Source organism: Fringilla coelebs, assembly GCF_963513975.1.
Source record: "Fringilla coelebs genome assembly, chromosome: 14".
NCBI lineage: Eukaryota > Metazoa > Chordata > Aves > Passeriformes > Fringillidae > Fringilla > Fringilla coelebs.
In genome coordinates, this window is record NC_140040.1 from 18373093 (window position 1) to 18661450 (window position 288358).

Below are 288358 nucleotides of genomic sequence, written 5' to 3' on the forward strand. Positions count from 1 at the left end.
CAGAGCTTATTGAACAACACAAGATGCTGCCATTAGGTGCACACAAAGCAAAGGATCAACCCCAGCGCCTGAGCTTCATTTAAATTTTTGCTGCCATGGCTACAATGGTCAGGAAGGGAAAGGTAGTGCACCTCTGAGCAACAGAGCTGTGCTGGCAAGGAGCCTGCTGTGTAGAGCCAGATCTCCTCGGTGCTGTGCACCCCTCCAGCAGGCTGGGGATGATCCCACAGGAGCCTCTCCAGCAGGAACCTGTCCTTCCCAGATTGGCATCTTCAAGCTTGCAGGGTGTCCCTAACCAAGACAGGGCAAGGAAGACAGCCCACACTGAAAACTGGAGTGGCACTGGGCACCTCATGGGGGAATTTGCCTGCATCTCTGCTTCTTGACAGCACTTCCCAGTGAGGTTGAAAAGGCACAAGGACAAGATGCAAAAGCAGAATCTTGCCAGACATCAGGTTTGATCTGCACCAGATTCCCAAATGTCTTTGGGGCTCTTCCCATCTTTACACAGGGCTCTGTGTCTGGCCCTGGACATTTTAGGACTGGTCTTCCCTGATGGGATCAGGATGAACTATCCTATTTTGTTACATATTTTGTAACAAAAAATTTGTACCTATTTTGTACAAGGAACTCTTGAGATATGCCTAAACACAAGGCCTGTAATTATGGTGTGTGTGTTAGCAAACTAGAACAAACTGAGTTAAGGTATTAGATGAGGCTGCAATTGCACACTTGCTTTCTGCTGCTGCCTGCTCAGAGAGGGCACTGGCACAAAGGGAAAAGCTTGGCAGCATGTGAGAAGGGCAGCTGGCTGGTACAGTGTCTGTGTCCCTGCCCAAAGCCCCTCAAGGGCCTGGGAGATAAGGGTTACATGGAATAGAGCCATTTAAGCACAGGCACACCTGACTGAAATAAGGAGCACATTTTAAAGCCTTTTATTTCCTTGAACAACAGTGTGTATTTAGGCATCTCTGAAAGGGCTATGCCTGCTTGGCACTCACCAGCCTGCCATGGCTCATCAAGGGCCTGCCTGGACTCATGGCAGAAGCCAGGACTGCTGTTGAGCACTCCAGAAATTCCTCTCTAGCCCCAGCTCTGTTTGTTTTATTATCTTTGCAGAGCAAGGCTTCTAGAAGTCACTTTCTGAAGGGCTCCATACTAAAACCACTCCATGGTGCTGAGTGGTGACTCAGACCAGTGTTATTTGTCCCCAGGATGTTTGGGGGAGTCAAGGCACTGTGGCTGGAGTGTCCCTGTGACCTGTGCTTGTGACTTGGAATGGCTTCCAGTGCCCTTGGCCTTTTCAGCACAGGGCAGAGGTGGCAGTGCCTCCAAATCGCTGGGAGAGAAGCATGACAGCAGCTGTGGGTTTGTCATTCCTTTTTTAATTAGCATTTCTCTAATTAGTACTAATTTAGTGACTGAATGCCACGATTAGGACTAGAATGAAGGGGAAGGTGTGGGATATTGAGGGGTGCTCTGGTTGAAGTGAGGAGCTGCTGTCCTGCAGGGATGGAAGGAGCAGATCAGGAGTCACTGCCCAGGGTGGGTGGGCAGGCACTGCTCAGAGCCCCAGAGCTGTGTGCTGCGGGCTGCCAGCCCTCTGCTGCAAGCAAGGGGATCAGGATGGACTCAGGGTCCTGCAGAGCCTCTTGAGGCTGGCAGAAATCCCCTGGAGAGGAGGAGACTGTGGTGGGAGGATGGCCTGTGCCATTATCAGGAGCTTTTTGACTGTGGTGTCCCCTTGCAAATGAGCAGTGTGCAGGACAGGGACAGGCACCTTGAGAGGCTGTCACAGCATCTGCAGAGTGTCCCAGTGATGTTCATCCTTCCCAGCTTCTCCCTGCTGCCATCAACTCCCTGCACCCAGCCTGTCTGTGTCCTTCACACAATCACTGGGGTCCTCCCCAACTCCCAGGGGAGAAATTTAAGTGCAATAAGCAATTTTGTCATGGCCTCTTCCCATTCTCATGCTGCCTGGTTAGAAAAGAGGGTAAAATCTCAACACAGAAACTTGGACAAATGCTGTCCAAAACATGACATGGGGACCTGCCCAGGTGCTGGGGTGTGTGGGCACCAAGCAAGGGAGCTGGGCACTGAGCTGGCACCCTGGCACTGCTGCTCCTGGGGTGGCTCAGGTCCCTCCAAGAGATACAGCTCCTCCAGTGCCACTGAATCAACTCCCACTGAGCAAATGTTACTGCTTCCATCAAAAATATCACCACAGCCACGAGCCATTCAGCTGATGCTGCACCTATCTCATGGACTGCTGCAAAGTCCAACTCAATTAAGAAATTGTGAGCCCAATAATGGTCCAGAGGAAGCAGAAATTATGTATCTATTGTCTGACTGCTGGGGTTTTTTTGCAGCAGGCATGGCCCTTTGACATTAGGCCTATGGAATCTGCCCATTAATAGTAGTTTTAAATGGTCAAGAGGTTACAGCAGTAAGGAATGTTAGCAAAAAATGTCCCCGTGGAGTTTAAACAACCAGTATTTTAGGCAGGGCTTGGTGGGTTACTGTCCCTGCACAAACAACTAGAATGTGAGAGTCTGGGCTGGGAAATACTTAAACTGTTTGGAAAAACTTGTTTTGTGCAGCTTGAGAGTGTCCCTGGAGGCTGTGGCCCGATGCCATGACTCCTGGTAAAGGCTGGGCTGCAGTAACAATGAAGCTTTTATGGGGAAGCTGGAGAACAATCAGAAACTTTTTGGTCCCAAGGGATTATGGGGAGGGGAGTTCCTGGGTTCATGATGTCTGGCACATCATGCACATTTCCACCAGGATTTGGGGGTGTTCTATGGCACGCAAGGTATGCAAATTGCTAAATGTGTTTCCAATTTTGCTGTGTTGTGCTGTCTTTCTTGTGTGATCATTTTGTCTTCAGTGTAGCCAGAAGACAAGATGGGTTTGTAGCACAAGAGGAGAAGAGTGTTTGTCTCACAAGCTGTACTGACCTATGAAGAGCTCATCTCTGATTTCCAGCATGCTCCTGTCTGGGTGGCTGCAGGGCATTCACTAATTGAACTTTCTCTAGGACAAAGGGTCCTGAACAGAAAAGCATCTCTGATGGATCTCCTTACCAGAGTGACCAGAAGAGCGTACACAGAACCCCATTATTGCCATGGCTGTAGCAGATGGCAGCAAGAGGTCAGGGAAGCCACTGAAGTACCACCCCATCAGTGTTACAGCAGCAACTGAGATCCTCTTCAGCCATCCCACTGCTGGTAATGGATTTGGGGGCTTTGTTACAGGAGAGAAGGCATTTCCTTTTAGACATTGACTCCCATTACTGATGGTGCTAGCTGCTAGAAAAACCAGGGCAGGAAGGAGCCTAAAGGCAAAGGAGAAGTCCAGCCTGAGGGCTGAACTGCCATCTAGGTCCATTGCAGTGTCTGCTTTGGACACACTAGAGTGACCCCAAGCCCCCTGAAGGCTGTGAAATGCTTGCTGTAGGTTGCAGCAGAGCTGGGGAGGAGCATGACCCAGCTCTGAGGAGCTCCCTGCGAGCTGCAGGGTGGGGCCAGCCATGCCCTGTGCCCTGCACACACATGCCAGGACAGCAGAGGGCTGGGCAAACCCTTCCTTGCCTGGGCAGGGGAAGAGAGCTGGGGAGCGAAGAGCTTGGAAGTAAATCTCTTTTTTTAGATTACAGAAATGGGGCTACCAAGCTGAGAGTACCCCAAGATTGTAGGAGTCAATGTGTTTTAGTGCTGCTCTTTCCTTTCTCTGGACTCTCAGGGAAGGGAACCAGTGACAAGGGGGCTGGCTTGCTGATTGGGTTCCCCTTACCCCCATTTTCTGCATCTTCCCCCATCATTTGCTGAGGTTTAACCTTAGGCCTGCTTCCAGTTTGGAAATACTGAATGGCCCTTAATGACAGCAGCACAAACAAAACCCTATAAAGGCAAGATTTGTTATTTACATGGGGTTAATTACCACATCAAGCATGTTTATTCACTTCTTTAATAAATTCTTGAGACATGAACATGTACTAGCTTGACCAGATTAATCTGTGGATATATTTTTCTTGTAGCCATTTTTGCAAATCTGGATAGAAAGAGGCAAGGGATGCCCATTATTTAGGCAATAACTCATGAGCTGTGAGCTTTTCTGCCTGAAATGGCATTTACTTCAGATCTGGCACAAAATTGACTTTATCAATACTTTTGTTGCCTTTTTTTTTTTTTTTTTAGGGAAATGAGTGGATTGTAGATGAATGTTAACTACAGCAGTGTGATCTATTACTCTGACCTGCCACAGGAGGAATGTGAGTTCTCTGCCTGTTTCTACTAAACCTATAAGACCTGATCATTATTTTGATGGGATTAAAAATCTGCAGAGGCAGATGCTGGTGCAAGCCCAGGCTCTGTGTTGTGAATCTGTGCTTCTGTGAGGCTCCTACAAAGTTCATCATTTACTTACATATTACTGATGATGACAAGTTAAAGATTCACACCATTAATTTGAATTAATAGCTTGGTTTCATCAGTCTGATTTCCTGATGTAGAGAGGTGACCAGTGGCCTCTGGTTTTAGGTGATGAATGACTTCAGTAACTCTATGGGGACCAGTATTATTAAACACTGCCTCTGATTCAATTGCAGAATATTCACAGGTGGCAAATAGGTTTTCCTCAGCTGTTGATTCAAGTGTAGCCACCTTCTAGGTTTTCAGTGGTCCCACATGTGACTGCAGTGTCCCTGATTTCCCAGGAAGGTCCTGGATGGGAGCCCTCTGCCATTCCTCAGGAATTTGTGTCAGACAGAACATTTTGTACCATGCAGCAGATTCTGTCACCTTCAGTGGAAGGAAGCTGTTTGTGTTAATGCTTAAAGGTAACGTGAGACAAGGCAAGCTCTTTCCTTTGGAACACACATTGTGCCATTGATGTGCACAGTACAGTAAATATAAAAAAACAAAGAATCCACTGTGGCATTTACCCTCACTGCAAATGCATTACCAAAATAGGATTATTTGCCATCAAATAAAATGGTACTGCTTCTAGGCAGAAATCCTGGGTGTTCAGTGAAGTGTACTCCTCAGATTTTTTACCATTTATCAACCCCAACACATTCCTCCCCAAATTTTTTTTTAATACCTTCCATTAATAGTTAAGAAAAACCTAGGGAAAACAAACACTCTATTCCTGATTGTTTATTCACCAGTCTCTTAGGAACCATAATTACGTCTCCCAGGAATTGTGTTTTATCATACTGTATATCTTAAAGAGCCACTTTAGGTAAAATAACAAGGAGTGCCTTATGAAGGAAAATTGGATTAATTTTAAGACTTTTTTAACCCTCTGAAGAATGGCTCTTTGTTTACTTCTTTAGTGCATGTGGCAACTTGCCCAAGTAAATACTATGCTGCATAAATACCAGAGATTGGTATTTATGATATTACATAAACACACTGTGAATAATGAGTCATTGTAACAGTGAAGAAGAACATGAGCAACATACATTGCAGTCCATGCACTGTTCCTCATCACTAAATTGAGTGGCACTGAAGCCTTGGAGCATGGAATGACGCTGAGAGTGGAGAGGAAAAACCCCATAGCCCTGTTCAGCACATCAGAGTTTACCAAACAAAACAGAAAGCAGCCAAAACAGCAATTTGGTGAGGGTAAGAAACACAGCAGGGGAGTCATCAACATGCAGGGGTGAGGATCAGTGGCCAGGTATATTTTGGGGTTGACTGGCAGAAGGATCATTGCTCTGTGTGCTGAAGAACCTCCTGCTGCTGCTGCTGGTGATGCTGCTGCTGCTGCAGGGAGCTGAGCCCCCAGGGCTCATTCTCCTGACCCACAGGGATACAGCTCTGCCTGGGGATGGATGGTGCGGCCAGTTTTTCACTCACAGAGCCACCTTTCAAATTTCTGAAGTCTTAGTTTCTCTAACTATAGTTTTATTAAATATTTGCCTGCACTTGAGCAGCATTCTGTGAGTGCAAGGATTTGTGTGGACAGAAACGTCACCGTGGGGCTCATACCTCAAAAATCAAAACCCTAAAGGGAAGATGTGTATGCCAGATCTTCTCTTTTTAAGCTAGCAGGGTATTAACAAAGTTTATTTTTCAAATCCATGCTGTTGTCTGTCTCATCCAAACAGAAAAAAAAAAAAAAAAAAGGCAAACACTCAAATCCTCAAAGGTCTGCTGAACCCCCCCCTTTGAAAAGGATGATAAAAATTGCCACTCATAATAAAGCACAAGCCTAAAAGAATTATTTTAAAAAATTTTCCTCCATCCCTGGAGCAGTCACAGCCCCTGAGGAACAGCAGAGAACTTCCAAAGGCAGAGCATATCCACAGAGAAGGTGCCTAAACCTCCTAAAATCCAGAATTATGCATGGATCACATCCACAAATATATAACATTAAGACAAGACATATAACTATGGATGTATTTAGACAGGGTACAAAGCAAAATGATTTAATGGAATTTTGTACAGCTCTGCATAGAGTTAAACCTCATTAAAATGAAAAATTGCATTTTAATCTTACATTTCATTCAATCACCAGCAAGGCACACTCTGACAGCAGCCCAGCTACCCCAGACAGAAAGTGGTGGCTGCAGAGGAAGGGCTGGTGAGTTGAGAGGGCTCTGAGGCTGCCAAGTGTGCCTGGATGGCCATGGATGGGAGCTCCATCCTTCCTGCAGGAGTGTCACCATCACTGCCACCCACTGCCTGCCAGCAAGGAGGGGCAGGGATGGGTCAACATTCAGGTTTTGTAGTGGCACCAGTCCCTTGTCACCTGCCCTGCTGCAGCTGGGACAGGAGCCACTGATCCAGCAGCACTCCCTGCCCTGCATGGCCCTGCTCTCACTGCTCTGGGGCATCCAGCAGCCATGGGTACCTGTAATAATCCACCTCACCCACTCTCAGCAGCTCTGGGCACCTGTAATAATCCCTTCATCCACTCTCAGCAGCCATGGGCACCTGTAATAATCCCTTCATCCACTCTCAGCAGCCATGGGCAGCTGTAATGATCCACCCCATCCACTCTCAGCAGCCATGGGCAGCTGTAATAATCCCTTCATCCACTCTCAGCAGCCATGGGCACCTCACCCCTTCTCATCCCCCACAGCTCACTGAGAACATCTGGCCTTGGCTTTGCACCTCTGTGGCTCTTGGCTCCTTTTCTTTCAGCCAGGTATCTTCTTGGACATTGGGATCAAAGTGCCCCAGGGTGACTGCAGGTGAAAGAAAAATGCACGTGAGAATCTCACTGATGATTATGTTATATTTAGATATTTCACTTTTCCTGGCATTCCTTCTAATTGCTGGGCTGTGGTAGGATTGTGTTCTTGAATTTCTAAATGGAAATATGCTGAAAAAATTACTATTTCCCCTATCCTTTCTTATGCAGTTGTCTGTGAAATTACTTAAGTACATTTTAGCATAAGACCTTTAGACTAAACATATATGAATGTTTATTTTCCCACTCCACAGAAGCCACTGTTTCTCTGCACCATTAAGGATTTGCTCCATCTCTGTGATGCAGCTCACCTGCCCAACTTCAATTCATGATAAAAAATTTACTTCAGAGTATCTAAGAAAAGCTTAGTACCAAAAGGTACTAAGTAAAAAAGGTACTCAGCTGCTTGGTAGCTGTACAAGAGATGTGGTGTCAGAGATGTGTAAGAGCAGCCACAGATAATAAACTTCATAATAAACTGGATTATAAACTGCAGCAATGGCCTGGATAGTTGATATTGCTGAAAATGCTGGAACCTCCAGCCTGTGGGCAGTGGTTAGAGGGTTCATCATGCAGTGCCACAAGTGTCAGTGCATTTAAGGATAACATAGTGTACTCAGGTGTATTAGTCACAGAATGTTTTCTAAAAAATCAGTAGTTTTTTCTAGAAAAAAAGATCTCATTTTTTCTTGTCAGGTACCTGCAAGTGAATCACCAGTCATTCTTGCTCACTGATGAGGTCAACTGATTTTTTCCCTATCACCAAATGCTTTAAATTCCACCTGTGATGTGAAGAAAACAGGCAGTGTATGCTCCCTCATTTTCATCAGTGTGCTAATAAAGGTTCTGCAATTGGATCTTATCTGCAAAGATGATTAATTGCATTGCTGCACGAGTGTAAATAGAATCCAGGTCCATCTCCCATCCTTGTGACTCTCCATGCAGTGAAGGCTTTTTGGTTTGTTTGTGAAAAGTGTGCATCCTGAAACTGCATCTGTTGATCAACTTCCATTTTCTATCACTTCTATAACCTGAACTACATTTTTTAAAGAAACCTGAGATCAGCCTCATTGATGATATGATATGATATGATATGATATGATATGATATGATATGATGATATGATATGATATGATAAATGAGTCAGAGACATGTCAGGGACTAGAAGGGTGATAGCTGTGCTCCTGCAACCACAGGCACTCAGCTGGGATTATTTCTGTGCCATCCTTAGTGGAACATGCTCAGACTTGAAGGCCTGGTGCTGACCTTCCCTTGCTGGCTAATCACTTATACACTCCTTGTTTTGAGTGCTCCACCTTAAGGCTTCTCATGACTCACTTTCTCTCTGCAGTGAGCAAATAAATGCTGAAGGACACTGTACACTTCCAGGTGTGTAACCTGTCCCTTCACACTCAGCAGCAGAGCCATTGATTGTGGGGTGACCTCAGAGCAAAAGCACCTGGAGAGCTCAGGGCATGGAGGTGTTCTGGGTGTTTTAGGCTCCTCTTGGTGAATGGCAGCCCAGTGCTCTCACAGGGGCTGTGAGGAAGGGAGACAGGGCATTTGCACGTTTATAGTTCACCCTCCAAAGAGGGAACCCCAAGTATTCAGACAGATTACCTTGGCCATAGCCCAAGGCTTATTGAAACAAAATTAAACCTGATTATATCTCATAGGGATGTGTGTATATAATATAAACCAAATATGCCATGTATAATATCTACAATATACAATTTGTTATGGTGTATTTGCAGTTCTACCTTAGCTCTGCACTATACATTAGGTGGGTGCGTGTGCATTTACACCCATCTATCCATATATGTGTGTGTGTGCTTGTAAACACACCTCTTTTAAACCATTTTTGTTCATTTTACGTGGCTGAGAGTTCTCAAGGTGACTGACTGAATGGGCACTGGCAGACATGTGTTGTGTCTGAAGGGAGCTGTAAATCAAGGAGAACTATTTCTGATTTCTTCACACCAAAAGACACTCAGCCACCAGGGATGCTGCTGGTAACTCTTGTCCTCTTATCCTGGTCACTCTTGTCCTCTTATCCTGGTCACTCTTGTCCTCTCTGCAGGGACTGCTGCAGTGGGGTCCTCATGCTGACATCCCCACTTCCCTCACACTGCTTCTAGAACAAATAAACAGTGAGTGCTTGCAAAGGCTTTGAACAGAGGGTGTAGAAGGGAATATTAATAATGTGTTATTGAATACAGAATAATGGAAAAGAATCAATATTGCCATTAATAAGTCATACAGCAGTTCACAAACAAGACAATGAGCTTGGGAAACCTAGTGGAAGCTGGTATGAGAGGATATAGGTACAAGAGTGTGCAAGGAAATTCCATCTTGCCTTTGTCCTTCCCCAGGAAGCCTTGCAGGGAAGCCATGGGTGGGAAGGCTCCCTCCAGGGAGAGCTTATCTGCCTGCAGCAGGGCTGGTTTGGCTGTGAGCTCAGAGGGAAGGGGGGAACATCTTTTGGTTTGTGTTCAGCAGAGGTTGTGTGGCTGGAGCTTAATTCTAAGGGCTTGTGATGGTCGTGGCTGGGTGGGGAACACATCCCAGTGTCACTGCAGAGGGGGAGGGAGGTGTGCCCTGTGCTCAGAGCTCTGCAGCCCTCCTGGTCCCAGTGAGCCACCTCTGATGGATGGAGCTGCTCCACAGCAGCCACAGGGAGCAGAGTGAGGAGCAGGGCACCAGGGCTCAGCCCAGGGTGAGGGGGTGACTCCAGCTGCAGGGCTGGGATGCAGACAAGGATGTGGCTCTTTTCATTCCTTCCCCGTGTCCCATTGTTCCCTTTCCACACAGAATCTTCCTCTGCTGCTCCCAGCTCAGCTCTCCTCCTCTCTTTGGCTTTTTGTCCTGTCTCTGCTGTAGAGCCAAGCTCACCAGCACCCACACCCAGTGCAGTGGGGGTTTGCCCATATTGAGTTAAATTTGCCCTTTTTTGCTGTTTCTCCCTAGCTGGGACCCATATGTTGAGCAAAACAATTGTAAGTGGGATTAGTTCATAACTTTGGCACGGGGCAGCAGGAGCAGTGGGCTCCTCACAGAAGGTTGTGTTTCCCATTCCTTGTGCTGGCTGGACTCACTTTGATGAACTGACAGTGTGGGATCACAGCAAGAAGCTGTGATAAGTAACCCAAGGTTACTTCAGCAAAAATCAGTAAAATTTCCATAAGCACAATCTATTAATCATTCTGCAAAATGCTATCTTGGCTCCACTGGTATAATTCAAGATGTCCAGCAAGAACTGTGTGCTTTCTTGGAGCCCAGGTGAGGAGTGCCCTGCCTGTCAGTCAGGAAGGTGCTGGAAAGGCCTGGGGGTCAGGAGCACAGGGTCAGACCTTGCCTGCCTGGGGTGTAAGGGACATGACCTGTCCTGCCATCAGCTGTCAGAGCCTCCCTGGCTGCAGAGGACACTGTGTGTGTGTAAGGAACCGTGGCAAGGTCAGGGCTGGATTGCTTCACAGCACCAAAATATGAATTCATAGGTTCAACCTAGAGCAAGGGTTGTGCAACAAAACTAAATAGAATAATGTAAAAGCTGGGAACTGGAATGGGCTGCAATGTTACTGGAGGAAGTACACCAAGAGCCTCACAGGAAAATGACACACAGATTAATGCAGTCAAATGAACCAGAGATATTTTTTTAAAATTTTAATCACAGACATGACCTTAGAGCTTTCCTTTGCATGCTAAAGGTACCACCTTTGACACTGTGAGGTGCACTGCAAGACTGCATCTTTTCATGGAAGTTCCCAGGCAGCCTGCCAGTGCTCTGCAAACAGATAAATTTATGGTCTTTCAGGTACAAACAGGCATGATTTGTGGTCTGGAGGAGGATGTGGTTCTTTCCATTCGTTCTCCCTTCTAAGCCTTCCAAAGCACACATGAGCAGGGCTCAGCAATGCAATTGTCCCAGGGCACTCGAGGCTGCTTGTGTACCTTCAGCAAAAATCAGTAAAACTTCCATAAGCACAATCTATAAATCATTCTGCAAAATACTATGTTGGCTTCACTCAAGATGTGCAGCAAAAACTGTGTGCTTTATTCTTACTTCTGCTGCTGGATCTGTGCTCTTTTGTTACTTACAATAATTTAAAACTCCATGAACATGGAACAGTTTGCAAACTGGGAAAATTCCTCTCTCCAAACTGGAAGTGTGTTTTCCCATACTGATCTTGCACCAAAATAAACAGTGCTCACCCTGGAACTGGACCTGGTTGTAAGTTCTTGTGTTATGCTGAATAGATCTGTGTCTCCAGAGGGTGCAGACAGCCCTGGACTTGCTCTGCTGGCACTGGGAGAGGGTTGGATGTGCTCCACAGCTGTGCTCACAGCACCACACCCCAGCTGCAGAGCAGCATTTATCAGACACCTCCTTGGTCTGGCAGGGATGGGCAGAACTGCTCTGTGCTCTGTGTGACACTGTGACCATGCTCAGGCGTGCAAAGTCAGCTGCCACCCATGCTGCTGCATTAGAAAAATTAAAAATTAAAGCCCCATCAAGTCCAAGGTGTGCTGGAATGGGTGTGACAAAGGGACAAATGCAGTGATTTATAATGAAGCACTGATTTATAGCCCTGCTCTTTGGCTGTTTTCTGTCAGCTCACAAAGAATAATTTTTAGTATCCCCACCAAGCCCCCAGTTCATGGCATTATTCCTGAAGGACAGCAAACAGGGTATGTTTGGCTGCTTTCTAGATTTCCTACCTGTGGTAATAAAATAAACCCTCTGTGTGCCATGGAGGGACAGAGGAAGATGTGAAAACTGCTGCATGCACTATAATATCTATGAAATCTTGTGCTTAGTTATTTCACTACCTGCTTGGTAATATGGCTTTGTTTGCTCCCTCCATTCAAGGATCTTAAAATGCCTCACAGTAATTCATTGAAGAGCAGTAATATTTTCATTAATTCAACTGATAGACAAACAAAGTGATAATTAAATAAACAAACATATATGGAGCCACAAAGATCTGTCTCCATTTTAAAATAACCTGCAACAGAAGCAGCAATTGTCAATGGTACACAAGGGCTAAGAGCTGCTGTGAGTGCAGGCAAATGCTGCAAGTGTCCCATTGCTGCTCCAGAAAGGCAGGCTGGAGCACTGAGAGATGGCTTGGCTCTCTTAAGGTTAGCTGCCAGTTTTGAGAAAATAAGGAAGCCTTGATCACAGTTTTTACTGAGGCCATGAAATCACATCTTCCTTCTTGTGGAGCCTGTTGTCCCAGAAATAGTCTTGATTGCTCTCCTCTACAGCCTTCTTCTGCCTTTGGGATGTTAGTGTTGGCATATAGGTGTTTTCAACCTTCTCCAGAAAATTTAAGTTGCTCTGAAAAGGGAATTAAGTAGGGAATATTTTCTACAATTTTAAAAATCCAGCACTTCAATCCCCATCCTCTAAGAAATGCTTTGTGGCCCAAAGTATTGTTGTCTGTCATTGCATGGGCAAGTCTTCCTTTGTCAAAGCCTTTCCACTTCTCTCCCTAGGATATTAACACAGACATAATCATCAGTTAAAGCATCTAGTGAGATAAAACTTGCTTCAAAAATTGGGTTGGCTGGAAGGGACATCAAGTTATTTATCTTGCATTTTTAGTGGTATTTTTTTAAGCATTAATAATTATCCAGATTATTGGTTTTGCCTTCCTTCCAATAATAAGGACAAAATGTGGAACTGTTTCACAGGGATCTTGGAAGAACAAGAATGGGATGTCTTGTTCCCTGTGTAGGATTCATTCTAAATTCACTGTTATTCCCAGACAATCTCTTCACCTGGCTGTTTGCCCTCTGTCTCCCTGGCTGTATGTTCTTAACCTAAAGATGATTTGAGATAATTACAAAGTGGCTCAAACTTTACCCTCCTCAAGGTGAGTTCATGGAAGTTTAAATGACACTTTTTCCAGCTTTCTTGACAGAAGTGCTGTGTGCCATTGCCACAGCTGATTGTGTCCTTAGCATTTCCAGAGTCTGATTCCTTCAAGCTCTCCAGCTGTGAGGGCCAAGGCTGCTGCTTGTTGGTGCCAAGTTGATGAAAAGCTACCAATCATTATTCCTCTCTACACATCCACCAGCAGCCAGCTGTGCCTCCACTGGCCCAACAAAAACCAAGAGTTTTGTTCAGGTGCATGGCTTGGCAAAGCCTCACATCAGAGGTCTGGGATCCTCTTTCTAGCACCACATGGGGTGCCCTTTAAATTCATGCCACACTTGAAGTCACAGCCAAGAGAAGGCTTTTGTGTCTTGGAAGAAATACAGGTTTCAAACTGTGAGTTTTACCAAACTCATTCCCTGTTGTGGAGAAGTCCTGAAGGACAGGGAGGACCCTTCCCTGTCCCTGCCCTCTCTGACGTGGCAGGATGGAGCCTGGGTCACACCTGGCACTGCCACTGTCAGTGTCCAAAGCTCTCCCAAGTGGTGCAGCAGGGCTCCCTTGCCCAGCCTTGTCCTGTGGAGCAGGGTGAACCCACATCATTTCAAAGGACATTTTTATTTTTAAACAACCTTCTGTGCCAACAGCGGTTACCTGCACCACAAGCTTTTTCTGCTCTGGATTTTCTCCTTGGCAGGTGAGTTGAAGTAATTGTGGATGTAGGTGTGCAGGTGATTTCTGCACAAGGAAAGAGCACAGAGGATCTGCTGCAAGCAGGAGGCAGCCAGGGCTGGATGCCCTGCAGGCTGGCACACAGCTCCCCCAGCCCGCGCTGGTGCAGCCGTCTGGGTGCCCTGTGCCAGCCCCAGCTCCCTTCAGCCACTGCCAAATCCAGCAGTGCTGCTGTTTTCCTGGTACCACATCCAGAACCTTTGGGGAGGTGGTCTTGCAGCTCCCAGCCAGCATCCCTGCCAGGGCAGGCATCACCTGGGCCCCTGCTGCCGAGGTGACTCAGGGGCAGGGAGCCCTGCAAAGCCTGTCCTGAGCCGCTGCCTCTGCCCAGCTCACCCTGCCTGCCACCTTCCCCCCAGGGTCCTAACTCCCAACTTTGTTGCTCTATAAACATAATAACAATAATTATTCTCTCATTGGACACATAGCCATCTTCTTTGTTTGCAGGCTTAGATAAATATCGTTCAAATCACGGAGTCTGATTCGTGAGTCAGGGCCGTGGCAGCCCTCCAAACCCTCCTGCCCACGGAGTGTGTTTGTGTGAGAGGGAGAGGGAGTTTCACTGTATGAAGAGTAAGAAACTGGAAGCCAAGTGAATTAAATACAAAGCAGATAATTATGTGTAATTCATTTACTGACTAATGATTGCACCTTGGTATGGAGGTTCATGAATTCATTGGACTCTGCAAGGTTTTCAAAAACAATCTCCCTTGTTCAAGATAAGGGCTGGCTGACTTGTTAACAGACCAGTGTTTACATTAGTGTTATTGTAAGATTCTGCCTTTTTGGCTCATTTTGTGCTTTATCTCATGGCCATTCATTTTTCCTGGGTTCATCTGGTGTCTCTTTGACACTTCCAGTTGCTCAGTGCTGGGCAAGGCTGGGTGTCACTGCAGGCTGAGGACATCATCTGCTCCTGAGAGCACTTAGGCATGGCTCCTCTGTCTGCTGCAGCCAACCTTGCCGTGGAGGCTGTGACTTTGGCAGGTCACAGCAGCTCACAGCCCCCTTTTCCCCACTCTGGGGTCCCCAGCAAAGTGGCACTCTTTGTGGTGTCACCCAGCTGCCACCGTAGCCCGGTGCCATCAGCCCCTTCCAGCTGACCACCAGCAGGCAGCACCAACCTCCACCTAGGAACACTGGGTGGGTTTTGGGTTTAAGACAAGAAGACAAAGCCTTTGATGGGGTGAAAAAGCTCGTGGTAGCCCGGTGGGACCAGCAGCAGTGCCTCAGTGCTGATGGCATTCCCAGGCTGTGTGACACCACCCGTGCCTGGCGCTCCCGGACCCCAGTGCCAGGGCAAGCAGGGCTGGGCTCTGCATCTGCTCCCAGGCTGGAGGTGTGAGCCATGCCAGGCAAAGCCCCAGGCCTGAGGGCTCACTCAGGGCTGCCAAACAGCACAGGTGCCACCCAAGGTGACATTTGTGCCAAGTGGCAGAAACAGAAGAGCTTTTGCAGCTGTGCTCCCCGTGTAATCACTAGACCTAAGGACAGTCCCTGTGCCACGCCTCCCTCCCAATAGCCATACATTGTTAATTGCTCAGGACCTCTGAGATGATGCTTTGTCAATCAACAGGCACTTGACTGGGCCATCATGTACCTGGGAGCCATTATTTTATCAGTCACTTTGAGCACAGGATGTGGCAGAGGTAAATGCACAGCATTTGTGCACCAGGCTGCATCTGCAGGCCCTGGAAGAATGTACTTCTCTATGAGGTGCCCTTAAGAGACTGAATTTGGGAACAAAACAAGAATGGAAAACTGGAATAATAATAATTCCCTTAATGGAATTAGAAGGGAAAGGGGAAGTTCTTTGGTAGTTTGAATAGAGACCATTTAATAAATCATGACACGATCACACTGATGGAGGAAAACCCATTAAGGTGATTGCACTTGCAGACAGTTCCCATCCCTGCTTGCCATGGTGTGTGCCAGAGTGTCCCACGGTGAGGCTGAGCCTGTGGCTGCCAGGGGAGCAGTGTGGGGTGGCACTGCCACTGTCACTGTCACTGCTGCAGGAGCAGCCAGGAGAGGAGAGCAGTGTGGGGTGGCACTGTCACTTGCACACACTTGCAGGTGCCTCCTTGGAGCTCACTCAGAGCCAGCCCTGCAGGTGCTGGCCTGGCTTTGCAGCCCTCCTGGGCCAGTGACAGAGGTGCTGCTTTTCCACATCCATGGCAGGCAGATAGTGAGAACAGCAGCAGCTAAACAAAATAACCCTCTGCTCTGCTGGCTTTGATTTGAGCAAGCTGCAATGAGAAAAGCCAAAACCAGCTCATCTCGTTGACATGAGTGTTCCCATTGACTAAAATGCAGTCACCATGCTCCTTAATTCTGAGCCTCTGCAATCCTTTTCTGATGAAGATCTGGCAAGCCAGGACAGATTTCAGCCCGTGAGATACTTGCAGTGTGATAGTATTTTACCTGTAGGTGGATCTTCATTTTAGATACTGAGATGCAGAGCCAATGAGCCTGATTCACTGCTGTGTTACTCCAGTTTTTCAGTGGAATAACACCACTGAATCATCAGCAAAGCTGAAATAACAAATGATAAAATGGGAGCATTGTGTCAAAGTTTGCAGCAAGTGCATGGAAGTGACTATCTCCCTCTTGCAGAGCCATTAATTATATGGATTTTTTTCCAGTTTGAAATGTAGCAAAAATATGACAACGTTTTACATGTCAAAAAAAATTTAAAATTTAATCTAACAGCTAGCGTGGGAATCCCTCAGTATCTCTATGTAGTAAGCAATATTTTATTTTCATTCAGAAAAAGAGGATTTTTGAGAAGAATCCTTAAACTGTTCTAAGGAAATGCAAGTTTAGATGCAGTTAATTTCTTTGCACCATGTAAAACTTAGAAATAAGGACAAGCTGAAAAGACAGTCCTGGGTTTCTTTTGATTTATGAAAACACTCATTGAGCAGTTGAAAACAACTGAGTAATTGTGAGGTTTTTGCAAGTAATGCTCTGGAAAAGCCAACTGAAGGTAGTAGGCAAGCTTGCAATTAGTATTTCTAATTATAAAGTGCATACATAAAACAACGTAGCATCATAAATAAAGGCCAAATGTAAATGATGCAATAGGAACAGCAGAAAAGCAATAGGAACAGACAAAAAAGCCAGCAAGTGAAATACTTATAAATTATCTATATTTTTCCAATTATAGCAACAGCAACAAGAACAGATAAAAGAATGGAGGTGCTTTGTTTTATTTCATGCAGCCTTTACAGTGTCCCTGCTCAGTGCCCCCTGATGCTCCTGCTGTGTCCTAGGGCAGAGCCTGCCCTGGGTGACTCCCAGGCAGGTTCAGAGCCAGCCCTGGCAGAGCAGCAGACACTGAAGGGTGGCTCAGGCAGCAGGCCAGGTCAGCTCTGTCCTTTGCCTCCTCATGGCCATGGTTTCCCCCATGGAAACAGCTTCCAGAGGCCACAGTGTCGGGGTGGGGGAGCCTGGCCCCACAGGGCTGCAGGAGCCGGGGTTGTGCCAGATTCCAGCTGTGGGGTTGGACAGGGGGTTGTGCTCAGGAGTCTGGGGTGTGTTCAGATGCACCCTGAGCTTTGCCAACCTGTATTTCACAGGCTGTATTTCTGTAGCACGTGGGCAAGGGGAGATTCCAGGGCTGTGGAGCATCCCCAGTGCAGCACTGCTCTGAGCAACAGCTGGACTATGGCACAGCAGGGTTACGTGCTGCCCTCCTCGCAGAGCTGCCCTCAAATAAAGCCCTGCATGCAACTAGAGAAGGTGAAGAGACACAATACCTTAGGGAAATGTTTTTATTTATTCTCCTTGGGTGCCTATATGGCAATCACCCATGCAGCATGATCCAGGATGTTGAAAACCATTTCATTATGTTCTATAAATAAAGGACTGATGTGGTTCAATTGTATCAATTATGCAATTCTTCTAAGTGGTGTAGTCGAGGGTAAATTCAGGCAAAGGGCACTCCCTTTGCAGCTACTTCTGCTCTGTGCACTTTAGTATTTACCTGCTCCTCATATACCACAGACAGATGAATCTGCCCACTATTATTTACCACTATACCACTGACTCCTCTTTGGCCAGGAGCTCTTCCTATGCACAGATGACACAACAAAATAGAAAATGGAAGTCAAGACACTGCTGTGTGTTAGTCTGTTGTGCAAGATATGTGGCTATACGGTAATTTTGAGCAAAGCATCGCCTTTAAACAATGTTTAAACTGACACCATTATTATGCAATATTGTTAATTATGGCTAGGAGGGTATTTGAGGTTAGCTGGTGCTACCTGTGTCCATTTTATAATTGTACCAAGAAAAGAATGACTAATTTGTGCCCAAGCTAATTGTATCCATTTGATTTTATCCCTCCTCTTCACCACTGTAAGTCACTTGCATTCTGAGCTGTAAGTTTTTTTGAGGGGTTTGGGTGCATTTGAGCCCAATGCAATGGAGCTCAGCCCTGGCTGGGCAGCTGCAGGTAACATTCCAATGGCAGCACCAGCAGCAGTAATAAACACAGCTAGTCCAAGTGATAAGTACACAATAAATGTCACTGTTACAGTTACCTGCAAGAGGTTTACCCTTATCTACCATGTGTTCTAGGATGTGCTTGAGCAGGCAGATGATGAAGCTCTGCAGCACAACACCCTGCTGTCCTCCTGGTGTGACACAGAACATGCTCCTGTCCTCCTGGTGTGACACACAACACGCTGTGGCAATGTGACAATGTGCCACGAGAGCTGTCTCATTTCAATGGTACCTCTCAGGGTCAGGAAAAAACAAAACTAACAAAGAAACAACCAAAACCCCCCCCCAAAACCTAACCAAAAAAAAACCCACCAAAACACCCACAAACCCCCCACAAAATCTAAACCAAAGAAAAACCAAAAAAACCCATCAAAACCAAACCAAGCAAAAAAAAAAAATCCCTCAGTGTGAATGGATTTACCCCAGAAAGTAATTTGGTAGCTCATGGTCTTGTTTGCCTGTGACAAAAGGCTGTAGTCTGCCATGGATGGCACTTATGTAAAATAGAACTGCCTGCAAGGCCTGAATGCTGTAATTAACAGGCAGTTTTAGAAATTATTGGCTAATGCTATTTAATAGAAATATTGCCAACTCTTGTTGTAAAAACTTGGTTTGTTCCTTCGGTATTAATATAAAATGACTCAACACGGCTTCATTGGGAAAACATACCTGCTACATATCATTGCCTACATTTTCACACTGGTCAAACATCTCAGTGCAGATTTTGGAATTTAAAGGTTTAATTTCTCAAAACTGACTCGAGGGTCACCAGCCTGCTGAGAAAATGCAATGCTGGTGATCCAACCTGGCATTACTGTCACAAGGCATTACTGCCTGGCCCGGCTCCCACGGCAGCCAGGGCAGCTTTTGCCACAGCTGGTGTTAAAGCAGTAGCAAGTTTAAAGGGTTTGGTATCAGGGAAACACACTCCAGTAAGCCTGAGCAGCCTTTCCCTTGCACTGTGTACGGTATCAGTCAGAGAATTAATCCACATTCTTGCTAATAAACTCTCTGGGTCACACTGGAGAGTACAGGTAACTCTGTGCTCTGCTCGTGTGATGTAGCTGTTCTATCCCCTAAGAACATTTTCACTTGTTTCACTTCAGTTGCAAAAGTGACTAAAAGGTTATTTCTCAAACCTTGTCACCCAGGAGGTATCAGCTGAAATGTTTCTGTTTGATTGCTAAAGAGCAGAAAGCAACAAATTAATATTGGCAAATTTTAGATGAGGCACGATGTGAATGTTGCACGCCACAGCCTAATGCCCACCTTCACTTCAGGGAAAGCAGAAACCAGACACATTAATTGCCTCCTGGTCTGAGAGTTCCCACTCACCTGTTTGGAAATGAACTCCAGAATCTCCCTGCTTTCTATTTACTGCACTGAGAGCCAGAAATCTCACAGCGCTTCCAACGAGTCGTTAATTGCACCCCTGGCACAGCATTTATGACACCCTTTAATGTATAGATTTAAAAGAAAAGGCAGTCCATACAGAGATTGACCTTCCTGATAGATGAAGAGGAGGCAAAGTCCTCTCTCTGTTCAGCTGGAAGTGGCACAAAGGTGACGCTGCTGTGTTTGGGACAGCTCAGAGCGTGGGAGTGACTCACCAAAGCAGGGTCACCTCACCTCAGCTGCAGCTCTCTCAAGGGCCAGGACTGGGCACTGTCAAACACAAACAGAGCTCCCAAAGTCTTGCTCCTGGCTGCACCCCCCGGGAGTGTGGGCACAGGGGCTGTGCATCCTCTCTGGGCCAAGAGCCAAGCCCGGACACTTCTCCTAAGGGCTGGCACTGCAGAGCACACGGGCACGGGCGGTCAACGCCTGCTGGACATGCCTGGAGTAAGCAAGACAGGGACCCTGGGAGCACCCAGGGGATTTGGGCACCCTGTCCCACTGGCTTTCAGCAGCACTTACCCCAGCAAGCTCTTGGAGAGCCCTGTGACAGCCAGCCCATGACCCAGTGCTGGAATGCTGGCTGGTGCTGTCTGCAGCCTGCACGGCTCTGGGAGCAGCTGCTGGGCAGTGACCCTGCCCTAGAGGGGCACAGGAACTGCCCAGTGCCCTCCTCAGCCCCCACACCACACCCTGTGTGCTCTCAGTGGGCAGGAAGGCACAGAAAGGCCCCCAAACACCCCCAGGTCTGCAGGCTGGGTAGACCCCAGGGCCAGAGGCAAAGCTGCTGCTGCAGCAAACATTGCAGGGCTGGCACTGCCCAATCCCTGCCCCCTGTGCAGCATCCCTGCCAGGTGACATGGCACATGGCTGCACAGATGACACTGATACTGCAGTGCTTATAGAGGCTGTGGAGCTTCTGTTTTAATACATTGAGTGAATTGATTTCTCCTTCCATCGCTGCCTCTTCTCTTTTCCCTCCGTTGATCTGCGCATTCAAAGTCAATGTATCCCCTTGTCCAGGCCCCATGTATCCTCGTATCAGGAGAATCCTTTGCTAGAAACAGTGAGGATGTTTATGCATCTTCTGTTTTGTGGTGTTATTCCATCCTCCCACACATCTTTCTGCCATGATCCCTGCAGTCAGCCATCCCCTCGGACCCACACTCACTGCGATCCCAACTCACTGATGAACATACATAAAACCAGAGCTTGCTAAAGAGATTATTGCTGCTGCTGTTCCATGGGGGGTTTATAAGATCCTTTGGATGCTATATGTGATCCCTAAATGTGAGCCCTTCCTGGGTAAGGACTGGGGTCAGCATTCCCTCTGTGGAACAGCTCACTCATCACAGCTCTCAGCCCCAAAGCTCTGAGCCAGGGCAAGGGGAGGCAACCCTGGTGCTGATGGAGAGATTGGGAACATCCCTCTGTGGGGATGGGCTCCACAGGACCTGAGCCCACCAGAAGGGCTCCCACAGCCTTCCTGCAGGCTGTGCACTCAGCTCGGTGTCTGCAGGGGCACTGGGGCCCCTGCCCTGCCCCTCCTGCCCTCCCTGCCCCGGCAGAGCTGGGGCTGGGCCCTCCCTGCGTGCTTGGCCACTTTGTAAAAACAACCCCCTGGGATGGTGGAAGGGGCTGAGCAGCCACCGAGCCTGGTGTGGGACATTGGTGCCAAAGAGGTTTCAAAAGCTGAAGGGAGGAAAAGTTGCCTGGTGCTGGTGCTGTAATGGCTCAGCAGCACTGATGCCATAAATAAAAGGAAGTGTGTTGGATGTTTTGTTTTGCTTGTGTGTAATCTGTACAGTTAGAATATAAATAAACATATTTGGTCAATTTTATTACCTTTTTGATATAAAAATAAATAACCTCAAACAAAGAAGTGGAGTGGAGACCTGCTAAGTCAGACTGGTTCAATAAGGAACTGCACTGACAAGGGAATCATTTTGTCCCAAAGATAAAGGGATGAAATGATAAGTTTTCAGGACGGCAAAGCCCCTACAGTAGGAGCTGTGTTTGGCACAGGAGGCTGTGTGAAGGGGGCTCTTTGAAAAGAAAAGGAAAACCAAAAAAGGCTATACATTTTTTGCTACCAGAGCTGCTTTCTAGCTTAATGGGAAGGCTGCATGCAAACTGCTGAGAAATGGAAGTGTGACGGGGTAACAGCAGTTTGGGACATTTTAATGATCATTAAAGAATTCACAAGGAAATAATACCGAGTATTAAGTAACTGAATATAAAACAGACATCAAGAAATCCTGCTTTTACTTTGCAATTAAAGTTAGCAGTGAGTTCCAGGCTTTCCCCTCTGATGCCAACATGGGAACTTCCAGCAGGCAGCAACACATAATTACTGCTGGGTGGGGATGAATCAACCACTTTCTGTCAGGAAGCAAAGGAGAGACCCTCAGACCATCTGCCAAAGGCGGGTGGGTGGGTGGGTGAATAAGAGTGTTACTTTCTTGCTAGACTCCAATCAAGGCACCACACCTTCTGATTGTATCTCTGTAATAAGCAAACAACTCCAAATGATGTTGTGTCACTCCAGGAGGGTGACCCAGCAAATCAGGTTTCAGGGATGCAGGAGGGCTGCAGCGTGCAGGTGCTCACACTCACAGCCTGGAGCCTCAGCCCAAGAGGAATCCAGGCTGTGTCTCCTTCATCAGCAACGCTCATGGCTCCAACCAACGCTGGCACTGCACTGACATCCTTCTTGCTTTTCTGAGCATCACTCTTAGGAGTCTTCTAATGTGCCAGTAAGGAGATTACAGGTGTAAGTCCACCCCAGAATTACCATCACATTAGTGTGGATATGACAAATGGTGACAGAATTACATCTGTTTCTTCCAATTAGCAAGACATGCCCGATGCTGCCTGCCTGAGAGCTCCTGCAGAGTCCTTCCCAGCCACTGCTGGCTGCCTTTCCTCAAGTGCAAGTTCCTCAATTCCATGGTCCAGTTTCAGTCACAAGGAATGTGTCTGCTCTGCTGAGTCTGGCTGGCTGTGAAGGCTCCCCGAATCCCCACCTGTGGGGCTGTGAGGCTGGCCCATCCCTGTCCTGAGCAGGGTGCCCAGGGGTTTTGTTTCCCAGAGCAAAGGGGAGGTTCAGGGGCTGTCACAGAGCTGCCCTGGCTGGGAGCAGGTGCCCCTGTGGCAGGAACAAATCCCAAGCCACCCAGATGCGAGCCAGCTGGGCACAGCAGGATTTGTCCTGCCTGGGCTCCACAGTCAGACCTGGTGGCTTTTCAGCCATCCTCTTCCTTACCTTGTGGCAGCACCACTGACCTCAGTCCTGTTCAGAAGTCTGTGAACCAAAGTTAGACCTGGTGAAACTCACCTGCTGCCTCTGAATTCAAGCCACTACAGGCCATTGTGCAAATGGCATTCCTGGCCCTCCCTGTTTGACTGAACTGCTCCTGTTCTCTAGAAAGGACCATGCCCATCCCTGACACTCCAGGCAGCTGACCTTACCTTTTCTTCCCGCTTATTTTTTCCTTTCACTCCAACTCTCTGAATCTTAGCCAGAGCCAGGACCTGGCACACCGTGCAGTGGCCTGGCAGCCTCATTGCCCAGCTCTTCCCATCTCTTCCTTGTAGGGCTCCTGCTCTGAAGGAGCACAAAGACCACAGCAGCAATGGCAGGGACATTGTCAGGGGTGGTGGGCTGGGAAGAAAGGAGTTCCAGCAGAGGGGAAATAGGAGTGTCCTGCTCAGGTTCCTTCTGGGTTTGGCCTGCTCAGCCACTCCCCAATGAAAATTTCCTCAACCAACAGCACAGGCTCATGCTGCAGATCTCACAAATTCAACACATGTAATCAACCTGCTTGTCCTGAAAGGGATTAGCCAAAGCAAAGATAAAGATGTCTTACATAAGAGATCCATACATATTTCCTAGGAATGTTATGGAGCAAATCCACAAAGAAGCCATGTCCAGACACAAGAAGGCAGCTGGTAACAGCCAGTGTGTATCTAATAGAGACAAACTGTACCTGAGTGGTGTGGTTGTCACCTGTGCTGGGCTGATGTGCTCATTGGACAAGGTGGGGGAAGCAGTGGATGTCTCTGACCTTGTTTTAGCAAGGTCTTTGGCATTGCCTCAATGGATGCACCTCAACCTGGCTGAAAAAAGCTCACAGCTATCCTGCCAGGCTTAAAGGATAACAAAGGTAAAGAACTAGACAGTCAATTGGTACTAAAAGATGGTGTTCTTCAAGGGACAACACCAGGGCCAGACTTCACCAGCAATCTGGGTGACAGAAAATAATCTGGATGACAGAAAATAATCTGGATGACAGAAAACAGTGGTTCCTCAGCCAGTCTCTGCAGGACTGAAATGAGGCTCTGTGTCATTCTGCTGGAGGACAAGGCAGCCATTCAGGTGTCTTCCACATCCTGGAAGACAAGTGTGAAAGAAATCTGTTGATACTCATCAAGGACAAATGTAAAGTGTGCACCTGACACAGAATAAACCTGTGTGACAGTCAGCAGCAGGACTTTGCAGCCCTGATGGGCAATGGCACCCTGGCCTGCATGGGACAGGCTCTCTGCAGAGCTGAACAGCATAAGAACAGAAGAAATTGTTGGTGTACAGCCCTCCAGATGTCCCTTCCAACCAATATTATTTTGTGTCTGTTTTGTTGGGCTTTTTTTGTTTGTTTTTAACTGTATTTAGCTGTTAGCCAGGGAGATTCATCTGGAGTTAATGATTCCTCAGAAAGAATGGAAGCTGTTACCACTATTGTGGTTACCTGCCAATTATTTATTTATAATATGAATGAATTCTGACTATGCATCACAAGTTCAAACAGTCAAGAGACTTCACTTCAGAGGTGTTGTGTTTAAGGATCAAAGAGAACTAACTTTCTTTCTCAGATCTTAAAACTAAGCAGAAAAGAGGTCCTGCCTCCACACAGGAGTCAAATTTGCAGAAACCTCCTCAATTCAGAGCTAGCAGGAGAAAGACTATTTCTCAGCTTTGTTTTGGATACATGCAGCTCTCACACATTCCTGTGGTGGCAACTCAACATGTTGAGAGGCTTTCTGATGAAAACATCGTTGTCACCTGAAAGCAGCACCTGCCATGGTGCCCCCAAACCAAGGCTCTGCTGCGGGATTTTCCCCACCCAGGGTTAGTTTGCAGGCACAGCAGAGCCCCTCTGCCCTGCAGGCTGTGCACAGCCTGGGCTCACGGGGCGCAGGGACAGCCTGCAGCTGGGACACTGCACAGAGCAGGACACGGCCAGCAGCGACACAGAGCCACCCTGCACTCACTCACACACGGGGACACACGGACACACAGACACACAGACACACACACTCACACATGGGGACACACAGACACACAGACACACAGACACACACACTCACACATGGGGACACACAGACACACAAACACACACAGAGACACACAGACACACAGACACACACACTTACACACGGGGACACACAGACACGCAGATACACACAGAGACACACAGACACACAGACACACACACTCACACACGGGGACACACAGACACGCAGATACACAGACACACACACTCACACATGGGGACACACAGACACACAGACACACAGACACACACACTCACACATGGGGACACACAGACACACAAACACACACAGAGACACACAGACACACAGACACACACACTCACACACGGGGACACACAGACACGCAGATACACAGACACACACACTCACACATGGGGACACACAGACACTCACACACACACTCACACACAGACACACAGACACACACACAGGCACATACACACTCACATGCACACACAGATACTCACACACTCACCCACAAAGGCACACACACACACAAAGGCACATACACACACACAGACACACAGGCACACAGACATACAGACAGGCACACAGACACACAGGCACACACACAGGCACACAGATAGACAGGCACACAGCCACACACACAGGCACACACACACACACAAAGGCACATCCAAACATTCACACATGGGCACACAGACACATGGGAGCACACACAGGCACACACACACACACATGGGCACATGTCCTCACTCTCACAAAGACTCTCACATACATCATACACTCACACACACTCACAAACACACACAGAGGCACACGTACAGGCACTCACACACACAACAGAGACGCACACACAAACACACACATACAAACACACACAGAGGCACAAACACACACAGGGGCACAAACACACACATGCATACACAGACACATTCACACACACTCAAACTCACATACATAATGCACACACACACAGAAACACATATACACACACACTCACACACACACACAGAGGCACACACACACACATACATACTGCATACACACACACACACATACACACACACATACACACACACTCATGTATATACTGCGTACACACACAGAAGCACACATACACACACACACACACTCACATACATATTGCATACACACACACAGAAGCACACATACACACATACACATTCTCACACACACACACATACATACTGCATACTCACACACACAGGCACACACACACACACTCAACATGCATACACATACACATGCAAACACACACACTCACATGGGGACACACACACATACACAAACATACACACACACTCACATACATACTGCATACACATACAAACACATTCACACACATAGACACACACACACTCACATACATACTGCATGCACTCACACTCACACACACACAAACACATTCACAGACATACACACACTCACATACTGCATACACACACAAACACACACACACACACATACACACACTCATACTGCATGCACACACACTCACACAGAGGCACACACAGTCACACACATACACTCAGCACACACAGTCACACACATACACTCAGCACACTCAGGCACACACACAGAGGCTCACACACACACACAGACACACTCTCACACACACACAGTGTATAGTATCACAGAGTGAAAAACTGAAGAGTTTTAGAATACAGTCATATATATAAAGCAAGATATAAGTTTTAAGACAGAAGCTAGTCCTTCTTCTTTACCTTCTTCTTCCTAAGTTGAGGTAGTATTTTGTGTTCAGCTGCATCCCAGCCAACACGCTGGGCTGTGCATTATTTGTGTGCAGCCAGTTGTCCAGCAGCCCAAGCTGCCTGAAGTTCAGGAGAATAGCTGCTGCCATGACACAGCCACAACCACAGCTGGTTGCTGAGTCTCAGCAGAAGCGTGCTGCAAACACTGGGGCATGGGAGAGCACGGATCCAAACAGCACTGCCTGTTTGTCAGTGTGTCACCCAACAGTGGGCCAGCATGTTGAGATATATAGGATATATAGATAGACCTGCTGGTCTCTGGAGAGACACAGGTCACTCCTGTGAGTCACAGACCCAAATTCTCCCCAGCCCTCAGCCCTTCTGTAAACTTATTGTTGTCAGAACAACAGTGGATCTCAGAAAAGGCACCAGATTTGTGCATTAAAAACAATAAATGCAGATGTCTGCATTAGTTGGGTTTTGTGACACCAACACAAAACTCGGGCTGAAAAGGAAAAAATAAATAAATAAAAGTAAAACCCCAAACCTATTTGAAAGTATGTTCAGAAACTAATAAGCAAAACCTCTTATCCAAACAAATCATAGTTAGATCTTGGGTGACACCATGCTTACCAAAGTTTAGCCAAGGAGCTTGCTTGGAGATACTTCTCCAGCCTTAACATAACACTACCAGCCTGGACAAGTGCTCCTAGAAAACACCTCATTACAATGCTCTTGTGGTATTTATGGATAGTCATTTATATCACATCCATCATGCACGCTGACCTGGAACTGTGATCAGCACTTGGACTGCTCCTGCCATGGCCCTTCTGGCTCCAACCCTCTGCCCCACGTCCCCCCTCCCTACCAGCACAACTGCCCCCTCCCTGGGGGTCTGCATGTGTTCAGCCTGGCAGAAATGTCATTCTGTCTGCAGCTGTCCAGCCCTGCAGCGCTCCAAACCTGTGGTGGGGTACCAGAGATGCAACAGCCACATCAAGGGCTGACACATCTGTGGTGCTCTGCAGGTAGCTGGGCTTGGCTGCAGTCATCAGAGGCACCACAGACCTTATCCCTGCAGTGGAATCTCTGTGCTGGAGAGCCCAAGTGGCTTTGGAATGCACGAAGGATAACACCAGAGAAGCACATCTGCTGGTCACAGACACCAGTGCAACAGCCAAGGTGATATAATGTGACCCTTATAAGAAAGCACAGGGTGTGTCTTCTGTGGGGAAAAAAAAAGGAAAAAGAGGAAAAGACTGGCCAAAAAAAAGAGATGTTAGGTAGCTAGGTAACTAGCTAGCTGGGACTGCCAGGAGCAATGTGAAATCAGTTTACATTAGAGCAGGTTGCTCTTGATTTCGGCGCAGCAGTCGTCATGCTTGGTAAGAACAACAAGCTGGCAGCCACCATCGTGCAGCTCAGCACATGCAGCCCAGGGTAAAAAAAACCTGAGCAAATGCAGTGCCCAGGATGGGGCTTTTTTAAAAAGCTTGTAAGATGGTTATGTAAATGAGCTTCCACTTCGGGGATCTGTGAGAACAATCGTTTCCCTGTAAGAGGAATTTGTTACTGCAGCACCTGATGTTTTACCTGCAATCTGCACTTTGGATTGAAACACTGAACACATCCCCCTGCAGCTCCTAGGTCTCTCCCACTATCTGGCCCCTTCAGTCTCCAGCTTCCTTCAATACCTTCAAGCTCAGAAGATGGAGATTTGCACCTTCCTGCATGCCCAGAGCTGCCCCAGCCCTGCCAGGGCCGAGCAGCTCAGCCCAGCTCACTCCTCTGCCCGATCGGGATCAGCGCAGGAGGCGTTGCTGTGCTCACACCCCTGCGGGCTCTGGTCGGGGATTACATGTTTGTTACCTGGTGACTGCTCCATGTCAAATGCACAAACAGTCCTGGGAGCAGAGTCCAGAATCTCAAACTGCCTCACAAACGCTGGAGCCACCAGGACAGCCACGCTCACCTGAGCCAGCTCCCAGCCTGGGGGCCTCCCTGCTCTGCTAGAGGGGCAGCTGAGAGAAAACAGCCTCTGGAGAACAGTGACCCTGTCTGGCACTGTCTGGCTGCTGGTAATCCACATTTCAGATTATGTATTTGTGCTTCCAGAAGTCTGGATCACTGCAGCAGCAGCATTTAAATCTTAACATTTCCTCATTGATCTCTCTGGTCACCACCCTGAAGGTTTTGCTCCTTGTGTGGAAGTGCCAGGCTTGGCTCAGGCATGCTGCAGGGATTGCTGGCTCTAAAATCAGGAGCTGGGCACCAGAAATAAGAAACAGAGAGTTAATACTGAGACATGAAAGTATGATATGACTTTAAAAGCTTGCAATTGCATCTGCAAATGGATATACCACATCCTCAGTCTAGGCACTCAGGTCCTGGTGTTTGATGTGAGGTGTGTCATGAATTAACCTGGGCTAAGTGAGAAAACCATGGGAAAAATCTGTACTGCTGCTATTGCTAAAAATGGGGGGAAATTGCATTTATATCTTTAAATAGCAAAATTATTTCTGTGTCTGTTTGCATTAGTCATAGAAGGATTGCTTTACCATAAAAATGAACCAATTATTGCATTTCTCTGAGGAAATATCCAACTTCCATCTGGACCAAATTCATGACAGTGTGCAGCTTGGTCTGGTTGGTTTTCCTTTTTACTACAAAAATTATACATGTGCTGGTAAAAATTGGTAATTCTGCCCTGGAGCCAATACACAAAAATGCTTTGAAAAATGCTGTATCCTGCTTATAAATGCAAAGCAAAGGTTTTTTCTAAGTTTCACTTATTCAAGAACTCTTCCATAATGAATTTCCCTATTTACTACAGTGCTGAGGATGTTCCTGTGGAAACCACTCAGCACACCCAGTACACACACCAAAAATACCAGGACAGAGCCACAGGCCAAGTTGTTTCTCATAAATGCTCTCAGGCTTCCATCTGAGATGACATGATAAAGAGCAAAGCTATTCACATTGCTTTCATGCCAGGATCTGGAGGCAAAACCTCTTTTTGATACCTCAGAAGAATGAAAAGAAAGGAAGAGAAAGCTGGAAATGGGTTTCTGAATAGTGCACTTTGGCCAAAGTGAGCTGCACCATGACTTCATGAGTAATGCCACAGCTCATCTCTGGACTTCCACTGCCCAGCTGGAGCACTGCTGACTGAGCTCCACATCACCAAGGCTGCTGCTCTCGGGAATTGGGCTCCTCCAGCACAAGGCAGAAGCAGAACAAGCCCCTGGTGGGTCCAAGCCCAAGACCACCATTACCTACAGAGCATATGGATACCACAGGGCTGGAAAAGAGCTTTCTCTGAGGCTGATGAGTGCCAGGGAGCACAAAGCTGCAGAGGAAGCAGGTGGCTGTGCTGCTCCCCAGCAGGGCAGGGGAGCTCACCTGGCCCAGCAATGGCAGTGCAGAGCTCTGATTCACAGCCCTGTGTGCAGGGCCACCCGTGCAAATCAGTCACAGCCCCAGGGGAAAACCAACAGGTGGTCATGGGGAAAATTCCCAGGGTTCTTCCTCCCTCCTCTGTGATAATAGGCTGCTTATGATTGTCTGAAAACACCTGCATTTTTTCCCAGGCATCCTGGCTACCAGTTAGAACAAAGTGTATATCTCTGCAGTGCTGTAGGCAGCATTGGGCTCAGTTTTCATTAAAAACCTCACATTTGGGAGCAGGAGACTGTACAGTGCAGAGGCTCACTGCCATGATGCCACTGAGGGGTGATGTGGTGGTGATGAATAACAGTCAGGCTTAGGTTCAGGGAATACTTAACATTTGCTAGCTAAGCCCACTGCCTCAGGCAGCACATCCTGGTACCCCAGTTTTTCCACTGCTGTTAAGAGAGGAATTAAATCATGACCTGGTTTTTAGAGAAAGAGTGCAGAGAATCAGAGTTGTTAAAGACTCCTGCACAGCATGAGGAAACAGCACACAATCCAGGGAAAGGAGCAGGAAAAGCCATCACCCTGGTGTGTACTGCTGCAGCAAATGTGTATCTCGTGTGTAAGGTGAATTTTCATGTGGCATCCCAGTTCTGCAAGGTCTGCCATCTAGTAACACTTACTGCTCTCCCTGACATGTGATGTACAGCATGGCCACATGCTCCTCCAGAGCAGCATGGAGGCACAGGATCTGGACTTTTTGGTGCCCTCCTTCTAGCCTTGCTTAAGCTACAAGATATTTGCCAAAATCCCCAGCTCAGCCAGACTTCATAAGAGCGAGCATCAGTTTCACCTAACTCCCTGTTTCTGACACCAGGTTTTCTGGGAGGAGCATCCTGCACACACAGGTCAGGATCTGTGAGCTGTGCTGCTTGCCAAGCACCCACTGAAATCCATCCTGCAGGCACAGACACACAGGGCAGCACAAGGATGCCTGCTTCCCCAGGACACTGTGTGTCCTCACTCCCCTCCTTCCCATCCTAGTGTCAAGAACATACAACACAGTAGGGCAAACATGAGGACTCTGGAGCACCCAAAATATCCTTTTCCTGGCAGCAAGGATCCACTGGTGCTGCCTCCTGATGTTTGTGAGCATGACTCTTCTTTTCCTCCCACCACAGAGACCCTACAACACATCCCACAAATGTTCTTCCCAGGGTGCTCTGTTCCTTCCCATCAGAATCTGCTGCTCAGCCTCGCTGTCTCCTGCTCGGTGCAGGTGGTACAAAGGCACAAAGCCATCCCTTCCTCTCCTGCCAGTGTGGCCAAGCCTTGGGGGGAGGCAGGCCCTGCTCCCTCTATGACTACAGAACTCAAGAAGATTCTGTTAAAATCTGGCTTTTGAAGGATGCTCTGACTTCACAGCCAAACAGGACCTGCTCTGCAGACACCACCTCTCCTCAGCCCCCTCTCTCCCTCCCCCAGGGTTAACAGGCACTTGGCACTGCTGGAACAGGGCTTGTTCATCTGTTAAAGGATCACTGCCTTTCCAAACTGCATTGCAGAGAGATGATAGGAATTATAACCTGCAGGCTGCATGATTTCTGTGCCCAAAGGTGATGCTGTGGATGTGCCACCCTCCCTTGAGAGGGAACCCTGCCTGGGGCAGACCACCCCCAGGCAGCAGCACTTGGGTGATGCAGCCCTGTGTGCATCACATCCCCTCCTCTGAGCACTGAGATGTGCCTCGGGCCAGGCCCCTGGAAGGACAGGAGCACTAAGCTGAGCACCTGTGGTGAGCTGGCAGGTGTCACCAGTATGACTTTAATGATCAGTGGCTCTGATGGCAAAACCTTTTCTAGGGAATCCTACCTACAGCCAGCAGATGAAGCACAAAGGACAGACTCCATCTAGTTTCCAGAACCCTGGTATCTAAAGACAAGTGTTCCTTAGAAAATGACTGATGGTTTTTCTTTTGTTTTTTTTTTTTTTGCAAAAGACAATGACAGAACACAGGTCACAATGCACAAAGTGCACTTATGCTCAGTCATTTGGAAGAAGGATGTGCTGGAGCACCCATGTTTGAATTTTAACTGTTGACTGTGAGCCAGCTCCAGAGGTGACGTAGGTGTTTTTTAAAATTACATTAGTAACTAAGTGGGGTGTCTGTAAGCAGGCCAGCTGCACCACAGCTCTTGACTGGCACAATTCCACAGTGAAGATGCACAGGTCTGAGCCTAAAGTGGAATTTCCCAGGAGATAAATAATCTGATATTTCAACCTTGATTGCCTACAGTGTCCTGAGACAAACACAGGAAGATATATGGAAAAGATCTTGTTGTTATTGTTGTTGCTGCTGTCCCTGGTTACAAACCCTCTCAATAGATTTGGAGATGTTGAAAATCATCTGTGAGAATGTGGGTCATTTTTAACTGGTATTTTAGTGCAGAACTGGAAATAATGGTGATGGAAGAAAAGCTAAGCCAGGCTGATTTGTTACAGTAAAGCTGTGCTGTACTTTAGATTACTTATTAACAAACAGCAAATGGGCCTCTGCCTTGACCTTTTTCATTTGAGCAAATATACTCTTCCTACCCCTTGTAAACAGAAGTTACTGGTAACTGAGTCACGTACCCCCTCACATCCCTGGAGTTAGTTTTTTTCATCTGTGGCAAGGATTTTAGTCAAATTGAATTTTGCCAGGCTCACCAGGGCTATTAGCAGTATTATTAGTCTTAATAATACAACAGTAATAATAGTTATTGGGATCACCATAAACCTGAAAACATCTGAGTACCTCACAAATATTAATTAAAAAAACTCCACAGGAGATCTGAGAAACCAGCAGAAATTGTCAGCTTTGCTCCAGAGCTGCAGAGCTGCAAACAGCCACCAGCAAGCAGAAGTGGCAGTTTGCTTGATGAATTTCAATTAATGGCTGTTCCCTTGGTGTCACGAAATGCCAGGTACACAGTGCCTCTGGCAGCACTGCCAGGTTAAAACCAGCAGCCCAGAGCACAAATCTGGAGCAGCAGAAGTCAGCAGCAGGTTTGGGAAGGGGAATCAAAGGGACAGGTTGTTCCACTGAGAGCTGGGTTTTCAGTAGCTGCTGTGCTTGCAGTGGGATTGCTGGACATGCCCCGGGTATCTCCTGCCTTAGGATCCATGGGGAATGGCTCCTCTGGAATATCCCATTCTGCAGATCTTCAGTGGAGCTGGAGATCAAGAACATGCCTACAAACCTGCAAACATCCCAACAAGCTATGGCTATCCACTCCTTTGGCAGCTTTCATGCTAAACTTTTTGAGTGAAGGAGGCAAACTCTGACAACCACAAGGAACTCCTCTGTAAGCTGATGAATACTTTTCCTACCTAATTATTTCCCTGACTTGTCTCTACTGGTATGAAACCTCCAGTGGTGGCTGAAACATGACAATAGCACCAAGGAGTTTGTAGAATTCATCTTGATTTTAAGTTAATTTATCCTGTAGACATCACCCAAGTCCATTTTGTAAAGGAAAACATCAGGTACTTTGTTAGCAAGTAAGTTTCATCTAGATTCTTAACTGGTGATGTCCAACAGATTTTGCAGCATGGGTAATTACTTGTACTAATTGCAGATTCCTCTAAGGTACATTATGCCACAGCATTTGGATGATTGGATGTACAATTCAGAGGAGGGACTTTTTTGTTTTGTTGTTTTGTTCAAAAGACTTGCCATTTGTAGGCATAAAAAGGACACAGACAAAGTCAATCTTCACTTGAAGTCAGAAGGAAAAAGTCCTAATGACCACAGCCTCACAAGTGAGAGGAGAGGAGATCCAGGTGCAGCTTCTCACTCTGACCAGGCTGCCCACGTGATCCTGAGTGTGTCACATAAGTTGTCTGTCCCCAGTCAGAAAGTTAGTTCATGTCAAAACAGTATAAAAAACAAAGTTTGCCTACACTGAGTCTTCACCCATCAGTGTCTTCTAAGACAAAAAGCATTGTGACCAGACTGATTCAATTTTCTTGTCTGTTATACAATCACTCATCTTAGACAGGTGGGCAATTTCTTAGTCTGGGACTGTGCTCACTCCCTGTGCTCCACACCCTGTGAAGATATTCTCTTCTCTTCTCTTCTCTTCTCTTCTCTTCTCTTCTCTTCTCTTCTCTTCTCTTCTCTTCTCTTCTCTTCTCTTCTCTTCTCTTCTCTTCTCTTCTCTTCTCTTCTCCTCTTCTCTGGAAAGGTGGATGCTCTACTTCACCATCAAATTCATCCAATTTACTCCATTCAATTTCCCCAAGTTCTTTAGAAAGCTCTCCACCTTTGCAATGAATTTGAAGCATCTCCTCTGTTGACAACACATCCTTATGTTTCACATGTTCCTTTACATCCCTTGTGATACCTACTCCAATTGCTCCTTGCAAAAAAGACCCTGGTCCTGTGGCTGAAATTCTGTAAGGTCTTGCTTTAGCAGGCATGGCAGAGTTCATTCCCTCCACTGCCCTGTGTCTCAGCTGCCCCAGCCCCAGCAGTTCCTCTGCACAAACCCACTGGTGCCACAGAAGTTTTGCCATCTGATGCCTGGTAACTTCAATGAGAACCCCACAGCTGCCATCCCTCACAGTGCTTTGAACATCTGGGCTCTGGGTTCCATCCCAGATAGACAGTCTGTAAAAGTCTGGCAAACAACTCAGGCACAGTCTCTGGCTTGGCCAGCTTTCTCCACCCTCATTTTATTCTAGAGCAGAAGCAGCTTCTGGGCCTACACTCAGGTAGGGATGGAGAGCAGCAGATCCTAGAATACTCAACCCAAGCAAAGGTGGGGGTCCTCTGCACACCCCACTGGTCCTGCACTCTCCAGGTATGACATTTGGCAAACATCAAAGAGGGGCAGGAGGAATCCCACCCTCACCCCACCCCATCCCCCCAAGCTGGTCAGGAGTTTTGGGAGTTTCTGCAGGGTAAGGCACTGTCCAGTTACACAGCCCTGGCTGCAGTCATTCACAGAACCATGGCATTACACAGAGCTTTCTCAAGAGCTTTTGTGACTGGGATAGGAAAAAAAATAAAATAAGCCAAGGCAGGATGAAGGGAAGGATGCTGGAGTCTGCTGACAACCTGAGAGGACACCTTTCCTTGGGAACACTTCCTGTTCACAGCCTGGGGACACCTGTGGATAACCTCCACTTGCTAAGGGCAGGGGCTCTCTGAATTTGTGTAGACCCCATTTTCTCCTAGCTCTGTCTCACCCAGCTCTGAGCTGGCCTCCACTGCTGGCCCTACTTCCCTCCCACAGAAGGGAAGGACAGACAATCCTACAAGCAGACAACAGGACCAAAATGTGGGACTAGAGTAAGGAAATGGGCTGCTGAGGTCCCAGACTCACGGGCAGGAGCCCAGTGCAGGCATCAGAGAGAAGGATCACGTTGGCACAGCTTTCTGCATCATTCTTCCTCACTTCCACGAATCCATCAGCTGCCAAGAGCAGCTGCCTAGTGGGGCATGCCTGCTCCACACCACCCAAACACCCAGGAGCTGTTCTGCACCTGCAGCAGGGCAGCGGTGCAACACATCCTGCCCTTGCCTGACCCACCCTTTGCCCTTCCCTTCCCCTTCCCCTCCATTTTCTCAAGCCCTGGGTTTGTTGGTAGCTGTGTCCTTCACTGAGGAGCACACCTGGGCGTGGTGTCAGGTGAACAGGGAACAGGGTCTCACCATCCCCCTGTTCCTTGGCTCTCACACAGTTGCAGCAGAGGCTGTGGTATGACCACCCCAAGGCCCAGCTCTGTGCCCAGAACTTTAGCCCTCTCCTTCTCTGTGGAGGTCCCCCCAGCAGTAAAAAGGAAACAGAAAGGATCTGGAAAGCTCTGTGACCCAGAGCTGTTTTTCATCTCTTCCCATACATTACTCTCTGAATGAGCAGAGATCTGTAAAATTGCTGATTCATTAACATCTTTGCCATCTTGGCTGCTTCAAATGAGAGCTCACTCTGACCCAAGAATGATTTACTTCTCTTGGCTGTTCATCACAGACTGATACTGTCTCCAGTCCCTCAGACTTTGAGGGATTTGTGTAAAAATAAATTTTATTGAACTACTTGTGAAGTGGTTACTTCTGAGCACTGAAACACTCAAGTCTCGGACAGAGAAGGGAATAATACCTAGAGTTAGTGTTGGGAGAAGACAACTCACCCACTTCATACCCAGCCAAATTCCTCAAACCTATCAGCATCAGCATATTTGCCAAGTCACAGCTTGGGACCATGGAAGAACGGATGAGAACTTCTGACACTCGAGGGCCCCGAACTGGGTCTGTGCAGGGATTGGAAACAGGTTTCCAAGCTGCCAGATACTGCACCTGTCCATCCCATACAGGCTACAGCCACCTTCTGTCACATCACCAGAAAAGCTTCATTTCCTCCTTTTCACCTCAGCTGTTTTTGCAGATGATTGCAGCTTTAGTCCTATTGCCTTTGCCCCATTTCTTTTCTCATTGTGCTCTAAGAAACTCCTACTGCCCATCTACTTTCCCATGAATGATCACAGTCTCACTGAGCAGGGCAAAGCTGTGGTCAGTAAGATTTCCTGCCAGTGCATGTTATATGACACTATTGTGGCCAAGAAACTGCCCCCTTCCTCCCCCCTAGCTACATCTTCCTACTTGTGAAACCATCCCCTAAGAATCAGAAGAACTCACTCCAGGGTGAGATGCCTACATAGGGCTAGCAGGATTTGGCCCTGAAACTTTGTTATTAGATCTGACACCAGAATCCAAAGAGTGCTGCTCAGCTGCACCTCCCATCAATCTCACCAGCATGGAAGGTGGTTTGCATACCTCAGTGTTAGCCCCAGCATTATCACAGGACAAATCAAAACCATCATAATAAAATTTTGCAATAACCTCAGTTTAATTAATAGTAAAAAGAAAAAAAGTCTTGCCAGGCCAGATGGCAAACTCTTGGTTTCTCAAGATGTCAAATTACCATCTCCACAAAATAATGTCACAGAATATATTTAATAAACCTTGGAAATGTTTATCCAAGTGGCAGTGAAGTTGCTGACAGATCCACCTGCATCTTTCCACATGAAACAGCCAAATGTAGGCTAGGTTTAAGGAGTTACCACCACTGAAGGACTCAAGTGCATTAAGCTAGATTTAACAGTACTCAGGCACTGAAGTGCAGAGTCACAGAGGTCCTACTCCCATGTGCCTGAACTCTGTGGTCTCTCCTTGGCTCACATTCAAGTTTTGTGCTTCCACCCCTGGCCACAACAGCCTCTCTGAGGAGATGCACTTTCCACTATCCCCCATGGGGATCCAGAGATGAGGTGGCACTTCTCTGAATGCCCTAAGGGATGGGGTCTTGTAAATCAGCTCCAACAACACCAAATGCAGCCTGAGGCTCCTCAAACCATGGAGCTCCAATCCCTTCACTCTCAAACAGAAGCTGCCCACCAACAGTGGGACAGGGAGAACAACCATCCCATTAGTGGAGGGCTTGGTTGCACTCTGCAGACCTTCACTCAGAGTAGCTGATCAGCTGGCAGTTAGGCAGCCTCATGGGAAGTGAGACAAACACTCTCAGATTGAGGAAGGCATTGAACTCAGGTCTTGCACTTCCTCAGTGAATGCTCTAAAACAAAAGACAGTGACTTAGACACCAACCACAAGGAAGGAACACTACTCTCTTATCTCCAAGAGCACTGTCCTCGGGGAGATGCATGCCATCAGAGTGTTTACAGGACTCAAGCACCAAGTCCTGAGTGAGGTTTCTGTGTTCTGATGGAATGGCAGGCATGGGAGAGTAGATTTCAGAAACACTGTATTTTCAGTCTGCCCTCAGACACCAAACAAGGTGTTTGGGAGCAAGATGTCTCAGAAAACTAGGTTAGGTCTGAAATAGCCCTTACTTGAACAGGGACAACGAGAGGGAGAAAGTGCCATGTCATAGCACTGCAGCTCCATTTCTTGGCTACCAGCCCATCCCAGCAGCCTGGCCTGCTGTCCCCTCCCTCTCCACGGGCTAGAGGAAGCCCTGGCACAGCAGTGCTGCTTTTGGCACCAGGGTCTGGCTCTTGAGACCAGACACAGGGGCACCTCCTCTTTGGACCCTGACTTGCAGGAAGTCAGCAGCACTCTGACAGCTCGGGGCACTGGGGTGCCTGGGTGGCACTGTTAGCACCAGGGGCTTGTCTTCCATCCATGCTCTTTGGATGAAAGGATGTGCTTCACTGAAGCTTTATAGGTTTTTGGCTAGTGAATAGACATGTTCTATGGGAATTTGTTTTGGTTCTTCTCTATTTTTGTCTTTTGGTGAGATGGTACACTTTGAAAATTTATTTCCCTCCCCCTTATAGTATATAGGAGAAAAAATGATTTGACTTTCATACTGCAGCAGAACAATCTTTACACTGTACTAACTTCTGCCTCATCTGTGCACAGTGTACTTTCATGGCCTTATCTGTTATCTTGCAACAATAACACAACAACAATAATTAAACAAATTTTTCCATAAAAAACAAAGCAATAAAAGTGCATCAGCTCCAAGTGCTGGTTGTTAGTCCCATGAAAAAAGGCAATATGACACAATTTTTGCAAGCTGCTTCCCTTGGCAGATGTTATTTCCATTTCCAGTGTAAAGGCTGAAGTGACACCACTGTTAACTTTAGTTAAACCCTGCTGAAGCCACTGCAGAGTTCTGCTTTCATGTTGCTGCTAGCACAGGGAGTTTCAGAATAATTTTGGATTGGCTTGGATACAAGTCTAGCAGGGTGCTACAAATAGAAATAGCAGAAGAAGGTAGTAGAGTAAAAATATGCAGTGTTAGATCACGGGTGGAGAAGTAGCACAGACAGGAAGCCAATGAAAGCAACAGGCATGCTGCTGCTCTCTGCCACTCGCTAGATTTTGAATGCACTCTATTTCCAAATTTCTGAAAAAACCGCCACTTGCATTAACCTTGCTCCTGCCTACAAATCAGCATTGGTAGTCATTCTGGATAAAAAAGCAGCCATGACAGGAAGGGGAACATCTGCTTTAAAAGCTGCCCTTTGAAAGCCACCCTGTGCATTGCATCACAGCTCACACAGTCACCACACTATGAAGTTTCACCTCACAAACAGGTCCACTGGGGCACAGCCCTGCACTTGAACCTCTGTGACCTTTGGGGATACCTGTTTGCAGTCTGGGCTCAAGCCATTCCTATGATCTATCTGACAGTGTGCATGCCTGCAGCCAGAACTGGTTGATGCACCTAATGGCCTGGCTTGCTGTCCAAGACCACGGCCAATTCCCACTGTCTCATGTGGGATTTGTCAGTCACATTGAGGAATCTGAATCTGGATTTAGGAACCTGACTTACAGCACTTGGAGTGGAAAACTTTAGCCAGTAAGACTGCACAATCCCATTACCATGACAGCTCAGGAATGTCAGAACTCAGCAATCTGCAATAAGGTGCCACTTTAAATGTAGATTAAACTGAAAACAGCCCTTATGGCCTAGAGCGCCTGGGACAAGTGTCTGCCAGCTGAAATGCCTTGAAGTAACTATTGCTAGTGAATCAGGTGCTGGCTTAAGGTGTCTGCAGTTGCCTCAAGACACAGACAGATTTTTTTTTTCCAGAGACACTGTTTTGGTTTTTTTTTTTAGTACCATACGAAACTTGGCAGCTCCAACCCTATGGAGATCCATGCAAACCTCCTGCTTGCTGTGGTTCTCATGGCACATCCACTGAGTTTCACTCATTTCAGCATCACAAATCTCCAAACTCAGCCTAGAGAGATAAACTATGCCAAGCCTGGACTCCAGCTGTGGAGCAGGACGGTTCCCCTTCCTCTGAACACTTCTGTATGAAACCAAGTTGCCCTCCTGTGACACAGGAAAAATATGATCAGGACCCAGTGCGAGGTGTTGGGAGGATGTATCTTCTCGACTGTTTGCAACCTGAGGGTGAAACAAAGGGTGAGTTTTTTCCCTGGCTGGTGTCTTCCTGCCAGCCAGGGACAAAGTCACTTGTCCTTTTGGTTCTCTTAGATCTGTCCAGCAATGATCTCAGAGATTTGTTGACATGCCAGTGGGCACTTCTGACATGGGATGGGGTGCCAGTGGTTCTGTGCTTTCTTTTCCGACAACTCCCAGAGGACAGTGATGCTTTTATGCTTAATATATGCTGTCATTCTGTATTATAGCTTTTCTTTGGAAGTAACTTCATAAAGGACCAAAAGAAAACACAATCCCAAACCCCAAAATCCAAACACCACAGAAAAGTGAGGAGTTCTGCAGACATCACACATGAATTACTGCTCCTTCAACTGACACAGAGCCAAAAGAAGCCATAGCCCTGCCTGCTTTACAACATGATCTGCCACTGACTGGTGGTTACTGGTCACCAGCATGACTTCCCTAGATTTCTGCTCTTTTTCTTCTCCAGTCCCATGATGTGGTGAGGCCCCTGATAGAGGCTTTTGCTGCTGTATCAGCATTTCTGGCATGAAAAAAAAAATTTGTGACAATAGAGCAAAATTTTGGATTCCACAGCTATGTTGCTTGAAGACATAGATGACCAAGCACAACCCCAGCCCCTAACTGTCCTCCTCCTCAATTTGTCCTCCCAAGCCTGATTCATGCAGCAGTCACAGGGTGACAGCAAGGGTTACAGTCTTGCATCAAGAACTGACAAATGACTTGCTCAAAGCAGACTGGATGGATTTGCATGTAATGGTTCAATGTGCTGGAATAATATTACAAGCACACTCCATCCAATTTCACCTTCAGCTGAGTACAGTAATTCACTCAATATTGCAATACACTTGACAGATTAAGAAACCTTTTTATTTTATTAGGCTTAATTCCCTTTTTTCACTCTTGTTTTCCCTGCAGGAGTGTTTGGGAATGCCATACAATTACAGGACCAAAAATAGACTGGTATATACCAAGTATATGAACAACTATGATAAAAACAATGCCATAACTTTGGGGTAATTTTTCAGTAATTCTATTTCTGCTGATACAGGCTGTCTGAAAACATAATTGACTAGGTTCTGGTGAATAAAAAAAAAAAACAGATAAATGATAGATGGGAATATACCTCCTGCAGGTCCTGGGTTATTCAAAGGCATGCTTACTCCCTATACTCTACACACAATCTATGTATTTTAAGATCCAGAAGGCACCTTTTTTTCACACTTAACTTTATAATTTTACACTAGGCTTCGTAATCCTAAAATACCTCTGTGGCACAGAGCCACATATACAATACGTGGGTGGAAAAGCTGTTAGCATAGTGGGAAAATATTCTGCTGAAACTCAAAGCTTGGAAGAAACAGCTGAGTCACTCTTTCACAGTTAAGGTAGTCTGGGCTTGTTCCTCTCTCCTGTGCCCCTGGATGGTGTCTGGCACACTTTCCCCATGACTCCCAGTGACTCCTGGACACTGCTAAACAAGAACTGCCTTGGAAATACTGGGTTTTCCTCACACAGGTGAACGTTTCCATCCAGGCTGAACGAACACTGATTCTCCTGGGGACGCCCTGGGCACGTGCAGCAATGCAGGTACATCTGCACTGCCTGACTCAGACATCAGCTCTGCCTTGCTATTCAAGGTGATATGCAGCAACATCACCAACTTAACAATGTGATCACAGTTCTCAAGGCAAACCATGTTTTCCTGGCCTGAAAAAAAACCTTTTTTATTAAAAATGATGAACATAGGCAAAATTTCAAAACCTAGCTCAAGTGCACTAAGCTAAAGGAATGAGACAAAACCTTTGAAAAATATTCATTTATCATTCTCTTATTTTCTTTTTTCTTTTCCCTCTCCTCTCCTCTCCTCTCCTCTCCTCTCCTCTCCTCTCCTCTCCTCTCCTCTCCTCTCCTCTCCTCTCCTCTCCTCTCCTCTCCTCTCCTCTCCTCTCCTCTCCTCTCCTCTCCTCTCCTCTCCTCTCCTCTCCTCTCCTCTCCTCTCCTCTCCTCTCCTCTCCTCTCCTCTCCAGTCAGCATTATTACTTTGGCAAAGAAGAGGGAGCTGCCTATGAGCCATTTATTACTACATAAAATTACTGAAATTACAAAGGTCTATAAGTAATAACTGCCAACAGATTATAGGCTCTACTCATGCAGTCACCCATGAAATTTATAAGGCTTACTTTAGAAAGAACCCTAGTACAGCCTATACATTTTGATCCCCAGAAAATGAAACTTGGCTTGGAAATATTTTGATCTTTTGACCTGCGTTTTAATCATAATGCAAGATTTTCCTGAAAACTTGTTTTTGTGTGTACAAATCAGAAAAGCTTACACAGATGTACAAAACAGCTCAATTTGTATGTGTAACAATGTGCCAGGTTTTAGGCCTGTAAGAATAATTTTCATGTGAACTGCAACAACAGCTGCAGTTGCAATTATATGCAAGATGCCCATTATGGAATACAGGTATCTTTGATTTTGCTGAGCATTCCTGGCTGGCTGGGGAGGAGCTTCCTGGAAGCACATGGAATTGTGCCTGCCTTCTGGGAGATGCTGTTAACAGAAAGTTTGCATATTGCTGTGCTGCTCTTGCTGTGCCAGTGCTGCAGCTGACAATGACAGAAGCTCTGCTGGTGCCCTGCCTCTGCTTGCTCACACAGCAGCAGGGGCTGTGCTCAGGGCTGACTGAGGAAACAGGGCTGAGCAAACGAGCATGGAAAGAGCTTCCCCAGAGTCTGGCAGTGCTGTCTGCAGGGCTGTTGTACCTGTAAAACACAGGAGGATGAGGGAGTGGATTTCCTTCACCAGCGTGGGTCGTTACAGGCAGTGACAGGCACGCACCAGCCAGCAAAAATGTCATTGGAGACAAGGAGGGATGCATCTGGAAGAAAATGTGATACTGAGGGAAGGTTGGAGAAGAGAGGAGAAAAAAGGCTGCAGCTAGGATGTGAGGCTATTTAGATTAATTCTGACAGTGGCAAAATTAGCATTGAGCTTACCTGGACTGGGAGCAAATGTTCAAGGAAAAAATCCAGGAAAAGGAGAAAAAGGGCCCTAGAGAGTGAAAACAGCCATTTGCTCTTGGAGGGCCTAGCACTTGAAATGTTATCCAGCCAAAGCCTGGGCATGTCTGAGTGCTTGGTGATGGCAGGCAGGGTGTAGGCGTGCTGAGCCTACTTTATTTTCTTCGTTTTCATGCTACATAACATAATCTGTTTATTTAGAAAAGCATATTTTTGCTCCAGACAGAGTAATTTCCAGTATTGTGAAATGTGAGAGCAACATGAAAAGTTGTAGAAAATTTTTGAAAACATAGGGGAATCCTTCCCTCCATTTCTTTCATCAACAAGAGACCCACCCATAATTCCAATGTGGTGGTAGAGCACATTAAGGTTATTCGTTATTCAAGTTTGGAGTATGTTCACATCCTGAGCACTGCTTTATGATGTACAATATGGACTATATCCTCCCAGCAGAGGAGGAAACACATGGGTATTTTTTCCTCCACACATTAAACATATCAGACTGACTAAAAGCTATCACATTAGCACATAACTCAAAACTAGGAAACAGGCTTTTATGGAAGATTTATCAGTAAAAGTGGGCTTGTTGTTAAAATGCAGAAGTTTACCTGTGATATTGCCATTTTAGCAAACTTGTCCCACAAGCCACTGTGAAACCCAATGATGGCATTTCCATGGTTGTGTGTGCATGGTGCAGCTAATCAGTATATACAGTATGTAAGCCTCTAAAAATCATTGCTCAGTTATGGGCACAGAATGCAAATACCAAAATACATAGTGTCCAGCTGAGCCCCAAAATGTTTTCATTACTTAAAATCTTCTATTGGCTACTGAAAGGGAAAGAGCAAATTTTGCTCTACTAAATGAATACATGAAAACTCTCTCAGCTGACTGCTGATGAGCTCTTGCAGGGAATTCAGGTCACTGAGGAATACATCCAGCTACTGAACAAAAGTCATGATGAACATCAGTCATATCAAGAAATATCTGCCACTGTTTAAAATGTTAAGGAAATCAGCCACATACAAAATAACTAATAAAAGTTAGTTATATTACTGATAGCTAAAAAATCAATTTTCCTAAAGCACTTAGTAATCCCATTACATAATATATTACATGAGATAAATTAAAAACATGAATGACATTCTCCACATATTATATAATGACCTATATATTGCTATTGGTCTCATGAAATATCCACTTGGAATTTGCCTTAGCAAAGGGCCCCTTTAGACTGTTTTTATCAACTCAGAATTCTTGATGTGATACCTGTAAATATTATTACTCACAATGCAAACAGAAAGCAGTATATCTAGAGCTTTATTTATTTACCTAGCTTGTGTTCACTTAAAATCAGAACTTGATGCTGTCCTGTGGAAATCATAGACTGACTTTTTCAAATAAATGTTGCCAATAGAGTTGTTATATACACTCCTCACTTAGCAAACCAAATACACAGTGTTACCCTTAAATCTGCAGTCTAGGGAATCAAATCCCAGTTTTATCCCAGTCAACAGGATCTCCCCTCACCTCCAGAAACAATCCGAATAAGCCAATTCTGTAACAAATAATAAGCTTTGTCAAGAAATTTTTGGTATGGAAACTCTGGCAATCCCATTCCTTTGATATTTAACATGAGTTCCAGTAAACACAGGAGGGTTGCTGACTGGAATGAAGCAAACAGCAGTGGCACATAGCCTTTCAAATTTTATATTAGGTTACGAGAAGTCTAAATGCTAATTTGCACAATTATGAATCAACAACATTCATTTCAGCCTGACTCTGTCATCAGCATTTTATCTGAACTGACATACCAATAAAAATGTGAACATAACTTTTAAAAAGTTAGGGAAAATACATTCCCAGCCCACCAAATTGAACATGTTTCCACCACAGCAAATTTAACCCTAATGTATAAACAACAGTATAAGAAAGGAAAATTTATATGGCAGGAATTATTATAATCTTCTATATAAAAGCTAGAATATGTGACACTCAGTGACCACAGCAGATCTGGCACTCAGCCCTGATCTCAGAGCTGCTGGTTTGTGTGCACTTACTGTTATTCACAGAGTCTCCCCTCGCTGAGGGATGTGAATACAAATCATATGGGGAATCCAACATCTAATAGCAGCTCAAGATTCATTTGGTTCCTGAGGCAAGTCTACAGCCAGATGCATTAGGAGCTGCAGAGCGAATACCCAGAGCGAGAAAACTGAGACACAAAATTTCCACAGTATTCAAGAAAGTTCTGAAACCTTTTGAGGCATCTATTCAGCCGAGATTTTCCCTGGCTTCAAAATGATGTTGCTAGAGGAAGTGGTTTGAATGTCTAAAGTAGGCTTAACTCCTAAATGTTGCTCTTTATTTTAAATGCAAACAAATAAAAATCACAAAACCCCTCTCCGAAAAGGTTCTGTGCTAATTCCCCTCTAGTTGTCAGTGAAGCTGCACTCAGAAAAGCATTCATTGCTGCCTTCTACTGAGCATTCTCACATTTTGTAGAAGTCAAGTCATCAAACTAATAAAGAGTCATGCCTTAAACTAGGGGAGGTCTTGAATCTCTCTGTTGACTAAGAACTGTTGTTAAAATGCAAGTTGCCCTGCCACACAAAACACAGTCAGGGCAGGTAAGCAGAGCCAGCTTCTACCACATGGGCCCAGTCCTGTTCCTGCTGAAGCCAATGGCAGAGCTCCAACCCGACTAATGGGAACAGCAACAAGCCTTCTATCTACTTAATACAAATGAAGATACTCATCTCCTCTTTGACACATTTTGGGCTCAAAGCCATTGGCTGACACTTGTTTGGTTCTCTGCATGTATGTGACTCATGGGATAATATAATGCCTAACTTCCATTCTGCCAGACCTGTCTTTCTCTGTGGTTGACTATTAATTTCAGAGGCAAGATGCAATACTGCAGTAAAATAGGATGGTGTTAAACTAAGAAAATTGCACTTACTGAGAGTAAAATGAATCAGATTCCCTTTGTGAGGATTCCCTTCCAATTAAACAGGTATACCCACGCAGTCCTGAAGGGACCAGCCCATTCCTCCTGCATAGAGAGGGAGCTTGTGGAAGTCTCTAGCAAAGAACTTGGCAGTAAAGGTAGTGTAAACATTCTGCCTTCACCCCACCAGGGGTAACCTAAGGAGCAACCCAATAATGGAAAGGACATAAAAAAATCTGTATTCCAAATGCTGAATTTTATTTCAGGCTACATACACAGACTGGGTTAATCAGGATATATTATCAACTAAGCATATGCTGATTTTCCACCAAAGGTGTAAACTCTTTGAGATATGGGCTGATTTTCTCTCTTTGGATCCATAGACTAAGTAGTAGTAGCATAAAATAAAAATAATGTGAACCGGAAGGAATATCTGAACAGACTTTCTGGTCCTTCTGAAGTTTCTTGTGATATACTTATTATTACTAAGTCTTGGCTTTAAAATGCAGTATGCATTCTATGTATGATACACCAAACCACACCGTAACAGTGATATTTGTGTGGTGTTTGTATGCAATTTCATGTGTATAACATGGATTTCGTTACAGGGGAAGAAAGACACACCCAAAACCAGAGTTGTCAATGTATAAAACATAACTTTTTATTTCATTATACCAAGAGAGGGCAGTGGCCTATTTCTCCACCCTTTACTCAGACATTTGCCATTCTTTTCACCACTGAATTGATTCAAAGCCAATTCAACCAACAAATCCAAATCAATAAGCATGAAACACCTGCCTTCTCTTAGCAGCAAAGCATCTCTCACTGCCCCAATTCTGTGCAGAAATTTGTTGCTCTCCTCCAAACTCCTGAAGCGGGTAGATGAGGAAAGCTCCTCAGGGGCAATTCTCTTGTCACAGCAATAAAAAGACTGAGAAATCATGACATTCCTCCACCACCCCCAACCTGCTGCAGGACTTTGCCATGGTCATGAGCAATCACTCAACTCTGTACACAGTGCTAGCAGACAACTACTCCCTTCATCCCCAACATGTGATTACTTGCTCAGCCTCCCAGTCAGTGCCCAACCCCCGCCTCACCCCCTCCATGTCCCCATCCCCGTGTCTGGGACTGGTGAGGGGCAGGGGTGGAGAAGGAAGGACTGCACAGCCCCAGTAGCGTGGCAGGACGGGCAGAGGCTGGGCAGCATTGCAGCAGCGCTGTGTATAAAAGGAACAAGCTCAGTGGGAAAACCCAAAAACCACCCAGCAGTCATGAAGACAAATGTTGTACATACACCCACAGCACCCTCCCAGAGCTGGAGCTGATCGAGCCTCTGGCCATGCCAGGCTAGCCTGAGTGCAGGGCATGAGTGGAAGTGCCACATGTGAGAACAGTCCCTGCCCACGGTCCTGTCACACTCACCTGTGTGTCACAGCACAGCAAAGCAGCTGTGCCTGCCATCCTCTGCAGCAGCACGGACTGCCAGCTGTGCTCAGAGCAGTGTGCTGCTCCAGATTATCCCCAGAGGCCCCTTCCAGCTCCAACTGTCCTGTGATATTTGGAGTGGGCAGTGCATCAAATCCTGTCCACCATGCAGCTTGTGCAGCACATGCCTCAATGCTGCTGAAACAGGGGGTCACATGTGAGACTGGAGCACCGCAGGACTGCAGGCTCTGACCCTGGTGCGCAGGCACGCGTTCCTGGACATGCTGCTCTCAGAACTTTTGTCATCTGGGCAATGACTTAGGGACTTTTTGAAGGCTCAGCTGCGTGCCAGGGTAAGGGTTTGGTTTGAAAGGAAGAGAAAATGCAGATCTGCAGCTGGGAAGGGCTGGGAGGGGGCTGCCAAAGCAAAAGGCAGTCCGCAAAGAGCACGTAAAGACTGCAAAAAGCTCCGTGCTGTGAGAACTGTTTTGTCTAAGCCGTGACTGGGGGCCTTGTCGAGGGCTCAGCCTACAGTTAGGGTTAGGATTAGAGAACGTTGCTCACCTTGGCACTGTGTTTAAGGCAAGTGTCTCTAAACACTTTTATGCTATCAATAATTTACCCTTCGTACTATTCCAGGGCATTCTGTGTTTATATAACTATTGAAACACCTATGTGGTAGACAGGTGATCTTACTTTTGAATCGCAGGATGGCTGATTCTCGTGCCACTGAAGACTAGTTTAATCTACAGTTCATTTAAATTAATGGAAAAATCTGCTTTGTGAGGCCATAAATGATTTGCTGAAACCACACACACACACACACACACACACACACACACACGGTGAGTCACAGTTCAGAACATAACTCAAACAACCAGGACTGTATTCCCATGCTCTAACCACTAGATTAGAGTCCCTCCCACATATACCCTGCAATAATCTTTGCTCAAATGATAACAGCATTTCCCCACTTTACACGTTGGACAGCATTACTCAGTTAGGCACATCCTACCCGACGGGTATAGCTCTGCAGGGCTGGGGAAGGAAGGAAGCACAAGTAAAAGTCATTCTTTTTGCACAACACCACTAGAACTTAACTCTCTCCTTGGAAAATTACTAGCTCTGGACCCTGCAACTTACATTTAACTGAAAAGTGAAATCCTTGATCCCGATTTGCATTCATTTTTCACCACCCCAAGCAGCGAGTGCTTGCAGAATCACCATCACACTGGATTTCAGAAGAGCAGCCTTGCCTTCCCTGCCCCTCACGGCCCCGCATGAACCCCGCCGGGAGGAGGCGAAGCCCCTCGGAACTGCCCCGTCCGGCCCAGGGCCCTGCAGGGCTCGGGGGCCGCACCTGCCCCGGCTGAGGCGCTTCGGGAGCCAATCTCCCCGCACAGTGCGCGCATCCCGGGTCACACACTTGGCGGATCCAATTCTCTCCCTCTGCGGTGTTTCATTTCTGCTGTGATGTGCCGCGCTGGACACGCACGGCATGAGGGCAATGGGCACAGCATGAGGGCAATGGGCACAGCATGAGGGCGATGGGCACACCATGGAGCAGCGGGCGCTGGGGAGGAGCGCGGGTCCCCGGCTGGGTTCCCCTCCACACAAGCGCTGCCGAAGGGCCGGGGCCTGGGGCCGCTTCCCTCACACGCCTGAGGCGCAGTCCCAGCCCAGCCGCGGGCCGCCCGGCCGGGCACCAAGCCCCGCCGGAGAGAAGAGCGGGCGGAGCCCCGAGACCCCGCTGTCCCCTCACGGGGCACTGAGCCACACGCAGGGGACTCTTTCACCTCAGGGCCGGCCGCCCCCACGGCGGAGCTCCGGGACGGGACGGGACGGGGCGGCCGAGGCGGAGCCACCGCCCCCCTCAGGGCTGCCCCTGTCCGCCCCCGTCGCCGCCCGGTCTCGCGCCACCTCCCCGCCATGGTCCGCGGCCGGACCCCGCCTGCCCCCTGCCCTGCCCCGCGTCCCGCCGGCACCGAGGGGCCGGGGCGGCGCCTCTGGGCCCGACCCCGCGGGAGCGAAGCGCGCCGGGGAGCGGGAGGGCTGCGCTTGGCCGGGCGAGCGGGGCCCTGCCCGCCCCGGCTTTGCCCCCCGCGCCCCGCGGAGACCCGCGGCGTCCCGGGCGGAGCGCGGGCTGCCCGGCCGGCCGGGCCCGGGGGAGCGGGCGGGCTGCGTGTCCTCGGCACCCGGCGCCTCCCCCGTCCCTGGGGCCGCCCGTCCCCGCAGCCCGCCCGCAGGCCCCCGGCCCGGCCGCGGCGGGGTGAAGGGTGAAGCGAGGCGTGACTCACGGGCTCACATCTGCCACCGCAAGCGTTTAGGAAATTGCCGTTCTCTTAAAGGCAACCGTGTATTTATTTCTCTGGGGTGAAAACCGAGGAGTTGCACTCCATTAACGCGTTTCAGTCACCAGCCCTGGCAGGGGATGCAGAAGTCGGTGGAGAGCTGGATGCTGGTCTGGAGGAAGAGGAGAGCTTTGGCACTCCTGCTACAGGAAGAGGACTGGAAACAAGCAGAGAGGCGCATAGTTATGGTAGAATATATGCTGTTTATTTATGAAGGTAACCAGGACTTCTGACAAATTTTATATGCAGTTCCCTCCCTCCCCCTAAATTAAAAAAACCCCACCAATGTGTGTGCATATACATACACGTATACATACCATACACACACTGCACACACATACACACACTGCCAGCACTGTGCTCTCACTGTCATGCTTTCAAACAGCTCCATGCACCTTGTTCTCCTCTCTTGTCAAGACTTATTTCAGTTGGACAAATTGTTATGCAGCTACGACACAAGGAAGAAATGTTCTGCATGGCTACTAGAATGCCCAGGGGGCCTGTTTGTTTGTTTATTTTTCTCTGACTCTGGGAGAAGCTCCAGAGTCCAAAGGTGCAGCAGCACCAGGGACAAGCCTCCTTGCCCCACCACAGGAATCATTCAGCCCCACAACCCCTGCCCCATTCCGGGCATTCCTGCCTTGGGGTCGGGAGGCAGCAACCAGTACAGGACAATGTGAAGAAGGCAACACACACTCACACTCACCCACCCATACAAATAATAAAATAACGTTGCAGCACAAGGGCATAGTCTCTGTCACCAGATAAGAAAGTTGTGTGATGGCAAAGATTTAAGTAAGGCAATAAAGTATAGCTAGTGTACATGGAACGGCTTTCACATTACATGAGGCACAGTTTGGGTGGACAGAGACTCGGAGAAGAGCAAAATGTCCTGCAATAAAGCAAAATACACTGAAAGTTCATAGTAAATACCCGCATCAATAGGTATTTATTCATTTGTGCTTCGCCACGTCGTGACATACAGTACAAGACACTGCTGCTCTTTCTGTCGATGGAGAGAGCTCACCATACTCTTGCAAGCTGCTGTTCCATCAGTCCCAGGCTGTCCATCGGTCCTGCAGCAGCTCTGGCCCCTTGTCCCCCTCCCAGGCAAGGTAGGGGACAGGGCTCGGCAGAGGCAGCCCGGCCAGGCTGCGACAGTCCTGGCAGCAGTCTGGTGGCTGCCCCACACCTCAGTGCTCCAAACGGGCGTCCAGTGCTGCACAGCTCTCAGCCTCAAATCCTCTTCTCATCGCTGGCTTCCCCAAAGCCGCTCCTGCCTGCTGCACTGCAGGCCAGCTGGAAGGGGTCTGGCAGGACACCCCAGACACCGCAGCCCTCAAGCCTGCACGTCCCTCATTCCTTCTCCTCGCACCCTGCAAGACTGGAGGGCATAGTAAGCCCCAGAGCTCCTGCAGCCAGCTTTTAAGGCACATCTGGGTTGCTATGTGTGCTTTATTACTGTTTTTGTTATTATTATTATTATTATTATTACTGTTATTTACCCTGTGTAGACACGTGGTCTTTTAATTCTTCCCCTTGCCTTTCTCCTTAGAAAACCCACCATGTTTTCAGCTTACTCGTGTGTCATCACTAAGGCACAAACCTTTTAATACTAGAGCTGCCTGGCTTCTTGTATAGGTCGTGAATTGATAAAAAACAAACGAAACGAAACAAAACAAAACCAAAACAACCCCCCGTTCCCCTCCCGCCGGCACTCGGCTCTTGCCGCACGCCGGTACATATAGTATCTGTGCGCGGGCAGGGCAGCCCGGCCGGTCCCGGCGCGGCGCTAGGCGCAGCTGCCCATGGCCTTCACCAGCGAGCTCTCGGGCAGCTGCCTGAAGATGCCCCGCAGAGTCTCCAGCTCCCGGGTGAGCTGCTCCACCCGCTTGCGCAGCCGCTCGTTGTCAGTGGTGAGCTCCAGCACCTTCTGCTGCGTCTCCACGTTGCGCTGCTTGGCCTTGTCCCGGCTCTTGCGCACCGCGATGTTGTTGCGCTCCCGGCGCACCCGGTACTCGTTACTGTTCTTGTCCACTGTCTTTTTCGATTTGCTCCGGTGGTCCGAGGGCATCATCTTGAGGGTGCCCGCGGCGGACAGGCCGCCGGGAGGGTGCGGGTGGTGCGGATGGTGCGGGCTGGGCACGGGCGTGGGGGGCGGCGTGGGCTGCCCGGGCTGGAGGTGCATGGTGGTCTGGGCGCAGTGGGCGATCTGGTACTGGAGGTGGGACGGGTGCTGCTGCGGGGCGTGATGGGGATAGAGGGCCGACAGGGCCGCCGACTTCACCTCCTCCTCCTCGCGGGGCTCCTGCTTGATCACCAGCGGCCGCAAGCCCGGCGCGGCGATGCGCTCGTAGAGGGGGTCGAGCTTGCCGTCCATGTAGCCGGGAACGCAGCCGAAGAGCGGCTGCTGGTGGTGCTGCGGCTGGTGCCCCGGCGCCGAGGCGGCGGCGCCGGCCCCATGCATGGTGTGGAAGTCGAAATCCCCGGCCAGGATGGCCTTGGCTTTCTCCTGCTGCTTGCTGTGCTGGAAGAGGTCGGCCAGGAACTCGTCGTTAAAGGCGGCGGGGTCGATGTAGGCGCTGATGTCGATGGAGTTCTCGTTCTCGCAGATATCGCCGAGCTCCGCGCCGCCCGCAGCAGGTGCCGCCGCCGAGGGAGCCTCTCTGTAGCTGTAGGTGCTGCCGGGCAGGGGAGTCTGGAGCTGGTGGTGCTGGCCGCTGCTCATCGGGGGCCGGGAATCGACCTCGTAGAAATTGGCTTGCTCCATGAAGCAACTACAGTCTGCCGGGCATGGTGAAGGGCTCCTGCAATCCAGGTTTCGAACGGGACGACGGCGGCAGCGGCGGCGACTCTAGCAATCTCGCGGCACGGTGCTGCACGGCACGGCTCGGTGCTCCCGGAGCCCGTCCCCCGGCCCGGCCCCGCTCCGCTCGCTGCCTGCCCTGTTGCTAGTGGGCTGCCGCGGTGCTGCGTGCCGTATATATACAGCCCGCAGCAGGGCCGGGGATCGCCCTCTAGTGTCCAACCTCCCGCTGGGAACCTTTGACCGCCGCGCAGCCGGCTCCCAGCGCCCCGGCCGGGCACGGCCGACCTCCCGCCCGCCCCCGGGAGCCGCCGCTCCGCGGGGAGAGCGCCCCGCACTCCTCGGCCCCCCCTTCCCCCCTCCCGCCGCCGCCCCGAGCTCGGCGGGCGCTGAGCGCTGGATGGCTCCCGCCGAGGAAACTCGGCGCTGATAAGAGGCCGGGGGGAACGGCGCGGGGACTTTGCGCCCGCGCTGCCGGGGCCGCTGGCGGGGCAGTGCGGCCAAACGCGGCCGGGACACTTCCACCGCCCGCTCCCGCCTCTGCGCCGGGAGCTTCGGCCCGGCGCTCCCCGGCCGCGCTTCGCAGGCAATCTCAAAGTTCACCATCCGCTCATACTTGCAAATATTTGGCCAGTCGGGAACATTGGCCCCGTCGGGTTTGGGAGCCAAGGCGCTGCCTCACCGGCGGTGGTTACCTGCCGGCAGGGCCGCCGGGCTCGGAGCAGCCGGCCGAGGCCGAACGCCCCGCATTCCGCCGGGCCCGGCTGCACCGGCAGGACCCGCGGGGCTCGCCCGGTCACAGCGGGACCCGCGGAGCCCGGCCGCCGGGACCTGTCCGAGATGGCGCCCGGCGGACAGGGGCGGGGAGCTCGGTGGCCGCGGAGGTTCCCCGGCTCCCCTGCTCGGAGGCGATCGGCCCGGCCGCCCTGCCGCCTCCGGCGGTCACCGCCGGTCCCGAGCCCGGAGGAGCTGCCCCGCCTGCACGGAACGGCCCGAGTCGGGTCACCTGCGGGCCGCTTCATTCCCCCACGAATCGAGCAGGTAAATTTAATGACGGATTTCCCCAAACGCACACTCAGCGATCTCGTCCAGTGCCGGGCACGGGTCGCCTCCCGGCCTTGACCCGGGATAACGGCGGGCGCAGCGGGGCCCGGACCCTGGAGCGCAGCGCTGCAGCGGCCAGGTGTCCCTGTGCACCGCGGCCGTGTGCCCGGCCCCGGGAGCAGCCTAGCAGCCTTCCCAGCCTCCGTTTTCTGCGGGTTTTGAGGGCGATCAGTGCTCCCGCAGGTGCGGGACTGGAGAGGAGCTGCGTGTCCCAGCCACCGCTTCCCGTCTGCGGGGTGTGCGCCTACGTGTGGCTCCTGTGTACGGGCCACAGCCTCCCCGGGAGCTCCGTCTCAAGCTTCAGTTCGGGCGGGGTGAGGATGCAGAGAATTCCTCTTGCTGCCATCCCTCGCAATACGAAGAACAGATGTGTCTATCGCTGCTTGCACAGCACCCAGGTGCACCACGGGCATTTGGCTCTGCTGGTCCTGAAGGTCCCTTTGGAAGGACAAGCCGAGCCCACTGGAGCAGGTGCAGGCTTAAAATTGCTACAGAAAGATCTGCAGGGAAAATGAATCAAACATAGTGGTGGCTGGAGGAGAAAAAGATGCAATTCTTAGTTCTGAGTGTTTTAGTAAAACAGAAACTTGTGACAGCAAATTACTCAAAAAGTGTTTGACAGATTTCTTGCAATTAAAAATTCAAAGGATTCAACAGGAAACAAAAATGACAATGCACCAAACCTCCATGTTTTTATTTCACACAATGCAGGTGTGAACTTTTGTTTCATGAGCAAATGCAAGGCCAGCAGAGTCAGTTGGCATACTCCAGTGTCCTCTCAGGAGAATGGATTCTGTAATTACAGCAGGGAAACATTAATTTACAGATTACAGAGTATACTTTTCACTATCAATAGAAAAAATTAATCCTAAATTGTTTTATATGCAGTCAGTATTTTCTAAAATTATATGTCTTGGTTTCAATGCAGTAGCAGTGCCTCACAGGGCTGCTTCCACAGGCAGCTGCAGCACTGTCTGAGCAATGAAAACACTCGTAAGAACTCTGAACAAAGTCCTGGTTCAGAGGAAAAGCCTCAAGTCTGGGACAGGAGTGAGTTTTAGGTGTTTCAGAGTGGAGAGTAAAATGTCCCTGACTGCACCCAACTGTCCAAATTCAGCTTGTTCTACTCAAGTGAACTCATTTCCAGAAATGGGACAAACACAGAGCTGGACTTTTTGCCTGCTGGGAGAAATATCATCTGGAATAAAAGCTGGTAAGCAGTTTATGCTCAGAGTTTTCAAGAGGCCTTGTCTGACTCTGAAGTCAGCAGAAACAGGAATAGGCCATGAACACTTAAAATAAAAAGTCAGTGCTGCACGAAACGGCAGGATAACTAAGAAAGAGTGTAAGCAGAATTGTATCACTAAGTTTGTGATTTAATAACAATACCTACTCCTCTTTAGTCTTTAAAACATTCTCATATTTTATAATCATTCTAAAATTAAGGCCTAACTACATGTTAAAAAAAAATTAAAGTAAATCAGAACGTTTAGGATCAGATTCCATTCCTAATTACTGTAATTAACGAACAAGTCCCCACAATTTAAGGACTGGTTTGCTCAGTTTTGGCTTTTTTTTTTTTTACATAGACCCCTTTTATCTAAGTTAAGAACTTTTAAGTCTTCTATTTTTACACGGAAACCTAAATTCCTGTTTAAATTATTTTAATATAGTATAAAATGAAGTTCCCAGACTTATCAAAAAGACATATTTTTGTCTTTTTATTTTCCCTCCCTGTTTGAAGACAAATAAAAAATTTAGAACCAGCTCTTCCCCAAACAAGCACAAATGTTTATTTCCCCATTCATATCAACAGTGATTGATACCAAATATTTCAAATATTAAAGAGAAAACTTGTTGCTTAAGTTGCATGAACAGGGAGCTGATTTAACTGAGAGGAAGGATGCATGTTGCATACTATGGCTCCTGAAGCAGCGCTGTCAACTCTTGAGGGTGCTATTCTTCCATCCCAAAGCAGATTTTGCTGTCCAGAAGCTCAGGGAGGGCGAGTGAAGTGCTCCACAATTCCAAACAGCAGCAAGAGTCGTCTGTACCGAGTCAGCCGCACGTCCTTCTGCTGGGGGAAGGAAACTGATCAGAAAAACACAACTGTGAAGGAACATGACTAAGTGCATTTGTGACTATTGAGAGTTTTTAATTGCACTGGAACACCGAAGGCTCTATTTCACCTGAACTCTGCTCCCGTGTTGTTCTCAGGCCTTTCAGTCCATTTCTGGGCTCCAGAATGAGGTACTGGCTGCAGGATGCAGGCTGGCTCTGCAGGCTGTGGGCAGGACGGTGCTCTGCCTGCTGATCCAACAGCCTGGCAGTTTGTACACAGCATAGCATGTGGCAGCCCTGTTAGGAACTGGAGTGCAGCTGCACATTTATTTTACTACCTTGTTAAACCAGAATATTTCATTGCTACTGACAAAGCTCCAGGCAGGAGTCTGCACGCAAAACTTCTCGGGGTGAATGGCAGCAACAGCCCAGCCTCTCCTCTCTCCCACCTGAAAACTGGTGGGGAGAAAGAAGACCAGGGTGGGCACTGTAGAGCAGAAAGGATGGCACAGCTGTGGTGGGAGTGACAAGAGGGTATTATCCTCACTGCTTCCTGAGTGCACCTGGGGAGGAGGCAGGGATGGAGCAGCAGTGGTTTCCTATGCAAATACAGAGCTGGCAATCTACCATCTTAGTTGTTGTGGTACACTGAAGCACAAACTTCTCCCCTCTCCTGTTGTGTTTTCTGCCCCAGGGAGGAGACACATGATACTGCACATAAAAGCTGCCACACAGGACAATTTTCAAAGGAAAAGACTTGATATGCCAAAGCCTTGGTGTCCTGTAGATCAGTGTGCAGCAGTGTCTGACAAGTCAACCAGAACCTTCCCTTCAGCTGGGAAAGGCACCTGGGGACTGCTTATTTTTTAATGTGCATTTTGGTCCAACAACAGATGATTTAGTGACTTATCATTATAGCTTTTCTCCTTTGGAGAAACACCACTCCAAGGTGAACCAACTCAAATCCATGCTATTTTCTTCTTCCTTTTTTGTACCATTCCCCTTGTCTTCAGGGTGTTTTCAGGTGTTTTCTATGCCCATGCCTCAATTGTTGCTATCCTTGTGCTCCATTGACTTCTGGCTCTTCTACTGAGAGCTCAGCCCTTTGCAATTTCCAGGCTAGGTGACTGAGGGCATCTTTCACTTCCATTTACCTGATAACTGCTCACTTTCATTCAAATGACCCTCACAGCCCAATCTGTTTCCAGCTTGTGACCTGTAATCTTGCACCAATCAGTCTGTGAAGGTTTTTTTTAATCCATTCACAATCTTTGCATGGTTAATGAGCCATTGCATACACAATTCCTCTCTTGTAATTAAGACCATATTTCATTGACCACATCCATGGTGCCCAAAACACTGCAGATGTTTTTCAGAGACAGGATTAAGTTCTGTACAGTTGAAATACCACCCAACAAGTGACACTGTTGCTCCTCCCCTCTCAGTGTACTGTTTCCTTCTGCTGTACTGGGCCATCACCTTTGCCTTAAGACTTCCACAAATGATGTTATGATGTTTAACAGTAATTCTAATGATATGCATCAGTTATCCCTTTGCTCAGTATTTGGCCTATCCACAATCACCCACCCTCTCCCTCTCTGTAGTATTTCAGCTCTGATTAAATGATAACCTCCTTTCTTTCACACCTGAATCTCCAGTTGTTTGTCTTTACCTTACAAACGTCAGTGGTTTCTCTCACCATGAATGGCTCATCATCTTTAATTTGTTCATGCTACATCTCCCTGGATGATGGAGCAGTTCATAGCTCTCTGTTTCACAACTAGAGAGCTGTGAGATGAATGATTTGCCAAGGCCATACAAGAAATACATAACAAAGCTGAGCATTTAATCTCTCCTATGCCCTAGTATCAGCCTCCTGATATCACCACCAAGTTTGACCTCTGCACTCCTACAAAGGAAATCCTTTCATACAGTGCCTTCTTGTTTGTTGGTTTTTAAATGGAAATAGATCAATTTTTATCTGAAATAAATTTATCTCTGAGGTGAACTGCCAAGAAATATGGAAAGTACAGACCCTAGCCCTACTTGATTGAAGGCTCTCATTGATCTCTCTCAGTAGGAACCTGTGCAGACCCTTACCTGGCATACAAATTGTGTAGCAGGACAGTAAAAGGGTATCCTACCCCAAACTCAATTCCCAGCTGTGATTTCAGGGAGGTGTTCTCAAAATATCCTCTGAACATTATGGCTCTAAGACTTTGGCTAGCCACTTTTCATGGTGTTATACAAGAGGCAATTCAAACCCAGAGATTTAAAATCCTGGTAAATCCAGAAAAATGATACTTTTTTCTTTTTTCCACTCAGGTGACACCAACTTCCAGCATTCAATTAAGATACTCTCAAAGTGCCTACATGAGCTGTGCATGGAACTCAGATTCACAAATCTCAGTGTCCTGAACTGCACCTGAAACTAAGTGCTGAAATAATAGTCTTGTGAGCAGGCCTGCACACCTGGGTTAGCATCAGTATTTACCAAAATCCTGCTAGTTAGAGCTGTAGCATCTCCTCACTTGTGTGAGTAATTCACTCTGATACCCAAAGTACATTATGATAATGAGCTTCTCCATAAAACAGCAATTTGCAATATTACCTGAAGTGGCATCTAAGGCCCAATAACTACACAAAGCACACCTACATGAACACTGGGAGGTAACTCTAAATTACAAAGGAAATACCCTTGTTTGTCTCTTATATATGACTATGCATTAATCCTTTGAAAATATTCATGTAGTCATTCTGCAACATTATTCATACCTTTTCATGTAAAAGGTTGGTTTTGAGCACAACTTTTGCAGTCCATAGTCAATCCAAAACCATCTGGTTTCGAGAAGGTACATCTACAAAGCTGAGCTAGTACTTGAGAAGACGGCTGAAGCAATGAGGAATCTTGCCACTGACTTGGATGTTACATTTTGCTCTTCTCAAAGGACTTTCAAAAAGAAGATGAGACAGCATGTCTCAGGCTTCATCACTCTTTCTAGATAGTTTGCACTGTAGACATTTTTTTTTGAGTTTCTGAAAAAAAAAATATATGACAAAAATACCAAAAAACATAAAGCATTTTCCAGAAGTATAGAAAGAGATGCTTTGCTACACAAAGAATGTACAATCAGAAGAAGATTTGAAAAGTGAGAGCAGCGGGACTGGAAATGAAGAGAAAGATCAGCTTATAAAAATAGCCATGGCATTTCTGAATTATGTATTTAGTACATGACACATCCTGTCATAAAACCTAGTCCTTCACATGGACAAAATTTTATATTCTCATCCAACGTACTCCCCTTTAAGAGAGATTGTTACAAGGATCAGGATTAGGCTAAAGGGTAAAAATGTGGTAAAAGTTTACATTCTGTAGTACAAAATGGATCTGAAAGCCTCATGCTGTTGTCTCACAGATGAAGACATTGCTAAATCCATGTCAGATTCCAGCATGAGAGCCCTCAGACAACTCAAGGATCTGGTGGGCTTTTCCCACTCCTCTTGCAGTGAAGCTATTGTGAGATTCACTGGTTGGACACTGGGAAAACCCACGACCTCACAGTTTTTTATTGCCAGCCTGCAAATATTTGATGCTCAAAGTACCTATGGAATTAAGGACTAAGATTTTAAAATATGAAGATAATATACTTTTGGTGCAAACCTTCTTTTATTAATGCCATAAAGCATTCAGCTTCAGTGGCAGGAAGTTTTGGGAACACACTTGTCTCATATTTTAAAATGTGAGGTTCTGTAAGTATTGACTCTAAACTGAGAGGAAGCAATTTTACTGCTCAGAGCAGATGCCATCTTGGATCTTAAAATCTGACCCCCCTGTTGAGATAAACTCAGTTTTCTTTAATTATCCCACTATGAGCCCAGGGATTACTGGCATGAGTAATCCAAGCAAGACTGGGCTACTAAATAAAAAATGTCAATGGCAGCAAGAGGAAAGGGAGCTGAGGAAGGAAGGAGGCTCAGCAAAGTTCTGAGAGTCACTCAGTGACATCACCAATGAATCCAAGCCATGATCAAGCCAACCACCAGCATGGGGGGACAGGTGCACAGAGGAAGGAACCAAGTCAGAGGCAATCTTGGCTTGAAAAGCATCACAGTTTTGCTATCAGTTTCAAGCTAATCATAGTGGCACTTGTGGCATCAGAATTTCCTTGACTCTCCAAGGAGTAAGCCCTGCACAGAGGAGGAGCTCATCCTTTGGAGCTGGCAGGCAGTGCTGAAGTTCCCCTGTGGCACACTGGCCTGCAGCAGGCTCAGGGCAGCAGCAGCTCTCCTGTAGCCACTGGCAGGTGACATGAGATGTGGCCCTTCCTTTCCTGCAGGGATTTCCACTTGAACACATCCAGAGAACCTGGCACTGCTGGGATAACACCTGTTCTGCCTTCTCAGAAACTTCACATCTTCCTCACAGGAGGAGAAGCTGCCCACAGGAACATTCAGCATGCCAGTCCTGTTAATTGAAATAATGAGTCTTTACTCACCACCACATGAGCTCCTCAAGACCTTCAGATTTACATTTTTTTGTTTCAACTGGAGTCTTATGCTTTAGGTAAAAAAAGTCTTAAATAAAATAAGACTTAATCACAAAGCAAGTGAGTCTAATGATCAGTAGGGTTTTCAGAAAAGATCACAGACAGATAAAAATCTAGACTCCAAAGTTTCAAAATTTTGGAGGAAAACAGGAGTGATGATGCCTGGAATAAACCATTCCTCTGCTTAGTGTTTAAAGGCAGCTGACAGAATTCTACAGAATACTACAGAACACTTGAAATAAATATATTCAGAATTCATACAAATACAGTCAGAAGATTTCTTTTGATGGAAACCACTATATTTTTCACTAATTTTATGGAATCATAAAAGTATTTTGTTTGCAATAATATTTCAGAAAGTAAAAAGCCAGTGACAATATGAGGTTTGGGTATCTAAAAGCTCACAAACAATGCTGAAAAGACATTGCCCTTCAGATAGGAGGGAGCAACAATGCCATGAGACTTACCTGGCCATAGTTAATAGAAGAGCTAAGTATAATCAAGGCTAATCATTCAGCAAGAGCCCAGGGCTAAGAGGTTTCTAATTCCAAACAAAAAGTCTATGCAAATACATGTGTTTTCAAGAAAAAAATGAACAAACTATTAAATGGGCTTCCATACAGCAAAAAAGTCTATTTTTTTAGTTCTGCTGTAATTAAAGATAGGAAATGGGAATAAGGTTTTGGACTCTAAATTATTCACTTTGAATAATTCTTTCAAGCTGAAACAATTATGCTAGATGTTAATTTTAATCAAATTACATGTAATATGTTAATATGAGCATAAATCCTAAATTCCTTGACAAACACCAAGATTATATTATTGTTAGATAATTATATTAATGGGGAATATGAGCTGTACAAGCTGCTCACGTTTATGACATGAATGTGGTAAATATAAAGTGGAATTCACCTTGGCAAACTAAAATTTAATTTCAGAAAAATAACTCCTGTCTTCTTTAAAGCAGGCAAAAATTCCAGATTTTTAATTACATGAGTTGCATGATTCTAAAAAGAATTCATGCAGCATGTTTTAGTGTTGGATGATTTAAAAACCCATGTGGCACAGAACCCATAGCACGGGAAGGCTGAATCCATGCTGGTTGCCTGCAATCTGACACTCAGCTGCAAAAGACAAGGACAGAAAAGTGTATTTTGGCACAGAAACCTGTTGCTCTGTCAGAGAAACAACTGCTGACAGTTACACAGCCAACACAGCTGGCATTTCTGTTGGGTAAGACAGTACAGCTGACAGTGGGTCAGTATTTTCCATTTAGAAAGGGGCTATTCCCCACCATCATGAATGTTCTGGGACGCTTTAGGAAGGCTCAGTAGATGGAAGCATTTATGTGACTAAGTGCAGGGACCATTTGCATTTCATTTAAGTCATCAAGAGATCATTTGCATCTATGGTAGGGTCTAGACCACATGGGAATTACTTTTCTCCTTTATTAATAAATTACTTACCCAGTTCAGGATGTCACTGATAAAGTCTGAGGCTCCCATTTCCTTCTCTTTTATGGAAGTTGAAGACACTGTGGGACTCCTGACTAGAGTTGTCCCTTGTACATATCTGTGCAAGTTCAACTGCTGTTTCCACTGGATATGCAAGAAGTGGTGCCAGTGTTAATGGAAGACAACCCATATAAATGCATGTGTCCCTATTAAGAAGAAATGCTATATGTTCAAACTGTGGAAAACGTGCAGGCAGAACTCAGATCTTGTGACCTATCAACTGCAAACTCAGCCTTCAGGAAGGTGCTTTGCCCCAGTGCCCCTTTCTGCTTGTTTCAGTGGGCTCAGAGAGACACAGCCAAATCTCCCTTGCAGCACTGAAATACCTCTCTGTACTTGGATCTACATATTTTGATCACATCCATCTGGTGGGGGTGTATCTGAATGTGTGACTTACCAAATTTTCAGTGGACTGAAAACCTTTCTAGAAATCTACTAAAAAACAGTCAGAAAGCAAGTAAAAGCATGCAGCTCTTCAGTTTCCATAGCTCAGCTACCAGTGCTGCTACAGCATGAGGTGAGCTGGCATGAGAGCTGCAGCCTTCATGTGAGGGAAGCCAAAGACACATGGGCTGTTTCAGACTGCTGCAGTGCTCTCTACTGATGTCATACACTGATGTTGAATAAATGCCCCTACAGTAAATCAGTGTTCACATAAATATTATGTTATAAACTTTTTGTGTTTAAGACATTGACATTTGTTTTGAAAAACTGAGTTTTTTCAGTTATCTACGGCACCATGAAGCACAACATCCCACGTTGCCTTGGTAGCAGTGGAGAAGTTTCCCAAAGCTGGAGTTCTCCTGAAGGGGCTGCCTATGTGCCTGTTCCTGCCAGGAGCACACATACACCTGAGTGCACTCATCCTGTCTTCATTTTGTTCAGGAAGGAAAAAGACCATGTGCATTAGACCCTTTGTCCCACTTGCTGAGTCCCCTAATGTCAAAGGACTTTGCACAAGAAGAAAAAAGGACATGATACAAAAGTACACATAAACAAACATACCTTGAAGAATCTCTTTTCCTGGTAAGCAAGTTTCTCTGACTGCCAAAACCACATTTACAATAGGACTGCAGATGACTCGAAAGCAAAGCCTGTACTCCCTGGAGGAGAGCCTCAAAAACCTGCACAAATGATTGTGACTTTTACCATATTCCTTATGCACTTTCTACAATTTCTGTGCACCTTGGTGAAGTCCTCTTTAGAATGTGTATGCTCAGCAAATATTGAGTCTGCAGTAAAAGACTTGAGGGACAGCAATGCTTTTATAGAGTAGGTCTCAGTCTCTGCCAGCTGGTTGCAGGTGCTTGGTTGCCAGTGCTCTTGGGAGTCTGTGAGAGCAGGTTCAATGTTTTGAAGTGTTCTCTGCTGTCATCAGCTTTTCCTTTGCATGTTACTCTCTTTTGCCCCATATTTTTGCAAACAGGTTGTTCCACTGTAAGTCACTGACATCAACATTGTTGTAATATTGCTGAGCCTGAATTCTCTTCTTGGGAAGGATTCCTGATAACTTCAAAAGGTGTCTTAACTGTGGGAGAACTTCTGAAATAAGTCATGCCTGATGCCTGAAACCCCCACATGATGGCTAAACAACTCAGAATGAGGAGACTCCTCTGTACAGAGATTTGCCAAGTTGAATTTTACAGCCATTGAGGTGCACAAACATGAATGCAAAGGATATGTAGTGATGGAGGGAGCACAAAGCTTCTCCTATCCGAGGGAAGTCTGATCTACTTACTGCTGAGAGAAGAGAAAACCTGACATGTTGTTCCTGGAACATGCTACAAAGTGTTTCTTTCTACAAATTTGTCTGCAATGTTTATATTCAATACAAACCCAGACTGTGTCTTGTAAGTTCACAGTGACAGAGATATTCAGATGCCTGCGTTGTAAGTGCAATTGCTTTGTTCTTCTGGGAGCCTGCATTAATGTTGAAGGTTGGCAGAGCCAAAGCAGAAAGCTGTGCCCCACTGTTTCTTTGGAAATGACTTCTGTTTCAGGAAGCAAGAGAACTGATGCCTTGGAGTGGCTACCTAAAACAGAGGCTAGACAAAATTCAGAGTAAAAGTGGGTATTTATTGAAGGCCTTCCATAGGTACACCTTAGGCACTCGAAGCCTCTGAGGGGCTACACCTAAGATGGACAATGGTCACAAGTTTTTCATACAGGTAAAGGTTTTGTCCTTTTACATATCAGGGGTTAATCCTCCAATTACAGTTTCAGATAATGAGGTAATTTACTCCAAGTTCCCCCCACCCCCAATTCACTGTTGTTTACATCTCTCGGGGACTGAGACAATAAGGTGTCCTTGAGTTTCCTAGAGAGGAATTGCTTTGTCTGAATAAAATGGGAGAACAGTAGCTGACAGGTTTTAGAGCTATACACTAAAGCAGTACAGGATCTGAAAAATATAAAAGCTAAATCCTAAGGCATCAGAAGTAGAAACAGTTAACTCACTAAATGTAAAGAATTGATGTTCTTGAAGGAAGATGGCCCTGCTGAGTACTTACCTTCTTGCCTGACCAAAGTATCAGTCACTGATTATCTCATCCAAAATTCTCCTCAATGTGAGCAGCAGGAGCTCAATGACAGATGTGTTGCAACTGCAAATGCATTTTCTCAAACTGTCCTCCCCCACATTTTGTACAATGATAAATAATAAATTTGCTATTCATGTTCATGAATGGAATTGAGGTGGAGTAAACAGTCAGGTGGACTGTCCTCTGCCAGGTGCCAGACTCTCAGTTTTGTGTTTCAAATAGCCATTCCTTAAGCTTTTCATGGTATTTCAGAGGTCATCTTGGTTGCAGGGAATAATAAAGCCATTTATAAGAATGCAGTTTGTGTCCTCATCTTTCCAAAACCATGAGATCATAAACCAAACAATGTCTCTCCAATTAATTTGCTTTTCTGGAAGAGTATTTATTTTAGGCTTCTGTTCTGAACCATTTTGAAGTCTGGATAAAATTCATGACTAAAACTATTCTCTCTTCTTGATATCATAGGAATAAGGTAAAGTTCTTGACTAGAGTATGCCCTGTGATAAATAATGCCCGGGTAATTATGGGTGGGGATTTTCACGCGGTGACTGATGATGCCTTGGAAAAGAGCCATGGCACTGTGCATTCAGAAGCTAAGCTATCTAAATCCTTGCAGGCCTCATTTATGCTTTTGGGAATATAGGACAGGTGTGGCAATTACTAAACCTGGATACTTGAGAATTCACCTCTTATTCCCAGGTGTGGGCCATTAATTCTCGCTCAGACTTGTTCAGTTCTAACAAGTCTCTTTTGAACCAGATTTTATATATGCACATATACTCACACAATAAATAGCATTTTTCCTTTCAATCAATTTATCTATTCTGGTTTTGTTTATCTTTAGCCATGCAGCCCTCATCTTACCTAACATTTTACATACACATGGCAGCAAACCCCCACAACAATCAGTGGCAGTCTACAGATCCCTGCCATATTCTGCAGATACCAGAATTGCAGTTTGCATTGTTCAGTACAATTACTAGAGAAGCTCAGGTAAAACTCAAGCCAAGCTCCAGTGAAATTCACAACAAAGGCTACACTAATTTTTATTGGATCACTAGACATCAGAGCAGAGCCAGAGAATACTCAAACATGAACACGTTTGTAAAATCCTTAAAAAAAAAAAAAAAAGTAAAGGAGTATAATGTTCATTCTTTTTGTTAGATGATCTCCTTTGGGTTGACACACCTAGAAGCCTCCTCACAGACCAGGCATTCTTCAGGCACATATTTGATATTTTTAAACTCAAATGCTGACAAGAAAGATTCTAATTCCATATTCTGATATTTCCAAAGAAGGTCACAGATAGTAACCTCAGCTGCTTCATTCACTCCCAAGGGACTTGTGGCTACTGGACACTAATGTATATCTGGCCATCTTTATGTACCTAAAATATGTTGGTCATCTCCTAAGCAGTCCACTGGAATACAGTGGAGATGGGATGATAAATGCTAAATTTTGAAATAGCACACATTTTTGGGACAGTATTTTTATGTGCAAAGAATTGTCACAAAGGTAACAAGACATTCCTGTACCTTCAAATCCCTCAAGAAGCCATGGCTGAAATGGCACACTGCTCAGGTCTAAGTGCCACCTGCTGAAATGGGATATTGGTATTGGAGAATAAATTCCTGACAGCATGACAGCACAGACTGAGTAAGGGTTCCATTAAAATATAAATTACAATCAACAGTATTTTGTAGCTATGAAAGACAAAACCCTGCTATGTGACTGCTGAAGAACTCAACCTACTAAGCAGAATACCACACAAAAAAGTGAAACTTGCCAAAGTGGGCACACCTTTATCTGTGCAGTTGGCTGATTCTGAAGGTGCTTGCTAAAAGTTTCTGATTAAAAATTTACCTTCCTGATAATAGCATGAATCAAAAATAGGGCAATTAAGAAATCAAATCTCAGGGCACCACTGTGGCAGACCCTACCTAGATGAAACCAGTTCATTAAGCTCAAAGCACCAAACCTCTCAGTCCCCTCAAAGCTGTAGAGGGAAAGGTGAAGAGCAGTAGCTGGAGAAGCACAGCATGTAATGCCTGTAGAAGTGACAGCCTGCATCCAAATCATCAATGCACTAGTTTTCTACTATATTAGTTTTTTCAGGCTCTCTGAGACTTCTCTGTTAGCCTGATTCCTTTTGCTATCACCCAACAGCCTGCTCAAGTTGTGGGAAACAGCTGTCTATTATGGGGTTTTTTTTGTCCTCCTCTATTTGAGAACCATTGCATTTAGTTTGCACAAGTAATTGAGTTAATTGATTTTCAGAAACCAGTATAAGTAACTCCAGATATCTAGATAACCTGGATATTTTGATAACTGCAAATAAAGGGGAGTAGTTCTGGAAGATGCAGAACTAGAAACTGGAAATACTTTGTTACAAGACTTATTTGCTGCATAGAGAGTGAGAACAAAGGCACTCAATTTTTCCTGCAAATGAACTCCAGGCAATGTGACAATAAAATGGATGTTTGCTATTAGGACAGATTGGTTCCTTTCTTTACTTACCATTTGCTAGAACAAAAGCACTGTGACTTTCCAAGGCTGTAGTCAGTCAGTGCTAGAATTAGCAGTATGATACTGAAATAGCGACCACCACTACACAATCTCTCCTTTCTCCTCACCTAGTCAAAAAGGCTACCTCTGAGTAATCAGCTCTTAGATATGTTTCTCTCATTTAAATTATTAAATCACAGTGAAAAACCTAATTCTGTGCTTAGGAAGTATAAGCTTTTTCAAACCAAAAAGCAGAGCTATTCATATTGCTTTTTCTCTTTGTGTTTAATTTTTTTTTTTCAATATAGCCAGAGTCCCAAGAAAAGAAACTCGATCCTTCTACTTTCTGAAGCTTTAACAGCCTCAGCTCTGCAAAATTCAATTTTCTAACAACAGGATTTTGGTCTTGGTGCAGGTCAGTCCTGAACACGAAAAGTAATTATTGTAATACCAAAATGCAGGGCTGGTAAGAGAAGGGAGATTTGCAATAATAAGATTACAGAAAACCTCTATTACAGACTTTGTATTTCTGGGGTATTCCTGAATGAATGCCATCTGCTTGGTGATCATAAGGAACGTAATCATATTGAATCTTTCACTTTTGAGTAAAGCTAGGTTGAGATTACCAAGAAAAGGGGTAGCAGTTACCAAGAAAATGTTTTATTTTGGTATAACTCAGTGCCATTTGCCCTTAAATACATCTGAGTGTTCCTCACAGCCTGGAATTATGTGCTTTTACTTAAGGGGCCTATTTATTTCCATCTGTAAACTACATATAAAAATATATTTATTTTTCTCTCTTCTAAATCACTGGAGAGAAATTAGTAATTTCTTCTCTAGAATTCAAAAGCCTGGCTGTTAGACCAGAGTGAAAAAGTACACAGCAGCATCATGTGTGAAAAGTAAACTTTTAACTGAAATGTGCAAGTCTAAAGTAAAAAAAAAAAAAAAAAAAAAATCCAGCAAAGGCTTACCCATGAGGGAAACAGAGGCAAATGCTTATGGAAAGAAACATTTTTTAATGTGTAGGTTTCAGTCCAGGAGTTTGTAACATTTTTATTTTAAGACAAAGAAATAATTGCCCATGAAGACAGAGGAAACAGGGGTGAACAATGGAATCAGACACAACATAAACTATTCCAAGGGCAACAAAGCAGTTCTCACTCTGAGTAAAAGGCACCAGGGAACTTCTTACTGTTTTTGTGTTAAGGGAACACACTGTGGGCAGTAAACAGGGACATTTGTCCCTACAGGCTCCTCTCCCCTTGATACCTTCTGCCTCCAGTTCCCAGTATTTCCATTTCCTCAATGGCCTTTCTGCCTCTAAATGGGAATTGCTGTAGATTACTTGAAGACACTGAATATCAGTGTAATTTTTTTCCAGGACTAAAGTCATTAAACAATTGTGAGACTGGCTAATGCATGTGAAAGTAAGACACTATTCCAGCATTATCTGCATATATGGGTAAGCAGTTGCTGTAGAAACACTCCCAGGAGCAGAGGGAGAAGGGCTCTGTCCCAGCAGGGATCAGGCTGCTCGTGACACCCCACTCAGAGCTACTGCTCCTCTGGCACAACCTGTACAAAAGCAGGTAAAGTGTATTTCAGTGCCACAGCCCAGTTGTCCATATATTTCTGTGCTTACTTTTTAGATTGCTTCCATGATATTTTATTTTAAATCCTGATTCCTATTTATTCTACTTTAAATCCTGCAAAAACTGAAGTACACTGTGTAATGGTTTCCTTTAACAGGATATAATGCCAACCAAGCACTGGAGTCTCTTGCATGCAGGGAATTATGTGTGAGCTTTAATGTTTAAAATAGCCAGACTCTGTGATTTAAGTGTGTCTGCATTTTATTTTCTTCAGCTATCTTTGATGAGGATTAATGAATGAATGGTCATAAAGAGCTCTAAAATCCTACGAAAGCATACTAAGAGCATACACACTTAACTATTGTGAGCAAAGGATAAGGTTTAAAGCTTACCTGGAATTTCACTCCAGCTATAGATGGATGAGTCATTGTCACAGAAAATGTAACAGTTTCAATTAAGAAACAGAAAAACATTAGAGAAATTAAAGCAAATACTTGATGATTGACAAGGAAAAGTATCTTTGTGGTAAACGAGCTGAGTAAAACTGTTTGCCCAGACTAAACTTCAGAATTTTTCTGCAAATAGGGTTTATTTTCCATGGGGCTTTACAAAAACAAAACCTGTCCACAACATCAGCCAGCCATAAAAATGGTAAATATAAATAATTGTATCTACATTACTGAACTCTGCAACTGTATTTACAAATTTAATTATTTACAGTTTTTTGCAGACATAAAACATTTTCAAGCAGGTCTATGTGCATAGATCCTTAACATGATTTTTCCCTACATTAAAAAAAAAAATCCCACTTTTCCAACAGTATTTTTTTCACTGCCTGCACACTTGAACTTGTTCCAAACTTGCCTACCTTATAAACAGATGATTTTGAGACCTGCCCACTGCAAACACACACACCTGTATATTGAAGTGTACATTTCCCACTCAGGGAGCTGCAAACACACCTTGCTCCCACACAGCTTGAGATGTGAGTACATGTGTGGATATATATAGTAAGCATATGCTTGTTTGGGCAGAACAAAAGTGATACAAAACAAAGTGTCTGGAAAATATCAAGGGCAAAAAGAACCTTTCCCCACAAAAAGTGATGTATTTTATAACAACAAACATACCAGTGAAATGGTGGAAAACCTTCCTTTGACATTTAACTCTAACATCCAGATGTTTCCCAGTCTGCCAGCACTTAGGATTTCTTTTCTAATAGTAAGTTAGAAAAGAAAAAATTACCAGGAATCTATGAAATGTAGAAATTTGCCGTAATTTCTGTTGTCAAGAGAACTGTTGATACTTTTTTGGGATGCCTTTGGCATTCCTTCCCCTTGATCTCACAACATTCTAAGGAGGCAAACCACACCGCAGCTAGGATCGAGATGGGAATGCACTGCCAGGTGCTAATTAACAGCCTGGGAACAATTAGAAGATGCCAATCAGTACAGAGACACGCCGCCATCAACTCCGATGCCCGCGGGGCACTGGCCAACTTCACCAGAATCACAGAACATTATTCTGAGTTGGAAGAGACCCACAGGGCTCATGGAGTCCAGCCCCTAGGCGAGCGGCGCTTACGAGGACCGAACCCAGGGGCTGTGCCAGGTACGCCCAGGACACCGCCCGGCCCGGGCACACCGAGGCTGCGCTGCGCCTCCCGCCGGGGCCGGGACCAGCTCCCCGCTCTGCCCGTGCACGGACTCGGCCGCGAAATGCGCTTTCGGCTTCTCCCCCTCGGGCTGAGGGAGGTGCCGGACCCTCCTGGAAATACGGGCGGGCCCCCGCTTCCCACCGGAGCGGGGACGCGACCGCCTCGCTCCCCGCCAGCCCCCGGGCCGGGCGGGGCGGCCCCTCCACCCGCTCCCCCGTCGGAGAGAGGAAGCGGCTCTCGGGGCACAGCCGGCCCGGCGACTCGCGTGGGCCCGGGAGCGTTTTCCTTCAGCGCGGCTCCAGCAGCGCAGGGACACAAACCCTGCGAGCGGCCGTGACAAGACCCCGGCCGGGCCCGCTCAGGCCGTGGCCGGGCTGAGGCAGTGACTGGGCTCGCTCAGGCCGTGGCCGTGGCTGTGGCCGGGCTCCCTCAAGCCAGTGCTGAGCTCCCTCGGGGCCGCGGCCGGGCTCCCTCGCGCCCGTACCGGTCTCCCTCAGGCTGTAGCCGGGCCCGTGCCGGGCTCCCTCGGGCCGGTGCCGAGCTCCCTCGGGCCCGTGCCGGGCTCTCTCAGGCCGGTGCTGAGCTCCCTCGGGCCCGTGCCGAGCTCCCTCGGGCCGGTGCTGAGCTCCCTCGGGCCGCGGCCGTGGCGGGGCTGGAGCGGAGCCCTCGGGGCGCGCGCGGCCCCCCCCCGCCCCACACAAACCCCTCGGGACGCGGCCCCGCCCCCGGCGGGCGCTGATTGGCCGCGCGCGCTGCCGATCCCGCGGCGGTTGCATCACCTGGGGCGGGGCCGCCGCGCGCGGTGTCGCAATCGGCGCTCGCCGCACGCGCACGGTACCGAGCGCGGCCCGCCCGGCCCCTCCCGCCGCTCGCGCCGCTCAGGTAAGCGCGGGGGGCGCGCGCCGGGGCCGGGGGGCCGCGGCCGCCCCCGCCCGCCGGGCCCCGCTCGGCAGCGCGTGATGCAATCGGCGGGCGGCCCCGGCTCCCTCCCCTCCCCTCCCCCGGTGAAGTCACGGCTTGGCAGCGCCGGGCACCCCCGCGCCCCGCTCGGACGGGGGAGGAGCGGCGCGGCCTCGGCGGGCGGGCGGCCCGGGGAGGGCGGCGGCGGCGCCATGGGCCCGCCGGGGAGGGCCGGGCCGGGCCGGGCCGGTCCCGGTCCCCGCGGTCGGTCGTGGCCAGGGGGCGGGAGGAGCGAGGCCGCGCCGGGGCGGCTCCGGGGGCGCTGGGCGGCGGGGCCGGGCTGCCGCTCACGGCGCGGCGGGAGCGCGCCCGGCCGAGGGGCGGCCGGGGAGCGCGGCCCGGTACCGCCCGCCGAGCGTCAGGGACGTGTCGGGCTCCTCGCGAGCGGCCGTAGCTCCAGTGGCAAGTTTGAGCCCGGGGCTTTGGCAGGCAGGGAGCTCCGCGTCGGCCTTGGCGCTGACATCCGGCAGGAAGAGCCCCAGCTCCGTAACGGTGCCGTGCTGAGCCTCTTCGGAAAGTATAAGCACTTAGCATTTGTAAAACTTTCGGATTTAAGGAATTGCTTTATCGTTAGAAGTCACAGCTGTCGTTTTAATTCGAAAGACGGTGTTTTGGTACCTCCTTGCCTCCCAGCGTTTGGGGTTCTGTCATGTTAAAATATATGTTTGTGTTTTTTTGCATTCTGTTAAGGATGTCAGAGTGTATTTGTTTTTTAAGATGTGTATTAAAAATGGAGATTCTGAAATAAATGTGGAAAAGTAATGTTGTCAGCTGTGACTAGAAATGGGATTGAGCTACCTAGAGTCAAAAGCGTTGTGTCCCAGCCTTCAGTAAGTCAGAGTTAGCAGCATCTCCTGCAGACCTGTGCGTGTGACCCGTACAGGAGTCGGCCCTCCCATTGTTCAGCAAATGTGTGCCTGGAGCTCCGTGCCACTGTCCTTAGTACGGGGTCATTGGAATCCAGACTCGGATCCTATCAGGGTATTCCTAGTGAAGTCTGAGAGAAGTTCCTATTGCTGTTCAGATTGGGACTGATTTTGCATTTGAAAAGACAGCTTTGTGAATTTGAGCGATAAAGTTATTCTGACTAATGATCAGAATCACCAAAGTCACACCTCAAGAATTGAGCAGAGAAAAGCACTTTGTATTTTTTGCTACCAAGTTAAAAAACAAATACTGATTGGATTGGCAAAACGGTTTTGGGTTTTTTGGTTTTGTTGGTTTTTTTTTTTTTTTTTTTCCAAAGCAAACATTTGCAAGTTTAATGTCTTTACTTTTATTTTTTGTATGCGTGAAAGCAAATGAGGGCCTTCATTGCTTCACTGGTCCCTGAGGAGTACTGTGAGACAGTAAGAAACATCTTTCTGCCTGAGAAGACACCTCTTGAGTTACCAGCTATTATGCTGTAGTGGGTGGCCAGTTGGTTTCCTGGGTGGCCAGTTGGTGGCCCAAGGAGAGAACTAGGCAGTTCTAACTGGCCACTGGAAACAGTACCATGTGTTGGGTGGAACCAGCCTAGGGCTGTTGCTGAGCTGAAGCTCATGAGCAGCTTTATGGGAACAAGATGCTGGGAAACTGGGCTGGCTCTCTGAGGAGTTGTCTCCTGCTGTGCTGGGGCTGTCAGCAGTCACAGGAACGCAACCTGTGTGGAGGGGCGTGGAGCAGCCGCGGGTGTGTGCACGGGCTCTGAGAGGTTTGAGCCCAGTCTGCCTCCCCTTCACAGCCTCTCCCAGTGACCATGTCCTTCACCTCACCCTTCTTAAGAGTCCCCTCTGTGTGTCTTGTACCTGCTGCCTTTAAATCTCCTTGCAGTCTCTGCTGAAGGATGCCCATAGCCTTCTCACAGATGGTGATAGGCATCCAGCCTCCAAATACCGGGGGGAAAAGGAGTTCCAAGCCTCAGTTGGTACTCTGTAGCTCTGTGATGCAGCTCAGTGCTAGTTTAGTGCTAGTTAGTGCTACTTGCTCTGCATATTCTTTGGAGCAGGACAGGAATCCAGGTGTCACCTGTCCCAGTTAAGGGTTCTGATCATCAGGCCAGATAAGAGCATGTCTCACTCAAGAAAGAGCAACTTAATAAAAAACAAATCTGTTCCAGTGGGGAGGAACTGAGGGAGGTCTGTTCTAGCAGGCAGGGCTGGAATTCTTGCTTGACAAGTGTGACACTGGTTATCTTCTCTGCTTATATCCAAGTACTGCCCAACTAAAATATTCCATTAGTATTCAACAAAGTTTTTTCATTGAATCATAGGGAAATTTAATGGAGATATGAAAGAAGTATTAAAACAGTATTAAATAGTTTTGATAGCATAGAGAGAAGTAGCACATGGAACCTGGTGATGTGAAGAAACTTATTACATGACAGATGGGGTTCCTTTAGGGGCAGGAGGCAACCCTTCCTCTGTAGTAGGAGCACAAAAATCAGGTTGTGAAAATGGTGTGGGTTACATAACTGGCCTGTCCAGGTGAACTTTGCAAACACTGAAATGTGTTGAAGCAGAGGGGACAGCAGAGCATTCTGTTTGATTTGGGAAAGGTGTCAAAAATCTACTTGTCAGAGACAACATAAGAGAACTGTATATGCTTTGAGGGCTGCAGAAATCCTCTGTTGTAAAATTAAGTGCAGACAAGGCCAGCGTATGCTCTAAGAGGAGCAGGCACTTACACCTCGACTAAAGATGTCTGTGCAATTACACATGCACAGCTGCTACAACCGGCCCTGCCAGTCTGGTGCTGGGGCACAGGAACACCTCCTTAGCTGGGTGTTCAGTGCAGCTGTCCTGCCTAACTGCCTGTTAGGTCAGGATCTGAGACTGAAACAAGGTATGCAAAGGTTGCTGTAAGGGTTGCAGTTGGGGAAAATACACAGAGATGTTAGATACTATGTATTTAGATTCAACTCCACAGATATCAGAAAGTGTTGATGGTCTCATTCTGCCCTGAAATGGGAAAATGAAAAGATTTCTTGATAGGAAGGGTGTGGGTATACTCACACATCTTCACAAGGGGGAAGACCTCTTGGTGACAGAGAATGTTAATTTTGAGTAACATTCAAGCCAAATTTAGTGGACTTTTCCATGAATGTTATTGAACCACACTCTGCAGCTGCATCTCATTGTGGCTCCTTCATCATGGAAGAAAATATGCAGTTGATCTGCACAGTTGAATTTTAATGATAGCCCTTCCTAAAGTAAAACAGCAACACAGACTGCTGAGAAAAACAATCAGGAGCAGTACACAGCCGATGAACCTGTGAGTTTAGAAGGACCAGTGACACACAGCAGCTCGCTACAGACCTCTCACACATCCCTCCATTCCTCAGCCATCCAGCTGCTGTTACAGCTGTGAGAGGTGTTCCTGGGCTGGACACTGCCCATCCTGGCAGTCAGCTCTGCCCAGTGCTGCTGCAGCTGCCTGCTTTTCCCCAGCCCTCTGGAGCATGTGTCACACTGGTGGTGTGGTACAGCATGTCTGTGTGACAGTGCTGGGCTGCACTGCTGCCACACAGTCTGACCTTGCAGTAGGATTGTTTAGTGCCACTTAAATGCTTTTCTTCAACACAACAATCCACACTGACTTGACTGCTCACTGAGTATTTTTCACTGGAGCCATAGGTAGGTGTTTCAGGAGCTTAGGACCATCCTGTTGTCCTTCCCCTCTTCTCTCCCAGCCATATAGGAAGTCATCCTGTGAGATGAGAAGAGAAGGGGACCAGCTGTTAGCCTTGCCAGGGCCATGGCCCTGCAGCTGTGGTGGAATCCTCCTTGTGCCACCAGTAGGGCCAGGAGCAGGCTGACCTCAGCAGCGGGAGCACGTGAGTCAGGTGAGAGGATGTCTTGCTCATCAGGACGGTTTGTGTGCTGGACAGCAGAGTGGACAATGACCAGTGCACGAACCATGCAGGTGACTTTATTTATGGATGAGTCAGCTGTGGTTGCTGTCTTTTAATGGGTGACAGTCCTCTGTTGTAGTGATCTACACTGCCATCAGCCTGTGCTCCTGTCCCACCTGCTTGAGTGAAATTGTTACAAGCTCAGCATGCTGCTTGTGGTAGGATGTCACACAGACATGGCCTTTGCAATGCACTACTTTTTCCATAGATTTATTTTTCCACTCAGTACCAGTAGACCTTATGACAGCCATCAATTTGAACATCATCTTCAAAACAAGTGCTGTAAGGTGGTTGAGAAAAGGTGGACAGGCTGAGCACCCTTGCTCCAGAGAAAAGAGATCAGGGAGAAATTTGTCTGCGGATACACCCAGAGATGTGGTCCGAAGAGGACAAGGATCAAATACCCCTGTTGGTCAAGAGTCAGGCTGTTAATAGGTTTAAGCCACAGAAGGAAAACTCCAGTCTGAAAGCTAAGAAAATTGTATAACTGGAGGAAAAGTTAGACAGTGGAACATGTTGCCAAGACAGAGGTTGTGAAACTGGAGATATTTGAGGCTAGGCTAGACACCCATCCATCAGGGATGGCTTTGGAATAACTGAGTGAAGCCAGTGAACAATTCAAACAGCTTGACTAGATGACCCAGTAATAGTCCCATCCAATCCAAATATGTTGGAGACTTCAGAAATGTAGTTGGCAGCTTGTCCACTTCCAGCAGTTACGATGTGTTACTGCCAGATGTACCATCAGTACTTTATGCTAAAGCCAGTGATGTATAAGATTGTAGCTGAATCTTAATAGCTTTTTTTTTGCCCTACTAGGTTCACCTTGCTCTTAATCCATGTGAAGATCCGTTGGAAACACCTTCTAGAAACCCAAGAGTTTTCAGTCTCCTAATAAATTCTACTGTGTCCAAGAACAGCCTGCCCAAATGAGCAAGACATCCCAACAGAACACCACCACAGATGTGAGCGGAGTAAGTGTGATTCACACTCAAGCACACTCCAGTGGTTTGCAGCAGGTTCCCCAGCTGGTGCCAGTGAGTCCTGGTGGTGGAGGCAAAGCTGTGCCTCCGAGCAAGCAGGGAAAGAAAAGTTCCTTTGTGGATAGAAACAGTGATGAGTATCGGCAGCGCAGAGAGCGGAACAACATGGCAGTGAAAAAGAGCCGCTTAAAAAGCAAGCAGAAAGCACAAGACACACTGCAAAGGGTCAACCAGCTTAAAGAAGAAAATGAACGTTTAGAGGCAAAAATTAAACTCCTGACCAAGGAGCTGAGCGTACTGAAAGACTTGTTCCTTGAGCATGCCCACAATTTTGCAGATAACGTTCAACCTGTTGGCACTGAGACCACCACAACAAATCCAGAAAACAGTGGACAGTAGAAACCTGCGACCTTCTGAAACAAACTCTTGAGCTGCAGTTTGTCTGCAGTGCCCGTGCAGTAACCCAGCAAAAACTGTACCTTTAGTCATTGTTTTGTGGAGATTTTCTTCTTTTAGATTTAACACTGAAGATTTGTAACAATTGAACCAGAAACTGGTTAACTCTTTGTTTTAAATATTTTTCTCCTCAAAGATTTATGCAGATCTGAACTCCTAGCTAACAAGGAATGTAATATTTAGGAGATAACATTTTCACAGGAATATTCACTTACCATTTTAGACTTTGCATAATGGGAGGAATCCAGCAGGATGGCTCACTGTAGTATCAGAAACTTGTGATTGAATAGAACATTTTTTAAATACCTGTTAGAGTATTTTAGCCCTTTGTTTTCTCCATTACATATTACAAACTTCAAAGGCTGTGGAGAATTTTTGCTTTTTACTTTAAATCTGTAGAATGTAAGTCCTATGAAGCACCACGTAGGTCCCTCCTGCCCAGTCATAGTTAATGGGGAGGTTGTAGTAATAGTGAGTCCAGTGTTCACCAGAAAAATAACAATATGCTCTGATGATATATACAGGCAGTTGGCCTCCAAATGGCACGTGAAGCATCATGTACAGGAGGCAAAGCAGCACACTGACAAAGCCTTTTATTTAAGCTTGTATTTCATATTGCTCACCTAGTGACTGGGGCCTAATGAGAACAAGAGCTTTTTTCCAGAAAATTTCAAAATGCTACCAAAAAACTGCCCTGCAAAATTGCATTCTTGCTGGGAAGGAGGTATTGGGGAGAACAAAAAGTGCAGCTTAGCTTAGCAGTGGAAGGGGCAGGACAGCAGGTGTTGAACTGGGATTTATGGATCACTGCTGGCTGACATTACAGGAGTTTACAGTGATTTTAAAAATAAATGGCCCTAGTAACTGATTCAGTGAAATTTCTACAGCCATCATACATCTGTGTGAAGGAGTATCTTTAGCCTTGTTTTATTTCCATAGAAGTTTTTCTGTAGCAACTTTTTTATTGCTACTGCTTAGTCTTTGCCATGATCCATAATGCAGTGCTATGTGCTATACTGAGGATTTAAACAAAGTAAAGCAGGAACTTTGATGTAACTTTAATTTATTTTTAATTTTTAAATATTTCATTGATGGTATGGTTATTTTACATTTAACCTGTGTGTCTGTCTTGTAGATTACTACACTGTCTTAATTTCCCTCTTACACTACCTTTGTCCATAGATTACTTTGGAGGATGCTTGTTTGCTCTGTATCTGCACTTAGGAAAAAACTTGGATGTTATCTCTATGAAGATACTGTTAGAGAATGAAACCTTGAAAAGTTTTTTTGAATTTAAACTTTGAATACATGTGGAAAACTCTGATGGATTGTTTTGGATTATGTTAGACTTTTTACAGATATGTTTTTTCATTCTAACTGCATCTGAAGTTGGTAAGGTTGAAATACCAGGAGCTAATAAAAATGTTTTGCTTGTAGTGGCGTCATCTTCCCCATCCCTTTTCTATCTCCCTCAAGTGCAGAGTTGCCCAAGTCACACAGCTGTCTTGGAGAAATCAGTGCAATTGTCTCTGTTCCCCTCTTTCACTCAGGTTTCTGCTCCATGGAAGCCATCAGAAACTTACTACAGTTTTGTCCAAATGTCCGATTTAACAAAAAAGGAAAAAAAAAGAAAAAGAAATTTAAGACTGAAAATATATTGCATTTAGATGGGAGGTGGGGAGAGAAGCAGAACACCAAAAATTCCAAGGGAAAAGATGACCTGAAGGCACCTCCTTTGTTAACTGCACGTCCCCTGGTGGGAAGGCCAGGCCGATGTGTTCCCTGCATCTCTGACCTGCACTGGGACTGTGTGGCCCCACTGTCCTGAAGCTGGTTTGCCAGGCTGGTGGGGGTCCTCCTCTGCCAGTCTGAAAAGGGGCTGCAAATCCTGGCTGTGATTTTGGTGGAAATGATTTCTTAGATCTCTCGTGAGTGGTGGTGATCCTCTTTCCGAAGCTCTCACTGGTGACTTTTCCACCTGTTGGTCCTGACAGCTCTGATCCCATTTCCTTCACGTTTAAAACAAACCACTGAGTTAGGAAAGTAATTAGTTTGGAAAATGAAATTTCTGGTTTATCAGCCTCTGCACTGTTTTTTTTTACTGATGTGGTTTAAGCCCAACTGCAAATAAACCCCACGCAGCCACTCCTGTCCCTCAGCCCTCAGGTGAGAGAGATGAAATGCAGATTAGGGGCTGAGATAACAATTTACTGTTACTGGAACAATTTACAATTTAACAGCAACCAGATGAGAAAACAATCAGTGACAGTGACACCAACAATGACAACAGTGTGTGGCAGAGGGCGATGGCCAAAGCGCTCAGAGCCTGACAGGGCTAGGGCCAGGAATGACCGGAATACAGGGCCAGGAGTAACCAGAGCACAGGGCCAGGGACAGGAGTGACCAGAGCACAGGGACAGGGCCAGGAGTGACCAGAACACAGGCATAGGGCCAGGAGTGACCAGAACACAGGCATAGGGACAGGAGTGACCAGAGCACAGGCATAGGGACAGGAGTGACCGGCACAGGGCCAGGGCCAGGAGTGACCGGAATGGCGGCGCAGCCTCCGCACGGCACCTTGGCCTTGTCCCCGCCGGGCACACACAGGGACAGCAGGACAGCCACCCTGCCCTTGGGGACAGCCACCCCAGCCTTGGGGACAGTGGGACAGCCACCCTGGCCTTGGGGACAGTGACCCTGGCCTTGGGGACAGCAGGACAAGGATCCCTGGCCTTGGCTGACACTGGAACAAGGATCCCTGTCCTCGACTGGCACCGGGACAATGATCCTTGTCCTCGGCTGGCAGCCCGGGAGGACAAGGCCCCGGAGGAGCAATGGCTCTGTGCAGCACCTCACTCGTGATTGTAACAAATCCATGTTTTAAACGTGCTCCAGTGAGAGGCTGCAAGAAAGGGCTCAGGCTTATTCCAAGCCCCCCTGCCAAAGCAGCTCCAAGGAGCAAGGGCCATTTCCCCCAAGGTGAAGCAGCCCAGTCTGTGTGGCAGCAGAGCACCTCCATCTCACCCTCTGCTGCAGGGCACAAAAATGTCACTGTGCACCTATAAAAGTTAAGATTTTCCTTTTGACTCATTCTTCTTAACTCCAGTCCATGGCAGAATCCAGTGCCTGTCAGTACACAAGGAGTTACAGCACATTTCACCAGACACCTGATTCCCATGTTCTCACTGTCCCCCAGGGGAAGGGGTGTGCTCCAGCCCCCAGAGCACTGGGAGGCTGCACTCCTTGAGCAACCCCTGTAGCTGCAGCAGGGTGATGGGCAGGTAAATTCAGAGTGCACCCAACCCCAGGGAGCTCCAGCAATTTGCTGGAACAATTCACATGTATCATTTCAGAAGTGCTCAGATGTTTCTAAACACCCAATTTGCTAGGCATAAGACACATTCTGTTACTTTGGTGCCAATGCTATTCAGGTCTGTTTGTGCCACGGGGAAAAGGCATTTGGGAAAACACGACAGAATATAAAATATCTTGATGTAGTCAAAAAGAAAAATTGCCATAACCTGTACTTTCACCCCATTAATACACTTAAAATTATTAAACACCACTTTTTAAAGTATTAAATATCACTTTGCCTTTTTAAAAAAGGTTTGTTCCCCCTCCCCTGCCCAATTTAGGAAAAAAAGGTCTAATTCACTTTTTGCTTAAGTGGATAGAAATGATCATAATTACAGGACAATCTCGTGGAAGGAAGGATGAGATTGCCATCCCCGGGTCCGCGGGGCGGATGATGAAGGCCGGGGGAGGGTGCCCCATCCCGGCGGAGCGGGGCGGCCGCGCCCAGGGCTCAACCGGTTCTGCCGCCTCAGGGCCCGGCCCGCCCGACCTGTTCTGCGGCCGGGCCCGGCACCCAGCGGGGACGGCCTCCCGACCGCTCCGGGCTGACGGCTGACCTGAAACAGCTCCAGAGCTCCTTTCCCAATCCGTGCATGTCACTGTAAAGCAGCGAAGCTGCCGAGCCCCGGCGGCAGCAGGGTTCGGTGCCCACAGCAGCGAGCCAACCCCGGGCGCGTTCGGCTCCCGCCTCAGCAGCTCTTGGCCGGGAGGGAACGGCGCTGGGCCCGAGCGCTGCTTTGCACTGAAAAAACCCGGGCTTTGGGGCAGATCAGTTCAGAGCAGTGCCAGTGTAGCCTCTGTGATACCTGCAAGGCTACCAAAGCAAAGCCTGATGTCCTTGTGCAGGAAATAAAACTCCGAGGTGGAAGATTCCGGTCACCACAGCAGGAACATCAACGCAGCAGCACACACAAGGTCCTGATCCCACAGCCTCCCGTCCTGAAAAAACTGTTTCCCTTCACAGTCAAGAAGTGCAGCAATTCCTGCACTTGCCTCTTGTAGACCAACGTCAAGAAACCTCTGAAAAATGTAAATCGGCTTATTTATTAATTGAATGGCATGAATGAAGTCCTCTGGATTGTTTCTTGTTTCTTTGGCCTCCCACATGAAGTTTCCTACAGAGCAATGGCTGTTGGGAATAAAGGGCAGGTTCTTGTCACACAGACTAACCTGCTTAGCAAAAGGAGTTCTCCTGGAGCAATGTATATGAGGATTTTTGAGGAAATGATTTCAGGCCTAAATCCAGTGCTGGGGTGTCACCACATTTCTCTTCACAGAAAAAAGCAAGGCACAATTCTTCCCAAGAATATTTCTGGGTTTCACATTCTCTGAACCTCAGAGAAAGGAAAAACAATTCTTATCCTTTGCTGTGCCTGTGTAGTGCCAAAGTAGAATGCAAGATGGAGATTGTTTACCCAGAGTGATGGGGTTTTGGTTCCTTGGCCTGTCAAGGCCAGGTGTGTGTGTGTGTGTGGGCTGATAGTCACGGGTGCTGTGCAGTGGAGTGCAGTTGAGTGCTTGGCAGATTCAGTTTAGATGTCATGTAATATAATGTAATAATATAGTATAATAAAGTAATTAATTAGCCTTCTGATAAGATGGAGTCAGATGCATCATTCTCTCCCCTTATCAAGTGTTCCTTGCAATACCATACTGGGGGGCAGGCAGCAAGGCAGTGGCAGTGGTTCCTGACACCACCCAAGCCCCCCAGGTGAGTCAGATTTACATTATTTCATTCTGAGCTGTCTAACACTGAACAGTTAAAAATAACTCTATATGCTGCACAGCATATGCTGCTGAATGACCACGAGCCCTGCAGCAAAGTTATTCCCTTCTTTCAGCTTTTAAGGGTCAAGAACACCACAGCATTCTGTGTTTTTAAGGAACAAATAGATGAACAAATCTAATGAGCATGGGGATTGTTTGAAGGATCAGTACAGCCACTATCCAGAGCACAGAACTCTGGCTAGCAAAGGGTCAAAGTATGCAAGGCACAATTGGTAGTAGGGTCAGATAAAGAAGCAGGAACTGCAGCAGAAAAGTAAAATGACCACAAAGTTGTGAACACAATTGATGCCAAGGTGAATTTTAATAAAAATTTGTTTCTGCTCAGTACATGGATACAGATCCATAAGAAAAATATCATTATGTCCACTGAGAACAACTGATTTTTATTTCTGTTTTTCACAGTACTTGTGATGAAGTTTAAAAAAGGAACTAAGAGTGTTACAATTGTTCATAGCTTTCAGATAATCCATTTGGTGTTTTAGAGTCCCAATCATCAAAATTCAGATTTAATTGCAAGATACATCTGAGTTGAGATCTGACAGAAGTATAAGCCCCACTGATAAGGCAGCAGGGTTATTTGGCTGCCACTTGGTCACGTAAACTGCTGATTTTCTTGCTATTAAGAATTGGATACATTTCATTTTATATGCTGCAGCATTAAATCAGAATGATGACTGATTAGCTGAGGCAATAAGTATCACCCTGAATTTACTGCTTTTGGCTGGAGAGGCAGCCAAATGATTTGGCACTGCTCTGGCCTTCTGCCATGAAAGCCTCAATTTCCTCCACAGTCCGCGGGACACAGGTGAGCAGCTCCATGCCGGTGGCTGTCACCACGATGTCGTCCTCGATCCGCACCTGCACAGGGAGCACACGGTCACCAAGGTGGTCAGATGGCATGAGGAGCACCTCAGGCAGCAGCAGCAGCAGGGAGGGCACAAGGTGCTGCTGCAGCCCAGGCAGAGATCCCACTGCAAGCACAGAATTGTCACCACCAGCACCTTGGCACGGGGCTTGGCAGGCTCTGGTTGCCCTTGGGCCGCTGGCCCCTGCCACCCTGGCTTGGGGGTGACCCCGGTGTGGTGGTGCCCCTCAGGTGCCTCTGCTGCAGTGGGTACATCAAGGACAGTCTGAGCAAGGTGCTGCAATAGTGGGTTCATGCTGTGTCATTCCATGGGGCCAGTAAATCTCAGCCCCCTGCCAGCAGGAGCAGTAAAAAGAACATTCTTCCCTGGATTTGCCTCCAGCCTTCTTAGCACATGCCTTGCTGGGGACAGTGCCTCCTGATGCCCACAGTGTCTGCTCTCAAAGCTCTCCTGTTTCTGAGCTGAATTCAGGTAGCTTCTCTTTGCTCTTAAAACTTTTCTCTTAACACAATAAACTTTTAAAGCAAAACTTTGAACATTAAATAGCTTGTGGCTGATATTCCAAACATTGAATTTTGAGCTGATGAGAACGCCCTAAGCAGATCAGTCATTTCTTTTAAAATACAATCACTAAATTTCAAATAATGGAAGGAAAAAGCAGATCCTCTCAGTTTTTCAGCTCTTGCTATTAAAATGAAAAGTGTGCTCCATTTCTATTTGTCTCTAATCTCTTCTTACCAGTAAATGTGCCTACACAGTCATTCCCATTATCTTATCAGAAAAATGTTGCTAAGTTGCTAAGCTGCAATAAAAGCAATTTTAGTAAGGTGCAAATCCAAAAGAACACAAACCCTGGGTACTCCCACCTTACAATTGCTTTAATTGTTTCTGACCTCTTGACATTTTCAACTAAAAATAAAGCTGGTTAACATTTGTACTTCTGATTGCAAAATAATCCATTTGTTCAAACAAAATGAGTCATCCAGTCCTTATTAAACTGTTTAATGATGTCTTTGCCAGATTATTTCTTTTACTTGGTATCAAGTTAAGTGTATTATAAAGCAGAATTAAATAAACAAACTCCATTGAGTTTACACATTTGTTTTGGACAGCTGTAAATTTGAAAGCTGTGAGGCTCTGCGTGCTCGGTGTGCCTGAAAGGCTGGTGCCTTGCTGCAGAAGAGATCAGCAACACATGCAGTGACTCTGCACTCGAACAGAATTTATCAGGATGGGCTTTTGGATTCACTGCTTCAAATTTGACTGCTGAGCAAAACACAACCCAAGGATTCAGCAGGAGGGACAGACCTGGGAAGGTGGCAAAAGCCAAAGCATCACATTGGCAAGCCCAGCCAGTGTAAATGGAGCGGGACACAGTGATGATGTGGAAAGTAAAAATGTCAGTGCAAAAGTAGGTCTGAGAGCAGAAGGAGGCCAGACAAAGCTAGAACTGGCTCTGCCTACAGAGAGAGCCTTTTCCCAAGTACTGCCAGCTCCACAAACCTCCACCTGCTTGAGCTGAAATTCCCCAGCTACAGCGACATATCAGCCACAATTCAGCCTCTTAACCAGTAATGTTAGTAAAAAACCAAGAAAAGTGCTTTGTGCTTTCCAGTTCAGTGTTTCATGACTTCACAATACCTCTGCACTCTTTGGGAGGATGGACTGACTTAAAAGCAGAGCAGATGAAAGCTAGACTACAGTGGGGAAGAACAAGTGGGGCAAGGTGTCTGTCTGCTGTTCTCTATCTAGGCCACAAGAGAAAATCAGGATGGGGAAGGAGCTGGGAAGTAGGTGAGAGTCATGCAAGGACCAGGGAAAGGAAGGTACAGTGAAGTGAGACAGGACTGACAAATAATGGACAAAGAGAACTGAGACTGGCTAAGGGGCCCAGGTAGGGAGATCCTGGTGGAGGTGACAAGTGAGACATCCTGAAAAAGGAGAGCACACAGGGGCTGGAGCTGCCAAAAGCAGGGAACTGAGAGTGACCAGAGGGAGGAGGATGAGGGCCATGCCTCGTGACTCCTTGTATAGGAGGAGTATTGTTAGGAGATCATACAACTGTTGAGAGATCACACAATCTGTGTCACAGTACAGCTGTGATTTGCTGTGAAAAGTGGGAGAGCCAGTACTGTCACATCAGCCTGCTCAGCATCAGCACCTTCAAATGGTCTTTGGGATGTGGATGGAGGCACACAGAACCCCTGGTCCCTGGGACCACCCACCACTCCCTAGGAACATGCCTCTTCTTTCCCCAGAATCTAATCCTTCCTCTACTGGATGAATCTCACCTGAAATGGATGCTTGCCACAAGAGAGAAGTCAGATTTCCCATTTTCAGTGCATAATTTTACCTTTGCCTAAAACAATATGAGTGCAGAGGAATAGGCTCTCTGGGAAAGGAAATGGTTTCATTTGCTCTTTTCCTTCACACCCTCCATGCTTCCCCCTGAGTTTAAACTCAGCGGCAGCAAGAAGCAGCTTCAGAGGACCTGCAAAACCTTCCCCACAGGAGAGCCTGTCATTTGGTCTTGTCTTCTGTCCAAATGGACAAAAGATGCTGGATCTCTCTGGCAAGGCTGACTGGTTTGGGACTGCCTTTCCCAGAGGGGGACAGTGGTTATGAAACTTGCTCTCAGAGCTGTCCCTGTTTGCAGGCTCTTTGTTCATTAGTACTGCTTGTTTCAGGGCTACAGAGTGGTTTGGAGTTGGGCACTGAAGTGTGAGGCTCACTGCACCCCCAGCTTTCAGGGTGCTCAGCAAAATCCTAGGGGAGGCTTTACTTTCTTGGTGTGAAGTGGCAGACTTCAAAAAACCACTCCTGTAAAGATGCAGTGGCCAGCAATGCCAGGACTGATCCAAAAATGCCTTTTTCTTATCAAGGGTAGTGGCATGATCTGTCTAGCTAGACCTGATTGCACAACTGCCTAACACCAGCAACAGGCCATCATGTGGCTCCACTCAATGGTCCCAACTCTGTCCCAAAGCAGAGCCTGGGGGCACAGCCAAGGACAGCACAGGAGTTAAATACCAGGGCTGCTGTCAGCTCTGTGCAGCCTCGCACTTTGTCCTGACTTACTAATACAGTCATGCTCCCCAGAGCCTCCTGTGTTACCTTCCAAGGGAAACAGGGTTGAAGCTCTTACTAATTTCTTTTGGATGATAATATATATACGAGGCTTTTGACAATCAAGAAACTCTTTTGGCCAATTAAATAATCCAGATTTGCATGATGACAGATCCCAGATGTCAAAAAAGGCAACTGATGAAATGCTCCCCTTTTTTTTAAAACCTATTGATCATTTGTTTGATTATGGCTGTGGAAAGCAGCAACACTATCACTGCAAGACCTTAGAGTGGGACACTAGCCTGGAAATGATGACAGGACATGGCCACAGGTGGGACCATCCAAAGCAGACAAGCACACATCTGGCTGGAGGATCCATGGGTCTGTTCCTACAGCTGGTGTCCTACAGAGGCAGCTGTGCAACCAAGGGAACTTATTTCAACTCGGCCATTGACTTCCCAATCATTTTTAACAGAGCAAACTTATCCTGACCCGAGTTTGACTTCTGCTCAGAGGGACTGGGTAGGAAACAGAGCTGCTGCATCAAAGCCAGGCTGCAGGGCTGGGGAAGGCACCTTGCTGCTGTTCCACACAGTGCCTGTGCCAAGGTGTTTGCTGTACAGGCCCGCAGGCTCTGTGCCCAGGGAATCTCATCCCATACTGTAGTCTTCTTGGCACAAGCAGGTTTCCTTCACAACCAAGCCCTCATGTCAAGAGAACCTTTATTTTAAATGTCCACATTTAAATGTTCACATGTTTATAGAAGAGGATCAATATCAGTAGGGTGAGGCCGTGTATTTTATCAGATTAACTGATACAGATGGAAGAAAGGCCTCAGGTGCCCAGTCCGTTCATCCAGGCTCAAAAAGAAGCATTAAACTACAAGCTAAACAGAGGTTAGAAACAGCTGGTCTTACTTTAACCTAATTATGTTAATTAGATAAAAGGGCTAAAGAAGTTTTATAAGCACCTAGCAGTAGTTTTTGGGTTGTCTATGCCTATCACTTCCCTTAGGAGAACTTTTAAAGGAAGTATGTACATTGTGACAACTGCTTTCCTATGAAAACTTTTGAAGAAATGCTGTGTAGCACTACTACTGTGATACAATAAGCAGTGTTAAAAAGTAGATGAGCATAATGTTTATTGGCTAGTAAACAATTTCATTTCACAATACAAATTCACCATTAACTCAGAAACAGAGCTTAATCTTCTGAAAAATAAAAATCAGGACAGAGACAAGTTTATGGCTCTCTGAACCAAAGGTAGAAGCAGTTTTATATCTTGCTCTTTATTTGGTTTAGCATTTATTTTGAGTAAGGGAGCTACTGCTGTTTTGAAACTTATTGTAATATTAGCAGATTTTCAAGTTCCTGGGCTTTGTAAATCTGTTTAATTTTTAAATGAGAAAAATTTGTAAATGAAAGAAAGTAATGCATTTACTACCCATCTGTCTTTCAACATTTTCTCTAAGTTGCATAGTTTTCAGATATTAAGTCTAGTGCTAGTTCTACAAATCCTAGGGAAAATAAAGCCTGAACAGAGACTGAATGTGTAAGGCCAAAGAAAGACTGAATGGCTTTACTGTGTCTTTGAGAAAACATCATATGAACTGCATGAATCAGTAATCAGCTTATGAAGAATGGAAATGTCAAACCCTAAAGGGCAGCATTTGGAGTCAGCATTTCCCCTTCCCCGAGGATTCAGCTGCTTTTCCTGAGCAATACATACAACTGTATGCACATCCCTGTATTTGCACATCTGTGTTTATTCAGGAGCCTGTGGGGCAGAGTCCAGGCAGAGCAAAGGTGCCCTGGGCCAGGCACCGTGCCAGATGCAGCAGCAGCCCTTGTCCCACAGGAGTTATGACCTCGGTAAACTGGACCTTGGTTTTGCAGATGGAGAACTGAAGTACATGTGACTGAAACGTCCCAAAATTGGCCAAGGACGTTTGTGAAGGACTGAACCCAACAGCTGTCAAGTAAAGAGTGTAGGGCTTCAGACAGGCAACATCCCCTGGGCACTGCTTGCTTCCCCCCTGTCCTTGACCCAGAGGAGGTAAAAAGCCCCAGCTCGGAGGTCCCTGAGCAGCAGGGACAGCCCCAAAGGCTGAGGTGAGCACGAAGGTGGGTGTGATGGAGGCACCTGAGCAGCAGGGACAGCCCCAGAGCTGAGGTGAGCAGGAAGGGTGTGATGGAGGTACCTGAGCAGCAGGGACAGCCCCAGAGCTGAGGTGAGCAGGAAGGTGGGTGTGATGGAGGCACCTGAGCAGCAGGGACAGCCCCAGAGCTGAGGTGAGCAGGAAGGGTGTGATGGAGGTACCTGAGCAGCAGGGACAGCCCCAGAGCTGAGGTGAGCAGGAAGGGTGTGATGGAGGTACCTGAGCAGCAGGGACAGCCCCAGAGCTGAGGTGAGCAGGAAGGGTGTGATGGAGGTACCTGAGCAGCAGGGACAGCCCCAGAGCTGAGGTGAGCAGGAAGGGTGTGATGGAGGTACCTGAGCAGCAGGGACAGCCCCAGAGCTGAGGTGAGCAGGAAGGGTGTGATGGAGGTACCTGAGCAGCAGGGACAGCCCCAGAGCTGAGGTGAGCAGGAAGGTGGGTGTGAGGGAAGGGCTGCTGATGGACCTGCCCCAGCAGTGCATGGACACCTCACACTGCCTCTTCCCTGCTCCTGCAGCTTCCACAATCTCCTCATGGCTAACTCCTGCCAGCACAAATTACAGTAAATGGCTACAGGCTTGCCCTTCCTGGCACACTACAAGAGCTTTGCTTCTCAATGAAGAGATTTGGCACAGTCAAGAAAATTAGCCCAAAAAAGACATGAATTCAAGGTGAATTTATGAAAAATCCACAAATTCCCTGTGCAGACAGACTTACTTAGAATTCCAGTGGTGTTACTTCAGTGAATGTTAGTTCATTTTTGAAGTGAATTATACTAAACCAAATTAAGAACATTTTAATTTGTGCTGAGCTCTGCAGAGAGAAGTGAACAACTTATTTCCTTTTGTAGAATGTGTTTTACTTTTACTCTTAAAGGAAGATTGGACTGGCTGTAGTGAACTCTTCAGCTACAACTGACACCAATACTAGCCCCAATTAATATTTGTCAGTAAAAAACCTGGGCTTTTTAAAAAAAGATTTAAAAATATCTTTTTTAATCCCATAGAAAGAAAGTTTTCTGGCATGCTTTTCTGAGAAATACTCACTCACTCTGGATAAACTAGAATGAAACATTTTGTTCATAACTGAGCACTCTACACAGCACAAATTGCATCTTCTTTTTATGCAGAATCAAGTCAGAATGGTAAAGATGGAAAAACTTATTTTGATTGCTCTATAATTCAGCTTTTGTGAAGAATTCAGAAATATTCCGATGTATTCCAGTCTTAGATTTTATTTTCATTCTTCTCCTGGACAAAATCAAGTGACAACATCTGGCTCAGGGTATGTGTGTATTATTATTTTTTTCTCTCTAAGTAAAATGTATTGTTCACAGGGGGATCAGAGACTAAGATTTTTGCTCAATCGTTTTTGGGCTGCCCCTTCTTTTAGCAAAGTTTGTTGGCTAGCTCTCCTTACAAGTCATCATTACAGGAAGCTAAACAAAAATGAGGGAACAAAGTTTGCTTGAAATCTCTGGAACAAAAGTGCCTGATCCAGCAACTTATTACCAAGGTAGAGATCCCAGGCTGTCACTCCTCTTGTGTGCAACCACAGGCAGAAGGTGAGCCACAGGCACACCTCAGGCTGCAGAAATGGAGTGGGCATTCACAGCCATTTGGGAAAAATGTGGGCTTTGCTGAGATATTTCAGGGAAAGCTCACCAGGAATCAATTCAATTGCTGAAAAACTCCCACAGAGCGTGTTTACACAGAAAATGGAGACAGTTAAACCTGTTTCCATTGCAGTGTGAAGGTACACAAGCACACTAGAGTGTTCTTTTAAAATACATTTCAGTGTGTGCTGTCACACAGAATGTGCTCACAGTTAGAAAATGCAGAATTTGTTCACCAGTACCTCAGCTGTCTGGCTGGCAAATCTTGATAAAGAAAAAACACAGAGACAGATAATGTCCCAGACCTCAGCAGTGAATTAAATATCAGCAAGGGTAAAGTCCTGGGTCTCTTAACCAGGCTGCACCCACACCATGGGTGGCTGCCCTCGAGCCTGGTTGGCTCACATGACTGGGGATAGGACACACAACTTTTCTGTCAGGGCTGGTGGTTCCAAGGCAGCTCAGACCAAAGTGCTACAGTAATCACCCTCTCAGGGCTGGGGTACAGTGATAAATCAGTCAATGGCAGCAGCAGACAATTCCTAATGAGGGATTTTTCCTACCAGAAAATCACCGCCACTGCAGGGACTGCTCGCTGTACTGAGACTTGGCAGAAGAGCCACGGGGAGGAGGGGGCACAGCAGCTGCCTGCTCTATCTGCTCTGTGCAGGAACAATGTGGCACCCTACAAATGCTTGCCCTGCTGAAATAAAAGCCCACTGGAAGCACTGCAACTGCTGAATGCTCTGTGAGGGTGGTGGCTTTGAATGGGAAACGTGCCCTGGACAGCACGCACAACCAAGGCCCCTCCATTTGCCCAGCAGCTGCTGCATGGAATGATTGCCCAGATCACCTCTACCTCCTGTGGCCAATCCTCCTGTGCACACTGCTGCCTGAGCCTGGCACACGGGGCACTGGGGCTCTGGAACCCCATCAGCCATTCTTCTGGAAACAGGGAAGGCTCCCCCAAGGCACAAGTTTCATGCCATTCTGTCAATAATCCTGTAAGAGCAATTATTGCTCTTTCCATCTACTGCCTCCCCAACCTAAACTGCATCAGGCTCTTCTGCCCCAGCAGGAAGCACTGGACTGTGCTGCTGTCAAGGAAGCCAACACTGGACTACAGAACTCAGTCTCATATTTCATGACATGTTTCATACATGTTTCACACATTAGACAAAACACTTACCTGGCAAGCCACTGTTATGGTGCTGAAAGAGAATATTTCAGTCAATGGGAAAATAGGGTCTATCATTAATCACTAGTAAAAAAAAACACATTAAAAATTAGAATAAAACCCCCCAGTTTGTCTGCAGAGTCAAATGGTCCAAAAATGACTCAAGGTGCTGCTTCAAGCAGTAAATTACAACTCCCAAAAGCTGTAAGACTTTTGGGAATTGTAAGAAGTCCCAAAAGACTTCTCCTCAGATACACAGTAAGGACAAACAAAGAGAAAACCAATTAATGAAACCATCTGCTGAGAACTACTCACCCCACCGAATGTCCTGAAGCGCTGCAGGACGTCGCTGTTGATGAAGCAGGCCTGGGCAGGGTCGTGCAGGGCCTGTTCCAGGAGGGGCTGGATGAAGTAGATGCCCGGCTCGATGGTGAGCACCATGCCCGGCTGCAGGCGGCGCGCCGTGCGCAGGCTGCGCAGCCCCGGCTCCGCCGCGCGCTCCACGCCCTGCACGACACACACCCGCTGGGATCACCTTTCTCCTCACACAGAAAAGCAAGGTAACTGTCCCAAGAATATTGCTGGGATCAAAACAATTCTTATCTCATTTGCTGTGCCTGTGTTATGCTGAAGTAGAATGCAGCATGGAGATTGTTTACCCAGTGATGGTGTTTCAGTTCCTTGGCCTGTCAGGGCCAGCTCTGTGGGTGTGTGTGTCGGGACTGTTGGCTGACAGTCATGAGATGCTGTGCAGTTGTCTCAGTTTAGATGTAATGTAATATAATATAGAAATATACAGTATAATAAAGTAATTAATTAGCCTTCTGATAAGACGGAGTCAGATGCATCATTCTCTCCCCTTGCAAATACTATAACCCGCTCTCACAGACACCACACACGGAGCACCTTACAGCAAGCCCTCCTGTGCTGACTGCTCCATAAGACACACAAAATATAAAAAATAATCACAAATGACTGAAACTTAGCTATGCAATTACCTCCCTCCCATCAGCCTTTAGCTTTCACACAGAGTGATGAGCAGTTTTCAACTCAACGCCCCAACTGTTTTTTGCACCACAGAAATCTTGGCTTTGGACATGCTTGGTACTGTTACTTGTCGCCCTGTTCTCCTAAGTTCTTCTAAACCTTCTGATGTTTACATTCTTGTGATGAAGTTTCTCACGCACTTTTATGTAAATAATTATTGTTTTACATTCTTTTCTGGAGGAGGAGAAATTTGATGGACTGTTGGTTTGTCCAGTGTCATTGGAGAGGTGGCACTTTCATCCTCCAATCCACTGTCACTTTTGAAAGTCTATAAATGTTTGAGTCACAAAATAAACTTCCAGTCTTTTTACCTTGGAGGTTCCAGTGTGTGTGTAGTTTCATTTTGTGTCCTTTAGTGATAGTTACTCTCTTCCTTGGGAGAAATACTGCACTACAAAGCCAAAATAATCATCTACACTATTCCTTGCCCTACCCTCCCTTGCAAAGTATGGTATTGTAAGTGACATGCAAATCTTGAAATACCCCTGCCACGTCATGCCTGAAACAGCTGAACTATGCAGCAGAGAACAATTTCTCCAAGGATATGTAAATACTTATTCTCACCAAATGTTATTTAAATTACACATTTATGATCTTGATTCAGGAGCAATGAGTCTACACATGACCTCATAAAAGCAGCCCATTTAAACTAAACTTTTGTCAGATTCAGACTTTCAGGCAACATGGTGCTGATTAGTATTATTAAAAGTTAAGTCAAAACAAGTCCGAACTAGCAAAATATTCTCTCCTTCCCAAAAGCTGGTAAAATAAAATGATATATGAGGACGTGCTTAGTCAAGGAATTAGAAACAGTGCAAAGACTAGTTCTGGGTATTAATTTTCTTCCCCCTCAAATGTGCCAGGTACTGCAATATCAGGATAAACATATCTCAATCCCATTGGCTTTTTGAAAATTCTGTGCAATGGTAGCAAAATTTCCCCAAGAAACTACTGTAATGACCCGTGAACAGCTCACAGGCCCAGCAGTTTGCAATCCTGCACTCACACTCTGCTCAAGAAACCTTCTCTGCTTTAGCCAGCACATCAGAGGTTAACACATCTGTGAGACCACAGCATTGTTCACCTGGTTTCCACACAGCTTTCCTGAGTCTTGCTTCTGCCCAAAGCCACGGTGCTTTCTCTTGCTGGCAGGAGGGGCAGCTGGTGTCAGCATCACTCCCAGCATGACTGGTGCCACGAGGATGAAACTTCCCCTTTCTCCCAGACAAACCCAGCCCAGCACCACCCTCGGTGTGGGGCACCCTGTCCTGGCACAGCCCAGCTCCCGTGGCTCTGCCAGGGGGATGGAGGGAGGCTGGAGCACACCTGCATGTTACCCATGTTCTCATCTTACTGAATCATTCCCTCTTCACAGGGGACACAGCCCTGCAGTACTGTTTGCTCCTGAGCTCCACTTTCAGTTCAGAGAAAGCCTATTTTACAGAAATACTGCTTTGCAGCAGCCCTTCCATAGCCCTTGCTTTCTCCCCACTGGTTACCCAAGCAAGGCTGGGGTTGCTTTTGTTCCCTTTGCAGAGCTTATTCTGTTCCGATGTACAGCATCTTACAGTAGCCAAGATTTCTAGAGCTGACCAGCCTGGGCATTTGGACACAGGTTTGTACATTTTGACTGTGTGTTCCATGTGTTTTATGTTGTATGTTTGATTTGGACTTTGCAGAGTGCTATATATTACACCAAAATAAGAAAACATGGTTTTGTTTTACTGAGCCTAGGAAACAAGAATACTGTAATATTAAGCAAGGCATTTTGAATTTGTACTCTTATCAAAACTCAAAGAAAATCAATATATTTCTAAACTTGAAACAATAACTGCACTGAAATGGAGCCATTTTTTTCTCTCACACTGCCCTTTGGGGTTTGGCATTTCACACATTCATTGTAATGTGTAAAGGAAATGAGGGCATCCAATCTTGTGGATTAATCTCTCCATGAGCTGTAAACAATTAGATTAGTGTCTGGACCTTTTGGTGCCTCGCCAACTATCTATCGGCTACTTTACAACAAACAGCCCAGATTTGGCTTTTAAGTACACTTCTCAATTCTGCTTGGAAATGCCTTTTCCAAGGCAGTCAATCCAAGACAGATGCTAGAAAGACAAATGCAGAGCGAGGAAAACAATCGCAAACATCCTCTGAAGGCAGCCCTGGCACAGCATCCATATTTTTTTGCCTTTACTTAAAATAAATGGTGTTAAACATCATGTGTGACAATAAAGCCTCAGCAGCCCCCTTTATTTACCTCTGTACAGCTGCTAAAGCAATGGTAGGCATTTTCTCTAGACTGCCAGCAGTCTGATCCTGCATTTAGTTCTTCCTCCAAGGAGCTAACAGCAACAAGACCCATTTGGAAATGTCTCTCAGCAATGCAGGGAGACTTCCCAAGGCACCTGAATATTGCTCCTCACCCAAAAGTAAAATTCTAACTTCTTTGGAAGGAATTCAGTCTTTTTGCTCTTCCCTCCATCCTGTCTCAGTCCTGGGTTGTGTGGCTCTAGGTTTCATCTCCAGGTGTTTGGATTCTGCAGCTCTATCCCTACCATGAAAGCATCTCTAGCGGGCCTTCAAAGCAAGGATAACATTGCTCAGCTTTTCAGAGCTGAAAAACAAGCAGGACAGCAGTGGGTGGGCTTGTCCCTTTAAACAGAGACTAGCAGGGTGTTCACCAGGAGATGTGTGAAATGGCTGCAGAGAGACAGGTTCTGGCTGTGGCTTGTATGTGGACACTCACACTGAGCAGAGGACAGCCCCAGCCCAATTTACTGTGAGCCTGAAGGAAAAATGAGCTGGCACAGGAAATAAGCAGAAAGGGGCCAGTGACCAAACTGAGTGGATGACAAAATCCCTTCTTTTGAGAACAGTGCTGGATTAAAACACATATCAGACTATGGCTTCAGCTGCCCAAGTGACATCTGATCTCTGGGCACTCATGACCACCTTGGTGGCCACCACACCCATCAGGTCCAGGGGCTGACAGCTCTCACTCTGCTGTGGTTGTTTATGAAAAGTAGGATGAACTGAGAACCTTTTTTAATGACCAAAACACCACAATCCCCAAACAGAAGATGACAGGTCTGAAAGAAGCCTTGCCATTTTTCATCAAGTCAAACTCTCTTGGGACCAAAGCCCGACAGGGCAACCTCACACTGCCATCCATCAGTAGGCTCTTCTGCCATTAATGGATTTCCTTCTTTGTGAGGAGGAACCTTCCCTACATCTCACAGCTGAACAGCTCAAGCTTTGTTTGCAACAATGACCATGGTGTTGTTTTGCAGTAAGAAGAAATGAAGAGTGAAAATGTGAGTGCTGGTACAGCAGCTGTGGGGGTACCTGTTCCTATCACCATTATATCCTGGAGTCCTGGCCACTGAGCAGGACCCTTGTCACAGTGCTGCACAGAGAGAAAGTATAAGCTGATAATTTGCCCCCCAAAAGTGTACAGAATAATCTAGAAAATATTAATGCCGAGGCATCTAAAAAGAGATTTGCAGTTATATTCTGTGAAAATTAAATTTTGAATTTATTCTCCTGTATATTGCAACACCAGACTATATCTGAAATTGTTTTCTAAGACTGACTTTATTTGGAGTTCACATCTAAATTTGATCACATTTTAAGATTGAGACACTCCTCCCTCAGTAAGCACAGATGTATGACACTGTCATTTGTGACTGTACTCCTGCCAAGAACATTGGATTCGAATTAATGGTTCATCTAAGGTAACAAAAACCAGCAGGGCTAAGCAATAAGGACTGTCAAGGGAACAAGAGAATTATTATGTAAACTGATTTTATTACTATGTAAGCAAAATAAAAGTTCAAATTAAGTGTACAGTAATACAAAATATTACTATTTTTGGAATGAGCAGGGAATTAGGAAGTATGCAAATCTGCCCATTTCCCAGAAAAAGAGCTGTGGAAGACTAGAATTTGCAATATCCCCAGATTATCTCAGTATAAAGATGAACTACTGCTTGCTCCTAAGCAACTCAATAGTTAACATGTTGCTTTTTCCATGGAAGAACTCCATTGTGTATCATGCTGGATCTTGTTCCACAGGCAAAGCAATCAGAAGCAGAGACAGCTCCAGGCCCACTTGGGCCTGACCCTGGGTTTGTTTTTGGCCCATAACAGAAGAAAAGCACAGGTGATGTCCCTGTGCTCACCCACAGGGCCCTGGCAGCAGCTGGAGATGCACAAGTGCAGAGACATGCAAGGGCACCCTACCTGCCAAAACCAGGGGCTGCAAGCTGGCATCACCCCAAAGTTTCCTCAAGCCAGTGATGGCAGCAAACCCCAGCCATGGCCCAGAACACCTGAGGTACTCATAAATGCAAATACTGAACCACAGTAAAAGGCTCATTAGTGACACAATCTAGTTTCACATTCTCTTTTCCAGCTAAATCATCACAGAACTTTTTGGAGCCTGACAGACTGTCCCAGTTGGAACACATCCAGTACAGTGAAGTCCTAACCACTTTACCAAGCTAAGTGCAATCAAGTATTTAAATTAATCAGAATACTAACATTACATTTAGATAATATGAAATGAGCACCAAAGTGAAATCTCAGCTCTTTTACTCTTCCCTATTCTCCCACTGCATATACCTAACTTCTAATTAGCTCATTTAATGTAAAAAGAGCAGAGCTCTGTGCAGCCTGGAAAATAAAAGTCTCAAATTCCATTTCACGTGTCTCCTGGTCCCTTCTCTAAGCCCTTGTTTCACTTGCTGAGTGTTCCTAATGAAGATTAGTTTATTCAATCTGTGCTGCTTTTCCCCAGCAGCCTGAGCTGCCTACAGTCACCTGCAGGAACTGCTGGCAGTCCTGCCTTTGAAATCAGCAGCAGGTTGCAGGAGAAGGGGCCCCAAGCACCACAGATCACTCCTGGCATTTGCAAATCAAAGCTCCCACTTCTGCAGGAGAATCTCATTACTAGCTGGAGCTTTTGGGACACAGCTCAAAGTTAATATTGGGGGAATAGAGGACACATGATGTTTAACTGTCTATTTTACTTGAAGTGTTTTTTTCTTTTTCCAAGTATTAACTGTGGTATCAGGTTTAAGTTACCTAATAACTTTGCTGTTATTGCAGGGGATGAGGAAAAATCATCATCTCCCCTTATTTGAGGCACTGCTGCCTCATGATTCAGCTGGAGCTGGATTTCAATCCAGCACTACAGCATGGTTCTGAGCAGAACTCCCCATGTAATTTTTGCTTTCTGATCCTCTGATGTTACCAAGCTCCGGTGCTATCATAACAGAAATAACAAAACATATAGACTGCATTTTTTCTCTTTCCTTAGAACCTAAGTTTGAGAAAAAAAGAGATAGCAAATAGCAAAAATCACCAAGTTGACAACCACAGCATTAACCTGGATGATGAGGAGAGTATTTAGAATAATTTGTAAGAGTTTTATAAGAAATAAGAGAAAGAATTGCAAAATCTACCAAGAACACTGTTTTAGAATGAAACCAATGACAAGCACCATTTAAAACCTAATGAACAAATTTCTCATGACACACAGAAAGCAGACATAGGCAATTGTCTTAAATGAAAGGGCTTTGTCTTTTGTGATCTTTAGATACCATGAGTGAAAATTGTATAGCAAAAACCCCACAGTATACCAATGATACCTTACTTTTATTCATGTAATTGAAAGCAGAACTCTACTATTTTGGTTTTTTTCTCCTACTGCACCTGGAATGAATTGTTCAAAAACATACAAGCTCCATTAGTTGCTGCTAAAATTTCAGAAATATTTGGACAATAAATATTCAGATAAAAACTCTGTTAGCAAACAAAATATTTTGCAACAAACTTCAGTAAGTCAGATAAACATAAGCAACTATCTCCATCAAAAAAAAATTAAACAGAACTAATGAAACCCAACCAAGCAACTAAAAACCTCAAGTCCTTAACACCTTCTTTCTCAGAGGAGGAGGGGAACTCTGTGGTATGACAGGGGATGTCTGCATCATGGCACCTGAGCCTTCCCCCCTCTTCTGCCTCTGCTCAAGCCCTAAGTTCCACAAACACCCAGACTCCAGCATCTGTCCTCACAGGGAAAAGCTGCTGGGAACTGATCACCACTTTTCTGAGCACAAGGTGACACAGCAGAGTGAGATCTATTAGCCCAACTCTGGGAGGGGTTTAAACCCCACAGAAGAGTCTAGGCTGACTCTGGGAGGGGTTTAAATCCCACAGAAGAATCCTAGGCTGACTCTGGGAGGGATTTAAACCCCACAGAAGAGTCCTAGGCTGATTCTAGGAGGGATTTAAACCCCACATAAGAGTCCTAGGCTGACTCTGGGAGGGGTTTAAACCCCACAGAAGAGTCTAGGCTGACTCTGGGAGCGGTTTAAACCCCACATAAGAGTCCTAGGCTGCAGAAACTCTCCTGGTTTACCTGCTACAGCAGGTAGCAATAAGTACCATGGATTTCAGTGCTGCTCTGCATGGAAAGGCAGTTTCCACTCATCTGCTTCCTTCCTGCAAGCTGCCTGCTCAGTGCCTGTATGTATGTTCTTGCCATGCAGGAATTCAAAGAAACAAAACAAACAAACAAAGGATTCAAGGGGGTCCCATGAAGCAGAAGCAGCAAGTTTTTTCTCCTAATCTTTTCCCAAGTGTGCAATCACTTGTAAGAACAAAACCAAAAGTGAAACCTAATGACATGTCCTTTTACTCTTTGTAAAGTAAAGGCACCCTAAGTGCCTTCCACACAGGTTGTTTCATGTTTGCAGGTCCTGGGTAACCAAAGCTGGAGCAAGGCATTGCAAGGTTATGGCAAGTGAAGCAATTTGCAGCACCAGGGCCCTACACAACAGCTTTAGGCTTCTTGGTAAATTCACTTCATCCTCTGATTCTTAAAGGAAAAAAACATTAATGCATCATTTGCAATGCTAACCACAAAAAAATGAAATCTGCTTCAACATAAAGTAGGATACATAAGGAAAATAATTTTTGCCAGAACAAGATTATTCCTGCATTCTCCAGTACTTAAATTTCCAGTCAGTCATCTGGGATCTGGGAGCAAGCTTTCTGTTAAAGCCAGACACAGCTTGTGCACAGCAGAAATGTTCCCCAAGCATGCACAGTGATGGAAGGATCTGGGTAACTCCAAAACAGACCTCCAAACCTAATTTGTGATGCAGAATAGCAACAAAAGGATCAGCTTTTCATGATAATTGAATTAAAAATTAAAACTAAGGTAAATCTTATAATTTTAAAAAACAAAATGAAATTAAACTCTTAATTCATAAGATGTGAAAATCACAGTAGTTATTAACCTAACTTAAATTAACCGGCTTATTATTATAGAAAGTCATCAAATGTACTTAGTGTTCTTTAGAGCCTTATAGTCAATTAATATAGCATGAAATTGAATCAACTCAGGCATCTAGAGACACGGAACCTAGATTTAAATGAAAACTTCAGCCTCATCTACCTCAGGGCCTGAAAATTTGGGGCCACCTACCACATTTTCTTCATTGCAACAGGCACAAACCCTCATTTATATCCCATATCGAATTTACCCAGAAACAACTGAAAGAATGTGAGAAAACCATCTCCATGATTAAATTTTACAGCAGAAGCTAAGCCCAGTGGGGTTTTCACCCTTTGAAGCAAGCTCAGTCTGACTGAGGGCCAGATTTTCTGAAGTGATTAGTACCACTGGGGCTGAATTTTCAGCAGTGCTTGAGCTGCAGTCAGACCCTCAGAAGGAAAAGGCGGATTTTCAAAGCGGCGCGCGGCGCTCGGCTTCCCGCGAGGAACACCATGGTCCCCAGGGAGCTCCTGGTGCTCAGCCCTCCTGAAAACCAGCACCTTCACTTGTGTGCTTCACTGGGAAACACTGTGCTCACACTCCTGTGAACGTGTTGTCCTAAAATAATGTTGCCAAGACACGTTCTTGGCTGGCAAAACACGCAGCACTCGGTTTCCCCAAGGAACGCCGTGGTGCCCAGGGAGCTCCTGATGCTCAGCCCTCCTGAAAACCAGCACCTTCACCTGTGTGCTTCACTGGGAAACACTGGTGCTCACACTCCTGTGAACACTGTGCTCACACTCCTGTGAATGTGTTGTCCTAAAATAAGGTTGTCAGGACACGTTCATTGCTGGCAAAACGCGCAGCACTCGTTTCCCCAAGGAAAGCTGAGGTGCCTGGCAGGAGACGCAGTCCCCAGGGAGCTCCCGGTGCTCAGCCCTCCTAAAAACCAGCACCTTCACTTGTGTGCTTCACTGGAAATACTGTGCTCACACTCCTGTGAATGTGTTGTCCTAAAATAAGGTTGCCAAGACACATCTGTTGCTGGCAAAAAACGCGGTTCTCAGTTTCCCAGAGGAACGCCGCGGTGCCTGGCAGGAGATGCAGTCCCCAGGGAACTCCTGGTGCTCAGCCCTCCTGAAAACCAGCACCTCCATTTGTGTGCTTCACTGGGAAACATTTTGCTCACACTCCTGTGAATGTGTTGTCCTAAAATAATATTGCCAAAACACGTTCATGCCTGGCAAAATGCGCGGTGCTCGGTTTCCCAGAGGAACGCCGTGGTGCCCAGGGAGCTCCTGGTGCTCACCCCTCCTGAAAACCAGCACCTTCACTTGTGTGCTTCACTGGGAAACACTGGTGCTCACACTCCTGTGAACACTGTGCTCACACTCCTGTGAACGTGCTGGCCTAAAATAAGGTTGCCAAGACACGTTCATGGCTGGCAAAATGCGCAGCACTCGGTTTCCCCAAGGAAAGCTGCGGTGCCTGGCAGGAGATGCAGTCCCCAGGGAGCTCCTGGTGCTCAGCCCTCCTGAAAACCAGCACCTCTATTTGTGTGCTTCACTGGAAATACTGTGCTCACACTCCTGTGAACGTGTTGTCTTAAAATAATGTTGCCAAGACACGTTCATGGCTGGCAAAACCGGTTGTTCTTTATCACAGCAAGAAATAGGAAGGGGAAATGTTATATTTTCTAATATCCCAGAGTATACTTTGCAGAAAATCTGCAAGTATTTACAACTTTTGTCAAAGAAGAAGAAAGTGCTCGTTCAATGCTGCATGCGAAAGCAGCTTACTGGAAAAGATGAAAACTTATTATTGCCAATTTTGAAAAAAGAAATCTTTGGCTACTAATGAATAACTAATCTAAGCTAACAATGTCTGGAAATAGTTTTTTTGGAAAACACAAAACTTTCTGACGGATAAAAATTAGGAAATTAACGTTTATTGTATTATTTCAAATGTAACTGTTTACACTTGAGGAAAATAATGGAATAATATCCACTTGGAAAGTTTTTATTTTTAAAAAATCGTTTGTAATACTCCCAGAAATTCCCTTGGCCAAAAGCAAAGAAGTTGCTTTTTAACCAGCTAGAAAAAAGGACATGATACTACAGGCATGGGCTCAGTGTACAATAAACACCAAAATGGCTTTATAAAAACCTTTGTGAAGATCTCGCTAGCTGGTAAACATTTAAAATGCACCACAATTCACTCCAGAGTGTACTAGCTGTCTTCAAAATGTGCTTTTTCACGAAACAATGAGGAATGGACAATAAGCCTTCCCCCATCTAATACAGACACGTCCCACACTTGCAGGAAAGGTGCTCAGTTGCTCATGTTTAGATGAACTTGGGCAGAACCACATCCCCTGCACCCTTCCACCGCTCCCCTGCCCTGGGCAGGGACCAGGCTCCCATGAGGACAGCCCAGAGAAGGCTGATGGAGCTCCCTGAGAGGCTCCTGCAGGGTCCTCCCCACACCCAGGTACTCATCTCACTCAAAGGGCCTCCTGCTTTGGGTCAGGGAGAAGTGAAGGGTCTGCCAGAGGTGGAATTAATGCCACACAGAGAGTTTAAAGGAATTGCTCTTCTGCAGAACCCAGAACTCATAATTTCTCACACAAAGTGATGCCATACACAGATCTATGTGCACTTTTATATGCAAATACAGAACATCAGCTATTTGTTAGTGAGCTTTCATACATGTGTCATATTCAAGGAATTTGCTATTTAGGATTTGATTTTTAAAGTAAATTAGCCATGCAAGCATTCTTCATGTAAGAATGCAGTTGCATGCCAACAGAAACAAACAATTTCAGTATTTGCAGATATAAAATTCTGTGTAGAGCTCTGGCATTTTTACACACAGTAAATACAAAACTGGAGAGCCTAACTCATTTGAAAATACAGTCTCTATAACCATTTTTATCTGTAACAGGCTGCTCTTTCAAAATTGTGGATAGATCAGGTTGCTTTCAAAAAATGACCCTTATATTATATCAAATATAATACAATAACAATTATAAATTCATTCATATGAAAACAAAAACTATTGTCAAAAAATGATTCTGTAGCTTGTATGCCACACTACTGAAATCTGCAGAGAGATGGAAGGTGTACAGGGTCCATTGCTTCAGACTCTCACAAAATCAGTTCTAGAAATCTCCCTTGACAGTAAGGTACTTGCTCTAATCTCAAAGAATACAGTTTTTAGGCAAAACCAAGAAGGGCACTTTGCACTCTCAGGATTCTAATCACCTGTTCCTAAAATTTAGTTATCTCTTCACCCTACCAAGTCTTGAACACATGCTCCTGTCCACCAAATTCAGAGAGGTTATTCACAACACAAGTGAAAACAATCTAAGCAAAGCCATGCAATAGCAGGGTCCTGGATTTTGAAGTTTATGAGCTCTCCAAGTAACCACAGTCCCTGTGCTTTGCTGGATGTCTCTATTTGTGCACAGAGAATGCACTTGGGAGGAACAAAGGGACAAGCATCCATCCTTTCTGTATCAGCTAGTGCAGAAACCTTAAAATCAGAATAGCACTGCGTTTGATTTTTGTTTCATTTTTATTACATGTAAGTTGATTAGATGATGCTAATATATCATTATCACAATATTGTATCTCAACTATAATTACATTGTGAATGTAATAAGTGTCCTCAAATATTATATACTGTTTCTCCACTGCCTGCAAAACTGAACCAGCAATAGCAGCTGTTAGGTAGCCTGGTCATCCAACATGAACAAGCACCAAAATATGCTTAAACTTTACCTATGGAGTTCCTTGCTTCTTTTGCAAATTCTTGCAAAAGAACAGCTTACATATGAGAGGAGAAAAATGATCCATTTTTGTACTGTATTACTGAAAATCCTTAAACAGTTAGCCTCAAATAACCACAACCTAACACAAACACAATCCTTCTGAAGTCTTTCCAAAGCTGCTGCAAACTTCCTCTATTCAAACATTAAGTACAATTTGCCTTAGAGATTTTATTCTTTTAGTTATCATTGCAGACCTACTGCCATTAATTGGTTACAGAATTTTACCTATTCTGCTTTCAGATTACATGAATCAGCAAATTAAATCAATGAAAAAGACAAGCCTTCTGTGTTTTCTGCAGAAACTCAGAATACAAGAGCTTAGGCTTTCACATTTGCAAAGACTGGAAGACTTGATGGACTTCTTTCTTGCTACATCCTCACCAGTGCTGGACATCAAAGCTCAAGACAGGGCTATGAGCCAGCTTGTTTCCATATGACACAGCCACTGGGATTCCCTGCCCAGGTACAGCAGGGGGCTCCTGCAGCTGCCTCACATCTGGAATGAAGCAGGTGAATTTGCCAATACAGGACTCAGGTAGACTGAGCTGCTCTGCCACAGCACAGGGTATTGGGTGGTGCCTGCCAGAGCAGGGACTCACAGAGGAACAACACAGTGTAGGTGGAAACTGAACAGGTTAAGAATGCTCAAGGAGCACCATCACTTGACTTCTTCCCATCAACAATTTATGTTTCAATGAACTAATAGATTTCCTTAGAGTAAACTGCATAAAATACCACATCTAAAAAAAAAAAAAGATGTGGTATTTTATGCAGACACTTCAACGCACATGTGCTGTACCTCTGAGAAGCTGCAGTTGGGTAACCACACACAGAGTATGAGCAATGCTGATGGAACTGAGGGGGTTAATCTGCAGAGGAGTTGAGCATGGACTAACACTAACCTCTGGGTAGCCTCCAACATCATGCACGTCGATTCCAAGTAGATGTCCAAGTCCGTGTGGCATAAATACTGCACCCAGATGAACCTTCACCATGTCATCCACATTGCCTTTCAGGATGCCAATTCTAGTCAGCTCCTCCAGATGGACTCTGTCAGCCAGACGGTGCATATCAGGCCAGGCCACCCCTTGGAGAGCAGAAACAGGCAGCTCAGTTAACTATTGCTACAAGATTTTAACAACAGCTTTCAAAAAACAGATGTAACACATGTGCCCTTTGTTTATATAAAAAACAAAGGTGGAAAGAGCAACTACATTTTCACAAAAACACTTTAAACAAGACAAAACTATTTTAGGATGTCTGTGAAGTACAGAAAAATATAAACAGGAGAAACAGCAGCACCTTGTAATCCAGAGCCATATGAAAAGATGTTAGTACAATGTACCTAATCATGTCCACACAGATGGAAATGCATCCCTGAGTCTCCTATAAGAATGTCAGCTAGAGACTGCAGTTTTTTAAAATGCAGAGCACAGAACATTACCATCCTTTTATTTTCAAGAATGACCATCCCCATTTAGAACATCTGACATGGACACTACTTTTCTACGTACATTGAAGATTTAAAGCCCACATCTTTCTGGCAAAGACACTCTCCAGAAATTAATGATTCCCTTGTGTTAATGGGCTGTGTAAAACACAACTCCTCTAATACATGTACTGAAACAGCATTACAAAATACTGTTGTTTGACTAGAGACAGAGTGCCAGGATACATTAGGTTGCTATTATTTTGGTATAGGATACAATTTTGTTTGACAAACTGCTGGGGAGAGGAGGGAGGAAGAAAGCAGCTCTTTTGTTAGTAACAAAGTACTGTCCTAATTAGTTCACCATGGCATTGAGTCATCATCAACAGAGCAGCAGTTGCAGAGTCAAGACAACTAGGGCTAAGGTACAGTTGAAGAATATTTTCCTTGTTCAATTTTGGCATGATTAAACAAATAAGAACTGAACGATTTTTAAGGCCAAACTCCCTCCAAGTTCCGTTTGCTTTAATCCAGTTAAACACGCAGCTCTAGGGTCTTGTGAAGATAAATGTCATCTCTTAATTACATTATCACTTTTTGCTGAAAGTCCTGAGGCTTCAAAGACAGAAATAAAATCATCCTATGGGAGTGCTTGGATAAAGCACTCAGTTGTCTTCTGTGGCTCTGATATAAAGATCAGAATCAAACTGAGCAGCAAGTGGATCTCACAAACCCACACACCTTTATGCTGCCATGAGCTCTGGAAACACATGTGTGTGCAAGCAGTGAGCAGACACCCCCTGCCCATCAGATCACCCAGGGAGCCAACCTGCATTCTGCTGCACACAGCCTGCTGCCTGCCAAGCAAGGCCACAGGGCAGAGCACAGCCCCAGACAAACCCCTGGCTGCTCCTCACAAAAGCCAACAGTGCCCAAGTGTGTAATGCCCACCCACAAAGTGTGTGCAGTCTTCCTGCTCAAAATGTGATATTTTTATGGTTTCCCTACTTTAAAAAGGAATTTAGGTTTTTCATTCAATACAAACCAATACAACTATAGCCAGCTTGATTGTATTGCAGTTTTTACTTCTCTAGATTCACCTGTGTTTCACAGCTCTCTCACATTAGGCTCCACTCTATTGAATGATAAATTGAAATCACTACAATCCCTCACATCAATATTACACATATCACACTAAAAGTATTACTGAATCACAGTTGTTTTCCTGTTTATTTTATAGCTGTGGAAATACAGAATTTCTGTCTAAGTCAAGGTTCAGCTTTTGCAGTTTGCAGCTAACTCCAACTGCTCTAAAAGTGTTCAAACTTCTTTCTGAGGACACTAGATGTTCTTTCAAACTCTCCCATGATTTCCTAGCTGAGTATTACCACAAGTCACCTATTTTCACCATAACTGCAAAGCCACACATAACAACATCTGACCCCGGTCAACTGTTTGAAGCCTCACCCTCTCTTGTTAAAAACAAAGGTCAGAACTCCATGGCTGGAAGACAAAACACAGCCATACTCTGGATGCTCTGGATCAAGTTGAGCTGTCTGAGAGAAGTGGAGCTGAGGTGTCTGTTTGCAGCTCAGCTTCCCTCTGCAGCTCTGCTGGCACTGTTGGTCTCAATCCAAACCCACAGACTCCACTCAAAGTGACACAGTCACCTTTATCAAACTGAGGAAGAGATACAAAAGGAGATACAAATATCAGACTGATCAGAAATAAAACCATAAAGCCACATAGCCATTTGTCTGCAGAAGTTGAACAGAGCAAATTATTGACACTATTGCCCTAATTGAAAAGTCTGCCATGGTGTAAATCCTGAGTACTTCCAGGCACTGAGCAAATCCATTAGAACTCCTTCTTCCTTCATCCCTACCTTTTTCTTTTTTCTCATTGTCTGAAAGTGCAAATATGTCTCCTCTCCTTCTTCCTTCTTAATTCCCCATCTGTTTTGGTTTTTATTCATCTTATCTGCTCCATTAGAGACTGAGGACAACAAAAAGCTCTACTGTGAAATAAAAATGAGGCTGGATGGAAAATCTGCAGCTTTGGGCTCTCTCTTGGAGCCAGGGTGGTGCTTCAGACAGAGCCCAGCAAAATGACTCTGGACCACTCTTTTATCATCTAGCCAGTGCCACGAGTTCTGCTAGAGATATGAAATATGTCAGCTCCAGTTGTGTCCCCCATGCTGCCAGAGCTGCAGACAGCACTGGGGCAGCTCTGGGCACAGGGAAATTCAACTTCTGCTGGAGGCACCCTGCTAAATAATACAAATCTTGGTTTACAAATAAATAGGTATTCAAATAGTCTTAATTAAAAAGAAAGGGTTTAGAGATAGATTGCACTTTCTATTCTATTGTCTGGCTTCATGCTTTATTCTGTTATGACTATGAGGTGGTGGCCACCCCCCTCCAAGACACTTAACCTACAAGCCCTGGATAAAACTCTCATATACAGACTATTACTTGAGTGCTAAGACAAAATAGGAAGATATTCTGAGCTGACTAGACAGTGAAATAAGTGGAGTGATTTTTTGGTCTTCACTTAAAAAATTGTGATACCTTGTCTTGTTTGATATGAGAGGATTCCCATCATGCTAGGAATAAACTTTAATAATAAGGTTCAAACAGATTTCTACCCATTTCTTACACAGGTAATTTGACAGAGGATCTAAATGCAAATCTTCAAGCATTTCCTACTGCCTTTGTAATATTAAAAACATTTATTTTGTGAAGAGAAAGCACTATTTTACAGTACTAAGGCAACTACTTAAAAGTATAGAAAAAATCCACAGAAAAAAGGAACAACCATAATTCAAGGAAGGTGTATTTGGTCTTTGTCCATTTTATACAAAAGTATATTCATATATTGTATGCATTTATTATAGAGTAAACAGAAATATATGATGCTTTGAAATTATTTTAAAACTAAAATTGTATTAATTTTATCTGGCAATTGAAATCTTTATAATACAATGGCCTGTGCAAGCCCAGCTGTCTCTGGGACTGACTGGCATCCCTGCACTCAGGTGTCACTCAGATACCTAGCAATTATACTCAAAGAGTAGAAATCCTTAAATTCTGCAAATCTAATTTTCCTTTGTAGATACTGAACTTCAATAATTGCAAAAAGCAGAGAAAAGAGGCAAAATTGAATATCAGAGCTGATAGCTTCATCAATCTGACAACTTGCTAAGAAGCCATGAGCAGAACTTTTTGGTATGCTCGTATGATGTGCAACTCACCAATCTGGAAATGCCCCAAGGACCTGCAGTGAGATATGTGAGTCCCTCTGCAAAGCCCAGAGGTGTCTCACTGCTCAGATGCAGAATGCTGAAAGCCCAGAGGTGCTCATTCTGTGCACACATCGTGTGGACAGCTTTAGCATGTTCAAGGAAACAATGCCACAGAAGAGTCTGCAGGCAGCCAGGAACAATCTGCCCCACAGATTGCAGACTTGCAGGTGTGAAGAAGAACACTGGCTCAACAGTGCTGAATGAACATTTTGTACAAAGAATCCTGGGTTTGTGGAGGTGCCTCAACTTTTGGATTATTTGGGGTCCAGCAGAGACCTCTGTGCCTGCTGCAAGCTGGCAGGAGAAGTCAAACACCATATCAGCATTCTTGTAGGGAGAAAAAGCAGCTAAAAACCAATCAAACCCCACAACAACAACTTCCAAGTGCCTCTGCCACTGGGTGTGTGAGTTACCTCAGTGGCTGGCTGCTCTGACACATGGGCCAGCACTGACTCCCACCACCAATCACTCACCAGCATGTTTAACTCATGTATTATTATTTTTAAGCCTTGGTGAAGTTTATCACAGTTGCAGACATGCTTTTTGTGTAAGAACTTTTATGATAGTTGCAGAAGTGCTTTTTGTGAGAAAGGTTAGTTCTGTTATTATCTTTAAGCCAATTTATAAACCAATTATAGTCCAGTGACAGATGAGGTTTAAAAAGTCAGACTGGAGGGTCCTTGGACTTTGACAGCTTGTACCAAAATGAGTCTGTAGTCAGGAAAATCTGCTGATGAGGTGTCTGCTCCCTTCCTAATTCTCTGCCAAATGAGACACTGGGTACTACAGGTCACTGAAGCAGGGTCTGGCTCCCCAGGGAAGCTCAGTCCCCAGGCTCATTAGGCTGGGATTTGTAACCTGCCATGCAGCACGTGCTCAGGAGAGAGCTCAGCTCAAACCCACCTTTTACAGCAACCTGAGATTCCTGGAGGTACAGAGTGAAGGAACTACACAGCAGCAACCAGACACTGGAGATGTGCAGCAATGAAATAAACCAGACTGTGCATTAACTAATAAAAATCTAGGGATGTTATTAGTTTTCAGACACAATGCAAACAGTACAGTGGAGGTTTGCAGATGTGTGAGGCACCACTTAAAAATGGCAAACTTTGTGCATTAAGTTTGCCTAAAGTCTTTTTTTAAAGGTATCCCCATAAAGCTAAATGATATCTGATACTCTTAGATATTAATGTGAAAGAAATGAAAAAGAAAAAATTAATATTATCTTACTTCCTTGAAAATATTTCCTCTCTGATATCTGTTTGCCAAACCACACAAAATTTCAGATAAAACACCAGGTTCAAGGACTCTGCAATAATAAAGATCTCTGCAATATTGTGTGACCTCTTTGATCACACCAATGGAGGGGATTTTTGTGCCCTCTTTGCCACCCCCCAAAAAGAAAGAAAAGCTTCTCTAGTGAAACCAGAAATCAAAAGCATTCCTATCTTTTGATGAATATACCATAAATTTTTTAACAGTAGAATTAAAAAGATGAGTTGCTATAACACATCATGCTATAAACTGTTCCTCAGCTGCTGTTAACTCACTGGTATTTTTATCCCAGTGATTATTATCTGAAGTTTTATTAGAAGCCATTTGAGAACATAAACTAGAAACAGCATACAAAAATAATTTAGAATTACTGCGTGGTACTTAGCCACTCTGGTCAGAAAGTACTCTGAAAAGGCCTAACAGGATTTTTTTGGCCACTACTTAGGGTACTTTGTGGTTGTAATGTGACAATGATTAAACCACAAATGATTTAACAGGTTTTTTTTGTTGCTGTTGTTGTTGGGTGGGGGTTTTTTGCCAACACAGATGTCACAATCTTACTAAAAAAAAAGAGTATGGCAAGGTTCTAGTAACTTCTCCCCAAATTGTGCTAAGGTTAAGTTACATTTAATTTCCAAGTGTCCACAGACAAGGGCAAAAGGCCCAATGTCCCCTGGCAGTGCCACTGAAATGCAGACAGAACACACAATCCCAGTCCAGCCAGCAACCCATTGGAACAGATTAAAATCTGCCAACTGGCAGAGACCATATCAGACATAAAACAATAGGTCTTCAGAATTCAATCAGACCCAGTTTAAAAAGCAAACCAAAACATAATTTAAATACTAAAAACCAATTATCTTTTCCCTCTTCAGTTGGGTGCTAGAGAAACAATTGTCATATTTGTGATTTTCATGCTTTCTTTTTGGCCCACTACATGAAACACTCAGTAGTTGCTCTGGTTTTGAACTTGGTGTCTTGCAGCACCAGGTAAGGCAACTCTGCCAGGGGGCAAACCCCCAAAAGTTGGAGTCTGGCAGTGCCAATGTTTGGGCAGCAGTGAATCTGCTGTGTGCATGGCCACATGGCTCATGGGGTGAGCGTTATTTGGCTCATGGATGCCAAATTCAGGGAAGCAATTTCTGACTGTACTTTACAGCTGTGCCCTGTGAGGAGTAGAGCCTGTTAACTTTCCCAGCCCAAAAGGGAACAGACAGAATTTGCTGCTCTGTCACACCTGCAAATCCCTTCAGTTCTGACTGCAGGGATTGCCAGACCTGCCCCTGCCCTGTGCCTGGAGCCCCAGTGGCACAGCTCCACACCAGGATGGTATTTCTGGGCAATAAACTCACCCCTTTATTCCAGGCATGGGAGTTACTGGAGGGAAAGAGAGATTGATCCTCATCACCTCTGAAATCTGGACTTCTTCAAAAGGCTGGACAGCACTGTGCTATTCAGCTGTACTGTGACATTCCCTTTGCATCACTGTGATGGAGGTTTTCAGCAGTAATTCCATCTTCCCAATTACAAACCCTGCACAAGGTGAGCTGTCAGGCATCATAAGCAACGTGAGGATGACATTCTGCCATGCAGAAACATCAAGAAAAGCAATATGAATAGATGCAGGTGTGGAGTAAGAGGAGGGATTTTTTCCATGTCTGGATGCAGCACTGGGATTGAGCAGTGCTGGCAGACACTACTTTACAGCATGTTCCTTCAAAATAGGTCTGTGTTGAAGAGGAAAAAAGGAAAAGGATTGACAGAATGAAGGAAGTGTTGGAGGGAGTGATTGCAGTGTGGAAACTTATCAATCTTTGAAGCTCAGAAAAGACCCTGTTTAGATAAGACTCAGGGCTAACAGCATAATTTATGTCTGGCAGGTTTGCACTCTGACAGCTACAGCTGATGCAGTGTCAAGATTGAGGGACTTGTGAACTTTGCACTTCATCTCAAACTACAGCAAATATCAAGCACAATTCCTGAACACTGAGCTGTGAGCAAATCAGTGCAGGTACTAAAAATCAGACAAGGTACAGGCAGCTCATTCCCCAATATCACTATTAAAACCAGAATTGCACAATGTTACGATAACAGCACGTTACAACTAGGAAAAAAGGATTAAAAAAAAAAAAGGTCTTAAACCAAACCCCATTCAGTATAGAAAGGCAAAAAACCTGCAGCCAGTTTAGGCTGGGTCTGTACAGATATCTAAATGTAGTTGCTTGTGCAAGCCACACCTTTGAAGAATCCCTAAAAGTAGTGAAAAAATCCACTGAGCTGGAAAGCTGCAGGTTTGCCCCTGAGCCATGGCAGCTCCTGCAGACTCAGCTCAGGCACCTTGAGAGGAGAGGGATTCCAGGGCACGAAGGCCCAACAGTTTAAAGTGCCTGTTTTTGTACCCCTGGGGGTTGCTCAGCATTATTTCAGCCTCTGAATGCTGCAGTGCTCCTGTCCATCACAGCAGGAGGAGCAGCTCCCAGGTTTGCAGCACCTGCTGAAGCTGTCAGAAAACTCCCTTTTCTTTCACCTCTTGCCATGGGTTACTGCTGTACTGAACAGGTGACCAACAATGAGAGCTCCACTAATCAATGATACCATTTTTAATTAATATATTGAAAGAATAAAGAACTTCAATTTGATTGACAGTATTGTCTATGCATCCTTTAGTGCCTTCTGCTTTTATTCCCTAAGTAGCAGCAATGCCTCAACGATTTCCACTGAGAAAACCACAATTAACACACCACAGAAAGCTGTTCTACCTCTGCTGGGTCCATCTCAGAGAGGCAGTATTCAACTTTTGTTGAATTTTTTGTTTGTTTATCAACTGATGAACATTAATGCCAGCAAAAAAAAGTATAGTCCACTCTATTCAATAGAGAAGAGAGAGCAGATTACAAACAGCTTTTAAAAACATATATTGACAAGATTTACTTTCCAATCTGTCTTTCAACACAGTAACACATTCTGAACTGCATGGAGGGAAAAATAATACTGTGGTGCCATTCAGCAAGATTTGTGAATATCAAATATTGGTTACAATAAGCCCTAAAAGCATTTGTTCTTCAGAGGAACTGGAATAAAATCTTCAACTTTTGTCAGTAATTTTTTATTCCTGAGAAGAATTGTTTTGCTGCAGATATTACAGCAGATTAATAATGATCAGCAGGGCTTTGACTAAAATATGACAATTTGAATGGGAATAATTCATATGGGCATCTTGAAATTATACAAACTGTAGAACAGATTGTGTTCTCATACCCTTCCCTGTTGTACTACTGTCAAAATTTCCAGTTTACAGTCCAGCTTCTTTTTAAAAATTCACCAAAGTCAGCTACTGTTTTTATAGAGCACAACAGAGAAGCATGACCACATGGTGTTCCACTAAGCACAACTCTGGACTACAAATAATAAAAAATACTTCCATGCAAAAAACTCCCATTGTATGTGAATGAGAACCTTCTACCTGGGGGGATAAATATTGGTAACAGTTACAGTTATTTTCTTTAGGTATAATAGATTTCAATCCTAGTTGGATACAGTGACAATTACTCTAAAGCACTATTAGAAACCAAAAATCAATCTGAATTGTAAAGAAGTTATAGAACTGTTGTGGACAAAAAGAAGCAGTAATCTGTGAAGCTGTAAATTTTGAATTTGCATATATTGCCAAGTACAACTCTGCTGAGCTTAATAACAGAAACACCTGCTGGTAATATGATCTGCTATGCCAAATATATACCCTAGCTATTAGTTTTCATTAAATTGTTTTTATTAAACAGTTCTTTAATTGAGTTATTTTAATCTTTGCTCTTGGTACTATTCTACCTGAGCTGGATTCTCCACTCTTCTTTCTTTGTTAGAGGCATTTTACTAGAAAATAGAACAGGGAATCATACTGCTGGTTTGAATTCAAATCACAGCATTTTTTGTTGTTTAAATAGGTTATTTTTAAAACTAGTAGTGGTTCACTAAACTTACCTCTTGACAGTCTCACTGAAAGAACTGTGCCTCAGTGTTTAGGTACCAAAGGAGGACACACCATCCAAAATCTACATCCTGCTGTACTAAAATACAGAGCACTCCCCCTCTAGAGTCCCTGGGCTCACCCCTCTACCCCCATCAGCTTTACCACTTCAATCCTTTAGCATCAGGCAAACAGAGAGGAGGCAAAACACTGGAAAATAAAGTGGCCTCTTTGTTTTGTCCTTGTAATTCACAACATTCCTTGGAAAGCTGTACGTGGGAAAACTAGCTAAGACAACCCCTTCATTGCAAAGCAGTTAGGAAGCTCCAACAATAAAAAACCCCTGAAGAAATCAGGAGAAATGCACAAAAAGTGGTCAGAGTTTCACAGAGCAGCTCAACTCATGCAGTTACAGCTGCCCACAGGACAAAGAGCACGTGGGATGAACGTTGTTCTGCACCCTACAAACACACATCCTCTTGCAGCAAGGGGACACCAGGGTGGCTGGCACTCAGACTGCAGCAGGACACAGCAGCCACGCACAGGAACACACTGCCTGCCCTCCAGGCTGCCTGTGCAGGGGCTCATGGCACACCTGAGATGTTCCACCCTAGAGAACTCCCAAGTCCTCAGAGTCAGACCTACAGAAGGGCCCCCCTGAATCATTCTGTTTCTCAAATAATTCATTCTGAAATTGTCTGAACACAACAAAGAAATGACAGAGTGGAAGGGTAGCTCCTAACATTACAGAAACACCTTCAAACACCCATTCTCAACTGCAAAATGCAAGACTTGACCCAGTGAGGCACCTGGAGCAAAGACAGAGGAGGGGCCAGCAGGTACAGAGAACTTTCTGAACTCTGCTGGCCTGTGCTCACTGGCTGCTCCAGCCTCTCCCCTTGGCCTCTCCATCTCAAAACACCTGAGTCTTTTGGGAACTACTTACTTGGCATTTATTTAGCATCTACAGCAAAAGGGTACCCATTTCTTGTAGGCTCTGAGGATCAGCTGGTATCTACATGATTAACAAAAGGATCTTTTACTTGTTTGGTATGTAGGTCTACTTCTTTGCCTGAAATGTTTTTGACTGTACTTAAAGTGTACTTGATTGCACTTTCTTGGTCAAAGATTATATGGCAATCCTGGCATCAATGAAATCTGCAAAGTCTGATCTTTGACCCTGGGAGACAGGATTTAAGAGCTTTAAGAACCCATGTCTTTAAGTGAAACTGGATTTCTGGGAGAGCCATACACAAGGAACCTTCCAGCCCTAACATGGAGAAACCTCCATCTTGTGTTATCAGAGATGTTAGTCCTGGGGCAGAGATTTTCTTCAAAACCTTCCTCAAATGCATTTATTGGAAAAGCAAATCCTGAAAGCCAGAGGCAAGGCAGTACTCACTGTCTTGGATAGTAAAATGCAGAACTTGGGGATATGCATATAAGATGAGCTCCAACTTGAAAAATGCAGAGATAGAAATCCTATAGGGAAACCCTGTGGTAATGTCAGTATCCCAAGGAGGAATTCATGCTGCACATAAACTGATGTGATGAACAACAACTTCTGTGCATATTTGGAACTAATTTTTATTTTTTGTTTTATTGAAACAAACAAACATCAATCAGCAAATATTCCCAGCTGCATAGCTAATGTCTGAATGCAATTTTGATTCAATGGGGACTCTGTATACACAAGCTTTTCAAATCATAAAAATGTAGAGATAGGGACTTGAGTGGCTGCCAACCTTGCCTTACTCAACTGTTCCTTGGGAGCAGTTTGCTAGACAAGGAGATCTTTTTTGAAACTGGAATTTAGGACAATGGACCTTACAGAGTGAGGTATTTCAATTCCTTCTTCCTTTCACCCCAAATATTAATGTACATAACTTAAAAGATTAAAAAAAAGATTTTTTTCAACACAGATTTTGCAGTAGTACCAGGCATGCTAAGCACAACCAGCTCTCTTCCTTCCCTTTCTCCTGTGATTTTCCATTAGTCTACAGAAAAGACAGAGAGTAATGCTTGGAGGTCCCAGGATGCAATTGCAAAAGGATGAAGATGGAAAGTATGTGATTGCTCCAATATTTAGCTCATTAATCTTAAAGACTCTGTTTATGCTCTAGTGCATTCATGCAAAATAGTTCTAATTGCAAAGCTGAGATAGGCATACTTCCTTTTTAGTTCTTCTCAGCACAGTAGCAACTTATTATATTTCAGAAACTTCAATGTTTCTATAAACAGAAACTAGGAATTAAATGTATAGAACTGAAATTATTAATATTCTTTAAATGCTTAAGATAATAACCTGACCAACAAATAGCAGAAATCACTTGAGAGGCTGCCCATGGTATAAATACACAGCCATTTGCTGAAGAATAAAAGAGAAGCCACTCCACAGAGACTCCTTTAACACCACAGGACCCTCTGTGTCCCTGACAGCAACACATTGGTCCAAGAGCAGGGTGGTGCCCAGGGCTGGGCCAGGAATGGCCACACCTCAGAGACATCCAGCACTGCCCTGCCCTGGGCACAGCCCCAGCTGAGAACACAGGCACTGCTCCTCAGCAGCACCTCCCTGGCCTCTGCCACTGGCATTTCCACGGGCATGTTTCATGTTGTCAACATAGCATGGAGTCATTCAGGTTAGGAGGGATAGCAGGAGGGTACCAAGCCCTGGCTCAGCGCAGGGTTAACTTGAAAGTTAGATCATTTTTCTTCAACAATTTGTTTTCTTGAGTTTCAGAGAGGGACTTACAGCAAAACAAACTATTTCACACTTTTTTACCCCCAATAGATTGATATAAATTCCCAAGAGCAAACAATAGTGGTCTCCCAGGTGTAACCAGTGACAAATGATGGATAACAAAGCTAACACATAGACATTGGATCTAACTTACGCAACTAGGGTAAAGAATGGAGTGAGACAGATTTGGGAGCCATGCACATTTGCCCCTTCTAACCCCCTTCAGATCTCTCCACTATTAACAACATGCCTAACTTGCTCTAAAAAGAGTCTAATCTACTCCTGCAGTTCAGGTTTACAGCTGCTGCCATGAGAGGTGCTCCAGACACCAGAGCTGAGACCTCACAGCCTGCCCTTCACACTGCCCTCAGCAGCCTCATGCCTACTGAGGGTGTGCTACACAATACTATTTTTCCACCAGAGTTTGCTTTTTTAAGCCTGGGCAATTATGGGGGTGGGGGAGAGCTAGACTAAAAGCAGTAATTTTATGGTTATAGCATCAAGGACTCCAGAGTTGAGCAATATCCACTGACAGTGTCTGTGTGAGCTTTGCTTGGCCCCTTGGTGCTGATGTGTTTCGGTTCAGTCCTTCACTTACATGAACATCTACTCCTTTACACAGGATTTCAAATCACCTAGGCCTTGCTGATGCTGCTGCCTGTTCCAGTCCTGCAGTAAAATCTTTAAAAATGTAAAAAAAAAAGTCAGTGAATCTTGCCAGAGGAAGATACCCAGGGCTATGTTTTGCAATGAAGGCAGCTGGCTAAAGGACAGAAGATGTCATGCAAGCAAAACTGCAACATCCATTCATGTGTTACTACAGCCATGGAGGAGAGCCTCAGCAGTACCAGTGGAAAAGCTTCCACCAGACCAAGCAGAGCTTCCCACCAACCACAAGATGCAAATCCACAGGAAGCTCCAAGTTAATTTACTTCTAGAGCTACCCAGTTTCCAGAAGACTCCAACCACCAAGGCAAGCACAGCTCCTGATAAACCACTGAAGATTTCTGTTCATTATATAACTCCTCTTCCATCTGTTGCAAATGCTGAAAACAAGCAAGAAAAAACAAAAACCCAAGAGACTTCACAAGAAGGCAAGCATGGCAAATGCACCTAAAAGTTGCCTCTGGTAATCAGCAACCTTTCTTGCACCAGACTCAGGTTCCCAGCAGGATGCTAAGCAACTCGCTTCAAACACAGGGGGTTTTTAAAATTTATTTTACATTTTTTTTTTCATTAATAATTTTCTTTCATTTTACCAGAGTTTGGCTTGACAATCTGGAGTGTAATTTGCAGAAAGGCTGGGCTCTCAGCAGCTGTAACAGAGGTCAAAACAGCTGTGGTTTGAGCAAGAGCAATGGTCAACTCTCTTAATAAAGATCTTGAGTCTGAAGAATTTCCATCTTGGAATCCCAAATGAGTCAATAGCTTCTACAGTAACCTCTCTAGCCTGCTGGCTCCTGCCTGCAGAAGGGGGACTGCTGCCCACTTGCACATCATTAAGATGCAGTGCAAGCAAACTTCCTTGCCTGCCCAGCACCTGTGTACTGTTATGATGAGCACTCTGAGAAAAAACTGGTGAGGACATTGATAATTTTGGATTCAGAGCAGGTTTAGAACAGTAGGCAATAAACAGCTCCAGGCCATGCACAGAACAAAAGGTTAAACTAAATTACTGAATAGCTGCTCATTAGCTCAGCCCTTACTGTTATATGCATTGTGTGAAGAGTGAGAAACAATGAATGTATCTACAGGAACATTTAATTCCAATCATCCTTGGAGGTGCAATCTCTTGGTTTTCCCCCCTTACTGTGTTTTTGTGTACACAGTGGAATTTTGAAGTGTATGAATTGAGTTCATTTCAGATGAAAGTAAACTGGGAGATGTGCTCCAGGACTGCATTTAATGTGCCTCAACCTTTGGCAAATCCAATGAGATTAAAAAAGAATGCAGAAGTGAGACAAATTAGGACACTAACTTCTAATGTGCCTCAACCTTTGGCAAATCCAATGAGATTAAAAAAGAATGCAGAAGTGAGACAAATTAGGACACTAACTTCTGGAATACTCTGAGACACGTGGCTTTACAATTTCACTCTTTTTAAACTATTCTTTCTATGTAGCATATACCTGTAAAGCACACATATATATATATATATAAAAAATTGTTTCTCAAATCACTGTTCTGAGAAAAAAACAAATGATGCCTCAGCCACTGAAGGAAATGAAAGTGTCAATTTTCTGCACATCTGCCCCTGTATTTTAGTATTTTAGTTCTGTGGAAGAGGAAATTTAATGCAGATGGACTTGACACAATTAAGAATATCCCCTAAGCAGAAATGCAACATTCCTCTCTGACATCTTGGATCATAGGCCTGACTTTGTAGGAAAGACAATTAGCCCACTGCCACACAAGCACACTTTTTTTACTTTCTCTTCAGTGAACAGCATCACAGTCTTCATCAGTGCTCCCTGTTCAGTGGTTTCAAAACTGCTGATTATGCAAGACTGAGTAAGTCTTCCTCCCCTTTTATTTTAAACAGATTTTGTTTGTGGCAGAAGTTGTGACAACTTGGGCTGTCATCCTACAGAGGGTTCCTTAACTTTCAGAATATATTATTTGCCTTGCAGAAGGAATTCTGTTCTTGGAGTTGTAAGGTAAGGAGACCCATCTATATGATTAGAGCTGTTTCTATATTGGGACCATGCACAGAATGTAGTAGATGAATGCATCTCTATAATGAAATACAATGTTTTGGAGTATTTTTAAAATTACAACAACTGTTTGTATGTAGAAATATACACAGAATGTATTAGGAGGTCTATTATCTCTCAGAAAATACCTGCACTCAAAAGTTAATTAGGATCACATGAGAGCCAAACTGTAAAAAGAAATGCAAAGCTCTGAATTAAACACACCTGTACAGAATGTTTAAGGTTGCTAGCAAGCTGTGTCCTTCCATAAACACAGTTATGTAACCCAGTATTTGGTCAGTGACCCTCCCTACAGTCCTCACTCCCTGTCTTGCAGTCAGAAAGACCCCAGGAATGATCAACATCCTGATGACAACCACTAGATGTGCCCTGTGACCCCTGCCACAAGGCACAGTTCAGGAGATAAGCAGCATTTCCTGCAGCTGCTGACTGTGCTGTGCCACTCTCACCCAGCCTGCTCCAGGAATGGCTCCTGCCACCTGACCAGTCCCTTGGCTGGCTTGGACCTCAGGAACCCTGGGAAATGAAGACTAGCAAAAATAACAGAAGCAAAATTAACATAGGCTCCATAATCCAGACAATCTCACTAAAACATGATGGCTCTGGATTTTAAATTTAGTGCCTCCAACCCTGCAATCTCTTTTGCCTCTTTTGGAGACACAAAGTGTAACAGGGAGAAGAGACTTGTGAATTCACATCATCATTTCTTGCTCCCCTCTGTGACAGTACCTGTCTCCTCAGGGGCAGATCCCAGTGCTTTAGCCAAGGAGCTCCCAAATGAGGTTTCTGTAAGGAGGCTGCAGCCTCTCTCCCTGCAATATTTCCCTCTGGACAGCAGTGACAATGGCATCACCCCCTGAGGGGCTCTGGGCTTTCTCAGCAGCCTGACAAGTCTGTGACACTAACCATGCTGCAAAGGTCAGCATTTCCATTTCTTCTTTTTCAGAATCCTGGTCTTCCAGGAGATCTTAAAAAGGACCTGAAGAGCAGACTTCTCAGATGGGGAAAATTTTTGCATGTTACCAGACTCTTAACTGGATCTGTAATTCAAGAGTCCAGGTTGCATTTCATTGCACTCTGAAGTACAAAAGGAATGAAACCAATGAACCAGGCCATGTTCTGTAGATACAAAATTCATCATTACTAGTCTCCTGAAGAGTGTAAATGCATTTGCACTGTTCTTCCAAACAGGCAGGACAACAGTAAGAACAGAAAGTTCAGTCCCTTTTTCTGCCAGAGACTAAGAATGATTTGTCTGTCTGTGGATCTCAAGCTCCCAGAGCCAGTAAAAGACCCTTGCAACTACTTCTCCGAAATTTAGTATGTCCTTACTTTCTGACACTGTAAATAAAGTGTTCAGCAAACTGAGAAATTCTCTACACCACCCTGAGCAGATCATATTAGCTCTCAAATTCTGAAGACAGTCTGCAACTTATTAGCATAAAATACTGCTAAAAATGTTACATGAAATTAAAGGTGACACTGAAATGTAACACGAACTGTGGAGTAGGGACGAGTCTTGAGGGGAGGAACAGCAGATGATGAAGAATGCATATTGTTATTAAAATAGCAAAATATCTAGTCTCATTTTGCAGATAAACATCAAGTTCTATTTCTCCTGATGCCTTGAGAGGCTACCTAGAAGAGAGGCTAGACAGAGTTAAAGGAATAAATAGGGATTTATTAAAAAGGCTTTCAAAGGACACACCTGGGGCAGTACAAGAGCCTGGCCAAGGCTACACCCAAGATGGACAATGGATCACACATTTTCACACTTTTATAAGTTTTGGTCCATTTCCATATTGGGGTTAATTGTCCAATTACAGCTTCAGGTTATGAAGTCCCATCCTCACAGATTGCTCTCCTCAATTCACTGTTGGTTACAATTTTGGCCTGAAGCTGCACTGGTATCCTCAGCTCTCAGGCTGGAAAAGGATTGTTTTGTCTGACTGAACTGTGAGGAGAACCTGCTAACACTCTATATGAAGTTCAGAGTTATATACTAATGCAGAATCTGGAAAATATGAAAGCTAAAACTTAAGGCATCACTCTCTTGCAAACTGCTGAAATCAACAGGGCTGCTGCCAGCCTGTGTAACAGGAAAATTGCTTCTGTTCCAACAGGCAATCCAGAAAGCTCAGGCACTCAAGGCCTGATGACTGAAGACTAATACAGCACATTTAAAGGATAAGTGTGCTTTGTGCATTGAGTACATTCTTCTTGAAGATGTTCCATTAGTAATACTGAGAAATGCTCAAGTACCTTCACCAGTGACAAAATCACAGCAGCAGCTAGCTCTAAAACATTTATTTGCTGGCCTGAAAGCAGAATGGGAGAAAAATAAGGTTTTCATTAAGCCAGACAGTTGTTTCAAATGAAAATGTGTATTTGTTGAATCAGTTTGCCTGCAATTTAAAGGCATACAGTGAAGTACCCAATAGCCAGTGCTTTTGAAAGCTTTTTAAAGCTAATTATCCTTCCCAAAGATGCACACTCTATCCCTTTTTCAACAGAAGATTTCTATTGTGTCTACACATAAAATACAGAAGATACTTGAAAAAAACAAAAGCACAACATGTGCTCACACAAACTGACTTCAGCATTTGGCAGAAGCTTCCTGAAAAGATGGCTGGCTGTGTAAAGACACATCTGAGCAACAACTGTCATCATTACTAGTCTCATGAAGAGTGTAAATGCATTTGCACCGTTCTTCCAAACAGGCAAGACAACAATAAGAACAGAAAGCAGATGAAGGGAATTAAAAATAAATAAATATTAAAGTATCTTATTAATTGTGTTAATAATTGTTTCTATGTTACATCTTTAAAAGTGTATGGAAAATGTGGTGTATCCTAACACTATATATTAGAAGCTGCTTAACCATGGAAATTAATTTTACCATCTCATTCCCTTCCAACAGTTTCTAAAAGGCAAACATAATTGATTTGACAGCCTGAATGCTGCTACCAAAGCTCTCAACTCCTGCTGGCAGATCCTTTACCTGGCTTGATTGCTGCCATGACAGCCCTTGAGGCCTTCAGCACTGCCTCATAGATAGCCCTCTGGTCAGCTGTGAACTTGCCATTGGCAGGGAAGGTGCAGGTGATGTCAGAGCTATAGCAGTAATATTCTCCTCCCATATCAAACAGGCTGAAAAGGAAACACAAGGGAAAGAAATGAAAATTTAGTTCCAAAGCAATAGTAGAACATAGTGGATCTTTGTCTTGCTCTGCACATAATATCATCTATATTTTGGAAGATCACCAGTATAATCACTGCTTGAACACTGTTCTAAGTAAAAGAGGATGACAGTCCCTTGGAATCTCCTGGCAGAAGGGTATCTGCATTCCACATGGCTTAAATGGACACCCTCATGGGCTGTGCTGGTTAGGATGGGAATGCTCAGAGAACACAGAAAGGAAGATAAAAAGGATCCACTCTAAGCTCCTCAGTTCCAGTTTCTAGGAATTCTTCTCAGAAGAAAAAATATGTTCTTCTTTCTTTCCTGAAAAATGCTAGCACCACATACAGCATCCAACATCCAAACCAGAACCCCACTTAACAATCCTTAATGGAATAAGGATTATGGAAAAAGCCAACCATAAAAGTACACACAGTACAGCTCTCTGCATCAGAGGCAGAAGAAAGAAATTATGAAGTGCTTTCTTTTATGGGAAAAAAACCTGGCTTACCCCTTGATTGTTTATTCTATACACAAATAAATGACTCACCACTGATTGCTCAGCTGCCAGAAATCAAGCTACAAGAACAGCAAGTGGGACTCCACACCTTTGTGAGGACCACATAAGACATTTGCAGTACCATGCTTCTCAAGCCTGCTTGATAAGGCACTGCATTGCCTTCAGCAGGATCAGAAATCAGTAAATTACCAAATAACCAATTGGACCAGACAACACTTGAGCAAACAACCCCCTTGGTTCATCATGTATTGATTACAGGAAGGCACATTTCACATACAAGATTTTGATCTTGATACAGTATTTGTGTGACCTCCTGATTTCTGTGGTAATGAGTCAGAGTTGAAATCTGTGAATTTAAGTCTTCTTCCAACCACCCCAAACAACTATGAGGGGCTAATCACCATAAGAAATATGATTTTCCTTCACTGTGCTTGAAAACCTTGGAGTTTTCCTCCTCTTGCTGCTTTTGCACAGCAGGGTCAGTCAGACAGCACAAGCAGAAGGCAGGGCACTCCACTGGGGCACCCTCTCTGCCACTGAGTCCTAATTACAGCAGCAATTAAAAACTGTGCAGTGTGGCTCTGTCCCCAAGCAGCATGTGTGACTAGGTAAGGATAAATATAAGCTACCACAAAAATTGCTATCACACTCTGCTGGAGCCCATCACCATTTCCAAACAGCTCTACTGAAAGCAATGGACAGTGAATAAACAAAGGCAATCATGATAAAACTAAAGAATATTTCAGCAGGGCTAGGACTCTTCTTGCTGCATTGCACACACAAGGCACATAAAGATTTACTCCAAGAACTTTTAAGATCCACTCTACAATTTCCTCCATGAACAAATCTCTGCCCTGAGTGACTCCCTGCCCTGCCTGGAGTCTTTGCCAGCCTCCCCAGACTGGGCAAGGTTCAGCTGCAGAGACTTGCAGGACTGGAACATCAGGAACTGCCCCAGTGGCTGCAGCTGCAGAGCTGCACGAGGCTTAAAGCTGCAGGAGCAGCTGCTCAGGAGAGTGCTGCAGAGAGAACTGCAAAGCTACCTGTGTCACCAGGCTAATGCACACACCACAGTCATTCACCTAAACATGTTAAACCAGAGAGCTGCTAGCTGAAAAAAGATACAAAACAGGCAGCAAATGTCAGGGTGAAAAAACCATGACTGGACACCAGCATAGAAACTGTAAACCAGCCTGGCCAAACCTCAAAATCAGAAGTGCCATCAACACTGCCTAAGTTTTCATTTCATGGTTAGACTCACTTCTAAAAATTATTAAAGTTGCAACTAAAAAAATCTGCAGATACAGAAAAGTAGTTGCAGCAACTGAGAATCATGGAAGAAGCTGCTACATGCTGGAATGTACCAACAAGAAATAGATCAGTTCTAAACCTTTGAACCCATCCCAGACTGACCCTTTCAAAGTCACAAATCAAGTTTCAAGATGCTCTGTGTGCTCTGCAGCAGTTCTGTGGCCTAACTGTTGCACTTACAAGTGCAAATGCCAATTCAGCAGGGTGACACTAAAGCTTGGACTAACAACTTGAGAATTCCCTGAACATGTCTACTGGAAGTTGCTATGCTTTGTGTATTTTATGATATATTTTACCCTGCAAAGTAGTTATTCTGAACTTACCAGAGGCAGAATTTTACCTATGTCTTTAACCTTACAATTATCAGCATTTTCTGAACCCCTTTCATCACTCAGCAGCTGTTAAATAATTTTTCAGTTACAGGAGAACTGAGCAATGGAAAAAAAAAAATCACAAAGCTGATGGTACACCAAAACAAGGCTCACAAGCTAGGAAGCACCATTTGTTCAGGTCTCTTGGCTTCCAGACAAGAGGAGACATGAGGGAAGATGATCTTTCAAATTCCACCACAGACCATCCAGCCTGTATGCTTCAGTGAGAAAGCATCCAAACCAAATGGGACATCTGGGAGATATTTTGGCTCTTATCAGGAATTCTCTTCCATTTAACTTCAGTTGGGAACATATCCATTAGCTAAAATGTTGCCCAAGACATGGAAATAGCCAAACTATTGTAGTTAAACTGAGAAAATAATGGGAGCCTGAGAAGATCCCAGTTTCATATATTTGCTTGCCAGGCAAAATAAATGGTGAAGCACATTTATATCAAATAAAATGTATGACAGCTACTATCTTTTCCTGTTGACTAACCAGAAAGAAAATTCTAAAAGAAGGTTCCTTAAAAAAACCCCACATTTATTTTACCCTGAAATTAGATGGTAAATTGCTAGTGAAAAAGATACTACTAGTGCATTCTAGTTTGTTCTCAACTGCATGTACAAAATTACCTGTCTGATAGTGTAGTCTTAAAAGGGTCACATACAGAAACAACTACTTAATGTTGTTTGGACTGTTATCAAATGTAGCAGCAATATAAACAAACTAAGTGCAGAAATGAAAACAGGCCTGCAGGCATCTTCATCTATAGCTTACCTTTTAGTTTAAAAACAGAACAACATATGCAATAATGTAATAAACATTCACCAAACCCTATCATTTCCCTTTTAGATGAATTAAGTGCTACACATCTAGCAGACTGTGTATGTTGTCAGCATATATACATTGCATATACATTACATTTTGTATGACAAAACTTAACTGTGAGTTCAGTTTTCTGCTAAATGATGAAAAAAATTCATTCTAAAAATACCCTTTCATCACTCCTTCTGCAGCAAGAACACAATTGAGAACTGCTGATTTCAATGAGATGATATGGCTGAGGCTCTCAGGTTTCTGGGGAATTTGAAAGGGATGCTGAAGAGAGGAGTGTTGGTGACCAAAGAGAAACATTAGGTTTTATGTCAAACTGTTCATTGATTTAGCTTGGAGCTGAGGAGGCCAGCTCAATCTCTTTCAAAGCCTTCTGAGAGAAAGCTAATCTTGCTTTGCATCATTTTGTTGTGAGCAAAAGCAACAAACACCTTCATTTCAGGGTGAAAATGCATGATGTATAAAGCAGATTTAACAGTCAGAAGACCTGAGCACTCCATAAAAATTCCATGCTTCTGTTTCAATTTATTTTCTAGAATGACCAGGAAGCCATACCATAAAAAAGATGCATAGAAAAAATAGTCTAAACTTCTTGGAAGTATGGACATAGCTCTCCCAGTGGAGGCCTCAGTTCTGTGTGTATACACAATCTTTCCTACAAAACATATTGCAAAATACTGTAAACATTACAAACTAAAACTGAACAATGCAAAATATAAGAAAAATCAGATAACATGCCAGTGTTCTACTGACAGAATGCCTTGCTTATGAACCAGTAATCCAACATTAGCCAACAGCACTGGAATACAAGGTGCCTTCTGCCTGCTTTATGAACCACCTTCAAAAATAACTAAGAGCATTTAATTACTTTCACCAGGAAAAACATAAACCCACAAGTTTAAATCATTTTGCACACAAACCAGTATCATAGTCAAAAAGGAGAAACGTGTGTGACATGCCACAGCATTGCAGAAAGGCTTGGCTGGACATGCCCCTCCTCACAGCAGCTCCCCAGCCCTTCCCAGCAAGTCCCTGCAGCATTCTGCCATGTACAACACAACTGGGGCTCTGCTCCCCGTGCAGGAACCCAGGAGGGAAGTTTGGAGGAAATATTTCAAGTCCTGTCAATTTTAAAATGAATACAGGTTTGTAAGTCAATGCTGGAACTGAAACACAACGTGATGCACAAAAGCTCCTTTCCCCTCCTTTCCCTCTGCAACAAAATGGATGAGTAAGACATGGCTGTGTTACTTTCACAGAATATTGGCACCACAAAATGCAGATTTATAGTTACATTTTTTGCTTTCTGGCCAAGAAAAATAATATGCATTTTGATATTGATTTTAGCTTTCTTAACCTTTGACTGTGAAGCACCATGAACACTTTGCGTAACACTTTAAATTTGAACACTGTGGACTATAAAAAGCCAGAGTTCTTTTCTTCATAAAGTCACTGTATACCATTTTTCAAAAATAAAGCATCATCTTCCTTTAAGCGTGTGTTTTACTTTTATAGGCTTGCTGACACTTTTATTGTCAAATAATTTGAAACTGCCAGGCAATGAAGCAAATTATGGCCAATATCACAATGGGAAGCAATACTTTATTTGGGATATCTGAGCCATGTGTATGAATTGTTATGATCCAAGCACCAACCCAACCCAAAGACAAGCTCTCGCAGGCATTTTTCGGGAAGCCTGCTGCATCTACTCCCACGAGCTAACACATAAAGCTGTCACCTTCCTGCTCCACAGAGCTGCTTCATCTGTACACTCAGAACTGGATCTCCTCATGATGGTCATAAAAGAATTACTCTTGTGCAGTTAATGTGGCAGAGCAATGACTGGGGTGAAATCCAGGTGGATGTCCTTGGGCAATGCACCCCGACCCAGTGTCCTACTGAGCATCACCCACCTGCAGCCCACCTCCTCCCTAGTCTGTTCTCAGGACAAAAGCTTTCCTTCCCCTGGGTGGGTTTGCAAGACTAGCAATTAGAAAACTGATATTGCCCTACTTACTGTGCCCTCCTCACTGCTCAGGTTAAACAGGTGTGAAAACTGAAAGCACTTTACTCAGCAACATTTACTGAGGTCTTAGGGGTTTGAGCCATTACTTACCAACACACCTATGAGCAGCCACACAGATGAACTGGTGCCAGCCAGTTTTAGGACAGCAGGAATAAAGGTACACACAGTTTTGTCTTCCTCTTACTGCCATAAAAGCAAGTCATCCCCAGCTGGAGATTTATGCTGTGTGATCTCAGCATACTCTGCTCTGAGTTCACAGAGAGCACTCTGTGCTTTACACCTCATGCAGCAATTAAATCGCTCAGTATTCACACACAAACAAAATCCAACTGTTTGTTTGGTTAAACACTTCTGAGGCAATTTCAAGCTTAAGGGAACTAGGTATCAGCATTTCTATGAGATATGTTTTGGAAACAGGCCAGCTGATGTGGAAATAGGGTGGTTTAATAGGAGACCACAAGTATGAATTAATGTAAATGATATGACAAGGAAGAAAACAGAGAGATAAGTGACACATACTCTCTCATACACTTGCATCTTGACTAGCCAAGAGTTATCAATTAAAAAAGCAGCATCAGGTAAGATAAGATCACAAACCCCAAGAGAGAACTGGGACAGCATAGGGTATAGTCCTACCATGCTCAGGAAGAGGTTTTTTAAGAGAAGCCTTGCTGTTACCAGCTTCCATCTGACATGGCAGACAAGGAACTTGTACTGGCTCTGTCTTGAAGCCAGGCTTGGCTCACTGATTTAAAGCCAGCTTTTTGTCATCAGCACCCATGGAGTCAAGAATAACCTTTAAAAAGTGTTGGAGGATACTTTTTGTGTAGGAAATTTGATTCTGAGTATTCACAAGAAATCAAGTTTTTCTTTAAGCCACCTTTTCAAAAAGAGAGGCTGTAGATACACAGGTAAATGTACTTACAGCTGCATGACTTCTCTCCACCCAGCTGCAGGTTAGGTAACCACGGGGTCCCACACTTGCTGATTCTCCTCAACTGTCTTTTCATCTTGTCTACCTTATCCATGACTTTTTTATCACTGCTCATCTTGTACCACTGTCTCACTTCACAGGCTTTCCCAAACTATCTCAAAGATAATGGGAGTCTTGTCTCAAACTCTTCTCACAGAAGATGACAAAATCCACCACTAACTAAGCTTTGCTCAGATAGAAAGAGTGTAATAAAAATAAATCTCTCTGTCTACACTGAATTTCGAAGGAGAGAGGATTGTCTGCCTGTACCTCTACAATTCCAACTACAGAGACTTCAGTGGCTGTAGCAAGAATAGACAAAAGTTTGAGCTGGCTGGATTAAAAAACAGAAAAGAAAGCAACCAAACACAAAAGCTTCAGTGGGTGTTGGTGCCTGCACTGCTCAGGGTTTCCCCTCACTGTCACAGACACAGGACTCAGGCTCACAGAATCAGAGCAGCAGTGTGCTGGTGGGTGCTGTACCCCTGGCAGGGAGCTGTGCCCCTGCTCTGCTGCTTCAGCCCTGATGCTGAGAGAAAAGCAACAACAGTGTGGGAGTGTCCTCTCTTACAATGGTTTGGGCAGAGCAGACCTTCAGATCCATTCCTCCCATAGGATATGAAATCTAAATCTCCCTGAATTTACCACATGAGCTGTATGCAAGAGCTGCTTCAGTAAACACCTTGCTATTTTCACACACAGGCTAAGGAGTCCCTTGCTTACAGCATTTATGGCTTGAAGAAATCTATTATGAGATCCTTAAGTTTCTGCACTAAACCAATCAATTTCCATGACCAAATAGAAGCCCTCTTCTATCCCCCTGCAGTTTGCATTAATGCCTTCTAAAAAATGTTGTTTGCCCAAAGAGCCAAAAAATATTTTGACTGGCTTGTTCACAGATAAATTCACCCCAAGTGCCATTCTCAGACTTTCAGCTAAAGCAGAGGGATGTTCCTGATACAGAGGGGCTGCACAAAAATCACAAGTACTGGGAACACCATGCCAGTACTGCTGGGCTGGAGGAAGGAGCAATGAGGCTCCCACAGGATGCAGAAGGCAGCTGAAAACCTCAGCCAGATCCCTGCTGACAGTGTGCCAGAGACCAGGAGCAGGCTCAGGAGAAGTTCTGATGAAAGGGTTACCTATCTGACTGGTCTTTTTGCTGAATGGATGATTTCTTTTTTCTGTCTTTACTACCCTAACTATTCTCCATTTTTAACAGACATATTTACTAAGCTTCTCAACTCGCTCTCTTCAGCAGTACTCTCTTTAGCAGAGCATTCCTTCTCTTTAGCACAGACAATTTGCTGAAAAATCAGCAGAGGTGGCAGAACCCCAAGTTCTGGCTAGTTTCCATGCATTAGGAGCCTCCCCACTGGAAAAGCTGTATCTGGGGCATTCATGGCTGCAGCTGACTTGCTCAAACAAGGAGCAAGGAAGCTAGAGCTGCAGGGAAGAGAGGGGGGCATCCAGGGAGAAACCTGTATTGGCAGCTGACTGCTTCCCAATCAACACAACAACAGCAAAGCTCACTGGCTCCTCACCAGAACGTGTCTCACCTGACAGGGTAAGAACACTACAGCTCCATTTGCAGGTTACTAAATGGCTGCAGTTGATTAAACCAGTCAGTTTCTAGATGTCTGCTGAGAGTGAATTGTAAAAGTTTGATGCTTCCAAAACAGGCCACAATTCTTGGGTGCTGGCATTCAGAACTACAAGCCTTAGCTTCCAGCAGCTGTGTCTGGACACTCTGACCTGTGCTGCCCAGCCCTGACAAACAACCACAGGAGATCAGCTGAACAGGTGAAGGGGCAGATGTTACTTCATAATTTTACTGTAAATATTGTCACGTTTTCTTACGTGTGTGGGCATGCTCACACACATGTGCCCATGAAAGTAAAACACTTCCAATGTCTTTCCATGATGAAAACTGGGCCAGTGTCCAATGGCACAGGTTCACTTAGTTTTTTTGAAAGCCTATGGAGTTTTTTTGTTGATTGTTCAAGCCACCTCCAAATTATCAGTTCCCAAACAGAACACAACAGAGAGGAGTTTTAAATATTCTACAGAATGAAAAACCCCTGAGAAGACAGTTGCTTGCCTTTCCATGGACATGTCCAAAAATTCAAACCAAGTGCACAGCAGTGAAGGTAGCAACTAGTATTTCCAAAAAGGAGGCTGCCCATTTTCCAGCTGAGTGTGTTATTTTGCCTGTAAGAGCATTTCTTTCCTATCTGAAGGAAACACCCACTCTTGGCAGCACCTGAAGTGGATTGTAGGCAACTGCAATTAGGAATAGTCCTGCCCTGACCAGGGCTCAGCCCTGGAGTGGAGCAGCAGCAGAGCAGCAGGATTCCCCCCTGAGTCTCTGCCAGACTGTGCCCCTGCTGTGGGGAACAAGAGATTCTCTGGCCAGACACCAGGGAAGAACTAACACTGACCTGATCCAAGGACTGGGAATTACACCTGCTTCAGGGGGAGCACACAGAAGTTGTGCTGAGGACTTTCCTCTGAGTGGTTTAAAAGCCAGGCAGACTCCCACTAAAATTGCATTTTGACCTACCCAATTGAGTTCCCCACACCAATGAGAAAGATTTTGCTACTGAATTCTATCCAACACAAGCAACATCCATCAAGAGTACTTCTATCACACTGCATGTATATTTGTGTTAAAGACCACCACAAAAAGTAGATTACAAGTCCAACAGCAGCCAGTGTGTTTCAGAATATGCTGGGAATGCTATGCTAAAACTATGACAGATAAAACTCACAGTTGACAATTAAAAAGACATTTCACATACATTATAGACAGCAAAAATTACAAGGCAGACCATAATAGAGCACTTAAAGGAAAGCTAAAATTTCTTACAGCAAACACACTACTAATACTTAGTGATCTGAGCTTTGGTGAATAGACTTATTCTTATTTCTGACAGTAAGCAACCTCACAGCCTGAATTAACCAGTACTAACAGAACACATTCAATTACAGCAAAATTATTGTTAATTCTAGCAAATACATTTCTCTATTTTTAATCAAATTCAATTTTTCTAAATTAGCATAAAATTAATATAGTCCATAGGTACAACAAAATGAAAAATACCTACACTTGATGAAAACAGTAAATATTAATCAAACGAGAGGAATCAGGCCAAAGGAATTATTTCAGAAATGGATAGCCAGTTAATTTTGCAATCAACCAGTAAGTAGCAGCAATGTACTTTGTATTATTATTAGAAACAAAACCATTACTACCAACAAGCTGTTTCAAAACTGCAGACTGAAAAGTTAAAGCTAACCATAATTTTTGCATATTATTACAGCACTGAACTTCAAAATGCATAAAAGTGCACGAGGCCAAATGAAAATACTAGTCCCACCCACATAAAATAGTTGAGCATTTACATCTGACACATGAACATCCTGAAATCTTACAAGCAGTGCTTTCAAGAAGTAATAAATACAATATTTTGTACCATAGGATAGATGGTTTTAATAGCAGACACTGAAGGACTTGGGTTGGAAAAGGAAAGACTTCTATTATCTGATGGAAAAAGAGGGTCAGTTCCTGCTTTTTAAATACAACATTGCCCCCACCTGGACAAATGAGTTTTGGTTCTAGGTTGATATTAGTATTGTGCAACTTGATAAAATTCCAAAATATTCCAAAAAAAAGTTTGGAAAACAAATAGTTTGGAAAGCAAACTTTGATACCATCCTTTCTACTATACCTTTTTCAAGCCCACCTAAATCTTTTTTTTGACTTATTGAAAATTTTCCAATATTTTCCTGAAATAAATGACAGCCTGAAAACATTTTCCTGAAGTAGTGACTCAGTACTCACAGAAAGTCTTACACTTACTCATTCTTCCAAAGAAGAGAATAGTGCATTTCCAACAAATAAAACTGTATAATATTACAATAAATATGGGAGTGTAGTTTCAATGCAATATGCATACTGCACATGCATAGTGTCTGCATGTATAAAAGATAAATACATATGGATTATGGATTGTACATGAATTGAAAATTCTTTTCATTATAGAAAACTGTGTATTCTGCTTTGAGGTCAAAGAATTAAAGTCAGCAAAGTAAATTTTATTTTAGCTGATAGAAGGCTGAACAACTGAATGAACAACTGAATCTCTTGCAAGAAGCAACTTCCTTCTGTGATATTCTTCACAGAATCACAGAATAGGCTGAGTAGGAAGGGACCCAAAAGGAACACCCAGTCCAGCTCCTGTCCCTGCCCACCCCCCCAGCAATCCCCCCTGTGCATCCCTGGTGTCCAAGCACTCCTGGAGCTCTGGCAGCCTGCAGTGCCCATTCCCTGGGAGTCGGGGCAGTGCCAGCACCTCTGAGGAAAGCAGAACCTTTTCCTGATCTCCAACCTAACCCTGCCCTTCTTCACACAGCCTGGAGTGGCCAGCCACTCCAGGGAACCTGAAAGCTGTCCTTTGTCACTCTTCAGCCATTAAAAATAAACAGCCCCAAACATTCATCATCTTTTCTGTGTCCTGCTTCATCCAGAACAACCTTTCCCAACTACCTGTACTTGCAGCCAGGAAAAACTCCCTGTGATGAACAAAGCCTCTGAAATGACAATAGGAGAGGTGCTAGAAGGATCTTTTGAGAGCACCACAGGTAATAATAAAAAGCAAACACCAAAAGCTACATACAAGTGCCAAATGGAAGGAAACAAACCCAAGTTTGACAGCTTGAGCAGAATGCATGCATGTAAAGGCAGTGCTCCCAGAGGGCTGCTAGTGTTTGCTCTGGCAAGTGCAGGATGTTACCAACAGGAAAACTTGGGCAAAGCTCCCTTCTTTCCACAGCTCTTATTTTAGTGCCCCCTGCTGTCAGTATTATTCTGATGATTTAAATTTGCACTGGGATATTAAGGAAAGAAGTAGAAACAAAAATATGCCTCAGAGTTAAACTATTCAGCTAAAAGCTTTTTGCAATACTAGACAGTTTTCCATATCCCCAGCTCTATCATTTGACTCAGCAAATAACCATGCTTGTTGAAATAGGCAAGACACACTTAAATCATTTATCATTATGCAAAGGTTGTACTTTTATGACAGATGTGTTTGGTTTTGTGACACTAACAAAGTTTTCTGGTACCTGAATGCAATAAAACTATTTCCAGACTGTTTTACTGTCACCCACAGCAGTGATGGCACATCATGGGAACAGCAGTGAGAGACACTCTGTTTCACCAAGGACACTGTACTCTGCCCAGTGCTGTCATTGAAATCTATCAATTATTTCAATGAAATAAGTAATCAATAAGCAATTATGTGAGTGTTAAAATAAACAGTCCAATAAAATGAAAGCCATCCTCTGATGATCCAACCTGCTTCCCTTTAAACTTCTAAAAGCTAGTTTTATTTTATAAATAATAGATAGTCCCACTGTGAATACAAGGTTAATGGAGTCTCTCTTAGGTCTGCTACGCTTCCCAAGCAGTTGATGCTGGTTGTGCTCTCCTTATTTATGCTTTCACCCCAGCCCTCTTCATAAATTACACTCTGGCCCTGGCTCCAGTGAGGAGCAGGGTCCCCCTGCAGCTGCCCCAGCCCAGGTGAGTGCCTGTGTTCCTTGGGGTGGGGAGCAGCAGGGTCTGCTCTTCATTAACATTGCCACTGAGGAGGATATTTCAAAATGTTAATTTTTTTTCAGCAGAATAGATAATTATTTTCATCATTTTGCAAAGCCAAAATGGACCTACTAACCCTCCAGAATTTTATTAAGTACTTGAAGGTCAGTGAACCTGCCAATGAGAGTTGTTTACAAAGTGTGGAATTTTCACTGAGGTTCATTTGTCAGATGCCATAAAAATACCAAGACCTGCAACTTGTGACACCTGCAGGAAAGCACCTCAGGGAACAGCTGGATCTATTTCACTTACATCTCGGGTCAGGCTGATTTTCTTACATTTCTATTATTTAAGTGTAAGGCTCATCATGAAGAATCAATGTTTATTTTAAAATCACAGAAGCATTTTTATTTGCCAAACACTGCAGGAGCCCTGCTGATCAACTGCAACAAAACAATCAACTCCTGCCATGTGTTTGGCACATGGCAATGCCAGGAACCCACAAAGTCAGGCTGCCAGAGCCACCAGGCTGCAAATCAAATGCAATAAACTCCAATTTCACTCAGACACTTCTCAAATCAAAACACAAACTATACACCTCAGGTTGTCTGATGGTTTCTAGAACAAACCAGCAGACCACAGAGGTGAGCAGAGACATTTGCCCTGCCCCTTCTGCTGCAGGTGGCTTTGATGCTCAGTGTCCCCCTCTCTCCCCAGCCATGGTGTGACTCCACACTGCAGCACTGGCAGGGCAAGGCCAGCAGGCAGAAAGGAGGACTCAAGGCAATTTGCTTCCATTATTTTTAAGGAAGCTTTCATTTCCCAGATGGCAGATGCTGATTTGTTGAGACAATACTTTTCACAGAAGCACACTGGCTCTTACTGAACTTGTTCTGGGGGCTGTTTCCCAGGCTCAGGTCATCACTTCCAGCCAAAGTCAGAGATCAGTTTAGGAGAGCTGAAAGCAGAGTTCCCACCTCCCACAAGGGCCCTGTAACCATGGAACCAACATCTTCCTGCAGTGTGAACAAAAGCCAGCTGCTCATGAGACACTTGCCCAGGAGAATGAGCCACCAGGGGGCTGCCACTCTCTGAGCAGGACTCCCAGGTGCACATTTGCTCTGGATTTGTGCCTAAAGAACCCAGATCTCCACTCCTTCAATTTATTTGGGTTATTGTCTTCTTGAGTAGCAGCTTTTAATTTCATTCTACTCCTCATCAAACTTCGAAAGACCTCTGGTTTTCCAAAATGCTGGAAGCCTCTTGTGTGCAAGGGAGGAGATTGCAAACTACAAGTATTTAGCTTATGACTCCACTTTCCCTACTACCAAATGCAGTTACAGCCTCAGTACAGAAACAAAAGGGTCTTGGCATCCCATTAGTAGTGCAACACCTGGAGAGGATGCAGTGAACTTCAGCCCAGGGCTCAGCTCCAGTCCAAGCTGTCAGAGCTTTAGGATGACAGAAGAAAATCAGTATTTGTGAACAGCCTGGCCATACACCATCACTGCAAGCTGTGATTTGCTACATTCCAAGCAGAAGATTTTATTTAAAGTTAATAGTGAGTAAAAGGGCCAAGTGCCTACAATGGTGACTCAGCCTACCCCATTTATCTGGATGACCTTTCTGAGCACAGAGACAACAGACACCTGCTTAGGGAAAGTGTTTGGTTCAGACCAAATTGATAATTTCAGTGTTCACCACAGAATGCTATAGTACAGGAATCATTTATACAAAACACTGACTTGCTGCTATTGCAATATTTGCTTTTAATATCCATACTAGTTAAATATCTGTACCCTGAACATATAAACCTCCCTAAAAATACTGATTTCTTTCTCTGTCAATCACAGTGCTTTGTGTTATATAGCTATTTCAATATTTAACAGATTGAAAAGGATAGACCTGCTTGCAAGACAATGTGTATTAACAAGAAATGTCAGAAATTCCCTTGATAGCCCTTTGTTTTGCACTGGGATCTTTTAGTACAGAAAAGAAAAAAAGTGTGGATTACGATGCACTATCAGAGATACAATTCCATACCAGCTTCTTACAGAAGCAATAAACCCACTTGATACAGGTTAATTTAAGAAAAAAACATCATAAAGCCAGGCTTTTCTAAAGCTTCCACAGCTTTTGACAAAGAAGTCAGAATAACAGCCTTAAAAAAGATATAAAAATGCAATAGCACAAGTATTTTGGCCTATGATCTTCTTTTAACAACTAAATCCTTGTTACTTACACTTTTTAAAAAGCCAGTAATGGGTGCACTCAAGCATTTCTCAAGAGCAAAGCTTTAGTTTTCCAAATGTGTTTGTCTAATATTCAGGTGCTTAGTTGACATATTTATGATACTTACTGCACTGCACTGCTTTGTACATAAAAAACCCGAGCTGCACATTTCTGCAAAACCCATGAATGTTATTCATATCCACCAAGTAATGTTAAGAAAAAGACATGAAATTCTACAGAATAATTTATTAAAAATCATACCAAATACCCAATCTCCCAATTCTATTACATACAACTCTCTGAATAGTCAGATTAATGTTATGCCAAAACGCTGGCAGAAACAGAAATAACCCTTAAAATACTCTTACCTCTTTTTCACCAAAACCAGTCTATTTTTTTCCCCATGTTCAGGGCTTCCTAACACTATCCAACAGAGGGCTCCCCATAGCTATTAAAAGGTTTAATTGAAGGCCAATATACAAATGCTAATATACACAGACAAATCAGCACACTGTCATTTTAATGCCTCCTCTGTATGCACACACACACCCTCCTACACCCAAATGAGACATTTGTAAAGTCCCACAGTGAAACCACTCAGAATTTGTATGCTGCTCATGCATGCTACACCTCAAGACTTTTTCTGAATCATTATTTTTAACTCTGGAAAATGAGTGTGCTTTTAAATTGTCTTTACAGAAATTAAATCACTTTTTCTTATTACTGTTTTATTCTCCCTTGAGATAAACACTGAGAAGCCAGTGTGGAGCAGAGTCTGCTCTGTGGGTACCAGCCAGGAAGGGCAGGGCAGTGGCTGGAGCCTGGCAGGTGCTCATGTGTCACATTCACACTTTCTGAAAAATCCCCTCACCCAGGATTTTTCTCCTGGGAAGCTGAGAAGCCTCAGAGAAAAAGGAGAACAATAATTATCTGATTTGCTTCTCCTGTGTTTTGCTGCTTTGGAATGTTTTTGGAGATTGTTCACCCACAGGTGATTGTTCCATTGGTTTCATGTGAGTTGTTTTCACTCTTTGGCCAATCAGGGCCAAGCTGTGGCAGAACTCTGAAAGAAGTCACGAGTCTTCATTATTATCTTTTTAGCCCTCTGTAAGTATCCCTTCTGTATTTTTAGTATAGTTTAGTTTAGTATTCTTTAATATATTATAGTCTCATTAAATAATAAATCAGCCTTCTGAGAACATGGAGTCAGATTCATCATTCCTTCCTGCCACAGAGCCCCCCACAAATACAACACTCCTGCATCTGGAGCAGCCTTTGCTGACACCACCAGCACCTGAAAACATCTTCACCAAGAGGAGGAGGTTATTCCAGAGCCTGTTAAACCTTGCTCTCTTTGTTGAGGCACAGGTGCTGCTCAGCAGTTTTGAAACCCTGAAGTGATTGATGTATTTGGTAGGTTATGGTTTCCTGACACTGAGATACCTGAAGCTGATAAAACACAAACATATTTTAAAAACTTTTCCAGTACTGCAGAAAAGAAGGGTTTGCAAAGAGTCTTGTGTGAACTCTTGTGGTTTAAGAAGGACTACAGCCATCCATTAAATTGTCCTTGGAGACTCTAAGTGAAAGATTCCTGCACACACCCTTCACCCTGAGGTCTCCCTCACTGTTTAAAGACCTTAGTATGAAATATGGGATATGAAAATGCACTGTGGCATATCTTCTCTCAGCAACACATGCTGAGATTTCCTGCATGCTACACACCTTCCTTTTGAAATTTAATTGAATGACACAGCTGATACACTTTAATGTTGGTATGTCCTTCCTGATCAAAAAAATGCTCATAGCATATTATCTACTCCAACACAACATAATCATAAATCAAAACTCGTGCCCTGCAATAAATTAACTTTAGTATTTGATGGGTTTAGTAAGATATACTATATAGTATATAGTATATATATAGTAAGATATTACTTCATTAACCACAAATGAAGATAATACATAAACTACTGCACAAGAAGCTTTAAAAAAAGTGTTTACAGTATTAAAAAGAAATTATCTCTCTATAATTCCATAAGTTCACTGTGCAGCACCTGGAACTTTAGCCAACAAGGCATATTTTCTAACTTCTGAGATTCAATTTGTTTTCCATAATAGGTTTTCAGCTTATCGATGATAATACTAATTTGCTTTTCTTCATACATTTACATTCCACTGTGAAAATACATACCTGCACTCCTCCTGCACAGGCTACAAGGGTAATTCTATACAATTCCTCCACTGAATGCCAGTGATTAACTTCTCCAAAACTAGTTTTGCATTTTTATAAACAAAGGCTTTTTGACCCACGTCTTTGGAGGTGAAGTGTGAAAGTTATGATCTGATATATTACACATCAGACAAATAGGTCTGTCTTTCAATTTATGAGAATGTATTTGGTGCTTCCATTCATTCTGCTCTCAGCTGCAGTGATACTGCAAAGCACGTGGACAGGTAGTACACACAGAGAAAGCTTTATGGTATTTGCAGCTGTATTATACACATCACTAAACTCTGAGTAAATCTTGATAGGAACTTTCTGGCACCCCTCCCTGACCTGAACTGGGTTTGATCTCTTCACACATTCTAATCTCTGCTTTCTTGTCAGGGTGTCTGTGTGCACACAGGCATTTGTAATATCTAATCCATTCTGCAATTTGATGCAATTCTCTAAAAGTAGCCAACACTCTTGTGATCCTCCACCCCACCAGCAGAGCTGAGGTTTGGATCTGAGGTCCAAGAGCAAACTCAAATGATGAATTTTGTAACTGCCCTTGTACTTAGAATACAGCAATTTCTTAAAGTCAATTCTAAGTGCCTCTGGTTCAGAAGTGTTTGAAACCATATCTCCTTCTCCCTTTCAACTCGAGATGCAGATGTACAGGACCTTTGGAAGAAACCAGAATAATCTGGCATGCAAAGCTCCCTTCTATTTTAAAGATTTAGACTTTTTATCAGCATGCAGTTATCCTTTTCCTAAGAGTACATAAAATTCCTGTAGGGAAACAGCAGTAGCAAAACAAAAATACCAAACAAACTCTAACCCTTTACTTACCATAAATCTCCATCTTCAATAGTTTTATCATTTGGGGCTCCAGCATGGCCATAGTGCAAAACAGATGAGTTCTCCCCACTGATGGGCAAAAAGAAAATGAGCACAATTAGTGGAAGAAGAAACATTAACACACACATTCATGTAAGATAAGAAGGAATTCTGAAAGCATCAGTGTGTTCACATAGAAAGCAGCCTGTGAGAGCTGTGACAATCCCTGCCTGCTGTGGGCTGCAGTAGCCACCCCACTACCTGTGCAGCAGAGACGGGCATGGCTCAGGAATTCTGCTACTCTGGCTGTGAGACAGGACCTGGCAGCAGAAGGAACAAGGCACAGCTCATATGAACATTTCCTATGTCCATGACAGTGTAAAGGAAAGAATTATGTGCAAGTAAATTTTCAACTTTCATGCATTTATTATTTTATGGTGAGGTTTTTTTTCCTTTTTTGTTTTTTGTTTTATTTACTTAGTGCTATTTTTCCCTATTCAAGGTTAAGTAGTCTAAGGCATAAAACAAACTTCTGTTGGGGTAAAATCAGACATTTGAAACACTTTTGGAATCCCTGGGACAGGAGGACTTGAGCTGTCTGAGGGAACAGCTCCAGTTGCCCTCTGGCATGGCCACAGGTGGTCTCTGCTGGAGGGATGCACTGCTTGGGGAACATTCCCAGCTCACAATGCTAGCAGCAGGAGCAGGGATGAAAACTCACTCTTATTCTTACCTGCTGTTGAAAAATCACATTGCAAAGAAAAGATTTTTATTCCTGGCAACCTTTCAGAGTAAACTGCTGATTCACAAGAATAAAACAGCTCCAGAGAAGGATGGACGCTTGTTCTGTTGTTCTGAAGTTCCATGATCCACTAGGTGACCTACATTTGGCCTTGGCATCCTCTCTTGCCTACTGATACTCCTCTGGGTCTATAAAATGTCAGTTAAAAGGCTGATAAAGATCTCAAGCTCTACCTGTTTTTCTTTTACTGTTCTCTTCAGATAGATGCTCTTGCTTTTTCTCTTCAAAAAGCTGGAAGAATTACATCACATCCAAAAATACACACGTTGGGACAGGGTTACTGCAGCTTCTCTTCAACCCCTCCAGCTCACTTGCCAGTCTGTACCTCAGCTGTAATCAAAACCTTTCACTGGTCACCCTGCTCAAATTTGATTCTTTCAAGCTGTGATGCTGGAACAGCTTTGTATCTTGGATGTCAGGAATCTGAGGCTCAATTTCAATCAATCTTTTGTTGTGTCTGGAGTAAATGTGACATCTGACATACTTCTCATCTTAGACTTCTGATGTGTGCAATTACAAAAACAGTAAGCATGCACTGTATCCAAAAAGATATTACCTTCAAGATACATTAAGCACTTGTGATATTAGATATTTAACAGATCATCAGTCATACAGATAATTTCATAAACAATGATTATGGAGTAGAAAGTAGCAAGTTTCTGCAGGCTCTCAGTCTAAATGGCTGGACTGTGTCCCTGGAAGTGTTTAAAAAGACATGTAGCTGTGACACAGTTTAGCAGTGCTGGGTTGAAGGATGGACTGGATGATCTCAGAGGACTCTTACAACCTGAATAATTCTACACTGATATTTTGAAGACATTAAGTATTTATTGTTAAGTATTTTTTAGCATATAAGAATCACTATGTAATAAGACATTGAAAGGTGATATTTCAGAATCAGGGGGATGATTTTCTGATACAAAGTGTACTTCATAAAATTATACGCACTCCAAACAGAAAAATTAGAACAGTTAAAAGTTGTTAAGTCAAGAGTTAAATAGCCCCACAGAACTAAGGCTGCAACACATTCATTTTGTGATGCTGGTGCAATGGCTTAGGCAGAGTTTCACAACTGGCTGGATGCTTTTTCCTTGCTGGATGCTGGACTTGAGAACCTCTGCAGCTGTGCAGATAGCTAAAAATGGACCCAGAAAGCCTGTATACAAGATGAAGACAGACATGAACTTCTTTCTGAGATGTTCTGTCTCCTGGGCACTGTTGGAATATTTTCCACACCAGGACACTTTCAAAATTAGTTTGCTCTATCTGAAGAAAAAATCTGTATTAGAGCAAGGGAGTGCAATGAAAAGAAAAGGTGTCCAGTGCCAGGCAGGGTGTGCAGTGGGAGCTGTGCTCCGGCTGAGCTCTCCCAGCAGGGGACAGGGGTGCAGAGCTCCTGCCCCTGCCCTGCTCTGTCAGCACAGGCAGCATCACCCCCTGCCTCAGGAACTGCTTCCCAGGTGCAGGGCTAAAACTTTGGGAGGATGGCATGTGGAAGTAACTGGAATGTCCTGGCATGACATTGTTTGGTATTTAAGGAAAAACACAGGAAATAATAAAAAGCACTGACTGTGGAAGAGGTTTTACAGTGACTTCTTTGAGCCAGAGAGAAGTCTGATAAGAGGTTCCATGTTTACCCCTGAAAGAATTTCCTACCAAGGTTGTTGGCATAGACACCAAGAAAGAAAGAAGAATAAGAGACACCTGCAACTGCCTATTCCAATGACCACCTTGTTTGTCTCTTCTGACCAACGAGTAAAGTGTAAACTTATGAGCTTTGTAAGAATGTATGAAAAGCATCCATGCTATAATAAAAACAGGTTTGAGGCCTTCTGAAAATGGAATGTTGCTTTGTATTGTCTCCATCTCAACTATGACAACCAACAGCTGGCGTGCACATCCACACTCCACAGCAGTTTGCCAGGATTTTAGCTGCAGATACTATTCCTTATCTCCCTCCAATACTGGGGCTAAAGTAGGAGAAGCAAACAGAAAATGCATATATTTATGATCAACTGTTAAAAAATTATCATGAACCTTAAGGGCATGACTCCATGCTTGTGTATTTGCAGACAGCTCGTTTGCTTATCAAGATGTGCTGGCACCCTCAGTGACAAATACCATACCAGTGCATAAATAAGTCATATACTCAAATTTGACAACTGCACAAATGCTTTCAACAAAACACATTGCAAATACAAAGATGAGGGGTTTCTTTTGCACATTTTAATGTAAAGGTTTTAGTTTACAAAATATTTCTGTTAGGCTCAGCACCAACTGTGAGGGGAGCTGCATGAAGGATCTGTTTTTCAGCACCGTTGGTGAAGCGTTAAGCAGGCACAATCTTTCTTGGCATTGGAGACTCCTGATCTGTCAGGCACATCTTGGCTCTGTCACACACAGGGGATCACAGCACAGGGAGCACAGTTGGTGCTGAAGACCAGATCTGCACACCATATGCATTTCAGGGATTTACTGGCATGAGAGGGTCTGCTCCCCTGGCTGGCTCTGGGCAGGTACCCTGGGCTCAACACCCATTAGCAACCAGGCAGAGCCAACCTGCTCTTGAAAGCTCCCCAACTGCTTTTCCCCCAAAACAAAAGCAGCATGTGCCCTGAAGGACTGATCCCTGGCTCTGAGCAGGCCCTGCAGCTGAGGATGAGTGGGAGAGCTTGACTCAGACATGCACTACTGACCCAAATAAGGACAGAGATATGGAAACCTTCAGTGGGATCCTGCTAAGAGGTGCACATCCAATCTCCCCTGCAGGGTGCATCTTTAACACTGTCCTGAGATGAAGGCAGGAAGATGCTTCTGGAGCAAGGCTGCAGAAATTATGTGTACCCACAAGGTAAATGCTACAGTTAGCCAGAAATTGTTCACACTGACTCAGTAAGCCTTTCAAGGTGGCTTTAAAACAATTTAAACAAAACCCCCAGCCACTGGCAAAGCACAGAATTCACAGAATCACAGAATCAGCTAGGTTGGAAGAGACCTTCAAGATCACAGAGTCCAACCCAACCCTAACACTTCAACTAAACCCTGGCACCCAGTGCCACATCCAGGCTTTGTTCAAACACATCCAGCGATGCTGACTCCCCCACGTCGCTGGGCAGAGCATTCCAGAAGTTTATCACTCAAGCAAATGAAAGCAAATGAGCCTTCATATAGAAGCTACTTCTTTCTTTTCCAAGAGGCAACAGTTGCAAGGTCTAGCACTGGAGTGCCAAGTCACAGTTTATGAAGAAGCACTGTGGGAGGTGAAGATCACTGGCTTCGCTGCCTTCCTTTTGGTCAGCACCTCTGAACATCACCACACATGAGGATGCCAATGCTCACCTTCAGGCAGCCAACCTGAAAAATCCTCCAAGAGGTTCTTGTGTATCCATTTTTATTCCTTTAATAACTTGCTTCTAACTGGTGTCAAAGACATGTTTGTTACAGAAAGAATTGCAGGAAGCAGCAGAAGAGGTTCAAATTAACACCACTGAGAATGCAAAATGCAGTAAGACACTCTGATTACTAGCAAAGGAAAACAATCCCCCAAGATGCATTGGAGATCAGAAAGCACCCTGAAAACAAATCATTAGAAGAAGGAGGAGAAATTTCAGCAATATTTTAAGAACAGGACTATGCTGAGCATCAGCACTACAAAAAAGTGTAGTTAGTGGCTCTATATTAAGGACATCTAAAGAAAAAACAAAACACCATTGACTTAAACTAGAACCTATTTCCATCATGATTTGAATCATCATAGAATCAACCCAGAAGAAAGCATTAACCCTTCTTAAGCATTAACACTTTTTGTCTAAGGCATGAAATCTAAAAAAGTTGTACTGAAGTTAAAGAAAGAAAAGCCGATTCAATAATATCCTAATCTGGTCCAAAAAGCTTCATTTATGGCAACCCTCAGATAGAAGAAGACATTCCACTGCACAGTGTTATTCTTGATGACTGATGGCACCTGATGAGAGCTGGCATCTGCCCAGAGACATCAGCCAAGATCTGAACCTGAGCCTCAGACAAGAGAGTAACGAGCAGCAGCTGCCGGTGGCTCCTGTGGTGGCTCCAGAGAAACCCACGCCTCCACCACCACCTAATGCAGCTGGAGCCTCTGCTTCCCAATGGTGCCACCACCCCAGCACCAGCAGGACACTGGGAATGGATTAGCTTTGCCTTCCCATTTGGTATCCTAAGACAGTGCAGTGAATAACTCATTAGCATTTGGACTCTGCTTGGGAGTAGCACTTAGTAGATGAGTGCCAAAAATATCCAAGTATGCCTAACAAATGTTCCTCTTCTCCTTCCATGACACTCAGTGATGTCAGCACTTCAAACCACTCCCCAGCTGGCAGCTTTTGAAAGTATCACTGACTGCAGGACTAATCTCACAAGGTAACAACACCCTGTCACACTCATCAGTGTGTGTTACTGTTCTCATAGTAACACTCAACACATTGAGCACTTTTGGTCACACCAAATATTCATTCAGTATCTCCTCAAGAATCTATCACTGCACAGGGACAGCAAGAACTAAATGCACCCATCACATGACAAGTGATTTATTTCTGTACTGAAATATTGTATTGATTACTCCTGATTTCCAGCTTAATCAGCATATTAAAATAAAAAATAAAAGCAACTTGTTTTTTAGTTAAAAGGATTATTCTTTTCTGTGGAAAATATTATCAGGCCTAAAATCTAAAAAGGAAAGATCCTGTCAAAATATGCCCATTTTAAGTGTTCAGGAAAATATAGAATTCAGAATGAATAGAATAAAACATTCAAAAATCCTAATTGCAAAAGCTATTTTTAGCTGTAAATGTAGTTAAGTGAAATATTTACAATGCATGACAATTTCACAGTATTAAAAAAAGTCCATTATTTTTGCCATTATTATGTTAATTGAATTCATTCATTTATTAGGAGCTAGCTTAAAACTGTTAATATTATTCATTCTCACTTCATCACTCATAGTCAGAACGTAGAATACAAAGACCTTTGTCTGTAAATTGCTATCTCATGTAACTATTTTTTTAAAAATCAGGTTTGCCTGTACTTCTAGTGGTAGGATACAATGGCAGCTGCTAACCACAACTATCTCATGTAACTATTTTTTTTTAAATCAGGTTTGCCTGTACTTCTAGTGGTAGCATCCAATGGCAGCTGCTAACCACAACAGTGAGTCACAATGTTGTGTGGATATGGCATTCCAAGGACAGCCTTTCTCTGGGATTTAAATCCTCCAACAGTTCAGAGGCAGCTCTAACTGCACCCCCATGCCCTGCAGAGCAGGACAGCACACCCAGGGAGCTCCTGGCAGCACCCAATTCCCAGCTACTGTTGGAGCTTTCCTCCTCCTGGGTGTAACGCAGGTTTTCAGCCCTGGGGAGGGTTCAGCCTGCTCCCACAGCTCACCAGGACCCACTACACAAACACTGACTAGACATTTCTGTAGGTTTAACAGAGTGATTTGACCACCAGCACCCAAACCAGACCCTGCAGTACAGGTTCTGATCTACTCTAAGCGAATGTGAAGTCTGCATGGCTGTGAAAAATCACATCATCACCGTCTGTGACAAAAGCTTAGAGAAGGAGTCTCGTTTCACTGGGATGTTAATTCTCAAGTTATACAATGGTACTTACACCAGGAAACTTTTCAGACAATTTAGATACACAATTTGCCATAAAACGTGCTCCTGCTGCAATTTTGCATATAAATTGGAAAATTGCATTTACAAATAAGCAATTGAGTAAACTGCAGAAAGAAGTGAAGGTGCTAATTGTTCTTATTACCTTCAAAGCAATATAGAATTATTGTCATTAACATAAAAATTATCTTTTGTAAGTGTATGTGACTTCAGTGTAGGGCAAATGTTTCTGAGTAGCAGCAGAACAAGTGGAACATATATATACCAACATATATGGCTCATTTCACTGTCATACATCTCTGATTAGATTAATTCCACTAAGTAAGATTAATCTCTGCATGAAGCACACAGCTGTTCTTCAGCATGTGTCCCACACTGTTCTCTTGTGCATTTCTACAACTGCAGGGAGAACTTTTATACTACTTTCCTAAATACAGCAACCTTCAACACTAGCTGTTCAGCAAGAAGCAGAGAGAGCAAAATACTCCAAATTCCAAAAAGATTAGTTCAATTGCATCCTAATCTTTGAGACAAAGAATTTTGAGGTTGATAAGAAATACTTAAGGTGTATTTCAAAGAAAGTATTTCTGAGCAACAGAGAATAGCTGTGAAGCCCTTCTCCATGGGGCTATTTAATAAAAAAAGCAAAGTGCAGCACAGGGGTGAGCATAAACATTATCTTGGCAGCAGCAGGAGCAGCCATTGGGGAACCTCTGGAGTGCTCTATTACCAAGTTATGTCTTCAGGAGACACAGGTAGCCACCTACCTCTCTTTGTCTTTTCCAGTGAAAACAGGTCAAAACTCACTCTGGTGCCATTTGCAAACACATGACATGCCTAAAAGGACCAATTTTACAAATATCCATGACAATAAAGCTTACCCAGTGTAAATCATCCTCTTACCTGCCACAGATGCAAGTGTAGGAGGTGTGGCGCATGCCACCTCGAGTGTAGCAGTAGTGCTGGAACAGGCTGCAAAGAAACAAAGGTGGTAATTACTGATTTCTGCAAAATCACCCCAAGACAGGTAGAAAAACAAGATCTGCTTGAGTAAAGCTGTGTTGGTGTAAATCCCCAGCTGCCCAACGAGGCTCTCTTCCTATTTCTGCTCAGCTGAACACTCCAACTGCCCCACATGCACAGCTCAGCAGCCCTGCAGGTGATTTCCACAGAGCCATAAAGCAACTCTGCAGCAGAGAAGAGGGGCTCAAGTGCAGCTCAGTGACCTCAAATAGCAATTGCTTTCCTTACAGCTCCACACCAAAAGGGAAATTACTGTTGGCAAGAGACTTCATCTGACCACAGAACAAACAGGATGGTAGCAGTTAAAATGCTGAAGCTGGTAAAGCTGGTCAACCTCTCCAAAGTGGATTTGAGAAAATCACTGCATTGCTGCATTTCAGGCACACTATCACATCCATGCTCACCTTTTCAATCCTGCTGCCCTCAATCTAGGAAAAGTGAAGTCCAACCAGCCCTTCACAGAGGAAGGAGCTTGCCAGACTGGTCAAAGCTTTTGAAAATAATTTCAGCATAAGTCCTCTCCTTTTACCACCTCACAGACACCTTGTGGTGGAAGCTGAACTAAATATCTCCTAGCCCTGATTTGTATCTGCCTGTGCTGTTCACCCTCCTCTCCAGACAAGGCAGGAGAGCTCTCCCTTCACATAATCAGGTCCTTTCTGCATCTCAGGCTGGGCTGGAATGGACACTCTCATGTATTCTTGTCTGTAGCACAACACACACAGAGAAAACATTACTTACTCAATTTCAGATTGTGGTACCTAAATACCTCTATGATCTTTCCCTCTTCAAACATGGGGAAAAAATTAACACAAACTCGATCCCAAGAGCAAGAAGATCATGTGGTAACATGAGGCCAAGTCTCCTGCAGCCTATGCAGGACAGTACAACACAGCATTTTTTGCTTTTGTGTGTGCTTGGGACAGGGAAGGGAAGGGAGAGCAGCCTGTGGAACTCCTCTTTCACTGCCATCCTGCTGGAGGAGCTGTTTGGCCTTAAAAAGCATTACAACATTTTCATCTTCACTGTCAAAGTCCCCTTCAGATGAGGGCAGATTTGCCCAAAGCACAATTAATATAGGATTAGGTGCTTTACGAGCTAAGCACATATCATGGATCCTTTTATTCTTTTTGAAATATGCTCTAGTTACAATCCAATTCCCTGTAATACTGAATGAATTCCAAAACCTCATTTCTTGTAATACTGAAATAATTTCATTAACATAGAATGATAATGGTGCTATTCAAAGAATAGAGATGTTGTGATTTTGTCCTTCCTCAGCAGTGAGCCACAGAACACAATTCACATTCAAAAGATATTAAAGACATTACATGCTTGTAAATCTAAACTGGATTTTAAAACTACACAAAATGACAGTATTTAAAGAGAAACAAAAGAAAACATACAAATTAATCACATATGAAAAAAGAAAAGCCTCCATTTAGAGACTCAGTAGAGGGACACCCTGTTTACAAGATCTCTTTTCTGTTCAAAATACTATGGTGGTTTTCAAGGCAGAAAACACTAAGTTTGTTTTGGCCCATAAATGAATGATGGCAATGAGTAGGTCAAATGCCAGAGAAGCTAAGGAGAAACTTTGACATGGTGAGAACCCAGCAGAGATATCACCAAACTGAGCTGATAAAATGTATCACCTAAACTGTCATTTTTTCTGATACAGACATCCTTTCACAGAAATGGACATTTCATATGGAAACATTTGCTTGCAGGCAAGCTTTACTCTCTAAGACAAGACACTGTACAGAAACATTTTGCACAATAATTCTACTGTTATATATGTATAGTTACATCTTGGGAAGCAACTTTTAGTGCATTTTATTGACCCTTCACCTTAAATGACTGAATAAACTATGTCCTCTAGACAGCCACTTCCAGTAACCTTATAAAGAGCTTAAAAGTGAAATGTAAAAATGAAATATGAAGGCCCTAAACATCTTTCCATCATCAGTGATGCAGGATAGCAAGGTTTATTTTTCCATATGATAACTGATCACATATTCATAGTTGCAATTAATATGAAACTGTGCAGCCACCTCTTGCAGTCCTCCCTGACTAGCAGCAAAAGGCAATAAATAAATTAAGACATGCATTGTGTAATCCAGCTGTTGCTTGAATTTTCTTTCTGTTTTCACCAAACATCATGGACTTCCTTTTAAGACTAAGAAAGAAGGGGCTAGCTGTGTGATTGAGCTGATGATGGTACAGCTTTGCCAGGTGATGAGTTTCCTGCTAGTAAAACTACTCACATCACTATTTTTGAATTTACTTTTCCAGGGTATGACTTCATGCGAGTGGAAAAAAAAAATTCCAAAATTTCCATCAGAGACAGCCTTGTATCCTTGTATGATATGGCCCAGATAAGTGAGGGACTGGGTGTCCCTTTGATGACAAAGGCTGGCTTTTCCAAGCTAGAAAGGATGTATGTAGAATTAGAGAAGTACCAGACTTTGAAGATAAAGTCCCAGATCCACTGAAGTGAATGCACATTCTGCACTTGACTCCATCACACCAAGATTTCACTGTCTACACTCTGCAAGAATCCTTATCCATAGGAGCAACATGAAAGTACAGAGTCTGAAATAGTTGGGTGGAATCTAATTTAACCTGGCACTCTGCCTACATTGCAAATATTGCATCCTGAACTTCTCCTGGTGGTTTTGATTGGAGGATATGTGTGTTCAGGCAGTTTTATGTTCATGCTGATGCAACCAGCACAGGTACAGAAATGAAGCAGCTCTTCCTCTTCTCCTTGCATGGTTTCAAAGCTTCATGCCATGGTTTTTTGTGCAGTATTTCTCCAGAGGGTGTGTGTATCACCTACCATGGAACAATGGCCTCAGTGGTGTACACAGACCAACCACTGGAGCATTGTCACATGGCACCTGTCAAATGCAGACAACTTTGCTAGAGCTGCATGGGCTGTGCATTGCTTTGGACACAATTGGTTTGTTGCTGTTGCTGTGCAGGGGAACATCCTGGGTTTGGTGCTCTTTTTTTTGGCCAAAACTATCACTTTCTTTGACTGACAATATGCAGACAGTTAAGTTTTAAAAACTCACTGTTTGTTCCATCAATTTAAAAAAACCCCAAGTATTAGTCACCATCAACTCACGTAAATATGATATGAGTGAACTTCTTTTCCTTGCAAATTTTCTGAGGCACAAGATAATGTAAACCCCACTGCTCTACTGAGACTCAACTGTCTCACTGACTGTGCTGACTTGAGAGAAGAAAACTCCCCTTTCAGAAATAATGGGTTATTCACCAGTAGAAATAACAGAACAAGTATATACTTGCTGTGTTTCTGATCCTATGGAGTACTGCACACATCCAAACAAATCTCCAGAATGCTTAAAGAGCCTCAACTTCAAAACAGCCTAAAAAGCCATTAAAGTGAAACCTTCTATGAACAGTCTTTCTGACAAATTATCAAAATCACTCTGAAAATGATGTTTGTGTGTGACTGTGTTCGCAGGGGGTCCAGGATGAGGGAAGAGATGAGAAAGTTGACTCCATGTTCAGAAGGCTTGATTTATTATTTTATGATATATATTATGTTAAAAACTATACTAAAAGAATAGAAGGAAGGATTTCATCAGAAGGCTTAGCTAAGAATAGAAAAGGAATGAATAACAAAGGTTCAGAGTGACTGAAACAGTCTGGACAGCTGGACTGTGATTGGCCATTAATTAGAAACAACCAGATGAGATCAATCCCAGATCCACCTGTTGCATCCCACAGCAACAGACAATCATTGTTTACATTTTGTTCCTGAGGCCTCAGCTTCTCAGGAGGAAAAATCTTAAGGAAAGGATTTTTCATAAAATATCATGGCTACATTTGTGTTTTATGGTCATCTTTGGTCCAGCTTCTACTGCTATCTAATGCACAGTGACAATTACAATCATGAGCGTGCTTTGAATGGAAATTGCATTAACTAAGGTAGTTTAATGTTAACAGTTTTCCTAATTTAAGTGAATTTACAGAATAAGGACATGTAAAGCAGGAGGAATAGAACTATCTGTATTGATTGCTCTCACATTTTGCTTATTTTCAGTTCTTCCTCACACTAGAATACAACACATCCATGCACACTCAGCAGCATTATTTTTATTTCCAAAAGAAGTACATAAATAATCTCTAATTTTAATTCTTACCACCAGCTCTTCTTCAGTTACAAGAAATACTTATAAAAAACAACATTAGTATTACTCAGCTATTCACTCCTGAAACCAAAACACTTCTAGATCAAAAAGGTTCAAATTTTAAATAAAAATCCAATTGAGCATTTTGACCTGTATCTTGCAAAACCAGTAAGAAATGCAATTACAGAAAGCATAATAAACATGGAGAAAAGAGAGATACAGAAGGAACTAAAAGCAGCAAGAATATCTGAGAAAAAAAAATTTAAAACCTTGCCAAGTTTCTGTAACACTGCCCAAGAGATTCCTCAGTGACCTTCTGAGTGTCCCACACCCTCAGTAACTGCAGCCAAGTGCTGCAGAGTGAGACATGCACATCACTTGAGGCTGGAGGGACAATCACTCATCCCAAGGTTTCTGATGAGAGAGAGAAAACCACTGAATAATCCTGTTCATGATTGCCAGGTACTGCATCTGGAACACTTGTGGATAATGGCAGTTCAAGAGCCCAGATGTGGGCTCTGTATCAGAGGGATCTGCTGTCAGGTTGCCCTGTGAAGAGCACAAGTACAGAGGAGTCAAGGACACCTGGAGGTCAGTATCTTCTTATGGTGTTTCTATTGAAAACAGATATTTGAGAAAGTTGCCTCCTAATAAAAAGTAACCTTTGTATACTTCAAAAATAGTATTCTGTGAACATAGCCCTTGAGGGTTGCCTTGAAATGCAAGCAGGAGGGTTTGAACTATGAACTGGAAACCACAGTAAGTTAAGGGAGTTCTGGACAGAAGTTAGAGGATTTTCTGTAGTTCCTTCTTTTATTTTTATGACTACAATTGGAAGATGCAGGTGAGTATCTATTAGTTACCTGTGCACTGAATTGCTTTTGAATTTCAACTAGAATGTGCCATTGTTTTTGTATGGTGTAAATATGAAGCATAGCCATGATACAACCTGAAATCGAAAGCCTTTCTAAAACATTCACCAAAGGCCAAATATTCCAAAGCTGATCTCTCCAGTTATACCAGGACTGAGAGCCATTATTTTTTCTATTTAGACACATTAAAATCTCCACATAAGAAAGCAATAAAGCCCAAACCCCACAAAATTGTTGAGCCACAGTAAATATAATTTGCAAATGATTACTAAAGCATTTATACTTAACATCAAGCTAGACTGAAAGCACATGCTCAGAGGAAAGAAGATGAGGTGTCAGTAACAGCTGATCAGTGAATACAGGAGCAAGGTGAGCAGTGCTTCCTTTAATCCCACACTACATAGTGAGGCTCTTAAAAACAGAGCATTTTTCTTTGTTAACCTACTTACTCTGCTAATGTAATTTATTTTCCATGGGCAACTAGATGCTTAAAGGCTTAGCCTATCTAATCCTATTTTCATTTAGTTCACAACAGCACACAGCAATACTGCAAAACATCTCTGAGGCTGTTTTAATACAAAAACAACAACAAAAAAAAAAGTCAGTACTTCTATGCAAAAGGGTAAAATGGAGCAGAGAAGTCTAGGAGGAATAATCCAACTTGCTATTAATGAACAAACAATGGATTACTAACTCGCAGCCAAACAAGAAAAATAGCACAATGAGCAGATGAGCAAAGTTATTCTTCACCTTGGAGACAATATACTTAATGATTTCTGTCTGGAAATTGTTTAGAACAGAACTTGCAGATCCATGAACAACAGGAAATAGAACCACTTCTGTGCATTGACTTCTTAAACTAACTGGTTACACTACTCCTAATGAAAATTTTAGATTAAAATCCCAGGCTGGGTTGTTTTGCATGCTCACAGAGGAGAGCTGCTGAAGCTTACTATCAACAGAGATACTGACAGGAGCTATACTTTGAGGCATCCCTATTTACAATTGTCCTAATTTGTATCATGCACAAGCAAAAATAATGTATGATTTTTTAAAAAATGTTGATCCTTCTGAATTCTAACAGCTACATTCTGTTCTTATTTTTGCTGTGTTTTCTTTAAATAAGTAGTTTTTCTTTATGTGTAGCAAATGCTCCATAATAATAGAACCCTAAAAGTGACCAATGTTGCCTGAGTTCAACAGGGACAGAAGAAGTGTACCTTTGGCAAGCAGGTATGACACAGGAAACTGGCAGAACATTAATGTAAATACAGTAAGAACATTTATGAAGTAAGGGAAAGCTGTGTAGAAGCAGCACAGAAGTAAGTGGGCTGTAATAAACATTTCATATTGGGATTTCTAAGTGTGTTACTTCTCTGTACTAAAATGGATCACAAGCCAGAGCTCAGGGCAGGAACAGAGGGTAAGATTACCCTAAAATGCAGATATATTGTAAGATACAAAACAATACAGATCAGAAGGAATACCATTCCTTCAGGAAGCCAAATCTACCAAGGTAAAGCCATTAATACTACCTGGAAACCAGAGACACACGAAACAGAAAGTCCATAAATAATACAGAACTCAGCACTGTCACATATGTCATATATGATTTGCAATGATTGAAGGTAATTGATAATATCAGTTCAAGAACAGAGAGTTTAGGTGAGGGGTAATTAGCATTTTAATTGCATAATTGGGAATTATAAATTACCTGTCTTATGTAAAGAATAACTGAAGAGCTTATATAACATGAGCTGATAATTCATCTTTTTGTCTAAGCTAAAAGGGTTGGAGAATTTAGAGAATCAGGAACTGCATTTTCCTCACACACAGAGACATTTCCTTTTTGTTTTTTAATTTCATAGCTCTTCTTTTTACTTATTCCACATGAAGAAAATTTTCTCCCATCAATTTGCAAATCTAGAACTTTTGAATGATTTTTGAGTCAGAGAACATGACTTCTGATACTGCAGCAGCAGTTTAAGATTTCCTGTGGAGCAATCTGCCCGTCTTTCTTCTCCATTCCAGACAGACTGACATAAGTTTTTTCTAACAGGACTGTTGGAGTTTAGTCCAATTTTTTTCTTTTTCCAGTATGAGGAAAGGGCAAGAGCTTTCAAAGACGTGATTTTAAAGAAATGCATATGGACACTCTCACTTGATTTGCCTTTCATCAGATTCTACACTGGTGCCACGTCTCTTTGACTCTGAAAATTCATCAAGTTATGCTTTTTCCCAGAAGTTCAGCTAAGCCATTTCATTACCAATGTTCAAATGCAGACAATGATTATGTAAGCCTGTAACCTCCTACTCAGCTGCTGCTTTCCCAGAAGATTGGCAAGACAACAGAATGGGTACCCTAGAGATAGGACAGTTACCAAGAATACTCTGTAAATACCACTTTTCAATAAGTCAATCTTCAAATTAACACTTAAGAAGCCTTCAAAAACGTCTTCAGGTATGACTGTCAAATTACTATTTTCCTGAAACTCTTTTAATTCTACTCAGAAAATTCACCTATCATTTGTCAGAAGTGTTTGATTCATCTGTGTAAAACCCAACCGATTGTGGATTCAAATATTATGACTATTACATGACAGAAATCTTTAACTACCAATCCTGTTGAAATACAGTTAGTATTCATATTTCATAGTAATTTCATAGTAATTGAGCTGATTAAGATATTCATAATAACAAGGTTTAATGTCACCTCTGACAGACTTGTAAGTCAAGGTCTACCTCACCTGGTTTTTGGTAGGCAGAGGCTCAGAGGTGGGAGGTGTGTGCTCTGCTGGCTCTGCCTCCTGCAGAGCTGCCAGCTCAGCACAGGGGCTGTTACAGGGACACAAGCAAGGATTGCCCAGGGCCCTGCATGCAGCAGGGCTCCAGCCAGGCCAGGAACCCCATCAGGTGCTGGACAGAAAAAGCCTGCCTAGAATGAGACACGGCCATGGCTGGAATGCCAGCTGTGATCAGCCCAGCTGATGAAACCCAGCTGATGTGAGTGGCCTGGTGCTGCCTGCAGAGCCACAGCCACAGCAGGGACAGGGCTCACTCACTGCCCTGCACTGGCAGTGCAGCACTCAGGTGGAAGGTGGGAACTTTGTGCCCTGCTAAGCCCACACTGCCCATGCTCCTTGCTGCTCTGCCCCTGCCAGGCTGGCTGTACCAATGCAGAGAGCTCCTCCTGCTCTGCTCCTCTGCAGCAAGGAGGAGCTAGAAACCCTTCAGCAGGATTTGTTTTCATCCATTCTCCAGAGCAGAAGGATTTTCAAATAGTTTTCAATCTTTACTAAATACATAAATGGAAAATGGATCCCAGTGCTGCACTGCAAGGCAATGATCATTAAAAGAGTCTCTGGTTTAATTCTTCACCAATTCCAAAGACCCCTTGGAATCACATCCATTACTAACAAGGCAGAACAAAGTTCTGCACTGGCCTACATTTCATATTTAATTTAATATTAAGGAAAGAGATGGCACAGATTTTTCTGAGACTCATTGCTCCATTTCCAGCTCTAATAATTCTAGATCACAACTGGCATATTTTAAATTAAATTTTTTGTGGTTTAAACCTATTTATCAACAGCTAATTAACGAGGTCTAAATCCTTTGATGACAGAATGATTAAACTGCATTTTAGCTAATCCATCTTTAATTAAAATGCTGCCAGCAAACCATTTCTGGATGTGTAAAAAAGACACATTTATAGATGCTCTCTCTTTAACTATGCATTATGTAAAGCCAATAATTAGAAGAACTCATGATTTCAATTATATTTTAATTACTGTTACATATAAAACATGCTTTAATAGATGTAATGCAATACATTTTCTTTCTTTACAACCCACTAATCATTCCTATTGGGGTGACAACCAAATAAAAGGAAGTTTAATACATGTGACAGTACAGGAATCTTTTTCTAGCTTTGAGCCAATCCTCTCTCCATTTCTTCTTTGCAGCAGAAAGGTACTTAATTATCTCCAAATCTAAACCACAAATGAATCCCTATAAATCCCTGCTAAAACTCTAAAAGGAGATTAGCAGTAACTGACCATAATAAAGAGAAATGCTTTATCCTTATTATTGCACCAGCATGTCTTCAAGTTTCTTCAGCTCAAAGCACAAGGCTACTAAAAGCCTGCTCGTTAGGGAAGGTGACAATTAACCAATTTTCCTATTTAATTCCTTCCTAATTTTAGGAAACAACAAGAGCCAAGAGAGGCTTTAGCTACTTGAGGAGCCATCCATTTTCATTTCTTTAGGGCATCCCCTTGCCTGCATCTGGGAGGGGAGGGTGGAAGGTGAACATAATGCCATGGCTGCATTAATGGGAGGCTGAGACTTATCAGTGTGACAGTGATAAAAGTTGAACTGTTCTTTACTATGGCTAAGGCAGTTTTCAGTGCAAATCTTTCTAAAGCTCTTCAGGAAAACTCAATATCCCATAGCAATTAAACCTTTAAAGTTGCATGTTATTGCAATAGATTTTGTTTAGCTAAGACAAACTAAGATGTGATAAATTACAGGTTTTAAACATGCTTCTAAGCTCTCCATGTTCCAAGTAGCTGTACATCACTGTAAACTGTTTTATGGCTTCACTGCTTGCAGTGATCTGAATGTGACAGAAGGAAAACAGTAACTCTATAGGAGAATCCTGTTTACCCATTCTATTGTATTTTACAAATATTAAAAAAGGTATATTATGTTATTTCTTCTGACTCAGACACGGTAAAATTGAATTTTCATGTTGAATTCTACTGTTTGGATATGTTAGTGAAATTGCTGGTTATTCAGTTTAAGTTTTCTCTGAATTATTTAACATTTAAAACACTGTGATGGTTAAGATGTTTTCATCACAGGCACCTATGATGAAGTTAGTGAGCATACAAATACTGGAATAACCACAAAACAAGACTTGAGCTACTGCCTAGTTTGATTTACATAAATCCTATCCTTTCATTTCCATTTTTGACTATTTCTGCTTAAAAGCAAGCAGAGGGGGGAGAGAATACAATTTACTACCTTACAAAGTGCATTGTCCATTTACATTCTGATGAAATAATAAGAACAATAGCTTTTTCTGAAGAGTATATGAGCTGTATCTCCTCAAAAGAACATGTCTGGGAAGGTCATTTGGAATATCTAAGGGCTCATATCTAACAAGAACAAATGCTGATGTAGCAATGAGCTTTATCAAGGTTTATCGAGAACACTCATCACTTTTTCAAAGATTGCAGTAAATCTGCCTGGAAGAGAAAGCACACTGAATTTGAAATGCAAGGAACTCTCAGAACTTTAGGCCTGTTAAGCCAAAGCTTAAAATTAAACACAGGATTTAATGTGAGACCTCAGAAAAAGCTTCCAAACTTAAGTGCTAAAACGAAAAATGTAGATTTATAGTTTAAAGCAGAAACACATTAAGCTAAATAAAAGAAAGTTTAGAGTTTTAGAGTTTAAAATATTAAAGAAAAAAAAAGCTACAAAGATAAAGAAATTAAAATGCAGTACTGTAGGTTTGTGTGTCACAACATAGTTAGCTAAGAAAACTTACACTGTAGCATGAGTCCATAAAATGAAATATTTAAAGATTAGGTCAAAAACATAAATACCCTTGTTGGCAGTGTTTTATTAATCAATAACTCCTTAAAAAAGTCTTACAGCTAAGAGCCTTATAACCTTCTAACCCATGCTATATTGATGCAAACCAAACCCAGCCTTCCTATAAAAAATAAAAACCCACCTCTATAAAAAAAAAAAAAATAAACCACATCATCAAAAACAACGCAAAAGTTCCATCTCTAACTCATTCAAAACTCCTCCAAAAATCACCATAACTCAAAGCTTATTATGAATGGTGCCTGGCTGCTGTTCCCCAGGAGCCTTGCAGTGCCAACAGAAGTGACAAGCAGACAACCAAGACAGCAGCACCCCACAGCACTGCTCTCCCAGCCACATTACTGCTTTTCCTGTCTCTCAGGATGCCTTGGCAGTGTGAGACCAAGGACAAGCATGTTTAGGGACTGCACACACAGTAATATTAAACCAGATGAAATATTCAAGAAGAAATATTTTAGCTGTTAGAAGCACTGGGGAAGGACAGTAATAAGGCCAATACTACAAATAGCATTATGATAGAAGCTAATCAGATATATATTGACAGCTTGTCTTACTTTCAATTTAATGCCCTGCTTCATTGAAATGCTAACTATGGAACTGCTTTTGTTTGAAGACAGCACCTTGGCCAGTGAGTGATTTCCTCCTCAGTCTACAGAGACTGCCAGAGCAAGGACACAGCACACAAATGCCAGCTGTCACCTGAGAGGTGACTAACATCTTCTTGGGAGGATACTTTCTTGGAGAAGGCTCACACTAGACAATTTTCCTTGCCAGAATTCAGATCCCTGCAACCCTGCCTAGATCTCCCACATGCTTTCTGGAGTAACAGAGTGCCTTACTGCTTCCCCAGCAGAGAATATGCAACTAAATATAGAAAAGCTGGTTAAGTATTTCAGAATCTTCTAGCAAACTTCACAACACTATCCAAATGTTTCTTAAAATTGCATTTACCCTAGTCCCAGCAGTCTTGAGTAAGATGGTGTGTTTGGCTGGGTCTGCTTCCAGATGCTCTATCGTCAAAAAGAAAGTTTTCTTGGCTTGATAAATAACAGATCAGAGATGTCCTTCTCTAATCTTCCTGACCATGTTTCAAGGGTCCCAGTCACATAAAATGAGTGAATGGCTGTCCAGAGGACTACACCATTTACCACAAATTACTTCTTTATGGGAGAATCAATTTTATAGTCTCCTGAATTTCAAACACTTGCCTCTTCAATCCAGTGGAATTACTCTTTTGAGAGCCAAGCCTGAGATAGATGACTCCAAGGATCTACTCTTGGGGCTATGAAATATCTGTTGTAAAAATCAAGAGAGGACCTATAAGTCTTTGCAAAAGACTCTGAGTAAAGAAAACATGTATCAACACTTCAACATTATATGGCAAAAAGTGTCCAGACTAATCTGTTGAGTCTCCAACAATCTTCTGTCCTGACACCCCAGGAAGCTAAATTCAAGTCAGTCCAACACAACAAAAGCAGAAAGTGTTATCAAGAGACACCCCCTCCATGCTGTCCTGGAAACTCCCACGTGCATGGTTTCCTGCTCATGCAGGAGAGTTTTGCAAAGCTGAACTCATGAGAATAAAGCTTTAAAGACACATAAACTGATTTAAACTCCTAAGGAGACAACAGGCAACTTGGAAAACAAATACCACTGCAAGACCTGGGCAACAAAATGAAATGCATTCAGGAGAGATGATTCCAACAGCTCTTCAGCTCTTGCAGTCTCAAGAAGAAATCCATAATACTGATGGTGATTCCCTTAATCCATGTTGCAGAGTACAAATCATCATCTGGGTGAAAGTGAAGGGAAAGTACACCCTCAACAGAACTTTCAACAATTCAAGCTGTCACACAAGGCTTGACAAATCCATTTGCTTGCTTTGAAGTGGCACACAGAAAATTGCCTGACTCGGTGCTCATCAGTTTCTGCAGATCTACTGATCTTATTAGAAAGAATTAAAGCTGTAAGGATTGGAAAGATAGTATTACCCAACTATAAATGAGCCTAACATTTGACTGCAATTTCACTGAAACTCTGAGAGTGTTTCAGTTACTCCATTCATGGCAGAGCCTCCACAAGCAGCAAACAAAACAAGAATTCCAGTCCTCAGCTGACAGCATCATGTCTAGAACTGTAACAGAATGAAAGAACTTTTGTCCTAAAGCTGCATGTCTACTTAAAGATTGAAACTGTTTATGTCAAGATGTGAAACTGCACTGAAGAGCCCATAGCAGAGTCTGTGGGGAGGCACAGTCCAGCTCTTGCACCAAAATTACATAATGTTCTATCTACACAGGTTTGTTACCCACCAAGCCCAGTTCCCTCTCCCTACAGGAAGATGAAGGCACACAGAAAAACAGGGCAAGACACAGAGGCAGCACTTGCAGGACTGTCTCTCCCAGACTTAACCCCACAAACTCTTCTGTGCCTCCTGCTGATGTTGCTGGAGAAGAAATCCCAGCCCCAAAGATGGTTGAGAAAGCTCTACACAGTCACACTGCCTCAAACCATGTCCCAGAGTCTAAGGCCACATCCAAGCAGCAGTGGATTGATCTACAGAAATTCTTAATTCTTATTTCTTGCCATGCAAATCTCTGCAACAGGAATGTGAGTGGCTGCAACAGGTCATTCAGGGTGCCTACAAGCCACTAACTCTGCCAGGAATATAAATACCAAAATACCTCTTGATTCAGCTGGCAATTACCTTTTCACTAGTACACACTACCTTTCAGCACCTCTGGAGGTGCCTATATGCAGGATGGGTAAACATCTTCCACTGTATTCAGTAAACTGAGCAGACATAAACAGAAATATGGGCTTTGCCATTCCTCTCAAAGTGAGAACAGAGGAGATCAGTGCTGAAATCCCACTATGGATGCAGTCACTCTTACCATCACATTTGACAGGTCTCCACAAACACAAGGCAGAAGATCTGGCTCATGCCCTGAGCACCAGGCAGAGGACCAAGAGCAGGAGGGATGGTAAAAGAGCTGGATTGTTGAAGACCATGGAACATCAGGAAGCAGTGACGGCTGCTGAATTCTCTGAATTCAGGGTGGTTAGGAGCTGCCCATTGGTTTGCTCAGACATGTGCATTTTTACACTTCACTTCTAAGTCCTTCCTTAAAAAATTTTATTCCAAAACAAGCTGGTTCTCCATTTAAGAAGTGCTGATTCTGCAAACAGTAGAATTCACCATTTCCTTTCTTTATCATTTATATCTTACCTGTGCCCTTCAGTTTCTATTCAATGTCCTCTATTCAAAGCCATCACCATATGGCTTCACCATACAGTTACTAAACATGGGGGGCCTTTTGTTCAAGCACCCAAGTAGCCCCCAACAGAAGCTGAATGCTCCTTAAAGCATTTTCAGTATTTACCAAAATGGCTATTTTTGGATAATCCTGTGTGTAGGCCCTCATATATCTCAAGAAAGAACTGTTCCTTCCCTTCATTTTCAAAGTGGAGCTGACATTAGAAGACATTAGCTGTGATTTTCCACACAGGCATTGGGCACAGAAATAATACAGTGAGACATCTAAAAAACATTACCTTAGATTAGAGTCTCTTCCCCTGAGGTAATTAAGCCTTTGTTCTGATGTATATACAAACGTCTCATTAGCTCTTTCTGAGAGCTTACTACACAGAGGACATGTTCAGTTGTTTGCAAGCTCTCACATCTAAATTATTTCCAGATCACAAGTGTAGTGTTCTCTAGCTTTCAACTAAATTCTTTCTTCTTAAACTTATAACCTCTTTCTTGTTTATATTTTAAAAATATTATATTGATAGGCTCAACTCATCAGATGATCCAGATCTTCCTGCTCAATTCCCATCACTTTGATAACCTACTGACTTTCAAAGGTCTACATCTACATGATTTATTGAGATCTAGACATTTCTTCTGAGATGTCAATACTGCCAGATTTAACATCATCTCCTTTGCAACTCCACTTGTGAAAAAAGAACAAGTGTTGGAAGCTGACTCGTTCCTGACAACCACTTCTGTCAGTTAGCCAGGCTTAAATCCACTCAATGTGTACCTTATTAATATGGTTATACAGCTAATCCCCATGTTGTGTGATAATAAGTCAAATGCACTGCTGAAGGCTAAATATATTAAATATAAGCCATGGAATTAACTTTATCTACTAAATGTAAACTAAATAAAAAATTAAATCCTGGTTTCTTCAATAAGATGTCCTTCATAACACCACATTAATTCAAATTAATTTAATACTTGTCCTCCACTACTGGAACTTCATATCAGTTGCCAAATAAGCATTCTTCATCATGAATTCAGCCTGACACCACCCATAACCCTAGTATGCTCCTACTGGTTGCTCCCTCTCCTCCTGTCCCAGTGTAAATCAGAACCAGATGATCTGCTAAAATGTAAACAATGTTTTAGAATTTCTATATTGAATGCACATACAGATAGTAAAATATTTAGGACAGTAAGAGCCACCATATTAATTCATTTCCTCATGGAAAAAATGTGCAGTTTTTCACTTTTAATACTGCAGAAGAAATGGAACTGCTAAAGGAGATCTGTCTACATCATGGCTTCATTTAATCAAGTTAATACTGAAATTATGTTTATAAATATATATATGTATGTATGTATGAAACCTACATTTTTAAAAGGACTACTTATTTAACTACAGATGTCAGATGACTGGTAATTCTACCAAACAATTTCCTTTTTTGCTTCATTTTGAGTTCAGTTACTTTTATATGTCCTCAATTATTCAGCAGAAACCAGTAACATCAATAAAAACATGTCAATTTTGATCTGCCTCTAAGATGCAGGAGCTGTAGATAGATTTTCAGTCAGCAGACAGGGTGAGTAGAACAGCTATTATTAACAGCTGTTAGACAGAGTGGCAGGACCAGAAGACAGCTCCTAGATTTAGGCTGGATTAAGTGGATACTGTACTCACACAGACCTTCAAGCACTGTAAATAACTTTAAAACTCTACATTGTGGCTGTACTCTCTCCGCTGTCAGAATCGGTTAGGTCACATCATGAGATGGTTTACAGCAAAGTGACAAGGACTTTGCTGAATTGCAAACTGTATATGACTTATCATAATAAATTAAAATTACTTAATACAGGTACTAGAACAAAGGTCTACAAGAACAAGTGAGGCAAAGAAGATTGGCACAGAACTAATCAGAAAATCACTACAGGAGAGCAGAAAATACAGCAGCTTTGCTAGAAACTTCACTAACTTTTAAATAACATTTTCTGCTTCTCCCCATGCTATCAAATCATTCTTTGGTGTCTTAGGTGACAATGTAAGATGTAACCAAAACTATGTATTCTATCACCATCTTCATGAGCTGTTCAAAGCAGGTGGGGAGCGTTCTTCATCTCTTCCATGACTCTCCCCTGATAACTCTGGGAGCTATCTCTGTCAAAGGGCCAGTGAGTATCTGATCAAATTACATCATCCCACTGGGAGATGCTCCACCCAGGGGGAGGAACTGAGTATTCCTATCTGGATATAATCTGAGGATTGGAACACCATGGGCAGCCTTATCTGCAGGATTCCCAGAGGACAAGAGCTGCATGACCACTAGTGGACCTTCAAAGGAAGATCAAACCCTTCTACAGGATCACTGCTTCCCTTCAAGAGGATTGCAGCCACCATTTAATGGGACTGCTACACCACCCTGACCCACAGGGTGCCAGGCTCTATCCTGACTCTGGCAGTTTGAGCCAGTGTTTTCTGCCTTTATTTAATTTTCCTATTAAATTGCAGTTCTGACTTTGATCTCCCACTGGTTTGTTTTCAATTAGTACATTTGGTTTTATGCCACCTGTATTTAAAACAGACTAGTCAAATGGAAATAACTTTTAACTGGACATATACCCAAGTTCCATGATCATTTGGGATAAATACCCAGTCTTCATGAGCCAAAGACAGGACATCAGTATTATTCATATTAAGAAAGGAATCAAAGCAGTATGTTTTGCAGCAGTTCCTAATCCTGTTTAACAAAAGCACAGAGATCATCCTAGCATTTAATTTTCTTTTTCCTTTCATTTCTAATGCCAATTTCTAATGCCATTTCTGTTTGCCAATATCCGTCTCAAAAATTAAACCAAAACCCCATAAAATACAGAACAGAAAAAGGCTCCAAACCCAAATAACCCAAAACAGCTACTGGTGAAGAGCTCAAATGATCACTGAAATGTCTTTTCTTCTTTACCATCAATATTTTCAGATCCCCCTTATTGCTCTCTGAACTTCCTGGTTTGTGTTGTGGCTTTGGAACAGAATAAACAATAGGAAAATTAGTTTTATTCAAGTATTTTGTGCTCTTATGCTAACTACCTCCATGAACTTCAAGAGAGAGCACTTCATGCAGCATGTCATCATGCCACAGCCCTGCTCAGGGGCAGAAGCAGGACCAGTCCTTTTGGAGGTTCTTTCTGCCCTTGCCTCTGAGCCACCCCACACTCACTGCACCAAACTGGTGCCCTGTGTGCCCAGCCACCAGTGCTGCTCACCAGTTTCTGTGCTGGCTTCTAGGGAGGAAGATGGCACACAGATTGCACAAACTCCTGCTGCTCCTTTTCAACAGGAGCATCTCTTCATGCCCATCTTGCATTATTAATAAGGCTTTTTAAATTAAGAGTAGCCAAGAAGGTAAGGGGGTTCTTTCAGGAAGCACTTAAGTATCTTGGAAATTTAAGCCCATATCCCCAAAATATTATAGACTGATTGCTACTCTATCCAAAAAGAGCCAGTTGGCCTTAAAAATCTAGCCTTTAAGACTTTAAATTCTACTGAAAAGGTGATATGGAAGAGGAACTAGAGCACTTCTTAAAATTGAAACCTAAGCCTTTCCTTACATTAACAGCAGCTCCTTTGATAATCTAAGCTGAAAGGAATCCAATACATTCTTCACTCTCTAGTCTTACTTTTAATACCCTGTTAGCCTGGATAACGAAAATAGATGAATCCATTTCACTTGCAGCTTCTTGTGCACCAGGTGAGCTCACCAGCCCACAGCACAGCCCAAGCTGCCTTTGGGAAAACACAGCTGCTCCAGGCCTCTGCAGGTAAGTGAATGGAATTACTTCTATTGCTCTTCATTAGGAAAAATGGGAGAGGAGTGGTTTAGGGATAATGTTAAACAATTGTGGTTACTTTCAGGGAAAAATGCAGATTTTTAATTTCTCTTTTTGAATTTTTAGTAATTGCAACTGGAAAGGGATGCCATTGTTATAATGCCCACAGTAAGGAAACAAACTACAGTTCTCCAAACTATTTTGTTTACTTTCCTACCAAAAAATCAATGCAATAAAAGCTCTTCAAACTGCTACAAGTCATCTTTACCAAGTTCAGATAGGCATCTTTTTGATCACAGCTAGCCAAAATAAGACCATGTATGTACAAAGCTCACCCACAGGAAAAAAAAAGTTTCTTTGTGCTACTAATTCTATAATACATTTTATTGTGTTTCTCTTGAGTGAGTTTACTACAGAAACTTGCCAAACTCATTTACAAATACTCCCAGCTTTTGGGAGATAATAAAAAAGTTTCACCTATTTACTCCAGCTGCTTCCAATACCTGCAGCAATTACCACACTGAGGTGAACTGCAGTTTAGAGACTATCTAGGCTCATGTTCCTATCCCCATCACTTACCAACAGCTTAATTTTGTTCTTATATTCACTAACCCGTGTTGAGAATCTTTAAAAGCAAGTGTACCACTCCTTTAATTAGTAATTTCCTGAGTTGTATTCTGCTTTAACTTCACCTCTTAATGACTAACAATAACTAAACCCTACCTCATAACAAAAGCAATCTGAATAGCTCAACAGAAAACTGGGATTTGACTCTCATACTCCAAAGGAGCACAGCTGTGGAAGCACCTGAGCAGGAAGGAGGCCTGGGGGGGTTTTGGGGGCACACTTGAATGTTGCACAGAAGAACAGGAATTCCAGCTGAGGATGGTCATTTGCTGCTACAGGTCCTGTAGGGAGAACTGGAGTTTCTCTGTCTCCACAGAGACAAGAAATAATGAAAGGAAAAACATAAGTTGGTCAAACAGATTTGTTTGGCATCTCCCAGCAGAGCTCAGCATGGAAACACATTTTGAAGTTCTGGTCCAAGCCTCAGTCCCTGGACACACTGATCCTTGTCCCAGCTGGCTGACTTGGCAGTGTCTCAGCTGGCATCTCTCTCAACTTCGGCTATTAGATGAGCATTTATTAAAATTCTAGCTTTCTGTTCTGTTCTCTTATGAGAACTTCAGTGCAAGGCAAGTTCATCTAGCCCAATTAATGAATTATGTGCATTATCAGGATTAAAAACCCAAGTATTTTTCACACCTCAGGATGCATAGGCTATGCACTGGCACACTGGCACTTAGTGATGATTGTTTACAATTCATAGCATCACTAAGGTTGGAAAAACCCTCCAAGACCACTGAGTCTAACCTGTAATCAATTCCCACCTTGTCCCCAGCCCAGAACCCTGAGTGCCACCTGCAGGCATTCCTTGGACACCTCCAGGGATGGGCACTTCCAACCTCCCTGGGCAGCCCCTGCCAAGGCCTGAGCACCCTCTGCAAGAAGAAATTCCTGCTGGTGTCCTGAACCTCCCCATGTGCTGCTTGAGGCCATTTCCTCTTGCTCTGTCCACCCTGTGCTTTGATGCCCCCACACCCACACAATAGGATTCTTTAACCTTGGACAAAATTGTACATTCAGGCCAATTCATAATTAATTTCCTAAGGACTATCCTATGCAACAAATAAATTCTCTGAACAGGGAATACCAATGGACTTCACAGAAAATTAATCTGATACACTCTCCTAGCTGAAAAAAGATAAAGTATACAATATTCTAAGAACTATTTGTTTTTATTCAGAATATAGATAAGCCATTTAAAGGCTTCTGAGTTTGCTATCTACAACTCATAAACTATTACCTTGCTATTAATCTTCTTTGAAGAAAAAGAAGGAATAAACCAACAAGAAAGACAAGAAAAAACAAATTACCAACCTGGTGAAATCCTAGTGGCTTCTCGAGCTCTCATAACTAAAATGCTATCCTTTTGCCTCCAGTTTCCTACTCTTCTTTCCCAAAAACCCTGATAACATGAGGAATCTGTTTTCATTTTTACAACTTTTTGATTTACTCTATGTTGGATTTTTGCAGTAGCAGCGAGGTCATGTCAAATTTTTTGTAAATTTTTTGTTGGTTAAAGATCATATCTATATTTACTTTTACTTGCTTCTGTGTTTAGTAGCCTTATAAGCATTCATCTTCCCTAATCCCTTTGGACTTCTGCATCTTCCAACCAAGTCTCAGCACTCCTGCACTCCAACTCAGAGTAGCACTTTCTCTAATTACTCTGAAAATCAAGACCTTTGAATGGCATTATAAACAGTGAGTTTGATGTTATATTGCCTAGACTCCTGTGACAAGAGATCAGAACTACACACCAAATACACCCTCAATCTTTGTGTGCTGCTGAGGCAAACAAACACCCTGCAATATGCAATGCCCACCTGTAGTTACTGATACTGAAATCTGGGATGTGCTGCTTGGTACTTCTCATTTCAGTGGTCCTCACCCCTGTGCTGAGGGAAGCCCCCAGTGTTCCCAGGCTGTACAGACATCTTTTGTGTGGGCTGTGGACATGTGAGGCAAACCCTGGGTAGGAGTGAGGCACTGGAATGGCCACAGTCGCTGGTGTTCTCCTCCTCTCCTCTGCAGGTACAGATGCTTCAGAGTTTCACAGTCCTCTGCCAGCTTTGCACGTAGATCAAGGAGGATAAAAGAGGAATATTGGGTCTTACCAAGAACAATTCGAACAGGTTCATGTGTCTTCTCTTCCCAAAACTCTGGCAGTAGGATGAGGAATGCAAGAATCTTCAGAAGCTGCTAATAACCCCACAGGGCACCGCTACTCAAACAGTCTTTTGAGAGAGATGTGGTTTATAGCTGTAGCAACAACTCCTGAAGCTGCTTATGTATATCTGATGCTGTGTTTCATCAGGGCTTATTTAAAGCAATTTTAAATATTGCAGGGAGAGATATGCATGTGTGTGTGCACACTTAAATCCTCTAAAATCTGAAATATGTAAAAATAATATTTTAAACATACACAGTATTTAACTAGAGTACTGAGTTTGATTATTTCACCCAAGCAGCTGGTTTCATGATAACACACCTTTCATACATTCCATAAACTGATAATTTTGTCAATAAAGTAAATGCATTTTGGAGGTTAACCAGTGGTTTTCTAAAAGTAACAGTATTCCTTTTGGTGTCCTTCCACCTAACTGGTACAAATCCTCATTAACAAAGGCTTTGACAAGCTCCTGTATGTGCAGGAAGCCCTTCTGAATCTCTCAGCACATTGCAATACTGAACAGAGCTCCATGCCAAGTACACAGATCTTGAAAACACTCCTGACAACCTCATTTATTTCAGAATTTAACCATTCAAAACCCACAGGTTTTCAGGTCTTAAGAGGCTTTCAGTTCTCCCTGCATAAGATATCGTCACTCCTTGATGGTTTTAGAAAGACAAAATATTCTATGGGAACAAGCAAAAGATCAGGCTGACAACAAGCAATATTCTGATCTCTGGTACTTCTAATTTCAACTCTAATCTCAATTTTTTAAAGTTTAGCTACTTTATAAATGATATTTTTAACACACTCCTTTCACCACTATTTTCTGAACTATCCTCTCCCAGGTTCATTACTGCCTGTTGTAATCTGTCCACAACATTTTTACCAAACTTATATCCCATATATCTCAAATAGTGGGATAGATACTGTAAGACACTTTTCCTTGGTTTACTATTGAATGGGGCTGAAGAGAAACAAAAATGGGAGGGAAGGGAAGGGAAGGGAAGGGAAGGGAAGGGAAGGGAAGGGAAGGGAAGGGAAGGGAAGGGAAGGGAAGGGAAGGGAAGGGAAGGGAAGGGAAGGGAAGGGAAGGGAAGGGAAGGGAAGGGAAGGGAAGGGAAGGGAAGGGAAGGGAAGGGAAGGGAAGGGAAGGGAAGGGAAGGGAAGGGAAGGGAAGGGAAGGGAAGGGAAGGGAAGGGAAGGGAAGGGAAGGGAAGGGAAGGGAAGGGAAGGGAAGGGAAGGGAAGGGAAGGGAAGGGAAGGGAAGGGAAGGGAAGGGGCTTGCTGACTTGGTCTCCAAAGTAACTTAAACAGCAAAAATGCCAGTCAAGTATATTCAAGCAATTTCAAAGAAACAAGATATGAAAAGAGATGTGCTGAAAATTTAGTTGTTTAAACTGATGTCTAATCCCACCTGAAGTCTGGAAAGTAGGGAAGCTGTATTTTCAGCCATGATTCTGCAGTGCTACATGAGTATGGGTGCCTCACCACTGCTCTGCTCTCTGCTTCACAGTCCCTGTCAGCTGTTGGGAACACAGTCACAGCTGGCACAGAATTTCCATGTCACCTTTTCTCTACATCCCATTCAGAAAAAAACAGCATGCAGCAGCCACATAGAAAAGGCCATACTTGGAATTTTGAGCAATGCACATTCAGTCCAGTGTGCAGTATGGTTTCACATGTATTTATAGAAGAATATCTTGCAAGACAACAGTCTGAAGCATTTGTTCAGTGAAATGTCATTCCTGTCAACTGCACCATTCTTCGAACAGCCACATCAGACCATTTTTTCACAGCAAGGGGTAGCATGAAAGTCTCAAGGCCAACGTGTTTTTCTGGGTCTTTTGTGTAAGATAAAGTCTGCATCAGAAAAAAAGTAATACAGCTTTCCCCAATTCTTAACAGGTTTCTTCTTTTCTATTATTCCTAAAAGATGTTCCTCAGCACAGGCTGAAAGCTTATTCAGTTGCTCACACTCAGACCAGTATTACCATGCAGGGTTTGTAAGTACATCTCAGACAGGCACACTTCCAGGGAGTTTAACAGATACTTTGTTTGTACAATACAAATCAGCAAGACTAGTGGCTTTAAAAAAGTATTCTTGTTAGCAAAATGCTCTGTGAACATTACTTTTATCAAAACCATGTGCCAACTCACTGCACAAATAAATTGCAACCTCATAAAATTGTCAAAATTGTATCCCTTAGGAGCAACAAAGCACTTTCTGCATTGTAAAGTATTTCATATTTTGTTTCTACTATGTAAAGTCTAATAGACTACATGATTTGATTTATATTTTGGGGATCCAGTACATCTATTAGCTATGTAAAACACAGCACACCAAATATTTCACAGTTTATGCTCTGAGTTTCAATTATTCCTGACACTGAAATAATGAATTGGTGCAGGCAAGAAAGTACTGGGGGCGGGGGAAGCAAAAACCAAAACCCAAACAAAAAAAACAACCACCAACACTGCCCAGAGGGTGCTGGCACTGCCCAGGCTCCCAGGGAATGGGCACAGCCCCGAGGCTGCCAGAGCTCCAGGAGGGTTTGGAGAACTGCCAGGCACAGGATGGGATTGTTGGGGGGTCTGGGCAGGGACAGGAGCGGCACTGGATGGTCCCTGTGTGTCTCTTCCAACTCAGCCTGTTCTGTGAATAAAAAAGAATTGTCTGCTCACTACTGCCAGCCTGAATCATCCCAGAGCAAAGCAGGAGCCAGACTGGGGAAACATTAAGAGCTAAGAGACCAAGAAAAGATTTAGGTGCATAAAGAAATAGTAACTTTCTAATCCTGGGGTGGAGAAACATTTTAATTCATGCCTATACCATCATTAACATTGAACTTAATATTCCTATGTGAACTAAGAAAAACTATTTTATTATGAATAAAAAATAATCAATCAATTTGAAATATGAGGAGGAAATAAAGCTAGATAGATTGCTGCTATTAATGAAAACCCTACCTCAGTTCACAAGTTACCAGTTTTGGAAATGAAGATCATATCTGCAAGTCAGTAACCATTTTTTTAAAGTGGCACACAAATCCTTGCTTAAATCCCTCTAGAAGTCTGTCCCATGCAGTAAAAACCCCCAATACTATCTGTATGCCAACACAGGAACATGACAGCAATCTGCACACAACAAGAGTCACACCAATACATTTGAACAATTCTTTCAATTTTTCATATGATGAAAACACAAGTTTTCTTGTGTCTCTTTTTTAATCCTAGAGGGATTGTTCTGAGTAGTGGAAAGAATTGCTCCAATACACATATTAAAACTTTAAGATCAGCTTTGTTATATATGTTGAAGTTTTACTCAAGTACCACAAAAACCCTCCTGTGCATGTGAACAGCAAACCCCCAGGTCCCTAAACAATAGCTCTGCCCCCCTGCCATTAAAATGACAAACTACATCCCCAGCTGCAGCACACCCAAACTCCATAACAGATGAGATTTAAAATTGAGCAATGCACCAAGGCAGCTATTAGTCTTTCAACTCAAGTGTCGACTTCAAACAAATTAATGGCTGAGCAATCTCAGCCAAATGGCATCTTGACAATTACAAACTGTAATTCTAAATCCAAATTCCAGTGCAAGATTACTGAGTAAGTTTTCTGAACTGTAGTAATTTGCTTGAGTAAAAAAAATACTGCTGAATGTGGTTCTGCAAGTTATCACATCCACTTCAGCATCCCATTCTGCAGAGAAAGACACATACTGGAGATGAAAGAAACAGAGATCAGAGCAGGAATTTGATATACAAGAGCTGGAAGTTACAACAAACATTCAACACTTGTCAAACTCTTCCAACTACACCCATCTACACATAATCTACAGCTAAGATGAAACTGAATATTCTCCAAGAACCAGCATGATGTGAACTGTATCTCAGCTTGAAACTACAAAGGAATTGGCCATAGTTGAGATTTTTGCACACTATCATCCATTTTCAGCACACACCCTTGGAATTAGGGAAGACAAGTAAGCAGACAGTAGCAACTAATTTTATGGCCCTTTCCTTTTCCTTAGAGATTTTTTTTTTCTCTTCAAAGCTTTATAGATTGATTGCAAAGCTATGCTGTAAATCAAAAGGAAGCCACTACTCATTACCTAGTTAGAATTTTCTGAGCTCTTTACTGTGAAGCTATTTCTCTGCTGCTTGATCCAAAGGCCAATGGCAATGGCTATGAGTGCACTACCTGCCATGGCAGCTGAGACTCATTTATTCCTAGATCCATTTTCAACAGCTTGATGAATTTACACCTGCTTCTAGTTCTAAAGAGAACCACCAAGGCATATGAATCATGGATTCAAAATAGTTGTTCAGAGTGAACAAAAAAAGAAAACAAAAATGTAGTCTAAGAGTGAGCCAAAGAAGGTGCATGGTCTACCAGTGTACACCAACATGCCCAGCTGTGATTACCTACAGTCCACCTGAAATATAAGGGAAGTAATGACTTTTTCTTCTTCTCCAAGAAAGAGAAAATTTAAAAGTACTGTTGCCACTGTAAAAGTTATCCCTCAGCAAGAAAAAATACATTGAAGGACACGAGCATCCTGCTCACCGCTATCAGCTTCCAACTTTCCCCCTGATGTATGAAAGGTGGCAGAGGAAGTTTTATTTTCTGAGGTTTTTTATCTCTGAAATAGACCAAGTCTCTTCTTTCTGCTACTGCTGGAGGACACTACTCAAACAAAGCCCTTTAATTTTCCAGTCCTTCAGCATGCAATAGTGCACTCAGTCCTTCAGTCATTTTTTTTCTAGATCCAAGCAAAGACTTTAGGCAATATTTTCATCACTGCCAGCTTTGAGAAGCCCTGTGCCTCTTGTTTTAGTAGTGTAGACACAGCTTTAAAGGCAGGTCTCTGGCAGCAACCCAGCCTTGACTGGCCAAGCCCTTCCAGCTACAGGAGGCACCTGAAGGGATATGGGTACATCTGGGGACCTGTGCTGAGAGCAATGCTGGATGCTAGCAGAGGGTTAGTGAGCCTGGGTGGAAGCAGTGAAGGAAGATGAATGGCACCTGGCAATGATCTGGCATTTATCTGGAGTGACAATGGTGACACCTATGATTTGCCATGATTTGTAGCTAGAAGCCAGGTGTCCTGCACCCCATTCAGGTGTTGAGGATTAGGGCAAAGCCACCAGCAGATGTGGGATTCCCATTCTCTGAACCTGGGAGAAGCAGTGAGAAAAGCAAAGAATGATGAAAACAATTTTTATTTGATTTACTGTTCTTGTGTTGTTCCCAAGTGGAATGCATTGTGGAAGGGGCAGGGGGGACCCCATGTCTGAGCTGGTCCCACTGACACCCCACATTCCCCCTGAGCACAGCCAAGTGACCTGGCCCGCACAAACCTGACACACAGCCTTTGTCTTGCACAGTCTCAAGTAAGATCCTTGAGCTCTCTCTTCCTACACTGCTGGAACCCTGGATGCTGAGAATTTTAAACCTTCTCTGCTGAAAGGCACAGACCCACAAGAGAATACTACATTTAACCTGAGGCCATAGACAAAACTTGCAAAATTAATGGATAGCACTAAAATTCTAAGTGTACAGTTTAAATAAGAGTGTGTAATATCACAAAGTAGAAAACTTAGTGTTTAAAGTTTTAAAATGCAGCAATATATATGGGGCAAAATAGAGATTTTAAGGCAGTAGGTAGTTGTTCTTCTTCACACGTTTAGCTAGTGTTTTATAATTAGAAAGTCCACATTGGGAGGCACAAAAGATTAGTTATTAAGTTGAAAGAGAAGATCATTTAAGTGTCATTTCTTAATCAGATAGTTCAACTTTAAAAACCTTGTAGAGAAGGATAGTTAACCATTTTGTAACTTGTCAGTAGAATGCTGTAGAACTCATGACTTATAAAACTGTAATATAAATAAAAGATAATAAACATTTAAGTTTGAACACAAAATATCATCTCAAGCACTTTCAATCCCAACCTTAACAAAAACATGAAAAAAGCCAAGAACTAACACTACACATGCTTGATTTTTCCAAGCTGTCTTCAGAGCATCAAAGCAGAGGCAAAGGGCCTAACCCTGCCCCTCCTCTGTCACTGAGCAGGAGGGGAAAGTGGAGCAAGGTCAAATGTATAGACTGGACCCTGAAGGAATGAATACACCTGGCAAACAACAAAGTAATTTAGCTAAAAATAACTCAGAGGGATCTCTCTCACAGATGCAGCTACAGCCTGCAGAGCAGCAGTGCATTCTGTGTAGATCAAGGGGGGTAACATGCAGGAGGTCACAGAGCTCCACCTGAGATCTGGCAAAGGCACCTGGGCTACAGAACAGGGTTCATAAAGGAGAGCAGCCCATTCCCCCATGTTTTGGAAGAAATTTATCAATGCTTGTCACAAGAATCTGAAGTAATATCCTGAACTGCTGAAAGGCCTCACAAAAACTTTTAAAATTACTTATGCATGCTAAGCAAAACTGAACCAAAAGGTAACTTTTAGGAAAGAAAAACTTATCAAATTTCACTGCAAGTTCTACATATTAACTAAAAGATATCACTCATGTCTACCCACACAAATAAAATCTGCAGCCTTAGAAAGCAAAAATCTTACGGATTTTTACTTGCAAGGTCATCTCTTCATGTCTCAAAACCAGAAGTCCTTCACTTAATGCTGCCTGAGACTATTTTGAGAACCATCAATATTTTATATTTGGAAAACAATGTGATAAACACAAATCACTAACTGAGAAAAAAAAAAGTACAAGTAAAGGTGACTGATCCTGTCCCAGGGTTGGTATATTTGGGACTCATTTGTCTTTATGTCTCACTGCAGTACTAGGGTGAGTGAATGGTGCTCCTGACTAAAACTTCAGCTACAACGCTGCACAACATTCCTCTCAGCATCTCACAATTAGTGCCACTTTGCAGAAGTCTTTGAACACGTGATGCAAGTTCTACCCATTTTATCAAACTTTTGTCACAGTTAATGACCAGACTGTATCCAGCACCAAAGAACATATATGAGAAAAGAGGGAAGGGGCAGGAAATCTGCTGGGTTTGGATCTGTTACTTAGGTAATAGAAAAATATTATTTTAATTTCTGCTAGGAATAATGGACATGCTTTGATTTGGTAAGTCTTACACTGTGGCAGCAGCTCTCTGGCCACAGAGAGCAGGCACAGACTTCCCCAGAAAAATCCTGAGAAACTGTGTAGAAGCTGTAAGAAACTTAGAGGAAAAGAATTCAAACAATTATTATCTCTCTTTCAGTAACCATTGTTTACAGATATAGTTCTCTAGAGTGTATAATTGATAGCCACCAATAGTGATTGAGAGGTTTGCACTTGAGACTAATCAAGTTGTTTCTATAAGAACCGTAAATTTCTAATAATGAAGCGTCTTTCATACCTTCTAGATCATAGAGTCAATGCTAATTATTACCCAGCTAGAAGCCTACAACCACAGGACACAAACACCAGAATAAGGAAGCAGAAATGCACACCCAGCTGCACCTCCCCCAAGGGATGGGGGTTTCCCCAAGGCAAGAGCAGCTCGAGGAGGAACATAAACACCCTGCCCCAGCACCAGACGTGTCCTGGACTGCAGCTGAGAACACATCCAGCCCCGTTCCTAAGCAACCCCACACTCCCTCCACGCTCTGGCCCCGCTGCCACCGCCAGACGAGAGGTTTGAATCATCAATTCACTCTGCATCCAACGTGCACAGCCCCACCAGGAGAGGCTTGGGCACAGCACTGCAGCAGCAGGCAGCTCCAGCCCCGCTTCTGCCTTCACCAAGGCAGGCAGACTGAGACTTAAAAGACAGCACTTTTACCTTTCAGTTGTTTATAAAGAAAAGCCTTTTAAAAAAATCCTGGCTCAAACATGCAAATATAGCTAAAAATTTTTATTCTTGCCAGCAGGAATGAAAATATTCTGTTAGAGGTACCGAGGGTTAAACTTTTTTTTGACATTTATAATATTCAGTGCTGGAAAAAAAATCTCAGCAAAGAGTAATTGCTCCCACAGGGACCAATCCATGGGTCACAGTTTTTTGCACTTGATGGCAACAGAGCCTTGACTGAGATTTTCTGTAAGACCCAGATTTAAGCTTGCAGCATAATCACCATGTTTGCCCTAGCTCCAGAAGCTGAGCTAAAGCACCACTTCTACAGTATAATTATTCTACATATGTTCCAAAAACCCATGGGGAAATTTTATTATTCAGAAGAATAAATAGGGTAAAAATAAATGGTTTTTAATTTTAGCCAATTTTTAAACTCCTTATGAATTTTCATTTTTCTTATGCAAGTTTAAGTCCATGGGAGAAAGGATTTGCCTTGAAGAAATAATTAAACTTTCATCTTCAGTTACGCTTCTTAGCAAATACACAGCCACCCACATAGCACACAACACGTAAGTGCTGTTCAGTGACAGAGTGCCAACATAATCACTAATGCCTCATAATCTTCCTTTCAGTTTCAAATTGAATATTTGAAGTTTGAACTTGTGTTCAACAACCCAGAGCAAGTGCAAATGCAGTAAGGGCTTAGTTTAAAAGGGCGTTGGTGTCCCAGCATAGAGCTTAATTTGTCCTCGATAGATTATTGAATACTTGAACTATTCTGAGAGGAAAAGGCAGAAATTTGTCATTTGGGATATGCAAACCTATTACCTTAAGGATAATAAAAGATTATAGCACTCAATTTATGATGCCAGTGTCTGGACCAAATTTAGGCAGGTGCAGAAGTCAAAACTTTTAAGGGAAGGGAAGCTGAGGAAGCACGTTCAGGAAGACCCAGACACATTTTGCAACTAAGTCTACCGTAAGACCTTCTCCAGTTCCTGGGAACATTTCAACATTCCTTTCTATATTCCTTTCAAATGACCACACAGGTCCTCGGTAGGCAGGTCAAAAAATCTGCACATCCCCTCACTGATAAACACCTTGCACCCTGTTCCCAGGGTCCCCTGATCCACTGACTGCCCTCAAGCCACACCCATCTGGACAAAGGCTGCTCCTTTTGCCTGGAGCTCAGGCTGCTTTCCAGCACCTGAGCTGGATGAAGGACAGGGCAGAGAGACCAGTCACCAACAGTGGGAATCAGAGGTTAATGCAGACTGAGGGACTGAAACAGGATTCATTTTCAATTTTTATTCTAAACTGCACAAGGGACCCAAATCAAGCTTCAAGGGCCTATCATAGGTGACAAAATCACTACATTGATCCCAGGTATTAGAGCCAATATGAAAATGAAGCACAAAATAAAACAGAAAACTACCAGAAAGAAGTTTTATCAATGACCCAAGAACTCCTTCAAGTAACAGAGGCCTCCCTGCCCCACCAGCCCCATGAGGAGTAGCTGAGGGAGCTGGGTTTGTTCAGTCTGGAGAAGAGAAGGTTCAGACCTCACTCCTCCCAGCTACTGGACAGGAGGGTGCAGGGAGCTGGGGCTGACCCCTTCTGCTCTGCTTACAGTGAGAGGACAAGAGCAAATGGCCTCAAGCTGAGACAGGGAGACTCAGACTAGGTAGCATAAAAATATTTTTCACTGTGCAGGTGGTGGAATAGTTTGCTCAGGAAAAAGGTAGAGTCACCACCCCTGGAGGTGATTAAAAGGAATCTAGATTTGGCACTGGGAAATGGTTTAGTGGTGTGAGGTTTACAGTGCTGGTGCTGGGCTGGTGGCTGGGCTTCATCTTTAAGGCCTCTTCCATCCTTGATTCTACGATGGCATATCATCCTGTAATGACAACCCTGATCTTGCATTTTTCAATACTGCTGAGAATGCACACACTCAAAAAACTACCACCTGCCAAAACAGTACACAATTCTGCACAATTCATCCCCTAGACAGATGATGCAACAGCAGAAAACCAAACAAAAATCAAACCAAAAAAAAAAGAGCCATCACAAGAGACATTAGAAATGCTGCTTAATAAGCTGTAAGGTGTCACTTGCACACTATGATGATGAGGATGCTCTGAGAACAAATTTGGAAAATAATTATGCAGCGGGCATGCCAGCAGCAAGGAACAAAACCTGCTCTTTTTCATGTGTGTAAAATAGGTTTAATTTTCAGGTCAGTGTGTGATATCATGACATTAATGGACAGTCTTGGTATTCTACCCATTTCCTTCAAGTTGAGCTTCTGGTCTCTGATCATGATCACAGGCAATTCTGTTTATCAAAAGATGGCCAACAAACATAAAGCTCTCCTCTCTCTGCTTCCTCAGTAATTAGCAAAAATTATTGAGGCAAAGCTTACAATGGAGATAAAGCTTGACATATGGTAGAATCTTTACTTTTGACTTGTCTGAACAAGCATGAACAAAATCCACATCAAATAATAATTTCAGCCTGCTGTCTTTTACAATGAGTTCCATTTCACATATCTCCAATCTTAGCTTGTCATTAGCAATGTTAATTAGTTCATTATCTCAATACCACACTGGATTCAGTAAAAACTCTGAGATCACTGCTAATTTGAGAAGAAAGCTTCCTATAACATAGTAATAGTGGCTGCAGTGACTAATAGTCACTGTAGAAAACATACATAGAAATTAATAAAGCCTGCAATTTCCAATCAGTTACAAAATTAAAATAAAAATGCTACTATTTTTTAATTTCCAAAAAGATAATCAAAGGATAATTTTGAATTATCAGATTTACTATATTACTAACCCTGTGAGGACAGTGACACAGCATTCAAAGTTGAGTTATCTCCTGCTATGCCAAGAGCCAAGTTCTGTATGCACACACGTGGTGTACATCCTGCCACAGCTCTCTTTCTGAAGGCAACCACTTTCCAAAATCAGCATGGTAATTGTTCTTTGGTACTCCTGTGATGATAGAGGGGCTTATTTAAAATCTCTCACATGGTCCCAGTTCACAGGTTTTTTGTAGAAGGTAAAAAAAACCCCAAATATGTGAATTTCAATCACAAGTCACAAGAGTGGCCTGTGAAATTAAACAGTTCTCTTGCACCAGGAGGTGACTGAAAGACAGAACACCTGAGCTTCCCTCAGGACCTCCTGCAAAGGGAAAATGCTGAGAGGTTACTGGGAATACACTGAAACTGCCCTGCTCCCTCCCTCCCAGCAGCTAATGGAGTCCATCACCAACCACCATGAACATACTGACCAGCAGCTCAGGTAAAATGGGTCTCAGTGCCCCAAGAATTGTCTAACTCCCACATTTCTCCTCTCAGCTGGGCAGAAGGGGAGCAGGGCAAATGGAAATGGGCATATGTTTGCCAGGGCTGGGGCAGCTGAACCTTCTGCAGTGGATTTACATCTCCTAAAGCAGATGAGGTGCTGAGACAGGAGGTCTCCATGCTCACAGGTAATCCTCTACCCCATTTCTGCTGAGTCGAGTGTGCACACATTTGCAATTGTGCCTCTGTATGTCACAGAAGAGAAACAATGCTCAGGGGTTTCCTAAAGCAATTTTAAAATTTAGATTTATTTAAAGACTATTTACAACCTTACTTCAGCTGGATTAGGAAACAAGTGGTGACAGCCTAATTTCCTGACATCAAAGGAGCAGCTGTACGTAGGGCAGGTGGGCAGGAGGGGAAGGCTCTCTCTGAAGGAAGTGTCTCTCTGAATCCAGTTGCTCTTCCAGGCAAACACATTATTCCTGATTTCCCTCTGGGCACTGAACACATAAGATTCAGCAGCTCACTCAAACAAAGCAATTAGCAGGCACCCAGCACTTGCTGCCTACTTGGCCCTGGACACTGCAGGTCATTTCCTATCACCATTTATAGGAAGTCCTGGATGACCCCTGCTGCCCCTGGCACAGGTACAAACCACTGGCTCAGCCATTCCCTCCCTGCCAGCCCCAGTGCATCCATGCTGAACAGAAGCTTCCTTCAACCCTTGTGCTAGAAGTAGATACACAGACAAATAAATAATATCAGGTACAGGATCATCTTACACCAAACCACCATCCAGACAGCAGGCAGACTCCTGTCCTACCACACAGGCCTGCAGAAACAAAGGAAAAATTACTGGATTGCACTGGGGTTTTTAAAATGCAGGAAAAGGTCACCTTCCACATCTTTCTCTCTGTTTCTCATGTATTTTAAAGTTGGAAAACTAACCTTTTGATAGCAGCACCCTACACTGAAAAACACATCACCTCTAACTGCAAGGCAGGGAAATAAGGCAGTCAAGCCATTTCCAGGCTACACAACACTAACTGTCAAACAAACAAAAAAAAAAAGAAGGAAAAGAAAAAGACATAAAAGATGTATCAGTAACTGAGCAGACTGACATGCTGCTGGAGACTAATGGAGTGCTGGTATCTTGTTTAATAAACATACACAAATAGCAGGGAGGGTCATGACACAATCCAACACCATTCCCACACCAAAAACCAACTGTGAAAGATTCACCTGTCTATTTTTGTCAGCTGCAGTGGGCATTCTTATTTACTATCTATGCACACTTATGTGAAGGACTTAACCAAGGTTATAATTGAGCTGAAAATCTATGCAGCCTCATGAAAAAAACCCAAGCATTTTTGAAGATCATTTCCTGCAGAAGTCAGTGATTTTTTCATATACATTCAAAGAACAAAATCATCAGGAAATGGCAAGTGGCAAATACTGATTAGCTAAAATCATCAGCATTTCACTAAAAGGAAATATCCAAAGGAAAATAAAATTATTCTGGACATTTTCTCTTTTAAGTGTAATAACATGTGTTTTATTTTCAGTTTGTTCCACTGGAGCAGAGGAGAGAGAGAAAAATGAAAGATGAGAGCCATAATCTCTGAGAGTGCTCTCAGACTTCCCCAGATAGTGAAATTTAACACTGGCAGATACAACAGCAACTCATCTCAGAGTCCAAGCTCTGCTTGGAATCAGGGACAGCACTGAAAAGAATATGAATAAAGGACTTTTATCAGCCTCAGCTAGTAAGAGAGGCAAGGTGTAAAAATAGTCTGTAAGCACTGTAAACCAACAAGAAAAAACCTCTGTAGCTGCTTTCTTGCCATTTTATTTTTCAAATTATTGCCGTTAGAGTGGAGTTAAGTTTAGTATTATCTGCTACAAAATCCCCACAATTATTTCCCCTTGCAATGAAGAATTTTTTCCTAATATCCCATCTAACCCTGCCCTCTGTCAGTTTGAAGCCATTCCCCCTTGCCTTGTCAATCCAGGCCCTTGTAAGTAGTGTCTGTCCATCTTTCTGGTAGCTCCCTTGAGGTACTGGAAGGTCACAATTAGGTCACCCAAAGCTTCTCCTGTGCAGTGAGCAATGCCAGCTGTGCCAGCCTTTCCTCCCAGCAGAGCTGCTCTATCCCTCTGCTCACCCTGGTGCCTGCTCGGGGCTCTCTGAGCAGCTCCAGGTCCCTCCTGTGCTGGCCCAGCCTGGGGGTGCAGGTGGGGTCTCACCTGTGGGCAGAGGGGCAGAATCCCCTCCCCTGCTGTGCCCACCATCTGCTCTCTGTGCCCTGGCCACTGCCCCTGTGCACTAGCCAATACCCCTGTGCACTAGCCAATACCCCAGTGCACTAGCCACTGCCCCCTGTACACTAGCCAATGCCCCTGTGCACTAGCCACTGCCCCTGTACACTAGCCAATGCCCCTGTGCACTAGCCAATGCTCCTGTACACTAGCCAATACCCCTGTACACTAGCCACTGCCCCCTGTGCACTAGCCAATGCTCCTGTACACTAGCCACTGCCCCCTGTACACTAGCCAATGCCCCTGTGCACTAGCCACTGCCCCTGTACACTAGCCACTGCCCCTGTGCACTAGCCAATGCCCCTGTGCACTAGCCAATACCCCTGTGCACTAGCCAATGCTCCTGTACACTAGCCAATACCCCTGTACACTAGCCAATGCCCCCTGTACACTAGCCAATGCTCCTGTACACTAGCCAATGCCCCTGTACACTAGCCACTGCCCCCTGTACACTAGCCAATGCTCCCTGTACACTAGCCACTGCCCCCTGTACACTAGCCAATGCTCCCTGTACACTAGCCAATACCCCTGTACACTAGCCACTGCCCCCTGTACACTAGCCAATGCTCCCTGTACACTAGCCAATACCCCTGTACACTAGCCACTGCCCCTGTGCACTAGCCACTGCCCTCTGTACACTAGCCAATACCCCTGTACACTAGCCAATGCTCCTGTACACTAGCCAATGCTCCTGTACACTAGTCAATACCCCTGTACACTAGCCAATACCCCTGTACACTAGCCAATGCTCCTGTACACTAGCCAATACCCCTGTACACTAGTCAATACCCCTGTACACTAGCCAATACCCCTGTACACTAGCCAATGCTCCTGTGCACTAGCCAATGCTCCTGTACACTAGCCACTGCCCCCTGTACACTAGCCAATGCTCCTGTACACTAGCCACTGCCCCCTGTACACCAGCCAATGCTCTCTGTGCACTGTACAGGGGTACACTGGCCAGTGCTCCTCTGTTTTGAAAGGCTCCACCTGCAGGACCAGGCCCCAGGTTTTGGGCACTGCCATCAGTTATTTGCATGGTAACCCCCAGGTGCCCCCGTGTTCAGCAGCCACAGAGGTTTCAGAGTCAGTCACACAATTCAGGGGGCTGTGGGACAAGGGAATGGGTCTTTAGGGCTGCTTGAATGCTGCCTGGCATCCTCAAGGCAGTGAGAAATAAACACATAATCATCCAATGAACCCAGTTCTGTGCACACACTCCTATCACAGCAACACCAAAAGGGTTAATTCATTCTAAGGTGCCTGTGAAGCTTTTAGCAAAGACACAAGGCATGCAAAAGCTGCTTTCAGCAAGGACCTTTGGAAGAAAAGAAGACATCTGGCTCAAGAATGCCATGACAGAAAAACAAAGGACTGAATCTCTGGGAACATGGGGTGGGATTCATGGTAACGGGTAAATTTTAATATGCATGTACTAACTGTACATAAGAAACACTTACAGAACCACATGTCCACATTAGGTTAGGATCTCCAGCATGAACCTCAGGCCTGAATAAATTATGTCCTCTTTCAAACAACTTTAGTGTTGGAGAGTCTTATTCTGATATTTTGGACATTTGGAGTTTCAGTGCTAGCAAGAATGGGCAATGCACACAACAGCTGTGTGTCCAGAACTCCTGGTGCAGGAAGTCACTCACCTGTTGCTACAGCATACACTTTCACATCATTTCCCCAACCAAACTGACATTCCAAGTAGCCACCCCAATCTTAAAAGAGTTCTTTTTAATAAAAAGGGAACAAATGAGGCAATGAACAGAAGATTCCACACTTAATTTGATAATAGGCAGATGAAATCTAGAAACTGATAAACACTGATCTACAGAAGTTATCTTCAGGCCTTCAGAGAACTCTGAAACAGATAACTGTAGGTCCTAATTAGTACTTTCAGTGTTTTTATATATACACAAAACCTCTTTGTCTATATGCTCTATATTCCAACTTTCCTGGAATCACAGATTTTATTCACACACTTCTCAAGCTGAAGACTTTTTTTTACCATTTTGCTATATTTTGAACAATATATTCACTACAGAGCAGTTTCATAATTAAAACCCTTTAATTAAAGAAGATTAATTAAACATGAGATAAGCACAAATACTAAACAAACTGCTTCAGAGAAAACCCAGAATCTGACCTACCAAAATGACTTCATATGCAATTACACATGCTGTGAATTACTGTTTGTAGATAATTGCCTTGGCTGTCTCCTTAAAGTCAACCGACCACACATTAAAGTTAAATAATATCAAACCAGAAAAGAAGTCAGGGCTGATTGGAGTTGCATTTAAATGCATTTATTTTTTATATATCTCAGCATTAACACATTACTGGTTCAAAATCATTTACCACTGTTTAACTAAATGGACAAAAAAAAGGCAACACTTAGGTTCTACATCCAGTAACAGACAATTTTAATTGCTTTTGGGATCTCTGCCATTATTCTTCCTAGCAGACAGAAGAATACCAGACAGTTTAAATTTTTAGGGCCCTTTTCCCCTAAAGGAACAGGTGCAGGGATGAATTCAGTAAAAGAAACTGAAATTCTAATTATAGTCTCCAAGGCAGACACAGTAGAGAAGTCTGCCAAGACCTTTTTCATTAGCTAAATAACTTCAAACTCTTTCAAGAAGTGTAATCCAGCAAGATTTATGGAAGAATAGAAGGCAATTTTAAATAAGTGCAGTAGCTGCTTAAGTTATTTATTTTTTTCAATTGAAAGACACAAATAATTTTTGCAAATGGTTGATGTGTGTGAAAGGAGCTAACCAAGGAAGAATGAAAGTCCTGGAGAAAAAAGGTAATATACCTTGTAGACTTACAGAAGAGTGTTTATATATGTTGTTGCTGTATGACATTTAAATCAAACTGGCATTTAAAAGCACCTGAGAAGAAATTCTGCTCTAGGGAAATTTTTGATTGCTAATGATTTCTAGAGCCAAAATTTCACTATTGGCATGTATAGCACGGCCAGTGAGTAAAATGAACATAAACACAAAGTTCAAAAATAAAGACAGAATGTAAACAATATTTTATTTTCCCTGTTACCTGGTGGTATATGTAAATGCAGTTTGACAAATTATAGGCATGAGCCTATGGTATCTTCAGAAATTTAAACTGCTTAAATGGAACTAAGGGCTTTATTTGTCTTTTGAGCTACCTTGAAATCCTGATGACAAATACTGTGGTCTCTTTATATTCCCTTCCCTGGGTGCTGCTCTAGCCTGCTTAGAAGCCTTTGAAAAATTACTGCCAAGAAACAACAGTAACTAACATATGATTGCTATTTTCTATTTCTTCATTATGCAAATACTTTAAAAATTGAAAATACCATGTACAATCTAAAAATAAATGGACTTGATGATCAAAACCATGCTTTATATGATAAATGATGATGATCTATTGTAAATATTGATTCAAGAGAGGAGACAATGTTTTCCTTAGATCTAGACACACCATTAGTGTATCATTTAGGAGCAGCAAACCCCTCATGGATGCCTGTACAGCACATCCTTTTCAACACTAGAGAGATCTGCTGCTTTCTTATTGACTTCTCAGTAGAACACCCATCACAAGGGTAATCTGAACTCCTTGTGCAGGCTGAGTACAGGTACTGCTGCCTGTAATTGCAGGCAAAATGTAATTGCACACAGCCCTTCACAGGACACAAAAACACCCACTCATGCAGTCTTCGAAGCACAACCAGACTAAAGGCAATGTTTAACCATAAACACAGTTTTATTGGATGGCTTCAAACAATGAAAACAGCTATTTCATCAAGCTTCTGTAAATTACTGCAACTCCAGCAAGAGAGATATGCTACATTTAACCAAAAAATAATTACCCCTCATCAAATGCATGTTTGAAACAGATGAAGTACCACCTCAAAATAACAAAATAATACTTACAATGGCCTTCAAACACCAATGAACTCTCAGTCTCAATTGAATCCACGCTACTGCACTGTCTCAGCTATTGCTTTTCCCCCTACTACAGAGATATTATCTTTTTTATTATAATTAGTGTAAGAATTCTTACCTCTCCATCTCGTATTCTTTCATTCCTACTTTTACAGCCTTCATTACCTGTAAGATACATATTAGCATGGGACCATCATAGCAGGAGGAAATCTCATATTTATAAATTTATGACTTATGACTATCTCCAGAGAAACCTATATTACAAAAATATCATCTGTACTTCATTTAAATTTACATCAATAAATGCATTTTAAAGCCTGCAGTCTCCAGCAATAAAGCAAGTTTAATTGCCAAACTACTATATTCCAATGAAGTGCAGCTCATCAAAATACCAATGTTCAATTGTGAAAGCTGTGGTGAACATGGCAGCAAGTCCTTTTGTTCTACTTAGGCAAAACAAAGCTATGAAGTGGATTATCCTACATGGGAGAGTCTCTTTTATACTTTGAAATCTGAATCAACAGAAAATTACTAGAGTTAACACCAATTTACAAGTCATAAATCTAATCCCTGTTCTCAGATTTGCTAAGTTTTATTACTTTGCCTGTTTCTGTATTATAGAAGTTCTAGGCAGCTGCTCTACAGAAAAAAAACCCTTTCAGATGTGATAAGATTATTCAAGGATGAAGAAAGATGAAGGAAAATGAATGCAAAATAACTATCCTTTGAGTTTCAATTTTACAATATTTATTTTAGCCCATTCTTACCCTTCATAGGTTGTGTATCTGAGGAGCAGGAGCCAAGACAAGCTGAGACTAACCTCATCAGCCAGTTTTACCTAAGCTCCCCCTGGTCATCACCAGTCTCAGAACTCTTGGGCAGATCTGCATCACTGTATGGAGCACAGGACTGACACCCAAGCTGGCTTTGTCATGACCACCAGGAGAGGGGTGCAGCTCCCATGGTGTAGTGCCAGGTCCAACCCAAGTAGCCTTGCTGAGAGCCTGGACTTGCCATTGCCACTCTGGTATGGCAACAGAACAGCAGGGCTCAGCAGTGCTCCAGGGACTCCTTCAGCTCTGAGGAGCACCCTGAGGAATTCTGTGCATGGAAGGACTTCCCCAGTCCATCAGGATCTGGGGACAGTTACCTGCTAGTTAAGCTTTTCAGAGCTGCACGTGGGCCTGAATAATCATCTTTTATTTCTCTATCATGATACAGGTATTTGTGCACACAGAACAGACAGACTGCAAGCAGGTCACCTTCTGCTGAGGTGAGCTCTTACCCAAACCCACACTTCATTTCTCACAGATCACAAACGCACTGGTGAGTTCAAGGACAATGCAAGGTACATTACTGGCTGTAATAGGAGGGATATTATCCTCTTATTTCTATCCAGCCTTTCCATTATTTTATTACTAAGCAATTCTGGGGTGCTGGGGACATTTTCTGAGTACCACTGCTACACTAAGAGCAAAAATTATTAACAGTAAAGGATCCATTACCTCTTTATGAGCTTCACTGGAGATTTTATTGGTGTAGCGCAGAACTTCCAACTCCATGTCTGTCTTAATGACACGACTTAAAGAGAAGAACAACAGATAGCATGTTAGACTGCAACTCCACAGCTAAAGAATGCAAAATGAAAAAACCCTGAAAATAATACGCATCACCTATAATAAGATTAGATCAAGTACACCTCAAGAGCAAACAGCTATTACAGTATTCATGACAGCAAAGCATTGTTGGCATCGATTCAGCATTAGTAAAACAATCTTACAAAGGAAAGTCACAAGAATTTCAAATACCAGCCTACCCTATTTAATACTTATAAACAAGTGGTTCAACCAGCATTTTTTTCAACTCTTCTGCAACACATTAGGAACAAAACCAATGCAATTCTGCACTTGTTATAACTCTAACACTACTGCAAATGGAACATTTCTACAAGCATGCTCGATTTCCTTTTAAACACAATTTGAAACTATTTTACATATTTAAATTCCCTGAGCTCCAGAATTTCTGTTCAGCACAATCCCAACTCCCACCTATTTGCAATACCTCAAAAGGTGAGCAAGGGGTGGTGTGAAAAATGCTATTTTTGTTTGGTATTCAAAAACCCAAAGCACGAATTCAGAAACCACAGCAGAAGTAATTACAGGCATGATGTCCATTCTTCCACATGCTTCTGAAGGAAGATAAAAAACATAAAACCCCAAACAAACCAATGCCCCTAAAAACCCTACCCTACTCTTTGTGCCTTATGAGATACTGAACTCATGTATGTTTATGAGTCTTGATACTCTCTTCTGAACTCATGTCAAAAACGCACCATTTAACTCTTCTCTACATGTATTTCTATCATGTACTTCAAATAAAAGCAGCTATTGAGTGTGACATGCACAGTAAAGCAGACACAGTTCCATAACCTCTATTAAACACCACATACTCCTTCCACTGTTACACAAACTGAATTTCTGGTATTTTTCATGCCCATCTCAAAGGCAGCTGTGAAGTACACACTTACTTGTTTACAAAGTACAGAACTACATCTATTGAATTGCATGAAAATATTTCAATCATGTTTTCAAGCTGCACTCCAGGGTTTGCAGCAGTTACAAAGAACCATAACTGTTATACTTTGAAACTGCCACCAAGACCCCTCTTTTTATTGTTACGTGCTCCTCCTCACACTGCTGTAGAAAACTATTTACTGTATTTCTGCTCTGTAGTTTGTTTTAATGAGTTCAGAAACAGGTTTCTCAGCCATCAGTGCCTCTGATGTGAGATTACTGCATTTCCCACAGACAGTGCATTACTACAGCACAGCCAGTCCCTTCAAACACAATTCTTCTGGCAAGAGTGAAGGTACCTATGTAAAATCCTGATATTGATCAGAATGCTTTTACAAACAGAAACACTGCAGAGGGGAGTGGATTGACTTTCTTAACTAAATGGAAGATGACATAAAATAATCACTATGCACTTGAGAATGAGAAGTACAAGGTTTTAAAATGCACACCCAGGTGAAAAAATTACACTGGGATGGTAAAATCTGCTGACTGTGAGTGAGGAAACAGACTTCCATTCCTGTCTTTCAGCCAAGACATAAAAAAGAGTGGCTCAAATATATTTCAGTTAGAATGAGGCAGCAGCAAAGGCTTATAGATTTTTAATTTTTTTTTTTAATCCTATTCCTTGGAAGACTCCATGTGCTAGCAGAGTAATTTAATACTTGTTTGATGTGCCTTTATATTACCTTCAGTATAAAGCAGATATCCATGATCTGCAATTGCCCGAAAAATAGCTTGCTTCATAATTCAGTTGTCTGATCTCTTTGTTGCAATCTGCTGGTAATAAAAGTTAGTAACTGTTCCACAGCAAGTGCAAACAGTGTTAGAAACCATTTCCCTGGGCTTGGGCATAAGGCTTCAGGATCAATGTATTTGTATTAGAACACAACTTCTCAGGTATCTGCTTGAAAATAGGAATTCATGCTCAGCCTCAGACTGACTATTTATGCAATGCAGCTCCTTCATTTACTCAAGGTCAGGCACTGAAATACTTTACAGAAGATATTTAGTCATTCTGAGACCAACAAAAATCACTATCCAAGGAGTGAAGGAGAGAAGGAAGGAGAGGGAGGATTGTGCAGGAACAGGATCAACTTCACCCTGCAGCAGACACTGGGCTCCTGGCTTACAGTGGTACTGTTGATGGAGCTCCCACATCCTGTCTGGCAAGTAGAAGAACCTGGATTTCACCACCTTCTCACTGCTTTGACAGTACAAAAGGCAGCACCCTCCCAAGCCAGGTTTATAGCAGTGGTTGGCACTTCATGGCAATCTTGTGATGAGTGTCCACAGTTCTCATTATGTTTTCCCCCACTTCCAAAATAAGGATAGGAAGAAATTTCCACCTTTTTTCATGAATGTGAACTTCATCATTCTATTAAAAACAGCTCTTAGACCAGTTACAGCCTCTGCATAAATGCATTAATATTTTAATGGGAACAAATAATTTCCAGGCTCGGGCTGGAAATAATGCAAATTGCCACAATGTACAGATTGCACATGTAAGGCACTCCTCAGATTAGCAGGGGGTCCACTCAGTGCAATCTAGTTGAAATGAAAGCACAAGTCTCTGAGTGTCAGGACTGACCTATAATTTTCACCTTTTTTTTCCCTCATTTTACCAGTGTAAAAGCATTTCTTCTTTCTCATTCTCCTTTTACACACATTTTCTACTTTTATTTTCACTTAGCCATACGAGCAGCTGGTCTTTTCACCCATGTCAGTCATCCAGCAGGACAGAGAAACTTTAATATAAACAAGAATCATTTCAATCCTGAAAGTGCATTTGGGCATTTTAAATGTCTGGATACCAAATTACATGCATGACCTAATCAAGTGGGGAAGAGAATAGAGAATTTGAGGCAATTTTGAGGCTGAAACTCACATAACTCAACTGGATTTCCTAAACCAGTGCTCTCCTCCAAGATACATAAATTGGTTCTCTATGTGCATCCTGCAGCTCTGATAATGCTGCCAGAAGTATTTGTTTCCAGTTATCAGATGAGTGCTTTAACAGCTGGCTTGTTTTGCTGCTTTTTGGTTCATGTGTGCAACCTTAATGTCTCCTTTCTGTGACACACATGGAAAACACCTGGGAATGTCCACTCCTCCTTTTCCTTCTGGAAATATTAGATTTACAGACCACCTAATACATCAGAATGATGCCCATGCAGACAGACTTCACAGGCCTGCCTTATTTTTACCCTTTCTCACCTCTGCTGTTACCTTTCCACATTTTATTTATAGAAATTTCTCTATCACAGTTGATACATTTATGCTCTTCTGCAATGCATAAAAACTTGCTAACTGAATTAGCATCAATGCCAGCAAACACAGCATTGCACATATGGAAAGGAGAGGCATCACAGTACAATTCTGAAAGACAGGTGCACAAACACCAAAGACAGGAGTTCAAAAAATGTTAAGGGGTTTACAGCATAGGTAGAAAAACCTCTGAAAACACAAAAAGCAAATGCACAGTTTTAAGATATTAACATACAGATCAGTTTTCACAAAGAGGTATTTATAGCTTTCCATCAAAATAATGCAAGATACAGAACATTTGAAATCTTCCACAGAAAAATATCAAAGCCCATTTTCACTGGGTTTACAGGAAAATACAGTATATACAGGCACAAAGCTGCAAATTACTAAATGTTTGCTTCTAGCAACAACAAGATTATGATAGACACTGGCAAATTACAGGATCAAAAGGCCATTTGGCTAAGTGTTGGTGTCAAAAAACCTCCTGATTGCTAAGGAGATAATTTAGACAAGTTTGAATTCTTTCTTCTGTTAGATGGCATTTTCTTTTCAAAACACTGGAATCAATACTTAGCATATTCATTCACTATGAAATTTGAAGTGGAAGCCTTTAAACTTAAAATGAAAGTTTTAAAATTTGTTTGGAAATACACCCACTCAATAAAATGAAAAAAAAAAATAAAACACCATCTGCAAACTGCTGAAATCTAGTGTAAGATTGAATTCTTCTGTTTTATCTTTAAGTTCCATACCAAGTCAGAAAATGATGAGATCTTGAAAAAGTAAGCAAGAGAGGCAACAGATCCTTAACCACAAACACTTTGCCTCTTGTCATTTTTTCTGCATGTTATTAGAAGACTGTATAATACTAGAGTTGCCTTTTGTAGCTCCCAGTTCCCCCTGGCTGGTTCAGAAAGCTCAGCCGTTTTATCTCTAGCTGGCAGTTTGACAGCATGGCATAGAGCAAAGTTTTTCTGACAAGTACCATGTAAAACACAGGAGTTCAGAGCTTGCCAAAGCTGAAATGAAATGCATCCCTGCAAGGAGATGATTCAAAGGATGCAATTTCCTACCCCAGAATATAACCCACTAGAATTCATCTTCCTAAAAGAAAAGTGTTCTTAACTCTAAAAATATTGCTTTCCAAACAAACTTTCTTGGCTGGTAAGTTGACATTCCAAGGAGATTTCTACTTTAGTAAGCTTTAATATACATGACCTGTCATTCACATGTTAATTTCACCAGACAAATCCTAGCAACCATCTTTAACATACTTCTGACTTAAAAGGAAAGCCACCAAACTCAGTGAAACCTTTTAAAACATCTCTGAATACAAATCTGAACTTTCTTTTTACTTAAAATTCCCCTTCCTTGAAAACCAGGTGTAGGGAAGGTTCATATCAAGCATCCCTCTTCAGTCAGGTTGCAGGAAGAACTCAATCAGAATTCCAGGCTGCCACTCACAATTCACTGAAGAGATGATTCCTTCCACCCCAGCTCCAGGTGCTGCCTTTTCACTGCCTCAATGTTCAGCTCTCCCAGGGCACTGACCTTACGTCTGTCCTTACCTGAGCTTCCTAAAGAAGATTTAATCACCCTTTAATTGAAACCACAGAGGGGAAAAGCTTATGACACCCTGGTAAGGTGGATGGAAACAAGCTGAAAGCTGCCTTGGGAAAGAGCCTGCAGCCCTACTCCAAAGCCTTCTGTGGCTAAAATTGCCATCTCTGTCCCTGTTGTCCTGCTGTGCCTTCAGTGCAAAGCTTGGAAGTCAGACAGGGCCCTCTGCAGGTCCTCCCCCCCTTAAATTCAGAAATCAAGCCCATAACATAACTTCTCTGTTTAGGAAAAGGAATGGCAGAAATTCTAGAAGGACAGAATAGGCAGGATGTAAAGATCAGTCCCTCTGACACTCAGGAGCAGGAATGAGTCCCCTGCCACAGCTCCAGGGCACCCAGGACTCAGGGATGGAACAATGCCTACACAAAGCCTCCCCACTTCCCACTTCCCTTTTGCAGCTTTATGTCCTGCCAAGCAATGAAAACTATCTGCCACAACAGATATGTGACCTTTTAACAATTCTAAATGTTCCAAAATCACTGATGTTCAAATAACATCCCCACAGTTTTCAAGCTGGCAATTAGCTGTAGATGGAGACAGCAGAAGATGGTTCTCAGCAAATGTGCTGAAAATAAGCATTAAAAGTATAATATGTAGCAGCATGCAATACAATACCCTGCAACAGTGGTAGCCAGAGGGTGCACCTGTGTTTTGTATTTTAAGCTTATCTGTCTTAAGTAAGGATTTGCTTCCTCATTTCTAGATTAATGCACCAAAAAAAAAAAAAAGCTTAGATAAAAACCTAATTCATTAACAACTACTATGTTCTTTCATCCACTACTATGTTTCTTCAGTAATTTTCTAAATGGAAAACTAGAGAGCCTTAGTTGGAGCAATCCATGTGGACAAAGTCAGCAATGTTGAACAAAAGAGGAAAACTAATAAAATAGAGCAGCTTTGCACTTAGTCACACATCTAGTTTGTTTGTTTCAGATAGGCTACAGTAGAATTCCTCAAGAATTACAAAGTACAGTTATTTGAATAATAATTCAACAAAATTAAGGCTGTTAAAATAAATCCTGGAGAAGAAATAACACCTAATTAAATACTACCTGTTTAGACAGGGTTTTGATCTATGTTTGATTCTTGCTGCTAGAACATAAATTCTACCCAGTTCTTTTCCCATTCATACAAATTCATATTTACACAAATGTGTCTGAAACCCTAACACATCCTAGAGAAATGTGTATCCAGATAAAATGCTTAAGAATGATACATAAATTCTTTGGTTTTCAATGCCGTTACCTTGCCCTATTATTAAGTTTGTCCATTATTTCCAGTCCATAACATGACATCATTTAAAATGAAAACTGTGGTTAAGTAGGAGGCCTCAGCTGAGGGAATCTCTCTGAAGTAATGATACAGTATAAGCATGTTCAACACTACTCAAAGAGAAAGATTTTATGTTACTCACCATTCTGCAATTTCAGGATGAAGAATTTTGTTGTTCACGTTAAATCTAAAAAAACCCAAAGATATTAATATTAAAAAGCAGCCAGCAGAGACTATATACTCTTTCTTTTTTAACCATGTCTTCTCTGAGGAAGTAAAGTGAAAACAAGCATTGTATGGGGATACAACAGAGAACTCAGTGAGAAGAATGCATTTAATTTTTAAACACATGAGACTAAACCATATACATAATTTTAAGAATGTGCAGAAGCCAGTGTAACAGTATGGCTGAGACATGCTTATCACACTTCTTTTGGCTACAATAAAATGATGGGTTATCAGTTCATTGCTGTGACTGTGGGGTGGACCAGACCGACCCCCAGGCATTCATTCCAAATTATTCTGTGATTTTTACTTTGTTCTTCAAACACACTTCAATGAAATTAAACCCAGAAAATTGCAGATTTCATCCTTTGTTTCATGCCTTCCCACTTCTGTGTGCACAGAGGTTGGCCATGTGATAAACAAGCTTCCTTTAGAGGATGGTGAAAAGGAAAATGACCTTCTCCATGTCTTTTCCAGTCTGCAGAAGAGGCAAAGCAGAAGCTCCCAACTCGCCTTGGCCTCTGACACTTCACTATTTTTCTGTTTATTTTCTACATGAGCAATTCATGTATTCTTGGAACGATTTTGAGGCTCTCTAAACAATAACACCACGGTGGCAAATAGAGCAAGCAGCTGAGTAATTAGGTGGAACACAAATGGATTTTCAAGCATTGTTAAAGGGGTTTTTTTGCTTACAATTTAAATGCCTGAGGAGTGTTCTGCAGCAAGGATATTTTTGTCTGCTCGGGACTGTTGGCTCTCCAGTTAGGGTATTTAAGAGAATTAAAATGCTACAAGCTCCCAACAGTTCTTCAAAAGAATGTTATGAGGCAGCAGTTCCTTTTCCCACATTTTTGAAAGAAAAAATTAAATCTATTCCAGGTTATTAACCATTCTTTATACCTCAGAAGGGACCGATGAAAGCACAAATCCAACTTTAAAAAAATTACTTAGGAGTCCCTTTTAATTGTGAAAGGGTCTTCCTGTGTCTTGAGAAAGCAGGAAAAACCCCTATGCTTCTCTTTTTCAGAAACAGTTTCTCATAAACTTATAAAATCCTAATAAGTAGAAGGCTCTGTATTCCTATACCAAGATACAAACCAAAAATTTATTATAGCATTCAACAAGAACAAGCTGTATGGTATTCAATATTATGGGTATTAAGGGGAAATCACTGTAAAAACATCTCAAGACAAAAAGCCACCCACCAGTGAGAGAACAATGCATCACTATATAACAAAATTGGTCACTTGGAAACAACATAGTATCAGAAGCATATTTTCAATTTAATCATCACCATCTCAAAAATTATCACTTATGTAGACCAACGCAGAAATAATTCTACAATGGAAGTAAAATACAGTAAAATACAAATTTATAGAGAAGAAAATACATGAATGACATAGTAAAATCAATCTAGGAATATTCTAAGAACCCAAAAGCCTGAGCTCCTGTGTGGCTGGAGAACACACCCACTGACATTACCACAAAACACCAAGACACAGAATTATGGTGCAGCTGTAACAAGAGACACAAAACCTTTCAGTAATGTCGTCAGTATGTCAGACAGAAAACTGATCAATGCAGGCAAATGTAAGGAGACAGTGCAGCACTGCAGTGTCCAACACCAGCTCTATGCAAATAGGAGTAAACAGGGTTATTGTGAAATAAGAAAAGAAAGCACAGGGAAGGGCAGTTACAGAAGGCACCTGACTGACTCTGAAAATCCACATCTCAAAAAACTGAATTGATCACTTTAACCACAAGCACAAATGGATGAAATCAATAGCAAATTAAATGAGCAAAATATGAACCTCATAAAAGAAGACTGTCTCGCCTGAGCATTCAGAAAAGGGGGGAAAATTGTCTATTGGTGTAGACTTTCAGCAGCTCAGTCTTTCAGAAAAGCCATTTCAGCTACAGTCCCTGGATTTTATCTTTCCTGGCCATGCCTCAGGTTTAGCTTTTATATTCTTCAGATTCTGTGCAGCTTTAGTGTGTGGGTCTGAGCTGCATACCAGGGGATGGTGAGCTCTGTGCACAGAGCAGGGAGACAAAACAATCCCTGCTCCAGCTGGGCACCAAGGACAAATGATCCAAATCTCAGCCCAGGAGCACAAACCCCGTGGGCTGGAGAGAGAAAAACAAGCAGGGTGGGACTGCAGGGGCTGAAGCTGGGATGGGACAATGAACTGCAAGGTGCAAATGGAGCAGAGCTGATCCCAGGGAGAGACCCCGTGCCCGGCCGGGCATTTTGGGGCCATTTTGGTTCATCCTGGGTGCAGCCCTGGCTGGGCTCTGGTGCTGCCCCAGGTGGATCCATGCAGGCCTTTTAATAAATCCCTACTTTATTCTGTAACTCTGGCCAGCCTCTGTTCTAGAGCAGCCTTCACAAGGCATCAGGCTCTTCTTGAACTGTCTTTGTGCTGCCAGAAATCCAAGTCTTGCTGGCTGGGATGGCCTACTATGTGGCAGTTCCTTAAAATTCTGGTCTGCTGTCAACTGGGGAAGCTCATCAAACACACAGAGAGGCAGCAGGACTGAATCAGGAGGGTGCTGGTGGGTGGAGAAGAGCCAGGAGGTCATCAGCTGAACAGAAGTTCTCTCTCTAACCTGAAAGACTTTCTGATGTAATGCCAACTAGAAAACAAGATGTTAGACCTCTGAGACACAGCATATATTGTAGGCCACTTTCTCAAGGAAGTCAAAGATTAATAACAGAAGTGTCTCAGTTCCACCCACCTCATGGCAGCTGTGGGTCCTGTGTGAGCAGCCACAAGGCCACCTGTTTATAACTGTGGGACTTCAAAGGCTGATGACTCAAATCACACTTCACTCTTACTTACTCTTACTGTGGTGGTTTAGGCAGAGTATTGTCCAATTTAGTGCTCTTGCCAAATCACTGCCACTCACTTGCCCCCTTTCCCTCCAACTGGAAGCACAAAATGCAAAGATCATGGGTTGAGAAAAGATAAATGTACTGGAAACAGCAATGAGATAAGAAAACATACAGCAAAATTAAGAACAAAAGGTATAAGTCAAAGAAAAGATTTACACGGAAAACCATTGACAATAAACAAAACACCCAATGGGGCCAATTCTGCCCACCACATTTCTCTGCAGAAACACCCTTCTCCAAAGCAAGAGAGAGTCCCTTCCCCAGCCCCAGCCCTGACATGAGCTGGGACAGAACAACACCTGGGTCCTGGCTGTGCCCCCTCCCAGACACTGCAGAAAATCAGGACATCTACCAGCAAGGCAGCCAAACAAACCAGCCACATCCTGAAAGGTACTGCTTCAACTCAACAGGAGGAGCTCTTCACCACCAACAGTATGAGTGTAGAAATGGTGTTTAATTCACATAATTTGTGCACAAAACCCTACATAAAATCCCCTGACCATGGCCTCCAAGCAAAGTTTTGATCTCACTAGACAGCAAACAACTTACTCGTAACAAAACATGTACTACCCTAATGCTAGGAGGATTAGGCAGTGCAATCTAATTCTACATTTTTTCTGCAATTTGCAAATTGACAATACTTAGATGATGAGATATGTGGTCTTGAGGAAGAAAACAAATTGGCATTTGCTACAGTTGCAATCTGTAACATATTAATGCTCTCATTTAATCAATGCAGAACTAAGAAATACTACACTTTAAGGCATGTCCAAATTGATTTCATACTCAGTTGTCCTTTCACATGCAAGACAAATTCATTAGTTAAAACAACCCCAGAAATCTACACCTTCCATATAAAAGCACTGTATAATGAGACTTCTTTTTGTCAGTTTAATGAATACACTGTGTGTGTCTACAGTGATAAAAATCTAAAACATACTGATACACAATGTTAGAATTTTCTTCTCTTCAACATGGAGAGTCTTTGTCCTAATGAACTGATTTGGCTCTCCAATATGAAAGGAGGAATTCAATGCAAAACTTTAAACATTAGATACATTGCTTAAACTGTCCATCATTCACCTCAATTGACTCTGAGGATGAAAAAAACCCTGCCAACACGGTGAGCAAAGGTTTATTCAACAGTGATTTAAAGTATATGGTACATTACTGTTCAACCCTACAGGTTAAAAATACATTTTCTGTATGGTGAGTCACATCCTCTCAAAGCATTTTTACAAGGACTACATAACTGACATGATTAGATGAAAGAAAATCCTGTACATTTGAAGAATGGATCCATGAATTAGGGAAAAAACCTGCAAATACAGAACTGGCCTCTATTAGCAAATAGAAACATGAATTTCTAGAAAAGAAAGCACTAGAAATCTTTAGAAATCTGCCTTCTATGCTTCAGCCTTCTGGGGCAAGTGAGCAATCCCCTTCTGCAGGACTCCCAGGAGCTACAAACAGAGCTGACCTGAGGGGAGTTACCAGGAGCAGCCCCAGGACGTGGTCCAGGTCTCCTGTCTTAATCCCTGTCCCAGGCTGGTCCCTCAGTGATCCTCTGCTGAGCAGGGAACTTTCCCTGTGCCACTGGCCTGTGTTCCACAGCCTTCAGCAACAGACCAGCTTTTCTGAAGGGCAACATCCCCTGCTGTATGAGAGCTATACATAAACTAATGGAAACCAGGAAATAATTCATCCCTACAGATTCTATAATCAGGATAGAATCAAGCTTAGCTATTGCTAGCATGACAAAAATAACTGCAGGGTGATCCTCAGGGCACAGAAATAACCCAGGACCACAGCAGGCATTTTGTCTCAAATGACTATTTATGACAGCAGAAAAATTAACCAAATAGCTTAAGTAATAATGTTCCAGAAGAAGTTCAAAAGGTTCAAAAAGTAAGGCAGGGAAGCAACATCACTAGGGCAAGAAAAAGACAGCTTCTGACAGAAGCAGATGAATTGCCTGCAAAGAGAGCAAGATTCACCCTTTTCAGGAAATTAGACATTATTTTCATTATTATCCATCATGAAACACCCCCCATGTCCCCCACCCCCACTATGCCAGGTCAGCCTAAGAGAAAAAAAGACATATGGAAGCAAGAGAAACACAAAACAGTCCTAGCAAGAAAACACACCTCGACCAAGAAGCCAGAAAACACAACAAACAGGAGATTAGGCATAAATTAGAGCATCATGGGCAGGGCAGAGCCTGGCTGAGCTGAGAACTGAGGCAGGCAGGAGGGAGCACACTTTGAAGGAACACATTGCTTTGGGTGTAATCCTCTTGAAAACAATCAATACATCTGAAATATATCTTTCTCTAAAGGAAACATTTGCTACAGGAGAGGTGGAGAAGCAGGAAAGCAGGAAAGTTGAATTTTATTTGGGTCTGTATTGAAAACAAATATAAAATGGACTGGTTTATATAGTCAGTTACAAAATTCTGAGGCAAGAAGAGTTTAAAAGGAAGCTCACCCCCTCCTCCAGACCACCAGTTACCCCCTGCACATGGACCAAGCAGGAGCTCACCAGAGCCACCACAGCCCAGGAGAAGACACAAACAGAAGCAGGGAGATCAAAGAAAGACTGGAGTCACAAGTGGTTTGAAGGCATGGTCTCTGTCAGAAGAGGGGAGTTGATCCAACAACAAAATCAGTGCATGCTCTTCTACACTGTGAGCTTGGGAGGGGAAGGCACCAACCAGACCTGTCAAAGGCAGCACAATGAATGACCCAGTGCCTGGGGGTGGAAGGGGATGAACATGTGCCAAGTCTCAAAGAGAACTATCTGCTGATAGCTGGAAATCCCTGCTAGGAATGCAGAAGCACTCGTCCTGGAGCACACAGGGAGCACACTCAGCACTAACTGAGAAGCCAATGCTTAAATATCATTCAGTGTTGTAGGAGACACTCATTTAAAATCTCAAATGAAGTGTTGAATGGAGTGGCTTCCCAGCTTAATGTTGACTAGTGAATGGGCTACTAATTAAACTCTTTAAACAGAGTTTAGTGGAATTCAGGGTGAAAAAGGGGGTTTTGGTAAACAGACTTTTGTACATCATTCCAATAAAGAATTGCTGGTGAAGTTAATAACTGTTTGTATTTCATACAGAGGTGTATCAGATGAAACTGGAGATATTGCTCTACACAGACTTTGGAGTTCACCTGTATGTAGAGAGTGTAAGATGAGCATCTACTTGGACAAAGCAATAGAACTCACACTGGTTGTAACAGCAGAGAGGACAGCAAACACTAGTTAGAAGTCACCTGAGTGTATTGTGGAATACTTCATATTTAACTCAGTGGGCAGCAAAAGATGTCTAAATGCCTGGCACCTTGTTCCCAATATCCCTGATAGAACCAATAAACTCCCATTTAGGATACAGAGGGGAGAACATTATGAAATAATTATGAAATCAGATTCCAGATTTCAGATCACTTGACACAAAGACACAATCCCAGCAGAAAGCATGCTCAGATTACACAAATGAGTGCCCCAACTTGCAGCAAATTCTGTGCCTTACCATTCTCACTGTAGAAATAACATGCTACTGACACAGGAGGACGGAAAAAAATACAGTGAGGTGCCTGGGAGTCAATGATCAACATCTCAGCACAACTGCTTATTTTAGCAGGCCTTTTAATGAGGGGGGTCTGTTTCTTTTTGCCATACAAGTGAGCTAAAACCAGAAAATTATCTTCTTTAAAAGATATTGTAACAGAACAGACAGTTGTGTTTCATTAAAAATTGAGGCCATCATCCTCACATCCCAGAGCAAGCTGTGGTGTACTTCTATTTACTACCCTTTCAAAATACTGCATGCAGGAAGACATTTTTACCTCACTAGTAGCCAAACTTCATAAAAAGACAGCTAAGGACACTAAAAGCTCACATCTAGACAGTGAAATGATAATTCCTTTTTCTTCTGATTTGTGAATTTATTTTATACCTGTAATGTAACATTTTTTCAGAAGACTGTGCATTACCAGAATCCATAATATCTAGATCTGAAAATCAAATATTCCAATCACAAAAGCAGAAGTAGATGTATGAGAATGAGTCTATTTGGTTTTAAATAGCTACAGTATAAACACAGACAAAGAGAAAATTTGGATTAATTTAGATGCAAGAGAGATTTCAAAAAAAACCTGACTGTATTTCAAGTCATTAAAAACATGTATCAAAACTTCTTTGGAAATAAAATGTTTGGCAGCTGATCTGCTATTCAACATCCTTCCATCAAGAAAAAACATAACTTAATTTGAAATTTAAAATGAATTCAACATAACCATGTAACAATTAATGTAGAAAAAAGCTGTGTCACTTACTGGCTGATCCCCTCAAACGAAGCTTCTTTGGAGACATTTCCACTATCAGTATTAACACCACGCTGGGAGGAAAAAGATGAAAAAGGACTGTGATTCTGAGCCAAACACATGTATTTAAAATTTAAATCATGGGGAGAACTTGATTGCAGTAAGTATTTGGGAACACTTACACGTAAGTTTACCTGAATCACTATAAATAAAAAACCCCTGACTGTTCAAACACAGTCCAGTATAAGAAATAATCAGTTCCATAGGAGACCAGCACAGAACTCAGGTCAGGATGTGCTGCTTAGGCAAAAGACAAGCTTGGATGTCTAATGCCCTTATATCTTGAGAGGGAGGTGTGAGACCTATAATATAATTGTACAAGGCAAGACAATGAAAAATAGCAAAACTTCTTCTAGAGTAATTTAACACTAAAATAAATTATTATGCCCTGCCTTGGCAAATTAAAATTGCTTTGTTACTATTTAAATTTGCTTGCTGCTCCCCTACAGCTTTCCATTCAAGCAAGCAGCATAAGCAAGAGTATTTTGGCTGCAACACAGCAGATGAACACTTCTGACATGTGCCTGGGGAACTCTGCAGAGCAGCAGCTCTGGAATGAGACCACAGGAGGAGAGGACCAGGTTTCCATTCAGCAGCAGACAGAGAAGTGCTCTTCCCTTCTCTGAATGCTTCTTCACAGCAGTGGGAGGAATGTGAAAGCACCACAGCACCCTCCTCTCAGCCACAAATTATGTGAAAATTCCTGATTACAACAAGATGCTCCCAGAGTGATAACTACTCAACAACTCCATGTGAAGAAATGCACAATAAGAAGCACAAGATAGTCAAACATTCCATTTCTCTCATTTCTCTTAAAGAACATGAAATTAAGCCATAGGGGCATCTTTTAGGAGTATATGTGCATATACAAATATAAGTGAAAGAAAGACTGAAAACTATTTAGGGCCTCTGTTCTTAAAAGATAAAGAATTCAGATCTGAGGCCATGTACCTTCCTAAGGAGGGATTTTTTTGTTATGGTTTCTGTCTGGTCTCTATCATGGGAAAACAAGAGATCCAGGAGCTGCCACTGCATCTGCTGTAAGGGAAAGCTCAGAGTCAGCAATTAATTTTTATAAATATGAGAGACAACAAAACAGATGATAGGAGTTTACAAAACACCTGTAAAGTAGGGGAGCAGCTGGGAGGTGATGGGAAGGAGAAACTTGCAGCCTTCACCTCCATTCATTCATGCTTCTTCCCAAGAAATAAGCAAGCACCATTCAAAATACTTAGCAAGCATTTGATATTGCCTCACTCCTCCCAGAAGCTGCTCTTACTAAACCACTCTATGCAAAAAAAGTATTCCCTGAACCTTTGTGGGATTCCCAGAGAAAGGCCCAAACCTGCTCATGACATGACCAGAACAGCATGAAAGGAAAAGGGAGTTTGGAGTCAGAGTAGGGAGGCTGGAGGCCCTCATGGTCAATAGGCTTGTCATGTTTTACCAGAAAACCAACACAGCTTTTGGCAGACAGAATGCACATGGGATGAGGCCAGAGGCTACAAATCTTGAAACCATGGAGGGCCAGAAGACTAGATTGTGGTACACAGGTGACCTCTAATTTGGTGTAAAATGGGGAGGAAAATACAGAGAATGACAGTGCAAAGGAATGCTGCATAAACTGGTATCCTTATTGAAGAAATGTAGTACTTTCCAAATATGACTTACCAAAGTGAGAAGTACAGCAGGTTTCTTTGAAGCCAATACACTGGATAGCTAAAAAAAAAGGTTTAGATTACTGTTATTTATCTTTTTTTTTCTTCCACAAAACCACATTGATACCAATTTCATCACTGTATATAAAGTAAATGAGCTGCAAAGACAAAAATGTTCCTCTGATACCTTTCAGATATTGTAGTATTACCTGGGACATGCAACAAGAGACAGCAGAATACAAAATATTGACAGTGATCAAGTTCATGGTGTCCTTTAAAGACATAAATACCAACTATAACTCATGTCTATTGTCATCATTAGGAAGACACAACATAGTTGTTATGTCACACAGAAATAAGGAACACCAGGGTGCTCTATCCTGCACATATAAATATTTGCATTGATATTATTATGGTCCAATGTGCTAAATGCTTAGCAAAGAATATTTACTGTTATTCTCACTGGGTCACTTCTACTGACTAATCCTTTCATTAGGCTCCTTCAGCCTCCTTCAAACATTCACAAACTGAGAACAAAATCACTGGGCTTGTAGAGTGCTGGGCTTTCAGAGCAGCTGCAGAAGGGTGGGTGCTGAATTACACTTAGTGTGAGGCAATGAACACACGACATAGCTGCATGGAGCAATCTTCTATCAACTTCAAACCACCTTAATAGCACACCAATAATATTAACAAAAGAAAGTATATGGCAGGGAAGCTCAAAAATATCCATTCCACCCTTTATTTTTTTCATTTCTTAATCCCATGAAATATCAGGATAACTCACTTATACAGGCTGGTCATTCATTGATGTAATGCTATTCTACAGAAAATGCCCCTGGTGTCCTGATGGTGGAAAACAAATTCCTTGGCAAAAAAGCCAAAAGCTGAAGGAACCATTGAGAGCTGAACAGTTATACTGCAAGCTTCAACAGCTTCCTACTTCAATACATGCAGTCCAGGCCAAAAGCAGCCTTCATTTTTTAATTTATTTACTGGTCCACATTAAGAGCTCTTTTTCCCATCAATGAAGTTTTTAAGCAGTAAAAAAGCAGAGAATAGAACTGCAATGAAGACATTTGTTGACAGTAAGTGACCTAAAACAATTAAGGTGAATGTGATTTTTAAAAATGTGATTTTTAAAAATAAAACATGCATTTTCCATTTGCAATTTTCACCATCTGACAGATGAGCACTGGAGCACCTGGACACTACAAGACCCCGACTCACATATGGCAAAAATCAAACTCTCCACAGCTCCCTCCATTCCCAGCTCCATACAGATCAAACTCTACTCTGTTGCTGGACTCATTATGAAAATTAAATGAAATCTCCTCACAGCTGATGAGAGGAAAACTTGTGGTCTAGAGAGTCAGAATTAGTGTTCTGCAAGAGCAGAAGAATCAGAGGAGTCTTCTTCAAGCTGCTCTCTGTGAAAGTCACACACAGAGCTTGGCAGGAATACTGTCCTCTCCTGCTGAGCCTTCCTACCACAGGAACGATGGCTGGCCAGGTGCACAAGTGTACAAACATCTGCTCAGAAATTAAATCAGAAACCTAACTAAGCAAGGCACACTTGCACCCAGAAATGTGAATGTATTTGCTTATTCAAGTAATAGGATGGTTCTGTAGAAAATAAGAGTGAGGCAGGCAGCCTTTCTCAGCAGCTTTTTGGAGGCATAAAATAAATGTAGGCTCCCAAGTCCAAGCTAGGACATGGAACCTTCTTGTCAGCAATCTCCACAAATCTCCAAGGCATTCCAAAAAATTGATTTAGTGACTTGCTTTAGTTGGATAAAGCCAAACACTGACAGGTCTCATCATGCACAGGACATGTTTATGAAACTGCCTTTGGATTAAGAACTATGTTGAGATCAAAAGAGCAGCCTTAAAAAAAATTTTTAAGTGCTTTGTAAGATAAAAGGACATTTTCCAGTAACAGGGAAGAGAGAGAAGATCCCATCAAGTCAGGAGACATCCAGGAAGAAGGGGACTAAAATTAAGCAAAGTCATTGCTACTCATTGATTTTGTATTCACAGAAAAAAATAATCAGAGATACAGACAACTCACCTCAGTCACATAGTGGGCTTCATCCACAGCATATTTGTTCTTGAAAAATTCAGGGGGATGAATCCTTTGGAAAACAATAAAAATAAATATTTGAGTTTAGGTTTGCTCTTACATTTCATAAGGCCACAGAGAAAGAAATAATATTCTCTACTATCACAACAACAGAATCAGATATGAGGAATGTTTTACTAATGTTATCTTTATTTCTCAAAACAGGAGATTACATAGAAAGTTGCCACAGCTACAAAAATCAGTGTGCTTTAATCTATTCCATGCTGATAGCAGGGTCTCCTCAGAACAAAAGTGTTTTTTCCATTCTATGCAAGACAGTTTTGTTAGGGACTTTTGCCATGCCACTTATGTATAACTTTCTAACCCACCAAACTTTGGAAGGATGTGGAAATAACAAAAGACCAGCCTGCCCTGTGTTACATTCAAAGAGTGAATAAAACATTCATTTTTCACCCTGGTAACCATCTAGCAGACTGAGGGCTATTAAGACATGGGCCCTGCTGCCTCTGTTCCTCAGGACACCAGAGATCCACTCCTCTAGCCCAAGAGAGATGGCAACTTTACAGGTCCATGTTCAAAACTAAATCTCTTCTACTCTTTTCTCCTGATATCCAGGCAGAGATATTTTTCTAAAGGCAAGAAGAACATGAAGGATCTGCTTGCAATCAGTCCCTCCAGGGCTCTCCTGCTGTCTTCTGTACCAGTGGCTGTACTGCTGCTCATTCCTTCACTGTATGGTAGCAGCCAGTTATTCAGGAGACTTCAGTCTCTGATTAAAATCTCCATGTCTCCAACATGAAATAAATACAACCTCTATAATCCTGAAAATATGATCTCAAGATAATAAAATCACCCTTCCACAAAAAACCCCAAACATTTCTTTACTTCAGGGTAAAGAAAATGGGAGGAAAAACCCATGGCTGGTGCTGGAGCTTGGAGGATCCTGTGCATTTTGCTTCCAGAGTGACAGGGGGAGAGCAAGAGGCGTGGGCAGGACCAAAGCTTCAGCCATGTACATTACACAACAAGAGCACAAAACCATCTGGGGAAAGAATAAATGAGGTTGGAGGCCAAAGGGCATTTCCTTGCAGTGAGGACCATCAGAAGTGGTGGGGCAAACAGCACCTTGAGGAGCTGCCCCACGCCACAGGCACGTGCCAGAGCTGCTGGCAGCACCAGGAGGCTGAAGCACTGCCTTATGTCCATTTTTTAATCTTGTCTGTTTCTCTATCATTTACATTTCTTCATGCTCCAAACAGTACTGGGCTGTGACATGAGCAACATGAAACCATTTATGGTGTTCTCAAGCAGAAAATCACAGATTTTAAAAAATTTATTATCTGTGAAAGTACTATCAAAAGTAACACAAAACTATCTCTTTTATGTTCCCTTTTGCAATACTCCTTGTGTAGACTCTTCCTATCAGTGATACAGATTCCAAAGCAACTATCATTTATATTTTCTCCCTGGCTTATCTCACATAAAATTAAAAAAACCCACTATATCCTCTTATCTTTGTATACCCTCTCTATTATAGTAGCCTTACCTCCAACTTTTGCATACTCTGTTTCCTCCTACAGGCATCTCCTTATTCTTGCTTCATTCCTCACACACAGAAGTATTTTAATAATCCAGAAACATGATGAACAGATTTAGCACCTTTTGGTTTTGTTCTCTTTTACAGTTTTAACCAATTCATCTGGTATCAGAAGAATCCCAACTGTAAAACCAGCTAATGTATGGCCAATGGTAATTTATGGTAACATATGCTCTTTAGAGCACTACATCCAGAGCACCTTTTAATAATTAGCTGCATTGTTTAAATCAAAGACCTGTTTAATATAAAGTAAATGTTTCATAGAAGTATACCCACAAGTGTGCTGGATTTTATTGACTTCATTTAATGCAGTTCAAGTAAGAATAGGTCTCATTTTCCATCACTCCAATAAGAAAATTTCTTTCCTTTCACAAGCTCTTTCTCCACTTTTTTGTTCCTGTTGTTGCTAGTTGCCTCCTATAATTGTGTAGCCTACAGCACACAGCCACTAATCCAATTCTTCGGTTCTGGTTAATATTAATCCGTTCCAGCTTTAATCCCTCCAACATCTCTTTTCATCTACACTATGACTCTTTTGAGGAACAAAAGTGGCTCATCGTTCTTTCAAGGCTGAATTTTTTTCTTCAAGGCTGAATTTTTCTCTAAGAGAAAGAGAACAGCAGCTTCCCACAATCCTCCACCCTCTCCCTCAGTTGTTAAACTAGGTCATCTTTGAGATAATTTTGCCTTCATCACACCTAATGACAAGCTGCCACGGTTCCCAGATGTGTACCTCCCTGCTCATCTTCCTCTTGCTACCTCACTCAAAAGTCAGCAAGACCCTTAGCACAAAGTTGAGAGCCAGACTTCTCAGCTCCTCTCTGAAGCACTCACACCTCTGCCTCACTTTTTTTATACAGGCATTTAGCACCTCCAACTAGATGGAAAAATAAATTCATATACACTTCCCACAAACTACCATCCCACAGGAGCCACGATGCTCCAGTGATGAAGCTGCCTCTCCCACTGGGAAGATTTCTAAGACCAACTCTGTTGCAGAACCTTAGGGGTGCAAGAAAAAAGTGAACATGAAGTCTGTATTAGAGCCAAAAAATGCTATGCTGTCACATATAGAAAAGCAGTATAGAAAGCAACCAGAGGTCAGGGAGAAGGAGAAGCAAAGCAGGCCAAGGGAGGCAATTCTGGCCCTCTGCCCCTCAGGTGAGACCCCATCTGCAGAGCTGCCTCCAGCCCTGGGGCCCTGGGGAGGACCTGGAACTGCTGGAGACAGTCCAAAGGAGGCACCAGGATGAGCAGAGGGATGGAGCAGCTCTGCTGGGAGGAAAGACTGGCACAGCTGGGATTGTTCAGCCTGGAGAAGAGAAGCTTTAGGGTGACCTCACTGTGACCTTCCAGTACCTGAAGAAGCTGACAGGAAAGGTGGAGACAGACTATTTACAAGGGTCTGGTTTGACAGGACAAGGAGAAATGGGTTCAAACTGACAGAGGGAGGGTTATGGGATACTGGGAAGAAATTCCTCCCTGTGAAGGTGGGGAGACCCTGGCCCAGGGTGCCCAGAGAAGCTGTGGCAGCCCTTGGAACCCTGGAAGTGTCCCAGGCCATGCTGGATGGGGCTCTGAGCAACCTGGGATAGTGGAAGGTGTCCCTGCCCATGGTGGGAGGCTGGAACTTGATGACCTTTATGGTCCTATCCAACCCAGGCCATTCTATGATTCTGTCATCCTCAACGGTACCTTTCCATATTCTCTCTACTCTCTTCCATTTTTTACCCAGTTTAGTGGGGCTCAATGAAAAATAATTATGCTCAACATGGTAGTTACTGTAAAAAGTACTAGTGCAGAGTTCCTGAGCAGATACAGGGCTCAGTAGCCATTTTTATCCAATTTGAATGCAAAGCAGGCTAAAGCTAGCACTGATCACCATTGCCACAGGGTATCTTCCATGAAATGCTCACTTGGCATAATGAAAATCAGAAGTTTCATTCACTTATCATCATTTCAAGTACATCTGATACTTCCCAGGGATGAGGAGTACTTCTCTCCACAAATGACTCTCAAGAAGCTAGAGTAAGTTAACTGGTTACAACTTTTAGGTTTGGCTTTGTCATTTGTAACACTGCTATGGGCTGCCAGTTTTAGAATTCTGATTAATCACTGCAGAGACTATGTGCAAAAAACCCCACAGCAAGCCATAAATTAATTAGAAGGACCACCCAAGTGGAAGATATGATCCCAGATATTGAATCATGCCTATTTACCTATTAAAAAAAACCCCAACCCTTTTGTAAACAGATGTGAACAGAAGCAATGACCTAATTTTTACAGGGCTCAGGAAGGGGCTTGGGGTATGCAAAATTGTTTTGATTCCCTGACAACACAACTTGGCAAAAACCCACAGATAAAAATGCATATCAGCCCTAAAAAGGCTCAATATCCTTTCCCTATAGTTTTATAACTCCAGCGAAGCAAATGGCAGTGTTATTTAGAATTGTCAATTGTTATCTTCCAGAATAACAGGAATTATCATGTTGTCTTACAGTGGAAATAAGCAACTCCAAACTCCTGGAACATGCCCATATACACATGGCCAAACACCTAGGCAAAAATCTGGCACCTCAGAGTCCATGGCCATCAGAAAGAAAACGTTAAGAGTCCTGCACTGATACTGATTTACATTAATATGGTCCTAGTTTTTCTCATTTTCAGCCACAAAAACCCCTTAAAGAAGAGACTTCTCTAGTTCATCACTTACAATTCATCCCAATTTCCACTGAAAAAGTTTGAGTTATTTTGAGTTAAACATTAAGCTGTTTACTTTCTGCTGATGCTTCCCATCAAACTCCTCTCTCTGCCATGTTTTTTTGCCCCACCTAGATCACCTACTTGGTTTCTTACTCTCAAGAGGATTGGGAAATGCTGAAGACGGCCTAAAGATGTGAAGCTATATTTTAAGAAGATTTGAATTCTTATACACTGCCTTATTTTAACAGCTATGGTTTTATTTAAACACCAAATATTGGAGATTCATCCCTCAATGCTAACAAGTGACAGCTTTATTTTAAGCACAATGCTACTCAAGCAATGGAAAAAAGAGGTGGGGGAGCAACAGCAAAACTTTCACTGTAAAAATCCAGTGTGAAACATTAAGTCAGAGAGTAAATTAATACCTTACAATAACTGTACTTCATTTCTATAACACACATTTATCAAACACAAAAACCACCAGCAAAAGTGTAAGGGAGCATAGTATTAAAAATGAGTAATCACAAATCTCCATCAGTTATTCATCTTGGTGAAAAAAACCCAGTTTATTCTGAAGTTTTCCATTTGGTTTAACTAAATTCACACAGTACATGATGGCATGATGGTTAAAAACCAAGTTGCTTCATCAAATCACAACCAAATCACACCAGTTCAGATTTTGCCAGACCACATCATTAGGACTGGCTCCACTCTGATGTGATCCTCAAATTGGAATTGGAAACAGACTCGTCTGTTTAACCATCAGTTAATATGAAAGCTATGACAGTTCTATATATCTATAAATAAACCAAAAATTTATTTTAAAGCTTCTACATATTTGGACAAAATTCAAATCACAATTTATTTGCAGCAGTTTATCAACCACGTTGTGTTTCCACTTTAAACAGAATAAAAACTTGGTCTCATTGTCTAAAAACATTTTAAACCTCTTGTTCATTACACTGCACAAGAATTCATAACACAAATCTTAAGAGATCTGTACAAATTTGACATTACTGTAAGAATTCCATTAAGCAACATTTCTTTGTATGCTAAAGGACTCTGGAGCAATACCCTTGTAATATCAACATGATAAAAAGTGTTCTAGTTTTCAGAACTGTATTCAGAAGAGAGGTAAAATGAGATGGATCTAAATCACAAATGCCAAAGAAAAACTGTGAACAGAATTTATAACAGCTGATAGCTATTCCTGAAAGAAACACATCTAAGCCACTTGCTAATATATTTACAGCCTAATTACTGATATACATTTTTATGTATATGCTTTCATTTGCATCTAAACATTCATCCAAATTTCAATATATTTAACATTTATTCCTAAAGGTTGCTTGGTATTTCCATGTTTCAATGCTTCTAGGACAGATTTTCAGTTTTTAGTTTTTAGAGTGGATCAGCTCTAAAATGAAATTCAGCTTTTCCTGAAGCAGCCCAATTTAGCTTTTCTTCAACATTTCAGTTGGAATTCCTAGTTAAAGATTAGTTATCCTACTACATAGCCTAGAATGTAGAATATTCCTGTAGGAAAAAATATTCCAAATGGTATGTTCACTGTGAGTATTAAACAAATTATACACCTTTCATGTTAAGATTTGAATTGTTTCAGAGAATTCCTCAAGTCCTCACATCTGGCCTTGTTTGTGTTTTGCAGCTATTCTGGAAGAGGGGTGCCTTACCCCACTGTCACATATAAAAGAAAGCAACAGATGCAGCCTACCATAAGCACCAATGTGATGTAACTGCTCTTCTGCAAAATGAAATATTAATTTAATATCAAAGGGCACAGACAACAAAGCAGAATTCTGGATGACTGACCACACATGCTATCATTGAATGTATATAAGGGCAAGTAATGGGAATCACCTAAAATTTCTAACCACTGTATCTGGCTTTAGCAAGAAAAAACAAAACAAAACAACCCCCCCCCAAACCAACCAACAAAACTCAACAGCACTAATGTAATGTGTTTTTTAAAAAGGAGCTGTAGGAATCTCAAAATAACCAGAGAACAACCCTTTTGAGGAACTCCTACTATGTAGGGAAGAAGACAGCAAGTACTGACAGAAAGCAGCATGCCATGCTGAAGACTCTCTCCCACAACTGAAATACAGATGCACAAGTCTTATTATCTTTAGGAGCCACAGCTCCTGCTAGATACCTTCAGAAAGTGATGTATTCACAAAACACAGTTGGAACAATAACAGAATAGACCAATAACAAAGACTTCTACACAACAATGTTCAGGGTACAGTACTCTCCTCATAGGTTCTACAAGTTTTAGTGCCTAAAATACACAAAAAATTGTCCAAGCTTGTATCACAAAATCAGGAGAGGATGATTCTTGATGCAGTGAGACAGTAAGGCTAAAACTAGTGAACATCACATTAAAGCTTCCTGTTTCTTCCATTCAACCCTGACTTTCACATTCAGAGTAACAGATATAAAACACCACTTTATGGCAAAATCACTTTGTCTTGAGCAAATGAAATGCCTACATTATCCTGCAGGTAGCACTTGTACATGGCACTGCAGCACACGGCATGAAATACATTACATTTTTCCTCACTTAAACGAGGGAAAGCACATGCACAAGGAGAAAATTAGATAAGCATAATCTTCAGCACTTGAAGTTCTATACAGTCAACAACTCATTTCTCAGTCCTTGCTAGAATGAGCTTAAAGCAGAGTATAAATTTCAGAGAGACTGCAAACACAGACTAACAAGCTTGGCAAAATTTAAAGCAGAAGAACAGAAATACATCAGGATATGTAGAGCAGAAAGAGGAAAGGGATGCAAATGCAATGTTTTAATGCTGTCAGAGATTCACCAATAAACTCCCTTCTCATTACAATATCATCAAGTTAACAGATGGTAAAGCATTAACCAAACAAGAGGGTGTCAAGAATGCTAGGAAGAACAGCACAGCACACTTTAAAAGACACCAGCAGATGTTCCTGATTTTGTCCAAAAAAGTGCCATCACCTTTATATCCAAAAGGAATTTCACTATCTCAAACAAGAAGATTAAAAGGCATCAAGCTAGATTTAAAACAAAACAGCACTAATGGGCTTGCTGGTATCACAGACAGCCTCCAACAATGTTTTAACTACCTTAATGGTACTCCCTTTCCACAGTTCTCAAGATTACTGCTACACTTTTTGAAAGACAAACTACCTGCACACATGTAAACTCAGACTGCCTGCTCCTTTTGATACAGTCTGCAGTAAGGTGGATTCTGAGAAAATAATGGATTTTAGAAGAAATCAAGATTAATATGACAACTCAAGCCAATCTGGGAAGCAAGCAGGATTGTCCATCTGTCTGAGGGGCACAACAGCAGAGTTCATAAGCATTCAGCTGGGCACAAGGTGCTGGCTGTGCAATACTGGACTTCCCAGTGCTACACAGATCATGCAGAATCAGAATAACTAGGAGCAGCAATACAGGCCATTGGACTTAGGAAATCAGAAATCAAGTATTGAGGAGAATCTCACAGTAAATCCTAGCAAAAGCCAAACACTGACCTCCCTATTTCATCTGCTTCAAGTATCCAGTCTCACTGCTCCTGCTCAGCTATTCCCACCACAGGCATTTCTAAAAATGAACAGCTCTTTAGACTTTCTATAAATTCTACCTCAAGCAGCAGTGTCTCAATTGGACATATAAGAGATACTATCAAGAGCTACCCATCAAAAACACAGGAAACTTGCAATTGGTAACCTCTGCTTTATTCCTCTCTGCAAATAAAATTCTTCCTTGGAGTCAAGGGCTCTGTACAGAAAGAACTGTGACTTAGGAAATGTTTACACACTGAAATCCCCAAAAGATTTCTTGTAGCATTAAACTGATAAGATATATTCATTAGATAGCTCTCTTCTCAAAAAAAAAAAAAAAAAGAGCATAAGAATTATAGTGGTTAAGGTATTAAGTGCAATTTCTAGGTCACTATATACAGTGTTCCACTCAAACACTGGTCTCAATTCATGCTTTTTAACAAAGGAAGTTATACAGCAAATCTGCCAATAGCAGATGTTCTGCTTGTACTTTGGAAAAACATCAGTATTGGAGGGAGGGGGACACAAGCAATATTTAATATCCCACATATAAAAGCACTATAGCAAGCTCTGGAAAGTGAGTAGTATGTCTCACAGCTCCCATATTAATCAGTAACAGAACAAGACAAAGCAGCACTGATTTTTACAGCAGGACTAGATGACCTGAACAGCTTTGAAGGAAAGGGATTATTACATTCCCATTTCACAACTTGTAAGGAAAGCCAAACCACAACGAAATTAAATGAACTTGACACAACAACTCAATGGGCACAAAAAAAAGGCAGAACCCACCCTTGCACACAGTGGTTCAGGATGTCACATTGCCCCTGCCAGACAAAGAAGCATCTGGTGTCCCCCAGGACTGGGGCTGTGACCACCTGCTCTGCCTGCCAGAGCTCCAGCAAGGGGCACACAGCAGTAACACACAGCCTGCCTGCTTTACACTCACATCTAACTTTTAAGAAGCGCTAATATTAATGATACACTTCCCTAGCATATTTTAGCAGATCAGTTGAGTTTGTTTTTCCTTCTTTTGTTTCTCAAGAGAGACCACACTCTTTCAGAGAATCCTTCCTGAGCATACAGACAGGTCACAGGGAATAAAAAACCTAAGGAAAACAACATCAAGAGCTAAGAAAGTGGAGTTTCAGAAGTGCAAGAACACAGGAACTACTGTAGGTATTTCACTTGAGGTTTTTCTCACTGAAGTGCCTTCCCAAATGCAGGGCAACAAGGAGCAGAGTTCTGCCCTCAGGCTGGGCAGTGGCACAGCAGAAGGCAGTGTGGAGGTGCAGAGCCTTCCTGGAGCACTGCTGGCAAACCCCCATGGACACTTCTTTTGCTGCAGCTCACCTTCCTACCAGCAGCAGCCAAGTCCTTGTGGAAAAAACACATGGCACGCCTGATAGAAAAAAGAAAAACTTGGCTTCTCTGATATTTCAAAATGTTATCAGGAGTTTATATCACTGAACTCAGTACTCCTGGTAGCACATTACATAAAGTATAAAATAAGAAATGCCTGGTGGGGGTTATCAGCATTCCCTGTCACACCACTGAAATGAGACATGCTATCTCAATCTGTGGTTTGAAGCCACACCCGGATATTAAAGAACTCTGGTGCAGCATCATCCAACAGATTTGCTTAGTGTTGTTTTTTTTCTCAAAACACCTGAATCAAAAATAGGAGAGGGAAAAGAAGCACTTTAATGCTTATAAAACCACCAACTGGAGCATTCACTTAAAGGTGTATGATGGTAGAGATAGCCAATAAAGGGACAGATACAAATTGCTATTATGGTTTCAAGCCTTCTCAACAAGAAACTTAAGCTGCTTAAGAAACCCGTAAGAAAAGACAGATTTATAAAAATAAGAACTGAAGTAAAAGTCATAAAAACAATATGCATTCATCACAGACCAAGCAAGATTGTGGACAATGAGACTACTGGGACAATGACTAAACTGAACATTCAAGAAGTCTGGGTATTTGAGCAGTGCTTTTAGAGAAAACAATTGCCAGTAAAGTGGCAAGAGCAATCCAGACATTGATTATTCTGAAAAAGTAATTTTTATCCACAGAGAAATCAGGCAGCTGGCACATGGGAATCTCATGAGGTTTAACAAGACCAAGCCCTAGACCTGCATCTGCTTTGGGACAGCCCTCAGGATCAATGCAGGCTGGGAAGGAAGAAGTCAAGAGCAGCCCCGGGAGAGCCCCGGGAGAGCCGCGGGGCAGAGCCGGCCCTGCCCGGCCCCGGGAGCTGCCGGCCCAAAGCAACCTGCACCCCCAGCCTGGGCCAGCACAGGAGGGACCTGGAGCTGCTCAGAGAGCCCTGAGCAGGCACCAGGGCGAGCAGAGGGATGGGAGAACTGGGATTTTTCAGCCTGGAAAAGAGAAGTTTTAGGGTGACCTAACTGCAGCCTTCCAGTGCCTGAAGGAATCAAAAAGAGGGAGAAAGCCTATTTTTAAGAGCCTGGAGTGACAGAACAAGGGGGAACAGCTTCAAACTAAAATAGAGCAGGTTTAGATTATATATTAGAAATAATTTTTTGCCCGTGAAGGTGCTGAGTTCCTCACACAGGACTCCCAGAGAAGCTTGGCTGTCTCACCCCTGGAAGTGCTCAACACCAGGTTGGAGAGGGCTTGGAGCAACCTGGGATAGTGGAAGGTGTCCCTGCCCATGGTGGGAGGTTGGAACTTGATGATCTTTAAAGTCCCTTCCAACCCAGGCCATTCTACGAATCTATAAAATACAATAATAAGTGAATGGGGGAAAAGGAATGGAAATCACAATCCAGGGAGAGAACTGGAATCATGGAAAATAAGCACCCTGGGGGATTGCACAAGTAAGTCTAGTCAATCAAAAGTAACCAGCTTTATCGTGCAGTTTTGAAAGGATCAGATGAAGGGCAAAGCAACAGATGTACTACATGAATAATAGTAAAATATTTGACAAAAAACTCTCAAGACTGCTACTCTCCAAAATCAACTCAAATTGGCTTGGACAGAAACACTACAATGTAACCTGAAACCCAGTGACTAGTCATAATAAGAAAACAGAAAAGCCTAAAGCAGAAAATAAAAACAAATAAATAGAAAAAAAGATGAGCATTCCCCGGGCTGGGAAACCCTCCAACTGCCACACTGAAAAGTGCTGTGTCAATTTAGACTAATGTTCCCAGAAGTTAAAGCAATAAACAGAAATGGACTGCAAGTCTTGATTAGTGCGATACTGCAAAGATTGAAATTAGTTCTGACACTACTCAGAAACAGAAGCAGAACTGAGTATGTTTGAGAGCCACAGAGAACCTTTCCAGATGGTAACAAACTTTGCAGATAAGTTGCAAAGCCAATTGGTACAAAACAGTAATAAGATGACCTAAAGTGATTAAAACCTGGGTTTTGTTTTAAACAGCAAAATAAAGATTCAGAGGGTAGTGGGAAGTGACAAACTGCAGAAAAAAGATCAAACTGAGAGACACAGAAAAAGAAAAGCATATTTCATTTTAGAGAAAAAATTACAATAAAAAATAGTAGGAGATGGCAGATCAGTTCTGAAGGTAAAACCAAAAAACACAGCTCTGGAGCAGGCTATGGAGAAGACCTGTATGCTCCACATTTATAAAACTCCTGTAGAAGATGTCCTTCGTTCCTGCAAAATGTACATTAAGAAGAGCAATTAAGGTAATCTGGAGTTCATTTCCTATAACCTGCACACACACTTCACTCCCTTTCCAAAGAGCTGTCCCCCCTGTCAGCTTCCCTTCTACAGACCTTGCCCTCTGCTTTCCAGAACAAGGGTAATTAATGCACCAGTCTACATCACCACCATACAGTCAAACATACCATGCTGTGTGCAGTTAAATACTCACAATTATCCAAAATACAAGTGTCACAAAATCTGACCAATCTCCATTTAGAAGAGATCAGGAAATCAATTTCTTAGCTTCCAATTTTCATAGTCCCACAAAGTCTATAAGGAAAAAAAGGTAAAAGCCCACACAGACTGAGAGGCTACTTTCTTGTACTGATCTGACCCTTTCAGAAGTGAGATCCCTTCCTTTCTTGTATCTGATCCTTTCAAAAGTGTTAAGGGGGAAAAAAGCAAACCAACAAAAAACCTCCAACCATATATTTCTGCAGTTTTTCAAAAGGCAGTAAAACTATTCAGTTTTGCTGATGTCAGTCAAGTATAATCACCAAAACCAAAGGTCGATTTTGGTTGTAACCTACTTGAAATTTATGACAATGTTTTAAAGAGCTTACTCATTAGGTCACTGAGAAATAACTAACATTTGCAAAGCATTTTACTGTGCTTTATTACAGCTCCAAGTGCTAATCCAAGGTTCAACTTTGAACACACAGATAGCTTTCAATCAAATTCATGGAAAAACATTACTTATAGTGAGTGAATTTAAAGCTGCAACTTAGTGAGTGCAACTGAAGTCAGATTAAAGCTGCAATGCTTACCACTCATCCAGCAGAGCTTCAGATAAAACAAAGCACAGGCAATTGCACCATTAATTGGGCACCACAGCACCATTTTATTTTTCTGAACCATTAAAATATTTAATATGTATTTCTAAAGTTAGAGCATGAAAGGGTTAAATACTTTTTGTCTTCCATTAAAAGCACTCTGTGTGGCAAGGCTATTAAGTCATTCTGGCATGCTCTCCACATAAAGCAGCTGCTGTACAGTATGTTTTACTTTATAAAATATCTTTAATCAGCACGCTGACTAGGTCTGTCATTTATAATTAAGGAGGTAAATGGCAGGTGCAGCATTAATTAGCAAAACTGAAGTCTTTGTGAAGGCATGCAGTCATACCAACTCGATGCTTTCTAGGAACAGAAATGATGGCTAACAGCTTTGTTGCACCAGAAACTTGATTAGGTAAGACTGTGCCAAGAAAGAGGGACATTTACAAAACATTTACACTTCTGAAGCCTTTACTATCCTATATTACCATATTCATTTCTAAACCTCTTCTTTCTAAAGCTAAAAACAGAAGAATATTCAGGAGCAGAAAAGCCACCCACTAAGCTCAGAGTCTGTGCTTCTGCCTTACAAATGACAGAGGGACAGGGGCAGAGGTACAGGTCAAGAGACAGGCAAAGTGGTTCTCTTACTTGAAAAGGTTTTTCCAGCCAACAACTAAGAAATTGGCTGGCCCAACATCTGGAGAAATGCCCACACCCATAATTCAAAACCAGAGCAGTGTTTTTGTGATCACTTCCTTGAACACAGGACCACCAGTCCTACAATTACCCTCATAACAATCCTGCAACTGCCACTGTAGGAGGCTTTGGGTTTTTTTGGAGAAGGTCCATAGTCTGTGAGCTAAACTAAATCTCTCCTCCTTTTAAAAGGTTATTTTGGCTTGAAGGACTTCTGAAAGGTAGCCTTACAACTATTTTTGCACATCTTCAGAGCACACACATTCACTATGAAGTCCTACCAGTTCCATACCACCTCCAAAGCAGCAGTCACCCTCATTGCCTGCACTGCTTAGTGCTGGGCTGTGGGTGACCCCAGCCCAGAGTGGTGCATCCTCCCCTCCATGCCCACCTGTCCTGCAGAGTGCCCAGGCACCACCCATGGAAACAAGTGCAGTGGTGAGGCTGGGAAAATCCCACTGCTCATGGTCTCATTTGTAAATGCACAGCCTGCTGATCTCCAAGCAAACATGCTCATGGCCACAGTAACACTGCAGTCTGAATGGAGCCAAGGAGCCCCGTTTTTGTATTATTGCAAGGCAAAAAGATTAACCCTTCTGAATGACACATTATCCACACTATGCTTCAAAAGCAACTCAGATATGTGTTCTTCAGTGAAGGCACAACACATCAAATGATACATTTAGTAATACAGCAGTAGTAAAACTGTAGTAAAGAGCCTTTTGCATTAATTGTAAGAGAATCTATGTATTTCTACCCAAATTCATATCTGTCTTAAATAGAAAGCAGAATAAATACCAGGCAAAGCAACTCCACCCTGTGCTATGAACTAGCAGACCAGCTGCAGACCTCTGTAAGATACCAACCCCTCAAATACCACACAAAGCATTGCACTGATTTGTGCCTCAGTGATGTCAAATGACTGCTTCTCCAGTGGGCAGACAGTGCCTTCCACGGACCCAGAAGTAAGCACTTCAAGGCAAACTATAGTAATAAACTGCAGTGGATGGAAGGCATGTTTACTTGTGTTTTTCTTTCACTGCTAATTTTGAGTTAAAATTGAATCTTCTGAGAAGGAACACAATCCCCAGCAGTGAGCAGTACCCACTGCCACCAATTTATGAAGCAGAACTGCTACTGACTCACAAATGAGTTATTCACCCATCCTACCTCTGACAAGCAGAAAAAGTACATGACCACGGCTGACAGAAGAGAAAACAAGATTCAAACTGAGGCACTCAAGGGTAAGGAGAAGAATTTAGAAAACAACAAAGACCATTTGTTATACTCCACAAGAAGACACAAACAATGACAATAAATCACTTTTAACTAGACTTAATTAATTCTGTAAATGGACAGATAACAAATGCTGCACAAACAAATCCAAAAGGCCACTAGTTATAAGCAACACAATATTTTGTTTGAGAATGCAAAATGAGATGCTGGAATTTCAATTATATTTTTAAGCATTTTTAGATTAGGCACAATCAGTGTGGCTATGAAACAGCTGTTTTGAACTAGCAGAAGAGAACCAAAGGATAGGAAAAAACTTTGTCTATAAGTGGGAACAGATTTCAGAGAGTACACATGGGGGGATTACAGAACCTGCCCTCCCAGACAGGTGTGGCTCACAGCTAAATATTTCAGACAGCAGTAGGCAGATTTTTATGCCATCACAATTTCAGTCCCCAGACAGGTCTAAGACAGTCAAATTCATATAAACTCTCTGAGAAGACAGCAGCCATGCCCTGCCATATGGTCTGACACAATTCAGCACATGGGATCAGTTACAACTGTTTTCCTTTTCCCAAAATTAGCATTAAAATATAAGTGATAGCTTCAATTAGAAGTGAAGCAGCTTGTCAAAAGATTAAATTAGAAGCAATCCAATGTTCTGAGACAATGTCGATGATACACCAAAAAAAAAAAAATTACAAAAATTGGTAGAGGGTATAAACACAATTAAGACCGAGAAAATAAATGAACACATCAACAAATCAATTCCTCCACTACTATGGCACTGTGCAGTATTTACTATCAAGGTGGATGGAGAGATGTTTACTCATAGAATAGCTTTAAAAGCACATTTTCCTGTCTGTGAGTTCATTTTAAAAAAGCCTACCAGAGGCTAAACTACCTTATGCCATTCAGAAATCTTCTTTAGCTAAGGCTGCTGCAAACTGGCAAAGCAGCTTGAAAAAACCTGCTTTATTATTTGACTTGCTTGGGCTTAACACAAGATGCTGACTTTTCTTCATGGTTCACCTTCCTCTCAGAGCTACCAAGAGATTCATGGGCTCCAATTCCAAGGGTACTGTGTTCCAAATGGTGGTGGATCATTTCATATCACATGATCAATATCAACTGATCACGTTTTGTATCTCTGTTTGTGTATATCACTCTATGTATGTATCATTCCTAGGGCGTGATTTGGTGGAATCTGATTAAATGACACAACACTGGAGCTCTACAGGCAGTTACATTAAATAAAGTACTTGGATACACCAGAATGCAGTTAAGAGATAGGTCTTACTTTCCCATCCAAACAGCATAGCTTTCAGGGAGTTGAGGAACAAAAAGCATAGATCTTCCAGTATCAACATCTACTGCTCCAAAGCAGCCTGCTTCAGTTACTCCAAAAGTCCAGTGAAAGTAAGATTCCTAGATTAAAACAAAATATATTCTTAGAAGAAAGACTTCACTTCTCCCAGCTCTAAAAATACACTAGAGTACACATTAATTCCTATTTCCACATATCTCGAAGAGATCTCTTGCTTTTGGAGCAGGAAAAGTGGTTTATGTATAAACCTTTTCAGACGGGTTAGTTTTAGGTCAGAATAATACAAATCCCTTTGCTGGCAACTGGAAAAGATCAGAGATTAATAAACTACCATAAAGAGGTTAACTCAGCACAATAAACACACACTACACATTAAAATACATTCTTCCAATCTAGAATTAGGGACTGTATGATCAGGGAGAAACAACCACCTCACAAGAGACAAGGCAAAAGCAGAGTGCAGCTTCATTGGGTTGCAAAGGCAGAGTGCTGAAGTGAAACCCCAACCTTCCCCAGAGAAGAGGAAGCTGCACTAGGAACAGCCCTCAGCCAAGAGTTATTTTTAGAACAAGCAAGCAAGCAACAAAACACCTAACAATACAGGATTTAATTTTGGTAAGGACAGGCATATGCTCTAGTACCCTGAAAGATGCATATTCTCTAAAACCAGACTAATAACTAATAACATTAAGATATGTGCTATCTAAATTAGAATTTACTGGGTTTGTTTCTTCATAACATACAACAGGTCAATTAAGTTCACAAAACAAAGTGCTGCAGAAACCATGCAGGGTATGGGATATACATAATTTGAGTTCTTTTACACCAACATCCCAAGAATATTTGAAGTGCTATTTGTGACAGAAGAACACATGGGTGCTTAAGGAAGAGTATAATTTAAGAAGACACATGTTGGAAATTCCAAGATATAGGCTGCTGTTTTATAAAACTATGAAATATACTTTTCTACTAATTAGGTCCACTGTAACATGTTTTATTACACAAAGAAGGTTGGTTTTTGGGTCACAGACAAGACTGAAAAAATGAAGAAATATTCCATGCTGTCTTTAAGATTAGATTCAAACACTGATGAGCTGTAAGACCTTGAACAGGCCTTTAAACCAGATAATGAGCTTGCACTAAAGCACTGAAAGTAAGAGCAATTCAGAGCTGAAGAAGCAATGTTATAAAGAAGCCAATTTATTTAAGTGAAGCAAGACAATGCACATCCAAGAGATAGAGAAAATAATTTTAAATCATTTAAAAATCCATGCAGTGGAAGAGAGTTTCTTAATTTCAAGTTTTGATTCAGCTCTTACCTGGCGAAACACAATACCAGTATCAGTACAGTATCTCTGGGTTTCTTCTCCACCCTGCAGCAGAACAATTGAATTCTTCTGGACATCCTTATTCTGTCTCAGGCGTTCACACAGCCGTCTTCTGTTCAAGGCAAAGAGCGCCACAGGCACTTTCAAAGTCTCATTCCCCAGCCAAAAGGAGGGTCTAGAAGAGATTTTTTCAATTGGCAATTAATGGCAAAGACAGTGGTTAGCACAATTTAGATGCACAGTGCTCATTAGTTTAATTCAACTCTACCAACAAGAGGCTCACCACTCCTAGGGAAGAGATGTTGTACACACATTGCTCTCAAGCAACCACCAAGCACTGCTCACACAAGTACCAAAGAAAAAAGGTGCAAACAGCAGGCAAGAGTGGCTGCAGCTACAGCCTGCAGCACGTCCCTCATCACATCCCTTGGGGTAAAGTGACCACAGCCCGTGTCAGCTGAGGAGAGGCAAAGCAGGAGGGAAGCAAATTAGTGCTGAAAAGAGAAGTGGAAGTTTACAGTAAGTCTAGCAAACTTCAGCAAGTCCTTCTGGGAAACAGGGAGTGGAAAGAAAAGATGATGAACAGCAGACATAGGCCAACAGCATTTCACATACATAGGATGTGCAAATCTCTTTTCTATGTATGTATGTTTATTCTTTAACACACACAAGCAGCTTCAGCCAGTGACTGAACTCAAACACGTGGCCACAGCGGCATGGATTGGGCACCTCCGGTGGTCCCTAAGGCCACACAAACGTGCTGAGACAGCCCAGACAGCTTCTGAAAGATTGTACTCAACAGAGCTGCAACTGCGAGGACACAGTTTAAAAGCGGAGAGCTCGCTGTTACTAAGTAATTTTAGATGTTGAAAGTACCTCAAGAATATGTGGCTGATTCATTCACATTTGTTTCAGCTCCATAAATACACCTTTTGGAGATTTCCAAGTAGAAACCCTACAGCTTTTCTAGGATATGGAGCAGAGGAAGGAATTTAACCAGATGATATGAGAAGAATCTAAAAGCAGTTTGTTTTGGGGGTGTTTTTTTATGCTTAAATAGCAAAGCTGTGCTTTGAACCTTCAGTATTAGAGATGATCAATAAAATTCATCCATAAAATCCTATTATTGAAGTCCAGTTTGTCCCTCCACCTAAGCTTCTCCAAGCCTGACTGGATGGTCACTTTCTACCAGCTATGCTTTACAGGAGATGCCAGAAGGTGCAGTTACCCTGTTACTATGTTAAGATGACAAGAAATGAACCAACCACCAAAGTACTTAACCTTAGAGGAGCAAAGCTCCACATCTTAATTATTATATAGCTTTCATAGGCAATCTGAAAGGTAACCTTTGATTTATAGCTGCATAACCTCCTAAAAGACTCTATCAACCTCAGAAATGTACACCCTGTAATTTCCTACTGCAGCCACAGCATAAAAGACCTAATAAAATACTTTATTTTACTTGCTTATAACCACTTGATGTAACAGTGTAAGTAATTTTAGACAGTAAAGGACTGCTCTTGCTAATCCAATTTTCAAAATATCTGCTTACAAGTTCAGCTGATGGTGCACAAAACCCAAATGTGTTAATTTTTATTCCTTCCAACACACACCTGACAACCCCTCACCAAGGCAGGTAATCATCATAAGGGCTGCAGCCCATCAGCACAACCTGGAAGCACAGCACAAGCTTTTGTTTTGGGGTACCCATGCCTGTAGGAAGAAGGAAGCAAGTTCATACACTCCTAGCAAAAGCTACTGAAAGTTTAGTCAGATAGTGAACCTCAAACTAAAAACAAGCAAGGCTTTCCAGGTACAAAGCTGTGGCTCAGTAATTCAGCAACACACAGGAGGCTGAAAATGCTGTTCCCCAGGCATGATCATCCCTTGGAGTAAGTACATGCAACAGCCTGGAAATCATATGCTCACCTTATGGGGCATTTATAAAAGAGAGGAGAGAACATCATCAGATACCCTTATAGCACATGTTTCTCTCAGATCTTTGTCTCTGCTGATTAAAAAAAAAAAAAAACCAAAAAACTAACAGGCAGAGGTTGTAGCATAGCCTGTCTCATGTTTTGCTTCAAAGGAAGGAAAAAAGTCACCTTCATTGCAATTTTACTCACTTCACAAGTTCGGGGATCTTTTTCTGTGATTTAAAAAAAAAAGAAAAAAGAGAGAACTCTGACCTCTCTCCTCCAGGCTATTCCTACACCCTGGAGTTCAGAGGAAGGTGCTACAAAGGCACATTTTCATCTCCCTTAAGTCTAATATTAATGCTTTTATTACACTTAAAACCTTTGACAATCCAAATGACACTTGAGAAATAATGACATCAGGCAGCAATTCATACCAGTAGTTTTAATAAGCCACTAAAGTGTGCCTTTTACTGGGATCTTAATGCTAAAGCTGAACTGCATTCTAGTGCAAAATGATAGTTCTTATGCACATTTTCTCTAAGTGAAAGTGTGTTCCTCCTTGGACATAACAGATCCCACTTTCCCTGTCTGAATATGATGCCACAATATTAACCCACAGCAGAGCATGGCCTCTGCAGCTGTTTTAGAGTGGCAGAGTTTCTTCAGGGGCATGGCCCTGGTCTCTGTTTTTAAGGGTGCTGTAGAAATCACAGGAGCTGAGCATGCTGGACCCTGCAGCATGGGCTGGGCTGAGTGCTGCTGCAAATCCTACTCTGTTCTCAGGTTCCTGATGAGCACTCATGTTAATTCACACCTCAGACAGAGTGAGCTTGACAGGAAATACACTGACTTTCACAACTGGAATTCTGCAGAGAAAACCAGCTAGGTTTTAGGGAGAATACTCAGCTTAGAGGAGTTTGCTTCCTCCACAGCTCTTGTTCTCTTTTTTTCTCCAGCAAGCACTCAGATACCAAACTGGTGGCACCCCCTGGATGGACTGACAACATGACAGAACACCCACAGGTGCTGCTTTGCCTGCAGAGATCCACTTGCTTGGTACACATGAGCCATGCACAAGCTTTCCACAGCTAACACAGAGAGAGCTCTTTTCAGACAATACTGACAGGGGCATTTAAGTCCCATGAAAAGGTGTATGGCTGTACAGCCAACTTTCCATGGCAAATAAAAATTGGGAAACTGAACTCACATAATACTCAAGAGCACAAGAAAAAAATGTCACACATAGGACTGGCTGTTTAATGACTTGTAGTAAATTGAGTGGGTACACATATGTAACTGCCTCATGTGTATCAACCCTACAAATACACATGCAATTACAGTGTAAGCAGTGTAAAACTATGGTCTTCGCCTTGGAAAAAAACAGCCACAAAATTCTCTCTAGGGAAGAAGCTACAAGCTTTTCATTCTGGTCCATGATCTCCAATCACTCAGTTATATCTCACAAGACACACAAATCACAGAATCATAGAATGGGTTGGGTTGGAACAGACCTCAAAGATCATCTTGTCCCACATTCCTGTCATGGGCAAGGACACCTCCCACTAAACCAGGCTGCTCAAAGCTCTGCACAGCCTGGCTTTGAACACTGCCAGTGCTGGGGCATCCACAACCTCCCTGGGCAACCTGCCCCAGTATCTTACCACTCTTACAGCTAAGAATTTCTTCCTAATGTCCAGCCTAAACTTCCTCTCTTTCTACCCATTACTCCATGCCCCATCACTGCTGCTGCTGCTGAACAGTCCCTCTCCAGCTCCCCTGTAGCCCCCTCAGATACTGGGAGGTGCTGAGAGTCTCCACACAGCCTCCTCCTTTCCTGAACAGCCCAAATTTTCCCAGCTTGTCTTCTTATGAGAGACACTTTAGTCTCTGATAAACTTTGAGGCCTCCTCTGGACTTGCTTCAGCAGAGTTATCAGAATATAATTAATACAACACATTGGCTGGTCCTTCAAGGTCAGCTTCTTCTGTTAGCACAAGGACTCCAGCACATCCAGCCACAAACTCAACCCAAAACCCTCATGTGAAATTACACATTTGATAAAGAAGGGTATTTGATACAAGCACGGCTTTGTGGTGCACTCCTCTTAGAAGCTATGCAAGCTTCTGCAAATAAACCTTAGCTGCTGTCAAAAGTGGACACTTGCAAGAACAAAAGAGAAGCTCAGCTCCCTTGTTTTCTCCAGTCTGGTACCAGCATTCAACCACTGCTCAGTCTGGTAAAGGCCTCCCACAGTAGTTGACAGTTTCCTGCTGGCTGTCACATACAATTTTTATGATCACTTAGGCCCAAGCTCACAGACAAGCTCTTTTATTTTATTACACTGCAAGTGAAATATAGCTAGGAACATTAAACAACATCTGTTTCTTTAAAGGATATTTTTCCTTTGCCTGGAGCTCCCGATTTCCAATGCTTATTTCAGAAGTTTTATATTTTAAAGAGCGTACATTCTGGTACTATATGATGCATCTAACATTTTGGATCTGTTGTAAAGCAACCAGCAGAACACACTGGTAACTAAAACTCCTATTTTATTTCTGGCTTTCCTACCACTTTTCAGTTAACCTTCTGGACTTCTGGGTTTTTTTGAGCAGAAAATTCATTTCTGTTCTACTGAGATCCCACAGAGAGGATCCAGATTTCAATGAAGATGAGAAACCACTGAAACTACTTTTCAGTAAATTACCACTTGTTTGTTGACCAGGCCTTATTTATTTGTTTGTTTTGAGCAACAGATTCATCAACACCAGCCTGAAGCGTAAACACTTTCCAATGCTGTTTCCACATCCCATATGTGAAGCCCAAGAGGCCTAGCACAAGGAAAAGGGTGATACAACCAAACAGTAATAGCAACTGCGGCTGTTCAAGGTATAAAATGGGTATTTTCTTCACGGCCAACTCAGCGCTTCTTGTGAAGCTGACAGCTTGAAGCCCCGGCGCCGCTCCACGTCCTTCCACCCAGCCCAGCCCGGGGTGGCCCCGGGGGCCGGGCAGGAGCTGCCGGGCAGGCAACGCCCGGACAGCGCTGGGGACATCAGAGCCGAGGGGACCCGCAGGGCAGCGACCTCCCCAAGCCCGGGTCACAGCCAAGCCCCAGCCTGACCCGTGTTCGGCAACTTTGGAAACTTCCCCCTTCGTTCTGATACAGTTGTAATGGCAACTTCTTACAGCACCAAGAAATGGCTGAATTTTACTATAAAATGTGGGGAAACCCTTGTGCTATGCCACAATCCAAGCCACCTTTAAGCATCACTTCCAAACCTGTGACAACTTCAAGGATAACGCACGGCTGGGGACAAGGCACTGCGAGCCAACCGGCCCGTGGGACCCTCCGCAGCTCTCTCACCGCCCCGCGCAAAACCCGAAATCCCTTCGGAGAACCGCGGGTCAGGCGCACGCAGCCCTGATCCGGAGCACGGAGCCCGGCGCCAGCCTGTGCCCTGCCTTCCCGGCCCCGCCGCCGGCCCGGGACACCGCTGGCGCATCGGGCCCCCCGCGAGCCCCCATCGGCCGCGCCGTGGCCCTCGCAGGGAGCGGGCTGCCGGCGGTCCCGGGGGCCGGGGGGGCCGGGGGTCCCGGCGCCACTCCGGCGCGCACTCACCCCGCCGCCGCAGCCATGTTCGCTCGCCGGCCGTGCGCCGTCACGTGGCGGCTGCGCCACAGCGCGGGGCGGGCTGAGCGGCCCCGCCGCGCTGCCCTCACGGCCGCCCCGCGCTGCCCTCACGGCCGCCCCGCGCTGCCCTCACGGCCGACCCGCGCTCCCCTCACGGCTGCCCCGGGCTCTCCTCACGGCTGCCCCGGGCTCTCCTCACGGCCCTGCCGCGCTCCCCTCACGGCCCTGCCGCGCTCCCCTCACGGCCGCCCCGCGCTCCCCTCACGGCAGCCCCGCTCTTCCCTCACGGCCCTGCCGCGCTCCCCTTACGGCCCCACCATAGGCCCGGCAGGCACCGCACCGGCACCCCCCGACCCCGGGAGGTGTCGTCCTGAGGGACCATCTCCGGCCATCTCCGCTCGTGCTGTCTTCTAAGGAACAATCCAGGCCTCGAAGCCAATATAACATAATTTAAATACCACTTTTTACAGGGATGGCTGCCCTACCGCTGACCGCTCCTCAATTAACGGTTGCTGAAAAATCCACTTCATGTGCAGTTCTACTGTAATCCCTAGAAGAGCTGTTTTCCACCTGCATTTTGAAGTGATGAAGGTGTTTAACAGTAGCCTTGGGACATGGTGTGCTGGAGCCATCGCCAGGTCTTGGGCTCGCTCCACACTGCTGGTTTGGTTTTTTTTTTCATATTCACACAGATTTTGTCAGAATCTGAAATTACTCATTCTTGCCTCAAAATTACTTGCTCTTGTTTCAAGATTACAGGATACCTGAAGGAACTATCATAGTCCAGGGCTCACATGTCAAGAGGCTTGATGCAGTTGCAAAAGCAAATAACCAGGAGCATGAAACACTAGATAAGAATGAGAGGTTGGAGCTCTGCTCAGTGACCTGTACACAGGGTCTGCTGCTGTGCAGAGATAGATGCAGCTCTGGTGGGCAGGAACCCTCCCTCCGTCCCTCCCTGGAAACAAAGTGTGAGTCCTTGCTCTAGGGCTGCTCAGTAATGCCACTGCTTTGCTGGCCTGGAACTGTTCTCTATATATAATAAATACTGTGATACCTGAAATATTCGGCTGCTTCCACCACAAACACTTGGGGAGAGAGAGGAATGCAGGACAGTACAAAGGCAGAATATGATCATAAAATACATGGAGCTTAAAGTTCATGTGTGTTATGAAAATCATTGCACTGTTACTAAGACACATGCACAATTAAGTCCCTTTTTCTCATTTGGTCATGTTGTCCTCTATAAGTTGTGAGAAAACTGCAGCTACTCATGCAGAGCTGGCTCTGGAGTGGTGTGTGCGAGCTGCAGGGCAATGACTGGCAAAGACTGATTTCAGGAAGTCTGGGTAGGTGCATGTAAATTGATAGAACTAGAAAAGTCAAGCAGTCATTCTCTAGCTCTTTATGTTTTTACATCCAAGAATCTGAGAGCTTTAGTACAAAATATATAATGAAAAGTTTCTTTCATGAACTGCACATTCAACAAGTAACAATACTTATTTTGAATCTTTATCCAGATTCATGGATAACGCCTCATTTTAGAAATAATTGATAAGTTCTTAAATTTCAAGAAACTTCCTTCAGTTTTTGCAGACTGGAAAAAAAAAATCAACTGTAGTGAAATATTTTACTGTTTTCAGTCCCCTAGAGAGGCTTCCTTCTGCTTGGTTCCAGCAGAACCACTGGAAGGAGGCTGGGAAGCTCACTTTGCTTTTCCTTCTCCTCTCAGGATTAGAGAGAAAAGACTAAAGCCTTCAAGGCACTCTTCCAAATAGTGTTGTTAGTGGCTTTGGGCATTCATCCTTCCCTGCTCCCCTTTCCTACCCCTACACTTGCCCTCTGTAGAGTAAAGCTCTCCTGCATGGTAGTATCTTCTCTCTGAAATGAGTTTTCTGGGTCTCTACCCTGTTTATTGTAATTTCCTTCTTGGTCATTTTACCTGCATTCCAAAAACAATCACCTCATCTATAAGTTACCTGCAGTGTATTAAATCTCAGCAGAAATAAGACTACATTCATTAGGGGAAAAAAATAAATATCCCGTTTTTCTGTCTCAGGATTTGAAAGAATGAAACTGCTTCCCTGTGCACAACTAAAACTCATGTGCAAGGTGGCTATACTTGAAATGGCAGCAACAGGAATGGCACTGGCTGCCAGACTGGGAGCAAGCCCAGCTTTATTGCACACACAGGCAATTCTGATTCTCTCCACGCTGCAATTGACTCAGCAACAGAGAGGAGTAAACATTAATATCTGAGAGGCTGAGTTTAGAACACTTCCCTCTACACCAAAGTTTGACTGACCATTACTGTCACTTATCTCCCAGTAGGACTCTCTCTGTGAGCAAGTGCATCCTCTCTCATGCTGAAGTCCTGATTTTGCAATTCAGGCAGCTTCAAAATTCCCACTGTAGCAGTTTGGATGTACAGGAGATGCAAAACTGCAACATGTGATGGGATTCAACATTAGCCCTCTCTATTTCAACTGTTCATACTGGTGTCCAGGCAGGATCTTAGAGTTCAGCACCATCAGTGCTGATTGATCTATTTTCCAGCTGAAAAGAAATAATGTTAGGTTAATAGACTTCCTTTTATTACATGAAAATTACACAATTGTTGTGAATACAGGTCAAGGCATTTGCTCCTAGTTTTAGAGTACAATAGATGAAAATCCAAAGTTAACAAGGGCAGATGCAGTCCAAATATGTACCAGTGGAAAAGGAAGGATGCTGCAGCTGTAGTCACAGCACGTGCTTGGGGAGCATCAATTCTCCTTCTGCCCCCCAGCCTAGAGTGGTGTCAAATCCTGGAGCTAAATACTCTGTCTGCTGCAGTGCCTGAACTTCTCTTTTGCTTTGGGAAAATGCAGTTGTGGAGAGACCACATCATCTGGGGCTGCTGTGAAGGATCACAGAGCCACACTGAGAATATGGTGCCACAGCAGGAAGTCTTGAGCTGCCAGTACCGTGACATGAAGTGGGGAACAGGGTCTAAGGCCCAGTGACTACGGTCACCCTCCCTAGTAAACCCTTACTTGATATATGATTTCAGCACAAGTTTCAACCAATTTTCTAATTATCCAGAAAGCTTCCATATCAAACATGCCACCACAAAAACAGAAATGGGAAATGCTGATTTATCAGCACAGGAATTGTTCTAAGTTCAGCTTCATTTGTTTTTCTGAGTTCAGCTTGATCTGTTTTTCTGCTGATTATTCCTCCAAAAATTTGGAAGGTACAACATTGCTGGCTGAAACACTCTGTGACCCTCTTCACTTGGGTGGGGGAGCACTGGCTAGGCAAAGAACAACAGATAGATTTTTATGTATTCGAATCAAAGTCTTTCATACATTATAGGATCAGCTGTTAGTCCAAAGTAATTATGCAGACTGCTATGCTAAAATGTCTTAATACTGTGGGGTTTTTAAAAATAGAATCATTCTACAGGGACCCCTACTGCCTTTGTTTGATATAATGGCCATGAGTCTTTAATGTGGAATTAAGATTACAAGGCCCCTTCAAAGCAACAGATTGAACAAAAGCATCTGCCTTTGGCATTTTCATCATGAAATGATTTTTAGTAAATTTCCCTCAAGCACTAAATGTATAGTGCTGTATTGATCTTTTGGATCTTGAAATAAAAGTGTGATTTTCCTAAAGCTTGCTTGAACTAAATTATTATAAAGACAAGAAAGGTAAATCATTACATTACCTCATTACTCTCATCATTGACTTTCCGTTAAGAGTAAGAAAATTTAGTATATTCAAAATGTGCCCATCAAGGATCACAGTCTAAGGTAGCTTCTCCATCTATTGTTTGATCTTCAGAAAAATGTATGATTTTTTTTCCTTAGGTTCATTAGTATAGACTGTAATTGTTTCATTTCAATCAATCTGCCCACCAGTATTTATAAATTGCTGCCACAGAAAGTCCTATCTCATCAAAATGTATTAAAACAGCACTATGAAAACTGCTTCAAAGGCTTTCTTTTTTAGAGGTTTGGGTTATCAGGTTTTTTAAGAATTAGCAGCAAATGTAATGCTCCTGTAATATCTCTAGAAGCTTGAAAGAATCAATTTTTGTATATTGCAACATATTGCTTTGTTTCAATGAAAGGAGACTTCTCAATGATTTTTCAGTCTGTTTGCTCATCTATTATGTTTTTTGCTAACCCACAGGCCAGGAAGGCACAGTTTATGTCCATCATGTGTCCTTTGCCTAATGCCCAGCACCATGGCTCCTTTCCGGTTTTTAGAGTCAGGTGTACTTGTATTGCATTAAAAATGGGATGTGAGTGCAGTTCAGTCATGGCTAATTGCCAGGTATAAGATATAAGCCACCAACCTAGTTAGCATGATAGATGAACACTTTTGTTTATTCTAAGTAAGCTTTAACAAGCATTCTGTAGTGAAATTTTGCAACAGTGGGTTTGGGACATGAATGTAGTCAGTATCACTGAAGCCATTACCCCAACATGATCACCAAAGTTACAGCAGACACCACATCTGAGAACAAAATCCCTTCACATTACTCATGCTCTATTCCTTCAGCATTTCTCACTTTGAAAAGCACAGCCTCTTTCTACAATGAGGCTGTATTTTGAAGGGCATGGCCAAAGGGGCTTTGCACCACCTTCTCCAGCAGAAGCATGGGAAGAGGCTGATGAAGCTTCTGTCCTGTGTTACAGAGAATTTGTTTGGCCTGCACATATGAACGTGTGCCATTTGTACAATGGGAAAGCACCACTTCTCTTGCCAGTTCCCTGTGGTACCTCGAACTTACCTGCACCCTTGCAATATATTGTACAGTTTTAATACAGAACATGTTTACAAAGCTTACTTTTTCTTTCATTGGTGTCTGCATAATATACTCTCCACCCAGTGCATAACAAATCCCCAAACAAGCTTATAATATGCATATGTAAATATTTTCTCAAAAGATTCATGCCTTCAGGTTTTTGCAGATTAAGATCCATATCTTCACACCAATTTAAAGTCAGATTTCTCACTTTTTTTTTGTAGGAAAATCCTCTGTAATTATTGTTTATCTGGAATGTATTTTCCACTCTGAAATCTTACAATAAAATTGTAAGCCACTGGTTTAGCAAGATCTATATTTTGTTGATGATGAAGAAATTGCTGTTTCTTACACAGACATATTAGAATTGTCTGAAATGAGTTCTTTCAGGCTTCGTATGGACAGCATTTTTTTTTCTGCTTGAAGCAGTCCTACCCTCCTTGCTAGGTAAGAAAGGCATCTCATGGTGCTGCCCTCTAATGCCAGGAACCACCGCTCCTGTAGCTTTTCCTTTCTTGTGCAGCTCTGCAGAGTGGCAACAGTCAGTCCAGCAGTGACAGCAAGGTTGCCATGGAGCCACGGCGTGAACTCAGCCCTTCCCGGCCAAAAGTCATCAGTGCTGCTGCCCCAGAGCACCTCCCAGCGCTGGCCCTCCGTGCCAACTGCAGATGATGAGATAAATTACTTCCTTTTCCTGCAAACCACTCATCTAATCTCCTCGGCATCTGACTGGAAATTTAACCCAGCTGGCTCCTGCCTTCAATTTAAACCTAAAAAACCCCAAGTGATAAGAAACTGGCCATTAGATTATCTAATCACAGTCTATGTCCTGGGACTTCAGCACTTTTTCAGTTTGGTCAGACCACTTACACTACCCAGTGTCCTAAGGCCCCTCTCAAGAGCCAGCTTTAACCTGGGAGCTTAGGAAGGACCAGGGGGACTGTGCAATAACATACTAGAGGATAAAAAACTAGAGCTTGTGAATCAGAGAGTTCAATTATCTTTTGAACTGGAAAAAATGCCTGTTTTACACAACCACTCTCTCCCCTAAAGACATTACACAGCCTCTCTCCAGGCAGTGGAAACTGTGCCAAAAACACAAAGTTCACTAAGGATGTTATCTGCCTCTTTGCCTTTTAATGAATCAACTGACTAGCATTTATTTTAGAAACAGGTCACATTTCCAGGCATTTTTCAAAGACTATCAGTTTGATGAGAGTGTGACAGTTTATTGCAGAGACAGCCCTTATTTGCAGAGTGTTTCTCCAGTGGTAGAAGCCAGCACCTCCCTGCACACATCACACTGGGCACAGGTATCTTCAAGGTGACTTGGATGCATGCATGAAAATTAGGCTCAATGAGACTCAACTTGGGCAACAAAAATAATATCCACAGTCACCATCTTCTGCTGCCTAGCCTCTAAATTTAAATCTCATTGTCTGTTTTTAATTTTGTAGTCATGAATATAGAGGTGATTTCTTAGAAATTATTATTTGCCATGTAAAAAAAACTTTTTGCTAAGCCAGTCTTTGGTTCTGTACAAGTTTAAGCTTTTTGAGGACAGCTTCTCTTGGTTCCTGTCAGCACTAGCAGTGTTAATGCCATTTGTGCAGAGGAAATTCAGAAGGGAAGCTCAAAGAATGTGTGTGGTTTAACTGTGTTTCAGGTGGCATCTGTCTGCATCCTTGAGAATAAAAAGGCTCATACAATTTCACTGATGTGGTGGTACAGCTGTGCCATTTTTTCTGCTTCAAGCCCTGTCAGGCATCTTTGTATGCAAGGGCCCTGTTTGAACTGTTGCCTGGTGTCCTTGCTTTGTAGGCTGGCAGGAGAGGTGTTGGGTTATTGTAGTTTGGTTTTGTTTCCATTTTCAGAAAAAGTGGTAACTTTTTTCCATCTGTTACTGTTGACAGCAATAACTTCTCTAGTCCAGGCTGATGTAACATGATGGCCAGAGAAAAAGGATTCAGCTTCAGAAAATTGTATGGGTTCTCACTGAGTCCCAGAACTGGGGAGATGCCAAGCAGCAATAAAGTGCAGGCTTCACCCTGGGATGCGTTTGTGGCAGGCAGCCTGCTCCCTTCCACCCCAGCTTCTTCTCAGTGATAACTGTCAGGGCTTTATGCTGAATATCATGAGGTCTAAAGCGAGTATAAACCAGAACAGTTCCAATATTAAACTTGATCTAACAGTGCTCATTAAGGACATGGCTTTGTGCATTTACTTCCTGCTGACTGCACATTTAGCTCTGCAGCATCCCTTTGGTGATACCACCCTTGCTCTTGTATGAGTAAGGGCAGAAAAGGAATAATGTTGCTTTCCCAAAACTGTAAAAGGTAATTTTCTCTTTCCAAAGATATAAAAAACAGAGAAGGAAAAACCTCTTCATGGTCAGGCTTCTTTCTGAAAGCACACCTTGGGGCACTATCCACCAGCTCATCATTGCTGCAGGCTGTGCCCATCTCCCTTGCTGGGTAAAGTCTTCCCAGTTTGACTTTCCTGCAGTAAGAATGGAAAAACAAATCACTGAGCCACACTGAAAAGTAGGCCCAGTGACATGCTGACTAATGGTGCTTTGACATCATTCAATAGATTTTAGGGAGATTAAGGTCCCATCAGAAATTTGTCAGCAGTAGTTTAGGAAATACTTCCTGAAGATTTGCAGAGTTAACAGCTTTGTGGGTGTTTGCTGTTTGGCAATCTACCTAAACAAACAGCTGGTGCAGCTGGAATCGAGTCAGCCAAGTTGTTACGGATTTAGATTCTTCAGGCATGTCTCTGCTCCAGGCACAGAAATGACTGTGTTGGAGCACACTGGTACCCCAGCTATTTTTAAAGCACCTAGCTTGGTACTGGAGGAAATCAGTTACAGTAGCACAGAGTTCATTATAGATTCATTTACCCAGCTTTTTGGCTCAAATATTGGTGCCAGCAGGATTAACTAAACCCTTTTAAAATGAGAAAAAGGAGATAAAAGGACTTGATCCAGCAACAGTCTGATTCAAAGAGAAAACACACAGTTGCTCCCACTAGGAGCTATGACAAGCTACATTGATGAAGAAAAGAAGATAAAAAATTGAATTTGCTATAGTGAACAACAAGGTGGGGCATGGGGGAGCAGGGAGCAGTAAATACAGAACCTGCTGTGGAGAAGTGTCTGGCCTTCACTGTGAATCCTCTGTGTCACTGCAAATGGGAAATGCCACATGGAAATTAAGGAGACTCCTATTAATAAAGAGTCTTGGGGTAATGTGCACTAGGAGAGGAGAGGTTGTGTCTAGACTTATCTGCAAGGAGCTTTATGTGCTACAAGAGCTCTGATTTACTGCTTCTGGAAGACTTTTCTAACTTTGACACTCCAGCGTCAAAGTTCAGGGGCCTTTGGTACATTCCCAGTGCTAGCTGGCAGAACCACCCCTTTGTAATAATTTCTTTGTAACAGTGACTTGTTTTATGCATGTGACTCTTCCCTGACAGGAGCTGGTCAGGCAGGCAGGAAATAGCCCAAGGCAGTCAAATGTGTGGTAACTTCTGGCCGAGAGGAAGGACATGGCCCCATCACCCAATAACCGATTGACCTGCCCCTAACCTGAGATTTATGCCCCTTGCTAGCTTGAGCAACAGTGAGAATAAAAAGTGCAATAAAAAAAATGCAAAATTTAAAATGGAAATATCCAGTAAACTTCAGATCTCCAGCAGGAGCCACACTATTTGCTAGGATAGCAATCTGTCAGAAGAGGACTTGCTGGCAAAGTGGTTTCTTGGAAAAAACTCCCTTCTTGTTCAGAACATTAAGGGCCTGGCTAAGGCACGGACTGGGGCTAGGTCCTCACCAAACTAAAAGTGATCACTAAGGAGCTGCAGATTAAGAAGCCTCCTAAAGCTATGCCAGCCAAGTCCAAAGGGGATGACAGTAGAAAATGTTCCCAACTATTAAATGGAGAGAAGCACAGCCCCTACAGTGCACCAAAGCAAGAGAGAGCAATGTCATTGCTGCAGCACACAAGCCTTGCAGGCTCTAATGAGACAGGCTGACTAACAGGCAAAGGATATGGGAGACGTTCAGCAGAGCAGGCCTCAACCTTGGAACTGAGCCCAAATCCTGTAGCAGAGTAATAATGAGCAAGGCAAGATCAAAGGAGACAGCTCTAACAAAGAGGCAGCAGAGATGGGCAAAGACACACGAGCACTTACGAGCACTTGGCTGCCCAGTCCTTTGCTTCCCGCCTGACCTCCTGTTCTCCCGGCTCTCCCATCACCTCTGTACACCTGAGCATGGTGAGCAGGGACAGCTGCAGCTGAGCTACTGTGGGCACACACAGCATGCCTGCTTGAGACAGCCACTGCCATTATGCATGGGTAATTTTTATTACCCAGGGGCATTTCTCTTTTACATATCCCTAGCTCAAATTTTACTGAAATAATTTTCTTTTTTATTGGCCTCTTACATTGTTAGAGTGCCCATGATTTCCCCAAGGTTAGATGATGAATGACAACACATCATACAAAGACAAAATACAGGCATTTGCCAACTATAAAACGGATTTTTTTTTATTTGATATGTTTCCTTTTCTTGTGCAACAATGGTAAGCAACCTCGATGGGATGAGCAGTACAAATAGAAGTTTAACAAGCTCTCTTCTGAATCCAAGATCACACAAAATATAGATTTAGTAAAAATGCTAGATTTCTACTAACATGACAGAGCTTCAAAAAATGGAGTAACCGTTATAAAGACAATTTCAAATATAATCAGCTGGATTCAATCCTGCAATTAGTTGTGCCTGGGCAGACAGCTGAGTCCCTGAGAGGTTCCAGTGACCTCAGTAAAATCAGTGGGAATGTAGAGACATAACCTTTAATCTCTACACTATCAAATGCAGGCTCAACTCCTCATCAGTTTAAGGATCTCTTTTCCCCTCTTCCCCAGGCCTCTCCCTCAGCCCAGCAGCACAAACACCAAACAGGCAGCAGTGCCCCTTTCCTCCCCATCTCCTTGAGAGCATTTGAGAGCAGCAATTGCTCCCAGCCAACCCTGTGCTGGAGGCAGCTTTTGTACAGACAGTATTTTCTGTTCAAACAGGCATTTCCAGCTGCTCCTGGGGAACAGAACATGAATATCATTGCTTTTCTGGCTGAAGCTGTGTGATCTAAGCCAAACCAATCTGACCAATAGGTCTTTCCTTAAAAAGCCAGGCAAGAAGTAGCAAGCAATGTGTGGGTGCCCACAGGCAGGTACCTGGGGTGACAGGGCTACCTAATATCCTCTGGGATATTATTAATCCAAACTTAAGAACAGATGCTTCCTCTCAAACATATGCACATAGCATGGGCAGCGGCAATTTGACCTTAAAAAAAAACACAAAAAAGAGAAACTTAAATTCACATTAGAAAAATAAATAAATAGATGATTTGAGCTATTTTATTGCAGCAAATACTTCCAGAAAATCCAATTATCAAAATCTCCAAGTGAACAGTTATCCATACTGTTCTGAAGGTGAATGTATTGGGGGTAGAATGGTAGGATATGCAAATATCAAGTGCTCCACACACTCCAGAAGTACTTCTAATCAAATGCTATTTGCCCACTTACCCATACCCATCCATACCTACCCACACCACACTGAAGGGAGAGCAGGTAAGCAATTTTTTTCAGCCTTCTTCAGTCCTGGCTGCTGGGAGCAATGAGCTGCCACTCAGTTTTATCCCCCTTTCTGCAGGACAGATCTCAAACTCAGTGAAGTTCATTGAAAGATTTCAGCTGATCCAGGGCTTTAGTTGACCCTTCTACCCTAATTTCTTTTATTATTACAATGGAAAAAATTATTTTATTTTGTTAAAAAAAAGCTAAAAATACAGCAGAATGGAATTCCAAGGTATCAAACATAACTAACAGGGGCTCTAAGTAGAAGCATTAAGCAGAAAGCATAAATAACATGTAACCCAAAAAGACCTTAGAAACAAGTTCCACACCTGAACTTTTGAACTCAATCTTCCCACTGTACTATCATGTATAAAAATGGTATGATTGATGGTCTTGAAATTCACATTTCAAATTTTGCAGATGAGATTAAATTAGAGAAAACATCCAAACCATTTCTAATACCATGGAGGCGTTAGATTGATTATACTCTTGGATTCATAGATGGTAAGTAGAGGCACAAAGAGTTTTAAGTCTTCAAGCAAAGGACTTGCAGAAGAAATAACTATTATTTGGAAAGGCACTAGAGCAATCTACCTCATAAAAAAGATAAAACTTACAGTGCAATATTGTTAAGGTTTTCAGCCAATGTACATATGAAATGAAAATATAGAAAATCAGATTTCTAAAGGAATAATGGAGAGATAAAGGGAGGGACAGTTTTATTTTGTGAGGCACTGGTTAGATGTCAGAGAGACTTCAATCACTGAAATGAAAATATATTTTCACTATAGCAGTAGCAAGCAGAGAAAGAGTAATATAATTAAGGATGTGCTCAGACACACAATGTAAAATCTCTGCTATCACTTGGAAAAATCAACAGTAAAAAAGGCAATTCCACACAGGGAGTCAAGGCCGAGCTACACAACTCTCCAGGTACTGCCAGCACACACCAGCTGAGCAGGGGTAATTCAGGTGTTTACTCTGCCTTGAAAATGCTCATGGACTCATTCAGTCAAGGGTTCAGGTAGGCCTTGAGCTCCTCATGGTGACTGTGTGTACCAGGTTATCACAAAATGTACAGCAGATGACACAAATCTGTGCAAGTCTTCTGCTACGTTTTCTAGACAAGGTGAAAATGGGAATCCCCAGTGTTTCAGCATTCAGTGGCAAGTGAAAAGGATACAACTGCAATAGCTATAAAATCTCATGATTGAGCTAATGTTTCTGTGCTTAAAGTAGGCTTTTATATCCAAAGTTCTGTCAATCATATGGAAATTGCTGACAAAACAATGAAAATCAAAACTAAGAGTTTAGAAATGCAGTTTTTCTGAAGTGATCATAATATTGATAAACAGACAGGCTGAGTGCTGTGAATGCACAAGCCTGCCCATACCAGGTGCAAGATTCCTGCTCTTGCCTACTCATACATACCCATGGTTGACTCTCACCTGGGTTCCTTTGATTAGAACTATTTATTTGGGATTTTTTAGTCTGCATGAAAGTAGCATATATTCAATGGAGAAGCGAGATCATCAAAGTATTTGCAACATCTACTATCTTTTGTAGTCCTGGAACAATCAATATTGGTTGTAGTATTATCCAGCATTACTGCAACAGAGCAGTGCTGTGAAAGCTTAAGGAAAAGCCCTGAGGTCCAAAAAGAAGCAGATGCCACTCACCAGAATTTGTTTAATCTACAAAATAAAGTCCTTTTGTTCACATGCAGCAATGGTTAAGAAGTGTTAAATCTTGACCTCTTTATCACAAAAATGCTGTGTGATTTCCAAACCACCCCCTACTCTTGGCATTTGCAAAAAAGGAAAGCTTCCTGCTATTTATATTATATATATGATCATATATCCTGACAAACTGGTGGCACAGCAGTGCAGTAGTGTGTAGCAGTAAGAGCAGCTTCTTTCACTCATGAGAGCTTTGGGGGTTTGGATTGAAGCACAACATTTATTTGTTCACTTGTGGACAAACGTGGAACCTCCTGAGAGAAAGCTAACTGGAGAACAGCAGCTCAGACTATGATCCTAATCTTACAAGCCTCAGCTGAACCTCTTGAATGTGGGAAATGTGAGTTCAAATCCTTTCTGGGGTGAAGAAGTCCCTTGCCTTCTAACCATCACCAGTTCATAAAAAAAAAAAAAAAAAAAATTGAATGGATCTATTGTGGGGCAACTCATGGCAGCAGGAGAGAACTGTGCAATCCTGGCCTCCTCTCCCTGCCTTGTCTGTCTTTGTAGTGAGAAACCAGGGCCCATGTTGAGAAAACCTGCCTGAAAATCCCACCTAAATGCCTACCTCTCCTGAAATCAGTCCATTCTGCTATAAATATCTTAGCAGCATCTCAGTTGGCAGTTAATCCTTGTGTAGTTTTCCAAGCACTGAGATGCCCTGAGGAAGGGCTCCAGCCCCAGGTGTTCATCAGGAGAACCTCTCCAGAGTCAGTGTGTTGAGCCTGCCAGATCTCACCCCAGCACCACAGAGCTCTGCCCAGCAGCCCAAGGCAGCGGCACCAGTGTGTGCATTGCTTGTCTGTGCCCAGGGCCCAGGGGCTGAGGCTCCATGGGGCCCTTCCCAGAGGGGATCAGGAGCGTCCCTGCCAGGGGCTGGGAATTGTCAGCCACATGTGGCCACATGGCAGGAGACTCCTGGGAAACTCCTGACTTGCCCAGTGCCAAGCACACTTGGGATGATTCCCAAGACAGACTGCTCAGAACTATGAAAAGAGCAGTCAGAAGACTTCCCTCTTCAAATGAACCATCTTAATATACTCCAAGACCTGAACACTTTTGAGACAGAGTTCAAAGAAACAGAGCTTGTTTTTTACAAAACCTGCCAATGTTTAGTCCTAGCAGATTTGCCACCAAGTCTCATAATAAAACAAACCTCCAAAAACCCCCAAGCAAACTAAAATCTTAGATGATTGAAACTGATACTTGTTTTCCTGATGAGTTTCTGTTTAAATTCAGACTTAATAGAATTTATTCCCATAAAACAAACTCAGTCTGGAAAACAGGGAACCTCTTCATCCTCCTTTATTGTTTAAACTAGACCTTCTGGAGACAGTTCTTCCTTTGCAAGGAAAACCTTGTTAAAGGTGACAAATAAGTCTGAGATCAATGTTTTATTAAGGACAGACTCTTGCTACAACCTACACAGATTATTTTAAATCATGTCATTGTGTCTAAATTACAAATTTCATTTGAATAGGATTTGAATAGAGAAAGGATTTATTCTCGAAGTCTCGAATTCCTATTGGAGTACCAAAAATACAGCAGGTGCTATCAAAAAAGTATGAATTCTTACATTAAAGACATTATCCTGACCAGGGCTCATATGTGCAGCACAGCACATATACTTGTAGCTCTCTTTATTTCCATTTAGATATGTTCCTCAGAAAAAGCAGATTTGTGATTCTAGCCATTGCAGTAGCATTGAAGAACTTTTAAAACAGGAGCAGATAGAAAGGATTTAATTAATCTTATCTCGGCACGTCTGCACATTGCTCTCTTGAGAAAACCAAACTTCTGCACATACAGTTGTTTGCAAGCTAATGTTTTAGATACATTTCTGAGTAGAAGTTAAATTGCTTGCACATTTACAGTAAATTAATAGCTAAACCTAAGTTGGGCTGTCCCTGAACAAGGCAGAAATGATAGCAACCATTAGGTTCTGTGACTTAGTGCCCTATCACAGGGCAAGTGGCTGCAGGCATCTGCTCTGAGGGAGCCACCTCAGGTAACAATGTCCTGGAAATGTGGTGCATAGATACCAGAGTGCAAAACCAGCAGATATTTACATTTTACTTAATTATAAAATGCATCTAGATCACATGCAAACTATTAAGTGTAACTCAGTGCTCGTACCATTGCCAGCATGCAGCCTCTGCTCCAGCCTGCCTGGCTGGGATGGCTGAAGGAAATGGGCACACAGAGCAGCTCACCCCTGAGCTTGGGAGATGGACAGAAAACTAGGCTCTGCAAAAGCTCATCCTCCTTGGGGACAGAACATTTCTTGCTGTGCAGAGGCACCAAAACAATGGGAAAGGCACAGACAAGGACCTGTAGGATTTGGGGGTGATTGCTTTGCAGTGGAACAGGGGGGCTTGCATGGGGGTATGCAGGGCCATACATCCTTCCTCAGCTGCAGCAGGACACTGATGGAGCTGATGACCAGGGCTGTCTCCTGGGCTGAGCTCCTCCTTCCACCAGTTACACAAGAAACTCCTGTTGGGCAACAGACCAACAGGAGAGGGGTAAGCTGTAGGAAGCTCTTCATTCTGTGTGTGGATGATAGAGCCACACTGTCCTGCTAAACCCAGTGCATGCACGTGATTTGATTTGAACCTGGAGGAGACTAAACCTCACTGCAGATTTTAGGACTGCAGTTTTAAAAGTCTGGTTGAGAATTCAACCAGAATATGGAAATTACATGCATAAACTCAGTTTCTCTGCAAATGTTGACACATGCTCCAAACCCCTCCTATTGACAAGTTTTCAGTACTGAATTCTCTCTTGAACTTAAAAAAAAATCAGAGCTCCCAACTGCAAGTTTCTGCTCTATGTGCTATATTTGTTAAAATTATCATAAAAGAAAATTGACATTTTCATAAACGAAAAGGTTTGTATTAAGGTCATGCAATGAGTATTTATAGTCATATTACTCTTTAGTCCCTGGTAGAAACTACCAAAAATAATCATGTAATGTGATATTATCACACTCCTACTAGTTACAGTGTGAAAGTGAATTAAAACGTGGTTAAAATGTTCTCCATGGAAGCTCTGAAGAGAGGCCAGAAGGACAAAGGAGGACACTGAAGCACAGATCTGAAAGCACAGCACATCCCGCTGTCGCTCCGTGTGAAGATTAGTGGCCACCATGCCCCACTGAAATTGCTTCACCATTTTCTGCTGCACCAGCAGGAAGAGAGCAAAAAAAATTAGCAAAGAAAGTGTCATTTGGATTTGTACAGTAACAACTATAACTCCAAAAGTTCATCAATTCAGGCTATAATTCCACCTCAGATTATGATCATGTCAGTAAGCAGTTCCTTCAGGTCTCATGGATCTAAGACAGCTCCAGCCAGACTCTCAGAGTAATGAGATGTGTGGCACTCCCTGTGGGCAGTGAGGGGGTGTTTCCAGCTCTGCTGGTTACATTCTTCATGAGCTGCTTCTCCTTCCTTCCTTCCTTCCATAGCACACCCCCCATTTATTCCCTTTGCACATACAGAGCAGACATTCTTCCTCCTCCCTCCACCATACTGCATCATTTTGGTCTTAGGTGGAAAGATGGAGCCAAGAGGCCAAAAGTTTAGCTTCATTCCACAGCACAGAAGAAAATGATAAATTTATGGCAAATCACAAAGTGTTATCCTGCAAACTGAAGAAGGTGCAAAGCAGAGCCATCTGGCAGTCTCTCCTCCCTCCCTCTGAATCGCTGTCACATTTCAAAATCAGCCTGTGTTTTCCATCAAAATTGGGAACCCATGGGCCACAGGCTGGGAAATATCTCTAGAGTAGGTGGAACAGGGGGTAGAAAGCTTGAATCCTTACTTGCTACTGCATTTTGTGGTGATTTACTTCCAATCTGCTGCTTCCCCTGCTCCTAGGAGAGGGAGAGGAGATGGCAGCTGGGGTAGGCACTCAGTCACTCCTTTGGCTACAACCATAAATGCTGGAGTAGTCAACAGGCAGGACCAAACTCCAACATTTTCTGAGGGTCCTTCATTTCTCCAAGGTCATGAGACCAAAACAGTCATTCTGCCCCTCCTGTGGGGGAAAAACCCTCCTCTCCCCCAGCCCCACTCCAAAGCTGCAGCTATGCTGACGTTTTTGTAAATGTTTTCTATTTTGCTGCTTTTGAGTAAAAAACAAGCTTCTGTGAAGAGACAGAGAAACCTTGAGCCCAAATTCAGCTCTTTTGATGAAAAGAGAATTTTTCTTTGTGTAGGAATGTGATTGTTTAGGCTCCATCTGAAGAGAGTTCATGGCCACACGCAGGTACCCATGACAACCCAGCATACAGAGGCCTGGATATTCTGCGCGGGGATGGATGGGTTAGAACATCCACAATGATGAGGATCTTCCAAATGAGGGATGACAGCAAATCACTTCCATCTGTGATGTAAAAGAAAACCTTGGCATTTCATTCTACATACTTGATCTTCTCTAAGTACCTTCCCATTTGTTCTATAAATAAATAATAGTTTGAGTTTGCTGTTCTCCCAGGTAAGTGGAAAAGACTTGTTCCCTTATCAAGTACAGAAAAGGTGCTATTGGCTATAGGAGCGTCAACAAGGCAACATTTGTACTGCCCAGCAAGCCCCAGGAAAGAAAATAAAACAGAAAAATTGAGTGGCTCCAAGTTTAATTTGTTTGCTGTTCTCTTTCTGTCTATTTCTGTTACCAATCCAAAATTCTTAAATCTTTTGGGTAAAATACTAGCTTAACTAGCAAAACAGAAGTATACTGTAATCACAGTTCTGACCCAATTATTTCATTCTGCTTGTGATCTTTCCCTTCAATGGCTGAAAACTACAATACAGAGCCACAGTCTGGAGTGCAAAAACTGCCCAAGAGCAGGATTATGCCACTTTTTCATCCCCCCTGCTGTTGTGAGGCATCCTTTGGACAATTCCTTGTGAGGATACAGTACACTACAGCATGTGCTGCCATGCATTTGCTCACGAGTCATGGAGAGCTCCATGGACATCCAGATCTCCTCCACAGGACTACTTTTTAAAATGTTTTTGAACACAAGCCATAAATTCTTGATCCAAATAGTCAGCTTAATCAGAACTTGCTCTCATGTCTCATCCCTGCATAAAAAGACAGAATGTGTCCTTTAAGTACTATGGAAATATTACCTCTGACAAAGATGCACAAAATGCCACAGAATGCAGAGTGCACTTACATCTCTTTTATTTATGCTGAGATATTCGAATAGTTCTACTATTACCATTTATTTGATTGGGGAAGTTTTTACATATTCATGCTAATTCTCAAGCAAGTGCCTCAGTCCGATTTATGATGTAAGTTCTTTTCATTTTTTAAGCCATTCATGCAGGCTTTTCATTAAAGTAGAAGAGAATCTATAATGGATTCAATATGTAATGCAAAGATCAGCTTTGAAAATAGACCTATTTCTGCCTAAGTCATCAAGTATTACATGTACATGAGTCTAAGTCTGAGAAAGTCAACTGAAATGAGAAGCTGCCACTGTGGGTGCTGGGAATTAGGGAGATTTTCCATTTGTTCAAAGTCTCCTTTCTACTCCTGTACTCAGATTTCCTTCCCGAGTCCGAATGTCCTCCCTTCCCATATCCTGCAGCCTCTTTGCCACCCCTGCTCATGAAACTCCCTGGGATCTTGTCCTTTGGGCAGTCTTTTGTCCCCCATCGTGCCTGTCTAAGGCATACATACAGTGTGAGGCCTTCCAGTATTTCTGTAGCACTGAAACTGGAAACTGGTCCAAACCTTTCATCTTCTTTTGGCAAAGCTTATGCTGAAGTCATTGGTTAAACAGTCAGTGATTTTTCCTTATTTGGCTTTAAATGCTGTGTATATTAAAATGGGAAGAAAAGCAAAGAGATGCTGTCAGTTAGCATCCCAGTATTGAGCACAAAATTAAGAATCAAAGTCTTTTCTCAAATTAGAGCAGACATGAACTCTTAAGAATAGAGGAGAACCCACCAACAAAACATACAAATGAGTTCTCAAAAGGTATTTCTATTATTCATGAGTCACTGGTCCATCTAGGCAAGAGTTCTATGTTCCCAGGGACATTTACAGGCTAATAAGTGAATCAAATGGGGTAACAAGGAGACCAAGGAACAGAAATCCTCAAGGCATCAGCTACAGCAAATGGAAGCAAATGGGAAGGTGCTCACAGCAATTTGCTGTGAAGGATCTGCCAAGGGCAGAAGGTGAAATGGAACTCTTGAAGAGCAAACCAGCAATGACACACATCCATTTGGACATCTGGCAATGCACAGCCAAACCAAACCAACAAATTCATGAAGAGTCTGAGCTTAATGACGTAGCCTACAGAATTTCAAGGCTAAGTCCACATCACTGGTGAGCCAGGCTAATGCTAATTATGTGGTTCTTTGACATGCTACTAGAGGAGACCAAACATTGCTCAATTCATATTTGACAAATAATTGATCTGACAGCTTATTTGATTTATTTGGAACAAGGTACATAATGATTGACCTTCCTCTTCCCCATATTTATTTTCCACTCATAGAGCTACATAGATTACTTGTGAATATATTCATTGAACATTTTATTGGATCAATTTTTCAAAGTTGCTGATAGACAACCAATGTGTTTTCCTTTTCATTTTCTTGCTCATGTCATGCTGCTACACTGAGAGTTATGGATGGCCAGGAGCACAAGAATCAGAGCCTCAGGGAGCCCTCATCCTTCTTGGTTACAAACACCAGCAGCAAGCACCTCTTCATTAGCAGCTACGAGAGGACTTACAACACACCAGTGGCAACCCTGTCTCCATCCATCAGGACCATTCCCCTTTTACCCTAGGAATACCCAAACCACTGCCACAGCCTTGCAAACAAGTGAAAGTGTATAGTCTTGCCTATTGCCAGAGCCTGAAGTAGTCCAGTAAGAGAAATTTTACAATGCTTAAAAGATTGCATTTCTTTTTAATGTCACTCTGTGTAAAATCAGAACCATTCAAATTTTCTGTAAAGATATCTCAGAAAAAGCTTTGCTGGTAAGATGAGAAGATGCTTGTTGTTTAATCCCCCACATCTTCGCTGTATTTCTCCTGCTGTTCTTGTTGTGCTTCGTTCTTTTGCTGCTGGCTCAGTAAAAAAGCAGAACATAGTGGTACTACTTGTTTAAATACATTTTGGGGGAAAAGGCAAGCCCTGTACAAAACCCTAACTAACAAGATTGCTGTGAGCCCTGAGGAGCTGCAGCACTGCCTCTGTGTGTAGGTGGCCTGAGCAAATGGCAGACACAGCAAAGCACCAGGAATCGAAATACTACTGCAGAGCTGGGGATGGAGCTCAGCTCAAGTGTAAACAAGTGTAGCTCCATCCAAATCAGTAGCTGTTCCTGCTTTTCCCAGTAGGGTTTTCTGCCAACTGTGTATTCCAGCAGCATGTCCCTGCAGCCAAGGCTGGCCAACCTTCCAGGAGATACTGCTGCCAGCAAGGAGGGACAGCACTGGGAAGCTTGGTTAGCCAAAACCTGCCATTTTGCAAACATTATTGTTTAGCACTGCTGTTATTGCCTCTCCTCACTGTAGGCTGGGAAGTCTGTGCTGCATGGGAAAGGCTCAGAATGATGAATTCCTATGCAAGTGACATGTTTACGTGGCATGCTCACACATCACCTTTGTTTTGCTGGGAGCAAGGCAAGGACCAGATCAGAGGCTGGAGTTCCAGTAGTCAGCAGCATCCCCTGAGACTCCCCTCTGAAGCCCTGACACAGCAGGCACCAGGTACAGGTCATGTGGAAACGTGCAGAATGTGGAAAATCAAACAGCAGTACAAACCCAGCTCAGAATTGGTGAAGATTGTGCCATGCTCTGTTCTAAAGCATTCTGTTCTGTGTGGTAGAGATTGCAGTGACATCAGGGCAAACCCTGAAGCAGATCAAAGCTCAGAGGCACTGTTCTCACACACAGACCTTACTTCAAATAGAGAAATCAGAGAAGGGAACAGGTGATAAAACATACTCCAAATGCCAAAATTCATCCCCCAGCTACTGCTGAACCAGATTAACTTGCCATGGCACGCAGGGAGCAACAGCATCACCAGAACAAGCAATCCAGCTTCAGTGTCTGATACACCACTTAATCATAGTGAAAGATGTTTGGCCTGTCTACCATGTGTACCCCAATCAGAGATTCCTCACACTTTTACAGCAAGCCTACTCATCTTTCTTCCTAAAACAAATAATCTCTCAGGCTCATTGCAACCCACCAGTGACACTTAGTATTCTGATCACACCATGTGAGCCCACCTGGTATATTGTGTTTTAAATCCCAGCACTGTTATGGCTATGCATTTTCACTAGCTCCATGGTAGAACACAATAGCCCTGTTCAGTAAGAAGTAAATCTAAATTTCAATCCTTGACTGATGAGGGCTATATAACAGTGGTTTTTTTACACTTTTATGCATCTTGAAACCAAATCTGTCAAAACATGTTAACTAAACAATAGGATACTTAAACGCTCACTGCAATATCAAGAAGCTTTTTCTTCCTCCCATTTCACTGGGTACAAACCTTTTTGATCTTAAACGGTGACAAAGGATCATTGAAAAAGTCCCCACTGTCTGGTAATGTCTGGAAAACACTATTTATCCTAGACAGTTTATCAATGTGTCATTTAGCTCAAGGAGATTATAAAAAGGGATGAAGCACATCAGCTGCAGAGGGACTTTCAGAACTCTGACAACACCCCCACTTGGCTCACGGCTCACCTGCCCCCACATCCCCACAAAAAAGAGTTCTACTGAGAGTTCTACTCTGCTGCATATGGATGGAGCTGAGCAGCACATCCTTTGGCACTGGAGGAAACCCCTGACCCTGCTTCCTGGTGGTGTGAGGTGTGATCCCAGACTGAGAGGGACCAAGAAGCACATGGAACTTCAACAGCAAAGGGAAACAAAATACTGGATCTGCTCCCAGGACTCCTGACATCAGTTGCAGTTTCTCAAGGCCTTTGTGAACATTTTTACTATTCTTTTAGCTGAAGTCATTGATAAAAGCAGGATAGATGTGAGTTCAAATGTACCTAAGCTGCCAGATCTAAATAGTGTAATGATAGAAAGATCATTTCCTGTAATCCTGTAAGCATCTCTCATTTACCAGGGTCCAGCTCTCCTGTCTGTAGATACTGCTCATACTTCCCCATTAGCCTCTCTAGCAAAGATCAAACTTGTATGTCTCATAACTCCTTGATGTGATTTATAAAGCTATCTAACTTGTTTTCTTCCTAGCTTATCTCATGTAACCTATTTGTCTTTTTATTACAGCATCTTATCTGCCCCTTATTTGCTGTAGCTATTTATCAAAGACTTACAGTAATACCTATTCCTGCAGCATTATTGATGTGGTTGCCTGCACAGCCAAACCCCAGGCTGGCTGTACTGCTGGGAGGTGACAAAGCTCAGGCTGTGGAGCAGCAGCAGGGCTGAGCAGCAGGATCACTCACACCCCTCCACCCCAGCTGTGCTTCTAGGAGCCTTCAGTCACCTCAGGTGGGATGTCCCCTCCTGCTCTGTGCACTCCAGTGCAGGGAATGCCCAGCATGGCACCAGAGAGTGGCACTGGACACAAATCACACCCACCAGGAGCTGTTTGCTGCAGCTGATGAGAGGGCTTTTCAACTTTTGGGGACTGACTCACACTGTCTGCCCTAGCTTATCTGCGGTGAGTGAGTTATACTGGTATTTTGCTGCACAACAAAAGATATCCAAGTCTTAGATCATTCAGAATATAGAGCCCTCTGGAGATGTGCCTGGCTTTATAACTCTATTGCCAGTACCAATACTATTGCTGCCATGGTTGTGGTTATTTTCAATCAAATACCTCAGCCAGCGACAGCTTTTTGTGGTTGGTTTTGAGTCTAATTTGTTACTTAACATCAGCTTTAAAGAGGTAATGAGAAGCAAAATAATGACAAAAATATTGATCTTAAATATTCACAAAAGGCAATAGGAAAAATGCTTGTTAGGGCTCATGTACATTCATATACATGTGCATTTATCTCGGGGAGAGAGATGTTTTAAGGTGTGTGGTCGGTATGGATCTGCCAGGTATGATCTCTGCCATGCAGAAGGGCTCTGTGGTGTGCCCTGGGAATGCAAAGAGCACAGACTCCTTCAGAGCATCTCCTGTGTATTTATATTTGTATTTGGAAGTTGTAGAAAACTAAGGTCCACTTAACTGTGTGTTATCATGAAGAGATCTCAGCAAACTTTTCTGAAACAGAGATGCCACTTTACCCATCCTGTAAAAAACCACGTGCAGCCAGACTGTCTGAAATGCCCTGAGCTTTCCTGAGCCAGGAAACTCTGCTGGGTGCCTGGGGAGCTGCTGGGGCAGGGCTCCTCTGTTACAGCAAAACTCTCTCCCATGAGTGGCTGCTGTGTGCTCTGAAGCCAGGGGGGTTATTTCAATGGGCACACACGCCTCTGAGTATACTTCAAATTTATTGTCTTAATTGAATCTTCTCTAATTGTGTGAATTCTTATTAGCCACATAAACAAATGCCTTTTCCCAAGAACATTACTATATGTTGGATAGACAAAAAGCAGCAAGTTCCAGGCATTTATGACCTATGTTTAAAAACTTACTAGTTTTTTAATTGTTGCCTTTCTCTTGTCAATTTAATAGTTCCATGTCCTTTTATTTTTTAAAGCAGCAAATAGGAAGAAATTTGCCTTGAAAATCAGATTTATACATCAACTCCAACTAGTTTTCTTCCTAACTAGCTAATCCTGACCTTCTAACCCTGTCTTCATACAGGAATTTATCTAATCATTAACAATCCAATTCTCATTTACCAGATCTACCAGGTACAGAAAAATCCTAAAATGGGTAAGTGACAAGCATGAGAAGAATGATGAGAAAGAAAATGAGGTGTCAGGTTTATAAGTAAGGGAAGATACAAAAGAGGTGCAGAGAGAAAAGCAGGTGAGACTAGCAATGCTTTATTAGCTGTGAAAGTTTTATCAGATTTTTCCAGCTCATGCATTGAGCAGCAGACAGGAGAGCACATCAGCTGGCATTGGTCCTGTGCTCTCTGGGAAGTGCAAGTTCCCCAACCAGAGCATCAGGAGCCTCCCATGGCAAATTTACTGGAAGGAAGATGAATCAGACTGAACTGGGACACAGGAGGAAGGATCCTGCTGGAGCTGGGAGAGGCCAGGACTGAAACTAGAAGGGGGAATGTCAGGACCTACAAGATGGTCTCCTTTAAATCCTCCACAAAGGCTTCCTCATGCACCAGTTAAGCCCACAAAAATTGAGACATCAGAGAGATGTGGATGGCAGGGCAAGAGGAGAGGTCAAGCCTGAACAAGGGGAAACAAAAGGCACCATTTTATCTGCAGGAGAAAAGCAGTGGGATGCTTCAGGTACCGAGTGACCTGAACGAAGAATACAATAAGCATTACAAAGTCTGCATTAAGGAGGCAGAATAATTTCTTCTTTTCAAAATCAAATTCAAGTAGAAGCAGCCTTAGCAAAAGCCACTTTATATAAATTAACACAATTCTTTCACACATCACAAAGACTGGCTGGGCCAGAGGACTTTCATTGTGTGTAATTTCCTCCCAGCTGTGGTGCTTTGGCTGTGCTGCCCACGGGTGTGTGTGACAGAACTGCAGCAGAGCAGCTCAGCAGGGGGACAGGGGCTCTCTGTGACATTCACCAGCTGCCTTCTGCCTCCTAAAAGGAAAATGAAGGCCAGGTCATCTGAGAGTCCATGGACTGCATGATCCCTGTGGGTCTCTTCCAACCCAGAATGCTCTGGGATTCTGTGATGTAATTAGCTTGCACTAACTTAGTACAGACTGAGAACCAGGGATGGAGGTGAATTAAGACAGGCTTATTTCTGTGTGCCCACTGAGCAACCCTGGCCAAGCAGGAGGGTAGCAAAGGTCTGCCTGTTTGCAGCAGCAAAGGCCTGGTGTGCCCACCCCAGAGTCCCCTGCTGTGCTCCCAGCTGGGCTGTGTCACCTGATGTGCCCAGCCCTGCCAGGGCAGGCATTGTCACCCTGCAAAGTGGGCTGGAAGGTCAGAGAAACCACAGAACGTGCTACAACTAAGAAATGACTTAAGAACTGTTCCAGATGGCAAGGCAAGATGTATTCTATTGCCATCTGTATGGCAGTGGTCTGGTGTCAAGTGGGCAATGCTCCTTATCTCTCTTCCTGAGTGATCATAATAACAGGGGACATCTGCTGATAAGGGGCTATTGAATGTCACCCCATGACTGATAAGAACTATAACATCCCATTGTGAGATGCTCCGCCCAGAGGGAGGAGCCAGGCATTCCTACCCAGATATAATCTGGAGATGCTGACACACCAGCACGGCTCTTCTCCCCTGGACTGCCCAGAGGAACAGCAGCTGCTTCTGCTTCCACGGATCTGCGGAGGAAGAATTCACCCCTTTCCTACAGGACCCCCCTGCTCCAACAGAACCACACCTGATGCTCCAGCAGGACTGCAGCCCCTTTTCCAACTGGACTGCTGCCAACACCCTGACCCACAGGGTGTCAGGTCGTGTTCTGACTCTGTCAGTGTTGTTCTGGTGTATTGCATTGTTGTATTTTATCATTTTATTTTTTTCCTTCCTTGTTAAAGAACTGTTATTTCCTGTTCCCATATTTTTTGCCTGAGAGCCCCTTATTTAAAATTCATAGCAATTGGGAGGGGTGGGGAGGGTTTGCATTCTCCATTTCAGGGGAGGCTCCTGTCTCCTTTAGCAGGCACCTGTCTTTCCACACCAAGACAAGAACCCTCATAACTGAGGAAACTGGAGGAAAACCAGGAGTGCCATACCTCTGTATGGCAGAGGTGAATGCTGATGATTTCCAGGCTTTCTTGTGAGCAGTAATCTCCATCAACAGGTCCACAGTAAGTGGACAACAGTTAAGACCTAGGATGGAAGTATGGAGGGAAAGAAAACACACAGCAACTGAGATTCAAGGGTGCTTGAGTAAGTCTGGTCTCTGTGACTGCATCAGCCAATTAGTTCCTGAGGTAAATAGCTCCTAGGGCATTACACAGAACTAGGCAGGGGCATCACCTTGGAGAAGTCATGGAGAGGCACAAAACAATTGGAAAGTGACAGTGCCCATGCTGAACACGGGGGAGGATGGCAGAGTGAGGAATGAAAGGGCAGTTGAGAATGCTGGAACAAATAAACAAGTGATTTGTAAGGCCAGGGAGGACATGAAGGAGATGAACAGCCCTGTGCATGAATCTGTCATGTAAAAATAATATCAAAACAATATCATTGCATTTTGCAACAAGGTAGCAGACCTTGTGCTGAAGGGAGAAGGGCAAACCTCATACTTAACCTACTAAGAGTCTGACACTGTTTCTCATATTTTTATATGAGCTACAGATATACAATGTAGATTAAACTTCTGTAGGAGGAAGCAAGAAAGACAGGGTGACTTAAACTGGGGAGGAGTTATTGATTGTTTACTGTTGACAATGGAAGGATGCACAAAACAAAGGAATTGCCTGGGGATTTGTCCTGAGCCAGCTCTGCTCAGTGCCACACCGCTGTGACCTGGAAGGTAGGACACAGAGTATTCTCAGTACATTTGCAAATGACCCCCAGCCAGAAGGGACTGCAAATGTGTGGGAGGACAGCATCAGAATTGCAAATGGCCCCAACAAGCTGGGGAGCTAGCACAAACAAGAGGGTGCATTTCAATAAGAGCCTGCAAAAATACTCCACTGCAGAAATGCAAGCTATAGGAAGATTGGTTAGTTGGAAGTTCTTTAGGAAAGGATCTAAGAATTATAGTAAATTAAACTGAGTGGCAGTCAAGAATGCCACAGTTCTGAAAGAGACAGGCATGCAGAAATAAAGGAATATCTGCAGGTTGTGCAGTTTGTTGGGGAAGCTTAGCAGTGTGGGGCACTGTCCTTCAGGAGGGACCTGCAGCACTTAGTAAGGGTCTGAAGGAGAACAGTGGGAAAGGTCAAAGCCTGGAAAACAGGCCTACATGGAACTGGGAATGAGGATTTTCATTTAGCCTAATGCAAAATAAAAGCTAGCTAGCTAGCTCTGGAGAAAAGACACAAGGAATCAAATGGTTTCTTTGTCCACAGCTGATGGAATAGGAAGCAGTGTGGAACCCAGCATCCCCAGCCCTGCACAAAAAGAGGCATCAGAGCCAGTTTGTACAGACACTACAGATGAGGGGTTTTATTAGAGGGAAAAAAAAGTTCAAACCCACTGGAATAATCTGAAACCAGGTTAGCAAGGGCTCACAACTACTTCAATAATCAATGCTATGATGAGAAAGGCGTAGGCAAGATCAACATACAATGATCAAGGCATGGTAACCACTGAGTGCTTGAGTTCAAGGTGTGCCAGTCAATCAAGTTGAAAAAAAAATAATGTAGCACAAAATCCTACTTCAAGGATAAAAAAAACCTCCATGATTTGTATTTTCAGGTGATTGCAATATTATAAGAAAGGTCATCACATTGAATATTCATAGATTGCCTTAGGCAATGCCTTAAAGTGATCAGAGAAATCTCTGACTGCTCAGCAGTATAATTTTATTTGTTCTTCATTGAAATTTGGGATCAAACAAGCTTGTATAATTGTCCTTAAAATGCTCCCTTCCTGGACCTTTATCCTGCCCAACCTCACCTCTGACTGTCTAGCCATGTTTCTTAGGCACTGCTTTTGTGTTAGCTGCACAGAGACTACTCCAAAACCTCCAGAAGGAAGCCCCTTCAAGCACAGGCAGTGCAAGGAGCCCTTCATTGCCATCCCAACCCCTCCAACTCCTGCAAACCACTTTGTGAGTAATGCCCCTTCAGCTGAAACACAGCTGCACAGCCCTGCAGGCACCAGGACCCCTCTGGAGCCTGCTGGGATCCAGCACAGGCACCCCCAGCGTGGAGAGGGACACCAGGACACAACCATGACACAGCTGACTGCCAGCAGCCCACCCCCACTGCCTGGCTCACAGCCACCCTGCTCTTCGTGCTCATAGCCATAATAATATCCACTGACAAACCCCCACATCTCATTCTGACAGTAGGCACAGCACTGCAGAATTAATGAATGAGCAGGAGGAGAAAACTACTCATTTGGAAGAAGGCTTCTGGAGCAATATAAAGCTGCAGGAAACCTGCCTGATTTGTCTTTTGGCAAGTTCTGCTACCAGCTTTAAATTAACACTGCAAGTGTTCTCAACTGATTCTCTACAGGAACTAGTCAAGTGAACCTCAGCACACCTGTAATTGCACATTGAAGTTACTCAGACCTCAGTTTTCTGTCTTGGAACAAATTAGGTTTATTTTTAGGCTTTTGTCTTCACCTGAATCCAAAGCTACAGCTACAGCTTTGTAATGTTAAACTCACAAAGGTCAAAATCAGAAGGAAATTATTGCAGCAGCTGTTTCGGAGTGAAACATGCATTTTGCAGAGATCTGCTGGTAATGTTTTGTTCTGCTTGCTGTTCTTGCACAATTTTCTGTGCAGAGACTCTTTTGACATTGGCATTGTATTCTGCAAGTGCTGGCTAAGAACAATTTCTCCAGCTTACACAAGGTTTTTAAAACAATTTTTTAGTATTATCTTTATCCCTCCCATGTCAACTTAGCAGTGATTGAGAAAGGCTAATTGGGGTTTTTGGCTTTCCCTTACATCTTGAGTGTAATAATGTGGATCTATTTGTTTTGTCAGATTAGAGTGGTGTAGAAGCTAAGGAAATTTTTATGTTATTACAGCTTCTGTATTGAAGTTAAGATATGATGAAGAGGAGGAAACTTAAAAATATGGAAAAAATTGTGGAAATCTGATAACTTTCAAAACTATACATAAACTATCTAAACCTTTAGAACTATATAAATCATCCCACATGCTTGCTCCTATTGATAAGAACAATCTGGAAGTCAAAGTCAGCAAAAGCTCTCACCCCAAATTATCCATGTCTCAGTCACTATCAAAACCTCTAAAATATGTCAGATCTTACAGTCAGCTCCAATTAAAAGTATTTTGCTGACAGGATTTAATTCCTCCTAATCCTGGTAGCATAGTACCTACATTTTCTCTCAGCTTTTCTTCATGTGCCAGACTTTGCAGTTTCCCCTCCAGGTTCCTGGTCCCCATTCCTAGGCCCTGCTGTCCTTTGTGGTGCTCTTCTGGAGGCTGCCCTTCACCAGAGACACTCAGAGCAGCCTCCAGATGTTTCTGGAAGAGCTACCCAGGGCTAGAGCAGCACAAAGGAAGGCAGTCCTGTAGATGCTTCCAGCAGGGGCTCCACGAGCAAACTCAGCTGGAATGGGATCAGGAGACCAAAGCAGCAGGTGCCAAGACCCCTCACATCTCCATATCATGGGTTTAATTTGGATTAGATTGTTCTTGATCTTTCCTCAGGGAATCAAAACTTCTTAAAGGGAAAAAGCTATTTTAGAGGCGCTCTCTAAAATAATTTCCTGGTCCACGGTGCAGTTCAGAGCCCAATGTCCTGTTAAACACTGGGCACCACCAGATGGTCAACATCAAATCACAGCAGTGCCCTGCCCAAGCCCTGCCTTCCTACACCTCTGTCCCAAATCATTGGAAAGTTTCTTAAGGTCCCTGGGGAGGAAAGTTGCAGATGCCTTGGAAATCAGGGTATCGTGCAAATCTATCAGTCTCAGTTATGAAGTGCCATAATTATGCCCCACTGTCTTCATTCCATAGTTCTCATTCCCATTTGAAATGCATTCAGCTCCCAGCACAACCATTGCATTTGATTTCCATGGGATTTTTAGGGAAGGGTGGCATTGCTGACTCACAGAAGCCTTCCTGAGCTGTTTCAGCCTGTTTGATTTAAGGAGCAGTGCAAAGTTCCCTTCTCTGTGCATTACAAACTTCATCTGCTTCCACTTAGTTACAAAGTTGAGATCTAAAAAAGGCAAAATCCCCAAGGCTGACACAAGGAAAGACCCTGACTTATAATCTCAAGGTATGAAGAAGTAAATTTCCAGCCTAGTGAGCTACCCACCTAGCTGCAATTATTATGTGTTAAAATTCCCTGTACACCACGCAGAAAATTTGCCCCTAAGCATTTTTAAAATTTTTTTCCCCATCTTACAAACTGCCAGAATACTGAAGTGATTTTTAGGAAATTGCTCACACTGGTAAAAATTCACCATCTGATATCCAAACATAAGCCTGAAGCACAGAGGCCAGAACCAGCCCTCTAATTCAGAATAGGTAGGGATTTTCTGACAGAACATGTTCTGTCAGAAAATGTCAATGAATCAACTTTCTCCCAAAAAGGAGACTTTATCTATTTCATTAAAATGTTCCCTGAAAAGTGTGTGATTGCCAGCATGGACAAAGCAGGCTCCTTTCCTGCCTGACTCCCAGCAGAAATCAGACCAGAAGATGTGGGCACCTGGCTGGGACTCTTCTTTCCAGGAGCTCTCCCAGCCTCCCAATTTCCCAGAATTACAGAATAATTAACCATTTATTGGCCCCAAGAGCCCACAGGGGCAGCCCAGTGGTTCTGCCACCCTTGGAAGAGCAGCAGATGAGAAAGATGTCTCCTCTCCAGCCTTGGTTACAAACCATCAGGACTGGATGCTTAATAGTGGTGTCCTGGCACAAGGCTCAGTCCTGACATTCTCAGTTAACCCCCAGGAATTCTGTAACTCACTGGGAGCTTTGGACTGTGGCAAGGGATTTAAGGCTAGTAAATAATAGGGGTTTGTCATTTCCTCTGCAGGACCTGGGAAAGGCTATCTGCCAATCTGCCCTGCTCACAGCACTGTCAGCATCCCACTCCCTGCACAGGCTTGGGCCAATCCATCACACACTGATGCTCCTGGCTGAAATTCATTAGAGGAGATATGTCTGGGTTCCTGCTTCTGCAGGAATGAGATTTTCTTCTGGAAACTGTGAGCTGATAAAAATTCCCTTTGTAAATATCAAGGCTGCTTGAAATTTTTCCTTCTAATTTTCTTTTATGAATGTGTTGGGGGATTTTTGTGAAGGATGTTCAAGGAACAGACCAGAGAACAGGGAATGGCAGAATGTGGGGGGGTTTCCTACTGAAGCAGCCTGCTTTTTAAGGAATTGCTGAAAACATTTTAATTTTCTCTAGTTCTGAACTAAAAATATTTATTTTTGCATCTTCTAAGGCTTCTACAAGAAATAAAAAATTTTCTTCCAAACAAAAATCATTTTACCAAAGCAGGCCAGTGTTTCCCAAAGGAAAGAATAGCAGCTGTGCCTTTCAGCCCTGCTCAGCATATCCTGCACATCAAAAAGAGAGAAAGATGTGTAAAACTATTGATCACTTCTGCTTCAATGCACTGAAATTCTGAATTTAACAAAAGCACAAGCCCAGCACTGGAAATTTCTGTGTGTTCCCAAGACAAGCACATTAGGAGATGGCTAGTGGGGAATTGCTCAGAGTGCCCCAAGTTGAGTTATTTTCCCCAGAAACAAAATCTGCCTTGGTCCTCTTGCAGGTTATAATCAGGTCATCCAAACAGGCTGTCAATTAATGTTCAGCTTGGGAGATTTTTATTATGTCCATAAAGAATTACACTGTGGCCATTGCACTCACACACTGAATCAAATGGGAATGATATACAGCCAGAGCAAGCCTGAAATAATGCCTTGCTAGTAATCTAGCCACATTATTTTAATTCTCTCTAATTCTCTGTGCTTGTGGAAATCCCAAAAGAGAAAATCTAAATAAATGAATCATAATTATAAACGTTGTTTATGTAATTGGCAAATGCTGCAGAGATAAGTGAGCACTGCTTATTCCTACACAAATACAAATTAAATCTGGACACTGCACCAAAGATCTGCCCTATAGTGCTCCAAATTTAACAAGACTCAAAAAGCTCAGCCCCACTACTGTGATTTGTCTCTCTGTCTTACCACACCTTCATATCTAGGCACACCCATATACCATGGTTCCCAAACTGGAATTATGGATCAGATATTTTAAGAAAACATAAGCACATTCTTCATATCCCAAGTGCAAAAGGAAAGGGCAAGATAATCCTCAGCAAACTAACCCCTTATCAGGATCATGGGCATCCCATTACTGCCATGACAGCTAGCTCAGCTGTGAGCCAAATGCCTGGAAAAGGCCAGCCAAAAATCCATCAGTAAAAGCTCATTTTTCAGTGCTAAAGGAGAAACCAGCGCTGCCATGCAAGGCTGGCACGGGCAGGGCTGGCCAGCCCCTCTCTGCCAGGGCCAGGCTCCAGAGCAGGGCTGGGGGCTCAGCAGGGAGCTGGAAACAGCCCCACTCCCATTCAAAACAAAACCTATTAAAGCAGAAATAACAGCACAGGGCACGGGGATCTGCAGAGCTCAGAGGTGAGTGTGTGTCCTGAGCCACTTGGAGCCTCCTCCAGCATGCATTCATTTCAATATTTTACCAAATGAACTTTAGAAGTTCAGAAGGTGGATTTTTTAGGTGGAGAAAAGAAGACTACAGAAAAGAAGACAGGCTTTTAAGCACATCCTAGCTTTTTTTCAACTGTGCATTCCAAGGAAGCACAGTGCATCTGTACCTTTCTCTAAAAACATCTTTTTTAGGCACTGCAGTGCCAGTGGAGGTGGAGGATTGACAGCTCTGGAGATCCATTCTGCTGTTTACCCACTGAACAGGCACAACGCAGGCAGCACAAACTTTGCTGAGCCTGCCTGACCAATGTGCCTTTGGCACCTGCTAAAAAATTTAACACCCTCCCAGAGAGGGTGTGCTCTACAGAGGGAAGCAGGCTGGGTGCCCAGCTGGCAGCTGCCCCCCATCCCCTGGCCCTGCTGCCCTCCTCCCTCAGCTGGCACTGACCAGGCCACTCCAGGCTGCGTCCCAGGGCTGAGCAGGACACAAGCACACAACAGCCAGGCAGACTCAGGATTCTTTATTTTCAGCAAGAACCCACATGGAGCCTCTCAAAGCTGGTGCCAGGCAGTTTGCCTGGGGGATCTCAGACACAGCAGATTCTCAGAGGTGCTGCTCCTCATTCCAGCAGCAGCCTGGCACTCCCTGCAGAAGGCACAGTGATGCAGGAGCTGCAGAGCAGGAGATGGAAGGCTGCTCTTTAAATATCTTCTGTGCACTGTGTAAGCAGATTCAAGCTCATCTTGCTCAAATTGCTTTACTAACCACATTAACCTCTGGGACTCCCCTTTGTTTCCTGGGGTGGGTGAGTAATAGCTCAGGGATGCAGCAGTAATGGCTGAGATCCCTTTCAGGGAGTACTGTACAGAAACATGGGAAGCTGTGCTTTCCAGAAATGATATATTATTAGTGCTGCATCTGAAATAACCCAGTAATTGCTTAATGCTTTATATTTACATAGGCTGTACATTATGTTTGCTCTGAGAGAGGGAAAGAAAACTAAGCAGGAAAGGAGTTTGCAATAAACCTACAGTAAGCAATAAAGAGCTATAAATGGTAATCTGTCAATAGCATCAGCTTCTTGAAGGGCTGGGTTTAGAAAAAGAGGAGCTCCCAACAGATCTAAATCAGCCCAAACTGATGCACTACCAAGAAGGATTGAGTCCTTCCTGAAGGATGAGCTATTAAATGTAAACAAACATAAAATCTTATTTGAAAGATCATATTCACTATTAACAAGAGGAAAAAAATCATCTTCCAGATAAGGCACTGGTGTGCTGGGACTCTGCAGTGAGCTCCAGCTCTGCCAGATTCCTTGCTTCATCCTGACTGCCTCAATGTCCCTGTTCCTCTCATCTATACCTTCACAATGGGGACATTCCCTCCTTCCCTCCCTGTCCTGGGCTGTGCCATCTTTCTGTGAGCATGCACAGTTCCCATGTGAAAGGAGATGCCCCAGGTCAGCTGCAAACTAAACAAAGATTTGTAATATTAATTTTTGAGCTTGTTTTCTTTCTTTCTTTCTTTCTTTCTTTCTTTCTTTCTTTCTTTCTTTCTTTTCTCCATATTCACTGAGAAACTGATGTTAAGGAAGTTTGGCCTCTTCCAGGTTTGCTGACTGCATTTAAACTTCCATCCCTGGGAGAACAGTCATGCACACCAGCTTGTCAATGCTCATCTGTTTTCAAAAACAAAAAACTTCTGCAGATTTTAATAGCAAAATTACCTGGCCTGAGAAATAAACAGCCGAACGCTTGTAAGTAAGGAAGAATGTGCATGTGTATGTAAACCAAAGTGAAAGGAACCAAAGTTTGCAATCTACTGATTTTCCAGGTATTCATTCTTCAATTTATGTTACATTGAATGCAAAATAAACAGCTCTTACATGTATAGGCTGAAGAACCCCTCTGAAATCAGCTGGAATGGCTAAAAACCATTAGGCCAGGATTTTAAGAGCATGTGCAACATGGGGAAAACCTACTGAGAAAGGTCTGTGTCTGGAGCAGCAGCTGTGGTGGAGTGTGGGGATGGAGGGGAGACCAGGAGCACTGCCCAGCCTCCCAGCAGCTGCACACTGCTGCATGGTGTATGGTACTGCCCTGAGAAACTGGCAGGTGTGAGGGTACAGGAGAGCTGGGAGCCATAAAAACACTGAGGATGTTATACAAGGATTACCCTGGTATGCATATTGCAGGCTACTCTGGGCAGAAAGGAAGAAAAATAAGAAAGAAAGGAAAAAAAAAAAAAAAAAAAGAAAAGACCCAACCAAAGCTAATTCACTCAATTTACATACAGTTGTGTCTTGCAAGTAAAATACAAGATTCAGCTATTCCCAGCTCCTTGCTATACCAAGGGAAAAGCTGCTTGATTGGCACAGGGGTGAGCAGAAGGAGAAGCTGTGATAAAGAGTCAGGGGTGGCAGGGAGAGAAGGGCATGGATCCAAGGTTATAAAACCCAGGCAGGTCTCCCATTAACATGACAATTTTTTCTCAAGGGTCCTCTGCCTGTACAAACTGCACAGGCCGGTCTGGCAACATCCAAAATCCACAAGCACGAGCAGGGCCCCAGAGCTCAGCAAAACAGTGCCTCACCTGCTCAGGGATCATCTCAAGGTACAAATATCCAGGCAAAAAGTTATAAAATAAAATCATTTCATTTCATTTCATCTTTGCAGGGAATCTCTGACTGACATGTTCTCCCTGCCCTCCATCCAGGCAGTGGGGTAGTGGGACTGGGGGGCAGCAGTCTCACACTACCCCACTGCTGCCTGAGCTTCCCCTGGGGACAGCCAGCAATGCCACCAGCCTGCCAGGCCCCTGCCAGCCCCTCCTCTGTGCTGTCAGACCGCCTCTGAGCTGAAATCCAGCACAAGACACTCGGGGCTTTGCTAGAACCCCAGCTGCCATCCCTGGGGTCAGACCCTGGGGCAGGGTTTGTAGCCTGGCTGTGAAGCAGAGCACTCCCTTCCCAGTGCAGTTGCTTCTCTGCACCTTTCTGGTAATTCACATGGATGATGATGTCTAAAAGACAGCCAGGGGAGGTGACAGGACCCCCTTCCACATGATCATTGAAGGGGTTACACAGTGACAGCCCACACCACAGAAGGTAAGAAACCCTGGAGGAGGTGCCACCATACCTGGCTGCTGAGAGAGCTTTATGAAAATTGTGGGAAGAAAGAACTAATTAGCAAGGAGTGGTAGGAGCAGGTGAACTTTTTAAAAAGGAAGATCTCAATTTTTATGCCCATAGCACCTAAGTAACAAGCAGAAGGAAGAAGAAATTTAGAAAGTAGATGAGACTGATGAATTATTTGAAAATTCATAGAGCAGGACTGGGCATTTAGTTCCAATGACTGAACAAGAAATGTGTTACTGCTCCCTCCAAGGAGTTACTGCACAGAGGGAAGCCTCCTCAGCTCCAGTGTGCCTTTACTGGGGCTGGGATTCCTGCGAGTTTGCAGACAGGCAAAGGAACATTTCAAGGTGTAGCAAGACCTCAGAGAAGGGGGCCTGCATCTCCTGAGGATGGAGCTGTGAATGCCATCCAATGTTCAGGTAATGACAGAGAAATCACACTTGCCTGAACAATTAACCAAAATCAGTCTGGGCCCGAATAAAATGTATCCTGTAATGGGCTAACCCACAGAGAGCAAAGACCTCACTGACATCAGGGGGAGCAGCAGAGTCACAGGCGACATTTGCCAGAGACAAATGAAGGAATGTTTGCACAAAACACCCTTTAGAGGGGCAGTCAGAAGAAGTCCCAGGTGAGACAGAAATGGAAATACTGAAAAACTGCCTTCAGAGCCTGTCACAAGATTCCTGGCAGCAGTCTGGCCATGAACAGCACTGCAAAGGCTGAAGAATTTGGCCAGCAATTTATATTTTTCTGACAAAAACCTCAAGTCTACCCCACACACAAAAGCCGTGCAATGAGATACTATTACAATAGCTTGCAGGGAAAATCTTCCAGTTGGTCAGTCCAACCATGGAGCTGAGTAGCTTGAGAAGTCTGAATACATTTAACTCCCTATTTTCACCATGGAAATGCTCAACAAAACTGACCTTTTCGATTTCAATAAAACTGGATTTTCCCGTAGGTCCCCTGTCAGCCACTGCCATAATAAGTGGGCATACTAAAGCCCAGAATTATTAAAAACTGAAAAAGAATAAGATGGTGTCCCAGCCCCACTGCTGCTGTGCTGGATCTGACTGCATTCACTCTGCTGGCAGAACTGTACTCTCCTTCAAAAATTTCAGGAAATACAAATCCATCTGTGATTTTGCTGATGCCAATCTGGAGGATCTGCTGACTTCTTGCTGGGTCCTACTCAGAGCAAGACATGGCCATGGCATCCCTGCTGACACACTGCAGCTCTTTCACCTGGGCAGGCCTTTTCTGGGGATTGCTGGGTATTCTGACCATCCTGCTGTGTTTATCCTTCCTCATCAGGCTCTTCAGTCACCTGCTCCAAAGCAGAGTGCTAAGACTCAGTCTCCTAGCACCAAGGAAGGTGCTTCTTCCTTTGCCATCCAAGATGCTGCTCCCCTCTGGCTGGCCAGGCCAAGGATGGACAAGGTGGGGAAATGGACAAGGGAATGGGCAGACACTCAGAGAGTTGTTTCAAACTCCAAAGTTTCTTATGTTTTTTTACCAAGGAGTTTTGGCATACCTGTCCCTCAGACTATGATCAGTCTCAAGAATAACAGCTATAAAACATGGCTAGAAAAATATTGGTGTCTGTTTAGACCCATGCATTGTTAAGTATCCATCATTTGAAGTAAGAAATTATTTCTTCTTTGTGTTTAACTTTCTCCAGTGTCTGTGTTCAGGAAGGTATCCTCAAGAGTGATGAAATTCAGGCATTCACATCTCAGTCAATGCTTTTGAGACTAGGTAGCTCTGAAGTATCCAAATCTACAGTTCACATGTCACTTTTTTAGCAAAATATAGATATGGGTAGACAAAATGTGAAACAGAGCAGCTTTTAATAAACCCCTCAGGTTCCAGCAAACCACATTGTTATCAAGAGCTCCAACCATGCTGCAGCATGTCCCTGTGCTCCCCCACCCCATGCTGTATCAGCTCCAAAGGCTCTATTTTCCCTGGAGATTCCAAATGGGCTGTTAACATGCCAGTTGCTAGCACTGTGCTCAGATATTTCACATGTCAGATCTGACTGAAGCCAGGCCTGAGCTTGGGGCAGAGCTGCCTTCAGGGAGCCCCAGGACACAGCCCCAGCTCAGGGCACTCCCAGGCCTGCTCTCCCCATCCCTCTCACACGAAATCAGGGCTGTGTTTGCCGCCCTGCCATGAAGCACTGCCTGGCTGTGACTGCAGTGTGTTACAGGGATAAGATCAGCCACTGCCAAGTAGTAGTGATGCCATTTCCATCTGAAGTGTGCTTCCAAGCAGGCTTCCATGCACGCTGCTTGCCTGCCTAAAAGAAAGATTCAAAACCCAGCTTAACCCTTTTCCTTGGCAGGCTTACAGATCCTTTGTACTTTCCAAAATACAAAATCATGCAAGCATCTGTGCTCACATCACTTTCTTTCCTTTTGCTATAATGACAGAACTTTTGGGTCCCTCTGTTCCCACAGTGGAACTAATCCCTGGAGGCCCAGCCTCAGCTGAACCTTGCTCAGTGTTTGTTGCTGCTGCAGCAGTGCAGAACACGCTGCTCAGTAGTGAGTTCACAGCTTTTGGTGCCTCCCTACTGCTCCTTGAGCAGAGGCATGAAAGGAGAAATACTCACATTCTGCTCCCAGGCACCACAGACTGTCTGGTGATGGAGCAGTGCTTGTCCACATCCCTCATCCCCTCCCAACAGCTCCTGATTGCAGGTGTCCCAGTCCTCTTCTGCTTGGGCACACCCAGCTCCTGGACAAAACCTGCCTGGAACACAGGGCAGGCAGAGCCAAGAGCCTGAGTAGGTGCTTGCACATGGGGAAGGAGCTCCTGAATGCTCCTGCCCCACCCAAGTTGCCTTAAGCTCAGTCTCTGCTTCAACACAATATTTTTTCCTTGACAGCTTGAGAAAAAAATAACTTCTGTTATTCTGAAGGCTATTGAAAATAAAACCCAACAAAAATGAAATCTCTCTTCCTATTTCCCACTTTCATGTAGCTTATTGCAGTTACACAGTGCATGTGCTGCACAGCTCCTCCAGCTGCTGTGGGGTCAGAGCCTTTGGGGAGGACACACACCAGATCTGTGGGATGAAATGATCCATGCCCTGGGCTAATGGCACCCTTGGGGCTACTGGGGCACCTTCAGGGAGGTCCAGGTTCAGAGAAGTCTGAAGAGTAAATTCAACTTTCAGAAGAGTTAAAGCAAAGTTTTAAGCTCAGCAGCATCACCAGCTTTATGTTCTCACCCAAGAGCCCTGTCTCTGCCAGCTGCATCTGCACTGGAGAGCCAGCAATGCCTTCGCTGGGGACACTGGCAGCCTTTGCCAAGACACAGCAAATTACAGAACTAAGGGTTTTAATTGCTTGTTTCATACCTCCTAAACAGAAATAATGCTCCCAAAACCCACAGCAAAACCAGCTGAAAAACAAGGGAATAAAGGGAGCAAGAAAAAACCTAATCCTGAAGTAAGGATGAGGATAAGCCCATCCACAAAATCTGAGTTAGAGCATTTTTTTAAAGACTGTTTATCTTTGCCATGTCCTGTTTACCAGAGCTTTAGACCTTTGATCCTACCACTGCATTTGCCAAAGGCTGTACAGAAGATTGCACCTGACACGTCACCTTACCAGTGACATTCAGATGCCTTTCAGCTGTATGACCAACACAGCAGGATGCTGATGGAAAGTGGATTAGGAGATTGCTCATCCTCTCAGAAAGTCACCTGGGACAGCTGTGTGTTGCTAAGCCCTGCATCAGATAGAGAGAAAAGGGTATTTTGCACAAGTCAGGAATTTGGTTTAACAGCTTCAGCAGGAAGCCAAGGCATGAGGCTGGTGGTTCACACTCCAACAAGAAACATAAGAAAAAAACCCAGAGGTTTTTAAAACAGGCATGGCACAACAGGCAAAGTCTGTGGCAGAGAGAGGGGAGATCCCAGAGCATCAAATCCCAGCCCTGCACCAGGCTCTGTGCACCCACAGAAAGGGCTTTGAGCAGCAGCCTCCCTCCCTGGCAGAGATGTGAGCTCTGTACTTCCTACCAGCCACCTGGCTACTGAGTCACAGCACATTTTAAGCCAAATGCTTGTGAGATGGGGGTGGGGGGGAGGGAAAGCCTCTTTATTCTGCAAAAATTACAAGACTGACATGGTTCTTCATTTTATCCCTGCTCAGTACACACAGCACCTTCGGAAATGTTCCTTCCCAAACAGGGCCAAATGCAGTGCTGGTGCCACCCCCTGTCCCTGGGGTACACAGAAGGGGACTTGCCCCTCTCCTCCTAGGAACTGGGATTCCTTTTACCTTCCCAAGACAATTTCATATGAAACTAGACTCAAAGGAACCATGCAAAATCAAAGACTGCCTGAGGGAAATAAAGCAATCCCCTTTCTGCATGCCATTAAAGCCCAAATTCTAAGGAAATAACCTTGTGTGCTTCAGTCAGTTTGTTTCACTCTGCTAGTTTTTCAAATGATTTTAAATTACACATGCTCAAATAGAAAAGGATGACAGTAAATAGGAAGCTGTAACTAAACATTGCTCCTTAACAGGTAGCAGATGAGATGCCAGCCATAGCATACAATGGCATCAAATATATACAGATTTTCCTAATATTTCTCCATCACTTTGATTTAAGAAAAAGATGGCTCCTATTTGCAGCCTGTCATGGAGTGCTCTGAACACTGCTGTAGTCTTCTTTGGGTTCCCTGTAATTTATCTAATTTCCTAAGCACATTTTTGGAGAATCCTTCGGGGATATTTCCAAGTTTTTATACTTTTACTGAGTTTTCCTCAATCCGAGGATCCCCACAGGAATTAAAGCAGCTGAACAGAGAATCCTTACCTTTGTTGATCTGTCTTGTTTTCAAGAGATGCAGCTCTTTGTGTGGTCAAAAGAGACAACCCAGGTGTTTGCTGTACCCCACCCCCCATCCTCCTCCCTCCTCTGTGCAGTCATTGGCTCTGCTCCCTGGTACCCAGGCAGAAAGTGAGGGGTGATGTGCCCACACACACATGAGCACAGACAGGGCAGCCTGGTTCCTGCAGCCACAGTTCTCCTAATGGAGAACAGGCAGGCATAACTTCCCAGGGATATTTCCTGGGAATTGCCTGGAAGAACCTCAGAGAAAGACAAAACAATTCTTATCTCTACTTGCTGCTCCTGTTGTTTTGCACGTGTGGAATGTGTTATGGAGATTGTTTACCTGAAAGGATTTGGCAATTGGATTCTGCTGAGGATTGTTTTGTTTCCTTGGCTAGTTGGGTCAAAGTTGTGTCCTGGCTGTCTCAAGACAGTCTTGGGTTTTTCTTTAGTATGTATCTTAGTATAGTATAGTATTTATCTCTTTAATATAGTATAGTATAATATACTATAGTTTTAATAAAGCAATTGTTCGGCCTTCTGAAGCAATGGGGTCAGATGCCAATCATTCCCTGTATCAGGGGCTCCCTGCATGTTGCTATAGGTTCCCTGGTGTTTCACACCAGGTTTGTCAGGTATTCAAATCTGAGCACCCATTGGTTTGACCACAGCCTCCCAAAAAACTCATTTCCTTTTCCCACCAGGACACTGGGGCCCACAGGAGCCCTGGGCAAGCGAGTCCAAGGCCTTGACAAAGCCAATTTCAGCCTCTACCAGCAGTGCAGGAGCCTGTCACTGGTGCTGCACCGTGAGCTGCCACACCCTGCTGGGTGCCAGGCTGTCCTGCTGGGCAGGGACTGTGGGGACACTGCCCATGATGGGGCCCTGCTGGGACAGCTCCAGCAGTGTCTCTGTGGCTCAGTGCCAGGGCAGGGGTTTTGTGTTGCAGGACTGGGGTCTGTGTGCAAATCACAAACGGGACAGGACTGCTGGGAACGTGCCTTGAGCTGTTTGATTTTCCAGCATCAGCCTCATTCCATGGTCATGGCAATGGGAAGATGCCAGCAGCTCACATCCCAGGCAGCAGAAAAATAACTCAATGTTACAACTCACTTCAAAAGTTTTTTGACCAATCACACAGAGCAAAAGCACACTGACAGTGGTTCCATCCAACCACTATAAGCACACATCCCTTTGGTTAAACAATGCTGCTTATTTAGAATACAATACCTGCTTGTAAGGCTTAAAACACAATGCACAGAGCCCAGTTATTAAGCTTCAAACTTCCTACTATCTCACTAGATAAACTTTTTTGCAGCTTAGGGAGTTATTCTAGCCAAGTGTTAATACACAGACCACTGTTCTATTTGTCTCCTTACTTTCTGCTTCTCATACAACTTTTCTGCTGACCAATCTCATGGCTACTGCTTAGCTCTAATCACAGTTCTGCTGTCTCTGACTCTGCCTTTTGCAGCTTTCCCAAAACCCTCTGATTTTAAGGATTCCCACAGTTTTGGTTCATTAATTTGAGATTTCTCAGCTAATGCACTAATAAGTGTGATGGATTCAGTGCTGGCTAATCACCAGTGCACTCATTAGGATGTACTTATTTTTTGCTGTCAGGTAGGACTAGGAGAAAGGTAAAGCAGGCTTAAAACTTTAAAAGGGTATAAAGAAAAATTAATTAACAGTAACTAAAAGAAAGAGTAATAAGATTCAGAACAAAACTTTTAGAATACTTCTCTTCCCCTTACAACCTTTACAATGACAATGTAAAGAAATAAAACAAAATTTTAGGCAGTTTACTATGTCTAGAACAGTCTTTCTTTGGCTCACTTAGGGAGAGAAGTCTCTCTTGTCAATGTTATGGAGACTTCTCTACAAGAAAACAGTTCTCTTGTGTTTCCCTTCATGAATAGTAAAAAAAGTTCCTGGGTTTCTTTCATTTTTATCATGTGTTTTTCACAGAAGCATATACAGCTTTTGCAGTAGCTAGGAGCTTTGCATCACTTCCATACACACCACCATGCAAAACCACCACAGCCAGCCATTGCTGGGAGCCTGGGCAGCCCCTGCTTCTGCAGACTTGTGCCTTGAAACAGACATTTCCAAAGTGCCCCAAAATAAACACTAATAGCTGCTGGGTCAAACTATTTGCTGGCTCAGTGGACACATGAGGCTTCCTCCTGCAGCCCTCTCTGCTTCCATTTGACTCCTTTGTTAAAAATGCTGAGGAAAAGATACTTTCTTTTATAAATTAGGCTATTACCTCACATTCACCTTTTCCCTTAATGAAAAGCAAGTTTCTACAGCAGGTCAAATAAATAGCCTTTAAGTACAATAAAGCCAAGTTCTTCCAATGTGTTTCTTGGAAAACAGGGAGTTCTCATGGTAGGTCCAGCTGTGCCTCTGTATCCCTCACAACCCCCAGCAGGACAATCAGCATCTCTGCACCTCAGGAGAAAGCAGCACCACCTCTCTTGTCACCAACAGCCTCCACTGTCAAAAACACTCTCTTTTTTCTCCTCAGTTTCCTTTTAGGCTGTTCTTCTCCCTCCTGCCATTGCTCAGCCTGTGAGGGAATGCTCTAACATCAAGCCTTACTCTGGTTCCCAGAGTCTCATTTTTTGAAAGGATAAGATTTCCCAGCAATCTCAAACCACTTCACATTTTCCTGTTCTTTTTCTGACATATCCCCTATCCCTTCATTTGTGTTTACCGTTCTTATCCCCTTTTCTATTTTTCCTCATTTTTTTATTGATCCATTTTTCTTTTTACCCTCTTCCCTTCAACCCTTTACTTCTCTTTTTTTTTCTCCCTGCCCCATTCTAGTGACACTTTCTGGCTGGATGTATTACCCACTGTGCTGAGGGGAAGCAGTGCATCTGAATTCAAGCTGCACTGTACAACTGTAGCAATACCAGATATACTCACAGAAACAGCAAATCAAACTCTCTGTGTTCTCATCACCCCGTGCTAAATTCCCAGAGCCAAATGCCTCCCATTATCAAAACAATTTTAAATAAAGCTAAGGGGAGAATTAAATGAGAAATAAATTAGGCATTTAAAGCCTGGTTTGCAGCACTCAGCTGCTCTCACTTCAATAACTGCAGTGCACACCTTCCATCAGGCCCCCACTCAGCACAGCAGTCTCTGTTTGCTGGCGTGTTCCCCACTCTGCCAGAGATGATATGGACACCCTGCACTGCCAGATAAGCAATATATGTCACTCTCCCTTGCCTAAAATTAAAATGGGTACATTAATTTATTTTCTATTACAGGCTACAGCAGAAATCAGAGAGGGAGAGGGAGCACGTTCTGCATTGGCTCTGTGCTCAGAGCTGTGATGTGGGGCCTCCCTGCACACACTTGGCCAACATTTTGTGGGAAATCCTCAAATACTTCTGCATAAAATGGGTGTCAGGAAATAGCTACTGCCCTGGGATGATGTGATTTTGCAAGCTACCTTCTAACCACATTCTTTTTGGACAGGCCCTCCCCAGCTGGATGGGGGCAGAGGACATCTGGGTGATGTGTTCCCTTCATGGCCAATGGCATATCATGTAAGAAATAAAAGTGCTTTAATTGAAAGCAATCAAAAATCAGAGGGATGGCAAGAAATAAACAAAATGAAAATCAAAACTGAGAAATTAGGTGTTCAGAGGTCAGGAGAGAACTGGCTACATGTTTATACATTCTATGTATTTTCTTTCCATTTTAAAGAGAATAATTTCTAAAGTGGCTGACACTCATGGGTGAATTATGACTTCTGGCTCTAGAGGTTGAAGATACAGACAGAGACTAAACACACAAATAGTGCACCTGTCCTGCTGACACAGGGCTCTTGCACTGCTGAAGGGCTGCAGAGGAGGTGACAAAGAAATGCTCATGTTTAAATTAAGAGTCAGAAAAGATAATTCTTCTTGTCAATGAAAAACAACAGAATATTTACACAGATGCATGTGGATACACATACACCTGTGCAGGCACTGTGGGGGAGAATGAGACCCAGGAAAACCATAAAGATCTTACAGTTCTCACCAAAACACACGAGTCCTGATAAAAGGAAAAGATCCAATCCTTGTATGCAAACAAATTTCCCAGCTTGTGGTCTAATATGTGTCTTTTGCTTTTTATTTATCTATACTCTTGGACTACTGAGTTACAGATTTAAAATACACAGAATCAGTGTAGGGAACTGTAGGGAAAAACAGAAATAGGTTCCTCCTGAAGATTCAATTGAATTACTCTGAAAAGATTAATTAAAATTGAATTCTCTTTTGGCACAAAATCTCCTGTTTGCTAGTTCTTGGTACGTCTATTACCTAGTTTCCATTAGGAGATATTATGGTCTGTAATGAAATTATCTTCAAGGGCCCTGTGGGATTAAACAAAAAGTTTACTGCATTCTGAGAGCTGCAGGAGCAGCAAGGTTCCAGTGCAAATTGGCTTGCTTAATGAGAAAGTGCCCACATGTCATCACTGAATTCATGTCAGGGATCTCCAGCATTGCTTTTCAAGGGACAGAAGGGCAAATAACTGTGTGGAGATTAGAAAACAGCTTGATTTGCAAAGTGACAGCCAAAAGTCAGGTCTTTATTCCATCTCTCCAAAAGCCTAGGGAGAGGGGAGGGGAAGGAGGGTATTTCCTCCAACCCTGAGAGCAGCTTTGTAACTAAAATAAGAATTATTACAAAGGAAAGGCCATTGGCCCCTCCAGCATATGGCTGTGGTTTTGCTGTCAGTATTTGGGGAAGCCATCCAGGGAATCACCTACATTAGGGATCAGTGAGAGTGAATCAGATACAAGAGTGAGAGCATTTACATTGCAACTGGTGCTTCAGGTCTGACATGCTATAAAATGTTGCTTTGTGTTTTATCACACTTGGAGCCTAACAAGGCATTTAACATACCAAGAAACTCCTCAAAATGGACCTGGGGGCAGAGCCTGGCCCTGGATGACACAAGGGAGAATTTCAGTGCAGTGTTAAATTAACAGTAGCACAAAGAGTCACTGACCACTTTAACTGTACAAGGAAAATCAGTTTGACAGAGACAGAGCAAACATTAGTTGTGTCCTTTTTTTCTGCATATTCTCATTTTATGGGACTTGCAAGGACACTCTGAAATCCCTAGTGTCATTAAGTCTTGGCCTCAGAAGCTGGCACTGATATCAAAAGGATAATATTTGTGTGTTGGCTGTTCTGGGCACTGTAACAGAGCCCACCAAACAGGTACTGATCCATCCCAAATCTGTGCTTCCAGCTACACAGCCAGCAGCCTTGTAATGGAAAGTTAAAATGTAAACACAAGCTGCTATTTTAGTGCAATCACACAAATGTAGCAGCTTATGTTCTCTTTTCCTTTCTTTCCAGAACGGACAGGGTACCTGAATCAAGCTACAGCTCATCCTTTTTCTTTTTGCTCCTTTTTTTTTTCTCTCTGATTGCCCAGTCAATTAAATCTTGCTTACATGAGGGATTCTTACTTGCCTTATTCCTACAATGACAGTTGACAATGTTCAGACAAAGGGAGGCCAAAATCTGTTTTTCCCTAGATAGTAAAAATACAAACAGAAATCAAACCCAAGCAGACTAATAAAAGATTACAAGAGCTGACAATGCTTTATGAATTTGAAAGGTTACATTGCTTGGTTCAAAATAAGCCTGAAATCCTGAGTCTGCCCTGAGATTCTTGCCTCCCCTGTTCACAACATTCTTCCCTTTGCCATATAGATAGTTGCTCACAAAGGAGTTCACTGACATCACCTTGCTCATCTAGTCCAGATGGCCCAAAGTGATGAAAATCTAAAGATATTCCAGGAAGTGACCTTGCAGGTGCTTTAGTGATTCAAAATTCAAAGACTGAAAGCCTGACTCTGGAAGCATCAGAGCTCTAGCTCTAAGGAAAACCAGCTCACCTAGGCAGCAGCTGCCTTTTAAAGGACAACAGCAGATTCCCCAGTTGACAAGACATCTGCTACAGTTTCCCACAATTCCTGACTTACAAAGGAAATAAGAGCTGGTTTGCATCACATATGTCAATAGCTGGATTTTTGCCTTCTTAACCTTCAGCTTGTGTTACCTCTAATGAGACAAGATGACAATGCCTGTTCAGAAATGAAAACAACAGAGGGAAATCTACAGGACAAAGGTAGTTTACTTTTTTTTTCCTCTGAACTGATCAGCTTTCCTCTGAGAAGCTGGCCAAACTGAAAATCACAGGTCTGTGCTGCTCTTACCCTCTGGGAGATAGATAGATTAGATTAGATAGATAGATAGATAGATAGATAGATAGATAGATAGATATAGATAATAGATAGAGAGATAGATATAGATAATAGATATAGATAATAGATAGATATAGATAATAGATAGAGAGAGAGATAGATATAGATAATAGATAGAGAGATAGATAGATAGATAGATAGATAAAGAGATAGATAATGATACAAAGTACCTCTTCCCAAACCACACCCATCTTGACAAAATAAAAATTAAATCAACATGATTTTGCAGCAGAAAAGCCAGCCTCTCACTTTTGCTGAGGACTGTTTGAAGTAAAGATGGATCATAGTGTGAGTCATTTATGTCTCCTCTCTGATGCATTCACACACGCCTACCACTGCAGGGGGATTCAGAGGAATGACCTGAATCTCAAGCACCCGTGGGTTTGCAAACAAAACCCAGCAGATGAGGTCATGCAAAGCCAGGCCTAAATCTATGGCTTCCCCTTTGGCCCTGAGAGGTTTGCTCCTCTCAGTATTTCAAACAGTGAGAGTGCAGGAGAAACAAGGAGTGGTGCCACGTAATGAAACCATGGATCACAGAGCAGCTCCAGAGTTTGGCATTCCCATTTCCCAGGGGGGTATTCAAGCAAGCAGACTAGGTGAAATCCCAGTTGATCACAATACTTGTACTTATTTTAATTGTTTATTGAAAACAGCACTACAGTTGCAAAACTAGGGGAGAATAAAGAAAAAGAAACATCAGCTTCATTCACAGGCTCAGCTCCCTCTGCACAAACCACACACAAAATCAATTTTTCATATTCTATGTTAAAACAAGAGTTGAACTGTTACCAGTAACATGAGAGGGAAATGACAGAGGCAGGAAAGGAAAAAAGAGGTGGCAGGAAGGTCTGGTCAAAGACAGGTTTGTTTTGGCAGCAGGTGGGTGGGACAGATGAGGCAGAGGTGCACTCCAGGGACAGAGAAGCAAAAGGCAAGAGATGCTGAGGAGAGAGAAGGTCCATGATAAAGGATCAGGAGCCAGGCCTAACATGAGGCTGGGGAAAGCCTCACTTTGTAGTTATTTTGCTTTGGTTGGTCCTCAGAACTGTGGTTCAGGAGCAGGCTTAATGCCTGCACAGTGCTCCCTCTCTGCTGACTCATACCACCAACTTACAAAACACATAAAATTGAGAAGAATGAATGCAAGTGTCAGGAGATCTGCCCCTGTTCCCAGCAGCCTAAAAAGGAACTTGTTTATGCCACCTATGAAAGAGCTCTGACACATTCCTTCAGTGATGGAATGATCCCACTAGGCTCACTTTTACTGGCCAACATTGAGCATATTTTTCTCCAATTCATCTTTCCAGTGTGATTTATTCCACACATCCACTTGGAATAACATGCTCAGCACCATCACAACAGCTGCACAGCAAAGTCCATCACTATACTGATAGATCTTGGTTTCATTTCTTGCCCAAACACAGACAACAAGGAGCTGCATACAAGGCACATGCAAATTCTGTCCCTGAGCTTTACTGTCTCAGGAAATGACAAAGCAAATCCATCCAGGACAATGAAGACAATCCATAAGAGCCCCAAGCTCCAAGTGCCAGCATGGATAAGATTTGAATAGACCCCCTAAAGACTCAAGCTTAGAACAGCACATTGTATCACCTGCAACAAGTTAGTCCTTAGAGAACAGCATTACCTTCAGGTTTGGTTTGGAACAGCCATCAGCAATTCATCCATCTTAACCACCATTTTTCCAGGATGGACAAAAAACAGGAGCAGTAAAATACTCCAAACCCCTGCAGCCTTATATGCTGTTCTGGGGCATATTTCAACACCCATCTTTGCATGTGGAAAGAACCCCTTCCCACACCTACCCAGTAAGGAGCACACCAGCTCCAGCTCCCAGTTACTCCAAGCTATTGATGGAGTTTCCAAAGAGTAGTTTTGAATGCCATTTTTGGAATCTGAGTCTGCCAGGCTGCTCTCACTTAAGACTAAATCAAATGTTTCTCAGGCTTTCCTGTCTAAACCATATTGTTCCTTCTGGGCCCTTTGGCTATATTTTATGAAATAACTGATGTTCTCCATCTCCAGGGGGCAATTTATTACTACTTCTACCAACAAGGAACCATATGATCTAATACATCTCTTCCAGTTCTGTCTTTTGAGGTTTCTATAACCTTTCCAGAGATTTTTATTTTGTTCCTAAAGAATGGTTTGTGTACCCTACAATTTGTCCCATGGATATTTCTTGGTCTGAAAAAGACACTGCCTCTCCATAGAAACCTTGCCAGATTCCACCTAAGCAGAAGCATTGCTCCAGGGGCAGAGTGCATAGAATTATTTAATATTTTCTTAATTTTGGTTAACTCCCAGAAAATTCACTCCACTTTCTTCTATCCCTAGCATTATTCTGTGCTTTTCCCTCTTCCATGACCCTCACTGTCACTGTCCCAGACCCCAGCCTGCCCATCTCACCCTGACTGGCTCGTTGTGTGTAAGCAATTTTAAGAAAATGGCCTTCAGAGAAAAGCTCTGTTCCCCCAGTCAGGTCTGGTAACCCTAAAGCAGCATCAGTAACACAATCAGATCCTGGAACTGGCCACAGGAGAAACTTAATTCTAGCCCAAGAGCCTACATGGGCAGATGTTTGAAGCAGGGCTTTACCAAGCACCTCGTATTCATTTATTTCAGCTGGGTGCCAGAGTCAGTGGAGTCTGCAAACGAGCTTGCTGCCATGTAGTTTACATGTGGGGCTCAATTCCAGGTGCATTAGCATCGTGTTATGAGCTGCTTTTTGAAGGAGGGATCCAAAGGAAATGAAGGATTAGAGATCTGGGAGACAACATGGCCCAGATCTGCTTTAGACATTCCAGTGAGGCTCTTAATTTGCTGCTTTGTTGCACTACATACAGACATACACACACACACACACACACACACACACACACACACACATTTTTTCCCCATAAACCCCAACTGCTGCTTTTGCTGCTTCTTAAGAGAGATGGTTTTGAAATATCCCTTCCAAAGCTGGGACAGATGTTTCCAGTGTTGGGGTTTATTAAGTTCCTGTGGCAGCTATTTCCAAGGCTGCTTTGTCACACATTTCTTTGCAAGAGACCAAGAATGGCAGAGGGGCTTTGCAGATAAGCATTTCAATTGCAACCTTTATACTAAAGTGTAATAGGAACATCGGGGAATTAAATAAAATTATATTTTTCCTAGATGTCTGTTTAAAAAGGAAATTCAAGATTTTATGGATGCCCCAGAGACAAACTATTACATTACATTCCTTGCTGTTCTTATTTGAGTTCTGTCTGTTTGAGCACCTCAAGTAGCACAGAATCATTCATAAAGAATGGGCAAGAGAGACTGTGTCCCATCAATATTTCAAGCTTGGTTATCAAATCAAGAGAAATTCATGAGTTCTGCTCCAGCTCGACATTTTCAGGTTTGATACTATTGTTTGACAGTTTAGAGGGTTTTCCCTCTGCATTCTCATTGTCATTAATATTTTATATAATGTTCCAGTTGATGCTATTGTAATACTATTTTTTTTACTTGGCTGTACTAACCAGTTTTTTCCTTTCTCTTTCAGCAGGGAGAAATTCACACTCATTTGCTATTTGTGGGGTGATGACATAGTGTGAAGAAGCAGTAATGATGACTGACTGATAGAAGACACCATATGTTCTCTTCATTTTTCTCTGTGCTATTTTCTGAGAGATGAATAAAGACTCAGTATAAGATAAGCTTTCCTATATATAGTATTAAAAAAAAATTGACCTTTTTTCCCCAAATAATTGGCAGGATGGGAGAAATTATCTTTTTCCTAAAGCATTCAAACAGTATTGCTATAAATATCAGGCTCCAAATCATCAAGATAATAATTTCCAGTCTTTTCCACCAGAAACATTTTACATGTATCCAGGCACCAGAAACAATTTTACAATTAATTCCACTCACCCCCAAATGTTCTCCATCTTTCCATAGCAAACATTTTGAAAATAAAAGTTGGATTTGCTGATGACTAAGCAAAGGTAAACAATTCCTTCCAGTCTTAAAAGAAACTAGATTCTATATAGGGCTCTAAGTGACTGTGTGCAATGCATGATAATCAGAAATCCTGATTATAAGCACATCACTAGATCACGATCCTAGATTATATGCTGGGGTGTTTCTTTGCACCCTGAGTATCTGAGTCTGTGCAACTAATAAAACAGGTAATAAACCCTTCAATGAATATTGCCTTTGCTTTAACATGTTTTAATATCAAAATAATTGGAAATCTCATTTCCTAGAAATAACAGAATAAAAATCTTTTATTGTTCTGGCATATGCATTTACCAAGTATATTCTTTTCCTAGATAAGTATTTCCTTTTATTCCTCTTCATTCCACCCTCTCAAAACCAAGGTTTTGTGACTGTTGCTCTTCCTCCTAACTTTGTAATAGTCACTAACCAGCACCAGACCACAAAAGAGCCACACACATATCTGCTAATAAGCAGTCAGGAGCAGAAACAAAGAAGTAAACAAAAGGGATTCACATTGCCTTCTGTTCCACTGGAGACAGAGAGGAAAAAAAAATAAAAATCAATCCTCCGAACACAAAAATAACCCCCAGAAATCAGCGGTTTAAGATACCTTGTTTTTCAAATTATCAGGAATTTTTTGTAAGTAAGGGAGCCAAAATTGGAGAAAAACATAATTGTGAGTCCTGCAGGCAGCAGGGCAGAGAACTCGCTGTCAACGGACCCAGTGCCAGGACTCTTGTTTGGGCTTTGTTTCCAAGGTCATCAATTTAAAGCATTTTTCATAACACAACCTGAATAAAGAATACAGAGCCACACTCTGCTCGCCCTGCTCACAAAGGCACCCACCACAGATGTGGCAGGAAAGGTTCCTTATGCCAGGGGATGGCCCTTGGAGGACGTTTTCTCCGCGGTCCCCTGCCATAGCAACAGACATCGAGCAGTGTTTTACATTTATAGTATGCAACTCACTTTACCCAGTTATAGACTTATTATTTTGCTGTGACAGCTTATGCACCCTGCACCACAGAGAGCAGGACAGAAGGTGCTCAGGTAAAGCAATGACTGCAGTTTTCACATGTTAATCTTCCTATAGAACTCCAAGTGGCATGAATGAATCTTCCCCTGGAAAACTGTCACGTGCACCTTCTTTTCCTATGACAATGGAATAACACAAAGTCTGATCTCAAAACTCTCATTTAAATACTCCATCCTTTCAGCAATGAGCTGGCTTGCTTAAGGACTACAGACTTGGGTCTCTAATCAATGTTTTGATAAATAACACCTACTTAGAACAATTGATTGCTAAGGAGCAGACTAAGTGTAATATATTTCTGCTAATCTAGTCACAGTATAAATGTCATCATTTATTTATAAGACACACCTGAAATTATTCTGAGGCCTGCATAGGATCCATCTTGACACACATTTCACACTGCACAGTGTCAGGTGGAGGTGGGTGGTGGGCACTCAAGGCAGCATGTCTGGTGTTGCTTTTTGGCAAGCTCCCACTGCCCCCAGGCTGCCAAAGCTCAGCTCTGTGGCTCCCTGACAGCAGGGGCAGCTCCTGGGACCCACACTCCAAAGTGAGGAGTGGGTGCAGAGCACAGTGCCAGGCTCTGGGGGCATTATTCAGTCTAATGAAATGGCCACTTCATTACACGAGCAATAGCCAGGCATCACCGAGGCCATTCTTGGGGATTACAGCCATGCCCCGGTTCTGCTCGCGTGAGACTCTTTATTCTGCTGCAGTTATGTGGGAAAAGCCTCTCTGTATTTTAGGGTGGAAAATAGCCAGCAGAGAGTGCAAGAAGCCCCTTCTGTGCTGTTACTCCACAGTCCATATGCAGGCTCAAGCTAAGGCACCTTGGTGCCCACCATGCCCTGGCTACAGTGTGTCTGCTCCAGTTTGTTCTTCGAGGACACCATCGCTTCAATTCTCTTCCAATTACTTCTGTGTTTGCCCTTGAGGTGTGTGTTCACAACCGTCTTTTGGGAGCAAGTATGGGCCACCCATCTTCCCAACTAGTCTCAAAATACATATATATTCTACAAATTGCAGCCCGGAGGAGACGCCCGGCAGGATGCTTGTATCCACACAGAGGATATGGAGGAGCCTCCCTTCTCTTTTCCTCCCAGACGACACCCGGCAGCAAGGGCGCACGGGCTTCCCCCACATCCTGCCCGGGACCTTTCTTTCCTCCTTCCCCGCAACGAGCCCCTCGGGGGCTGCAATATTCGGCCGAGAGCCGCGCGGGCTCGGGATGCGGGAGCCGGGAGCGCGCAGGGCGGTCACAGGCTCGGCCCGCAGCGCCCCGCTCCGCTGGAACTGCCCTGCAGACAATGCACGATCCGGCGGCCGCGGCGGGGAGCGGCCGGCGCCGCCAGAACGTGTCAAACTTGAGGCGAGAGCACCCCTGGAAAGGCGGCGGCCCCGGCCGGCCCCGCCCGCGTCGCGGCGAGGGAAGATGCGCCGGGGCGCGGCAGGACCGGGAGCGCTCCCCGCCGGAGGCCGCCGCACCTGCTCCCGGAGGTGCGCGCTGGGCGCGGGGCGGCGGCCGCGGCCGCCAGCGGGGCCGGGGCCGGCGAGGCGGGAGGCGGGAGGCGGGGAGGGGGGCGGCGGCCTCCCGTCTCGGGCGGGCTGTCCCGCTTCACTCTCTCCTCCCCGCCGAGCATCGCGGGCGCGGAGCCGCGGCTGCGGCGCGCAGGGCGGCGGCGGGAGCGGCGCGGAGGATGCGCTGAGCGAGCGCGGGAGGCGGCGCGGCCGCGGCGCAGGTCAGTGGCGAGACCCCCTGTCCCCGGGCCCGGGACGCGCTTCGCCACCCGGATCCCCGCATCCCCCCGCCGCTCCCCAACTTTTCCCCGCACCACTTCGGGAAAGTGACCAAACTTGCTGCGGGGCCGCGCTGGGGCCCCTCGTCCCGTGTCCCCTCCTCATCCCGGCGGCGCGACCCCCTGACCTCAGGGCTGCGCTCCCGGCTCGCGGCGCCGTAATTCCCGGTGCCGGTAGCTGCGGGCGCAGGGCAGCGGCGCGGTCGGGGCCGGGCGCGGTGCGGGTCGCCCCGGGCTGCGGCGCGTCCCCTCCGCCCCAGCCCGCTCCGCTCCCTTCGCTGCCAGGCGGGGCCGGCCCAGCCCCGCTCGGGCACGGGGGCACCGGCACCGGGACCCATCTCCAGGGGAGGATGGAGCCGCCGGCTTCGACGTGCTGAACGCTCGCGGGTACGGGAACGGCATGGGTTTCTGTAACGAAAATAACGGGTCCAAAGCAAACTAGTTGATAAATGCAGGCATCTCTAGACTGGAAACCCAGTTCACGCGGAGTTCAGTCTATGCGAGCAGTCTATGACGGGACTCGGAGGCACTTTTTAATTTCTGGAGCTGTCTTTAGAGAACTGGGGGTTTCTTTGGGCGCTGCTCTCCCGCAGGAGTGCTGTTTTCAGCACGTCCCGATTGCCCTGCCCTTGCTCGGCCACACCGGCAGCTCGGACCTTGCAATGCCCCTTTACACATCACCCAGCCCTCCAGAACGGCTGTGTTCAGACCACGGCGAGCATACAGCAAAGAATGATTTGTACAAGTATGTTCGCCCCGGGGTGCTGGTGATGGGCAACCGGACAGCACCCTGCTGACGTCTGGGATTCCCGGGTGCTGGTTGAAGTAGTCAGGAATGATGTGACACCTGGTCGTAGCTGTGTCATTGTTTTTTTTAGATTTTTCAGGGATTAGGAAAACCCCTTATTGTAATTGTGTTATAATATTGCTTTCTGTCTGTAGCTGACTTATGTTGCATGTAGATTAACATATTTTTAAAAACCCAAAGATGTTCTGTTTTTTAATGTTAGACACCTACATAGAAAATTTTTGTATTTTATTACAAGATTTAAAAGTTCTAGCTATTAAGAGAACAGGCTGTATCTACAGTACCAGGGAGAGAGGGTGAATAGCAAACCTGAACAGTCTCAGAAATGAGAATTGGAAATGCTGCCACTAAATCTGTTTTGTTTATCAATGATGCTCACCATTTGACAAGAAAGCTATCCTCAGTTTATCCCAAGAAGATTTCATTTTGTCAGATGCCTGGTGTCTCATCAATTCCTTTCATGTCCCTGGGATTTTCTCTTTTCCAGGCTCAGGCCACAGCAGCTCTCTGTGTTGGGGATAACTGTTAAGCTCTTCTTTTGAATTCATGAGCTTCCAAATTAAACTTTTGCTGACACCTGCTACCTAGCTTGGTTGAGCATCATGACAGTGTCACCCAGGCTACTGGAGCTCTGCCACCAAACAAAGTAAATTGCAACCAAAAATAATTTTAAGGTGCCTGGACTAGGTAACACGATTTGGGGGACATCTGGGAAACTCTGGCTACTGGAAATCCGGTCAAAGTCTGCTTCTAATGGAGCTAACTTTCCAACAGCAATCACAGGCAGGAATTAAATCCATAGAGTAGATGGCAACAGAGATTAATAATCATCATCAATTAGCTGATGGAATCAAACAGAACAAAATGAGGGTAAACAAAAACCTGTCTCCCCCTCCCCCTTGAATGCAGTCCCACCTTCATTTATCCACAGTCAAGGATCTCTCCTGAGCACTGGTTTCAAGAGCCAAAAAATTTAGCAGGTGTCATAACATAAGGTCAAGACTTAATTATTTATATGGAGACATCAATCATCCTGTGGGGATGATTTATTTATAAATCACCAGAGCTGTAACACAAGACAGTGAATTCTGATTTCCTCCTGCTCCTTCCTGAAGGGACCAGAAAGGTCCACACTGTGCCCAAATGGCCTCAGGAGCCCACAGAAGTTTTTGGCAACCCCACTCGGAGAAGGCTTTTCTACACCTTTTAGATCATGCAACCAAAATACCACCGGGGAAATCTCATGCATATTTGCTACATCTCAGTAATGAACATTTACTGATTATGGATTATCTGGAGAATTTAACTTTTTAAACATTATTCAAATTTTTATGTTTATGTAAGCTAATAAGACTGAGGAGATTCAGTAACTACTCTTTGCCTTATGGTATTTGAAAAGAGTGTCCATGGGGCTTAGCTCAGTATCTTCCACAGTTGCTTTTAGAAGACTAAAATAGAATTTTTCTGCCTGAAAAAAACCACCCTGTCTCTTCTCAGTATAATGTTCTTTGCTCACAATTAATGCCAAAAATCAATTTTCTAATATGCTTTTTATGTTTCTGCTGAACACAAACAGGATGGCACAGTAAAAGCTTTTATTGCCATCTGATTAGGCTGCAGTGGGGTAGGTAAGTGGCTTGGGCCAGCAGGGCTGCGAGATTGCTGTGCTGGATGCAGCAAACACAGAGAAGGGCATGGGATGCTGAGCACCAGCCACAATCCTGCTCTCAGGGTCATTCAGGGAAATGTTATCAACCCTTTGGACAGAAGCAGGATCAGGCCCATTAGGTTTTCTGATAGCTGGACAAAGTCATGAGCGTGCACTTGGGCTGTTCCTTAACCTCCTCTTCTGGGATTTTGATTAAGGGTTAATTACAGCCAGGGGTTCTCAGAGATTTGTCCATTTATTTATCTGTTAAGAGGAATCATGCTATTGATCTTATTCACATGACTGTTTTTCAGGCAGGGAGGTGATTAACTTTGAGTGAAACTGGTAGAAAAAAGAATATAGGAAGAGAGATGGAAAAGAAAGTTATGGTTAAAATAAGAGCCAGGATAGAAGGGTTCCTTTGCTTTTCCATCATTAGCTTGTGAAGCTTTTTGTGTAGCCCAAACCCATCAGCTTTACCATCAAGAAAACAGGAGCACGAGGAGTATCCAGGGCATCTTGTGATCCTTCTGAGCTTCATGGCAGGACTCCATTTTGGCAAGAGCAAGTCAATAAGCTCTCCTGCACATCCATTATTCTATTCCCACTGATTTTAAAAGAAGACCATTTATCACTGTGTTTCAGTGACAGAAATACTAAAATAATATTTCACTGGGCTTATAAGAGGGTGTGAAAAAGGATGGATGAGCTGGCAACATCTTCAAGGAAAAATTAAGACATTAAGAGTGCGGGAAAATATTTTTAGGAAATAACTAATTAGTGAGAAAATAGGAATTTGGGACCCGAGTCAGTTATGAGATATTCCTCAAGCACCCTCTGAATTTTGCTCAGAGCATGTGAAAAAAAAATGAAAAATTCATAGTATTTCTTGTAGGCAAGACCAGTCATCTGCTTGTGTGTTTTTATGGAATACTGGGTATATTTATAGCATTTAGTAATGCCAGCAACATTCAATGTAAAGAGTAACAGATGAATGTATCGTGAAACAAGGCACTGGCAAGGCAGGTGGGAAATGATTTCCAAAATATTGCAGCAACCAGGCTGGGAAAAATCTAGGAAGATGGTAAACATAACAGACCTAGGTAGCTTCAATCATAACCAGGGTTAAAGCCCAGGCTGAGCCCTATGCACGGGTTCTGTGGGGAAGGAGAGCCAGGATTCCTGTGTGCCAACCCCAGCAGAGGTGGCCTCCACACCACTCCAGCCTCAGTGCATCCAGGGGCACGGGTGACAGTAAAATTGCAGTTGAGTGCGGAGAGAAGAAAGGAGGGGAATGAAATTGTATTGGCTTAACTGCAAGAAACAAATCACAGGCTTCCCTAATCAGACAGATGATGCCTAACTAGGGCACACCGTGAACCACAAAGAAAGGTGGCAGATTTCACAAATTAGTCATGGCAAAAATGGTGAATTTCACAGCTTGAAGTGAATTCACGTTATAGGATGAAACAGCACAAAGTGATTAAGAGCTCTAACTGATAGGAGCAATAAGCATGTGAGACTTAGTCATCATACAGCAGTCGACATTTGTCTCTGGCTTCAGCTGAGCCACAGGAGCGCCCTTCAGCCTCCAGTTTTTGAAGCTGAGTGGGAGCTGGTGAGGACAATCACAAACAAGCTCCCACAGATGTTTGCTGGAGTTTTCTGTTTCTGTGAGGTACAGCCATGGCAGCTGGAGCCGTGGGAGATGTAGGCACAGGCTCTGCTCCCGGTGCCACCACTGAAACCTTGGAGTTGTGGCAGCAGGAGCAGCAGGAGCTCATCTCCACAGCATGACCCCATTGGTGAAGAGCAGAAAGGGAAGACAGCTGAGAAAGGTTGGAATGATGGGGGACACTGTTGCAGCACACTCCCTGCCATGCTGGAGATGACCTTCCAGGTCTGACAGTGCCATTTTTAGAGCCACTAGGTGCTGGCACGTGCCACCTCATAGTAACCACACCACAGTATGCAGCCCTAATAGAAAACAACCATTAAACAGTCTATTCACATTTTCTGTTCTTTCAGGGGATCAAAACCAGTGTCACAAGCCTCTGTCACAGGTGGTGTTGCATGACTTTTGCTGGTAAAACATTTTAATAGCTGTGACAGCACACTTTCAAGGAAATGTCTGTTAACAGATAATGGAACGTTACCCTAGCACTTGTATCCCTGGTTAGATGAAGATAAAACTTTTGGAGAAAAATGTCACCATTATATCTTAATACTTTTGTTTCAATATACACTGTTCTATCATAGCTATTGAGAATCCATAGAGCAAAATGGAAGCAAAGTGAGCTAATACCAACCAGGACAAGGCCCCCCTGGAGAATTCCTCCTCTGGCAGCATAAGCCCAATTGAAACTGTTGCCGGTGGCAGGCTGCGGCCAGGCTGGGGCAGTGTCCCGGCAGCCGAGCCGTGCCAGGGGGTTAACACAGCCCGAGCTGGCGGGCGGAGCCGGGAGCCCTTCAGGGAGCAGAGCCTGGCAGCTTCCCGCTGCTTATTGAGGCCGTTCCAGCACCGTCGGGTCCGCTGAGCACAGCTGTGTTAATATTGTGCAGGGAGAGGGGAAGCTGCTGAAGTTGCCAGGAATGAAGCCACAGAGGAAAGTAATGGGGCAGTGCCAGTTCCTTCAGATCCCACCTGGAATTTGTTAGCCATCCGCGGGGGTAGCAGAGCACCTGCAGGGCAGATTATCCAACACTCACCCTCTGTGAGAGTCCAGCTGCACGAGAGGATTTCCAGTTGTACCATGAAGAAAGACCCCAAGAGGGATTGATCACTCTTGAACAAGGATGCAAATACAAAGTTTAAAAAGAATTATCATTTCTAAAGCATTTGAAAGGAATGCCCTTGGAGCCCTGGTAAGGAACTGGAAAGGACTTTTAAGAAGGCAGTCAGGGTGAGAGACCCTCTTCCCCTACGCTGATTTTGGAACCTGGCAGGTTTTAAGAGATCTTTCAGTTACATTTTGCAAATCAATGCTAATTTGATGTATTGGAGCTCAGAACTGTGCCAATTCATTGTCAAACCAATATTAACTAGGCATTTTTGGGGAATGCTTATATCTCGAGGTCCATTAAATATGCAAACCTGGCAATTATTTCACCACCCTTAAAATACTTAATTTGAAATGTGCATCAGAACACCCACAAATGGTCTTCCAGTGTTCATCAGAATGAAGCCTCCCTCTCTTGAAAGTGCAAGTCAGAGTCCTGAGAGAGGGGACTGGTGGCTGTGCTTGGGATGAACACGGGAGGCAGGAGGGGCCCGATGCTGCCTGCAGTGCTGCCACAGAGAAGCACAGCCACGTTAAGGTCTGCTAGGGCCTGATCTGCTGACCACCATTCATTCATACAGCAACCAGCAGGAGAAAGTCAGGAAATGTTAAGTCAATGGCAATCCCAGAGAGAGTGCTAATTACTCACCTTGGGAAAGGTGGCTGGATCAGCTGCATGAACTTTCTGAATGCTCTTTGAACCTGAGTGCCTGTCATCTGACATCCACTTAAAGCTAGGAGCTAAATAAAAGTTGCTTTATTTTTTAATAGTTGCTAATTTAGCCAAAGCTGCAAGAGATCCTGGTCTTTAAATCTGGGTTCCTTTAATACCAGCACAGAAACACTTGGAGAGAGGTTGGTTTCTCCTTCTATTCAGTGTGGTCCTCAAATACAGACCTAATCCTCTTCAGAGTTGGGAGAATCACAGCAGTAGTTAGCTGGTCACATGTATATTAAGATGACTGACTTCAGGCACCTACGTTTGAATATGTGATTTAATATGCCTTCATTTTTATGTCCTGAAATGGGGATACTACTTAGCTCAAAGAAGATCAATTAATTTTTGTGTTGCTTTTAAGTTCTTTAATGGAAGATGTTACATAAATTATTATTTAATATACTTTAACAGGTTTTTTTGCATGAGCTGCTTGATCTGCTTAGAGCATATAAATCAGTATGAGCTGCATTAGTAAAGTAAGTTCAAAAATCTAAAGAGTACACCAGAAGTTAGACTAGTGCATAAAAAGAGCTAAAAGCTAAGTTGCTCTTTCAGTGGCAAAAAGCAGAGAGATTGGGGTTTTTTGTGGACCTTTAGACTCCTCATTTCTCAGGAATCACAAAATCCATTTGTGAAAAGATCTAGGAAATAAAGAAAGAAATTGTACAAGTGACATCCTGGTCAGTAAAGCATGTGAGTCTGCAGGCACACAGACAGGATGATGCCATGAATCTCCCCTTTGTGCTGCAGTTCAGAAGAGGAGTTATTTTCTTCATCTGAGCAGATGCCAAAGGCTCAGAGAAGGGCGAGCGGACAGAATGCAGCCCCTTTCTTGTAGCAGAAATGTATTTGCCTGTAAGAGAAGAGAGAGAGAAGAGAGAGAGAAGAGAGAATCCCCTCCTAAACTGCAGTGATGAAAACCCCTTCATCTGGGGGTTATCACAGCCCTGGGTGCAAGGCAGAGCATGACCAGCTATTATTTCATCCTTCCACCCCTCAGTCCAGAACTTATTCCATCCAACACAGATTTCCACATCCGCCAGTTCTAGGAAAGTTCCTTCCCTGCATCTCTAAGATATACAAACACTTACATGCTTTTTTCCATCTTTCCCCAAAAGCAGATTTTATCACACTCACATTCAAAAACCTCCCTCTTCAACTACAGAAGCTAATTTATTACTTTTCTGGCTTTTCTTCTCAATCATTATTCAGATCCCATTGTTAGTGTTTTCTTCCAATAATACCAAAGCCCTGTGACAATGTTTTAAAGAGTCACTTATAACTTACCAGCAAAGTAATTCACATCTGGATGTTAGTTATGGCTGTGTGATCCACCCAAGGAAGCTGCTGTCCAATAAATTACTGAACTGTCTGCCTTCACACAGTGCTCCCCAAACTCTCCAGTATCTCTTCCCTGCTTTCTATCATCTTAGTGCCAAAACAAAGGATGGCAGCTGTTTCAGCACTTAATGCCAGTATTCCTTTGCAGACTAGGGGGAGGGAATTTCCTTTCAAAATGCCACTCTCCCACTGACACTGGCAGTAGTATTATCTCACATCTTTAAATACCAGTCTTGGAGTTATTGGTGTGACAGCAAGGTGCAGAGATATTGTGACACAGAAAATTTACATGAAGAGTCTCTTTTTTTTTTTTCAACATTTAAAATTTGAAGTTACTTTTGAATCCTTGAATTAACTAATTCATCTAATTAATCCTTTTCTCATAAACACTGCAATTGTTTAATGCTTTGGAATAGCACTGCCCATATTGTTTTGTGTATGCTGTCACTCCTGCCGGTCTCAGTGTCTCCCCACAGCATTAGATATTGTATATGCTCCTAACACATGCGAGTCTACAGCTCACATAAAGCTCTTCTATTCTGTACCTTACACAGGAGGGCTGCTGCACTGATAGCAGCCAGTACATAGTACCTATAAATAACAAATCATCACACCTACCTGCACTGTGTTCTTCTGATACATTATTAACCTCTGTTGCAGCACTTTTACTTCAAAATACTAGAATCAGCTTGTTATTCTTCCTTTAGTTTACACTGGGAGAAACCTCAGCTCAGGATAATGTCAGGAGATTATCTGAGGTCTCTGTTATAGTAGCAGCATGTGTTGCTAGCACAGAAATTCATCTGGTTTTCATAAATATTTGATGGGGCTCTATCATCCTCATCATCATTTTGGGCTGCTTGGAAGAGGATCCCCCCGCGATTGCAGCCCATTTCCGAGTTGTGGTGGAAAGTCAGGCGGTGATATTTCAATCACAGTGTTCTTATAACAAATTCCATTCAAATGGTCTCTGAAAGGGAGTTAAGGTTTCATCCTGCTGCTTAGAGAATGATATGCTAAATGCAGCTTCCCATGGGCTTGGCTGCAGTCCAGCACTTTGTAATTTATAGTTCTCCTTCTGAGTTCTGGCTGTGACCTTGGGACTGCATGGGGAAGTTCTCCCACATTTTGCTAAAGCACCGTCCCAGAGCCCTCACCCCCTTCCCAGGCAGCCCAGGGCAGCTCCTGGGACATCCAGGAGCACAAGGGCAGGTGGGAGCAGCAGCACAGGGGAATGCTCATTTCCTCTTTTTTACTATTAGGAGCAAATCATGGAACGTTGTTCTTAAATGACAGAAATTATTAGGTAGCTTCAAAGCATGAAATTCATTCACAGAAGAGGTTTAAATTATATTAGCCAAAGGCGTTTTCTGCAGAGACAGCCACCAAACAAGCTCTAATTTGAGATCTCCAAACAGCTGTTGTGCCCTATGTATTTATATTGAAAAAATAACTTGGAAGATTATGTTAACATGCAATTAAATTTTAAAAAAGTTTTAACATAAATACTGATCTTATTGATAGCATACAGGGGGTGCCTAAGAGGCTTTTCTGAGAAATGTGTGTGTCCGTGGCCAGAGGAACTGACAACCCAGATTGTAACACATGCCACTTTTAACAGAAAAATTGTGTAATTGAGAGAAATTATTGCCCCTTGAAGATTATATTCATTATAGATTGTAAAGAGATATGTCTTCAGAATGACTGCAGTTCCCTTCAGTTAAAGAGCTATTCAGAAATACCAGTGTTTGAGCTCATGGACGTAGCTGCAATTGTTTTAGCAGAGTTAGTGAGGGAAAGCAATTTAGAGGAAGGTACAGCAGACTCATGCAGCTCTTTTGTTTCTTTATTCTTTCCAGATTTTTCAAGGACATATCTTCTGAAAGTATTTGTTTGTACTTACCTATTTGGATTCCTTAGGATGGGGAATAATTTTAAAATAAAAAAGGATGACTTTTAAAATAATGATTTTTAAAATTTTTTTTTTTAAATTTTAAAATCATGAGAGAAGTCTCTTAGACATTTTATTTCACCAGTAATTGCCATGGATTTTCTGCAAACCAAGTGATATGGATGTAGCTTTGAAACCTAAGAAAAACAACTCTTCATTTTTTCATTTGGTCTTCAAAGTATTGCATCTGACATTTTTTGTGATTGGCACTTACCATAAATGAACCTTCTCCGTAACCTAGTTGTATCTCAGTTGTATCTCTTTTGAAGTGCTTCTTCTATTACCTGATGTGAAGACATCAGAGAATAATTATGTTAAGTAGTTATTTGTAAACAATAAACCAGCAAACCCAAGAAACTCCCTTTGCTAGGTGCTCATCACCAAGACACCACTGGCAAAACATTCATCACCTCCCCGGACCAGACTAAAAATGGTGGCACTCCACTGGAGAACTTCAGCAGAAATATGTTTGGCTTTTTTTCTTCACTTGTGACCCAACTCCAGTGCAATGATTACAGCTGTGGGCAGTGCTCAGAGGTGAGGTGTGTGGCAAGGCCCCAAGGCAGTGGTGCTGTGTGTGCAGAGACCTTTGCAGCGGCGCCCTGTTGGGAAAGGACAACTGGCAGTATTTATGGCAGGTTTCTGTGCTAAAGGTTTCTGTGCTCTACACTGAGTATTTATTCTGGCAGTAGCTCTAATTGTGCTGTAAACCACCCTGGGTGCTGGTTGCTGTGTGCCCAGGAGTTTGACTAGAAGCCAGCCAACAGTGAGCTCTGTGATAATGGTGCATCATTTCGCCGCAGGAGCCCCATGCCCGTGGGTAGCAACAGCCTTCCTGCTTCCTCCCACGCTCTCTGAGCAACCACATCCCATCCCCAGGGTGTCTTCTGGGCTACAAACTGCTGTTGTTTATTATTAGCACACCGTGAAGTGTGAGGTGTGTATTAGAGATACCTTTCTCTCAGATGTTAGAGAATTAATATCAGCCTGTCTCCGACTCAGCTGACCCCATTCCCATGCAATTCTAGGGCAAAGAAATAGTGGGAAGAGCTTGTGCAGAGGGGACCCACCACCAAAGCTCATCATTTCCTCCAGGAAATGTCTTCCCTTTGCAAAGTCCTGCTCAGCCCTGAGGATCTCCTCATTTTTTCAGTGGAGACCAGTCAGTGTTGGCTTTTGCAGTGCTCTGAGCAGAGGCAGTGCAGCTTTTCAGTGTTGCAGAGTTTTTTGTACAATCATTGGCATTATTCATGCACACCTCCAGCTCCTCATCCTTAAGTGACTTTGAGACTTCCTTCTATAATCCATCATATCAGCAGCCCTCTTGGCTGGCCTTGCCTTAGTAACAACTGCTTCTTCTCCCAGCAGTTCTCCTGACACC

At 43.5% G+C, this 288358-nt stretch overlaps 3 protein-coding genes across 4 annotated transcripts; 1 reads left to right on the forward strand and 2 right to left on the reverse strand.

The window, feature by feature from the left end:
* Window positions 1-51635: 51635 nt before the first annotated feature.
* Window positions 51636-52696, reverse strand: CEBPA (CCAAT enhancer binding protein alpha; the record flags this gene model as incomplete). The annotated part of the gene is made up of 1 exon (XM_084215161.1): window positions 51636-52696. Exon 1 carries the CDS (start codon window positions 52611-52613, stop codon window positions 51636-51638), a length of 978 nt encoding a protein of 325 aa, XP_084071287.1. The 5' UTR covers window positions 52614-52696.
* An 18254-nt stretch (window positions 52697-70950) lies between these two features.
* Window positions 70951-77872, forward strand: CEBPG (CCAAT enhancer binding protein gamma). 2 transcript variants are annotated; one of them, XM_084214919.1, is made up of 3 exons: window positions 70951-71054; window positions 74803-74955; window positions 75844-77872. In XM_084214919.1, the coding sequence occupies exon 3, from the start codon at window positions 75954-75956 to the stop codon at window positions 76404-76406; it is 453 nt and encodes a 150-aa protein (XP_084071045.1). In that variant the 5' UTR covers window positions 70951-71054; window positions 74803-74955; window positions 75844-75953; the 3' UTR covers window positions 76407-77872. The 2 variants fall into 2 exon arrangements, with proteins under 2 accessions (XP_084071045.1, XP_084071044.1); XM_084214918.1 differs by lacking the exon at window positions 74803-74955 and having other exon boundaries at window positions 70978-71054.
* A 4021-nt stretch (window positions 77873-81893) lies between these two features.
* On the reverse strand, window positions 81894-225078 carry PEPD (peptidase D). The gene is made up of 15 exons (XM_084214878.1): window positions 225053-225078; window positions 219506-219689; window positions 218160-218287; window positions 202566-202629; window positions 200508-200555; window positions 198789-198850; window positions 191467-191511; window positions 185100-185175; window positions 183713-183759; window positions 145538-145606; window positions 138194-138271; window positions 121084-121232; window positions 103556-103740; window positions 90803-90994; window positions 81894-82463 (listed from the first exon to the last, which is right to left on the reverse strand). The coding sequence occupies exons 1-15, from the start codon at window positions 225067-225069 to the stop codon at window positions 82314-82316; spliced, it is 1494 nt and encodes a 497-aa protein (XP_084071004.1). The 5' UTR covers window positions 225070-225078; the 3' UTR covers window positions 81894-82313.
* Between the last annotated feature and the right edge of the window lie 63280 nt (window positions 225079-288358).

Bases quoted from the DNA above. Each gene is read 5' to 3' on its own strand.
- PEPD (XM_084214878.1), bottom strand. The intron at 198,851-200,507 runs GTAAGTCATATT...TTTTCCTCCCAG, and splicing joins CTGCTGTACTTCTCACTTTG to CGTGGTGTTAATACTGATAG. The intron at 103,741-121,083 runs GTAAAGGATCTG...CTGCTCTCCAAG, and splicing joins CATGGCAGCAATCAAGCCAG to GGGTGGCCTGGCCTGATATG.
- CEBPG (XM_084214919.1), top strand. From the start codon at position 75,954: ATGAGCAAGACATCCCAACAGAACACCACCACAGATGTGAGCGGAGTA.